The following is a 202,678-nucleotide window of genomic DNA, read 5'->3' on the forward strand; positions in this document are numbered from 1 at the left end:
AAAGATCTTCCAGACTCCAAACATTCACTCTATTCTCTCTCTACAGGTGCTATCAAACCGGCTGAGATTTTCCAGCATTTTCTGTTTTTGTTTCAGATTCCAACATCTGCAGTAGTTTGAACATAAGAACATAAGAAATAGGAGCAGGAGTAGGCCATCTAGCCCTTTGAGCCTGCCCCGCCATTCAATAAGATCATGGCTGATCTGTCGTGGCTCAGTTCCACTTTCCCGCCCTCTCCCCATAACCCTTAATCCCCTCTCTTATCAAAAACCCATCAACCCGCGTCTTAAAAATATTTAGCGAGGCAGCCTCCACCACTTCAACGGGCAGAGAATTCCAGAAATTCACCACCCTTTGAGTGAAGAAGTTCCTCCTCAACTCCGTTCTAAACCACCCCCCCTTTATCTTGAGGCTGTGCCCCCTAGTCCTACTGTCTTTTTTGAGCAGGAAGAGTCTCTCCACCTCTATCCTATCCATCCCATTCATCATCTTATACGTCTCAATGAGATCTCCCCTCATTCTTCTAAACTCTAACGAGTACAAGCCTAGTTTATTCAGCCTCTCCTCATAGCTCAACCCCCTCAACTCCGGTATCAGCCTAGTAAACCTCCTCTGCACTCCCTCCAAGGCCAAAATATCCTTGCGCAGGTGCGGCGCCCAAAAATGCACACAGTACTCCAGCTGCGGCCTCACCAATGCCCTGTACAGCTGCAGCAAGATCTCCCTACTTTTATATTTAATCCCCCTCGCGATGAAGGCCAGCATCCCATTTGCCTTCCTGACCACCTGCTGCACCTGCAAGCTGGGTTTTTGCGACTCATGCACAAGGACCCCGAGGTCCCTCTGCACCGTCACCTGCTGCAGTTTTTTGCCACGTAAGTAATAGTCCTTCCTACCATTATTCCTACCAAAGTGGACCACCTCACACTTGCCAACATTAAATTCCATTTGCCATTTCCTGGCCCATTCGCCCAGCCTATCTAGATCCTTCTGCAGACTCTCCACACCCTCCGCACAATTTGCCGTTCCCCCAATCTTAGTGTCATCAGCAAATTTCGACACCCTACACTCGGTTCCCTCCTCCAGATCATCTATATAAATGGTAAAAAGCTGAGGCCCCAGCACCGACCCCTGGGGCACTCCACTAGTCACCATCCGCCAATCCGAATAGCACCCGTTGACCCCCACTCTCTGCCTCCTATTTGACAACCAATCCTCTATCCACGCTAACACCCTACCCCCAACTCCATGTCCCCCGACCTTCTGCAATAACCTCTTGTGAGGTACTTTGTCAAACGCCTTCTGAAAATCCAGAAAGACCACATCCACCAGCTGTCCTCTATCCACTGCCCTAGACACATCCTCATAGAACTCCAGTAAATTTGTCAGACACGATTTCCCTTTAATGAAACCGTGCTGCGTCTGCTCTATCAAGCAATTCCCTTCAAGATGCCTCGCAATTTCCTCCTTAATGACGGATTCTAACATTTTACCTGCCACAGACGTTAAACTAACCGGCCTATAATTCCCCGCCTTTTGCCTGGCACCCTTCTTAAACAACAGCGTAACGTTAGCCGTTTTCCATTTTCCGTTTTCCATTCCGTTTTCCATTGCCTCCATTCCTTTTGTGATTCGCATTTAATTTTCCCAAATTCTTTAGATTCTGAGGAAGGTTCCATTTGATTGGAAAATAGTTAATGTAACTCCTTTATTCAAAAAGGAAGGGAGACTGAAAGCAGGGAAAAAATGAGTCAGTTTGTTTAACCATTTAGGCAAAGTTGTTAGAAACTAATATTAATATTACTGTTATTGAAGACACTTGGAAAAATTCAGGCAGACTCCATATGGTTTTTGAAAGGGAAGTCATATTGAACCAACTTGAAGTTCATTGAGCAAATGACTTGCAGTGGATAAAGAGGAACTGGTGGATGTATTATACTTGGATTTTTAGAGGGCATTTGTTAAGGTGCCGCGTTGCAAAGTTATTGTGAGTAACAAAAGCTCATGGTGTAGGGGTAATCTAGGACTCATGTATAGATGATTGACTAGTTAATTTGAAACAGAGGGTGGTATGAATGGGTCTTTTTGTGTTTGGTAAAATGTAACAAGTGGTGTGACACATGGTTCAGTGCTGGTGCTTCAGTTGTTTTTTTCAATATGTATAAATGACTTGGATGAAGGAACCAAAGGTGTAGTTTCTAAATTTGCTGATGAAACAGAGACAGGTGGGAAGTAAGATGTGAAGCGGATGTAAGAAGAATACAAAAGGGATGCAGATAGGTGAATTGAGTGGGCAACCATTTGGCAAATAGAGTATGTTAGGGTGCTGAGCCAGAACCGCAATTTATATGAGGAAGCCAGACTAGACCACTAGACCCCAGACTAGGGCAGCATGGACAAGTTGGGCCGAAGAGTCTGGTTCCATGCTGTAAACCTCTATGATTCTATAACCTTGCAGCAGACTTTTAGGCATCCAACAATTAGACAACAGACAATTACAATTAAAATGAGTATGACCAATCCATGTAATAAATAAGATTCCCAGGAACCCTCCCCCCCCCTGCTCACCCCCCATCCCCCACTAGCCATTCCAGCCAGTTACTTCCTTTCTTGGGTCCCTGTCTGAAGCTATCAAGTTGTTCTCTGATGTTATTGATGACTTGTGTAATGTTATAAGACTCGACTGTGACATGGGTTATGCATTTATTGCCTATAATTGTACACACACCCCTTGTTGTGTTAACTGGTAGTCCACTGCATATCATGTCTGTTGTGCATTGAATCTCAGTTCAGCCATTTCTTGGTTAACAGCCTCTAGTGCTTTTGAAGTGCTGTTCCCAGGTCTGTTCGTTCACAAACAATATATTTCATATTCTTTGCACTAATCATTCCTGCTGCCCCTCCCAGAGATAGGGCTCCAAGGAACCTGTATCCTAGTGAGGATCCCGTTGTGCCCGAGTCTTCCCAATCAGCATAGAGTCCCTTGCTGATAGCCTGAGTTACTATTCTTCTCCGTATATGCCCCTTTTGAGGGCATGGAACCGTCAGTGGTCCTATTGTTGCCACTGCAAAACTGTTTGGGAGGTTTGGTGTTTCTGTCGTGTAAGTACCATTGAAGAGGAACACATATCCCTTCTTAGCCCAGTAACATCTAGTGTCTTGATTATGAATTTGTTCATATTGCCAGTTGCTTGGTTTACCTGACTCCCCGTTTGATCCCACCACCTGTTAAGTATCAAATGGGCATGCCCATTTGGCTGAGCTTACGTGAGTCCCATTGCACTGTCCACAAATGAGCTGTTTTCCCGTGGTTATATTCGGACATTTCTGTTTATCACAAGTGCAAATAAACTGTCCATTATTAACCCAAAAGTGTTGACGGACACACTGCGTCTGCACGCAGGAATCATTCTTGGGGACAAAGACATAGGCACATCCTCATCCCTGCCCCGTAAAACAATGCGGATAGCTTGCAGTATCTGAACAAGCTTTTCCTCCCTTCTGTTGTAACGCCCTGCACATAGGGTCTGTGGGATTTGCAAGTTCCACACATCTCCTGTCTTTTATCTTTGCCAATTTGTCCCTCACAGGGTGCATCTGATGGATCTACAGTATATAAGTCATGAGAGGTCCATCCAGGTGTTGCTACAAATAGGGCCTCTACTAATTATGCCCCTCTGGGAGGGGTAACATACAGTTCAATTCCTGTGTAAATGTACATGAGCTTTGTAAAATAGATTATCCTCCAATCCAATCAAATTTACAGTCGTGACAATGCTAAGTAGTACAGTTACATATGAGATTATGTACATATTCACAATGATCAGATATCAAACCTAAAGCTATAATTTATATAATCTCCAAAAGTTATATTATCTACTGACTTGCATGTGCCAGTTGTTCTTGTTTGCAGTCTTTGCGTGTGTTGAGGAAAGCAGTTCTGTTAGTTCACTCGTTCATTCATTCATGCATTTCTTTGTGTAATTTCAGCTGTGTCCAATGTTTCTATATACCTTTCCTTCTTATGTCTATACAGGCACAGGTGTCTCCACTAATTATAATTTCATATGGCCCATTCCATTTTAGTGCAAACCCTGGTTTGTCAGGCAATGTTTTTACTAGGACGTGACTTCCTGCTGTTAGAACGTCAGGGAGCATTTCAAGCTCTCTCTCTGCGTCTCTTTGTTCTTGACTGTCCTTTCCCAATTTGCACATCCCTTTGAGTTGGGTGCTTAGTTCCAAAACATATCTCCTGATTTTATCTTTAAATGGACCTACATCAGCCCCACCCGTTATGATGCCTTCTGGTAATTGCATCGCCCGTCCTGTCATTAGTTCATAAGGGGTTAATCTGGTTGTCTGGTTTGTGGTAGCTCTTAATCTTATTAGTATAGTGGGCAATACCTGTGTCCACATTTTTCCCAATGTTTGTATGGCTATAGCTCGTGCATTCTTAAGCGTTCTATTTATACGTTCCACCATTCCAGAACTCTGTGGGTGGTAAGGGATGTGAAATTTTTGTTTTATCCTCATTAATTGGCATACTGTTTTTACCATCTTTCCAGTGAAGTGCATCCCTTCATCCGAATCTATTTGTAGGGGGTCTCCCCATCTAGGGATTACCTCTTCTGCCAATATCCTAGCCACTGTGGAAACAGTACAATTTGTGGTAGGGAACATTTCTACCGACCTGGTGAACTTGCCTATAATAACCAGACAATAAGTTTTGCCGTGGGATTGTGGTAGTGGTCCTGTAAAATCTATTTGCAGATGTTCCCAGGGTCCCTTTGGCCTTGGCTGGTGTCCCATTTTAATTTTTATGGGTCTACCAGGGTTGTGTTGCACGCACATCACGCATCGGTGACAGTGTTGGGCTATATCTCTTCCCATTCCTTTCCACCACCATTCCTTTCCTATACTAGTTATCATGGCCTCTCTACCCACATGTGAGAGTAGTCCATGGTGTAGTTTTAATTGTGTGTTTTGTAATCACTCTGGTGCTATTTCCTTATCTTCCCATCTCCAAATGTTATCAGTCCCTTTGATTGCTCCCTGTGCTTCCCATCTCTCTTCTTCCTCTTTTGAGGTGTCCTCATGTAAGTCCCGAATATCTATTTTGTCCGGTCTGTTCTATCGTTGCTATTGGCAGCTTGCCAATTGTCTCCTGTCCTAAGGCTAACTGTGCCGCTCTGTCTGCGGCTTGGTTCCCTTTGAAATTTAACTAGTCCAGGTTATCTCTTCCTGGTGCGCTTTAATTTTGATTACTGCAGCTTCTCTAGGTTTCTCGCTATCTCTCAATAATGCTTCAATTCTTTGCTGGTGCTTAATAGGGGTTCCTCCCGTGGTTATGAACCTTCTTCTTCCCCTTGCTGTCATATAGTCATGTCTGACTCTGAATGCATAGCAACTATCTGTATAGGTGTTCACTGTTTTACCTTCAGATAACTCTCGTGCCTGTGTGAGTGCCACTAGTTCTGCCACTTGCATGGATAGACCTCTGTCAATCCTTCCTGACCTTACTGTGTCTAATTTGTCATTTACTACTGCCCCCCGTGTCTGGGGTGAGCCTTCCACATAGTTGCGTGACCCATCTACAAAAAGAGTCTCCTCAGCTGTTATTTAGGGTATACCCTTTATCCTACCCTCTCCTTTGTCCCTATCTATACCCTCAGAATTGTGTGGCTCTCCTACGTCTAAAATCCCTTCTCCTGGGTTTTTCCCTGTATCCCTTATTATTATCACGGACTTTCTTGGAGGTAGGAGGACAGCTTCCCACTTTAGTCCTTCTCATGTTTGAGACTGACCTTAGTTTTCCTGTGTTCAATATTTCCACAAAAATGTGTTTGGTGTGAAGGATTATGTTCCCTGTCATGATTACTGGCTCGCTAACCTTTACGGCCCAGACAGCGCAATCCAAGGAGGCTATGCACCTTGGTAGTCTGGTGACTACTGGCCCTTCTGCGGTGGAGTAATAGCCTATGGGTCTCTTTCTGTCGCCGTGGTCCTGTGTTACCACTGCAGAATAGAACCCTCCCTTATTACTACAATGGATGTGGAAGTCCTTATTAGAATCTGGTGATCCTAGTCCAGGGGCTGATATCAGTTCTGTTTTTAGTTTGTCGTAAGCCTCTTCCTACTTGGATTCCCATTTTAAGGGATCTAAAGCTGGTTTTCCCCCTTTGACGAGTCTTTGTATGGGTTCTGCTAATTTTGCAAACCCTGGGATGAAACTCCGGCTCTAGTTGAATAATCCTTGCACCTTTCTGACGCCTCTCATGGCGACGGGTCATGGCATTTGTTTTATCACCTTCTTTCAGTCCGTTGGCATTTCTTTAAGTTCTTGGGATATAAAGCGTCCTCAGTATAGGACCTGTGTTTTCCTGATTTGTGCCTTTTTTGGGGCTCACTTTTTTAACTCTGTGGTTTTTAATTCATTCAGTACTAAATATAAGGCTGCTTGATGCCCTGACTTGGACTGCAAGGCCATTAGGATGTTGTCTACATATTGTAGGACCGTACTACCCTCTCGCAGTTCTACACTGTTCAGGATGTCACTTATTACACAATGGAATATAACAGGGCTGTTGTGGAATCCCTGTGGTAAAGGCAAATTTGTCTTGAGATTCGGGATCCAACGGTAAGGACCAGAATCCGTTGGCTATGTCCAATATTTTGTGCTCCTGTGACAGTCCATTCAGGATTGTCGAAGGACTTGCTACAACAGGGTGCAACTTGGGTGTGACTTTGAGTCTGGTGTAATCTATCGTGAGCCTATAGCTTCCGTCAGGCTTGCTCACTGGCCATGTTGGGGAGTTAGTGGTGCTTGTGGTTTCTCTCAGAATCTTCCCTTCCACTAACCCTTTAACTACCTCCACTACAGCTTTCTCTGGTTTTATTGGGTATTGTCGATGTGGCTTTTGTTCCAGTCCCAGCCCCTTTATTGGGCACTTTTTAGTAAAACCGGTATTTAACTTTGTTTTAGCCCATACCCCGAGGACGGAAGCACAGATGGCTCCAAACCCTCCTGTCTCTAATTCCCGATTTCTGGTAGTGGCTGGTCACCTTAATGGTTGAGGTGACTTGTGAGTTTCCCTGTTCTAGTTTTACGACCATCTTGTCTTGGCCAGATTAATTCTCCCTTTCCACAGTCTATCAAAATCTTATTCTTTCATCATATCATTTCCCATTATTATATCCATGTTATTTTTGCACACATAAAGCCTCATTGGTGTATACAGATTATTTATCTTTACTAACGTGGTCTCGCGTAGGTAGGTGGATGTGTTTCCTCCTATCACGGTTAGGTAAATCATTTTATTTGTAGTCGGTAAGGGTAGGTCGGTGACAGATATGGATGCTCCCCTGTCCACTAACATCTCACAGTGCCTGTCCCCTATTAGTTCAGACACGAGGAGAATGTGCAAACTCCACACAGACACCGTCCCAAGCCAGGAATCGAACCCAGGTCCCTGGAGTTGTGAAGCAGCAGTGCTAACCACTGTGCTACTATGCTGCCCACAGTATGTTTAGTTCTTTGTGTCATAAGTAAGTTTACATTAACACTGCAGTAAAGATCCCCTCGTCACCATACTCCGGCACCTGTTCAACTGTACTAATGGAGAGTATGACATATCCAATCCACCTAACCAGCATGTCTTTCAGGCCGTGGGAGGAAACCAGAGCATCCAGAAGAAACCTGCACAGACACAATGAGAACGTGCGCGTTCCACACAGTGACCCAAGCCAGGAGTCGAACCCAGGACCCTGGTACTGTGAGGCAGCAATGCTAACTAACTGCTATGGATAGTCCGCTAAAAGTCAGTGCTTGCTTAATGTCTCTCTCCCCAAGTAACTTTATGTGCCAGATAGCCATCTTTGTGATTTTTCCCCTACACATGGCAACCCACTTTAAATCTGAACTACCTAGCAGTGATAAAAAGATGGAGCTGGGAAGGAGAGATTGAGAATATACCAAAGGCAACAACAAATCAAAAAGTTAAAGATTTCAGCACGGGATGGGGCAAGATATTAGAAAAATGGGAAATGCCGAAGCTGGCCACTCAATGTTCACACCACAACTTGTACATGATTAATGCAGAAGGTTAGCCATTTTGCTTTTCAATCGACCACTGGATCATGATCAGCTGTTGCAAAAACATGAGAACACTGCAGTTATCAGTCATTGCCCTTGGTTTCTAGAATAGGACTGTCCATAATGCCAGATGGCATGGTTCACATTAAGGTAAACTCTCAACTGAAGTAGATACATAACATATCTGGTCTTATCAGGTCCTGCCTTCCATTTCAAAAGAAAGAAGCATGAAGGTTTTGAAATTTTAGAAACATTTTATTTAAAATATTTTCTGTATTCCACACATAATTTGTTTAAGTGTGCACTTAGAAAAATATACAAATAACGCAGATGATTTCCTCTAATACCTGTTGCTGGCACAGATGTTGAACCTTTTTAGTGACAAGTGGTCTTGTGTAATTGTGCCTGATTAGTGAATCCTATTTCAGGGCAGCAAGTGATTGATGGGAGGCAACAAGAAAAATACATGGACCTCCAAAAATTAAGTGGTGAGTTCCCTAAAGCCCCCCCTCACCACAACTCATAGGCACGTCAATTCATGTTGGGGGAAGGATACTGGAGCATCATGTGTGGAAGACGCTTGAAATGTTAAAGTGCTTCAGCACTTGCCTTTTCTGGTGGTTAATTTATACATGTGCAAATCTGAATTTGATAGAAACCCAAAGACTGTTAAGACATTCTTGGCATTTGTTGCTACTTTCAAGGGTTTTTTTTGGGGTAAATCTAATGAGTGAACATAGATAGTCAGTGCTGTCCTATACCTGAGAAGTGATTACATAAAAATGAAGCGGTCAATGAATTAGTGTCTAATTTATGCTCTGACTACTAAGGTCTGTAGATTCACACAGAAAGGATATTGCTTATTCTTTTAGTATTGTAGGCTAGCCCACAAAATAATGGCAGTTCTAAGTAATTGAATACAAGATAAATGAGGGACAAAAAGAAACAAGTATTCATATCTCAGGTGATCTGGTCCCTTCTGCAGCTTTTAAAGATTTTTTCCCAAAAAGGTTTACATTTACAATTACATATACACAAAATAATAATTCAATATAAATCTAGTATAAAGCTGAACATCAATTCAAAACAAGTGCAATATCATTGGTAGTAAGAACAAAGAACAAAGAACAGTACAGCACAGGAAACAGGCCCTTCTCTGACAACCCTTTTGTTCCTACCGTATGAATAAAATACCTTGGGATTCTCCTTTATCCTGTCTGCCAAGAACATTTTGTGACCTCTTTTTGCCCTTCTAACTTCCCGTTTGAGTTCTTTCCTACTTTCTCTGTATTCCTTCAGCGCTCTGTCTGTTTTCAGTTGCCTGGACCTAACATACGCCTCTCTTTTCCTTTTGATCAGATCCTCAATTTCCCTGGTTATCCACGGCTCTCGAATCCTACCTTTCCTATCCTTCCTTTTTATAGGCGCGTGCCTGTTCTGCACCCTTATCAACTGTTCCTTAAAAGACTCCCACATGCCCGACGTGGACTTACCCTTGAACAGCCTCTCCCAATCAACGGCCACTAATTCCTGCCTTATCCAGCTATAGTTAACCTTTCCTCAGTTTAGCACCCTACCCCAAAGGATAACACTCATCCTTGTCCATTACTTTCCTGAAGTCAACAGAATCGTGGTCACTATTTGCCACATGTTCCCCTACTGACCTGACCGGGCTCATTTCCCAGTACTAGATCCAGTATAGCCCCCTCTCTAGTTGGGCTATCTACATATTGTTCCAAAGAACTTCCCTGTGTGCATTTTACAAATTCCTCCCCATCCAGACCCTCAGCCCTAAGCACTTTCCAGTCTGTATCAGGGAAATTAAAGTCTCCCACTACAACAATCCTATTTTTTTCTGCACCTATCCAGAATCTCCTTGCATATCCGTTCCTCCACTTCCCGTGGGCTGTTGGGTGGCCTGTAGTATACCCCCAGCATAGTGATTGCACCCTTCCTGTTTCTGAGCTCCACCCGCAGTGACTCATTACGTGACCCCTCTAAATTGTCCACCCTCTGCACCGCTGTAATATGCTCCCTAACTAATATTGCTACTCCCCCACCTCTTTTAGCCCCTCCTCTGGTCGGCACAACATCGAGGGCCGAGGGCATTTAACATTTACTGCGCTGTAATGTTCTATGTTCTAATCCCCTGGCACCAGGGAGGCAGACTACCATCCTGGAGTCTCATTAATAATAAACTATTCCATAATTTCTTGCAGTTGTCTTCGTTGAAGGCAAGTTGATGCTGTATATTCCAGCAGGTGGTTAAGCTGCTGGAAAAATAAAAAGAGGGAAGGCAGGAAACGTGTGCTGAAGAGCTCAAGGGCCAATCCAACTACTTTCATTGAAGTAGTCATCATTCGGCCAATTAACTAGATGGCAGTTGGTTCACTGGTTACAAAGTGATTGTGGAGGAACCCCAGGCCAGCTCATTTGCAAATAGTCACACAATTCATATATAACAAAAACATTTTCCTCTTCCACCAATTCCAACAAGCATATGATCTTCATCAAGTCTGTAGCTCTCCAACAGACTCTGGTGACAGGATCCAATCTGACAGTCTTCTTTCAAAAGGGCTGATGTACAAAATGTTTCAAAAGCAGACAAGCATTGCGTTCAAGTGTTTGGACAATGCTATCCATAGTGTCCAATAATTTAAGTAAAATACTGTCAGGTAATTTATTCACACATATTACAGGGTTTTTCAATACTAAGTGGTGTTTTGTTTAAGCTTCGACAGGTATAGCTGCGTGAAAAGTGGCACTCCTTACAGAGTAACCTTGCTTAGTCTATGCGCTGGTTTGGGTAGTGTCAAGCATGACCGGATTTGTAGCTTAACCTGTTATCTGCAGGAGTACCGGTTTCTCAGAATAAAGTAAAATTTCCCAGAAGGGTCCAGAGCAGAAAACACATTGGCAGTGTCTGGAATCACAAGCTCTGAAAAGCAAAGGAAATGTATAAGGTTATTTACACATGCATTTTGATAGTGCTGATTGGCTCAGTAGAAAACTAGAAGAAACCCCATTCAATTTTCTTGTTTCATTGCTAAATTGCCAGAGGGCCAAGAAAAGGCAGGTAAAAAGGCTTTCAGTTTCAAAATAATGATTCTTGCATCTTTTCTCCCCCCACAGAATACAAAGCTTGAATTAGAATGAATAAACCAGAATAATGTCAACTATTTGCAACCAACTCCAGCTGTGCATCCTTCAACACAATATTGCTTTCAGAGAATTGGTTGATATTCGTTGCTTTCATTAGGTCCAGGCAATTGTTACTTATTGAGGAATGTAAAGTCAAATTCCTCCAAGTTGGATAGAAAGCAAAATACTGCAGATGCCGTAAGTCTGAAATAGAAACACAAAATGCTGGAAAAAACTCAGCAAGTTCGGCAGAATCTGTGGAGAAAGAAAAAGAGTCAACATCAAGTCTGTATCACTTTAACTCATTTTTCTCTCTCTACAGATGCTGCCAGACCTGCTGAGTTTTTCAAGCACTATTTTTGTTTCTCCAAGTTGGATCCAGCTGAGTGAAACTGGATCTATTCAATAATAGGAATATGGTTTTTCCAAGCTTTTTGGTGAAACATAAAGAAAACACCAATCTGCTGCCAAAAGGTGGCTACTTATCATAAATTGAGATACAATTCCCATCTCTCACCTTCATCTTTTGAGATGATCTGTACGAGCTGATAATCATCCATCAGTTCTGGTTCAAGGTTGTGCTTGGACATGGCTCTCTGGATAATCACAGGTGTCCTATCTTCATTTGTCACCTAAATAGAAAAAATATTTACTTTTCTTTAGGAATAATGAAAAAAGTGCAAGCCCTTAAAAAATGGCTGTTTTCACCCAGTAGATATATAGTGGCATTGTATTGAATACTGTACAAATTACAGAGAAATAATATCCATCTCTACAACTGTAATGTCTTAGGACTGGTATTGCAAAAACTTGCCTTCAATGCACCAAAATCCATTTGTGAGGAAACATGCTTAAATATCTAAGAGAAACAGAGCCCAGTGTTTCACCACAAAGATTCCTGGGCAAACTTACCTATATTTGTAGTTTAAAGCAAATAAATTTGTCCAAAACAAAATCAATTTAAATGCTCCATTCTTTTCCCCTATACCATTTGCTTACTTTTGACATTTATTGCTCATAGAGCTAAAAGCTCAATACTCAATCTGACATATAATATTAGTTCATGTTTATCTAAAAGTGATTCATAAAAATGATTGCGACATTAAGCAACATTTAGTCCCTGAATGGAGTTCAGAAACTTAATATTCACCTCAAATTTTGAACCACTGGACTTGCGTAGGTAAACAGGATATTGAAGTGACCAAAATGTACTGCAGTGTTATTTTTTTAAAAACAACCTCCTTTCGGTTTTTGTTCAGTCCTATGTTACATCTGGAGCTCATTTCTCCCAGCTCAAGTTTGAGCAGTCCAGCAAATGGCTGATCCCATGAGATGAAGTACACTGGCAGATCTGGGTATTTGTTTGAGAGAATTGGGGAGTTTTCCCAATTGAGAGACTGTGCACGCTTTTCTTCTTTTAAGCTGCAGGCCATGGTTTACAAATTCAATTTTTCCAGCCCCTCAGAAACAAAGCTCTTCGTAAACATATAAAAGAGCAACAATGTTACAGTACAAGAGCCCATCAATTTGCAATTGTCGATACCAAGGTTGACTTATCCGAGAATTACAACCTTTTGTATCTCTTAATCTGCAGATTCAGTGGAATCATTAAAGATCCTCCCATTCCGGGATGAATTGCAAGACATTCAAGATATTGTAAATTGACAAACTTGCACTTCTGATTAATGATAATATCCTCTAGCATAAGAAAGGGATGATCTACCATTCATAAGAATGAATTTCATGCTGTCATTTAGTAGCAGAACTCTTGGGGATGGTCAGTTGCCCAAGGGCAAGTCCAGTGACTGGTGCAGACTTTGATCTCACGCACCACTCTGATTAACCTGTCAGGATGCATATCAGTGAAGATGTGCTTGGTCTCCCAAGATTGCTCCATATCTACCTTAGTCTGTCATGAGGATGGAGCTATCAATTTGAACACTGAAAAGAATTTACTTGTGTCAATTTCAAACATGGCAATGTTATGTTATGAATTCACAAGCTGGATCTCTGTCAGTTGGCATCACACTTACAGCATAGTCAGAGTGTAATCTGGTGAAGACAGATAGAACAGAGAAACATATGTTTCATACATTCCAAGATTCCTGTTATTCTTGGTGGGATTGGTACCTTATGATAGAAAAGTTTCTGCATACATCTTTGGAATCAGAAAGCCTCTCCCCCATTATGAAAGACTATCACAATATATTCTGAATGCTTCTGTAGAAAATGATTAAACTTGTGTGGATCTTTCTGATGCAGTTGGAGGATGAGAAAGTAGGATCCTGAACCTGTGTCCTCTGTTTGAACAGAGGGGAGCATGATAGGATGAGAGCAAAATTGGCGAATGTAGATTGGGGGTGCAGATCGGCTGGTAGGACGGCTGAAGAACAGTGGAGAATTTTTAAGGAGATCTTTTTCGGTACTCAGCAGAAATATATTCCAATGGTAAAGAAGGACTGTAGGAGAAGGGATAACCAGCCGTGGTTATCGAAGGAAATAAAGGAGAGTATTAAATTAAAAGCTGATGTGTTCAGAGTGGCTAAAAATAGTGGGCGATTAGACGATTGGGAAAGATTTAAAAATCAACAAAGAATGACTAAGTAGGTGATAAAGAAAGGAAAGATAGAGTATGAAGCTAAACTGGCACTAAATATAAAAAATGACAGTAAAAGTTTTTACAAATATATAAAGAAGAGGAGGCTGGCTAGAGTGAATGTTGGACCCTTGGAGGACGAGAGGGGGGATTTAGCGGTGGGCAATGAGGAAATGGCTGAGGCTTTAAATAAGTTTTTTGCCTCGGTCTTCACGGAGGAGGACACGAATAGTTTGCCGGATATTAAAGATAGAAGGATGAGGAGTTGAGGGCCTGAATGCAATTACTATCACTAGAGAGGTAGTGCTTGATAGACTAATGGGACTGAAGGTGGACAAGTCCCCAGGACCGGATGGAATGCATCCCAGGGTTCTGAAAGAAATGGCAGAGGTGATAATGGATGCCTTAGTAATTATTTATCAAAATTCGCGGGACTCCGGGAAAGTGCCGGAAGATTGGAAAATGGCTCATGATACTCAGTTGTTTAAAAAAGGTAGCAGACAAAAGGCAGGGAATTATAGGCTGTTAGTTTAACATCTATGGTTGGAAAAATGCTAGAATCTGTCATCAAAGAAGAAATAGTGAGGCACCTAGAAAATAATGGTTTGATCAAGCAGACGCAGCACGGATTCGTTAAGGGGAAGTCGTGTTTGACGAATTTGTTGGATTTCTATGCGGACGTGACTAGTGTGGTAGACAGAGGGGAACTGGTGGATGTGGTGTTTTTAGATTTCCAAAAGATGTTTGATAATGTGCCCCACAAAAGGTTGCTACAGAAGGTTAAGGTGCACGGAGTTGGGGGTAAGGTGTTAGTGTGGATAGAAGATTGGCTGTCTAATAGGAAGCAGAGAGTTGGTATCAATGGGTGCTATTCTGGTTGGCAGTTGGTGACTAGTGGAGTGCCATAGGGATCGGTGCTGGGGCCTCAACTATTTACCATTTATATAGATGATCAGGAGGAGGGGGCTGAGTGTAGGGTGACAAAATTTGCTGATGACACAAAGATGAGTGGAAAAGCAAATTGCGTGGAGGGTGTGGAAAGTCTGCAGAGGGATCTGGATAGGCTGAGCGAGTGGGCGAGGACCTGGCAGATGGAGTATAATGTTAGCAAGTGTGAGGTTATCCACTTTGGCAGAAATAATAGTAGAAGGGATTATTATTTAAAATGTGAAAAGCTGCAGCATGCTACGGTGCAGAGGGACCTGGGGGTCCTTGTGCACGAGTCGCAAAAACCCAGTCTGCAGGTGCAGCAGGTGATCAAGAAGGCGAATGGAATGTTGGCCTTTATACGGAGGGGGCTAGAATATAAAAGTAGGGAGGTCTTGCTGCAGCTGTACAGGGTACTGGTGAGGCCGCAGCTGGAGTACTGTGTGCAGTTTTGGTCGCCGCACTTGTGCAAGGATATATTGGCCTTGGAGGGAGTGCAGAGGAGGTTCACTAGGCTGATACCAGAGATGAGGGGGTTGGCCTATGTAGAGAGACGCAATAGACTGGGTCTGTACTGGTTGGAGTTTAGAAGGCTGAGGGGGGATTTTATAGAGATGAATAAGATAATGAAGGGGATGGATAGGGTAGAGGTAGAGAGATTCTTCCCCCTTAGAAAGGATAACAGGACTAGAGGACCTCAAGATAAGGGGGGGGAGCAGTTTAGATCAGAGTTGAGGAGGAACTTTTTCACTCAAAGGGCGGTGAATCTCTGGAATTCTCTGCCCGTTGAAGTGGTGGAGGCTACCTTGCTAAATATATTTAAGTCACGGGTAGATAGGTTCCTGATAATTAAGGGTTATGGGGAGAAAGCAGGAAAGTGGAACTGATCCACTTCAGATCAGCCGTGATCTTATTGAATGGCGGGGCAGGCTTGAAGGGCGAGATGGCCTACTCCTGCTCCTATTTCTTATGTTCTTTCTCAAAGGAAGTAGATTTTAACTAACCCAGTCTCTGTACATTTATGGCAATACTGATTACAAGTCCAATCTAGTAAACCTTAAATGGGGCAATTCCTTTCAGCATTCATGAGGCATGCTGCATTGCAAATTTTCAGTTTGAAACAATAATTTAATTTGTTGACTTTATTCAATCTCAAGTGAAAAATAATTTCTACAATAGCTCAACCAAACTGGGTCAGGAAGACTGCCCTGAACAGCAGCAGAATTGAAATAGTTTCAACTTCTAATGGTTGTCTCGTCTTGGGTGCAATATCAGACACGAGGTATGTCCACAACTAATATGTATAATTAATTGTTTGTACGCACCCGAAATGTCTCAGTCCAAATGAAGATGATAGGCTAAATTCCTCCAATCAGATCTGGAGATTGCATATCTGTTTGATATAGTTAATTGCCATCTTCATCGTTTAGGAAAAAATGTGTCAAATGACAGCTGCATGTATCTGTTTGACTAACTTCACTAAATTATTTGAGTGACTAGAGGATTAGTACGAAGATAGGTGAGGTACTTCAGATTTTCAAAAAGATGTTTGCTAAAGTACTGCACAGTACAAGCAACATTGAAGCCACTGGGATGAAAGAAGCAGTGGCAACATGGATACAAAATTGGTTAAGAGATAAAAGCAGTGTGATTAAACAATTATCATTGGTAATTAAATTGTACCCTTTCACCACCTCCATTTTTGCTTTGCTCTCTTCTATTCTCTATCCTTTTAAATTCCATGCAAGCCCCAAAGGAATGCCTGGCAAAAATTAGTCAATTAGCCAACAGGAGGACTGGAGATACCCATAGTTAGTCATGCGGTAATCAAGTGACTTAGATTTCAATTTGTATCTCTTAACTGCATTGTTGCACAAGGGGTGAGGAAATAGTACAAATTAATCACAGCTCACCCCTTAAATAAACATATTAAAGTGCTACATCTTGTTGTGTTCTGTATTGTTAATGAATAAGGACATTTAAAAAAAGGCTCCAAACTCACACAAAATGCGACAACATTCTATGAAAAAGCTGAAATGGTCAGAGCGCACAGGAATCAAAAGCTTCAGTGACATGGAAAGTAGACAGTGAAGTAGCACTGGTCACAGTCACACAAGTCATCTTGAGTATGACTGTGCGGTAACAAATGGTTCCGAGGCCAGTTTTTGCCCTCAAAAATAAATGTCCTTTTGCATTTATGTCTTTACTGGAAGAAATTAACAACCTTTATACAGCATGAACATGAATAAAGAAAACAATCCACATACTTACCAAAACGCTTTTGTATAGATTTCCATCGTCATTCTCTAGGCTGACCCAGATGATACAGCTGTCTTCATTCGGCTTGTCGAGCATGGGACCTGCATTGTAGGAAGTGACTGAGGCAAAATGGTTGTGAACCATGGTAGGGTTGGGAACTGGCAGTGATACTGAGGGCCACGCTACTGGCGGCCACGATACTGGCAGCCGCGATCCTGGTAGCCACAATCCTGGCAGCCACGATCCTGGTAGCTGTGATACTGCCGGCAGCGATTCCGGCGATGGCGATATTGACGATGGTGGCGGCGGCGGCGATACTCGGAATGTAATTCCCGAGGAGGAGGAGGTGTCCGCAGAAGAGAGGGATTCAGATGACTGCTGAATTATTTTAGAAAAAAATTGCCAATGATTATATTTCAGACAGGTCCTTCTTCCCCGTTACATCTATTTTGACACAAACTTTCTGCCATTCCCTCAGAAGAGGGGGCATTGCGGACACAACAGTTTGGCCTTGAGGAATGCACAATTTCGAGGTAGTTATACTGAAATCCTTGTGATTCTTCCCAGCTAAAAATCAATGCTGATGAATGATACCATCTAATGTCTACTAGTCGCCAAGCCAACATTGGCAGTTATCATTTAGCACATATGTATAAGTGCCCGGTGGGCCATTACATTCAGATATTTAAGCTATGCTTAAATCGTCAAATAGTCCCTTTGGGATTTTGGTTTACACACTGTTGAGCACTCCCATACTCACAGGAATGTTATCCTGCCTGCCTCACCTGGTTCCTCACTTGCAGCACCCACTGACACTGATTGAAATGAAATACATCCAGTGGTGATGCTTTGTGCAGGTGGGGCAAAGCACCAGAAAAGGAGACAAGAAGACACAGAAAGATAGAAGGGAATTAAAAGCCAAATCACTCTAATGCAGATCTTGAGATGCAGGGTATTGGCAATGCAGTAACATTATTGGAGAGATGGAATACAAGGACTGAAAAAGGAGAATCTATAAAGAGGGAGGGTATTTTAAAACTTCTGAATTACTGAAATTTCCAAGGAACAAGTCATCAACATATTCTACTAAAAGTGACGATCCAGGTCATTGATAATCTCCCAAGAAATATCACTCACCATTGGAGAATATGCTGAAGAATAACTAAAGGTCAAGTGCAGAAAAGAAACAAAGCAGGCAGTCAGGAGGGACTCTGATGTACAAGCAGAGCTGCATTGCTTTGTTGCTATTGGTGGAGTAGTTTGTTAGATTTTGATCCAAAGTGCTGTTTTTGTGGACTACACACTTGAAGTTGTTATGGTCACAACAGCCCGTGTGTTAACTTTACCATAAAAATCAGCCTGCGCTATCAAAGATGTTTCAAACTTAAATTCATGATATTGGTTATTACTGTGACGTGGATCTGCCTCTGTACATATTTAATAAAATCAATGCAAAAGAAGCTCGTATTTCATATGAACAAAATCAGTTTGCATTCCATGCAGTTAATTATAAATCTTCTGGCATCTGATGGCTTTATAAACAACATGGGTTGAATTTTGTTGAGACTGAAGTCTCACCTGCAGATCTGAAACTTTGACCAGTGCTGTAATCTGGGGTTGCATATTGCAGGCAGAAGCCAATTATGAGGCTGTCACCTTAAATACATTCAAATTAAGGACGATAGCTTGTTCCCAAGAGGTGTGTTAGCTCAATCAGATATTATGTGCCCATGAAGAAAGGCATGCTGCGTTTGGGCAGGCAGAACCAGTGATCAGGTTAGGTGTTGGTGAGCACCCTTGTATCCCATTGATGGTCAAAGTACAAAGTACAAAGAACTCCCACAATATGTTTTGTGAGAAATGCCTCTGTCACCTTTTTCTGGGGTCCTTCTTGAGCGTAAGCGTACGAAGTGCAGGGCTCTTCACTTTCCAAACTGCTGGAATCTGATGAAACGCTGACCGACTTGATGCTCTCTGCTGAATTCCCACTCTCGGGGGGTTTAGGCTGGTCGGAGCACTTAGTTGAAGTGCCATTCTCATTAACATCTCCTCCTAGAAATAGGCTGCACAAAGGAAAAGGATCGGTCAGTAAAAATACTAAAAGACTATTAAAAGTCATTGCATTCTACAGAAAGAGTTTACAGCTGATTAAAATGGCACTTGGTTACCCAACAATGGCCCAATACATGGACATATTTTGAAGTAGTGGTACATACTCTTTCCCACCCCATGGTTGATTATGCAACTTATTGAAATAAGAACAGATGAATGGCATGTTGCAGTGGTCACTGCTGCCTCAGCACTGTTGACACTGACAGTGGTGGCAGGGCATACATCAGAGAATTCTGGCCTGAGTTGTCCTTTGAAACCTAGAAAAATTCTTCCAAACAGGGTTGACTTGTATGGTAAAGCTAAAGGTGAACAGTGCGGCCTCAGTGGTCACCTTCTTTGTCATTAACCACATGGGGTCTACTACATTATAAACCTGCATAAAATCTTCACAACACAGCCCATATTGCCTGTCTGATTTCTTGTGCAGCACTATATGTATCGGAGGGAGAAAAAATGCATTTATTAGGTGAAAAATTGAGGCCACTAATATAAGCATAGCACAATAGGACTGAAAGTACAAGCGTTATGGAAAAACCATGACTTCTGAAGCCAGAAAATAGGGTTGTCTTATATGCAATGTACAGCAAAGGGCTTGTTTTGTCATATTTAAACAATAGATTTTGGATGGAGAGCAAAACAGAATCCAGTCACTGAAGCTGACAAATCTCAGTGTAGAATACCCAGGAATTGCCTGTCACCCTATGTTCTCCATTGGTTCTGCAAGATTGCAGTGTTATCTATATGCAAATTAGTGAACTTCATACTATTAGTCTGTGCAAAAACTCCTGAAAAGTTTATTTGTTGAATGAGTTTTTTTTAATGATAATCTCAATAATTACTGCTAAATATCCTCAGACCCCAAAAAGCTGGTTATTTTTTGCAGAATGTCTGGTTTCGTGTGGGGGGTGGTGGTGGTGGGGAGAGAGGAGTTTGCAGTGTGGATCTGATGCATAATTAATTCCTCACTGAGATGGAGGTAGGAGAATTGCTCCCTGAAGTCCCTGGGCAGTAGTTGCTTCCTGCGGAGATCTTCCCTCTTTTGCTGGAAAAATCCATGAGGTTTTTTGTTTTGTGTGTTCAGATGACACTGCAGCCTAGACTTTTCAGTGTATTATTCCAACCCTGCTATTACTCTCTTGTGTGAAAATCTGGTATTAAATATTTAGTGCACAAAATTTCCCAATGTGTACTTAATAAAATTCATCTTTCAGAAAAAAATAAGGGCAAATCACTTACTTGATAGAAACTGCACAAAAAACTTTTACGAGGATGTACACAGGAACTTGCATTTACATCCCATCTTTATGGTGGTTAAATGTTTCAAAGCACTTCATTGCAGTCGGGCAGATGACAGATAAGATTTCTGGAGGCTCATGGTGGGCACACACAGAACAATTTAGGATGAAGGATCTAACATGCCGAGGAGTCTTTTGCCAATTGTTATGTGGAGGGGAGGATGGAATTCAAAGATGATCAGAAACAAATCAGCAGAATCTCTGTACAGGTCCCCCAGGGCCAGAGAAAATTACAGAGCTAGGTACGGGCAAAGGAACAGAAGGATTCCGGGAAGTAGGATAGGAAACCAGTGGAGGTTGGTGAGAGTATGATTCAAAAGGAATCAGAAAACAAGCAACAGATTTTGAATGAGATAAAGTTCAGGGATCACATAGTACAAGGGGTTAAGGCATCTGAAAAAGTGACAAAAGCATGAATGAGGACTTCAGTGGTAGAGGAGGTACATTTTACATGTAATGTTGGTGACAGTTGTAGTGATGCACAACATGTGTAAATATAAAACTTGGAACAGACTCAAGCCAAATGGTCTCCTTCTGTACCATAAGTGGCTAACTCAAAATGAGCCTTAATGCCCGGTGTCCTCATATTTGCAATTACAAAAGCCAGGGCTATATTTCCTTGTATTTATACAATCAAATGATTCGATCAAAGTTTAAAGGGGAACTGTGAGGTAGACAAAGTAGTATTTTTGTTGGCTGAAGAAGTTCAGACTGCCTAAAAATTAGAGTCAGATCTGTCAGGAGTGAAATTAGGAAACACTTTCATATGGAAAGGAAGACAAAATTTGGAAATCTCATTCAAACAGAGACATAGAAGATAGGAGCAGGAAGAGGCCATTTGGCCCTTCATGCCTGCTCTGCCATTCATCACAATCATGGCTGATCAACCTAATCCTTTTTTCTCCCCATAAGCTTTGACCCCACTCATCTCAAAATGAGGGTTGATGCTGGATCATGCCAAAGGTGAGGGGGGTGGGGGAGGGAAGAGTTTGATCACAAATCAGCAATGACCTTACTAAACAGCAGAACTCAGGCTCAAGTAGTTAATTGCTTAATTGTAGCGGATCCTATAGTTTAATGTCTAGGAGGTGAAACTGGGTTCTGTGATATTGTGGATCTGAGTTCAACCTGAATTAGCAGTGGATCAGCATGATGGGAGTCACAGTTGAAGTGCAGGATGTAGACAGTCAGATGTAGTCAAGCTTTAAGAGGCTCCCTCTCATCTGTGAACTCATGTCAAATAAGCAATTAGACTGTATAGTCAGTGTCACACTGTAGAAAACATGGCAGTGTACAGGATCCCAAGGACATCAATTAATATCGTTTATGTTGGAGGAAGGATATATGTTGATAAAAAGTCCTCAGCTGCTCATTGAAGAGTACCATTGGATCCTTCACATTTGAGAGAGTAGATGGGGACCTCCTGTGTAAAAGTCTCATCTGAAACTGCACTTCTGACAGAGCAGCACCTTGTCGAGCATTGCACTGAGAAAAATCAGCGAGATTATACGCTTAAATCTTTTGAATGAAACTTGAATTTAGTTCTCTGACTGGGCTGAGTCAAGGCTAACAAATAAGCCACATGAACGCAATTAATTTTAATAGGAATCAATGCCATCTGCCATTAGACAATCAGAGAAATAAAATTGTCACTATAAGTAGCATGTTCTTACTAGAGCCAGATGAAGCAGAACAAAAATGAGACCCATTCCTAAAAGGTTCCAAATGCAATATTGTGAAAAGCTCAACGACAACAGTTATGGCAGTGTTCTGGCATGATAGGACCAAATAGGCAAAACACAAAACATCTAACTGACAGTTAATGCTGTTGCACAAAACTGTTGGCAAATGTAGTGGGCCATGTTCAGTATGTCATTAGTTAAAGAAAGCAACAGCCAAAATTGTTCAGAACTTCTGAACAGGCACTCACAGCATTAGTCAATAATTTGCTTCAAGGATCTGCAACAGTGGGAATAACTGAATATGCCCATTGGCTGCTCCAATTTTTCATTCCCTGCAGCTTGGTCCATGGAAATAAGTATAAATACCAAAATAGCTGCTGTGTGACACAGATGGCTGGATGCAAACAAAAATGATTTAGCACTACAGGTGCCTGGAGTTGACAATAGGCATTAAGTATTATAGGGGAAGCAAGAAAAGACAGTTTAGAACCTGTGACATCAAATAAAGAGTGTTCATTCTGGTTCTTGGAGCGTGACAACAACTAAGCTACAATAACCAACATAATACAGGCATCAAAGGCTCAATAGCCGAATTTGCAGATGACACAAAAATAGGTGTGACAGTAAATTGCAATGAGGAAGAAAGAACCTTAAATGGTTACAGATGGGTTAGGAGAGTGGGCTAAAATGTGGCACATGGAGTTGAATGTGTACAAGTGCGAGGTCGTGCATTTTGGTCAGAAAAACGGGAAGGTGACCTATTACCTAAATGGGGAGAGACTTCAGGGTGCTCTGATGCAGAGAGATCTGGGATATCCCATTCATGAATCACAGAAAATTAGCATGCAGGTACAGCAGATAATAAAGAAAGCAAATGGAATGTTGCCATTTATAGCTAAAGGAATAGAATAAAGATAAGGAAGTGTTGTTGCAACTATACAAGGCATTGGTGAAACTGCACCTGGAGTACTCTGCACTGTTTTGGTCTCCTTATTGGAGGAAAAATGTAGTGGCATTGGAGGCAGTTCAGAGGTTGTTCACTAGATCGATTCTAGAGACGAGGGGCTTGCTGAATGAAGAGAGATTAAACAGTTTAGGCCTATACTCTCTGGAATTTAGAAGAATGAGGAGAGGTTGAGAGGAATGAGGGGAGGTCAAGAGGAAGGGCTAGATGGCCTACTCCTGCTCCTATTTCTTATGTTCTTATGTATACAAGATGATAAAAGGTTTGGATAAAGTAGATATGGAAGAGATGCTTCCTCTTGTGGGGCATTCTAGGATGAGAGGTTACAGTCTTAGGATAAGAGGTAGCAAATTTAAAACAGTTGAAGAGAAACTACTTCTCACAAAGGGTTGTGAATCTGTGGAATTTGCTACCCCAAAGTGCAGTGAATGCTGGGACAGTGAGTAAATTTGAGGAGTTAGACAGATTTTTAATTGGCGATGGGTTGAAGGGTAATTGAACGGCGGAGCAGACTCAATGGGCCGAAGAGTCTAATTCTGCTCCTATATCTTATGAACTTATAACATGCAACTAAAGCCAACCCAATTATATTGAATGATGATATACCAGGCAATCAATATATGTTTCTCTGCCTCGACTTCAATATTCTCTATGACCAAAACAATCACAATTTGCAATACAGACAATTTGCAAGGTACAACACAGTAGTAAGGAATGATTCTCCCTCAACCTCCACATTGTTTAGTCCTTGCCCATGCGGAGATAAATAAAAGATGGTGCTTTACTGCGACAGGGACAATCTGAGAACATAATATCTTTGTAATCTTGATGCACACACACTTGCATGTTAATTTGTACATTTGATCTTCAAACATGAATCACCAGTGATAGAGTTGCAGATTGATTTGTTTTGCTGTTTGCTGATCCGCATAACAGCAAACTTTAAAGAACATGGAATGTAGATTGGATTTGCATTCAAATAATCAACTAAATTCAGTTTTTATTATGTAGGCACACAACTATGCTCAAAGCCGTTTCATTTTAATCCATTTTTGAGATTCCTCCTCTCAGTGCAAATTTGAAAAGGTCTAGCCATTTATACACTGGCTTTCATTTGATACATAGGAATTGCTAGGCAAGACTATCTGGTCCAATCAAATGATACAATGATAATGAAGTCATTGATTAGTCATTAGCAATCAGCCTCTGTCAATTAATCGACAACAGATATAGGCTCGAGGCGAAAACAACCCCCAACGGTTATCACATTATCTCAAACTAAATTTTATCAACCACCGAATCTTCACACTCCAGTATAACAATATTGGCCACAAATTAAAATATACATTCATGGTGTAGCTGATGCACATCATGTCTGTCTATTGGTGCTTATTACAAAGAAAGCAACCAGATGAGATACCTTCTCTGTTTATGATACTTACAGGCTGAAGCATTTCGCTATACGCTTTCTGGGTTTTGGTGATGTGGATCTAACATCAGGAGTTGCCTCTGGCTCACAGGACACACGATAGCTGCAGGATGGCAGATAAACATATTTCATACAAGGTCCATTTAAAAAAAGTGATGTCTTTGCTTAATATTCAATATTCATTAACTTAATATTTTGAAAAACTTATTTGTACAAACAAAATAATTGCACAAATGATTAATTTGCTTCCAAAAGGCACTTATTTTCAGGCAGGAGAACACTGCACTTTGATTAATGATTAACTGCTGGTTCTCACTACTGGAACTGCAGTCTTTTGTACTGCATGAAATGCAGATGGAAATGAATTTAACTTCATGTGTCAGACATTCTTAGAAGATAGCCACCATTACCATCGTAGCCTTTTTGTGGGACACACTGAAGGGAACAAAATCTTCCAACCTGAACATGAGGTACAGGAAAATAAAGCAATAGTAAGTGCACTAGTTAGCATTAGGCTGCAAAATCGCCAGCAGTTCCTGGCCTTATCTGTATTTTCACATGAAGGTAAAGTCGACATAGTCCCAGATGACCAAAGACTACTTTCCCCTTGGATGGAGAGTATTGACTGGTGGTGATTTAACCAGAGGATTACCACACCTCCGGCAACAGGCAAGGTTGAGAAGGCAAGGACTTCATTACTGACCTCAGCTAATATCGGAATTGGACCTGATCTGTTGCTGTTGCTCTGCATCACTAACCAGCCATCTAGCCAACTGAGTTAAACTGACCCATGAGTGCACACAGCTGATGGTGGGCAGCTACTCATTGTTAATGCAAGGAGTTGGTCCATCATTCACTGAGTGACTAACACTCATGTGCTAGGAGTACAGATACCAAAATGAGGAGCAGATCTTGTTGACTGGCAATGATGGGAACAGACAAAACATTAAAAGGGCAAAAGTTTGTGCTGCCAATGTTTCGAGTGCAATCTTCCCAAAATCAACCAATCCATTCCAGAAAGGAAAATAGTAAAAGCTTCCCCCACCCACAAAATGGCCATACTCCCAGCTCAAATGAATCATTCCAGGTAATGGCTCAGCAGGTCTGTCTGCAGCCTGAGGTGGTGTAAAAGGTGCAAGAATATTTAAGCTCATTTTTTGTTCATTTACTAAGAAGCCAACTGTTGCAATTCAATGCAACTATATAAAAGCTTTCTACAAGTCCATTTCAATTATTTCAAATCCCAGGAAGAGGATGAGATATTGATTAAACTTTGGGGTTTTTGAGATAATTAATAAAACAGCAGTACATCAAGGAATACTTTGAGGCAAATATTTTGTATAAATTTAAACAAAAAAATCACTTTCCAAAATGCTGGCCAATTGTGTGCGATAAAAGTCAGTGGTGCACAAACATGTTTGAGCAGAAACTTCAGAAAGTAGCACAGTTTACATCTGGACCAGCAGATGTGTTCAAAGTAGAAACTCAAAACATGGTTTCTGAATCAGGGTCTCATTTTTTCCTATAACTATTGGCTTATTCGTTTGGTGCATGTTACTATATACTGATATAAAGACATGAATATGATAGCAGTGTTTGTGCATCTACCCAAAATGATTTGGTTGAGTGAGTGGAAAAACTGGCAAATGGAATTGAACCTGAAGTGCAAGTTGATGCAAGGGAATAGGAAATAAACGGGAGGGGTAGATGAAATGCAATACCTCGGAGTCCATCCCACGGGTCGCTGAAGATGGCAATACAGATGGTTATGATACAGAAGGCATATGGAATATTTCTGTTATTGGACAAGATATAGATTGCAAAAGCAGGGATGTAATGCTGGAACCCATATAAAACACCAGTTAGGCCACAACTCGAATTATGTACCGTCCTGGCTGCCATGTTACAGGAACAACATAATTCCTCTGGAGTAGAGGAGATTTACAAGAATGTTGTCAGAGCTTGAAAATTGAGGCTATGAGGAAAGCCCAGCTCCCCCTAACGGAGAGGTCAATTACCAGGGGGCACAGATTTAAGGTGATTGATAGATGGACTTCTCCACCTAGAGCATGGTGAGTGTCTGAATTCTTTTTGGTAGAGGCAGATACTTTCAGGTTATAAGCCTGGTACCTTTTTAAATTAGTTAGGCTACGGACCAGTTGCTAAAATGTGGGATTAGAACAGGCGGCTATTTTTTTAAAAAATCTTTGAGCAGGCACAAACAAGATGGGCTGAATGAACTTGTGTGCTGTATGGTTCCCATCACAAAAATATTTATAACAGGGAACTGTCAAGCTCACTAATGGTGGAAGATTATACAATCATTGATGGTTTGATCAGCACATGGTTGCAATACCCTCTTACCTTTCTTTGTCAGTCAAGTATTGTTGACCGTGAAAGCATTTTAAAAACTTCTGGACTGGATTGATGCTGTAATTGTTGCAAGCAGACTGTAACAGTTTAATTTGTGCTATTACCTCAAATTCCTAAAAAGAACATGGAAAGAAACATTGGAAGTTGAGATTTAAAGCTACTATAATTGCTGCTGCTTTACCGGAGTCATTGATTTTAGAATAGTGCCAAAACTATTTTAAAACATTTTGTTTGCTAGATTTGATGCATAGTGAAACTGTGCGTGCCTTTTATATGCTCTGTTTGAGACCAGTACTTTCTACTCACCTGACGAAGGGGCAAACCCCAAAAACTTGTGGGTTTACTGTCAAATAAACTGGTTGGACTTTAACCTGGTGTTGTGAGACTTCTTACTCAAATTAACAGCACAGACATAGGCTATTTGGCCCAACTGGTTGTGCGCTGGCATTTATGCCTCTCCTGTCTTCATCAGACTGCAAACATTCTCTTATTCCTTTTCCATGCATTTAGCTTTCTCGGAAAGGCAACCATGTCAAGTTCCTCCTTCATCCAATTTTTAGTGACTTTTATGTTTCAGACCTGGAGTTTTGGATTTCTGCTTCCAAACCCAATAACAGAGGCAAGCTCCCCATCCCCCCCAAATACAACTGTCGAAGTTTTGCTTGGTGCAATAATTTATACTAACCTTCCGTCTCTTCTCAAAGTTGATCAAACCATTCTATATGAGACAAACAAGAACAGCAAAAATTAATTTGACTTGTCGAACAGTCAGATCACACTACAAGATTGTGAACTTGAAAGGATACTTAGGAGTGAAATCCAAGTCCTGTAAACCTGGCTCCAAATTAAAATGTAGCTGTGTACAACACAAATAAATGCATTGCACTGACAGGTCATTATTTTGCAAAATTATACAGAATCCTCTCCTACAGTCAAATTTGTAAACACCAAGTTTATTATACAAGTAGGCAAGCTAGGGGAGATAGTGGCAAGCGCTGCTGTCTCATAGCACCAGGGACCTGGGTTTAATTCCTGGCTTGGGTCACTGTGGGGAGTCTGCATGTTCTCCCCCTCTCTGCATGGGTCTCCTCCAGGTGCTCTGGTTTTCTCCCAGAGTCTGAAAGACATGCTGGTTAGCTGCTTGGGTCAAGTTAAATTCTCCCTCAGTGGAACCGAACAGGTGCCAGAGTGTGGCGATTGGGGGATTTTCACAGTAACTTTATTGCCGTATTATCGTAAGCCTATTTGTGACATTAATAAACTTAAGTTTAGAATGCAATGGAAAACAATGTCCAATTAACAGAATCTTACCTGCGCAAATAAAAAGTGTGCAATTTATATAACATTTTTAGGCTACAAAATAAATCGGGCTACACACAACTGGCTGCTTTGTGAATAAGCTGCATGCAAATCACCAAGTGACTGATCCATAGTACAAAGCATCAAAATCAAAGCCGTGCATGTACTGTCTTTAATGTGCTTCATTCATTCGTCTCACTAATTCTTTCATTGTCATTTTGATTCCCATCTCCAAGCAACTTGCACTACAACTGTAATCATAGCAAAGAAAAAATCTCAACATGTTGTAAAGGAGGCTGGCTAGAGTGAATGTTCGACCCTTAGAGGATGAGAGGGGGGACTTAGTGGTGGGAGATGAGGAAATGGCTGAGGCCTTAAATAAGTTTTTTGCCTCGGTCTTCACGGAGGAGGACGCGAATAGTTTGCCGGATATTAAAGATAGAAGGACGGTAGGAGTTAAGGCCTGAATGCGATTACTGTCACTAGAGAGATAGTGCTTGATAGACTAACGGGACTGATGGTGGACAAGTCCCCAGGACTGGATGGAATGCATCCCAAAGTTCTGAAGGAAATGGCAGAGGTGATAGTGGGTGCCTTAGTGATTATTTACCAAAATTTGCTGGATTCCGGGGAAGTGCTGGAAGATTGGAAAACGGCGAATGTTACGCCGCTATTTAAAAAAGGTAGCAGACAAAAGGCAGGGAATTATAGGCCGGTTAGTTTAACGTCTGTAATTGGAAAAATGCTTGAATCCGTCATCAAAGAAGAAATAGCAAGGCACCTGGAAAGGAGTGGTTTGATAGAGCAGACGCAGCACGGATTCGTTAAGGGAAAGTCATGTTTGATGAATTTATTGGATTTCTATGAGGATGTGACTAGTGAGGTAGACAGAGGGTAACCAGTGGATGTGGTGTTTCAAAAGGCGTTTGATAAGGTGCCTCACAAAAAGTTGCTTCAGAAGGTTAGGGTGCATGGAGTTGGGGGTAAGGTGTTAGCGTGGATAGAGGACTGGTTGTCTAATAGGAGGCAGAGAGTTGGTATCAATGGGTGCTATTCTGATTGGCGGTTGGTGACTAGTGCAGTGCCGCAGGGATCGGTGCTGGGGCCTCAGCTATTTACCATTTATATAGATGATCTGGAGGAGGGGGCTGAGTGTAGGGTGACGAAATTTGCTGATGACATGAAGATGAGTGGAAAAGCAAATTGCGCGGAGGGTGTGGAAAGGCTGCAGAGGGATCTGGATAGGCTGAGCGAGTGGGCAAGGACCTGGCAGATGGAGTACAATGTTAGCAAGTGTGAGGTTATCCACTTTGGCAGAAATAATAGTAGGAGGGATTACTATTTAAAGGGTGAAAAGCTGCAGCATGCTATGGTGCAGAGGGACCTGGGGGTCCTTGTGCATGAGTCACAAAAACCCAGTCTGCAGGTGCAGCAGGTGATCAAAGAGGCAAATGGAATGCTGGCCTTTATAGCGAGGGGGATAGAATATAAAAGCAGGGAGGTCTTGCTGCAACTGTACAGGGCACTGGTGAGGCCGCAGCTGGAGTACAGTGTGCAGTTTTGGTCGCCGCATTTGCGCAAGGATATTTTGGCCTTGGAGAGAGTGCAGAGGAGGTTCACTAGGCTGATACCGGAGATGAAGGGGTTGGACTACGAAGAGTGACTAAATACACTGGGTCTGTACTCGTTGGAGTTTAGAAGGATGAAGGGGGATCTTACAGAGACGTATAAGATAATGAAGGGGATGGATAGGGTAGAGGTAGAGAGATTCTTCCCGCTTAGAAAGGATAGCAGGACTAGAGGGCACAGCCTCAAGATAAGTGGGGGGGGGAGCAGTTTAGATCAGAGTTGAGGAGGAACTTCTTCACTCAAAGGGTGGTGAATCTCTGGAATTCTCTGCCCGTTGAAGTGGTGGAGGCTACCTCGCTAAATATATTTAAGACACGGGAAGATAGGTTTTTGACAGACAAGGGAATTAAGGGTTATGGGAAGAGAGCGGGAAAGTGGAACTGATCCACTTCAGATCAGCCATGATCTTATTGAATGGCGGGGCAGGCTCGAGGGGCTAGATGGCCTACTCCCGCTCCTATTTCTTATGTTCTTATGTAAAGAGACTTACATCAATATAATCTGGAAGAGCAGTGTCCAACATAATTAGATCAGTTAAGAAAGTCCCCAGGTAGGGCACAGTTCCCTGCATCACACCCTATAAAAGAGGAGCAAAATTGTTTAATCCATTTTAAATGCATGTCACATTTCCTAAACATACTATCCATACTTAAAACCGCTCCCTTTTGTACGTAACTAAATCAGTTTGCAACCTGAACACTTGAGTCTATTTAATTACAGATCATACCATGGGATGGAAAGCTAGAGCTGGATCTCCCATGTTGAGTTGATCAATATCAATCACTTGAAGGTTGGGAATTCTCTCACATATCAGGGGTTATAAATAGATTACCCATTCTTGCTAATGGTGAATATTTAAGTGATAAGTAATTATGTACAAAACAATAATAAAAATGTAAACAGCATTGGTCAAATACAACATTTGCCAATATTAACCCCAAATTATCACTTAATTGTAAGTGCAGGCAAAACATTATATTATCCTCCATCACTTTATTTTCTTTTTCTCCTTTGTTACCAGAAATTCATGGCTGGAACTTCTCTTCATATGGTGATCTCGAGGATAACCTTTGGTATCTTATTCTATCAAAAGGCACTGCAGTCCTTAAATAATGATCAGATATGCAGCTTTCCAGAAGGAGCTAATGGTCAGCTATCAGCAGTGCCAACTAGTTGTGTTATTTTATAGCAGAAAGAACACAAGTAACAACTAGAGTAGACCCTACAGCTCCCACCATTCAATAAGTTAATAAGTGACTGTCTTCAACTCCACTTTTTGGCTTGATTCTTATCTCCCTTGATTTCCTGAGTTCAAAATCTATTGATCTTCAACCAAGTGTCCACAGCTCTTCCGTGTATAGATTTCCTGCCAAATCCTCAACCTTGCATTTCACTGAGATTCCATCTCATTCTTCCAATCCAGTGCATTGACCTGCAAAATCTTTCACAGGATTATACATCCATCCCCAGAACTAATCCATTCAGCCTAACAGACTTGAGCTGACACTAATTACCTATTTCTGTACGGAATTTAGTTCTTTCTTCCTTATCCTAAAATAGGTGACCAAATGGGAGCCCCAATTTCTACCCTTGTGAACATCAGTATACTCAGCAGTGATTGAGTCAGAATACTGCCTTTACCCTTTAGACCATGACGAAGATTCTGCCCATACTAGCTTTGGATCATCTTAAATGTGGAACAATTTAGATCTCAAATGATACATTGGTTGTCAATACATGATTATATTTATAAACATCAGCACCGTCCCAATAATTATAGCTTTTAAAATGCAACCAGTCAAACAGCAACAGTGGCGTCCTCATTGGAAATAGAAAGGAGAAATGGTTAATAGCCTCATTTAGAGCAAAGAATTACGTAAAGATGAATCACTACTTGAATTTTGAGAATTGTTAAGTCTTGGAATGACTAGATGACACACCATTTGTTTCTGCATCTGTAGCCATTTCTGACCCCGCTTTGGTTATCTTTCACACGGCTGTCAAGGTTTGCAAACTTTAAAGTTTCTTCCTGAAGATTTAGGAAAAAAATCAATTATGAACTCTGGCCAATGTGACACCAAGTGAGATCTTAACCCCAAAGCCTCGTGTTTTTATAAATTACATAGCAAATCTGAAGGCTTGTGCTAACATGTTGGGCAAATTCCAATTTCAACCTGCGATATTTTGAAGTGAAACTGCAATTTATCCCATATTGAGAACCAAATGAACACAAAAGCTGATCATTAATGCCAGTCTCAGATTAGAACACAAATGAGAACACTTTCTGGGTGATGCACTCGAGACTGGATCGCCTGTCGACGGCAGAATTAATTGCTCGTGATTAATTTTGCGGCGTGATGTAATTGAGGGCATTTGAATCGCAAATTCTGTTTGTGATTTTGTTAGGAAGGTCTGTTTCTGATTGCCCTCGAGGTGGTGGCAAGCCATTCTCTTGACAGCTGCTAGGCCATTTCGGAGGGCAGTTGAGTTAACTATATTGCTGTGGATCTGGAGTCACATGTAGGGCAGACAAGATAAGGATAACCAATTTTCTACCCTCAAGGACATTTGTGAATAAGATGGGTTTTTACAACAATCTGATAGTTTCATGCCTATTGATTTGAATTTAAATCCCTAGTTTCTGTGGTCGGATTTGAACTCATTTCTTATATTTGCAGGTGCCACAGGCAGAGAGTTGGAGAGAAAGGAAAACCACACCTTCTTTTACAGCTCTAGTTGTCATAAAGCAGGCAAGTTTAAAAGGTCCAGCCACATTGGGAAAGACATGGAGAAGGTAAGTTTGTAAGACAAGTGGGTAGAATTGGGGAGCAGCAGGATGGGGGTTGGGTTGTCAATGGTGGGGCTCAGAGTGAATATTGTACTTTATAGTTATCCAGAAGTTAGAAGTGGTTTTAATTCTGACTTCTTCTGGGAAACGATTATAAGACAGTTGGAACCAAAGTTTGCTATTTATATTGTACTTTTGGATGGCTCCCATTGCAGGGTAATTGCAGTTTGAAATTTTTACCTAGGGTTTCTGGGTGGGGCTGGGGGGTGAGGGGAGGTGAGATTCCCCAGCAGACAGTTATGAATCTGTGGCATTCCCTGCCCAGTGAAGCAGTTGGGGCTACCTTGTTGAATGTTTGTCTTTAAGGCAAGCATAGATAGATAGATTTTTGAACAGTAAAGGAATTAAGGATTATGGGGAGGTGGAGCTGAGCCCATAAAAACATGAACCATGATTTTATTGAATGGCAGCTCAGGTTCAAGAGGCCAAATGACCTACTGCTGCTCCTTTTCAAATGTGCTTATGGATCAGGGTGCCTGACAGATTAGTCCTAACAAAAATATTACACAGTCCTCTTCGAATTCAGAAGACAAATGCTTTGACTACCTCCAAAATTGATTAGGAATTAAGCAACAACCCATGCTTGACTATTTTCTGCTCTGTACACAATGAAGCATGTGGGATAATTTGGCACCTCGAAATTTATAATGTAACTAATCACTTTATCAGTTGGAGAAATTAAGCATATTAATCTATGAGCACAAACCATGAGCACAAACATTAGGAGAGTTCGCTGAAATTTTGATTCAAAATAAAGCTTTTCAGAACATTCCTCAAGTTAGAGAGAAGCAGGGAGAAACAAGTCAAGGATGAGGTACAAAGTTGGACTTAAGGCTAGTCAGAAGTGGGGTGTTGGAAGTATCCAATCAAATGTAAAGATTAAAAATTGCAAGGACACTGGGACTAAGTTGATGTGGGACACAAGATGCTGCAAAGAAACAAGTGGTCTTGGTGATGGAGTTCATGTAGGATATAGATCTAGATAAAACAGAAAGCCAAAGTTTTTCCACTGTCCAGTTCAGTCTGAGCAAAGGAGGGAGCTTACGGCAGGAGCGAGAAACAATGGCTTCCTGATACCCAAGTGATGATAAATATGCCAGGATGTACTATTGTATGTACAGATGACATTGGAGTGCCTTAATATTTTTTAAAACAGCACGAGACAAACTGAACACTTCCTGCAACCCACAAGTTACGAATTTTGGGATTGTACCTTCTTCTTGACTAATATGTTGACCATTCAGCCCAATTATTCAACTGAAAATATGCAGGAAAATATACAGGGAGAAGCAAAATCAGGTTTAGGCCTCCTGCATGTCATTTACTAGGCCAATCAGCTTAATCAAGTAAAAAACAACTTTGGAAGCACTTCAAGATAAAATCTGTATCTAATTTGGGGGGTACAGTCCCCCAGAGATGGACAAATGCTTTATGAGATCACCATTTTCTTCAAAACACAAGTATCAGTGTTGATTGTTACAATATTAGCATAGATTTACTGCCTCCCACCCTATTGGACACTAATTCAAATCAAAGAAGACATGTTTGAAAGGGAGTGCCTGAAAGTGGGGAAATAAAAATGCTCCTCATGGAGCCAAGCACTAAAAACAGGCACGGTGGTGAAAAGGGCAGAAGGAGAAGAATGTAGCTGCAATTCCTAGAAGTGCAACAACATGTGCTTGAGCTGAATCATGTTCTTTTAGAAAAGGCAAAATCCATTCAGATGAACTGAATTATTGTCACACTGCCAAAATCTAGCAAGCCAATAAATAGTCACATCAACTTTGTACAACCACAGCATGGCATTGCAAAATCATGTCAAACACATATTAAAACAGGCAATCCTGTCAAACCCCTCAATTTGACCGAATGCATTTTGGTCCTTCTCAGATACCGAGAGTTAGGTGTTGCAAGCCCTATCCAAAACATGGTGAGTGTGCATTCCTAGTTGGGCTTGTTTTTTTCTGGTGGAGGACTCTGCTATACTTGGCTGTCCACTAGAACTTTCAAAAATATCCTGGCAAAATCATTAACAATCATCCAATATTCTTGATAAGCACATCAGAGAAAAGGAGTTGTTATTCAACTGGTCTTAGCTCTCAATGGGAGGCAGGCAAGGAAGAGATAACAAGAGTTTAGGTCAAATATGTCCCTCAAAAAAACTGGACTAACAAATCCAGAGCCACTGGCTGTCAAGAGGCTTAGGAGAAAGAAAGAAAAGGAAGCTCTTGACAGATACCAAAGGCTCAGTGCTATGAAGAATCTAGGAGGAGTAAAAAAAAAGTGTACAGGTGACCTTAAAAAGAAATTAGGAAAGTAAAGAGAGGGCATCAAGATATTGGTAAGTAAATCAAAGAAACCCAAAGACTTTTTCAGAATACATTAAGAACTAGTGCAGATAAAAGAGCAGGATTCACTCGAAACCACAAGGGTGTGGAATAGTGGGGGTGGATATTCCTATGGTTCTAATAATAGTGGCAGGGTTTGGGAACTCACTGGTATTGACAAGCGATCCTCTAACTACTTGCATGTACACCTATCAAAATTACAGATCAAGAGCTGGAAAGTGGGATTAGACTGATGGCTACAAATCAGCCAGTATGGACACAATGGGACGAGTGGCCCCTTCATCACCGTAAATTTCTATGTGTTAATATTTCAGTAATTCAGTATTCCTGGAGTACGTGGCTCTCTTAAAACAAAATAAAAGCACAATGTTTCCAGATGCTGTGATTGGTGTCTGTTTTGATACAAACTATATGAAATTAGGTCACTATAATTTGAAATATAACAAATAAAGCAATCGGATTACAAATTTGCCCCAGTTCTCATGCAACAACTAATCCTTATTATAGAGGACAAACAAGAAAAACAGGTAAAAATTTAACAAATAAATACTTAAGGGAACCAATCGAATCTGTAACTCTTCCACTTTGGGTTTTAATTACATGCCCTCAGTGCACAAAGCAAAAATCCATTGGCACAAGTCTCACTTTATCCTTCAAGTTCAAATTTCTAAGATATACTTAGGTTGTATTCTTGGCAGCATACCCACATTAAATGTTTATTAAAAAAGTTAGCATCCGACAGGCTTTGAATGCTTCAGTCAAGCCAGACAACCTAGTACACTTATTGCTTCATTGGTTGACAACATTCACATGCAGTCAGCCACTAGTTTAACTCATTATAGATACTATTTATTACTTACTTTAAAACATTGAACAGCTCACTAAAATAGATCCATTGAGCCACATGCAACATCTTACCTTCATTAGCAGGTCTCTATTTGTCACAGAATTATTTTCATTGAAGGATATATCTGAAAGCTCATGAAACATTGATGTACTGTGCCTAGTCAAGAGAATGAGACAAATTACTCATGAGGGAATAGAAGGAGATTAACTAATGGCTGCCAAGGACTCCAACATCTACAAACAGGTAACAAATACAATGGAGGATGATGAGCATTTTGGGAGTTTTACAGAATTTAATGTTAATGAATCGGATTAGCTATCCTTTGGCAAATATTATTGGCAGCAAGAGAAACTGCCAAGAAACTCAAAAATGCAAACAGGATTAAATTGTCTGCAGCACAGAGATAAAAATTACATGTGTATGCTCTCAAGGGTTTATTGCACTTCCTCAGGAGATAAAAGATTGACTTTTCTGTACTTCCAGCATCCTAAATGAAATCAATAAAGAGAAAAATGCTGGAAAATCTCAGCAGGTCTGGCAGCATCTGTAAGGGGAGAAAAGAGCTGACGTTTTGAGTCCAGATGACCCTTTGAATGTTCAGCTCTTTTCAGATTCCAGCATCCACAGGAATTTGCTTTTATCCACCATCTTATATGGCTGGCACAGCATCATTCTAGGCGAATTGTGGCAGGTTATATCTAAGAGCAGATCAGTTTGGGAGCACAATAATTTAACGTTCAAGCTGAACAGCTTTATTAAGAATCGGAATTCCTACAGTGCAGAAGGAGGCCATTCAGCCCATCCAACCTGCACCAATAACAATCTAATCTAGGTCCTAACCCCATGGATTTATCCTGCTAGTCGCACCGGACACCAAGGAGAAAAACCACGCAGCCACAGAATGTGCAAACTCCACAGTCACTCAAGGCCTAAATTGAACCCAGGTCCCTGGCACTAGCCAAAGGAAGATCAATTCTGACAATTAGCTAATTATTAGGAGTGCACAGCAAGTACCTCTGGCAGTCTTATTGACACACGTAGAACTTGCTATCCAGTACTGTATGTTTATCAGAAATATTTCACAGCTACTGTGGAAAAGGAACTTACTTTGATATGAATGCCCAAGTCTTCTTCAACTTGAATATTTGAGTTGACTGCATTGCAGACACAATCGCATACAGAGATGAAAAATTCTTCAAGATCCTACATTCCTGTTGGAAAACAAAGGAGTTCTGTGTAAGTAACAGCAGCTCCCATTTGCTGACAAGAACAGAAGTTCAGCTGTGAAAATAACAGCAGCAAAAACAGATTACAGAAAAACATTGTCACATTTCACGCTCGTTACTCCCTTATTTTTCCTCTACCACACTCTCTTCAGCTGTGGTCAGATGGTGTGTTTCAGAGGAAGAGGGGGAAGGGGGGAAGAGGAGAGGGGAAGGGGGAGTGGGGAAGCGGGGAGGGGAGAGGGGAAGAGGGTATGAGAGGGGGAGGGGAAAAGGGGAGGGAAGGGAAGAGAAGAAGAGAGGGGAAGCCTCTGCCCATTTTGTTAGGCTGATGAATTGGTGACAAATATTGTAATTTCTAACAAAGAGTAAAAAGGGTAGTACAGGCAGCACAAGATAATCTTTTAAAAAAAACATATAAATCAGAAAATTGAGTACATTTTTATTGACTACATTTTGACTAAAATAAAACTGTTGATATCCAAGTTAGCTGATCTCAACTAGGATAGCAGCAGCAGTGCCCACCATACACTTGACTCTACAAAAGGAAGCGGGAGAAATTAAATCAGTCATAATTCCTGCTCCCGAGGGCAGGAAACAGGATGTGGGACTGTTGCCAGGTTCCAAAACCACCTGGTTGAGAGGCTGGGTGAGGGTTTGTGAAAATGTGTGATTTTTATGGAAGTACCCACTTGAAAAAGGCATGGAGATAGGGATCCCAGGCAGGCTTTCAAACCTAGAGAGGCATCAGCCTTCCAGCTCGAGGGGAACAGCCAGCTGTTGCCAAGGATAAGTAATAGAAGGTGTTTCAAAATGGAAAAAAAAACAAAAAATCTGATTTCATTATAGATAAAGCAGCAAAGGCCACCAACAGGATGGGACTGCCTCTACAGGGTGGCCTTTGGTTGTGCTAGTACCCAGTTAGGCAGGGAGGACCTGTCTGCCTACCTGGAGTATACATGCGAGACTGCCACTGGGTGTCTGCCAGGCTGCAGCCAATTGAACTGTACCTGTCATGTTGTGAAACTGGAGACCGAGTGGAAAATCTCATTTAACCTCCTGTCAATGATCTTAAAGAGCGCAACCAAGGTGGGCACCCTTGCTGAGCCTCAAACCCACCTTCCCCAAAATGAGCAGGAAAACAGAATACCAAACTGGCACTGATAATTTTAGACCCAGTCTGCCTCTATTGCTGACCTAAAAGAGGACCTGCTCCCAATCTCTTTTAATCCCCCCATCCCCTGCCTCTGCGTGTGATGAACAGCCAATTTGGAAGATGCTGGAGGGAAGTCACTCGGGCATGGGGTCATTCACCAGCAAGAATTGATGGAAAGGAAGAATAAAATATAAACATTAATTACAGCCAGAAGGGGAAGGGATGCAAAGTACAAACTGTAATACTCAACTTCATTGCGGAAATGCAATTAATAACCTGAAATCAGTTTGCATTGTTTCTTCACGTGACTTGTTAATATTCAAATACAAGCATTAGCAGAGGCATGACCTGTTAGGTACATAACACCAACCTCTTCCTCTTTAGACATCCTGCAGCTTTATTAACTATTTGATTTCGTTGAGGAAAAATAAAGCCTAGGTTGAAAACTGGGCAGAGGTCTTGACCCAGAGCTCAACCAACAGTGGCTTTAGATCTTTAAAAACGCAGGGCAGTCACATGGCCGCCATACATTTCATATAATTAAATGATGCCAGATTGTGATATGACTACAGGATCTCTAATGCACAGGAGCTGGCAAACAGCTTCTGTAATAGGTACTGCAAATTAAGAAGGGGCTGCTTACTCAGCTTACTCTGTTATTTGCAGCCAAAGGATACAATGTTCAGCACATACTGGGTTTTGTTTACAAAAGCAAATTATACTGATTTCACCTTCCAAACTCACTGTGGGAATTATGATTGCCATAATTCAACATTCTACAGAAGCAATCAACTTTTCTTTGTCAAAAACCTACCTCACTGCTCCTCCCTCACCCACTATCCATGAGGTTTTCTGTACTTGTTAACACCCAACCCAAATTGCTTGCATGCTGCCTTCCACATCCTTGTGGGATTTTGCCTTTTGCATAGAGATCGATAGACAATGTCATACCTGAGCAATGTGAATCCACTTGTCAATTATTTTAGCCCTCTGCTGTGGTTTCGACTGGAGGTCCTTTAATATGGTACCAATGACACACTTAGTGACGAGATTGAATTGAGTGATGGTAGCCTGGACTGTAGGTGCTGGATGTTTGATTTCCTTTTTGCCCCGTTGGGACCAGATGTATCCCAGGCAATGATGGGGGACCACCTTTTTGAACAGGTACTGATCAAAAATAAAAATGAATACTAAAGATGTTTTTACTACCATAGACCTTTTGAACACTAAAGTGCAAACAAAACTTGCCCAGGTAACGGTCAACCAGCTTCACTGCTTTGTACATTTAAAACTAAAATACAAAGGTTAGACAGTGACAGTGTATAATTCTCACAGATATAGGCATTAGTGGAGTGAAACATGCAGGATCTGTTCAGCTGCCTGCTAACATTGGATGGTGTATATATGAGTGGCTAATCCAATACCACATAATTTGCACCACCACCTGAGACAAATTTCTACCCCATAAGCGAGTGACGGATTATTTTTGACCAGATTATCTACTTTACAAGAGCCTCTCACACACCAATTAAAATATCTGGTAACACTTAATGAGATCTTCAAATTAAAAGGTGAGAGTGAACCACAACAGCTACAACTATATTACTCAATCATATGGAGATGGGATTCAAGACATAGCCAGAAACAAGGGGCAATATTAGGAAGGTTTACTAAAACCTTAGTCAAAGATGTATGTTTTAAGAAAGGCCATAGCAGGAAGAGGCAGAAGAGATTTGGGGAGGAAATGCAAGCATGGAATATAGACAGAAAATACTAGAGTTGGAGAAGTAGTGAATTTGTGCTGATAGGATACAGTGTCAAGAGTTTTGGAGGAGCTCGTGAAGAGTTTTGGATATGGAAATGAAAGGCATGAACAATGGCTTCAGTGGAAGATTGGTTGTACTATGACCAAAAGCAGGCAGTATTAGAATTGAACTGAATTCTTTGTGCAATGGGGTTAAAAGTGACACTTCTGCATGCTGTAGACAGTTTGTTTTTAATCAGAGATAGTGACTGGGAAAGCATGCAGTTTCTAGTGCCAGCTGAAGATGGACTATGCCTCCATTCTCCTCCATGATCAATGCTGGGAAATTTATGGCTTGTTCATGCACAACTGAATGAACTGCCAGTCTAACAATGCAAGTGACAAGGCGAAAGGTCAAGAAAAATGGCAGAGAGGTAGAGTTAGGCATCAAAGTGCCTGTCGAAGCTAACTCCCATGTCTGCAGATCATATTGCCAGAGGCAGCATGTAGTTGAAGTAGGTGAGTGGGTTCAGGGTGCTAAAGCAGCATGTACTTTATTACCTGGATCCAGTGATGTTTGGAGAGGAGAATAGCTGATCTGGACTAAAGGAAGCCAATTTATAGAATGTTTTACTGTTAAACAGCTGCCCTCTCCCAATATTCTAAAAAAGTAAGATGTCCTGCATAGACTAGGCATTTCAATTAAACAGATTTCTAAAACATTTTATTTTGAGACAACCATAGGTTGCAATTTTACCGTAACTTGTCAAGATGGGATTGGGCAAAAGACTCATTTTACAGCCTATTTGCACCCTCCATTAGCATATGTTAAATTGGTCTCATCATAAATGAGAACGTTGAATACAGCAGTTGGGACGTGTACATGACATTGGTAAGGCCATACTTGGAATACTATGTACCATTCTGGTCACCCTATTATTATAGAAAGGATATTATTAAACTAGGAAAAAAGTGTAGAAAAGATTGACTGGGGTGGTACTGGGACATTATGGTTTGAATTACAAGGAGAGGCTGGGACTTTGTTTACCTGGAGCAGAGGAGGCTTAGGGAGATCTTAGCGGTCTATAAAATAGGGGGGCACAGATCAGGTAGATAGTCAACATCTTTTCCCAAAGTTGGGAAGTCTAAAACTAGAGGGCATAGGTTCAAGGTGAGAAGGGAGAGATACAAATGGGTCTAAAGGGGCAATTTCCCTCCCCCTCCCACTCCCCCAAAGTGTGGTGGGCATCTGGAACAAGTTGCCAGAGGTAGTTAAATGGGTAAGACTGGTAGAGTGGGATATGGGCCAAACATGGGCAATTGGGACTAGCTTAATGGTTAAAAGCTGAGTGGCATGGACAAATTGGGCTGAAGGGCCTGTTTCCATGCTGTAACTCTCTAGGTTACTCAAGCGGACTGGTTGCACTTTGACTGCTATACACCATGAAAAATTTGCCAAGCTTTTTCCATGCAAGCCTGACTTGTATCAGTGTTTATCTGAAAACTAAAAAGGAAACTACACTGGTCTGCTCATATTTGTTACCATTTTTATGTCAGCTGTGAACATTGCAGCTTTAATCCTGCAATACCATTACACAATGCAGAGAAGTTTAACAGGAGATGTTAATAATAAAGGGGTTTTCAGTCACCCCCAAGGCTACTTGTTTCACATGACTTTCACCTTCAGAGAAACAAAGTTGAAGTTTTCATTGAAAGATATTCCAATCTTGTTACTGAGGTCACATGTCAAACATGCTCTGGTGTCTTAGACACTGCATTGTGTGTGAACTCAGTTATAGTGACTGCTAATTATGTGAAGAGAAATTGGATCACTGACTGCCATCCAAAACATCACACGCAGCATAGTGGGCAACTGGTCCCTACAGAATGGCCCCAAGTCCACGTTTACTCACAGCATCCATGTATGTCAGCTGCTCTGCAACAATGTCTGACGGGAAGGAGAGGATGTCCTGTTTCTCATCAACTCCCCCTATCTCTACATCCCCTTCCTCTCCCAGTCGGAAAGTGATGGTTCCATAGCTACTATCTGTACAATTGAAAGGAGACATTTATTTTGTGCCCAAAGTTCATGGCACTTAACTAAAATTTCTAAAAACAATACACTTCTCAAATATGCACAATTAGAAATCTAGCACTGGTTTAAAATGTTCTTACAGCTGTATTTTTTCAATCTAGATTCAGTGAAATTAATCTTCAACAATGTTACAGTCAAAGTCTCTTAATGGAGAGCACTTGAGTAGCAAGAAAATATTTATTGATGTGTTCTCATTCAGCAGTCCTGATAGATGGGAAGCTAATCTGTGTCTGAGTAAATCTTCCACCACACTTAGTATGTTCTTATTTCAAAACTTTGTCATAGAGCAAGTCACAGAATGTAATAAAGATACCATTGATAGCAACAGCTAGAAGAAATTGCCAATAGGTCGTAATAAATGCTGCCAGGCAAAAATCAGATCATAGTGCATCTTCCTCTTCAGGTTGCATGATGTATATCTTGCGCTTGTGTATTCTGTAATCATAACGCCTCAAATTGGTAGTGCAAGGAGGGGGCAGGAAAAGATTGGGGTTAGAGAAGGAGAGGGAAACATTTCAGAGTCCTTTCCAGAAACACTGAAAGTTCTGGAAAAGCCTTTCTGATACTTTGACAGATACAGGCTTTACAAAAGGTCAAGACTGAAATGGCAAATAAGTATCTGGCACCACAACAAAAAAAAAAGACCCTCTTCCAGTCAATGTCAGCACAACACTCAACTCTGATTCATTTTTAAACAAGCTTAGCTTAATTATAAATTCAGAATTCAGAAACAATTTCAAAAAAATGCGAAAGGAAACCCAAATGAATTTCAAAACCACTGGGCATAACTCCGCATGAACCTATGGTCAGCGGATGTTCTGAATTCGTTTACTTAAGAATGCCAGTAATGTGAAAAGCTTTACACAATACACATAAATAAACTAATTCACAACACCACACCATTCGGAAATGATTCTTCCAACCTGGCAGAATACTCAATTGGAGTATATGTGGGTAAAACGGTGTTCCTGTAACAACATGTATTGCATGCTGGTGATTACAATTTGTCAATAGTGTTTTTTTTAAGATCTGGTAATCTTTAAAATATCATTGTACCAAGTTCATTAATTCCATTACAATCCAGTGTATAACTAAACCTTTTTATCTTTCAGAGAGACTGAAAACCTTTATCTTTTGAGTTACCATTGAGTTGTAGAGTAGTTTAACTGGCAGTTATCAAAGTATGTTCATGTAGATGTTTCAAAGTGAAACACAGGTCAACCATTTGGCCAAAGGTGACGGTGCTGGTTCCAACTCTCAAATGGATCCATTAGCTGCAATCTCATTTCTCAGCACTTCTCCGCCCAGCAAATTGTAATAATCCATGCACCAATGGTTTTCTAACTCCTTCAGTGTTTAAACGTTGCACAAAAAGCTGACTGGAGTATTTCCAACATAACAAATAAAACTGATTCTTTTGAATGGAGGTTCGAAGTGAAAGTGGCTCTGGTGCAATGTTAAAAAGACAAATGCTAGAATGCTCAGCAAGACTGGCAGTGTGTGGAGAGACTGCTTCAGATCAATGACTTATCGTCGGAATTAAGATTTTTAAGGGAGGAACAAAAGGAAAGGGTGGCGAGGAGAAATAAACAAAAGATTTTGATGCAATAGCTAGAGTGATAATGTGTAGAATAAAGAAACAAAAGCTGTGTCCAAGTGAGGGATGAATGATATAGCAGTCATCCAATTGCAACATAATCAAAAACAATTCAGCAAAAAAAAGGAGTCACAGGCTATTATCCAAGTTGTGTGTTGAGTGCTATATTGTGTGGAGATGTGTGGAGATCAGGTGTTGTTCCTTAACCTGTATCAATCTTCATTGGAACATCACAGCATGCTATGGACAGAAAGGTGGGAGCAAGGTGGTGAATTGAAATGACAATTGACAGGATACTCACGGTCATGTTTCTGCAAAGTCATCACCCAGTTTGGCCCTCTCTACTGAGCAGCAAACAGTATTGGTAGAACACTGATTAATAGGATCACCCTGCCCATGCCTTCCACCGGATCATTTTTTTTTGCCAGCTTGATACCACCACCAAGTACATCTTCCCCTGCCCTCCTCTCTCAGAGTAAAAGTAATATCATTGTTTCACCTGGTAAGAATGGCTGGGGTCTTGGATGTGGAGAAAGGAAAAGGTCCAAGTACAGGTGTAGCATCTCCTGTGAATACACAAAAGTGCTGGACATGTGTTAGTGGTGACTGGAATACTGAAAGGGGAGGGCAGGGGAAGATGTACTTTGTGGTAGTATTAAGCTGGAGCTGGCAAAAAAAATGAGAATGATCCGGAGGAAGGCAAGGGCAAGGTGACCCTATTAATTACTGCTCTGGAAGGAGGGAAAGGGGTGAGAACAAAAAAAATGTGTGAAGTTGACTGGGCACAGTGAAGTGGTCGATCAACCACTCTGGATGGCAATCCTGATTTATGTCAGAAGCACTGATGTGGAAGGTTGCATCAGCAGAACAGATGTAACGGAGTCAAAGAAACTGGGAGAATGGAATGAGTCCTTACAGGAAATTGGAAAATTTTCAGACTGGAGGCCAATTACCAGCAGTGTACCACAGGGATCAGTGTTGGCTCCTCTGCTATATGTGATCTTTATAAATGACTTTGAGGAGTGGGCTGAGGGTGGGTCAGTAAATTTGCTGATGACACCAAGATTGGTGGAGTAGTGGATGAGGTGGAGGGCTGTTATAGGCTGCAAAGAGACATTGATAGGATGCAGAGCTGGGCCGAAGAATGGCAGATGGAGTTTAATCCTGAGAAGTGTGAGGTGATTCAATTTGGTAGGGTAAATTTGAATGCAGATTACAGGGTCAACGGCAGGATTCTGAGGAATGTGGAAGAACAGAGATCTTGGGGTTCATATCCGTAGATCTCTGAAAGTTGCCACTCAAGTGGATAGAGCCGTGAAGAAGGCCTATAGTGTGTTAGCGTTTATTAACAGGGGTTAGAATTTAAGAATCGTGGGGTTATGCTACAACTGTACAGGACCTTGGTGAGACTGCATTTGGAAAATTGTGTGCAGTTCTGGTCACCTCACTATGAGGATGTGGAAGCATTGGAGAGACTACAGGATGCTATCTGGTTTGGAGGGTAGGTCTTATGAGGAAAGGTTGAGGGAGGTGAGGCTTTTCTCTTTAAAGCAGAGGAGGATGGGAGGCGACTTAAGAGGTTTATAAGATGATGAGGGGGATAGATAGAGTGGACATTTAGAGACTATTTCCTTGAGTGGATGTAACTGTTATTAGGGGGCATAACTATAAAAGGTTCTTGGTGGGAGATATAGGAGGGATGCCCGAGCTAAGTTCTTTACTCAGGGGTTGGGGTGTGGAATGGGACTGCCTGCTGTGATAGTGGAGTTGGACACTTCAGGAACTTGCAAACAGCTATTGGATAGGCACATGGAGCACACCAGAACTCTTGGGAGTGGGATAGCTTGATCTTGGTTTCGGACAAAGCTCAGTACAACATTAAGGGCTAAAGGGCCTGTACCGTGCTGTACTGTTCTATGTTCTATGTAGAAAGCAGTGCAAAAAATGTAGTCAATGTAGTTGTGGCAAATATTAATTGACAGGCTGAATCCAGAAACTGGATTCATCTCTGATTCTTCCTTCCCTTGATTTTTCTCAGAGATGAACCTGGTGAAGGTGAGAGAAGGGTGGAATTCAAAAACAAGGTCCATTAAATTTCCCAGATCATGGCTGGAGCAGTCATCAACATACAGGAAAAATGAGATAAGGGAGGGGCCCCATGTAGGACTGGAAAAATGAATGATCCACTTGGTCCTGCAAAAACAAAAATGCAGTCATAACTAGGACTCACGTAGTTAATTATTTGGAGAAAGTGAATGGAGTTGACGGAGAAGTTGTTCAGAATCAGGACAGGCTTGCTCAGGTATGGTAAGGTAGTGGATGGGTCTCCATTCGAGGAAGGAGCAGAGAGCTCTGATATTGTTCTGGTTTTGGCACAGTGGGAAGGAAAACGGAGTCGTAGAAGGATTGGAGGTCCATAATTCTGATGTTATTTCACGTGTATGGCATAAATAAGTTTTGAAAGATGAAATTAAAATAAGCTTCACACTAGTATTTGCAATCACGATAAAATATTTGCAACCATCACCCACCCACCCCAGTAGAATTTCCTGGCCTTGCTGAAGTCAGTGGACTTTTGAACAGTTCATCCTATTTTCTGGCCCCCAAGACAGTAAAATTCCATTCTACTTCTGTTGTTTTGACAAGCAGTTTTTATCTTTGCAATGCAAAAATTAATATCTTACTGTCAAGCTCCTGTTCTCCTGATTCTTCCTTCTGAAACTGATCAAGGAGGTTCTGTGCCTGTTGCTCAAGCTCAGATCCTGGCATCATCTGCCTCAAGTAGGCAATAACCTTCCAGAGGCATGTGTAATTTGGAACTTGGCGGAAGTCTTCTGAGCACTGGTCTAGCCAGGCTCGTAGAATTGAGACTATAGTACTGGAAATAATTAGACAAGTGAGTAACTGTCCATCAAGCAAAAATTAAGTTAGTAATCTGCAACTTTAAACTTTGTAGATCAAACCTGTTTTTGAATGTATTCTTCCGACATGGGTCATACCAGCATTTCTTTGTACCTCTCTAGTTAACTGACAGCAAGTGGTGATGAGCCACCTTCTTGAACTGCTGCTGTGTGCTTGCTGATGGTACTCCCATGGTGTCATCAGGCTGCAAGCTGCTGAATTTTAACCCAGTGACACTCCAGGATTGAAGGTACGTCAGGATGTGACATGTCTTTGAACAGAACTTTGAGGGCTGCTGTTTCCAAGGTATTTCTTCTTTGGGGAATTTCACTGATTCAACCTCCTGAGGCTCATCAAACAAAGCCAGACAAACCAAAGGAGACAATTTTTCGAAGAGCTTCTTAAAAAGAGAAAGATGGAGATATTTAAGGGGAAGGATTTATTCAGCTGAGATACACAACAGACCATACTTAGTGGAACATGGAGCTCCAGAAGAATTTTAGGGATTCACAAGGATGAGAGAGAAAGGAGGCCTTGGAGAAATCAGAATTATTCAAAAAATCAAATTCAGGCATTGGTGAAGCAGGAAACATTTGGGTCAGCAAATAGAGATGGACTGAATTCCAGATGAGATTAAGTTTACAAAGGGGAGTTTAAAGTAGGAGTTGTTTTTTTGTAAAGACTAAAGTGAACCATTCTTCTTAAAATAACATACAATTTATACTGAAGTCATCAGTTTTTCATTAGGAAACTCTCCTACAAGTCTGCACTGTTTGCTACATCTGAGTGGAGGTTGGTTTAGCTCAGTTAGCTGGACAGCTGTTTCAATGCCAACAGCACAGGTTCAATTCCCGTACTGGCTGAGGTTATGCACAAAAGCCCCATCTTCTCAATCTTGTCCCTTGCCTTAGGATCTTCAGGTTAAATGTTTGAGAGGGAGAGCAGCCTATAGTCATTTTGGACTATGACACTTTACCTTTTTTGCTCCATTAATTGAAACAGAAGGACATGCCTTTAAAAGTTGCACGCATCTGTTCTCAGTAACTCCATATTGTGTGGACTACACGCATGCACAGACTCTACTAAGACTAACCAATTTCATTCTTATTAAAATGGGGGTGGATGGGGGAGGTGGCAGTGGCTTGCTGTGTCACATGCAGTAATAGTCTTATGCTGTTCGATAATGAGATGACTCATTCTTAGAAATATTTTGCACTGCAGGGACAATTTTTACTTCATCTGTATTCAGTATGATAGCGTTCAGATCACAAATTAAATCCAGGGATAACTGTTCTTTCAAATCAGTCCCAAAACTGGTGGCCTAAATTTTTAAGGATACGGAATCAATTTAAAGCGAAGTACTGGAATTTTTGGAAATATCAGTAAATTCCGTCAGTGAAGTCAGCTGCATGACCTGAACCTTGATAAATGATAGTTTTTAAACATTTGCATAGGAATTCCAGAGTTTAGGGTCAAAACAGCTGAAAGCACAGCAAGACAAAGGAAATCCAAGATGCACAAGAGGATCAGAAATCTCAGTATTAGGTTCAAGAAAAATATCAGAGATAGAGAGGGGAAGAATGCCATGGAAAAGTTACATATATTTCAGGTAGTTACCTTCACTAGAGGAAACAATGGCTTTACAACTGAAATTAGACCACAGGAAGAAACCAGGATGATTTATTGCACCAAGAAATTCTTGCCTGGTATTGCTCAAATCAAGTAGTGTAGGCATTAAAAACACCTAACCAGTAATCCTCAAAAGATACAAGAAAGAAACTCAAAAGATCACAACCATAAAATTTTATTCCAGCAACAAAATACCCAGTTGGGAATAAGTTAGAGCTAAAGAGGCTCTACCCTGCTGACTCATTATGGTAAAATTTAATCAGTACCTGCAGCTGAGAAAATTTGGCCCAAAGCACTAATCTGTGATCCCACTGGAATAAAACCCCTGTTCACAACACGTAATTAACAAGGGAGTATATTGCCACTGAGTCATCTGAAACTTCTGTTAAGATTCAATTACTCAACAGCATTCCTTTCAGTACCCAGAATGGTCGCTTCTGAAAGCCAACACTGAAAATACTCAAGACTGTGGTGACACTGGAGAAAAATGCAAGGACACAATAGGACTGGAAATAATTGTAATCTTAGGTAATATTTCAAATAATTATACACACAGTATCACAGAACTCTGCATATTTTTCTAAGTAATCATCCAGTGCCCTCTTGAATGCCTCGATTAAACCTGCCTCCACCACCCTGCTAGGCAGTGCATCCCAAATCAATGTGAAGGTGTTTTCTTCCTCACATCACATGCTTCATTTGCAAATCACCAAGTTTGTGGACTTTGTGCACTTTCCTCCAGTTCTGTGTTTTGAGGCATCTGAGTTTTATTGCACTTTCAATGTCAACTCCATCACAAACCTCTGCCTCTCCCTCCTCTTGAAAGACCTTCCTTAAAACACCTGTTTTCAAACATGCTTTTGGTCATTTTTGCAACTTTGTTCAACAGTGTTCCTATGAAGTATCTTGGATGTTTCACCACATTAATGTCATTTAAATACAAATCGTTCTTGGTATTTGCTTAACTAAACACAATGCCAACAGTTCAAAAATCATGGTACTGTGGAAAACAAAGGCAAGAGTTTCATACTGCCCTCACTCTACCCAAAAAGGGTTGTAGAGATCAACTTCCTAAGTAACTGGCCAGCTAGCACATTATCTTAATGTGATTTACGCTTTCCTCAATGAGGAATCAGCAATATTTTGGCCCCTTCCTGTTTCATTATTGTGTATGCACATCCTGGTACAATAAATAGGACCCACATAACATTCATCCAGAACAGATGTAGTCTCCTGTATTAGTTTCCCCAATCTAAAATGAGTTAGTTAGGGGGTTGGAGGATTTCTCCCTCCCTCATGCCTCAGATTTTGATAAACTTTTTCTTTGCTCATTCCAAGAGGTCACAGATCTCTTGGTGGGGTTGGCATGGTAGGTACTGCAAGTTAGGTTGAGTATAGGGTTTTCTTCTGCGTACCATTTTCAAACATGTACAGAGATTGATGAGTGGTTTCTTTTGTGTCAGTGCATTCCTGTTGGAATTGCTTGCTATTTCATTGCAAGAGAAAGCATTCCCAGAAAACTGTCTTTCCTCCAAACTGACTATTTCTCTTTATAATACAACACAAACATGCTTTTCAATTTGATCACAAGCAGATTTGTTTTTTGCTCCTTGGTCTTTCAGGTCATTCTCACTAACCAAAGTGACAAAAGACAATATTTCCACTCAGAAAAAAAACAAATTAGTGAGCAAGCCATAAACCGAGAAAAGAACCACTGCCTGAGTACAGAAACCAAACTCCAAGTCCACTACTCAATCTTTTTTGATGCCTTTTCTTTCTTTCCTGTTAAATAGCTCAGAGTTTAATTGAAAAGTTGTATTGATCAGAATACCCATGGGTTTAATCCCAGGTCTCAACTCAGTTAACAGATGACTTGGTCCACTGCCATAAAATGACCTCAGCAAAAATCGGTATAGGTCAAATTTTTTTAATATATACAGCGTTCCCACCAGTCGCCAATGTATTCTGCAGCATTGTATGTGATACTGCCTACAGTCAAATACCCTTGGCAGGTCTCAACTAACATGATTCAAACAACTGGAAAAAGTACTTGACAGCATTAATTTAGAAACCAGCTGGACAAATGAGAACTTAGTGAGAAGTCTACCAAGGTAGGATACCAGGAACAAGTGACAGTTCAGATGAATGATTTCACCAGATGGGCAATTTATTTTCTATTAGAACATTCACAAGAAGTTTGAAGTATATTGTAGAGAAGCCAAGGTTAAAGAGGGAAACCAACTTAATTATACCCTTAATGCAAGGTCCAAAAATGTCAATCCAAGATAAAGTCACTCAAGACCTTGATATTGTCAGCCAATCAACCCAACTCGAGAGGTTCAGACATTTTGTGCTGATGTATATATTTTTTTAAACTCTCTCCACCAGTTTTTCTAATGTGACTGCTATGGTCTGGAATGGTGCTCACTTCACTGCAATGAGATGTCCACATGGGAGAAGTTTCCACATAATCTTACAGAAACTGCTGGCTCTCCAGTAATTTCACTTCATCGCATTCTGAATGAGGCATTTGGTGATTACATATTAGTTCAAAACTTACTTTTTGAGCCCTGCTGTCGGTTCCGGAAAACTTGTCTGGAAAATTTTATCATAGTTTGAAGTGCCAAAGTTTTCGCATCTGCAATTGATCACAAAATAAATCTTTAAAACGTTGCATGCATCTACAGTGGTGGTTAGTTGTTCAAAGCAACCCAAACAATCAATTATGCATTTTGGGACTTGGATCAGCTCATTTTGTTGAACAGGTTGCACTGCAGATGTATCGCTGTAATGAATGGTGATTTCCTTTTTCCCCTTCAACCTTTCGCAGGAAGTTTATAGGGCATTGCCACAAGGCTGGAGGGCCAAGGCAATTGGGACTGGGGATGGGTGCAATGGGGAGAGAGGGGAGAGAAGGTGGGGGGCATCCATTTCCCCAATATTTCATCCTTGCTGCATAGTCCATGAATATTAAACTGAGGCAAACAACTCAAGACTTTGGTCATTGAAATTGCTTACTATTTAATAAACACGTTTTGCACTGACAGTTTTCTCGCATCTCTTGAAATGGTGCAAGCATTATGTGATTGCTGTTGTCAGTTAATACACTGCAATGGAATGTCTTCGAGGAAATTCCTACGTTATCTTACAGGAATCGTCAGCAATTTCCCTTCACATTACATCCCGGATGAAGCAGAATTGAGTCACACATCAAATGCAACTTACTTGCTGATTATTTCGCTCATTCCTGGTGGACTTAGATTTCCATCTTCCTCACAGTTTGGACTGTCATAGTTTCCGTGACTGCAACTGGTTTTAAAGCACAAAATGAACAAGACTTTCATTCACAATTAAATCCAAATCTGAAGATTCAGTATTTCAAGCTTGGCTCAGTGGGTTTTAAATAGATCACGCTCCAAATATATAATTAAACTAACATGGTGATAAAATCTTAATTGTTCAAAATTAAATCACATTTTTCAAAGTAACTGTTACCTTTAGCCCAGAATATCATTTCTAAGTGCTTTCCCACTAACTAGGTTTATCTTCACACCTTTCTAACAAGGTTGTAACTTCTGCAATTCTCAGGTGCTCTGGCGTTATTGCTGTAATTAGGATTGGACAGTTATGGACAAGTTATTCACGTTCCACTTGCACTTGTTCCACTTGTTGTGGACAATTTTGCAGGTTCCACTTGCACTTTAACTATCCTTGGATGTCTGGTAAATCATGAAGACTAGATCATTGTTAAATAGCCAATCTTTCTAATACTTCTCCAACCAAACCCAGTTCATCTAGTGCCTCAATTACCTTCTCTTTCATTTGGACAGCATTTTCTTTGGTATAGACTAATGCAAAGTGCTCATTTAACGGCCATGTCCTTTGCCTCCATGTATAGATTCCCCATTTGATCCCTAAATCACTCTTTTACCATTCACATGCCTGTCAAGGACTGATTCCTCTCTGTTTGTCACCAATTTCTTGCTCTCATTTCCTTTAATCAAAGGAAATTCAAGTCCAGAGACAACATCCCATTCTCTCAACTCTAACAAAAAAAAACTCAAGCTCTAAACGGACCATTCCCAATTCAACCCTCAAACATAAGCTTCCAACTCAACATTTGACCTGGAGCTTCAGTGTATATAGTATTGTCCGTGATATACACTACTCAGATTCAAAGCTTAATTCCACATTATTGCTTATGGGCTGTTTAAAAGCTTTTGCTAATAACTTTGTTTTCTGTTGTATGATGAGTTTAGAGCTTAGGTAAAGAGCTACATAGATCAGAATAATCCTGGGTTTAGGTCTCCAGTGAGTTAATCGAAGTGATCCAGGGAATTAAAATGACCCCAACAATCTTGAAAAGAAAAAATAGGTACCTATGGTTTTTATTCATCTATGAATTATTCATTATTACATGAGAGATGCAATCTACTAATAAATGATTACATTTGAAAGTGTTTTTTCTTAACACAAAGAATCATCAGTTTGGACTATCAAGGCTTCCTTACCTGCAATTTGCCACAAAGCCCAAGTCGAGTCATTTTAAGCATCTAGACACCATTGCTTGCTCACCATGAAAAAACACTATTTAAAGTTTTGATCAGCTGGTTTTGTTAACGGCCACTCTCCAGGTGCACGACTGCATTAGATGGCGGTTTTTGAAACTTTCACAAGTAGTGTGGCCGGGGATGGGGGTTAGAAATAGTTGAGGTAAACAGAATTCTGGATATTTATGTTGATGCAATTTTATCATGCATACGCCATTGAACATCTTCACGGTTGGACTGTTCTCCTTGGCGAGGCAGTGGCTAAGAGGAGATCGAATAGTTACGTCCAAAATCATGAGGGGGCTGGATAGATTAGATAAGAAACTGTTTCTGTTCATGAAGGGATCAAGAACGAGAGGGCAAGAATTTAAAATGATTTGCAAAAGAAACAAATGTGATGCAAGGAAAGAATATCACACAACGGGTGGTTTGGATCTGGAATACACCATCTGGAATTGTGATGGAGGCAGGTTCAAACGAAGTGTTCAATGATTACATTATAAACAATGTGCAGGGAAATAGGGAAAAGGCAAGACAATGGCACTAAGTCATAATGTTCTCTTGGAGAGCCAGGGCAGTCACAATGGGCTTCTGCTGCAGTAACAACTTTTAGAGGCAATCCAGCAGTTTAACATGATAGATATGGTCTGGAATGGTGTTTGCTGCACTGTTATGGGAGGCCTCCATGAGAAAGTTTCTATCTAATTTTTTTTAAATATAGGGATGGCAACAGTTCACAATCTTGTATTCCAAATGAAGTAGAATTTAGTCACATCAAATTAAACTTACTCTCTGATTAGTGCACTTGGTTCTGGTGAACTTAGATTCCCATCACAGTTTGATTCGTCAAATTTTCCATCGCTACTATTGATTATAAAGCACATGTTAAGTCATTTCAAACAAAGAACTTGCAGCCAGGTCAAATGATTTGAAACAAAAAGCTCTTCAGTCTTGCCACATCTAATTGTGAATAGTGGTGGCCAATTAAACAACTCACTGGAGGAAGTGAGTTCACAATTATCCCCATGCTCAAAAATGGGGACTCCCAGCACATCTGTGTAAAAGACAAAGCAGAGGAAGCATTTGCAATAACCTTTGCCCAGAAGGGGTATAGACAAGCTAGGTAGTCAATATCTTTTCCAAAAGGTATGGGAGTCTAAGGTTTAAGGTGAGAGGGGAGAGATGCAAAAATGTCCAAAGGGGCAGCATTTTCACACAGTGGGTGGTGAAGTGTTTTCTTACTCACAAGCTGCCAGAGGTAGTAGTAGAGGCAGGTCAAATTTTATCTTTTAAAAAGCATTCAGATAGTCCCAAGTAAAGCTTACATTAACACTACAATTAAGTTACTGTGAAATTCCCCTAGCCACCATAGTCTGGCACTTGTTCAGGTCAATGCACCTAACCAGTACATCTTTCAGAATGTGGGAGGAAACCCATGCAGATACAGGGAGAAGGTGCAAACTCCACACAGACAGTGAGTGACCCAAGCCAGGAATCGAACTGGGTGCCTGGTGATGTGAAGCAGCAGCAGTGCTAACCACTGTGCTACCGTGCCAGGACCTCAGTCAGTTCCTTTCATGTGATTGCTATGGTCTAGATGGTGTTTGCTGCATTATTATGTGCCTTTATGAGTAAGTTTCTACATTAGGTACAGGAACTGCTTGCTCCCCAACCATTCACATTTACATTGCTGTGTTCTGAAAGAAGGAATTGCTGTCACACATCAGATTAAGCTTACTTTCTGATTACTGCAATGGTTCCTGGAGAAACACGATTTCCATTTCCCTCACCATTTGGACTGTCACAGTTTCTGCAGGTGCAAATGGTCACAAAGAAAAGTGATTTTAAACAAACGCTTTCATCCACAAGTGGCCATCATTTAAAAAACAGGAGACTCTGGGATACAATATTTCAACCTTTGATCAGCTGGTTTGCACTAACGCATCACCTTTTATTCTGTACCAATGTATTTTTCATTTAGAAATGTCAAGGGGTAAGACAAATGCAGAGAGTCAGTAATGTGATTGTTGTGGTCTGGAACGGTTTTCACTACACTATTATATGAAGCTGTTCCTACATGATTCTTACAGGAAGCGCCAGCAATTCTCTTTTACACAGATTCTGAATGAAGCAGAGTTTAGTCAGAGATTGGATCAAACTTACTTCTTGACTGAGTTAATTTCTGATGAACATGGCTTACTATCTTCCTTGGAGCTTGGACTGTCAAAGTTTTCATAGCTGTGGTCATAAAGCATATCATTTTATGGAAGTATTTGCATTCAAAATTAAACCTATTAAACACCTCCCACACCCTTAAACTGAAGATGCAGTATTTCAAGCCTTCATCACCTGGGTTTATCAAATATCCTTCATGGCCTGGCAAATTCCTCACTATTATAATCAAGCTGGGGAATCAACCCTAGTTGAATGAAGTGTGCAGGAGGACAAGTCAGGAGGAACACCAGACTGACCTAAGTATATGTCGTAAGCCTGGTGAAACCACAACATAGGACTTTTTGCTGCCCAACAGTATAAAGAGCAAAATGATATACTATGGATCAGAGACAAGCTCTGCAGTCTTACCATATCTAATCGTGAATGGTCGTGGACAATTAAACAGGCGGAGGCGGGTCCACAATTTCCCCCATTCTCAGCACATCTGTGCAAAGCTGAAGCAGTATTTGCAATAACCTTTGTCCAGAAGTGCTGAGTGGATGATTCATTTTGCCCTCCCCAGTGACCCAAGCATCATCTGTGCCTGTCTTCAGCAAATTTGATTCACTTCATGTAAAGAAACATCTGAAGTCACTGGATACCTCAAAGGTAAGGACCTCAAAAACATTACACCAATAGAATTGAGGATTTGTGCTTGAGAATTTGTTGTGCCCCTATCCAAGCTGTTCCAATCGAACTACAACACTGGAATCCACCCCATGTGGAAACGTGCCCAGGTAGGTTTTGCACTCAAGCAGCAGCCCAGCAAATCAACCAGCATAACCTGCGCACAATGTTCAGTTTGGATTCAGTCATGGCATCAAACTTACTACTTGACTGAGTTGTTTTCTGAAGAACATGGCTTCCTATCTTCCTCGCAGTTTGGACTGTCAAAGTCTTCACGGCTGTGGTCATAAAGCACGTCATTTTAAGCAAGTATTTGCATCCAAAATTAAACCGATTGAACCACCCCCCGCCCCCTGTTAAACTGAAGGTGTCATATTTCAAGCTTTCATTACCTAGGTTTGTCGAACACCCTTCATGGCCTGGCAAATTCCTCACTTTTTTAATCAAGCTGGGGGTCAACCTTGTTGAATGAAGTGTACAAGAGAACAAGGAACACCAGACTGGCCTAAAAATGTGAGCAAGCCTGATGAAACTACAACACAGGGCTATTTGCTGTTGAACAGCATAAACAGCAAGGTGATTGACTGTGGATCAGAGCCAAGCTCTGCAGTCTTGCCATGTCTAATTGTGACTGGTGGTGGACAAGTAAACAACTCACTGGAGAAATGAGTCCACAATTATCCCCACCCCCAGCACATCTGTGCAAAAGACAAAGCTGAAGAACCATTTGCAAAAACCTTTGCCCAGAAGTGCCAAGTGGATGATCCATTTTGGCTTCCCTGGTGACCTAAGCATCATCAATGCCAGTCTTCAGAAAATTTGATTCACTTCATGTAATAAAGAAACATCTGAAGTCATTGGCATCCTCAAAGTAAGGACCCCAAAAACATTGCACCAATAATATTGAAGCTTTGTGCTTGAGAATTTGCTGTCCCAGTCCAACTACAACACTGGTATCTACCCAAAAATGTGGAAATGTGCCCAGGTAGATTCTGCACACTAAATGCAGCCCAGAAAATCGCCATCCCATCAGTCTACTTTCAATCAGGGAAGTGATGGAAGGGGCCATCAGCAGTGCTATCACACAGCAGAACCTGCACACAAATGTTCAGTTTGGATTCAGTCAGGCTCACTTAGCATCTGGCCACATCACAACTTTAGTTCAAACAGGCACAAAGAATGAAGATCAAGGGGCAAGGTCAGAGTGATTGCCATCGACATCAAGGAACCGAGGCAATACTGGAATCAATGGGAAATCAGGGGTAAAACTCTCCTCTGGCTGGATTTGCAACCAGCAGAAAGGGGTGATTTCAACCATCACCCCTTGAAATTCAATTGCATCATTGCTGATTCCCAACTACCTCTACCATGGGGGTTACAATTCATCAGAAACAAAACTGGACCAGCCTTATAGATATTGCAGCTATAACAGCAGGTCACAGGCTGAGAATTCCGCAGCGGGTAACTTGCCTCCCGACTCTCCAAAACCTATTCAGTATATACAAGTCACAAGCCGGGAGTGGTATGGAATACTCTCCCCATTGATGAGTGCAGTTCCAATAACACTAGAAGCTCAACACCAAGACAAAACAGCCTGCTTGATTGGTACCATATCTATCACCTTCAATATTTACTTTCTCCATCAGTGACAGCAGTGTACATCAGTGGCAAGATGCACTGCAGGAACTCACCAAGGCCCGCTTCAACAATCTTATTCACCCATGACCTCTACCATCTAGAAGGACAAAGAGTTAAACAGATGGAACACCACCACCTTTCAAGTTTCCTCCAGGTCATTCACCATCCTGACTTGGAAATATATCATCATTCCTTCACTGTTGCTGGGTCAAAGTCCTGGAATTCCCTCTCTAAGAGCATCATGGATGTACGCACACATCAGGGACAAAAGCAATTCATAGCGGCAGCTCACCACCATCTTCTGGAGGGCCAATAGCGATGGGCAATAAATGCTGGCCCAGCTACTGATGCCCACGTCCAATGTATGGATCAAAAAGTAGCCAATTACTTGCTATCTACACAGGCATTTTGCTCATGCCCACCACTTGTGGAAATCAGCAGGTAAATCCTGCCTATTCTGGAGGCAACCTCAGCTGCAAGAGATGGTTACTGAGGTGACATCCCAGTGATTGGACAGGCAGCTCTGGTGACCAGGCAACACCATTTATTGGTCAGGTCCATGGCAGCAGGCGACCACCAGCAACATGTTGCCCTGGGTCCAATGCCACTTCAGAACCAGCAGCAGGACTTTGCCATCACCCACAAAACCTCCCCTTTTCTCTCTTTCCTCCCCACATCCCCTCCCCCCAAACACCCACGAAAAGTTAAAAACTACTTCTAGGAGTAATGCAAACATTAGACAAAAATAAATATTAGTCACAAGTAAAGCTTATATTAACACTGCAATTCAGTTACTGTAAAATTTCCCTCATCACCAGAGTCCGGCACCTGTTCAGGTACATCTAACCAGTACATCTTTCAGAATGTGGAAGAAAACCCACACAGACACAGAGAGAAGGTAGAAACTCCACACAGTGACCCAAGCCAGGAATCAAACTGGGTCCTTGGCACTGTGAAGCAGCAGTGCTAACACTGTGCTACCGTGCCAGGACCTCAGTCAGTTCCTTTCATGTGATTGCCATAGTCTAGATGATGTTTGTTGCACTATTACATGTTTTTATGAGCAAGTTCCTACATTATCTACAGGAACTGCTAGCTCCCCAACCATTCACATTTACATTGTGGTGTTCTGAATGAAATGGAATTGCTGTCACACATCAGATTAAACTTACTTTCCGATTACTGTAATGGTTCCTGGAGAAACATGATTTCCGTTTCCCTCACCATTTGGACTGTCACAGTTTCTGCAGGTGCAATTGGTCACAAAGTAAAGTGATTTTAAACAAATGCGTGCATCCACAAGTGGCCATCATTTAAAAAACAGGAGACTCTGGGATTCAATATTTCAACTTTTCATCAGCTGGTTTGCTTTAATGCATCATCTTTTGTTCTGTACGAATGTATTTTTCATTTAGAAATGTTGAGGAATAAGACAAATGCAGAGAGACTCAGTAATGTGACTGTTGTGGTCCGGAATGGTTCTCACTACACTATTATATGAAGCCCTTCCTGAATGATTCTTACAGGTAGAACCAGCACCCCAGCAATTCCCTGATACACAGATTCTGAATGAAGCAGAGTTTAGTCAGATATTGGATCAAACTTACTTCTCGACTGAGTTAGTTTCTGAAGAACATGACTTTCTATCTTCCTCGCACTTTGGACTGTCAAAGTTTTCGTGGCTGTGGTCATAAAGCAGGTCATTTTAAGCGAGTATTTGCATTCAAAATTCAACCCATTAAACCCCCCTCCCTCCCCTTAAACTAAAGGTGCAGCATTTCAAGCTTTCATCACCTGGGTTTGTCAAACACCATTCATGCCTGGCAAATTCCTCACTTTTATAATCAAGCTAGGGGTCAACCTTGTTGAATGAAGTGTACAAGAGGACAAGGAGCACCAGACTGGCCTAAAAATGTGATGCAAGCCTGGTGAAACTACAACACAGGGCTATTTGCTGCTGAACAGCATAAACAGCAAGGTGATAGACTGTGTATCAGAGCCAAGCTCTGCAGTCTTGCAGCATCTAATCATGAATGGTAGTGGACAATTAAACAGGTGGAGGCGGGTCCACAATTTTCCCCATTCTTGGCACATCTGTGCAAAGCTGAAGCAGCATTTGCAATAACCTTTGCCCAGAAGTGCCAAGTGGATGATCCATTTTGGCCTTCCTGATGACCCAAGGAGCATTGATGCCAGTCTTCAGCAAATTTGATTCACTTCATGTGATAAAGAAACATCTGAAGTCACTGGATACCTCAAAGGTAAGGAACCCAACAAGATTACACCAGTAGTATTGAGGATTTGTGCTTGAGAATTTGCTGTGCCCCGAATCAAGCTGTTCCAGTGCAACTACAACACTGGAGTCTACCCAACAATGTGGGAATATGGTAGGTTCTGCACACAAGCAGCAGCCTAGCAAATCACACAGAATAACCTGCACACATCAGTTTGGATTCAGTCATTGCATCAAACTTACTTCTTGACCGAGTCGGTTTCTGAAGAACATGGCTTCCTATCTTCCTCACACTTTGGACTGTCAAAGTTTTCAGGGCTGTGGTCATAAAGTAGGTAATTTTAAGCAAGTATTTGCATTCAAAATTAAACCCATTACCCCCCCCCCTTTAAACTGAAGGTGCAATCTTTCAAACCTTGATCAGCTGGTTTTGTTGAACAGGGCACACCCTTCATGGCCTGGCAAATTCCTCACTATTATAAATCAAGCTGCGGGACCAACCCTAGTTGAAAGAAGTGTACAAGAGGACAAGCCAAGGCTGATGTAAAAATGCGGTGTTCAACCTGATGAAACTACAACATGGCTATTTGCTGCCCAGCTGCATAAACAGCAAGGTGATAGACTGTGGATCAGACCCAAGCTCTGCCGTCTTGCCACATCTAATTGTGAATGATAGTGGACAATTAAACAACTCACTGGAGGAAGCAAGTCCACATTTATCCCCACTCCCAGCACATCTGTGCAGAAGACAAAGCTGAAGAAGCATTTGCAAAAACCTTTGTCCAGAAGTGCCGAGTGGATGATCCATTTTGGCCTCCCCGGTGACCCAAGCATCATCGATACCAGTCTTCAGCAAATTTGACTCACTTCATGAAATAAAGAAACATCTGAAGTCACTGGATACCTCAAAGATAAGGAACCCAATAACATTACACCAATAGTATTGACGATTTGAGATTGAGAATTTCTGTGCCGCTATCCAAGCTGTTCTAGTCCAACTACAACACTGGAATCTACCCAACAATGTGGAAATATGCCCAGGTAGGTTTTGCACACAAGCAGCAACTCAGCAAACCACACAGCATAACCTGCGCACAACTGTTCAGTTTGGATTCAGTCAAGTCACTTAGCTCCTGGTCACATTACAGCTTTAGTTCAAACAGGCACAAAAGAAATTGAAATCAAGAGGCAAGGTCAGAGTGACTGCCACCAGCATCAAGGAACACAGGCAATATTGGAGTCAATGGGAAATCAGCGGAAAAACTCTCCAGTGACTGCAAATGTACCCAGCAGAAATGAAGATGGTTGCACTTGTTAAGTCTGTCAGTTCACCCCAGAACATGTCTGCATGAGTTCCTCAGGTGAGTGTGTCCTTGGCCAGCCATCTGCAACTGCTTCTTTCAATGGCCTTTCCCCATAAAGTCATAAGGTCAGAAGTGGGCATTTTGCTGATGACTGCACATGATTCAGCACCATTTGTGACTTGAATCCAACCTTGAAATTCAATTGTATTATCATTGCTGATTCCCAACTCTCTCTATCCTGGGGTTACAATTCATCAGAAACTAAATTGGACCAGTCTTGTAGATATTGCAGCTCTAACAGCAGGTCAGAGGCTGGGAATTCTGCAACAGGTAACTTGCCTCCTGACTCTTCAAAACCTGTTCAGTTTCTACAGTCACAAGTCAGGAGTGGTATGCAATACTCTTCTCCCCATTGATGACTGCAGTTCCAACAAGAAACTCGACACCATCCAAGACAAAGCAGCCATATCCATCGCCTTCAATATTCATTTCCTCCACCAGTGACAGCAGTGTACATCAGCTACAAAATGCACTGCAGGAACTCACCAAGACCTACTTCAACAATCTTGTTAGCCCATGTTCTCTACCACCTAGGAGGACAAAGAGTAAACACATGGAGCGCCACCACCTCCCAGGTTTCCTCCAGGTCATTAACCATCCTGACTTGGAAATATATCACCGTTCCTTCACTGTTGCTGGGTCAAAGTCCTGGCATTCCCTCCCTAACAGCACCATTGATGTACCTACACTTCAGGGACAATAGCAATTCAAGAAGATAACTCACCACCATCTTCTCAAGGCAATTAGGTACAGGCAATAAATGCTGGCCCAGCTAGGAACACCCACATCCCATGTATGGATCAAAAAGTAGTCAATTACTCACTACTTCTGCAGGTATTTTGCTCATGCCAACCATGCTCACCACTTGGGGAAAACACCAGATAAATCCTGGCCTATTCTGGAGGCAACCTCAGCAATGGCCACCAGTAGCACTGAACGTGTGTTTGCTGAAACATCCCAGTGATTGGACAGGCAGTTCTGGAGACCAGGCAACACTATTTATTGGATCAGGTCCATGGCAGCAGGCGACTACCAGCAACATGCTGCCCTGGGTCCAATGCCACTTTAAAACCAGCAGGAGGGCTTTGCTTTCACCCACAAAACCTCCTTCTCCCTCTCCCAAAACACACAGATAAAAAAAGTTAACTGCGTCTAGGAATAATGAAAACATTAGACAAAAAAATTATTTGTCAGAAGTATAGCTTACATAAACACTACAATTAAATTACTGTGAAACTCTGCCAGTCACCATAATCCGGCACCTGTTAAAGTCAACGTACCTCCTAACTTGCACATCTTTCAGAATGTGGGAGGAAACCCACACAGACACAGGGGGAATGTGCAAAGTCCAGTGATCCAAGCCGGAAATCGAACCAGGTTCTTGGCATTGTGAAACAGAAGTGCTAACCACTGTGCGACCGTGCCAGGGTCTCACATTCCTCTCACATGGTTGCTATGGTGTTTGCTGCACTATTACATGCCTTTATGAGCAAGTTCCTACATTATCTACAGGAACTGCTAGCTCTCCAGCCATTTACATTTACGTTGTCATGTTCTGAATGAATTGCTGTCACATATCAGATTAAACTTACTTTATGACCACTGTAATGTTTCCTGGAGAAACCTGATTTCCATTTTCCTCACCATTTGCGCTGTCACAGTTTCTGCAGGTGCAATTGGTCACAAAGAAAAGTGATTTTAAACAAATGCTTGCATCCACAAGTGGCCATCATTTAAAAAACAGGAGATTCTGGGATTCAATATTTCAAACTTTCATCAGCTGGTTTGTTTTAATGCACCATCTTTTGTTCTGTACCAATGTATTTTTTATTTAGCAATATTGAGGAATAAGACAAATGCAGAGAGACTCAGTAATGTGACTGTTGTGGTCTGGAATGGTTTTCACTATGCTATTATTTGAAGCTCTTCCTAAATGATTCTTACAGGTAGAACCAGCACCCCAGCAATTCCCTTTTACACAGATTCTGAATGAAGCAGAGTTTAGTCAGACATTGGATCAAATTTACTTCTCGACTGAGTTAGTTTCTGAAGAACATGACTTTCTATCTTCCTCGCACTTTGGACTGTCAAAGTTTTCATGGCTGTGGTCATAAAGCAGGTATTTGCATTCAAAATTCAACCCATTAAACTGCACCCCGCCCCCCCCCCCAACCCCCAAGCTGAAGGGGCAATATTTCAAGCCCTCATCACCTGGTGTTGTCGAACACCTTTCATGGCCTGGCAAATTCCTCACTTTTATAAGCAAGCTAGGGGTCAACCCCAGTTGAATGAAGTGTATAAGAGGACAAGGAGTACCAGGCTGGCCTAAAAATGTGACGCAAGCCTGGTGAAACTACAACACAGGGCTATTTGCTGCTGAACAGCATAAACAGCAAGGTGATAGACTGTAGATCAGAGCCAAGCTCTGCAGTCTTGCCACATCTAATCATGAATGGTAGTGGACAATTAAACAACTCACTGGAGGAGATGAGTCCACATTTATCCCCGCTGCCAGCACATCAGTGCAAAAGACGAAGCTGAAGAAACATTTGCAAAAACCTTTGCCCAGAAGTGCCAAGTGGATGATCCATTTTGGCGCCCGTGACCCAAGCATCATAAATGCCAGTTTTCAGCAAATTTGATTCACTTCATGTAATAAAGAAACATCTGAACTCACTGGATACCTCAAAGTAAGGACTCCAAAAACATTACACCAATAATATTGAAGATTTCTGCTTGAGAGTTTGCTGTCCCAGCCCAACTACAACAATGGTATCCACCCAAAAACGTGAAATGTGCCCAGGTAGGTTCTGCACACAAAATGCAGCCCAGCAAATCATCATCTCATCAGTCTACTTTCAATCGGGGAAGTGATGGAAGGGGCCATCAACAGTGCTATCACACAGCATAACCTGTGCACAAGTGTTCAGTTTGGATTCAGTCAGGGCCACTTAGCACCTGGCCGCATCACAACTTTAGTTCAAACAGACACAAAGAATGGAAATCAAGGGGCAAGGTCAGAGTGACTGCCATCGACATCAAGGAACCCAGGCAATACTGGAATCAATGGGAAATCAGGGGTAAAACTCTCCTCTGGCTGGAGTTGCAACCAGCAGAAAGGAAGATGATTGTGCTTGTTAGAGGTCTGTCAATTCAGTCCCAGGACATCACTGCGTGAGTTCCTCAGAAGAGATCATGTCTTCGGCCCAGCCATCTTCAACTACTTCATTTAATGACCTTCCCTCCATAAGATCAGAAGTGGTCATGTTAGCTGATGACCTTACATGATTCAGCACCATTCGTAACTTGATTTCAACCATCGCCCTTGAAATTCAATTGCATCATCATTGCTGATTCCCAATTATTTCTACCCTGGGAGTTACAATTTTTCAGAAACAAAACTGGACCGGCCTTATAGATATTGCAGCTGTAACAGCAGGTCAGAGGCTGGGAATTCCGCAGCAGGTAACTTGCGTCCTGACTCTCCAAAAACTATTCAGTATCTACAAGTCGCAAGTCAGGAGTGGTTTGGAATAATCTTTTTCCCATTGATGACTGCAGTTCCAACAACACAAGAAGCTCAACACATTCCAAGACAAAGCAGCCTGCTTGATTGGTACCTTATCCATCACCTTCAATATTCACTTCCTCCAACAGTGACACTAATGTACATGAGCTGCAGCATGCACTGCAGGAACTCACGAAGGCCCACTTCAACAATCTTATTAGCCCATGTTCTCTACCACCGAGGAGGACAAAGAGCAAACACATGGAGCGCCACCACCTCCCAGGTTTCCCCCAGGTCACTCACCATCCTGACTTGGAAATATATCACCATTCTTCACTGTTGCTGGGTCAAAGTCGTGGCATTCCCTCCCTAACAGCACCATTGATGCACCTACACTTCAGGGACAATATCAGTTCAAGAAGACAGCTCACCAACCACCATCTTCTGGAGAGGCAATAGGGACAGGCAATAAATGCTGGCCTAGCCAGGAACACCCACATCCCATGTATGGATCAAAAAGTAGCCAATCACTTCCTACCTCCACAGGCATTTTGCTCATGCCAACCATGGCCACCACTTGGGGAAGTCACCAGATAGATCCTGGCCTATTCTGGAGGCAACCTCAGCAATGGCCACCAGTAGCACTGAAGAGGTGGTTGCTGAAACATCCTAGTGATTGGACAGGCAGTTCTGGATACCAGGCAACACCATTTATTGGTCAGGCCCATGGCAGCAGGCAACCACCAGCAACATGCTGCCCTGGGTCCAATGCCAGTTCAGAACCAGCAGCAGGACTTTGCCATCACCCAAAAAAACTCCCCTTTTCTCTCTTTCCTCCCCCCAAACACCCACAAAAAAGTTAAAAACTACCTCTAGGAATAATGCAAACATTAGACAAAAATAAATATTTGTCGCAAGTAAAGCTTACATTAACACTGCAATTAAGTTACTGGGGAATTCCCCTCGTCACGTCAATGCACCAAACCAGTACATCTTTCCGAATGTGGGAGGGAACCCACGCAGATACAGGGAGAAGGTGCAAACTTCACACTGACAGTGATCCAAGCCAGGAATCAAACTAGGTACCTGGCACTGTGAAGCAGCAGTGCTAACCATTGTGCTGGTGTGCCAGGACCTCAGTCAGTTCCTTTCATGTGATTTTTATGGCTGAGGTGGCATTTGCTGCACTATTACATGTTTTTATGGGCAAGTTCTTACATTATCGACAGGAACTGCTAGCCCCCCAACCATTCACATTTACATTGTAGTGTTCTGAATGAACTGGAATTGCTGTCACACATCAGATTAAACTTACTTTCCGATTACTGCAATGATTCCTGGAGAAACACGATCTCCATTTTCCTCACCATTCGGACTGTCACAGTTTCTGCAGGTGCAATTGGTCACAAAGAAAAGTGATTTTAAACAAACGCTTGAATCCACAAGTGGCCATCATTTAAAAAACAGGAGACTCTGGGATTCAATATTTCAACCTTTCATTAGCTGGTTTGCATCAATGCATCATCTTTTGTTCTGTACCAATGTATTTTTCATTTAGCAATGTCAAGGAATAAGGCAAAAGCAGGGGGAGGCAGTAATGTGATTGTTGTAGTCTGGAATTGTTTTCACTACATTATATGAAGCTGTTCCTACATGATTCTTACAGGAAGCGCCAGCAATTCCCTTTTACACAGATTCTGAATGAAGCAGAGTTTAGTCTGAGATTGGATCAAACTTACTTCTTGACTGAGTTGGTTTCTGAAGAACATGACTTTTTATCTTCCTCGCACTTTGGACTGTCAAAGTTTTCATGGCTGTGGTCATAAAGCAGGTCATTTTAAGCAAGTATTTGCATTCAAAATTCAACCCATTAAAACCCCCATCCCCCCTTAAACACCACCTGTGTTTTGTCGAACAGGGCACACACTTCATGGTGTGGCAAATTCCTCACTATTATAATCAAGCTGGGGGTCAACCCTAGTTGAATGAAGTGTACAAGAGGACAAGCCAGGAGCAACATCAGGATGACCTAAAAATGTGGCGTCAGCCTGGTGAGACTACAACACAGGGCTATTTGCTGCCCAACAGTATAAGCAGCAGGTGATAGACTGTGGATCAGAGCCAAGCTCTGCCGTCTTGCCACATCTCTTGATGAATGGTGGCGGACAGTTAAGCAACTCACTGGAGAGGTGAGTCCACAATTATCTCCACTCCCAGCACATCTGAGCAAAAGACAAAGCTGAAGCAGTATTTGCAAAAATCTTTGCCCAGAAGTGCCAAGTAGATGATCCGTTTTGGCCTCCATGACCGAAGCATAATCAATGCCTGTTTTCAGCAAATTTGATTCACTTCATGTCATAAAGAAACATCTGAAGTCACTGGATACCTCAAAGCAAGGACCTCAGAAACATTACACCAATAGTATTGAAGATTTCTGCTTGAGAATTTGCTGTCCCAGTCCAACGACAACACTGGTATTTACCCAAAAACGTGGAAATGTGCCCAGGTAGGTTCTGCACACAAAATGCAGCCCAGCAAATCACCACCCCATCAGTTTACTTTCAATCAGGGAAGTGATGGAAGGGGCCATCAACAGTGCTATCATACAGCATAACCTGTGCTCAAGTGTTCAGTTTGGATTCAGTCAGGGTCACTTAGCACCTGGCCGCATCACAGACACAGAGAATGGAGATCAAGAGACAAGTTCAAAGTGATTGCCATCGACACCAAGGAACCCAGGCAATACTGGAATCAATGGGAAATCAGGGGTAAAACTCTCCCCTGGCTGAAGTTGCAAGCAGCAGAAAGGAAGATGGTTGTGCTTGTTAGAGGTCTGTCAATTCAGACCCAGGACATCACTGCGCGAGTTCCTCAGAAGAGTGCATGTCTTCGGCCCAGCCATCTTCAACTACTTCATTCAATGACCTTCCCTCCATAAGATCAGAAGTGGGCATGTTAGCTGATGACCTTACATGATTCAGCACCATTCGTAACTTGATTTCAACTATCGCCCTTGAAATTCAATTACACCATCATTGCCGATTCCCAACAATCTCTACCTGGGAGTTACAATTCATCAGAAACTAAATTGGACCAGCCTTATAGATATTGCAGCTATAACAGCAGGTCAGAGGCTGGGAATTCCACAGCAGATACAGGGAGAAGGTGCAAACTCCACACAGACAGCAACCCAAGCTGAATCAAACCAGGGACTGTGAAGCAGCAATACTAACCATTGTGCTACTGTGCCAGACCTCAGTCACTTCCTTTCACGTAATTGCTATGGTCTAGATGATGTTTGCTGCACTATTACATGCCTTTATGAGCAAGTTCCTACATTATCTGTAGGAACTGCTAGCTCCACAGCCATTCACATTTACATTATGGTGTTCTGAAAGAAGGAATTGTTGTCACACATCAGATTAAGTTCACTTTCCAATTACTGCAATGGTTCCTGCAGATACACGATTTCCATTTTCCTCACCATTTGGACTGTCACAGTTTCTGCAGGTGCAATTGGTCACAAAGAAAAGTGGTTTTAAACAAACGCTTGCATCCACAAGTGGTCTTCATATCAAAAACAGGAGACTCCGGGATTCAATATTTCAACCTTTGATCAGCCGATTTGCATCAATGCATCATCTTTTATTCTGTACTAATGTATTTTTCATTTAGAAATGCCGAGGAATAAGGCAAATGCAGAGAGAGGCAGTAATGTCAGTGTTGTGGTCTGGAATGGTTTTCACTACACTATTATATGAAGCTGTTCCTACATGATTCTTACAGGAAGAGCCAGCAATTCCCTTTTACACAGATTCTGAATGAAATAGAGTTTAGTCAGATATTGGATCAGGCTTACTTCTTGACTGAGTTAGCTTCTGAAGAACATGGCATTGAAACTAACTCACAGTTTGGCATGTCAAAGTCCTCATCGCTGTAGTCATACAGCACATCAGTTTAAGCATGTATTTGCATTCAAAATTTAACCCATTAAACATTGCTGCCGCGCCCGCCACCACCCCCCCCCCACCACCGCCTCTGTGACACCTCTTTGAACTGAAGATGCAGTATTTCAAATCTTGATCTGCAGGGTTTATAAAACAAATCACACTCAAGATACTCATAAATGCATGAGATGGTGACTTTTTCTTAAATCTTCGAAATTTCAAATGGAACTTTGTGGTATAACCAGACACTGGAAGTGAACAATGCCTGAAGGGCAAATCATTTTCCAATTACTCGTTGAAGAGTTTTGATGCTGTGTCGATAGTGTTGCGCTTTCCTGGATAATTGGTGATGGGCCAGGGGGTATGAATCTTGGCAAAATACTGGGAGTAATCAGGAGTCTAGCCTAATCATTATCCAGTGCTATGCCATATTTGCCAAAAGTGTGGCACTTGGGCAGCTTGGCAAAACCACTGGGCAGCCAATTACAATACCAACTGAGGACCACTTCCTGCCTTGAGGGGCTGCTGCACCAGTTTCTGTTGTCATATAAATGCAGCTTCTAAACCCCACCAATCTCTCAAGTTTCTGGCACCCCCCAACCCATCATTGAGATGCCCTATCCTCAGCAGCCACTGGAGGAGAGGCTGTTAATTTGCCATCCATCTGATTGGACCAGAAGCTCTTGAGACTAGACTGCATCCTAAATTGGATAGTAGGCCCAGCTGCAGTCTCTTAACTGGTCACTATTGGTAGCGTGCAGCCTTGGGTCCCATTGCCTGAAGGAAGATCAGCTCCCACTTAACAGTCTCAATAAGACTTGATCAGATGTTCATAAAATTTCAATCACAAATTACAGATTTTTTTCCTGTGTCAAGCAGTCTCTAATTCAGTTGATATTGTTCAGAATGGCACTTCCATGAGATGCATTCAGAAAGTTGCTGCCACATAATCTTACAAGAATTTCTGTCTCTCCAGCAACTCTGTTTTTGCATTGTTTGGGATGAAGCAGAATTTAACTTACTCTCTGATCACTGCAATTGTTCCTGGAGAAGTACAATTTCCATCTGCAATATAGTTGGGGCTGTGGGGGTTTCCATACCTGCAATTCATCAAAACGCACAAATTAAATCATTTCCAAAAAGCATATGCATCTGGCCATTTACAATGAACCCTTGCAGACTAACGATTTGGTATTTAAACCCTTGATAAGCTGATCTGCCACACTCCAGATGGATAACAGCAACTGGGAAGAGACAGAGTGTGCAAGGGAGATGTGGAAGGAAGCAGCAAACTCATTTCTTTAATATTTTATAATTTCTGAATGTGGTTACACATTGGATTGAACTTGCCGTCTGATGACTGCAAGTGCCCCTGGAAAACACTTATGATTTTCCTCATAGTTTAGACTATCACAGTTTCTGCACCAGCAATTGGTCAGGAAAAAAGTTATGAAAACAGTTGCATTGACATTTGGCTGTTATTAAAAGTGTCAGAGTAAACAAATGGAGGTTACAGGAATAGTTCTTAGGGCAGGCCTGATGGGCCAAATGGCCTCCTTCTGCACTGCAGGGATTCTATAATTGTAAGTCACTCTAGATGTATGACTGCAATGAATAATTTCCTTCAAAACCTTCATAGGAAGTTTACAGGACACCAAAAATGAGGCTGCAGCGGGTGCAGCAGAGATGATCCATTTTTTCAATATATTTATCCTTGTTTCATTGTCCAACAGTGCCAGATCAACCTTAACTCCAAGACCTAAATAATCATTCCATTGAAAGTATTGTGACGTTGCAATTTTTAAAATAGAAGCTTTCAAATCTCTAGGAATGATACAAATATTAAAGGCAACTAATAGCTTCTTTAATGTGACTGCTATAGTCAGGAAAAGTGTCCACTTTTGAAGATTCAAAACACTTTAAAAAATTCATTTTACAGGTTGTGAGCATTGCTGGGCCAGCATTTATTGCCCAGCTGTAACTGCCCTCCATTTCGGAGGCCATTTGAAAGTCAACCACAATCGCTGTGGATCCGGAGTCATGTAGGGCTCATCATATAAAGACAGAAGATTTCCTTCCCTAAAGGACATTGATGACCATGAAACCATTGTAGTAAAACCCATCTGGTTCACTAGATCATTAATTCCAGATTTTTACTGAATTCAAATTTCACCATCTGCTGTGGTGGGATTTAAACCAGGATTCCCAGATTTTGTTCTGACTCTCTGGATTACTAACCAGTGATATCCACTGTGCCACTACCTCTCATATTTTATACATGATCCACCACCTCTCCTGCATTCTGATTGAAGCAGACTTGTTAGATTGAACTTACTCTCTGTTTACTGCATTCGTTTCTGAAGAATTTAGAATTCCATTTGAAGGGTCAAAGTTTCCGTACTTGTGATTTCTTACAAAGCATAAATCAAGTCATTTTAAACAAGCACTTGCATCTAGGATTGTCTTCCAACCATGGAAAAGCCCTGAAGACTCAGGATTCAAAACTTCAAGCCTTGGTCTTGTTCATTGAAGCTCTTTCTATTAATTCCTATTTAACATTTTATAGCTTAGTGTTGAACTATTATCTTTGCTCAATATTCACATATGTGCCTTTGCTGCATTCACCTGTTTAACAGTGCCCAAATATTCATGAAAACATGTTTGGGGAAACAGAGGGAAGAGATGAGAAATGTCACCATTTTTAACATAGTGACATTTTCTATCTTAAAATCATAGACTCCACCGGTTAAGGACATTCAGGCTGTTATAGACCTGTGTAAGCTCTTGAAACTGCTATACGTAAACTCCACTCCTTCTACATGGCCGTGCAATACTTTCCTTTTCAAGCATATTGTTACTAATACTTCCAACACCCTTGCAGACAGTGCAAACCAGATCACAAGCTCGTAGCTTTCAAGAAAAATCTTCTGTGGTTGTTTTGCCAATTTTAAGCTTTCCCAACCATAGCACATTTGGTAAACTCTTCTTCCCCAAATGCAGTTTGTTTCTCTAAAGTCAGAACACAAAGGTCATCAACTCAGTTGGGGCACACTGGCTAGCACCACTACTGAGTTGTGCGCAGTGACCCCAACTGACCACTTGTGAAGCACAGTAAGTGTGGGGAACAGGACAAGGAGAAACCAGTCTTATCTCTGATGGCATTTAAAAAGTATTTTATGTGCCATTGCTGCAGAATGATTGTGATATCTTGCATATTTCAGTAATAAACAGATTTGACCAACATCTCAGATTTTCTAATCAGGATTAGTTTTAAATATTCAATTTAGAAACTTGGCATTGGGCACAACAACAAATTATTTTTTAATCCTCCAACCCTTCCAGACATTTACACATTCAGAATATTACCTGTTGCAGGTAGCTATAACCTACAAACAAGTCTCAGGAATGGTAATAAACTTTTAATACAGGTGTCTGGTCATCATGGCAAGCTCTGGTTGGACCACATTTGGAATATTGAAAGCAATTGTGGGCCCTACATCCAAGGAAGGATATACTGACCTTGAGGAGAGGGTCCAGAGGAGGTTCATGAGGATTATTTTGTGAATGAAAAGCTTGATGAATGAGAAACATTTACGACTCTGGGTCTGTACTCAAATGGAACTTATAAGGATGAGGGGGGAATCTCATTGAAACTTACAGAATTCTGAAAGGCCTGAATAGAGTGGATGAGAAGATGTTTCTATTTGTAAGAGACTGGGATCCGAGGGCACAGACTTAGGGCTGACCCTTTAGAACCAAGAAGAAGAGGAATTTCTTCTGCTAGAGGGTGGTGAATCTATGAAATTCGTTACCACAGAAGACCAGGTGTATTTAAGGCAAAGAATGATGGGTTTGGATTGGTAAGGAGATTAAAGGGGAAATGTGGTCGAGGAACATATCAGACATGATTGAAATGTGGGGCTGATTCAGTGGACTTAATGGTCTAATTTTGTTCCCATACCTCATGGTCAGGATGCTCAGTCCATGACCAGTGACTGTTGATATTTCCAGAAGATGAGCTTCAGATTAACAACATGAAAAATAACAACCTGACCAAAAAAATCCTTTCTACCACTGCCATTAAACAAGAGATGCCACTTAATTGTTCTCACCTGTCCAGCAAGAGTTCCAACACACGATCAGCAGTAGTGAAAGCTCTGTATGTTGAGAGGAATATGCTGATATAGCTGAAATCATTGTTATCAAAAGCTGTAAATACATTTCCTACAAGCTTCCCTAAGGTCCCAGCCTTAATTGTGCAGACTCTACGCGTTTCAAACTGACTGACGGTGTGACCTGGAGGCACCTCGTTTCCTTCCACCTACAAGATGCAAAGATAAAAAAGGTCAATGCCACGCAAAAGTACAGCAACAAGAACATTCATTTCCATAACATTTTGCACTGTAGAGACATTACAAGATGCCTCACAGAAACATTATTAAATGAAATTGAGACCAAGTCTTGAAGAGAAATACTTGATCAGAAATATACATTTTCAAAGAGGAGTCTTTTACCAGTAGAGGTAAGGAAAACATGAGTTTTAGGAAGGAATTCCAGAGTTTAAGGATTTGGCATTTGAAGGCCTGGTCACCAATCACAGAATGAAACAAAATCAGGGATAAACAATAAGAGTGCATGCATTGCAAGGTTGGAAGTGGTTACAATGAAAGGGAGGCTGATTTTGTTCAATCTTATTTGACATTGACTGGTCATTTCATGTACTATGGAAACCATTTCATACAAAATAGTTAAAGCCAAAACATTATGTGCATGTGACTAGTTCACTGATAATTGGAGGAATTAGTGTACTGGAGCATGAAAAAATGCAGAGGGTAATCCCCAGTAGATGACAAAAGAGAAAGCTTCCCAACGGAACCAAACAAGAATGTTCCAAGTTCCAAAGCTGTCCAGCTGGAGCAGGACAAAGGGGTTCCACAATTAAACTCATGAGTGGGGAGGAGAAGAAAAAAGCCTCAGTTGGGCAGCAAGGTGTCAGGGAGGGATAATACCTTTGGTGGGGGAACACATCGCGTCCTTTCAGGGCTGTTTGTCCATCCTTTGTCCCCACCTGGCATGCAGCTCTCACCTGTGGGCTCCCCGTAGCTGTTTGCATGCGACAGCAGCCACACCCCGGGCAACGGCCTCGACAAGCCGGTAGCCGACGGGTCTCAACTCTCAGTGAGACAGGGAGATGTCTATCCAAGTATGTGAAGACAGAGTCCGGCGGATTGATCGGAAGAGACCAATGGAAGGTCCAACGGTCAAGAGGCGGTCTGTGCAAGCATCGTGGAACGCGAAGAGCAGGACAAGACACAGAAGACGTCCTGGTCATCCACTGTGCCTAGTCCCACCTCCAGCTGTCTTGAGTCTTGTCTTGCCACTGGATCTTGATGGGAATTTGGAAGAGAGAGTGAGGCTGACACTGCACAACTCTCCCTCACTTTAATCAAAATCAAACGCTAGTTTCGACACCATCATCATCAACAGTGTCCTGTTTAATCCTTGAAGTCCTGTAGCGATGGAGCAGCAGGTATGGATACACTGGGAGCTGTAGTCACAGATCCGCACGCAGGCGGCTCAGGTCTAATGGTCGTTTTCTGCTGACCGAAGCAGCAGTGGAACTCGGCGACTACGTGGGCGGCTGAGCAGTCCTCTTCAGGAACGCACTACTCACCTCTGTAGGATGAGGAAGGGGCTAGAAAAGGTGCCCTAAACATTTCCTGCTTCACTACACGCTGGCCAGTTTATCGCGGCTGGCGGGGATCCCATCTTGAGGTCGAACACACAAAATAAAATACAAGGTGACACCGCTCACCATTGGCTCTTGGGACATGTGCACGCTTTTGGACAACCCTACAGCAGACAGACCAGAGAGATGAACAGCCTTAGTTGCCAGAGAGCTTGCAAGGTACAACACTGACATTGCAGCCCTGAGCGAAACTCGTCTTGCCAACGTAGGTCAGTTGACTGAAACTGGAGGTGGATACACATTTTTCTGGAGTGGTCGCAGCAGTGATGAGCGTTGTGATGCTGGAGTTGGATTCGCCGTGAGGAGTCACCTTGTTTGGAAACTTGATAGTCTACCAAAGGGTGCGAGCCACCGGCTTATGACATTACAGCTTCTGCTACAGAACAGAAGTCAAGCCACCCTGATCAGCACCTATGCCCCCACAATGAACAACCCGGACGAGATGAAAGACAAGTTCTACGAAGAACTAGACGCCCTACTATCAGCAGTGAGCAGTACCGACAAGCTGATCTTGCTTGGCGATTTCAATGCAAGAGTAGGGTGTGACTCTGCAATCTGGCAGGGAGTCATTGGGAGGCATGGAGTGGGCAAGTGTAACAGTAACGGCCTACTCTTACTGAAGACCTGTGCAGCACACGACCTCCTCATCACCAACACAACCTTCCGTCTGCCTATCCGTAACAAGGCCTTCTGGATGCACACCCCCACTCTAAGCATTGGCATCTTATCGACTATGTCATTGTCAGGAGAAAAGACAGGCAGGGTGTCAGACTAACGAAGGCCATGCTGGACAGATCACAGGCTCATCGTTTCCAAAATGAGGCTCCGCATCAGACGCAAGAGGCGACCACAAGGAAGCAAGGTAATGAAAAGAGTCAACGCGGCCAAGCTAAAGAACCCCAGCATAGCTTCAGCACTGGCTGAAGACTTAGAAATCAAGCTTGCTGACCTACACCTCGCAGGCAGCGCTGGGGACACTTCAGGGATGATATCCATACATTTGCACTGAAGATGCTCAGACTGTCTACCCGCAAACAGCACGATTGGTTTGATGAGAATGATGAGGAGATACAGGCTCTACTTGTTGAAAAGCACTATCTTCATTGGGTCTGTCAGAACGACCCATCTTCAGCTGCCAAGAAAAATGCTTTTACCAGTGCTTGCAGGACAGTCCAGAATAAACTGTGTAAAATGCAGGATGCCTGGCTGAGCGCCAAGGGAGATAACATACAGGGATACGCTGACAGAAACGACTTGAAGCATTTCTATGAAGCCCTCAACACTCTCTATGGATCTCAATCTCTCGGGAGTTCCCCCCCTCCTCTGTACAGATGGTACATCTCTCATTACGGAGAAGGCTCAGATCCTGCAGCGATGGGCTGAACACTTTGAAGCCATCCTCAACTACCGTCATCTGTTAACGATAAGGAAATAGACAGGGTTCTCCAGGTTGATATCAACAGTGCCATGGATGACCCACCGGTAGTAGCTGAAGTCTCAAAAGCTGTCAGCCAGCTATCCAGCAGCAAAGCCCCAGGGGCAGATGTCATACCCGCAGAGATCTATAAAGCTGGTCCTGCACTTATCGAGAAGCTCACCGAGTTGTTCCTGTCCTTTTGGAAGCAAGGATCCATTCCTCAGGAACTTAAAGATGCTTCCATCATACACCTCTACAAGAGGAAGGGCAATCGGCAAGTATGCGACAACCACTGAGGAATCTCGCTGCTCTCCATCACAGGGAAAACCCTTGCAAGAGTCGTGCTAAATCGTCTGGTCACTCATTTGGAGCTGGGCCTGCTTCCAGAGTCACAGTGTGGCTTCCACAAAGGTTGTGGGACTACTGACATGATTTTTGCTGCGTGCCAACTTCAGGAGAAGTGTCAGGAGCAGAATCGCGAGCTCTACACAACCTTTGTTGACCTCGCAAAAGCCTTCGATACTGTAAGCCGACAAGGCCTGTGGAAGATCATGTCAAAGTTCGGCTGCCCTCCCAAATTCATTCAGATGGTACGCCAGTTCCATGATGGCATGATGGCCAGAGTACTGGATGGCGGAGAATCCTCTGAGGCATTCCCAGTCACCAATGGCATCAAACAGGGCTGTGTGCTCGCACCCACATTGTTCAGCATGATGTTTATTGCCATGCTGAATGATGCCTTCCAGGACAGTGTCGTTGGAATCAGCCTCAAGTACAGAGTGGATGGGAAGCTCTTCAACCTGAGGAGACTTCAAGGTATTACCAAAGTGAAGGAGGCTGTTCTGAGAGATTTCCTCTTTGCCGATGACTGCGCCCTGTATGCTGGCGCAGAGCCAGAGATGTAAGTCAGTATGGACAAATATTCCACGGCTTGTGACAACTTTGGACTCACCATCAACATTAAAAAGACCAAAGTCATGCACCAACCTGGTCCTCATGCACCGTACACATAACCCATAATCACAATCAAAGGGCAGAAACTACAGGCAGTGGACCAGTTCACTTTTCTTGGCAACACCCTCTCCCAAGCAGTGACTATTGATGCAGAAGTTAACTGCAGAATAGCAAAGGCAAGTTCTGCTTTTGGTAGACTGCGCTCCACTATATGGGAATGTCGAGGAATTAGCTCAGCAACAAAACTGAAGGTCTACAGCGCCATGGTGCTCACTACCCTCTTGTATGCCTGTGAAACATGGACTGTGTATCAAAGGCGTGCAAGTCAGCTCAATCATTTCCACATGACTTGTCTTCGCAGAATATTACACATCCAATGGCAAGACAAAGTACCAGGCGCTGAAGTTCTCCCTAGAGCAAGTCTACCATCAGTCCACACACTGCTGATGAGAGTGCAGACCCGGTGGGCAGGTCATGTCATCCGTATGTCAGACGAGCGCATACCCAAGCAGCTCCTTTTTGGGAGAACTCTCTGCTGGAAAAAGCTCGCATGGAGGGCAGAAGAAACGTTTCAAAGACATGCTCAAAGCCTCCCTGAAGTCGCTTGACATTGACATGACCACCTGGGAAACGCTGGCACAAAACCGCCCTAGCTGGTGCTGCCTCATCCACAAAGGCTGTCAAGCTCACAAAGCAAGGTGTATTGCTGAGGCACAGCTTAAGCGCAAGCCCAGAGCCATGATGTGGAGATGCCAGCGTTGGACTGGGGCAAACACAGTAAGAAGTCTGCCAACACCAGGTTTAAGTCCAACCAATTTATTTGATAGTAAACTCACAAGCTTTCGAGGCTTGTGCGTTTACTATCAAATAAATCAGTTGGACTTAAACCTGGTGTTCTCAGACTTCTTACCAAGTCCAGAGCCACCAGCGCAACAACTACAGTGTCTACACAAGTCTGTCCAATATGTGCCAGGATATTCCGTGCCCAAATTGGCCTGATCAGTCATCTTCAGACACACCGCAACCAGCCTCAAAATGACTAATGGTGTTGAGGTCCTCATTGATGACGATGGACGAACAACAACAGAATTGGACCTGCTGCTGCACCCCCACCTGGTAAAATGGCCTGCTGGAACTCTATTTAAGCTCACACCTGTATGAGCTACCCATAGATATCTGGCTTGCTGTACCACATCCAGGAAGGGGAAATTTAAATAAAAACATCCTTTCCATGATTTACAATCATCTCCAGAATCCTTTTCACTTATTACATGCCCTTCATAACCCTTAAGGAAATTAGTTTGGAGGGGTGGGATTGAAGTGATGAGATGGAATGGAATAACAAGTCATCCAACTAACCAGCCACCTGCAAGTTTCAACATTAAATGTCCTTGATTAGTTCATCTCTCCATTTTCTATCAACTCTTCCTGGCTGGTTTTCAATTCAACAATTAACAAAAGAAGAACAATTCTAAATTTGAAATTTATTCTATATTTACTGCGCACTCCTAGAAGAGCTAGTACTGAAAGCCCTTTGGAGATGTTGTACATGCAGAGAGCAGTACTACTAACTTTCCTCATGGTCAAAACCAACTTTAGCCAGAATCGCACCAATTTCTTCAATTAGTAAATACTTTGCACCACCAGGTTAACCACAGATCAATTTGCCAGGAGTCAGCACATGTTCATTTCTGTAATGTGTACTATTCTGTTGTAAATCAATCTTGTACTTCATGGTGGCCCTGCAATCAGTCACTGTCTCACCGCTTGCGCCTCTCAGAAATGCAGGATCATACAACTTTTATTCCAATGAGCCACTTAGCTCCCAGCTGGTATTTATCCCACAAATGGATGTCAAGTTCTCAGTGGAAGACTAGAGACAATGGTGATGAACAGTCTCACCAACATGGAAAAAGAAACTAATTGAAGAGGATGTTCCGGTCAACGGTGTCAAAGGGTTGAAGATGGGTCAAGAAACAAACTGTGGCAGGGAGAACGAATGCAATGTCACAGCAGTGTGGAAGCATCACCCGTTTTAAGTACATTCTAACACATGCATTTGAGTGAGTTTGTCAAATTAGAGGATGTTCCAATTGTGCTCTTTCATTTTAACAGGGACACAGTTTATTGCTAGGCATCTCCCTTTGTGACTGTTCTGCTTGCCACCTCCCACCCTGACATTCCCCATGTGCCTTGACACTTGCAGCTCATTTTGCTCCCTTGCTCTCACCATCCATGTCCCAAGCCCTTGCTTACAGTAGCAAAGGGAAGCATTGAGCAGGAGAATCAGGAGTGGCAGTGAGCTGACAGTGGGAAGCAGCAAGGAGGTAATTGAATTGTATTGAGAATCAAGAGTTGAGGATTTTTGAGCCAGTTAGGTTCAAGGCAGCCAATAGGCTTTTGAATGTACGTATTCCCGGTCAGGAACATAACCCACCCTTATTACATGTTTTCTTTTGGGGGATGGAGGGTGGGTGAAGAGCATGGAGGGAATGGTGGCAGTGTCAATGTCATTGGATTACTAATCCAGAGGCCTAGACGCATGCTGTAACGAACATGGGTTCCAATCCCATCAGAGCAGCTGATGGAATTTGAATTCACTTAAATCTAGGACAGGAAAATCACCAATTGTATAGAAAACAATCTGGTTCATTATGTCCTTTAGGGAAGGAACTCTGCTACCCTCACCAGGTCTGACCTACATGAAACTTCAGGCCCACAGCAATGTGGTTCACTCATGACTATCCTGTCCAGCAAGCCTCTCGGGTCATCCATTTAAAATGGAGCAGAGGGTTGGAGAGTTTGCTTTTGATTTGTCACATGAGCATACAGTGAAAAATATTATTTCTTGTGCACTACACAGACAAAGCATACTACACAAAGTAGTAAGAAACTTACTGAAACGGGACTGATTGTGGACAAGTCCCCAGGACCGGATGAAATGCATCCCAGGGTTCTGAAGGAAATGGCAGAGGTGATAGTAGATGCCTTAGTGATTATATACCAAACTTCGCTGAATTCCGGGGAAGTGCCGGAAGATTGGAAAACGGCTAATGTTACGCCGCTGTTTAAAAAAGGTAGCAGGCAAAAGGCAGGGAATTATAGGCCGGCTAGTTTAACGTCTGCAGTTGGAAAAATGCTTGAATCCGTCATCAAAGAAGAATTAGTGAGGCACCTAGAAAAGAATGGTTTGATAGAGCAGACGTAGTACAGATTTGTTAAGGGGAAGTCGTGTTTGATGAATTTATTGGATTTCTATGAGGACGTGACTAGTGCGGTAGACAGAGGGGAACTGGTAATCAAAGGGGTGAAAGATTACCAGGGGGTAAACATGGTACAGGAACCAAATGCCATCAGGCTTGAGGAGCTGAATACAGCTGTTGTGAAGTTGTACAAATGAAGTAATAGCATGATAGGAAAATTGGTCGACTATTTGGTACAAAATAAGGAAAACTGACTCCGCATAACCCTAGACATGAATAAGATTGGAGAAGGTCAAGACCTGATAAGACTGACTCCGCATAACCTAGGGCTGTATGACTACGACAAGATAAGGTTAGGGATGAAGGAGTCACCAAGTTTCTTCTGTTCTATCAAAGGACAAGATAAAGGTATGACTGATGAGACAAAGAGTTCTAGGAGGTCAGCAAGTTGTACCATGATTTATGATATTGCTGATGATGCTACTACTGATTGAATTCCTGAATAAACTCTGGTCACACAAACTGATAATGATTTTGTCTAAATACTGAACTGATTCTATATGTAAGTGAGGACTTGAAAAGGAATTAGCAAGTCATAACAACGGCTCTCCAAACTCATGTTACTGCCACTACTGCATGCAGTCTTTTGTAAATAAAGACTAGTTATTTGGTCGGAATGAATTTTGTTGAGCCCCTTTCTCTATCACAGTCAAGAAGCAGAAAAATTTCCACTTCAACACCGGGGTAGGCCAAAGTGATTTTCATTTGGTGCGCTATTTTCAGGATTACATTGGGAGTTGTAAATGAGGAATAGCTCTATTGTTCATGGCTATTTCAGAGGAGCAGGACCCTGGAGTGCAAGGTAAAATCCAAGTGCTTTAAAGGAAACTACAATGGGATGAGGGAGGAGTTGGCCAAGGTAGACTGGGAGCAATAGCTTTATGATAGGACAAAGGAGGACTTTCAAAGTGCTCAGCAAAAGTATATATCAGTGATAGGTGGTGCGCGACAGACTGGAGGGGCTGATTGTGGACAAGTCCCCAGGACCGGATGGAATGCATCCGAGGGTTCTGAAAGAAATGGCGGAGGTGATAGTGGATGCCTTGGTGGTTATTTTCCAGACGTCGCTGGATTCCGGGGAAGTGCCGGAGGATTGGAAAACGGCTAATGTTACGCCGTTGTTTAAGAAGGGTGCCAGGCAAAAGGCGGGGAATTACAGGCCGGTTAGTTTAACGTCTGTGGTAGGTAAAATGTTAGAATCCGTCATTAAGGAGGAAATTGCGAGGCATCTTGAAGGGAATTGCTTGATAGGGCAGACGCAACACGGTTTCATTAAAGGGAAGTCGTGTCTGACCAATTTACTGGAGTTCTATGAGGATGTGTCTAGGGCGGTGGATAGAGGAGAGCCGGTGGATGTGGTCTTTCTGGATTTTCAGAAGGCGTTTGATAAGGTACCTCACAAGAGGTTACTGCAGAAGGTCAGAGGACATGGAGTTGGGGGTAGGGTGTTAGCGTGGATAGAGGATTGGTTGTCAAATAGGAGGCAGAGAGTGGGGGTCAATGGGTGCTATTCGGATTGGCGGTTGGTGACTAGTGGGGTGCCCCAGGGGTCGGTGCTGGGGCCTCAGCTATTTACCATTTATATAGATGATCTGGAGGAGGGAACCGAGTGTAGGGTGTCGAAATTTGCTGATGACACCAAGATTGGGGGAAAGGCAAATTGTGCGGAGGGTGTGGAGAGTCTGCAGAAGGATCTAGATAGGCTGGGCGAATGGGCCAGGAAATGGCAAATGGAATTTAATGTTGGCAAGTGTGAGGTGGTCCACTTTGGTAGGAAGAATGGTAGGAAGGACTATTACTTACGTGGCGAAAAACTGCAGCAGGCGACGGTGCAGAGGGACCTCGGGGTCCTTGTGCATGAGTCGCAAAAACCCAGCCTGCAGGTGCAGCAGGTGGTCAGGAAGGCGAATGGGATGCTGGCCTTCATAGCGAGGGGGATTGAATATAAAAGTAGGGAGGTCTTGCTGCAGCTGTATAGGGCATTGGTGAGGCCGCAGCTGGAGTACTGTGTGCAGTTTTGGGCGCCGCACCTGCGCAAGGATATTTTGGCCTTGGAGGGAGTGCAGAGGAGGTTTACTAGGCTGATACCGGAGTTGAGGGGGTTGAGCTATGAGGAGAGGCTGAATAAACTAGGCTTGTACTCGTTAGAGTTTAGAAGAATGAGGGGAGATCTCATTGAGACGTATAAGATGATGAATGGGATGGATAGGATAGAGGTGGAAAGACTCTTCCCGCTCAAAAAAGACAGTAGGACTAGGGGGCACAGCCTCAAGATAAAGGGGGGGCAGTTCAGAACGGAGTTGAGGAGGAACTTCTTCACTCAAAGGGTGGTGAATCTCTGGAATTCTCTGCCCGTTGAAGTGGTGGAGGCTGCCTCGCTAAATATTTTTAAGAAGCGGGTTGATGGGTTTTTGATAAGAGAGGGGATTAAGGGTTATGGGGAGAGGGCGGGAAAGTGGAACTGAGCCACGACAGATCAGCCATGATCTTATTGAATGGCGGGGCAGGCTCGAAGGGCCAGATGGCCTACTCCTGCTCCTATTTCTTATGTTCTTATGTTCTTATAAGGAAGGACTGTAGAAAAAGGGATAATCAGCCATGGATATCAAATGCAAAGAAAATGCATAAAGAGGAGCAAAGACTACTGGGAAACTAGAGGATTGGGAAATCTTTAAAACTCAACAGAAAGACAATGAAAAAAGCTACATAGAGGAGGGTAAACGAGCTCAGAATATAAAAACAGATAACAAAAGTTTCTACAAGGATACAAATGAAAAGGTAAACATTTGCTCTTTAGAAGACAAGAACAAGAATTTAATAATTGGAAATGGCCAAGGCATTGAACATTTTGATGTTTTGTGTCAGTCTTCACAGTGGAAGACAGAAATAACATGCCAAAAATTGATGAAAAAGATTATGACAGGTGAGGACCTAGAAATGGTCATTATCACTAAATAAGCAGTGTTGGGCAAGCTAATGGGGTTAAAGGGAAACAAGTCTCCTGGCCCTGATGGAATACATCCCGGGGTACTGCAAGAGATGGCAGGGAAAAATAGCAAATGCATTTGTGGTAATTTACCAAATTTGCTGACTCTGTTTTCCAATCTACTGGCACTGCCCCAAACGTGATGCCACTGCTTGTAAATAAGAAGTAGACAAAAGGTGGCTGCAGGCCAGTTAGTTTAACTTCTGCAGTGAGACAAAATGCTTGAATCAAGGAAGAACTAGCAAGAGATCTGGATAGAAATTGTCCCACCAGGAAGACGCAGCATGGATTTATGAAAGGCAAATCATGTTTGACTAAGTTACTGATTCTTTGAGGACATTAGAAGCACTGTGGAACCAGTGGATGTGGTGTATCTGGATTTCCAGAAGGCATTTGATAAGGTGTCACAGAAAAGGCTGCTACACAAGATAAAGGTGCATGGTATTATGGATACCAAATTAGCATGGATAGAAGATTGGTTAACTAACAGAAAGCAAAGAGTGGGAGTAAATGGTGTTTTTCTGGTTGGCAATCAGTGACTAGTGATGTGCCTCAGGGATCAGTATAGGGATCACAATTGTTTACAATTTTTATCGATGATTTGGAGTTGGGGACCAAGTGAATGTCTAAGTTCACAGATGACACGAAGATGACTGGTGGAGCAAAGTGTGCAAGAACATCTGCAAAGGGATATAGATACTTTGTGGGTAGGGCATGAAGTACAAATATTGTTAAATATGAAGTCATCCATTTTGGTAGGAATAGCAGCAAAATGGGCTATTACTTAAATGGTAAAAAATTGCAGCATGCTGCTGTGCAGAGGAGCCTGGTGTCCTTGTGCATGAATCACAGTAAGTTGGTTCGCAGGTGCAGCAGATAATAAAAACAAATGGAATTGTGTCCTTCATTGCTGGAGGGAGGGAGGGAGTTTAGAAACGGGGAGGTTATGTTGCAGCTGTATAAGGTGCTGGTGAAATCACACCTGGAATACTGTGTACAGTCTTGGTTTCCTTACTTAAGGATATAATGGCACTTGAGGGGATGCAGAGGAGATTCATGAGGTTGATTCTGGAGTTGAGGGTTGGGTTGTGATGAGACTGAGACCATACTCACTGGAATGAAGAATGAGTTGGGAATCTTACAAACATAAAATTAAGAGAATTTAAGAGAGAGGCAGAGAAGTTGTTTCCACTGGCAGGGGAAACTAGAACTCAAGGGACATAGTCTCAAAATAAGGGGAAACAGATTTAGGAATGAGTTGAAGAGTAACTTCTTCACCCAAAGTGTTGTGAATCTAATTTACTCTTGTCACATGTATATGAACAGTGAAAAGTGTTGTTTCTTGTGCACTATACAAACAAAACACTTCAGAAAAGGAAGCAAGAGTGCAGGATGTAGTGAAACAGTCATAGCTAGAAAAATCAACTTAATGCAGGGTAAGTCCATTCAATAGTTTGACAGCAACAGGAAAGAAGTTGTTCGGTTGGTATGTGACCTCAGGCTTTTGGATCTTTTTCCCGAAGGAAGGTGGTGGAAGAGAGAATGTCCAGGGTGCATGGAGTCCTTAATTATGCTGGCTACTTTGCCAAGGCAGCAGGAAGTGGAGACAGAGTAAACGGGTGGGAGGTCTGGTTTGCGAGATGGATTGGGCTACATTCACAACCTTTTGAAGATCCTTGCCATCATGGGCAGAGCAGGAGCCATACCAAACTGTCCAGAAAGAATGCTTTCTATAGTGCATCTGTAAAAGTTGGAGAGTGTTGGAGCTGACATACCGAATTTCCTTAGTCTTGAGAAAGTAGAGGCGTTGGTGGGCTTTCTTAATGAGTGTCGGCATTGGGGGGACCAGGACAGGTTGTTGATGACCTGGATACCTAAAAACATGAAGCTGTCGACCTTTATACTTCATCCCTGTTGATGTAGACAGGGGCATGTTTTCCTTTACGCTCCCTGAAGTAGATGACATTCTCCTTTGTTTTGTTGACATTGAGGTAGAGATTATTGTTGCCGCATCAGTTCAGATTCTCTTTGTGTCCTGTACTTTGTCTCGTCATTGTTTGAGACCCGACTCACTACAGTGGCGTCGTCAGCAAACTTGAAAATTGAATTGAAGGAGAAATTAGTCACAGTTATAGGCATATAACGAATATAGCAGGGGGCTGAGAACACAGCTTTGTGGGGCACCGGTGTTGAGGATGCTTGTGGAGGTGGTGCTGTTGCCTATCCTTACTGATCGTGGTCTGAGAGTTAGTAAGTTCAGAATCCAGTCGCAGAGGGAGGTGCCGAGGCCTAGGCCATGGAGTTCAGAGATGAGTATATTCCTTAGACACTTATGACTGTGCAGCCAAATCCCCCTCCAATTTGATTTTCAAGTTTGCTGAAGACACCACCATAGTGGGTCAGACCTCAAACAATGATGAGACAGAGTACAGGAATGAGTGTTGAAGGCTGAGGTGTAGTCAATAAATAGGAGTCTGAAATAGGTATTCTTGTTATCTCGGTGGAATCTGGTGAAGCAGTTGAGGCTACCTCATTGAAGGTTTGTAAGGCTAAGATAGACAGATTTTAAAATCAGTAAAGGAATCGAGGGTTGTGAATAGGCAGGCAAGGAGAGCTGAGTCCACAAAAGGATCAGCCTTGATCTTATTGAGTGACGGTCAAATTCAAGGAGCCAAATGGCCTACTCCTGCTCTTAGTTCTTATGCTCTTATGTTCTGGAGCAGGCCAGGGTTAGGCAGGTGCTGTTAGTACTATGATGACAATGTCAAAAGGACAATATTAAGTGAGATAATGCATCTAAGGAAGGGGTTAAGCAAACTGCAGCTCCATGCAAATAGAGTTTTCTTTAAAAAAGTCACAAAGTACGGGCTATGGACAAAATAAGCTTCTCAAACAATATGAAGTGACCTGTACGACAAAATCTTTCCAAGTGAGTATTCATCCTCAAGCCTCTGTATTAGTGATCAACTCTATTCAGAAAAATGAGCTGAAACTCCTACATCCCAAGTACCAAATTTGTCACAAGAGTAACTTGGATTTCCGTGGTTGTACATTAGATCCAACATCAGCGATCAGGACTGCTGATTCAGCTCCAGAGACCCAGATTCAATTCAGGCCTTGGGTGACAGTATGGAGTTTGCGCATTCTTCCTGTGTTTGTATGGGCTCTCTGGATGCTCCAGTTTCTTCCCATGGTTCAAAGATGTGCAGGTTTGGTGGATTGGCCATGGTAAGTGTGTGGGCTTGCAGGAAAAGGGCAAGGGAAAGGGCCTGGATAAAATGCTCTGTCAGAGTTGATGCAAATGTCATGGGCTAAATGGCTTCTTTCTGCGCTCTAGGGATTCTAAAGAAGATACCGTGTTTGAAAGCATTAAATGCACCACAAAGTAAGAGAACAATCGATAAACAAAATCAGATTGCTCCTTCTATATCAGGTTATAATCCCACATGCCACCACATTAACTCACTACCCTATCAAGTTGCAAAGATCCTAGCTCTGTTCCAGTGTTGGTTCAGTTTTATAAACAGCTGTGCTATTTGGAAATTAAAAACAGCATGGTATCAAACTTATTTGCAAAGAAGTACTGTAAATAAGGATCTGAGCTGAACATCCACAATTGCAATCAGCCATCAAATGTACAAGCTACTTTTGTGGGGGGAAATCCCTCATGGAACACCAGAATTCTCAGTTTCAGGTCAAACTAATGAGGTAACAAAGAAAGTATTTTCTTGGTAAGAAGGGTGAGCATCTCTAGTCCCTGTAAATGCTCAAGTAGTTTTTCCACAATGGTATAGGAATATTTCATGCACACCCATAGAATGACTTGGCCAAGCGCAAGCACTCACTGGATATATCTGAAGTTTGCTTTAGAAGATTAACTAGGAAAGCACATGGCTAAATTTGACCAAGTAATGGGAACAACCAGATTAATCTAGATGAAGCACATTTGCCAAAGATTTAATTTCATCAAATTTAATTGCTAACGTTTGATGCTATATCGCTTCATTTTTGTTTCCCCTTCTTTAGTGCTTGATCAGCTATTAACCTCAATACACAGGATTTTAGATAAATGTATTCCTGATGAAATGGACAATTCCCATTCAACCTTTTCAGCATGTAATAAAGCCAGAGTTTAACCCCAATATAAGCATTTAAATATACATGCATTGTTTTGAAAAAAAGGAGGAAAGGTAGAAGGGAAGATTAAGCTATACTCACCCCCGGCCATCTTGGACTCTTGCTGGCCGCTTGTTGTATTTGGATTTTCTTCAAGCTCACATTTATAAACAGCCCCGTCTTCTATCTCTTCATCACAGTCTTCAACTGAATTGTGCTGTGGAGAAGTCAAACCAAAAATAGAGTAAATCCCTCTGGAGAAGCTCCTGAAATTTTGTATCCAGAATGCAGACAGTATTATATCTAATTATAGACTCCTGTGGAGTTGAGGAAACTTTGTCTACTTCACATATTGCTCTCAAAACGATATTAAAATATTCACAATGCTCACGGGACTTCCTGAGCACTTTAGCGAGACTTTCCAACATTAATTAAATTGACAAGAAATGCAAACCATGCCTGTTTCAAAATCTATACTAAAAATCATTCACACACTTGCAATTCCCCATTGTGCTGATATTTTCCTAACATCTACAGTACAGAATGTCTTCACACAGTATAACAGGGGTTTAAAAAAACAGCTTCCAAGTTTAGTTTAGAAATTGCAGATTTGTATTAATAATCACAATACTGTTAACATTGTTCATTGATTCACGAACATTGTACATATAGTGCAATGGACAACTTGCTAATGAGGAAAAAATCCTCTATACCTCTTCTCACTCGTGTCCCAGCATTTTCCCTAAAATATCCTGGGAAAATCTGGGCACCAATCTTATATAACATTTTGGTACCAAACGGATGATACCGAAACAGCAGCATTTCACTGAGCAAACATATTGCAAATCCTTTGCTTTAGTTTCCCCTTTGGCCAGAGTCAAATTAAACCTAATTGATGTTGGCACAGTAGGAATCAATTAAAAACTGAAACCAAACTTTAGCAAGGATCCCACGGGATCACAATGGATTTTTACAGAAGCTCAAGCATGAAAGAGAGATCTTGTGGAATATCAAATTGCATATATGTTTACTAGGCAGCAGAAAAGGACAACACAATGTGTTTCAGACACTGCATTACAAGACCAACATATTCAGTAACAAGAAAAAACTAACTACAAGAGCTTTGACTCTTGTTTTCTCATAGAAACACAGAAACACAACCGACTGTACCACTTTATGCTTCCACGGTAACCACATTCAGTTTTTTTTCTCTTCATGGCAATTGCTCCAGAGATCCTTGAGCACTTTGAACTGAAGTTTTAGAAATCCTGTCACATATTCCACCGAGTTCCAAAGCTAAGCAGCACAATAATAAGTCCATTTCTGACAGAGTTCAGCTGCAACTTCTCTCACGCTGTGTGTGACGCAATACTTTCCTGTGTGGATCCCTGGACTTAAACCTTTACTTCCAATGTCTCCCGCCACTGCCACCACAAGAAAGATTCCAGCCGCTGTCCTGGCCACACAATAGCCCACCTCATTCTCAGGCTCTGTCTGCACAAAACTGCAGCAGCAGCAAGATTGGACCCCCACCACTACTCATGAACCCCCAGGTGCTGAAGAGAGAAAAAGACGGTTTTGTCTGTGTTAGAACAAGGTGAGGAGTGGCGAAGGGAGGTGGGTTTTCAAGCAACATTACCTGCCTGTATGAATAATTAAAATCAGGCCAACTCAATTGAGACATCTGTACTGCACAACCTGGTTGTCTATTCACAAAAAATATCTACAGACAAGTGCAAAACACTCAAAACAATGACATGCAACTGTTTGCAACCCCTTTTTTTCTGCACACTTGCATGAACTAAAAGTGTCATAAGATGCCAACAGCTCAAACAGAATTCAAACCAGGAACACAAATATATGGGCAAGTCCTTTTGGAACCATAATGTCAATTATGTTGTTTGAATATCAAAAAGAGCACGAGCTGCAGACAAAATCCTAGGATTTGCTAAAACATCCAGTAGAGAAACGTGATTAAAATACATTTCATAAAGGCACAGTAGTGTCACAAACCTTTACCATAATACACCCAGTACATGGATGACGTGGCTGTCTTCTGCTCGGACCCCTCGTCTGTTCGCAGGCTCCTCCAGGTCTGCGAGCAGTTCGAGCTGGCCTCGGGAGCCAAAGTCAACCAGGGTAAGAGCGAGGCCATGTTCTTTGGGAACTGGGCCGTCAAATCCTTTGTCCCCTTCACCGTCAGGGCAGAGTACCTGAAGGTGCTGGGAATATGGTTTGGAGCGGCAGGGGCATGCGCCAAAAACTGGGAGGAGCGCATCGCCAAAGCCTGGCAGAAACTGGGCTTGTGGGAGCAACGCTCACTTTCCATGACAGGGAAAAACCTGGTGATCTGGTGCGAGGTGCTGTCCGTGTTGTTGTACGTGACGCAGGTGTGGCCTATCCCCAAATCCTGCGCTGCAGCAGTGACGCAGGCCATCTTCAAGTTCATCTGGAAATCAAAGATGGATCGCATCCAGAGGGAAGCGATGCACAAATCTCCAGAGAACGGAGGGAAATATGTTCCCAACGCCGCCCTCATCCTGATGGCTACCTTTGTGTGCGGCTGCATCAAGCTGTGCGTAGATCCTCGGTACACTAACAGCAAGTGCCACTTTGTTTCGAGGGTCTACCTGTCCCTGCGGAGGATGGGTCTGGCCACACTGCCGCGGAACGCTCCGAGTAGTTGGACCGTACCGCAGTACCTGTCCTTCGTAGAGAAATTTTTCCGCAAACACACCTTTGACCACACGACGATTAAGCAGTGGTCAGCGCGTAACGTCCTTGAGGCCCTGAGAGAAAAGGAGATGACGGATCCTGTCGGAAGGTTCCCTGAGCAGACTGTCAGTGTCATCTGGCAGAATGCCTCATCACCAGAACTGACAAACAAGCAGCAAGATCTGGCTTGGCTGGTGGTGAGAAGGACACTCCCCGTCAGATCCTTTACGTACGCTCAAGGTCTCAGCAGCACCGCACGCTGCCCTCGAAGCGGCTGCGGGGCTGACGAGACGGTCACACACCTCCTTGTGGAACGTGCCTTTGCAAAGAAGGTCTGGAGCGAGATGCAGTGGTATTTGTCGAGGTTCGTCCCGAGCAGCTCGGTGGCGCAGGTCTCTGTGCTCTATGGGCTGTTTCCGGGGACGCACACCGAGACAAATATCAACTGCTGCTGGAAGGTCATCAACTCGGTGAAGGACGCACTTTGGTCCGCCCGAAACTTGCTGATCTTCTAGTGGAAAGAACTGTCCTCGACCGAGTGTTGCAGACTGGCACATTCCAAGGTCCAGGACTGCGTGCTGAGGGACGGGCTGAAGCTTGGGGCAGCCGCCGCAAAGGCACAATGGGGAAAGGCCACACTGCAAGGCCTTTTAACGGAGGCAGACCGAGGGCCCGGGAACTGCAGAATACCCTCAACCTGCGGAGCTGTGTGCCAATCTGAGCAATAACGGCACACAGTAATTTATGGAGGCATGTAGATAGTTTTAAGTATTGAAATGTAATCATTGTAATTCGCACAAATCTGTAAATATTGAGGCATGGATATAGTTTTTAAGTTTTGAAATGTAGCCATTGTAATTTGTACAGATCTGTAAAAATGGTTTGATTCCACATTGTTTTGCTATTCAAAGCCCTGTACATTCGCCATAGATTAATTGAGATTTTTATGAATAAAGTATATTTTTAGAAAAAAAAATAGCTTTGGGATCGCTTCTCAGCCTCTTGGCTAAGATCAAGTGTAGTATCGACATGCTGCACTTGGTTGAAGTCATTAGGTTACATTTCCGCTTCATTTGAAGCAATTTTTTAAAGTGGCATGTGGGCCTTTGGCTAAGATGCAAATTAGATCAAGCCTTGGAGGTGGAGCTACACCAGCTACATGATCAGCTTGGATCATGTAGGTCAACCCCAATTCAGGGGGTGAGAGCCCCGTCTTGTCAGCTTGGATCGGGAATGTCCCAACTTGTTTGGACTCTGAATTGGCTTTAATTTGACTTGATTGGATTGGAATAAAGTTTAAAAAAAAATTAGTTTTGGGATCATTTCTATAGTATTTTCCTACAGAAATGGCCTTTTGGCTAAGATCAAGTGTAGTATCGATATGCTGCGCTTGTTTGAAGTCATTAGGTTACAATTTAGCTTCGTTTGAAGCAATTTTTTTAAAGCGGCATCTCAGCCATTTGGCTAAGAAGCAAATTAGATCAAGCTTTGGAGGAGGAGCTACACCTACTCCAATCAGCTTGGATCATGTAGGTCAAACCCAAGACAGGTGGTGAGAGCCCTGTCTTGTCAGCTTGGATCTGGAATGTCCCAACTTGTTGGGACTCTGAATTGGCTTTAATTTGACTCGATTGGATTGGAATAAAGTAAACAAAATAAAATATTAGTTTTCCCCTCATTTCTCCCCCTACCCACCATGACAATAAGTTTAAAAACAACACTAAAGATCAACATTTGTACAATATACAAGAGAGTCATTTTAGTAAAAGTTTCACAGCAGGATAAATATTTACAAATGGTATACAAAAAAAAAGCCATTCAGCTGCCAAGCACTTGTATGCAACCTTCCCCACTACTATAGCAGAAACACCAAATTAATGTTAGGGCAGGGGATGTGAGGACTATGGAGCCAAACCATATGATTGCACCTTGGAGATGGCAATAAACTAAGCGCTCTCATTTTTTGACGCATCTCCTGGTAGGCTCATCCCAATCAAGGGGAGGTTTCATAGAACCCTACAGCGCAGAAAGAGGCCCTTCGGCCAATCTAGTCTGCACCGAACACAATCCCACCCAGGCCCTATCCCCATATCCCTACATATTATACCCAGTAATCCTTCTAACCTCCACTACCCTAGACACTAAGGGGCAATTTCTTAGCATGGCCAATGAACCTAACCTGCACATCTTTGGACTGTGGGAGGAAACCGCAGCACAGACTCATGAAGGGAAAATTGTGTTTGACGAATTTACTGAATTTTTATGAAGATGTAACAAGTGCGATTGACAGAGGGGAGTCGGTGGATGTGGTGTTTTTAGATTTCCAGAAGGCGTTCGATAAGCTGCCTCACAAAAAGGTTGCTGCAGAAGATTAAGGTACACGGAGTTGGGGGTAAAGTGTTAACGTGGATTGAGGATTGGCTATCTAATAGGAAGCAGAGAGTTGGAATAAATGGGTGCTTTTCTGGTTGGCAGTTGGTGACTAGTGGTGTGCCACAGGGATCGGTGCTGGGGCCTCAACTGTTTACCTTATACATAGATGATCTGGAGGAGGGCATCCGAGTGTAGAGTAACAAAGTTTGCTGATGACACAAAGATGAGTGGGAAAGCAAATTGCGTGGAGGATGCGGAAAGTCTGCAGAGAGATTCCGATAAGCTAAGTGAGTGGGCGAGGATCTGGCAGATGGAGTACAACGTTGGCAAGTGTGAGGTTATCCACTATGGAAGGAATAGTAGTAAAATGGACTATTATTTAAATGGTGAAAAATTACAACATGCTACTGTGCAGAGGGATCTGGGGATCCTTGTGCATGAATTGCAAAAACACAGTTTGCAGGTGATCAAGACAGCAAATGGAATGTTGGCCTCTATCGTGAGGGGGATGGAATATAAAAGCAGGGAGGTCTTGCTGCAATTATACAAGGTACTGGTAAAGCTGCAACTGGAGTACTGTCTGCAATGTTGGTCCCCTTATTTGCGAAAGGACGTATTGGCCTACTCGTTGGAGATTAGAAGGCTGAGGGGAGATCTTGTAGAGACATACAAGATAATGAAGGGGCTAGACAGGGTTAAAGCAGAGAGATTATTTCCAATTAGAAAGGAAACAAGAACTAGAGGACACAGCCTCAAAATAAGGAGGAGTCAGTTTAGAACAGAGTTGAGGAGGAACAACTTCTCTCAGCGGGTAATGAATCTCTGGAATTCTCTGTCCATTGAAGCAGTGGAGGCTACCTCATTAAATATGTTTAAGTCACAGGTAGATAGATTTCTGATAAGGGAATTAAGGGTTATGGGGAGCAGGTGGGTAAGTGGAACTAAACCACTATCAGATCATCCATGATCTTATCGAATGGCGGGGCAGGCTCGAGGGGCTAGATGGCCTACTCCTGCTCCTATTTCTTATGTTCTTATGTTGAGTGGCTCTGATTGGTTTAGGGAACTATGAACAGCACACTGCAAATGCATAACTGCTTGAAGGACAATTAGGAAAAAGCACAATAGACCCATTTTATCAACAAACGGGAGACAAGTGCTGACCTCCAGAGTTGTAGCAAAACATTTTACAAACATGGTGCAAGAGTGAAAAACAACTGACTGCAAAAGAGATATCATAAATGGGTTTATTGAGTAAGATGTTCATTAAATTTTCAAATTCAGTTGTCCAACTCTCGGGCACATGCACAAGAATTTGAAAGCAACTGGTTTTAAACCCAAGGGTGGGTATGCGTTGCATTGACAATTCCCTGGCTAGGTATTTCAAGCAATTTTTCTTTCCAGCTCTTGTGTTGGCACTGAATATTGGGCACCTATAATAGATGGTTTCACTGGATGATAACTTCTGCAATCAGCATCTTTGGAATCCTTTAATGATGATTAATCATTTCCCACTTATATGCAGATAGCACAACGAATTTTCCAACCAGCTGGCTTAATCCACCACTGTATCCCAATTCCAAAATCTAAACCCAGAATTGTGGATGTTTATTTTTGCAAAGATTTCAGAGCAATTGGGCTGAAAATGCACTTGTGGCAACGCTATTTTAAGGGCAGTGCAAGAACAGCACAAAATAAACAATATTGTTAACGTTAGAAAAGTTAAGAGATGGATAAATAATAGGCAACCTTTTTCCAGAGAAGTAGACACTGGCTTAGTTTCCACTTCTTTAGCAGAGTCCAGCTCTTAGAGATTGGGTATAGAAGGCAAAGGGGTGGTTTTTTGCTTTGCTTTCTTGAGAGATCTTGCCTCAATGGCTACAATGCAGATCATCAATTGGTAAATAGTGAACAAGTTTGGGTATTGCTTGTAAGCTTTTTTTGATTTATACTTTGTAAGGGCTGTAGTAACAAGATGTGGAGATGCCAGCGTTGGACTGGGGTAAACACAGTAAGAAGTCTCACAACACCAGATTAAAGTCCAACAGGTTTATTTGATAGTAAACACCACAAGCTTTCGGAACGCTGTTCCTTTGTCAGGTGAGTAGTAAGTTCTCAAGGACCAGGGAAGAAGGTAATTTGCATCAGTTGATTTTTTTTGGAGCAGGGATATTTTGCTGCAATTATACAGGGTCTTGGTAAGGCCACAGCTGAATATACTTGCTTTTAGGGGGGAGTGCAGCAGAGGTTTATCAGACCAAAGCCTAGGATAGCAGGACTGATGAGAAGAGACAGTTGGTTATTCCTCAGAACTCCAGCGAATATAATGAGGGGGTGAATCTTAGAAGTCTATAATATGCTAACAAGACTAGATGTAGGAAGGATGCTCCCAATGGTGGATGTGTCTGGAACCAAGAGGTCATAGTCTAAAGGATACAGAATAGACCATTTAGGACTGAGATGAGAATAAATTAATTCACCCAGAGAGAGTGTGGCAAGCCTGTGGAATTCTCTACCACATAAAGCAGTTGAGGCCAAAACATCGTATGTTTGTTTTCAAGGAGGAGTTAGATATAGCTCTTGGGGTCAAAGGAATCAAGGATAATGGGGAGCGCGGCAGTGAGGGTGGTGACAGGAAGGATCAGATTATTGAGTTGGATGATCAGCCATGATTATAATGCATGGTGGAGCAGGCTCAAAGAGCCAAATGGCATAGTCCTGCTTCTTTTTTCAATGTTTATGTAAATTGTGTCACTGATGTTAGTTGTGGCATCTCTAATATCCCATAAGATAGCCAACATCACAAAATGGGGAATTACTCAATCTCCTTCTACAAACTTTGATAGCAAAAAGTTCACTCTATTCATATTTCAAAAGTAGCAACGAATGCAAAATATCCGATTACAACTTTCAGCATGTTTTTTTTTCTGTATGTTTTGTACAAGGCAAGTTGTTAGATTTTGTTTACTCCGGCATCTGTGAATGTAATAAGTTGGTATAATACATTAAACAAAGCACATTTCACTCCATGATCATTTCCTATTTAGCAACTTGCACCGCCTTCTGCAAACTGAATGCTCTCACACAACATTACCTAGTCTAAAACTGCATTGCCAAACGTTAACAAAATGCAGTGGGTGGATATAATGGTCAATTATTTTTAAAAGTAGCATAGTTTAATTAAATACCTACTGCCAGGTGCTATGTTCAAATGAATAGAACCCCGGCATCCAAAAGGACCAATGACTCAACTGGCCTTCATAGCGAGGGGGATTGAATATAAAAGTAGGGAGGTCTTGCTGCGGCTATATAGGGCATTGGTGAAGCCGCAGCTGGAGTACTGTGTGCAGTTTTGGGCGCCATACTTACGCAAGGATATTTTGGCCTTGGAGGGAGTGCAGAGGAGGTTTACTAGGCTGATGCCGGAGTTGAGCTATGAGGAGAGGCTGAATAAACTAGGCTTGTACTCGTTAAGAGTTTAGAAGAATGAGGGGAGACCTCATTGAGACGTATAAGATGATGAATGGGATGAATAGGATATAGGTGGAGAGGCTCTTCCCGCTCAGAAAGGATAGTAGGACTAGGGGGCACAGCCTCAAGATAAAGGGGGGGGCGGTTTAGAACGGAGTTGAGGAAGAACTTCTTCACTCAAAGGGTGGTGAATCTCTGGAATTCTCTGCCCGTTGAAGTGGTGGAGGCTACCTCGCTAAATATTTTTAAGACGCAGGTTGATGGGTTTTTGATAAGAGAGGGGATTAAGGGTTATGGGGAGAGGGCGGGAATGTGGAACTGAGCCACGACAGATCAGCCATGATCTTATTGAATGGCGGGGCAGGCTCGAAGGGCCAGATGGCCTACTCCTGCTCCTATTTCTTATGTTCTTAATGAGGATTTCTTCATAGCATCTGCTGACTTTAGAATAAGGAAACGCTAAGAGGGAGAAGGATTTAAAAGAACGTACAGACCAGATCTTGTCAGCTGTCAGTTTGAAAGTTATGAGCCTGATGCGCAACTCCCCCCCGCCCCCCCAGATGTTAGCTTCTTGGCAGGACCACTGGCCTTCAGCAAAAATAAAATATGTGCATGGATTACCCACCTTGACTCTACAGGGAACTGTACTGTACTCTGCAATTCTTGTTCAACTTTGCACGTAAGATCCTGGAGAAAAACAGAGACCATTTCTTCACTGCCGTTCAGATGCTGAACCACAAGTCAACGACACAAAATGAAGATGGCTTGTGCCCAGTGTGATGTTTACATTCACTCAAAGCTGAAACTGAAACAAGACAAGACATTCGCACCAACAAGAAACTGTTTGGTTTAGCTATCTCTGAAAATGCATCCAACAGGACAACTGTCTGAGAGGTCTGTGCACCCCTCTAATTCAGGCCTCGAGCATTCATGTTTTAAATTACTCCAATAACAAAGGCCATGCCTTCAGCTGCCTGTCTGCAAGATCTGGAATACCTCCCTAAACTGTTTCATTTTGCTTTCCTCCTTTAACACAGGTTTTGATCATCAGCCCTAATATCTCCTTACATGGCTTGTTGTCATACAGCTGGTTTTATAATTCCTCCATATCAAGATTTGGGATGGCCCATTACATTGAAGGCACCAAGTTTTATTTAATAACTGCAGATCTGCTACTGTTCCTTGAATTACAGACCGACTAATTAAACCTTTGAAACAAGGGCAGCAAGATTTTACATTTGGTCAGTTTTTTGTTCATGTACAAATGTGAACATTGAAAGGGACAGAGGATAGCAATCTTGTACATCCAGATATCAATGAACAGGCACTTGTTGCTTGTCACCAAGTGCGACTCTCGCATGACAGGAGAACTGAACTCTCAGTTGGTAAATGTGAATTGACAACTGCCAAATCAAACAGGCTCCAGCGTTTGAAGCAGGTGTTATTATAATTCTGACAAATCAAGACATTATGGCAAATGAAACTCTCCTGGGAAGAAGATAAAGTATTTCAATGCTGCGAAGGTGGAAAGGTCTCAAACCAACTTACTTGGACTTTCCACCTGTCCAAAGAATGCCTTCAAGGCAACATTCACGTGCAGGGCCCATTCAAAACATTCCAACAATCAGACCACACACCACAGGGAGTGGAGTGAATAGGGCTCCCATTTGCCTTTCAATTTACTTGAAGTCAGTCCAAGGTTTTGGTTGAACAGTCCCCTCTGGTAATGATAAATTTAGCGGCTTCTTAAATTGTAAGGAGCATCAAAAAGTATTGTCTTAACACAAGGGCTGGCTTAAAAAAAAAACCCAGCCATTATAAAGATACAGTCACTGTTCAAAGTTGCTGATGATCCAAGGAAGGGGCCAGTTAGTCAAATTGTGAAAGTCAAAAACATAGAACACTACAGCACAAACAGGCCCTTCGGCCCACAAGTTGCGCCGATCATATAGATACCTACCAGGCCTATCTATAGCTCTCAATCCCATTAAATCCCATGTACTCATCCAGAAGTCTGTTAAAAGACCCCAACGAGTTCGCCTCTACCACCACCGACGGCAGCCAATTCCACTCACTCACCACCCTCTGAGTCAAAAACTTACCTCTGACATCTCCTCTGCATTTCTGCCAGGTTATCTGTGCCTCTTCTTAAATCAGCCAGGGGTTCAATTCCTATTCTGGTGGAAGATGAGTAGGGACTTGCCTCCTCATCTGCCCCCAAGAGCGCAATGCAGTGGCAAACCAAACCTGATAAAAATCAGGTCAAGAAAACAGCTCAGGATGAAGCATCAGATGACTTGAATCAAAGGCCTATTAGGCAATGCTGTCACTATTGTTGGCAGTACCTTTACCTGCCAAAGCCTAAAATTCTCAAACTCCCTCTAAATCTGCCTCCTTGTCCCTCTTCTCCTTTAAGATGGTCAAAATCTTCTGATCATCTGTCCTAATATCTCTGCAGCCCAGTGTCAAATTCTGTTTTTAACATTCCTGTGAACCACTATGGAATGTGTATAAAGAATGTAAAAATGTGTAAAAATGAATAGTTGGTTTTATTTTCATTCTCTCTACATATCATGAATTATTTTCTAACCTGAGGGGAAGAAATATTTGTACAATCATCTGGCAGTTTAGTACAAGGAGATGCGAGACCAACCATTTGAATGACTCACTACTGATTTCATCTTTGTCTGGGGAAAATCTTGAGCCAGTGTTTATTCTCTGCACTAATGTACAAGGAAGATTAAAAAGTTTGACTTCTGGAAAACTGTCAGCCATAACTGCTGTTGCAACACGTAGCAGGGCAACATGTTCACACATGAACATGCTGTGCTAACAGAAGCCAATGATATTATCTGTCTAGTTATATTTCAATATTCTGCCTTTGTTACATGGTCCTGTAAGCAGTAGTTCTGGTCTTTGATAAAGAGCCTTGAAGTGCTAGGGTAGTCCAGAAGTGTGGAAGTACAATAAAACTATTAAAATTTGATTAAGTTAACAAACCAACTTTGATAAATGCCTGGCAAATGCAAGGAAAACATCAATATAATCTGCATCAAAATCCATTGACACATGGCTTGTATGCAACATGACTAACTGCATTTATTTCCAATCAAGATAGAGCTTTCTACTGAAATCAAAACTGCTCAATTGTTCTGGAATAGTAATGCAATAAAATAGATCACATCCAACCTAACTGTTCACCAAGAAACAGATAAATTGGTCACTTTATTCAGAAGTTATTTTTCAAATTTTGCTGTTTCAGTAGTCATTTGTTTCATGCTGGTTTGAAAAGTCCTGTGTCCTCATAAAAAAAAGTTACATTTTTTGTGACCGCATTACCAATAGACTCAAAGAGAATGTTAAATATTTACACTGAACTTAAGCACACGACTCAAAAATAATCACTCAAACATACAACACATACAACCTCTTCTTCAAGAACCACATCTTCTACTGTCCGGAAGGTCAAAGATAGCATAAAGCATCACTTCCATGTTCAACTCCAAGTCACAGCTTGGAATGTATCAACATTTCTTTATAGTCAACTGTCTCAAATTCTGGACATAACTACACAAATACCACTCCAACTACTTTCACCACACATTAATTTTTCAAGGTGCTGGCACCTCAACATTCTCAAGTACAGCCAAGGATGGGCAATGCCCTTGGGCTCAGAGAGATAACTAAAGTGTATAAACAATGTATTAAAAATAGCCATCAGGCATCCAGCAAGAGTGTTGACATTTAAGGAAATTTCAAAGAATTCAGTGTTGGTCATCTTCCTCAAACCACAAATAATTTAATATTGTATTACTATACCCCACCTGAACTGAACCACTGCTGGAATGAAGATGACCAGCTGAGACAAATGAACAATGAAGCAACTTTACAAAATGACAATGGTAATAGTTTGCACAAAATTCTGTCTTAGACTATAATGACACTACATGATGGAGGCCTTACAAAAACCCCTCTACATTCATTATTTATTCTAGTTTAATAGAAAAATGTGTAAAGACAGATCTCAAATTACTATAGCAGGACAGGTACAGGGCCATGTTGGGTCTCAGTGTTCACCTGGCCAGAATGCCATTCTCCAGGCTCCCCTCCGAGATGTTGAGCAGCTTCTCCGTCTCCTGGTGGTCCCCTTTGGCCGAGGGCGCCTCTCCAGATCCGCCCAAGTCCTTCTCAAACGCCGCGTCCGCGTTCAGTGCCATCCCTGTCGGGCTCCCAGCAAAATGTGGTTAAAATTGCAAGGGTTCAAGGCACCTTGTGGCGATCCGAGGAGACTTCCTGCTGGGATAATGTCACTTTAACAATCTTCCCGCTTGGAATCTGAGGAAGGTGCTTCTTTTTAAAAAACTATGGGAGAAGAATCCTCGAAGCAAAAAAATCTGGACACTGTTATTACAGTTCAATAAAAGTCAAATATCTTCAGAGCAAAAAAAAAGTAAATGCTTTTTTCCCCTCACATTGCACAACATTAATCTCAGGTTCTGAATTGGCAAAATACTTCCTGCTCAGAAAAAACAGCTACCAGTTCCCTATCCAAGGGTTTAGCTGTCACTCAAAACCTAGTTTACTCAGTCCTCAAGTCTTGTCTGCTCTGAATAAATGGAAGACCGTACAGAAACAAGGGATAACAAAACAAATTAACTTCATTACATTGGAACCATGCCTCATGCTAATCTTGCAACATAAATGGGGATGGAGTCTGGTGGTTCCAACTGGAGACAGAGCAAGTGGTGACCAAAAAGTGTCACAGAAAAAATTAAAAAAAGGTTATAAACAACTCTCCACTGTAGATATCAATAAATTTAGTGTCTGTTCAGAAAACTTGATAAGTGCAAGGTTGAAGTGTATTGAAATCAATCCATTAAAAATGGGCAATAATCATACTATAATCACATTATGACTGAAAATGCATTTAAAAGGCTGTATTTAAGATTGCAACCATTCTACAAATGCAAAAGAAACAACTGAGCAAATTTATCAGAACTATTGGATCCAACTACAGCAAAAAGGCAGTAATCAAGTGACTTTGAGGGCATCCTTTTTGGCACTGAAACATGCAAACTCAAATTCTTAAATCAAATTGTAGATTGTTTTCAGAAAAACTGCATTAATGAACACATTTTGAAATCGTGTCATCAGTTCATAAAATGAAATGGGATGGGCTATTGGGGGAGACTCACCTAAGGTGGCATTGATTCAATAATCAATGCCAATGTCGGTTACAGACAATGTTCTTATCCACAGAAATGCCCAGGAACCAGAAAAGAAACTGAGCTTTTGTATAAAGGTTGCCCATTTCAGCTCTTCAGAAAAAAGTAACAGACTTGTTCATTTCGTTCATTAGCAGTGAAAAAAGGTGACACAGCACAGAGTCAGCTGAATACCTGAAAACAAACCTGTCACTTCAAGGTATGCAATCATTCAGATCTTATAGCTCGTACGTGACAAAAGACACATCACACTGACATATTGAGAGCTCCTCCTTCAGCAAGGTCAATAATTGTGCTCAGCTCTCAAACAAGCTCAAGATAATAATAAATGAAAGAATCTCACAACTGAACCAGCTTTTGATGTGCTCTGGAAAACCTAAACAAATGAAAGACTTCCCAATTTTTGAGAACTGTTTACTTTCATTTCCACTGTTGGATGTGCCACATGTAAACAAATCATTCCTCCATTAGCCACACTGTTTATTTAAGTTAGAAGCTGAACAACGTGGTCTATAATTGTTTTCATATATTACTTTTTAATTCCTGGTTGCCAACTTTATCACATTTTAGATAAACAGAAGCATTCAAAGCCCTTAATACAAATTATTTGCAAATATTTCACTGCCTCCATGTAAATAACCAATAAAAATGCACAAAAATACATTGCAATTTAATGTTATAAGAATGAGATTTTCATGATTGTCAGTTAGTTGAATGGGACTGAGTTGGATTTGGAAAATTCTAGGTTCGTTACCAGAGTTGTGTCAGGTAAACAGGTTTCAATTGGGCAGGAGTGCAAACACTTGAACTTGCTTGAAAATTCAGCTGAGGAAAAAAAAGAATGAGTTCACCAATACCACAGAATCTCTACAGAGCAGAATGAGGCCATTCAGCCCATTACATTTGCACCACCTCTTATCCAGCCTTACCACATTGGTTAGGGTAAACGCGTAAAACTAATATCTTGCAGCATTGAGAGGCAATTTAGCATGGCCAATCCACCTAACCTACACTCCTTTGAAGAACTGGAAGAAACCAGAGTACCCAGAGAAAACCCATAGACACTGGGAGAAGGTGCAAACTCCACACAGACAAGACTGGAATGGAATCTGGATCCCTGGCACTGTAAGGCAGCAGTGCTAACCATTGTGCCACCCACTATCCCTCACTGCCATGAGGGATTCTTGCCTTTGTGTACATTGGATGATGACAGGATTGTTTAGCTGTGACACACAGACAAGCGTGTGTGTGAACGGAGCATTCCAGATCTCAGATGAGGAAATCAAGCCATCCTAGCATGTCACCAGAAGGAAGGAACTCGGTAGAACTGAAAATCTGCAGATCATCCCGAAATGTTGTTAAAAACTTATTGCTGTTGGTGCTTTTTTGAGGATACAACTCTGCTGTTTTGTTAACAAGCACTCTCAATGGCTGGCCAAGAAGACATTTAACCCCTGATCTTAAGAATTTAAATTTAAGGTATTGCAAAATATGCACTTTTTCAGATCACAAGGAGTTCCTGTAATGTGGAAATCCAAGGACAGGAGAAAGAATAAATATAATTAAACAAAGTCAATTAGCACTTCCCCAAACCAACTAAGGATGTTTTGTATTCACTCAGTGAAGTCATAACATGAACGTAATGTCAACAATATACACAGGCAACAGACATGTTTATAGTTATAGCAGATGAAGGAGAAAAGTTGAAGGTTAAATTTGAGTATGTTTGTAATGAAGGCTCATGAGAAAAGGGATAGCAGGAGACTATTCAGTCTCTCAAGCCCGTCCCACTTGAAATCTGTACCTCAACTCAATTTAGCCACCATTATGTTCCAGATCTCCACTACCGTGAGAAAACTGCATTCTTAATGGCCTAACTTTAAGATCAGGCCTCCCTTTTCTGGATTCCCCCAGCAGAGAAAAGGCCTTAATTTTGAAGTCAGCAACCAAATAATTTTGTTTTACTCTGACCTTAAAAAAAGCTGCTGACAAAAGATTTAGTGACGCTTTGATGCGGATTTCATCATTTTCAATTTCATTCCACTACAAAATATAAAAGTAAATTTTTTGGCACCCAGCAGTGTTGCCATCAAGCAGGTGAAGCAGCTAACTACATTCTCATAGAAAACCTACAAGTAAAATAAACCAGCTAACTTTCATTTTAGGCAGGAGTGCAAAAAAGTTTGCAGCATGCACAGAAGCTGAACTATCAAAAGGCAATGGAATCAGGATGATTGAGTGTTTAAAATGCAATGCAATCATGTTGCAGTCTCCTCTGAAAGCATGGATTCAAATCCCACGTGACATTTAGTATTTGTCATCTATGTACGTGCATAGCAGAAGTTGTCAAGCCACCATTCTGATGACAGAAAATGCTGACAGTTTCACCATTACAACTATAAAATCTGGGCAACGGTTTCAATATGTTTAGCCCAATAAAATTGCGTGATCATACTAAATATCTCAATTAAGTCATGCTTTGCCCTACTAAAGACGCAAGGGAATACAAACCAAGTTTTGAAACCACACTCTTAATTTAACTTGTATCAAGACAAGTTAAATTAACTTGGCTTGTCTCGGATACATCCAAGTGGATGACCTCAAGTTCCCTATTACATCATCCAAGTTAATAAATATGTATAGCAAAAAGCTGTGACTGCCAGTGGAAGAACACAGTCCAAACAAATCACTGATCCCTAGTGTCTACTATGCAATTATTGAAATATGACGCAAGGCTACCTCTAATTTCAGGTACTGTTAACCTCACGTGAAATTGATTTGACTGGTTTATATCAATAATATCCATAGACAACCCTCCTTACCCACATGCGCCCATGATCTCTTCAAATAGTTCAATTAAATTAGAATTGATCGTCCCTTAAAATTATGCTAACTGATGAATTGGATGTCCAAGGGCTCAGTCACTGCGAATGTTAGACTCTATTAACTTGACTACAATTGGTATCAAACTGACAGAACTGCAAGTATCTAAATTTCTTCTACTAAGGAATGGAATGACATTTGCGATTTAACAACCCATTACCCTAAGGGCTTTGGAATATTAGGCTTTGGAAATTGTTTATTATTTTCTCAATTGTCTATTTTTCCCCGCAACCATTAAAGCCACTCGTCTTCACCCCTTGATCTAAATTTTTGAATTTAAAAAAACACTGGTATTTATAGCTCCCTTCCTCTGCTGTGAAAACGGGTACCAAGCACCAGAGTTGTTTAACAAATCTGCCTTGTCCACTTAGTTTCACCTACACTTGCTTAATGAATCCATATTCTTGTTTAATAATTTTTCTCCAACATTTAGTGCTAGCTTTCCAATTTTTTTTGTACATCCTTCCAGCATATTCTGCTACATTCATTTTGTTGCTTTTTATGGCCAGTTGGATTTCTACATTTTATTGCAGTTCTGCAAGCCTTTTCTTTTAGCTTGATATTGTCACTTAGCTCATTTGTTGCGCGCAGTTTCTAAATTACACAAGTGGAACAGTTGCCTTTTAAGGGTATAGTTGCGATTAAGTGAAGAAAGGTTGGATGGCCACCCTCCTTTTACATCCTCTCCTGTTTAACCATAATAGATACTTTCATTAAAATGGATATTTTGCCAATTGAGTATTTAACTGTATACATGCTATGATAACAGACACAACCAGACAAGTTTTCACAAAGAAAACAGGACAGACCAGCTTAAGTACACAAACACAAGGATTGCACTCCATACAATATGGGGAAGGGTGGATTAAGCAGAGTCCCTATAGAGTCCAGAGAAGTAAAAGGGATATACAGAGTCTGAAGATTGGTGCTCAACTAACTTCACTTGCTGTTTTCCCTTGCTGAGCCAATTTAAATAAAGATTTGGATGGACAATTTGCCTGTTCGTCTGGGAGATAGAAATGTGGGGTTAAGTTCCTTTAGGGTAGTCAACCCACAAACAGGGTCAAAAGCTTGCAAGTTGGAGTGTGCCCTGGGGAAGGAAACCACCGCTCCCTCCCCCCACAAAATCTGGGTTATCTTCCTTCAGCATCTTGTCTGCCCATTCTCTACGGCAGAGAAAGTAGATACTTAAGGTAGGTTTGTCACATAACTGTCACCCAGTGGTGCAAACATGGTTGTGAGCTGGTGGATTCCATTGTAACTTTAATTCATTGCTGAGAACCCCCTCTCAACCAAGGGTCTGGGTGGGATGCTCTGTCAGAGTTGGTGCAGACTCAAATGGGCCAAATGGCCTCGTTCTGCACTGGAAAGATTCTAGAATCATTGTAACCTAGCAGATAAATAGTTCTATTGCCAGCAATTGGGTAACAAGCAAGATCTTGGAAACCAGGGTATACTTTTCTGCTTAGAGGGTTGGAGAGTGAGATTGAAGTTATAAATAGCACATTAAATCTATGCCTACGCCTTCACACAGCGTCAAACATTATTCAGGATTCTCTTCAGGGTTACAATTCCAGAAATTAATTTTATCCCCTCAACCCACATTTGCAACACTGCAATTCAAAGACTGCTCCTTAGCATCCTCACCTTCCAAAGGGCTGTACAAACACCCTACACTAAATAATCACTGCAACATGAAACATAACTCCCAAACAATTCTTCTGATCAAATGATCATCAAGTACCATTTGAGAAGCACCTCAAACAAGCTTTTGCACAAAAATTATTGTATTAGAATTCTCTAATGCATCAAGTGTTCCCATTTGTCACAGAAATGTCACATTAATTAGCTCGATTCACTGTCTGTATGGAAGAGTGGATAACAGAAATTTTATTAACCTTACCCCACTGGCACAGCTCTTAGTGTTACTGCCTCACCTCGAGTCCAAACTCAATTATGAGTGAACTGTATCATAGGTCATTTATAGAGAGTAATGAAAAAAATCAACATGATAATATGTATGATATCCACGTCATGCCTTGGAACAAATGCTGTACTTATTCACAATTTCCATTAAATTGTTGTTATGCATTAATTATTCATGACCTGCTCATAATTAGTGAACACTGGGCTCTCTTCCTTTCCTTGAACCCACGCAGAAGATATATAATGGATTTTGGATATAAATCAAATGCAGACAAAAACAGAATGTGCCATTTAATGAAGCTCCAAGTGGAATTTAACAAATCCTGGTGCTGGCAAAACGCTTCCTCCACCGTCAAGAAAGTACAGGACACACATGCACATTGCACCATGCCCAGATGCAACGCCATAAAAAGTTAACTAAACAGCACAGTGGCGGAAGACATAACAGCAGAAAGATTTTAAAGTGCTCGTCATTAAAGAACTTAAGCTGGTCTGTCCTGTTTTCTTTGTGAAAACTTGTCTGGTTGTGTCTGTTATCATAGCACATATATAGTTAAATACTCAATTGGCAAAACATCCATTTTAAAGAAAGCATCTATTATGGTTAAACAATGGTGTAAAAAGACACTGAAAGGTGGCTTCTTAGCATTCCCTTTGCTGCATTTGTAATAAAATCATATGCAGACATGTATACAGTGCCACCTACAGTTAAAAAATGTTGGCTCAGCAGGTATCGATAACTTACAACCAGTGAGACAGATGTTAGAATTGGCCTTTATGAAATTGTGACCAAATCTAGTTGATCCAGTCAGATGTGTATCATTAATTACAACAAAACCTTTATTCCATCAGGGGATTAAAACCGGCTCAAAACTCAGGTATTAGCCCGGATTGGAGATGCATATAAAGTTTATCCAGATGAATAGACAGTGCAGCAGTCACGATTTAGCCTCTCTTTAGGAAGGCACAACTAATTCTAGTCAATATCCCCCATAATTTGGATTACCAACACATGACTTAGATTTGAACAACTTTTTGAAATAACTGAAGGAAAGCATTTATAAAACCAAAGCATTGCTACTAATCTACTTTGTCTCCGAAAATCTGAAGCCACGGCATGCAGGCAACTTGAAGGGCACTGAAGGGAGACATTTTTATTCTGGCACAGAAAGTCCCTTTACCTTGCCTTTCGGTAGAGACATGGGTAAAAATGATATAACACCATCTAAAAAGTCCCCCTCAAGTACAACAGAGTAAGAATTTCAATTGAAAAATATAGCAAGTAGCTGTACCAACAGCTGGCATGGTCATATTACTCAGGTTAAAAACACAAACTGCATCCCAATGCCACACCCCAGAACCTTTTCCTGCTGGCATGCTAATCCTTCAGATTCATGTATCAATCCACTGGTTTAGTAGTTAAAATTCATTTATTATTGTCACAAATAGACTTTAATTAACACTGCAGTGAAGTTACTGTGAAAATCCCCTAGTCACTACACCAGTCACTGTTTGGGTAGATTGAGGGAGAACTTGGCATGGCCAATGCACTAGCCAGCACATCTTTGGACTGTGGGAGGAAACCGGAGCACCCGGAGGAAACCCATGCAGACACAGGTAGAATGTGCAAACTCTGCAGATAGTGACCCAAGCTGAGAATTGAATCTGGGTCCCTGGTGCTGTGAGGCAGCAGAGAAATCAAAGGGACGACATGCAAAATAATTTTATTTATACCTACAAAATTCCCAAAAAACATAAATGGATCTCAGTTTTAAAAAAGGCAAATTTCCCCAAACTCAATTTCATATACACACGCTATATCACCCATGTATGATTGGATCAGAGGCTTGGGACATCACAGCAGTGTAACAGCAAATCCCTTGGCGTCTACAGTCATTACTCCACTGGAACTAAGCCAGACTTCAGGAGTCCGTACACAAGCAGAATAATGTGAAAATGCAAAAATTGCTGTTAGTGATTCCACATTCCTCTTCTGGGACAACCTCCCATTCTCTGCCCAGAGTGTAAAACTCAGCATAATAGTACACTCAGAATAGTAAATTGCACATCTCACTATAAAAACCCTATAACCCTATAAAAACACTATAAAAATTACAACTTATTGAATGGTTTTAGATGGCAGATTAACAATTCTGTTGAACACTGACATTTTTCCTGAAAAGCTAATTTTATATTTGAGGAGTTAAATCTATCCCTTATTACAATTAAGTATCAAAAGACTTTTCCCCTCCCAGGTTTGAGTCCAATCGTAATTTTATTCATTTTGCTTTCTGACAATTGAAATTTATACAGTGAAGAAATCAGTGCTTTTAACATCTTGGTTTGCAGCCTCTTGAGGATACTTAAACTTGATTGGTTGCCTCCCCTGCTGCTGCATGCCTCAAGATCCACTTGGAAGTGGTGGTGGATTGAAACTGCTGCCAGGAAAAAGGAAAAATCCATACTACAGAAATTGCTAAGTCCTGACAGCTTTATTCAAGGTCAGTTAGTTAACTCTGACCACATTGTATTCAATAGGCCAAAGTGACTGGCTACAAAATACGCACAACTCTCGATTACCCTTTAACTGCTGTCATTCTTTTTCACACTGACTGAACAAGTGACACGTTCTATCTGCAGAATGAACTGTACATCCTACAGGATTCCAAGATAGGAACTGGCAGCCCTTCACTGCACCTTCAATGTACTGCATGTTCACTGTCTTTCTGGACAATATGCTTGTTGTTTCAAGCAAGGTCAATTGTTAAACAAAAAAAGTGCTATTGCAATAACATAGCACTCCATTTTAACATACAAGTGCCTTGAGAGTATAGCACCTTTCTTTGCAATTGCTCCCTCTGATCAGTTTTTTGTGCAATTTCAGCTACTACGTACTGTGGATGTTTAACTCCAACTTTTAATATTTCACTGGGGCTCCAGCTTTATTCGAAAGGACCAACCATGTTCATTCCATCCCAAGTGGGACTGGTCCAAACTCTGCCATCAAAACACTGAGCAAATGGTGCTCATTGCTATTGGCATACTAAGTTTTTTAGGCAAAAGGCAGACACGTAGTCAAACCAAAATATTCAGAAGTTGCTGCTAGCAGTTAAGCCACTTTACCATTGGCCTTGCAAACCAGCAACTGTGCCTGCTGAAACTGCAAGTTAGTTTCAAACTAAACTTGGTTATGGATTGTCCATTCACATAACAATAATAATGAACAAACTCAGGTCCTTGATGCAGTCTCCTTTACTGCATTAGCAATACTTTTTCCTCCTTTTTCCATATCTGTCATTGAACGGAAGTGCAACAGTACTCTATATTGAGGCAACACCATACAGCTATAGATCAAAAGCATTTTTAAAATAGTCAAAGTCCTAAAAAAAACTATTTACCACATGGAATGTACTGCAGAGTCTGACATTTTTCTTTTAATACATTGCTCCCACATCAGTAGTTCTGAACATCCCTGCAAGGACGTTATCAATAAGTTGATATTATGCTTGCTTGCCAGCTTTTGCTGGGTCAACAAGGTTAATTTGCTACTGTTGCTGCTGAGAGTCCAACAACTGCAGAGTGGGCTGTAATATGAGTTCATGGTTAACTGCTGGCTGACTACGGTAGTAGTTTACACTCTTATCAGACAACACAAGTAGGAGTTTTTATTCCTTCTTATCACAGATTTATGAATATACTCAACTCAAGGATCCAAATCATAAACCAATGTTCAACATCAGATATCATCCATGGGGAGTTAAGACGTCCGGAGATAGGTGACACTCATTAAAACTAGCAATCCTGTGTTTGAGCGCTCAGGTCAAATAGAGACCATAGCTCTGCATCTCATTTATCCCAAAGAGGTCAGCAGCAACAAGTTTTACTCAAGAGTTCCAGCAACGTTCACGAGGTTTTCGAAACAATTTTTTTGAAAAAAGGTTTAGCCAGCTATTTGGCTTTTCTTTCTGGATAAATTCAGTTGATTCAAATGCCACCCACCACGGACACTTGTTAGAAAGTCAGCACCTTTAGAAATACAAACCTTGAAGCTACATGAAAACAACAGATCGCTCAGACCTAAATAGAAATTTAAAGTAGATAACGCAAAATAGAAAATTCAAAAGACTGAACTTTGACATTTTCACTGATTGCAATCCATATGAAAAAGCAAATACCATTTCCTTTCATTCATCATCCAGGGGATAAGACAAGTAACCTGTTCCCTGGCCGTTTTGCTTTGCAATTTGCCGCTGCTTATGTAATCAGTCTTCAATAACTTGGTTTATGCCTCTCTGCAGAAAAAAACCGACCCCTCTTCTCTAATATCATTAATGACATAACAGAAGTCCTACCACTTGATGCGACTGCTGTGTCAACTTGTGCTCACATTTACATGGATTTGAAAAGGGAAATGTAATTTGGACCACTGATGAGAATTATTTGCAAAAGTGCAGCCGTGCACCCCAAAGCAAATTGGAGACAGATTATCCTGATGTTCAGAGATAACAGATCACTCAGTTGCCTTTCAGAAATCCTACTGACTCATTTTCTTACCTGGCCATGCCAATGCATTGTACTGAGGGGGATATCACCACTCTGCTCAGCCACAAGCATTCCTGCAGCTTTAAAACGAGGCAGCCAAACTTCAATTTTTAATTCAAGGCTTCATTGTGAGCCCTTGCACTTTGAAAGTAGCGTAGATAAATCATCAGTCTGGTCACATCTCCATTACATTTGCATCTGTTGCATCCTAACAGACTATGGGATAAATATTTACTACAATATTCGATTTGCTATCTTGATAACTTTACTAAATTACACAGGAGAGTTCTCAAATCAACTGATCCAGTCAGGCTCTTTTGGAAGGATTTTTCGTTAGGGGACAGATGGGTTTTTCACAGTTTTGAATAAATGTTAAAGAATCCATGAGATAATGCCAATCTGCAGTTTCTTCCAAAAGTCCTTCTGAAAACATATAACGTTTAGCCTAGATACAGTAAACAAATCAAATATTCCAATTTTTCCCCCTTAAAGTGGGAAAATGGCAGAGTTTTCAGCATCAACTAATACAAGCAGTCCACATACCACTTCGCAACATTGCCCTAAAAATATTTAGGGTGCAGAAATGAGAGTGAACCAGTTCAATACCAAACTGCAAGAGGTATTGAATAAATAAACCAAAATAATGTTTGCATTTGCACATTGCAGACTTAAAGACGTTTTATTACAAAGGAATGCAACCCAACATATGGGAAGCACATGTCTGAATACCTTCTCATTGATTTAGTTCTGATAAATTTAGAACCAAGTCTTAGTATTTATACAGCACCTTTTACGACTTCGATGAAACCTCAAAAATAATACACAATGAATTGTAGTCATTGTTACAATGCAAGAAATGTAGCAAACAATTTTGTGCACAACATGGGCCAGTTGGGAGATAATAACCAGAACTATTTTAATGATATTGGTTCTGGGGTAAATATTGGCCAGAATGGAGATGAACCTGACTGCCTTCTTTCAAATAGTGTCATGGGATCTTGTGTCCTTTTTGATTTATTTACAGGATATGGAAAATTTCTCCTTGGCCAGGATTTATTACTCATCTCTATTTGACCTCAAGAAGGTGGTGGTGAGCTGCCATCTTGAATCACTGTAGTTCCAAAGATGCAGGTATAGCCAGAATGCTGTTAGGGAGTTCCAGGATTTTGACCCAGCAAGAGTGATGGAATGGCAATATACTTCAAGTCAGGATGGTGTGGGACTTGGAGGAAAACTTTCAGGTGGTGGTGTTTCCATGCGTTTGCTGCTCTTTGTCCTTCTAGATGTTAATGGACACCCAGTTTTCGGTCAATAATCAATCCCCAGTGGGAGATTCAGTGATGGTAATACCCCAGAACGTCAATGTCAAGAATGCGACAGTTAGATTATCTTGCTCTTAATGGCCATTGCCTGGTGTTTGTGTGGTATGCATGAATGCTGCCACCTGTAAGCCAAAACCTAGATATTGCCCAGGTCTTGCTGTATTTGGATAGGAATTGCTTCAGTACAAAGTCATAAATGGTGAACATCAAACTGTGCAGTCGTCAGCCACAATCTTCACTTCTGACCTTTGGGTGGAAGGATGTTCACTGGTGAAGCAGTTGAAGATTGTTGCACTGAGGACACTATCCTGAGGAATGCCACCAATGACAACCTGGAAGAGAGCTGACTGATTGCCAATATTCTTCATATCACATGGAGTGAATTGATTTGGCTGAAGACTGGCATCTGTGATGCTGGGTACATAGAAATCAGAAGCAGAGTAGATCATTTGGCAGAGCAGGCTCAAAAGGCCTTTCATTTTGTTCATGGTTGATCATAGAATGTGTGGGTTAGGTTGACTGACCCATGCTAAATTACCCTTTAGTATCAGCGGACACAAATACGTAGGGTTATGGAGGTAGGCCCTGGCTGCAATTGTTGCAGGCTCGATGGGTCAAATGGCCTCTTTCCACTCTGTAGGGATTCAATGATTTTATGAAATCAGACAATGTTTTGGCCTCAAATACTTCGTAGTAATGAATTCCACACATTCACCACCGTCTTGATGAAGAAATTTCTCCTCGCCTCAGTTCTAAAAGGTTTACCCCTCATCCTCAAACTATGATCCCTAGTTATAGAAAAGTACCTCAACAAGAAGCCTGTAAGAGAGAAAGACATAGCCTCAGTTTCACGTCTCATCTGAAAGACTGTGCTTCCTCAGCACTGTGCTATTGAGGAAATCTAGATTATGTGCAAATCTCTGGCATGCCAGAAGCAAAATACTGAGATGCAGAGATTGGAAACAAAAACAGAAAATGCTGGAAAACCTCAGCAGGTTTGACAGCATATGCAGGGGGGGAGAGAGAGAGAGAGTGCTAGGATGATCCTTTGTGGCGCCAAGTGATGATCCTGACCCAAAACATTGGCTCTATTCTCTCTCCAGATGTTGTCAGATCTGCTGAGGTTTTCCAGCATTTGTTGTTTTTGTCCCTGGAATGAGATGAGATGTCATTATGAAAAATCCTTCAAAGCAAAATTTATGAAAACGTAGAGCAAGTCCTGATGACATTCAAGACCCCTAATGGACATAGTTGAGCCCAATTGGAAGTGAGCTAAGTCAGGCAAGGAGACATGCAGTCAAAAGCTCTTGTAATAGTACCTCAGCCAGGACAAGTGAAGCACGTTAAATATTATGCTCACTGCACAACCTTAAGTCACCTCAAATTTGAGGCAATCATCCCATGCAGAAACACACCGCCCATCACCTCAGAAGATTGAGACTCACACTAATGTGATTATATAGATCACTGGCATGAAACATGCCCTGGCAATAAATTCAAATTTAAAGATTATTCAGCATCAGCAACACGTCAATTTCTTACCTCTGACAAGGGAAAATAGCAACAAGCTCTCATGGTTGTGCACTTCATATAACTTGTGCTCACTGCTCAACCCTTTTATTTAGAAAGAATCCCTTGAATGAAGAAAATTCTTTTAATCACAGCATGCCAGATAGAAAAAAGGAAAACTTTACATCAACACTGAAGCAGCCATGGACAAAAGTCATAAACAACTCACTTCAGATGTGTCATTTCTTGAAAATAAAGATGGGTTTAAAGGAATTGACTACCTCCTTCTTCCTCCCCTTCACTAATTTGACATGATACTTTTGTCAGAAGTGATCATTGACCAATGTGCAAGATTAATGCCAGAGCAACATGTGAAAGTTATAACACTGATACAGCCTTCATAGATCTTTCTTATTTGTAGCAAATTCTAATTAATCACTAATACAGGCACCAAATTAATTGGATTGGACAAATTGCATAATATCTGCTGTAAAAACTAATAATCTCATGGAACTCATTTTGGGAAAAATCAAAGAGTGGAATGAAATTGCATCTTATTCTCTTTTGGAAAGGAATAGTAACCTTCCAAAATAATACTTAGCATCAGAATGTTCAACTTTATAATGAAACGTGCAAACGAATTCCTCTGCAAAGTCAGATCTCTGATGCATCACTGCAGTTATGCGATATACACTACCCAGGCAGCTCCACTACTCCCATCATAAACCCCTTTCCGATTTTTCTCCCTCCCTCCCCCCCACTCTCTCTCATACACACACACACAAAGACAGAACATGATTTTCACCCGACAGTGAAGTCAATTACCTGAAGCTGCTTTCTATCTCCCTGGATATTATCCTCCCTGCACAAAGCCGTTACTGTATGTAAATTAAAAAGGAAGCTATCTGCAGCTTGGCCTCAGCTGAGCTTGTGCACAATAGCTGCAGATGAACAATGACAGTGCTTCCCAATCCCCCGTTACCTTTAGGTTGGGGAAAATACAAATATTTTAGAAAATCCCACACTGTAGCAGAACTCCGAGGCCACGGCTCCGCAGTTAATTAAACGTGCCTTTGTTTAAAGTGTGTGGATTGACGATTCATTTTTAAAGAATACCACAACAAAAATCCTTCAACAATCGGGAACCTTTGTTATCAGTCAACATCTCATGTTTGGAGCACGGGTTTGCCACACTACACCTCCAGGAACGGATGTATATCAGGATAGAACCTGAAACTTCATTATTCTAATAGCAGATGTACATTTCCCCCTTACCCCGCTCCCGTCCCCAGCACAAGATTATTCAGATTTTGTCCCTTATCAGTAGCTAATATTTTGCAACCGGGCGATTCTATAGCTGCGGTACGCTTTTCTAATAAAGTAATTAGCAGCATCCAAAGTGTAAGGGCTAGGAGCGAAAGATTGCATTGTTGAGGCGTTTCAACACAGCCAAACATTGAATTCCTCCCCCGTCCCTCCCTTTCCCCAACTAGTAACACCGAAACAAGAACTCGGGGCTTCACCTGGACCAGAATTTTGCTTGTAACATTTTTGCGCAGCCAGGCCCTTTGCGAACACATTTGATTTGATGGAATGAACGATGAAGCTACTTGGTCATGCATGTTGAAATACCACTGAAACTTCTCATTCGGTGAATTTAAAGCAATTCCTGTTTTCAAATGTCATGTTACGTTTAACACATACAAATCTTAATTTGCTGAATTTGCAATATGATTAAAAAACTAATACAACAGCCCCCTCAGCGGTTGCACGTCAGAACTGTTCCAATAAAAAGTCGCACTCAAGTATGCGAAAGACCTTCTCTGCGAGAGGCAAAAACTGAGAGGACGGAGCAGTGAGTGACGACTGCTGTGTAGACTCTCCCATCAGTAATGCTATGGCGAATATCTATCCACCAGCCATCTCACTGGGGAAGACAGTAACAGCCTCTTCCAAACAGGTCAAAGGGGTCTTCCAGAAATAGTCCATTAAAACAAATTGTCTTTTCTAGCATAAATGAATAAGTAGTCAATTAAAACTGACATTTCTGGCTTAATAAATTGAAGTGGCCAACTAAAATAAAGTGGCGTTTCTAATTTGATTGATGAATAAAGCACACCAAATGGTTGTTCGTTCAAAAACCAGTTATTACTTAATACGAGTAAAATAATACAGCACAGAAATTATTATGCAGTCCTAGATATATTTCACACAGATGCCACTCAAATATAATCCTTCTCTCCTTCAACCACTGATGCAGAGTCAGGATTTGCCGCGAAATAACCTTATTATGGGAAAAAATAAACTTGCCATTTGGAATGTGTACAGCGAGTCCAGCGACAACTATCTGCTCAATACAGCCATCAGTAACCAACCCCCCACACAGTGAGAATCAAGCCTCGCCTCTCTCTCAGACACATACCGAGGAGTTGTTTTCCTCCGGACACCGGGCTTGATAGCTCTGCAGGGCCACATTGGGCTCGTCCAGCAGTTCCAGGACCAAGCTCCGCTGGATGTTCCGCACTGCCGAGCGCTTGCGGTCGAACATGCCGTGAGTGCCCACATCGGGGCTCCAGATCGGGGCTTGCAAGAGTTCCACAGGAGACGGAGAAATCATTGGCGAGAAGGGAGGAGGGGGAAAAAAAACACAATCCACCGGCTCAAAAAATGTTTCGTTCCCAGCACCAAAAGCTGGACTGCAGAGAGGTCGCCTTGTCTCTCTCTCTCTCTCTCCCTGCGGTTGCCTGGCAGCCCCGCGGAAGCTTGCCCCAGCTCTCTCTGCCTAACGAGCAACAGCTGCTGGCCAGCGCCACCTTCTCCCCTCCCACTCCACACTCATCAAACTCCGCTCCGGATCCGGATCCAGATCCACTCCGGATCGGGCCGCCGCAGATTACCTCCCACCCTCTCGCCCTGATCTCACTCCCCCCACCTCCTCATTCAAATGAGCGACTTGTATGTCTGAGAGAGAGAGAACTCCTGGCAGAAGCTCTGACACACACAACCTAGTCTGGAGTAGGTAAACACAGTAAGACGTCTCACAACACCAGGTTAAAGTCCAACAAGTTTATCTGATAGTAAACCCACTAGCTTTCGGGGTTTGCCCAAAAGGGGACTTCTTACTGCGTTTACCCCAGTCCAGTGTCCGCATCTCCACATCTGCAGTAGGTAGGCAGGGTGCGAATTTGGATAAGCGATCATCTCTCGCTCTCTCTTTCAGGCAAACCAAATAAACCAAATCAAATTAACTCTCGCACTGCACCAAGACACGCTGAGTTGTTTTTTACTAAAACAACACATTTCCGGATTAAGGCTTATGGGGAAGAGGGCGGGAATGTGGAACTGAGACAGGACAGACAGATCTTATTGAATGGCGGGGTAGGCTCGAAGGGCTAGACGGCCTACTCCTACTCCTTATGTTCTTACATTAAGTGTTCATTATAGTTCATTAGAATGATGATAATTTGAGTTTTCAGCTATGATAGAAGCCAGCCTCTAGGCTGGCTTCTGTACCCACTGAGAGAGGAGTCTGAATGAGTTGGTCTTCATATAAGATCGAACTTGCAGGTCCTCAAGAAGGATATTACATACATCAGACCAGTACATAGAACATTACAGCGCAGTACAGGCCCTTCGGCCCTCGATGTTGCGCCGACCTGGAGCTAATCTAATGACCCTCTAACCTAAACTATTCCAATATTATCCATATGCCTATCCAGTGACCATTTGAACACCCTTAAAGTTGGCGACTCCACAATTGCTGCAGGCCGGGCATTCCATGTCCTTACTACCCTCTGAGTAAAGAACCTACCTCTGACATCTGTCCTATAATTATCACCCCTCAATTTAAAACTACGTCCCTTCGTGTTAGCCATCACCATCTGCGGAAAAAGGCTCTCACTGTCCATCCGATCTAATCCTCTGATCATCTTGTATGCCTCAATTAGGTTACCTCGTAACCTTCTTCTCTCTAACGAAAACAACCTCAAGTCCCTCAGCTTCTCCTCAGCATACCAGACAACATCCTGGTAAACCCCTCTGCACCCTTTCCAACGCTTCCACAACTTTCTTATAATGCGGCAACCAGAACTGTACACAATACTCCAAGTGCAGCTGCACCAGAGTTTTGTACAGTTGCAACATAATCTCACGGCTCCAAAATTCAATCCCCTTTACCAATAAAAGCTAACACACTGTACGCGTTCTTAACAACCTTATCAACCCGGGTGCCAACTTTCAGGGAACTATGCACACGTACACCGAGATCTCTCTGCTCGTCGACACTACCAAGAGTCCTTCCATTAGCCCTATATTCTGTAATCCTGATACTCTTTCCAAAGTGAATCACGTCACACTTTTCTGTATTAAACTCCATTTGCCGCCTCTCAGCCCAGTTCTGCAGCTTATCTATGTCCCTCTGCAAACTGTAACATCCATCCGCACTGTCTACAACTCCTCCGACTTTAGTGTCATCCGCAAATTTACTAACTCATCCTTCTACACCCTCATCTAGGTCATTTATAAAAATGACAAACAGCAGAGGCCCCAAAACAGAACCCTGCGGTACACCACTAATAACTGAACTCCAGGCTGAATATTTTCCATCAACCACCACCCTCTATCTTCTATCAGCTAGTCAATTCCTGATCCAAACTGCTAAATCACCCTCAATCCCATGCTCTGTATTTTCTGTAGTAGCTTACCATGGGGAACCTTATCAAACGTTTTGCTAAAATCCATATACACCACATCAACTGCTTTACCCTTATCCACCTCTTTGGTCATCTTCTCAAAGAACTCAATAAGGTTTGTGAGTAGACAACCGTGTTTTGAGAGGATGAACCAGGACTGGTTATGGGCGATAAAACAATCTGTGGAACAATTTTACGCAAATGTGATGACGTAAAGAAATATCGGAGTTTCCCAATTTCACTGTGGTTTACTGTGAAACAGACTATGGGTGCTGTGTGCACACGTGTGACTAATTTAATTAAACCGAAGACAGTTAGACTGTAAAGGTTAAATCATCGGAAAGGGTTAGATATAGAAGTAATGCAGGTGCACATGGTGAAGTACCAGGGAACAACATGAATAGAATTTTGCATTAGGGGATAAGAGGGTAGTTGAAGATTAGTGGTCGTACTTCAAAAGGAAAATTTACAACTGGCACAGATCATAAACGAATAAAACAACATATTAAGCTTATTTTTACCCAAAGGTAGTAGTTATAAAGCAACATAATTTTTTTTATATTCTGGGAAAGGTAACTTGCGAAGAATGTTATGAACAATGGGTTTTAAAAATGAATGAGAAAAGACATACTTAAGGAAGGATTGAAAGCTGGAAGAATAGACAGCGGCCATGCAATATCCTGAAGAATATGCTGTGTTTAGAGATAGCTGTGAAAGAGGCAAAGTGAGCTCTAAATGCTCAAAAATTATTTCTGTTCTTGAAGACAAACTTTTGTTACACGCCTTGAATTTCCTTTATCAAGTGAGGGGGGAGAAGCCTTATGAATACCTCCCCTATAGTAACCATGGATATCTTATGGTAGTATTATTGGATTTTTTTGACTGAAAAGGGATATTAGGCTGTGAAGTGAACTAGACATAAATCTTGTGGGAAATATTTTTGGGACTATTTTTAACTGTGTAATTATAATCACGTCTTTAAGTTTTCTTTTTTTAAATAAATGATTTAATGTTTAAAACCTCCAAAAGTGGCACTGGAATATTTTGTTCCTGACTTCAGTACCCATATCTTTTCATAATAAAATACAAATTGCAAATTGTTGAGATATCTAATCCAAGTTTCTCTTTGGGCAGCTCAGCAATTATTAACAGCAATATCATAAAAATTAAACCTCAGCTGCTGTATCTTCCTCCAACCTTCAGATTTGATTTTTTTTTCAGCCGTGCGTCACACTGTAAATGTATGTATAAGTCCTGTTAAAAAAATTAGCCCTTCAAACCCAACTTCTTCTATGTACAATAATTTCAGTGGTGAATCAGCAAATATTAATTTCTTCCCAAATTGGATTAAAAAAAACTTCCTATTTTCTTATGTTGAAAAATCAGGTGTCAAGATGCAAGGAAATTGCATCCAAGACATTAGCATGCATGTCATCTATTCTAAATCACGCTAACGTCAAAGACAAGACACCCACGCATCATTCAGATGCGAAAACAATGACTATGTCACCCTTCAGGCATCACTGGAAGGATGATGTACATGAAATGCTGGTACATTTTACTTCATTCCTAATTAGGTGTGGAATAAAGTTGGTAATGCAGAATGTACTGCAAGATATATATTTTAATGCAATTCTTCCAGGTAATCAGAGGCAAGATCAAACAGGTTTATAAGTAGTCAAAGGCCGACTCTGGTCATACACTAAAGCATTTTGTTATATTTAAAAAAAGGATCTTCATAATCTGCAATGATTCTTATTATCTCACTATCATAGCTGCAGGAGCTCCAATAATACCACAATAGGAACAGTAGACCATATGACTTAATGATCCATCACTTCTGCTCCACCATTCAGAACAATCATGGCTAATTTTCTCTTTAGATTCCAAATCTCCTCCCCACCCCCATCCCCCACCCTGCAGTCTCCATATCCCTCAGTCCCCTGAGATACCAAAATTTTGGCTATCCTAATCTTAAACGTATTCAACAATGGAGAATCCACAATCCACTGGGGTAGAGTTCCAAAGATTTATAATCCTTTAAGTGAAGTAATTTCTCCTCATCTCAGTCCTAAATAATTGGCACCTTATCTTAAGACCGTGCCCCCCATATTCTAGACTCCCAGAAATAGCAGAAACAATCTCTCAGCATCTATTCCATCAAGCACTTTCAGAATCCAGTATATTTCAGTGTCCACTTCATCAAGCCTCTGCAGAATTTTGTAGATTTCAATGAGATTGCCTCATTCTTCCAAATTCCAGAGAATACAAGCCCAATTTCCTTAGCCTCTCATCATATGACAACCCTCATCCCAAGGACCAATTTAGTGAACCTTCACTGTACAACCTCCAATGCAACTATATTCTTCCCTTAATAGAGACCAAAACTGCACTTAGAATTCCAGATGAGGTCTCACCGAAAACCTGTCCAACTGTAGAATTTCTTCATTCCTGTACTCCCAACTGATAGAGACCAACATGCCAATTGCCTTTATTATTGCTTACTGTACCTGCATGCTAACTTTCTGCGTCTCTTGCATGAACACACCCAATCTCTTTGGGCATCAATATTTATAAGTTTTACAACTTTTAAAAGATGTACTGTTTCTCTATTCTCATGATCAAAATGAATAACTTCACACTTCCTTACAATATACTCCATCTGCAAGTTTATTGTTTATTCACAACCTGTCTGTATTTCTTGCAGTCTGTGTCCTCCACACAGCTTACCTTCGCACATAGCTTTGTCCCATCAACAAATATAGATACACTACTCTGTCTAATTCATGCATATAAATCACAAATAACTGGGACTTTGACACGAATTCTTGCCACGTTCTGCTAGTCAGTCTACCACCTTGAAAACGCCCAGTTTATGGCCGCTGTTTCCGATCTGTTAACCAAATGTCTATCCATAATAAATTACCCTCAGCTCCATGAGCCCTTATCTTGCCTACTAACCTTTTGCACATCAAATGTCATTTGGAAACCCATATATATTACATCTACTGGTTCCTCTTCATCTACCCTACTAGTTACATCCTTAAAGGGCTTTTTATTTTTCTTTCAATTTAAAGTTATTAACAGGACGACATGAGTGTTTGTTGGGAAATCCTCAGAGAGGTGTCAGTGAACTGTCATTTAGCTTGATTGTAACATTTATTGGAAAAATAAAGATTCTTGTCCATTTTGAGTTTGCAATATTGAAAACAAAGACTTTTTAAATTGGCAGTCATCAAATTCACTCAAGCTTTGTATAATGAGATCTAATGGTTCCTAACTATTTGAGAACTATTTTTAAATAAAAGCTGCCCTTACTGGTGCACATTTGACCCATTCATATCATTCACTGTCTAAACCTCTAGCCTATTTCTGCCAAGCATCCAAATCAAAAAATAAATCAGCATAGAAGTAAAATACAAGATAGTGAAGGGTCAAATGTACACCTTTTGAACTCCAGAGACAGGCAGAGGTATCGTAGGAACAGAAACAGGCCATCGAGCCTATTCTGCCATTTAATGGGATCAAGGCTGTGGCCTAATTCCATATACTTGCTTTGGCCCATATCCCTTGATACCTTTGCTTAACAAAAACATATCTACCTCAGATTTAAACTGATTGCAACTGATCTAGCATCAAAAATCATTTGTGGCAGAGAGTTCCAAACCTCTACTATCCTTTGTGTGTAAAAGTGCTTCCTAACATCTCTCCTGAATGGTCTGGCCATAATTTATAGACCACTGGCACTCCTCTAGACTCTCCAGTGGAACTAGTTTTAACTTTATCTATCTTGTCTTTTCCTGTTAGTATCCTGAAGACTTCAATCAGATCACCCTTAACCTTTTAAATTCTAGAGAAAACAGGTTTAATTTGTATAATCTCTCCCATAATTAAATCCCTGACGTCCAGGCATCATGCTTGTGAATCTGCAGATATAAAGGCCACTATTCCTAGTTTTCTTGGTTATTTTCTGCAGCTGTTTGTGACATTTTATGGAACCTGGACCCACAAATCTCTTTGGACATCCACTGTATTTAACTTCATACCATCTAGAAAGTACTCATCATTTTTCACTCCAAAATTAATAACTTCGCACTTGCTTAGATTTAAATCTATCGCAACTCCAATACCCACAACTAACTTGCAGCCTGGGCTCTCACTGGATTTAAATAACAACTGAGAGGGTCTCTCTCCCATCCCACTGGATATCCGCAGGGCCCGGGCACTCTGACTGAACCCAAGCAGCAGATCCACACAGGGGTTAATGTTAATGGCGGTCTCGGGCCCCGACTCCAGCAGCAACAGCCTCCCTACGGCCACACTCACTGCTTCACATTCTCCCCTAAAGCCTCCGTCAAGGTCTTCTTGGCTGCCTCCAGCTCGCTGACATGAGTCGCCATGTCCGGGAAGAGCTTTCACTGAAACTGAGACGGCTTCTCCTCACCGCTCGAAGGCGTTTATCTCAAACCCATTCGCCCGGAAGACCAGCTCCAGCCCGCCCCCTGCCGGCCAGAAGGACCATCTCCCCTGGCCCGGAGGACCAGCTCCGCCCCGCCCCCTGCCGGCCCGGAGGATCGTCTCCCCCGACCCGGAGGACCCGGCTCCAACGCGCTCCCTGCCGGCCCGGAGGACCCGCTCCACCCCGCCCCCTGCCGGCCCGGAGGACCCGCTCAACCCCGCCCCCTGCCGGCCAGGAGGAGCAGCTCGGGGTGCCAGGCGCCAGCAGCTCTGGAGCAGAGTCCCAAATTGTAAACCCTGTCATGAATCTCCCCCAAAGGCAGCCGAGGCTCTGGATGGGATTACTGACCAAAAAATAAATCAGCATAGACGTAAAATACAAGATAGTGAAGGGTTAAATGTACGCCTTTTGAACTTTTACTTTTGTGTAAAGCAAGGACAAGTTATGTGCTGATTTCTCATATCAGTGACTGAGAGCTGTGCATTCCCGCTGCATCCAAAGTGTAAATATTTCTTTTGTTTTTACAATTTGAATTTGATTATAGTTTTACGAATATACCAATGATTAAGCATTTTCTACAACTCATCATGAAATATTTGGCGTGTTTTCAACCTTATTAATGAACTCACGGTTAGTGAACAAGCCCAATTTCAATCTGCGGCCCACTGAGATGCAGGAGGGCCATTCATGCGGTTCACTCACTGACCTAGGTTGCCTTTCTGAATCATATTGTCACAACCTGCCCTTGTTCTCTTCTTAACTCTCGGAGTTAAAGGTTGTATTGGTGTTTCACCTCAAATCACCAGCCTTCATGAGCAAGGCCCTGATTTGCCATTTTAATTATGTTACCATCTTCATAGTGACCAATAATTTTTAAAAAGAGATGTGAACTTCCCACCTCTTTTGTGTCAAACTGTGAAAACTATCACTTGATTTTCAATATCCTTGACGTTACCATTGACAAGAAACTCAGCTAGACTCGCCACATAAACAAATGGCTACCAGAGCAGGTCAGAGGCTAGGAACTGCAGTAAGTAACTCATTTCCTGACTCCCTAAAGCCTGTCCACCATCTACAAGGCAGAAGTCAGGAGTGTGATAGAATACTCCTCACTTGCCTGGATGGATGCAGCTCCAACAACACTCAGGAAGCTTGACACCATCCAGGACAAAGCAGCCCACTTGATTGGCACCATGTTTACAAACATCCATTCCCTCCACTACCAATGCTCAGTAGCAGCAGTGTGTATTATCTATAATATGCACTGCAGCAACTCGCCAAAGATAGACAGAGGGGAACCGGTGGATGTGGTGTTTTTAGATTTCCAAAAGGCGTTTGATAAGGTGCCTCATAAAAGGTTGCTACAGAAGGTTAGGGTGCACGGAGTTGGGGGTAACGTGTTAGCGTGGATAGAGGATTGGCTGTCTAATAGGAAGCAGAGAGTTGGTATCAATGGGTGCTATTCTGGTTGGTGGTTGGTGACTAGTGGAGTGCTGCAGGGATTGGTGCTGGGGCCTCATCTATTTACCATTTATATAGATGATCTGGAGGAGGGGGCTGAGTGTAGGGTGACGAAATTTGCTGATGACACGAAGATGAGTGGAAAAGCAAATTGCGTGGAAGGTGTGGAAAGTCTGCAGAGAGATCTGGATAGACTGACCGAGTGGGCGAGGACCTGGCAGATGGAGTATAATGTTAGCAAGTGTGAGGTTATCCACTTTGGCAGAAATAATAGTAGGTGGGATTATTATTTAAAAGGCGAACAGCTGCAGCATGCTACGGTGCAGAGGGACCTGGGTGTCCTTGTGCACAAGTCGCAAAAACCCAGTCTGCTGGTGCAGCAGGTGATCAAGAAGGCGAATGGAATGTTGGCCTTTATAGCGAGGGGGATAGAATATAAAAGTAGGGAGGTCTTGCTGCAACTGACAGGGTACTGGTGAGGCTGCAGCTGGAGTACTGTGTGCAGTTTTGGTTGCCGCACTTGCACAAGGATATATTGGCCTTGGAGGGAGTGCAGAGGAGGTTCACTCGGCTGATACTGGAGATGAGGGGGTTGGACTATGAAGAGAGACTAAATAGACTAGGTCTATACTCGTTGGAGTTTAGAAGTCTGAGGGGGTATCTTGTAGAGACATATAAGATAATGAAGGGGATAGATAGGGTAGAGGTAGAGAGAAAGGATAGCAGGACTAGAGGGTACAGCCTCAAGATAACAGAGGGCGCAGTTTAGATCAGAGTTGAGGAGGAACTTCTTCACTCAAAGGGTGTTGAATCTCTGGAATTCTCTGCCTGTTGAAGTCGTGGAAGCTACCTCGCTAAATATATTTAAGTTACGGGTAGATAGGTTTCTGATAGACAAGGGAATTAAGGGTTATGGGGAGAAAGCAGGAAAGTGGAACTGATCCACTTCAGATCAGCCATGATCTTACTGAATGGCGGTGCAGGCTCGAAGGGCTAGATGGCCTACTCCTGCTCCTATTTCTTATGTTCTTAAAGATTCTTAGACAGCAACTTCCAAACCTACGACCACTTTCATCCAGAAAGACATTGGCAGCAGATACATGGGAACACCACCAACTGCAAATCCCCCTCCAAGCCACTCACCATCTTGACTTGGAAATATATCGCTGTTCCTTCGCAGTCACTAGGCCAAAGTTGTAAAATTACCTCCCTAACAGCACTGTGGCTCAACCCACAGCACATGGACTGGAGCATCTTACCACTACCTTCTTAAGGGCAAATGGGGATGGGAAGTAAATGCTGGCCAGCTAGCAATGCCCATATCCCACAAATGAATAACTTTTAAATAATTTTAAAAATTCAATAGGGTTTTGCCTGGGCATCGTTTCTCTTGACATCCAGATCCAAAATGGGAAGTGGTGTACTGATGGTTTTTTTTTGTTTGCTGTACAGATGGGGCCTCCTTTGCTCTCACCCAGCAGACTACACCCCTGTCTGCACTACAGAGCTGGGCTACATGTCAAAGCTGGCCCTAGAATTTCAAAAACATAATGTGAAAATTGTAGCTCTCTCAGTTGACAGTGTTCAAGATCACCATGGATGGACCAAGGTACTGATTTGATTTGTTTTGTCAAATGTATTAGTATACAGTAAAACGTATTGATTCTTGCATGTTATAGAGACAAAACATACCATTCATAGAGAAGGAAAGGAGAGAGTGTAGAATGTAGTCTTATAGTCAGAGCTAGGGTGTAGAGAAAGATAACTTAGTGCAAGGAAGATCCATTCAAAAGTCTGATGGCAGCAGGGAAGAAGCTGTTCTTGAGTCGGGTTGGTATGTGACCTCAGACTTTTTGTATCTTTTCCCGATGGAGAAAGGTGGAAGAGAGTGTGTCCAGGGTGTGTGGTCCCTTAATTATGCTGGCTGCTTTTCCGAGGCAGTGGAAAAGTGTAGACAGAGTCAATGTGTGATGGACTGGGCTTCATTCACGACCCTTTGTAGTTTCTTGCAGTCTTAGGCAGAGCAGGAGCCATACCAAGTTGCAATACAACCAGAAAGAATGCTTTCAGTGGTGCATCTGTAAAAGTTGGTGAAATCGTAGCGGACATGTCAAATTTCCTTAGCCTTCTGAGAAAGTAGAGGTGTTGGAGGGCATTATTGCAGAGTAAGGGTTCATCCACTTAAGGTAGAGATAAGGAGGAATTTGTTCTCCTCGGATCAGTGAATCTGTGGAACTCTTTACCAACGAGAGCTATAGAGGCTGGGTGGTTAAGTATGTTCAGGGCTGAAATAGATTTTTAATCAGTAAGGGAATGGAGGGTTATGGGGATAAGGTGAGAAAGTGGAGTTGAGGATTATCACACCAGATCAATCACGATCTCATTGAATGACAGAGTAGAATCAAAGAGCTGTATGGCCTATTTCTGCTCCTATGTTTTATGGTCAAATCCCTTTATTTTGCTATGCCTATGCTATGATCTTCACTCACATTAATGTTGGCCATACGTGCAACAAAAAGATGGAATTTATATCCCCCTCCCACCACCCCCCCCCCCGCCCCAACCACTGCTTAAAGCCACTCATGCTTTAAGCAGTGGTGGGACGTAGAAGGGGAAGAGCAGGTAAATATGACAGGTGGCTCGACCACCATCTTCCTGCCTAGCCCTGACCTGGTCCCTATAATGCAGTGAATAAGTTGAAGGGGCAGAAATCTGCAACCCCACACTCTTTAAAGAAATTATTAATGTGCAATTGAACTTGTTAATTGACCAGAATGCCATGTTGCCCATGCCATAGTGTGGTTGGTAGCGAGAAAAATTGGGGAGTTGGCTTTTTCACCTTGTGAGGTGAAAAGATGGGAAGGAGTGGGCAATCCTTTGAGAGTTGTCCTGTGAGTATTGTGGGCACCCTCACTTTGTGCACCCCACTCTCACTCCTCCCATCTCTAGGATACCCAATCATTTTCTTCCCTAAAAGCCTGGGATTTAACTTTAGACTGGGATCCGTTGCTCTTCATGCCGGGGAATATTTGCAGTCCCAACACCACCCACCACTGAGTTCTGACATTGCAGTGACGGCGAGAGCTGCCAACTACTCTGACTGACCAGCAATGTTTAAGAGAGGAGACTTGCTCCCACTGAGGGGTAGAAATCTCACTCTCTATCATTAAGGTGTTATTGCTGAGGGGTGACTTTTTTTTAAAGTTGTCGGGGGGGTGTGGTGCTGTGGATACAAGTGAGAAATAGGCTGGGACTGCCTCCCCTCTAACCTTAAATGCAGCCCCAGATGCACAGCTTTTGAGCACTGGCAGCTGTGGACTTCCTTCATGATCTAATGTCCGGAATCTATCCAGATGGGAATGAAGGGATGAGGACAGGAAGAAGGATTCCACATTGTGGAACCACTTGCAGAATCAGATCAGGGGCAGCAGGCAGCCCTCCTAGCATCAGATCCTGCAACAATTAGCTTGGTGTTTTCTCTGTTTGTTATTTTCCAGTGGTACAAGTCTTTGCTTTTCCATTTACACACAGCATAGGCTGCCTGCTGTGGAAGGAGGTTCTTGCAGAAGCTGCTGAACTGGTTTGTGTGTACACGATCCAGCAAATAGTTGTAAATCTGACTCAGATGCCTGGGAGAAAGCTTGTAATTTTGAGCGGCCAGCAGCAGATGACAATCAGACAGCTTTTAACTCAACGACCTGTCAACTTATCAAACTCAAACTTTGTATGAAAATGCAGAAATGTTTCCCACATCCTAACCCCCTGCCAAGTTCCATTTACCCATTGTCTCGCCCTGTGTTTGCTGACCTATATTAGCCCCAGTTTAGTAACACCTCTTCCTATCTCTGTAATCATGTCCAACCCAATAATCCTCCAAGAACTCTGCATTCTTCAATGCTGACCTATGGTGAATTCCTGATTCCCTTTGCAGTAACTTTGTTGCAGTGTGAATGTAAGCCAATCTGTGACACTAATAAATAAACTTAAAACCTTAAACTCATCGATAGCTGTCCCTTCAAATGCTGAGACTCCAAACTCCAGAATCACCTCCCTATATCTCTCACTGACTTCTTCAAGACCTATTCCTTTGACTATGATTTTGGTCACATGTCCTAATTTCCTAATGGTGAAAACCTTTGAATATTTTACTTCATTAGAGGTGCTATATAAATGCAAGTTGTCATTGTTGTCCAACTCCCTGATATTCCCACCATTTGGTTTCAACGGACTGAGTGGAAGAGAGTCCAAAACAATAGAAAGTTATTTTTTAATTATGGATTTGTGGTTTTAATACCAAGGGAAGACCAGGAGTTAGTTTGTAAGCATAAGTCTATCTCTACTCATTTAGGTATCAGAGTTAAATTATGGTTGCTACATAGTCTGTTGTGTAATTTAACACTGGATTATTGTTCACATGTACACCTTTGAGGTCTGCTAGTGCAATCCCTGCCCTTTTTGCAGTCTGAAGTATCTAACATCGATAAAACTTGCCAAAGTCATAAATCAGCAGATAAACAGTAAAGAGTTTTCAGTGTCCCCAGCAACTTAAAACCCTCTTATTCTTGTGCTGATAGAATAACCAGCTATTATACTCATTACTGCTTCACTTCCAACCTGGCATTCTGTAATGTTACCAGCACAGTCAATGCTTCTGGTTGTTTTGCTTCTTTTTCAAGAAAAACCTTTCAGCAACATGCCCACACACTGGACTGAATAAGATAATCAGTAAGATCTTCATAAAACTGCACATGGTGTGACAGAGCTGATGGGATTTTGGCTCTTTTTAAATGAAAAAAACATCCACTGAATTGCTCCTCTGTATTTCTGTACCCTGCAAAATGCTGGTGTCCAGGCAACTGCAACTGGTCAGATTCTACAGAAGTTTCGATGCTGGACTCGCACCATATAACTGTTGTGCCTAAGCACACTTCTGGCAATGTACCTTTTATAAAACTCCCACCACCTTACTTTGCTGCAACTGACCAAACAAAATCATAAATTTATGGAACAAAAAACACAGTTGGTACAAAGGCACCAGTTGAGAATGAGATATTGTAGTAAGAAAAGAAGATCCAGCAACATCCAAAACAAGGATCTGCGACGATAAGAAACATAATTTAAAAAGTTAGACGGATATTCTCAAGATCAGGGAAGAAGCAGTGGAAGAGAAAAATGTCTTCCGCTTACCTTGGTACATTAATACTTTTGCGATATTTTACTTTAAATGACAATCATAGCAGACACTGCAACTCTCTTTACCATGAATGAATAATCAACCAAAAAGCCACGGTGGCACAGTGGCTAGCACTGCTGCCTCACAGCGCCAGGACCCGGGTTCGATTCTGGCCTCAGGTCACTATCTGTGTGGAGTTTCCTCCCACACTCCAAAAGACGCGCAGGTTTGTTTGGCCATGATAATTTGACCCTAGTGTCAGGGGGATTAGCAGTGTAAACAAGTGGGTTTATGAGAATAGAACCTGTGTGGGTTTGTGGTCGGTGCAGACTCCATGGGCCGAATGGCTGCTAGCTCTCTGATTGGCGCCATCTAATCTAAACTCATTTTCTTACCATCTTTTCTGCATTATTTTTCAAGTACTTACCCAATTATCCTTTTTTGTTGCAGTCCATCGTCATAGAATCCCTGCAATGCAGAAGGCAGTGTACAGTCTACCCCTGTGCGATATTGTGTAAAAACATTGGTTATCCTTTTGTTCAGATAATAATGTGTGCATAGATCTGTCATATGAGGAGAGACTATGTCAGTTAGGATTACATACAATGGAGTTTAGAAGAATGAGAAGGGATCTCTTCGAAACTCGAACAGGGTAGATTCAGAAAGAATGTTCCTGAAGGTGAGGGACTCCAGAACTAGGGATCACAGTTAGAGGATAAGGGGTAAACCTTTTAGAACTGAGGTGAAGAGAAATTTATTCAGCCAGAGGGTGGTGAATGTGTGGAATTCATTACCACAAAAAGTAACTGAGGCCAAAATGTTGTCTGATTTCGAGAAGAAATTAGGTATAGCTTGTGAGGCTAAAGGGATCAAGAGATACGGGAGGAAAAGGAGAATTCGATGATCAGCCATGATCATAATAAAATGGCGGAGCAGGCTCGGAGGGCTGTATGGCCTAGTTTCCATGTTTCTATAATTTAGAGCTTTTTTCATTCTAAGGGGTGGTAAAGCTTTTACATTCTATGTTATTTCTATATAAAACTATATACCATACTATACAGTTCTATACAGAACTATATAACTGTAAATTTAGATCTAAACATTTCACCATTGTAAAATATCTTGGTGTTGGATATTCTGAATATTGGGGTGACACTTACTGGAAAATCCGGCCATGAGGAGAATCAAGCAAAGAAAAGCTGAGAACATCAGTATTCCAGTGGAAATAAAGCGTTTTGAGCATTGGGTAGAATTTGAATGTTAAAGCCTTGCCCTTGCTATCAGAAACTGGACTTCTCCACGAACAACTTGGCATTGAATTCAACTTGTGATTCAAAATATTAAAATGGTGCACCTAAAGAATTAAAACAATTACTGAGCCATAGAAGTCCACAGTTCAGAAGGCGGCAGCGCGGTGGCCCAGTGATTAGTACTGCTGTCTCACAGTGCCAGGGACCAGGGTTCCCGCTTGGTTCACTGTCTGTGTGGAGCTTGCACATTCTCTCCATGTCTGCATGGGCTTCCTCTGGGTAATCCGGTTTCTTCCCACAGTCTAAAAATGTGCAGGTTAGTTTGACTGGCCATGCTAAATTGCTTGTTAGTGCTAGGGGGACTAGCTAGGGTAAATGCCTGGGATTATGGGGATAGGGTCTTGGTGGGACAGTGGTCAGTGCAGTCTCGATGGGCCAAATGGCCTCCTTCTGCACTGTAGGATTCTATGATTCTACAGCTATTGGGCCCATTGTATCGCTGCTGCTCTTTTTAGCTGTCCGTAACTAACCTCCTGCTTGCTCCCTCTCCCCCCCCCGCCCAATTACCTTCTAAGCTTCAAATAGCTATCCTATTTTTAAATTATTTTTACTCCAGCTGACTTTGAAAAGCCTTCTTCCTGGATACTGCAAATAACATTAAATTGTCGTTTGCATTGTGACATGTATTACAATTTTAAATGTAAAATTGCATTTCAAATTAAGATTTTTAATCTGTCAGATTTCCTAATTTTCCAAAGGGTCTATAAAAAATGGCAGGTTTCAGACTTATGAAATATTAGCTATAAGACATCTGAACAAATTAACAACTGTAAGTAAAAGCAAGGAAAAAGATGGACCTCCTGAAAAAGATCAATCTCCAGGAACACTCCTGAGATGAACTTCTCAATGACATGGAATCTGGAGAGTCCACCTGAAGATTCTTCCCCCACCTTCTGCTGTGGTATTCCAGGCCACTGGCAGCCTCCATCTTGAATTCCAAAGGCAGCCCCATGCGTTGTTCAGCTGGCTCCTGTAAGCCACGTTGTTCCAGATGTGTTCTAGACTGGCATTGCTTCCTGTGGCATTGCAGAGAATTGGGTGTGTGGGAGAGGGGAATGATTCCAGTTGGGCCTTCATTTGCATCCAATTAGCATGACAGAAATCGGTTTTACACCCTGTCCACAGCAGGTTTCCTGAGCTGCCATGGCAGGCACCAATGGAAGATCCCACAGGATAGTCACAGTGGCGTAATATTTTGGACTCTGCCTCACTTGCCCCCACAATCCACAATTGAACATGCCTGTGATGCCAACACGTGAATTCTTCATTCCAGAGAGGTTAGTAATTAAGACACCATGCCATGGAATATTACCTTATGCTTGAGTAGACAAAACCTACTTTCTGATATGTTTAGTAGGTATTGAGTGGAAAAGCACTGCAAATCTCCACCCTTTTATCATAGAATTCCTACAGTGCAGAAGGAGGCCATTTGGTCCATCAAGCCTGCTCCAATCACAATCCCACCCAGGCCCTATTCCCGCAGCCCCACATATTTACCCTGCTAATGCCCCTGACACTAGGGTCAGTTTAATATGGCCAAACGACCTAACTTGCACAAGTTTGGATTATGGGAGGAAACTGGAGCACCCAGAGGAAACCCACACAGACACAGGGAGAATGTGCAAACTCCATACAGACAGTGACTGAAGCTGGAATTGAAACCCAGTCTCTGGTGCTATGAAGTGGCAGTGCTCACCATTGTGCCACCTGCATATAAGATGGTCAAGACTTTCTGTGATAAAGCACAGCTTCAGGAGGAGAAAGGCAACATAGACTTCAACTTCCACACTTCTGTGATCATATTGTCATTCCAGCATACCCCTTCCCCAGCCTCCTGCCCCACCTCCCCCCCACCACACCAACAAACAGGAACCCCCAATCTTTGTAATATCGGGTCAAATTGTTTCAATTAGTCCCAAGACTACAAGAACTTTTTTGAGAAGGTATAATTTTCTTCCCATTTCTCCAGTCAACCCCTTTTTTGGGGAGTTAATATTCAGGAGTGGCTGACATTTTGCTTGGTGGTTCATGCAGGCTCGAGGCCTGGGCCTCTGGATGAGACCTTACCTATGTCTCGGCAGATGTCTATAATAAGACAGGTTCATTCTGAAATATAAGACAACTTAATGTTAGAGAATTAAATTCCTATGAGATTCCAGACATCGGAATTCCCCTATCCATCGTTGGCCCACTTCCAGAGGCCACGTTTGGGACAAACGGGAACTTCCACCGTGGCCCCTAAATGACTTGTTAGTCCAGGACGGGTCCTGACTCACGCCCAATTTTCCACCCCTTACAGCAGAAAAATGCTACAGTGTGTGCCAAAACCAAGATATTACTCATCCATTTGTTATCACTGAATGTTTATCTGTATGATGATGGACTGCTGCATTTGTAAGACTTGATCTGTAACAAGGATCACTCAAAATTCAAAAGGAATTCATTTTGCATCAAGTGTTTTGGAATGTGATGTCACAGAAATGAAAGCACCTCTCCCTCCAGTGTCGGAATTTGCAACTGCAGTCAAAGGAGAGTTTTGGCCTGTTGCCAGAAAGCTGTGCTGCCCTCATTTGCTCAGCAATATTGCTGCAGAAGTCAGGAGTGAGATGATCAATGGTTTCACAAGGAAACTTGGATGGGTACTTGATGGAAGTAAACTTGCAGGCTGCCAAGGGATTGGAATTGACTAGAATGCTCAGCAGATAATTGGTGGACCAAAGGGCCTCTCTCTGTGCCCCGTTGCGGCTCAAAGACTACCAAGTGGGTGGAACTGTAATATAAAAAGAAATGCCTTTGATGAAACTTTGTTTGCAACCCTCCTGGAATGTCCTGGACTCACCAAGAATTAAAGATTTATTTTCCAAACTTGGCTGCAACCAGGGAGACAAATCATAGGAATTCTGAAGAATTTTTTTATTTTAATGAGAGCACATTTGTTTATCAGCTTTAAAAACTTGGAGAAGGGAATTAAGTTTATTTGGCTGTTTGGGGTAATGGAGCTGCGAGGTCATGTGATAAAATCTCCAGGAATATATTCCAGAGTTGGCAATCCTATCTATCAGAAGCAAATCCCATTAGTCCATTGTTACTTCTCAGTGCAATAGAACAATGACAGGAATTTAATACAGGATGATCATTTCCCTCAGAGATTCAGGGTAAAAGAGCTGGGACATTAAGTTGTTTCAGTGGCTCATATTCAAACCCATGGTAAACAATTAAGCTCACAAGGGCAAAGGAAGCAAAGGTTTCAGGAAAAAGAATGGTCTGGATTTTCACTGAGTCACGTTGATTTGGAAGCCTTTTAAAAACGGCTGATGGGTCCAGATTCCGGGATTCCCAACCCTATTCCCTGGCTGTCTGATTTTTCAGGAGTGCCTTAAAGTATTTTGAGCTGCTTCTTGTCCGAAGCTCACATCTGGCAATCTCAACGTGGCTGGTTCCATTGTAGATGTAGGTATCTCCTACTCTACAATTGTCATGGAGATGGGTCAGGTTTTTAAAGAGTCATGGTTGATGGCCCCTTAGAGAAGTTGTGAACCCTGGTCTGACTGAGGGGACCTTTAAAAAGATAAATTCAAAAGGTTCTCCTCATGCCCCCTGTGCCAAGCTCCACCCGTCCACCCATCCTTTATGTCCCTCATGTCCCCTGTGCAAAACTCTGCTTTCCCATCCACCCCTATGTCCCTCACGCTCCCTGTGTCAACTCTGTTATTACATCCACCCGCCATGCCCCTCAAACCCCCCTGTGTCAAACTCTGCCTTTCCATCCACTCCCCACATCCCTCATTCCCATGTCAAACTCTGTCCTTCCATCCACCTCCTATGTCCCTCATGCCTCCCTGCCAAGCTCTGCCTTTCCACCCACAGTCTAAGCCTCCTCACATCTTCTGTGCTAAGCTCTACCCTTCAGGGGAATTAATTCAAATCTCACTTTGGCACTGAATTGAGACACAGTAGCTGGAGTTCTCTGACTTCACGCACAGCGGGGATTCTCCAGTCCCAATGCAGCGAACAGAGATTTGGCTGAGCGCCAAATTCTTGTTGGCAGCAGCAGTGGGGTGTACAAGACTGGAGAATTCCCTTTTGTGGGTTAGCGTCAGAATAAAACTATGAAGATTAATCATTAAAAATGAAATTGCCTTCAGGGAAGGGAGCTTTCACCCTTTCCCCAAGCTGGATCTTTTGGGATCTGTGTCCCACATTATATGGTGGATCCTAACTGATCTCTGATACAGCATGGCAAATTATGCAACTCAAAATTTCACACGTAGGTGTGAAACTATCCTGGCAATTTATCAATTCTTGCCAAGTTACATGTCATCTTGGTTTGGACATAAGGTGTTTTGTTTCTTTACCATTGTTGAATTAATGTTCTGAAATTCTACTCCTAAAATTAAATAAATTGACTCTGGTTTCAGACGACTATTCTCCCTCCCCCACCGTTAGTCTAAGGGTGTGGTTGGCTTATGGTTGTAAAGTTACTTCAATGTGATTTTCCTTAGCCACAAGTCCAAGAAGTATAAAGATCAAGTCAACTGGATTCTGAAGTGATGCTTTCTTCTAGGGGGTTCCGCTGCACTCTCCTCTGGAGGCAGACCAAACCGCAAGTGCAGTAGTCTGACAGGAACTTAACATTGGCATGAAGTCAAACACTTCACACCAACACTCCTGTCATACCATCAATGCTGTGACCATCTTGACAGCCAGAGATGGTTGTTAACATGTATATCTGACGGCTGGAACAAGAGGTAGCACTTGGTGGCCATGGAAAGTGCAGTTAAATAAAGACCAGCTCCTTGCAAAGGAATTACAAGGTTCTTAATGTATTCAATGGTTTCAGGTAACATCATAAACTAAAGGTTCCAACACTTGTTTGCAGACCTGGACTCAATTCCTTTTACCTCTATATCATTACATAATAAGAACTATTATGAGAAAGGTGTGAGAGAGGAGGAGGAAAGGCTTTTTGCTTTAATCTCTAAATTTGTGGTTAAACTGGTGGTTCCTGGGACGTTACACTTACGAAAGCAAAGGATTTATGCATTGTGTTTCATGATCTCAGGGCATTCCAAATGCTTTAGAATGAATTAGCCACAGGTTTTTGTTGTGTAGTCTCTGTTTTAAGGTAGAAAACATGGTGGCCAATTTGTGCACAGCAAGCTCCCAACTTGAGAGTCATCAGATAATTTTTTTTTAAGTGATGTTAATTAAGGGATAAATAGTGGCCAGGATTCCAGACAGAATTCCCTTACTATTCTCGGGGATCGCCTAATCTCCATCACACATTTGATAGACAGAATCCCCAGCATTGCAGCACTCCCAGAGGACTGCACTGGAATGCCTGCCTAACCAATCAGCTGGACTTTATGCATAATTTCTACCCAGATCGGCGAAACCTTGGTAGAAATGATTGAAACAGTGCTAAAGATTTCTCAGATCTTTCAGCGCAAATGAATTGCATCCATAACTACTTTTGCACAGGAGTCTCTGCGATCTCTTACACTGACTCAAATGTCCACTCACCTGAAGAAGTCCCTATCTCTAAACGTGGCCATGCTCCTAGGTTGGCATAGTGAGGTCTCACAGACTGTTCCCATTTGAGGATATTCATCACACTGTACTCATAGCCTTGGTTGCACAGACACACATGGCTCCAGCATTACTGCAGTGATCAGCATTCAATCACGCTGTGAATTTACTTTAAATTATTTTAATTTCAATTTAAATTGTTGTAAATTCAGTCAGTCATAGCCAAGGAGGCCACACCAGTTTAACTTCAATTGAATTCTTGGTCTTAGGTACCAAAGACACATCAAAGCTATCCAGCTGAAGTCAGAGTGGTATGCCATGCTTGGCTATGATTGACTGAATTTGCAATGATTTAAATTGAAGTTAAAATAATTTAAAACAAGAGCATAAAACCAACCAGCTGAAGATGGCTTACTTCTAGGTAATCCCGCTCCAGTAGAATTCACTCACTAATCAACCAATCACACTCATTCTTTAATGGGATGTGGCTGTCATTGACAAGGCCAGCATTTGTTGCCCATCTCTAATTGTCCTTGAACTCATTGGCTTGTGAGGGCATTTCAGAGGGTAGTTAAGAGTCAACCACATTGCTTTGGGTCTGGAGTCACATGTTGGTCACACCGAGTAAGGACGACCAACTTACTTCCCTAAAAGGGGTTAGTGAACTAGGTGGATTTTTACAACAATGATAGTTGTCATTGTCACTATTACTGAGTAGCTTTTAATTCCAGATGTATTTATTAAAATTAAATTCCACCAGCTGCTGTGGGATTTGGTCCCAAAGCATTGGTCTGGGCCTCTGGATTACTAGTCGTGTGACATTACCACCTCTGTATCTCCCACTGATTCTGAGGAGACTCTACCTTCGGGCTAATGTCAATAGATTTCATGCAGGCAACTTGAGTGTAACTTCACCTTTGGCCAAACTGGTGCAGTTTCCAGCACAGATTTTGCCAATTGTGGCCTTCCTGGAAATGCTAGGCTTTTGTCTCTGAAGTAGGCCCCAAAGCCTTTCAACTCAATTGATAAAATGTGTGCTGGAAACTGTGCTAGTTTGGCCAAAGATGAAGTTACACTCAAGTTTCTGCACCAAATCTATTGACATTATCCTAATTCTAACTCCTTGGGAGCCCAGGTTGACAATTGAAATGACCAAGAGCAGCAGGAAATTCTGTGTTCCCTGGTTAGCCATCAATGGCAGGCTCCACAACTGAGCCTGAAAAATGCCCTAATATTACTGAGCTGTCAGTGGTGATATTGCTGCTGTAATAGTAAATACTAATAAAATAGACTTACAGAATAGGAAAGTTTACTGTGCTAACTTTTCTCTTTCTCCCAATTTTCTCCTCCTTCCTTATTATTTACTCACAAAGGCTACTTATGGGTATGTTGCATTATTTTTGTGCCTCTTATTTCAAGCAAAAAGAGAGATCTCAGCTGCTTTTCTCCCATTCTTCAGATCTGTTGTATTTTCTTTGGCTGCAATCCATGCCAGTAAAAGTGTTACTGGCTCACTGAAAATTGAATTCAATGAGTTTCCAGTAAATTAGGGGGCCAGGACATTAAAACGTAGGCCCATTAGCCTCAACCTCTGAACTAATAAACCAGTTCTCCAGTCAACAAACCTATGGAAGGCATCTTTACCTCGACCCCTTCGCTACTTTATATATTATTGTGTAGCATCTCTCAAACACATTACCCTGGCAAGGAATTTGACTCTGATATTGGGCCACCTCATTAGGGTGTATTCTGCACTTGTGGTGTCTGTATAAAGCCTTCTTGGGCATGGAAAATTGCACCTAAATCCTGGCTAAAATTGGTCAAATGAACATTCGCTCACTGCTGTTAAACATAAGAAATAGGAGCAGGAGTAGGCCATCTAGCCCTTCGCGCCTGCCCCGCCATTCAATAAGATCATGGCTGATCTGAAGTGGCTCAGTTCCACTTACCCTCCTGCTCCTCATAATCCTTAATTCCCTTATCGATCAGAACTGTTACTAAAGGCAGTTGGCACAATCAACATCAGCTGGAGCATAAAAAAAACTGTGAATTACTTTAAATTATTTAAATTATTATAAATTATTTTAAATTATGAATCATGAAACCATACAGTACAGAAAGAGGTCCTTCAACCCATCGATTCTGCACCAACCACAATCCCACCCAGGCCCTACCCCCATATCGCTACATGTTTACCCACTAATCCCTTTAAGCATCGTAGTACACTAAGGGGCAATTCTAGCATGGCCAGTTAACCTAACCTGCACATCTTTTGACTGTGAGAAGAAACCAGAGCACCCGGAGGAAACCCACGCAGACACAAGGAGAACGTGCAAACTCCACACAGACAGTGACCCGAACCGGGAATCGAACCCGGGTCCCTGGAGCTGTGAAGCAGCAGTGCTAACCACTGTGTACCGTGCCGCCAAAAATAGTCTGCCAAAAAAGAAGGCAAACTTATTCAACTTAAATCTAACAGCAAACAACATAAGTGAATTGACTTCAATTCAGTGGCCATCACTGTTTTAATAATGCAGCATGCATCCCTCACAACAATGAGCTTCTGCTTTACTTTTGCCATGATGTGGCAATGCCGGCCTTGGACTAGGGTGGGCACAGTAAGAAGTCTCACAACACCAGGTTAAAGTCCAACAGGTTTATTTGAAATCATGAGCTTTTGGAGTGCTGCTCCTTCATCAGGTGAGTGGAGAGGTAGGTTTCGCAAACATGATATATGTAGACAAAGACACAAGGATTTCTTTTGCCATGTCAGCCTCTGAAGGAATAATCCATTTTGTTACACATTTTGATCAAATATACCAATATCAGTTTAAAACTTATTGGTAGAAAAGGAAGGTTATAAAGAGACCAGAATGGACTTTTCCAATGACTATCTGCAGTTGCCTGAGACTTATTCAGAGATGTCATGGCAGTTTTTGGATTACTACCAGGAACACTGTGTCTTAGTATTGCTGTACTGATAGTCAGTTGATGGACAGTCGCCAGCCTTCTAACTGGACAAAGGCAGAAGAAAATGGGACTAGTCAAATTTATACACCTAAGGCTGTGGTCGGATTGTCAACCTCTGCAGCACTGTTCTGAAGTCTCTAGAAATTAAGTATTAGTATCTAGGACACTCTTGCGAAAAACCCTGGAGATAAACCGTAAATCAATAAAAACAATAGCATTACAAAAAATTTGGGAAATGTTGTTTAATAACAATTTTTAAAAGTATTGGGCAATGGAATAAGGGTTGGCACAATGGTTGCACTGCTGCCTCAGTGCCAGAGAGCCAGGTTCAATTCCGGCCTCAGGTGACTGTCTGTAGCATTTGGCACATCTGCCCCATGTCTGTGTGGGTTTGCTTCAGGTGCTCTGGTTTCCTCCCACACTCCAAAGACACACACGTTTGATGGATTGGCCATACTAAATTGCCCCTTAGTGTTCCAAGATGCGCAGGTTAGGGGAATGAGCAGGGTAAATATTTGGGGTTATGGGGAACATGACTGGGTCAGATTGTCTCTTAGTGTCAGGGGGATAACATGGGGTTATGAGAATAGAGCACGGGTGAGATTGTTGTCAGACTCGATGGGCCGAATGGCCTTCTGCACTTTAGGGATTCTATGATTCTATGAAGTGTTCTTTAACTTACTTAGTTATGCTCATGGGATGTGAGCATTATTGACAAAGCCAGAATTGATTGGCGGTCATCTTCCTGAGGCATTGCAATGCTTGTGATGTTGGTACATCCACAATGCTGTGAGAAATGGAGTTTCAGGACCAGCGATAATGAAGCCATGGGGCATGCTGATGAAGCCTCCTGCCGAGGCTTTCTGTTGGACCTGGCCCATGTAAAAATGAATGTAATTGGCAGGCTGGGTGAACAGGGCATCCGTGCCCTGGCAGACGCAATTGTGCACAGAGGGTTGCGAGATGCCGCAGATGTCTAGAAGTCCTCAGGTAGTGGGGGGGTCAAAATTGGCTCCAGGTCTGTGGTGGGTGCATAGCTCTGGCTGCAGAGAGACCCATGGGGGGGTGGGGGGGAGCCGGTTGCCACATGAGGTCCACCACCAACCCCGCAAATATCAGTCTGCTTCCCTGCTGTCTGTCTGCTGGACAGGCACTGTGGCTAACTCCAGAGCTTACATCCCATGCACCACTAACAGTAATAGGCTGCAGGTCTGTTAGTGCACCATGAGCCTGGAGCCAATGGTGGTCCCCAATCTGTGGATCCCTAGACCTCTGTGGCATCTCACAGCTCTCTGTGCACAAACGTACCACCCTAGCGCACCAGGATACCCTGTTCGCCTGGGGCAACAGCTGCCAAATATGCCTGGAAGGAGCCTGTGGTATAAAGTTGAGGGCCGCCGTGACCTTCACTTCCACTAGAGCAGTTGTTCTCCTGTCTCTCAAGGTGCAAGATCTGTGAGGACATAACACAGGTGCCATACCATCTCTTACAGTCAGAGCCTGCGGCAGCACACACCTTCGGTCATCCCCTCGAAGGACCTGAGCCCTGGGTCACCGCCTCCTCCTTCCCCCGCAAGAGGATGCACTGCCATTTCCTGGCCCCATGGTGGGGGCTGCTGGTGACAGAGAAGGAGAGAAACATTTAGTACAGTTGCCCATCCCAGGCTTCCACTGCTTCTATGACTAGTGGTCCCATGAGTGAATGTTGGCAATCTGTCACCATCCCCAGTGCCATGTGTCACCTCATCGTGTTGCCTACCGTTGACCTCCTGGCCACGGCAGAAAGGGAAAGCATACATGTCTGCGTGCGGGGTCCCCATTGCAGACCCTCGAAGTATTGACATGAGTGCAGCCACTACATTACCTTCCGTGAGTTGCAGTTCAGCCAGACAGGGGAGGGGCAGCCTCCTGACTATCACAAGATGGGTTCCCATTCAAAGCAGCACAGTAGAGTCCATGCAGCATGAGGGGCCATATTAACTTCTGGTCAGTTCCTTTGCTTGGGACAGCAGCTGCCAGACCTGCTACCTGTTAGTGGGTTCTGGGATGTAAGGTCTGGAGTCAGCCACAATGCCCGTCCAGAAGACAGATAGCAGGGAAGCAGGTCAATAATGGAGGACATGTCCCTGTCTACATCAATGGGGATGAAATAGAAATGGTCGAGAGCTTCAAGCTTCTAGGTGGCCAGATCAACAACAACCTGTCCAGTCCATCCAGGCTGACACTATAGTTAAGAAAGCCCACCACTACTTTCTCAGAATAATAAGGAAATTTGACATGTCCACTGCGACTCTCACCAATCTTTACAGATGCACCATTGTAGGCATTCTTTCTGATTATATCACAGCCTGGTATGGCTCCTGCTCTGTCCAAGACGGTAAGAAACTACAAAGTGTTGTGAACAAAGCCCCGTCCATCACTCAAACCAGCCTCCCATCCATTGACACTATCTACACTTCCTGCTGCCTTGGAAAAGCAGCCAGCATAATCAAAGACCCCACATACCCTGGACATATTCTCTTCCATTGGGAAAAAGATACAGAAGCCTGAGGTCACGTACCAACCAACTCAAGAACAGCTTCTTCCCTGCTGCCATCAGATTTTTGAATGGACGTACCTCACACTAAGTTGATCTTTCCCTATACCCTAGCTATGACTGTAACACTCCATTCGGCACTCTCTCATTTCCTTCTCTATGACCGGTATGCTTTGTCTATAAGAAACAATACTTTTCACTGTACACTAACACATGTAACGATAATAAATCAGTAATTGTGAGGTTGGTGGTGGACCTCATGTGGCACCTCTCAGTAGTTTCTCTGCAGCCAGGTTCAATGCATGCACCATGGGGCTTGGAGCCAGTGGTGACCTCTGACCTGTGGACCCCTACAGCGGCATGGGTGCCCCACAAACTCCAGCATCCATGCAATTCCCCCATCCCACCCAGCAAGGGGCAATTTTTAGCATAGCCAATCAACCTAACCTGCATATATCTGGACTGTGGGAGGAAACCAGAGCACCTGGAAGAAACCCACGCAGACATGAGGAGAATGTGTAAACTCCACACAGACAGTGACCCAAGCTGGGACTCGAACCCAGATCCCTAGAGCTGTGAAGCAGCAGTGCTAACTACTGTGCCACCGTGCACCCCCTCACTACTGTTGTGCTTGACCCAGACTTTTCACAGCAGCCTTGAAAGATGCTGGCATGATGTCACACAGGAAGGGTTGGGGGGAACGGGGAGGGGGTTAAGATACAGGAGGGGGAAAGGGCCAAGCCAAACTCACTAATAATATGGAAATACATTCAAAATCATTGAAATTGACGTTGCGCCCAGATTGCACTGGAAAAGATGGCCTTGGAGGATGGCGAATGGCGTGACGCTGGGAGCGATTTGCATTTTTCACCTCCCACTCATATTTCCCACCCCGCTATGTTAATCGATCAGGGCAGCAGGGTGGAAGACTCATTCCCTGTGTGTGTTGGAGGGAACCTGTATTAAGAGAAAACATATGCAACAAACATTGTCCTGATAATTTCATGGTGTTTTATTGGGGGCGGGAGAATTCAATATTCAAATCAATAATGTGGGAAACATAGGTTGTCTTCAATTGTAACTAAGATTTGACGTGATGTTTGATCTATTGAATATGTGCCAAGAGAAACAGAATTCTGGATCATCTCTAATCCTGCAGGAACATCTGAAACAGGTGTTTCAGATGTAAGGCAGCCTTACTGACAAGTGGAAATATTAATTCAGAATCACAGAATTGTTCTGACGCTGAAAGGTGCCATTTGGCTCATTGTGTCCACACCGGCTCTCCGAACAAGTATTGTGACTTAATGCCATTCCCCTGTACTCCTCCTGCACATTGTTTCTATTCAACTAATCAGCCAACGCCCTCTTGAATGCCTCGCTTGAATCTGCCTCCACCACATTTCCAGGCAGAGGATTCCAGACCCAAACCACTCACTATGTGAAGAAGATTTTTCTCACACCCCACTTGTCATGTGAGAAACTGACAAGCGTTTTGTCACTGTGACACCACTGGTACAGGCTTCACTCCATAACTCAACTACCAGCTCATCTCCATAAATCAACAGCTAGCAAATCTTTAGTCCTTCACTTTGGAAAGCAGCGTGCCTTTTTTTGCTTTTATTCTGTCTGGGTGCCAAGGTCTGTTTTAAGCCCTGCAATTTAAATTGTGAGGATTCAAACCAACAGTTCAAATAAAAAGACTTTAAGGAAAAGTGTTCATCCAGCAGATGGGAGTCTTCAGTTATAGGCAATAAAATGAAACAAAACTTACTCCAATTTGCAAATCAAAGTGAAAGATTTAATAAAGAAACATCATTACTCCAACAATTGAGGCCTCATCCTGGGCCATTCCAAGCTCTTTAACAATTCCAACAAGTTCTTATTTATACTGAGTCAGTGACCACCATGTCATTGGCTACATAGTTTATTGGATTAGCTGACCCTTACAGCTTGTTACCATTGGTCACACTACAACAGACCCAATGTTATCATTGGTTACATTCTAACATGCATATTTCACTAAGATGCCACAATACCACTTTTCTTCCTCCCTTTTGACTTTGCATCCTTTCTCTTTCTCCTGCGGGTTGCTGGTTCCCCTAAGGCCAGACAGTGGATAGCCACACCAGTCTCAGAATTATACTAGCAATCCTGTGATTGACACACAACTACTTGCTGGAAGACCTTCCAACATTGAACACCAAGCTTGCTGCGCAGGTTGGGAGAGACTTACATTCTGTGATAATGGGCCCTGCTCTTTCTAAACAGGCTTTACAGGAGTTGCAGTTTACGTTTAATATGTCCTCTACACCAGCCCTCCCTGTCCCGCCACCAGCCCTGTGGTAATCAACAATTGACAAGAAACATTGCTGATCAGGAAAACATCAGTACCGTGCCACAAGCACACCAGTAAATTGGCATTAAGAGCAGAGATTCCTTCAAGACGCACGTGATCTACTGCCTCTGTTCTGTTTTTCTAGCTGATCTGCTAAGATTGGGGAATTCCTGTTGATATCTGAGTTTCTGCTGATCTTCCACCAAAGGTACAGTGAATAATCAGAAGACAGCATCAACGTTCCCCTCCACCCCTCTGCCTCTGACTGGAGCTGCTCCAGCTGCAGCCTCAACCTTAAGCTATCAGAGCAATGTCCAGTTCAAGCATTGACCTGGAACAGTAAAAGACAGCATGGATGGCTGATTACGATGCACTCCGTCCAACAATAATTAAAGTACCTTAAACTGGACTTCAGATAACAGCCCATGTCAAGTTCTGTTGAGGTTAAGGACACTGCACAACATCAACTTGAGGAGACTCAAAGCAAAAGACCCACAAACACTTCAACCCTTCTCCTCCATTGTTGTAATCTTATTTCTGTATCAATTATGTTTGTGTCGCATTTCCAGTAAAATTACCCCAAGAAGCATGGAAGAAATTTTTAATGTTCATGCTAAATTGGCCATTACATTAAAACCTCTTCACATCAAGAACTAAAGAATCCCCTCCAATATTATTATCTAAAATCACCTAACACTAATAATGGGCCTTAATGTTCCTGAATTTTTTTTTGTACTAAAGCAAATAAACTTTCCTCCCTGGATTGAAGTAATTCATTGAGGATAAGTGGCTGCAGGAAATTGTCCATCCAATTTTGTTATCATTAGGCACATCAGGTTAGCACACCGTAATGTAGGGATAGCTCCTTCTAATTTGACCCAACACTGTGCATAAAACTGAGTATCAGAAAAGCAGCCTCTCCACCTCCACCTCCACCACCCTGCCATCCTCCCCAGCGCCTCCCCCGATCACCCTCTATCCCAGTATTAGATCAGATCTTCCCCAGTAGTAGATCTCTCTCTCAACTTTTTTTTGGCCTTTCCTACACCAGACAATCTCAGCACGTCACCAGCTTTGCCTCTTTATGTGTAGTGGCATGCTTTTGAGCCAACCGTGGTATGAACCGGTTTGAGACTTTGCTGACTTGTTTCATATCAGACTCTTAAAGCCAGCAGTGAAACAAATGGTTTTCATTCTGCTACTGTGGGCTGGTTAAAAATTTCAGCCCCCAGGAACCATGTGTTGCCCTACTGTCAGGAGCTGCCATTTTTGACTGACATGTTGGGTTTGCACTTATCATCTAGCACTTAACTTTGCTATGATGTAAATGAATGATAGACCAGTATCTGTCCCTCCTTCCATCCCTATCTTTTTTTTGAATCTGACCATTAATGTTGCTGCGACAAACACTGTTTAGAATGGTAAGATTTTCATTAATATCAAGGACCTTATAAAAAATTATAAAACACCAACGATTCAGCTGTCAGGTCAATGGATTTCTATCATCTTCCAGCCATCTGTGTTTATTTTGGTTTCCCTTCAAGGTTGAATGCACCTCAAGTACCTCACTAATCCTGACCGCAATGCTGACACAGTCTAGTTCTGATTGACAGCCTGTGGTTTCACTTCAGATATTGATCATAGGGCTGCCAAGGGTAATATTCAGGCATCAGAGGGGGGAGGGGTCTGTGTGGGGGGTTGTGAGGGGGAAAGGGTCCTTTTTGGGGGAAGGAGCCTGTGTAGAGGATTTGAAAGAGAAAGGGGGCTGTGTGGGAGGTCTGAGAGGGAAGGGGACTGTTGGGGGTGTCTGAGGTGAAAGGGGGGCTACGAATGAAGTCTGGGGGTGGAGTGAGCCTATGTGGGTGTTCTGAGGGGGAACAGGGCTGTGTGTAAAGGTCTGAGGTGGGACAGGGCCTGTGTGGGTGGTTCGAGGGGGGAGAGGGTTGTGTAGAGGGTTCTGAGGAGGAAAAAGACTGTGTGGGGGATCTGAGGTGAAAAGGGGGTTATGTGGAGGTATTGAGGAGGGACGGGCTTGTGTGCGGAGTCTGAGGGGGGAGGGGTTGTGTGGAGGGTCTGGGGGGAAGGAGCTATGTATGGAGCCTGGGGGAAGGGGCTGTGTGTGGGTCTGACAGGGGAGTAATCTGTGTGGGGAATTGTGTCGGATAAAGCTCAAGCCTGCATGGTTTGGCAGGGAGGATGCCTCTCATTGCTGAGGGGTTGGTGGTGTTTCCTCAGGGTCCAACACGTCAGTTCCTCATATGTGAGGGCCTGTATCAAAGGCAGCCCAATGCAGATTCTGCTGGGGAGATGGGTGAATAGCTGGTGCTATTTGACTGGGGCTGAAAGCCCACTGATTATATATATATTTGTGGCTTTGAATATGCTATGGAAGGAACCCAGGTCGAGGCTGGCAGCGTGGCCTTGGAGGGTCACAGCGGATTTGATGTCTGTCTGGAGCAAAACCCACTTTTCCACTGACTTCTGATATTCAGGCCATCACGATTTGCAATCAGAGCTGGTGGGCCTGGAGAATCCACCCGCCCCACCCCAATATAAACTCAGCCCGCTGTTATTATTTACTTTATTTAATCAACTGCAGTCAGTGTTTTAATGGCAGAGTGCAATGTGTTCTGTTTGTACGGTATGGATGTATAGTATATGTCAACAAATGTATGAATGTAGTTACACACGAAATGGTCACTTTTTAATCTAATGACAATATGATAATGTGTTATACTGGAGGTGAAGCCAAAGACATTCCATCTCATGTGGGCAATAAAGTTCTATTCTTATCTATCAAACTTCCATCAACGATTAGCTATCAGGAGAGGTTGGAGAAAGTTGGTCTGTTCTCACTGGAATGACGGAGGTTGAGGGGTGACCTGATAGAAGTCTGCAAGATTATGAGGAGCATGGACGGAGTGGGTAATCAGAAGCTTTTTTCCAGGATGCAAGAGTCAATTACTAGAGGGCATAGGTTTAAGATGCGAGGGGCAAGATTTAAAGGCGATATATGAGGCACAGAGGGTGGTGGATGCCTGGAACTCAATGCTGGGGAGCTAGTGGAAGCAAATATGACTGTGACTTTCAAGGGGCATCTTGACAAATACATGAACAGGATGAGAATAGAGGGATATGGTCCCCGGAAGGTTAGGGGGTTTTAGTTCACACGGGCAACATGGTCGGTGCAGGTTTGGAGGGCCAAAGGGCCTGTTCCTTTGCTGTAATTTTCTTTGTTCTTTGATTAGACATTCATGAGTTCATTCTAATTTCACTAAATACAAAATGGAAGCTCTACAGTAGGATAGAGAATATTGAATTAAGTCTGTTGTGCATAGAGTCATAGAGGTTTACAGCATGGAAACAGGCCCTTCAGCCCAACTTGTCCATGCTGCCCTTTGTTTTTAAAACACCAAAGCTAATTCCAATTGCCTGCATTTGGCTCATATCCCTCTGTACCCATCGTACCCATGTAACTACCTAAATGCTTTTTAAAAGATAAAATTGTACCCGCCTCTACTACTACCTCTGGCAGCTTGTTCCAGATACTTACCATCCTTTGTGAAAAAAATTGCCCCGCTGGACACTTCCACTCTCACCTTAAACCCCTGCCCTCTAGTTTTAGACTTCCCTACCTTTGGGAAAAGATATTGACTGTCTAGCTGATCTGTGCATGGTACACTAGTGCATTGACGTTCAATAAGACTGACAATTTTGTTTTGAATGTGTTTTAAACTAATCAACCTGTACAAATTTGATCCCATTAGGCTCCAAATCCTATGGCTTCTTAACCCCATTACCTACAATAATATATTAATGTCACTGATGGAATTTAGTGAACTGTTGCCTTATAACAGAGCGTGCTCACATTATACCTTGTGATATAGCATTCCAGCTACTGTTTTTTGTTTATTCTTTATTCCAATTCAATCTAATCAGATCAAATCCAATTCAGAGTCCCAACAAGTTGAGACATCCCTGATCCAAGCTGACAAGACAGGGCTCTCACCTCCTGTCTTGGGCTTGATCTACGTGATCCAAGCTGATTGGAGTAGGTATAGCTCCTCCTCCAAGGCTTGATCTTATTTGCATCTTAGCCAAAAGGCCGAGATGCCGCTTTAAAAAATTGCTTCAAATGAAGCTAAAATGTATCCTAATGACTTCAACCAAGTGCAGCATGTCGATACTACACTTGATCTTAGCCAAAAGGCCGAGAAGCATTCCAGCTACTGTTATGAGAGATGGCCAGTAGGTGTAGGTGTCAGCTTCTTGTTATGAATGAAATGGGCATTTACAGCCCTTGAACTCATTTAAACTGAGCATGTTGCCATACTCTTAGAGGCATGTATGGGAAACCCCACAATTGCCTCTCAGTTTCTGCAATTCTGTGATTCTATTTCTGCAATTGGATCCTAGATGATTAATTCCCAGAAAAGTCAGAGGCTTTGAAAGAAAAATTGAGAATATGCAGACTGTTTGGATGGTGCTCGAATCTTTAAGTGGCAAGTTTTTTGATGTGGTTCCTTTTAACTTCACCTTAGACTTCATTCTCCCTCAGCAGAAATCTGGCCCTGTGTTATTTTCTGCTGAAATTGTGCTGCTTTGTAGCGCAATGTGTTGTCAATTTTCGTTATAGTCAGGCTTCTCTTCATTTGGGGTTTTGTGGTATTGACTCTCAGGACTTGAGATTATTTCTTTCAATTTATAGAACAAATTCCCGTGGAGGAAATGTGAATTATAGGTACTCTAAATCAAATTTGAAATTACGATCAGACAATATGAACCCTTTCCTCTGTTCTTTACAGATTCAGTATTTAATTCATTCTCTGTAACGTGGCCGAGAAGTCATTTTTTTTTAGGATGCCCCTTAACCCCTCTGAGATTGTCAAACATTGTATGTTCCGTGTTCGGCTTCAGGCCTAGAACGGCATGGTGACCCAGTGGTTAGCACTGCTGCCTCACAGCTCCAGGTACCTGGGTTCAATTCCAAGCTTGGGTCACTGTCTGTGTGGAGTCTGCATTTTTTCCAGATGCATCAGTTTCCTCCCACAGTCTGAAAGATGTACTGGTTTGGTGCATTGGCCATGCTAAATTCTCCCTTAGTGTACTTGAACAGGCACCAAAGTGTGGTGACTAGAGGATTTTCACAGTAACTTCGTTACACTGCTAGTATAAGCCTACTTGTGAGGCTAATAAATAAACTAAACTAAGAAATCTCGGGCAACATTTACACTGGATGGAGCAGTGTCTCACACAGGGGTGGCATGGTGGCGCAGTGGTTAGCACTGCTGCCTCAAAGCACCAAGGACCCAGGTTCGATTCCTGGTTTGGGTCACTGTCTGTGTAGAGCTTGCATGGGTTCTTTCTGGATGCTTCAGTTCCATCCCATAGTCGGAAAGATATACTGGTTAGGTACATTGGCCATGCTAAATTCTCCCTCAGTGTACCTGAGCAGGCACCAGAGTGCTAGGGAATTTTCACAGTAACTTCACTGCAATGTAAGTCTGCTTGTGACATTAATAAATAAACTTTTAAAAAATAGACTTTGGAACTCAAGAACAGGCCATTTGGCCTAAGAGATCTATGGCAGTATTTGAATTTCACACGAGCCTCCTTCCCCTTATCTCACCCTCTCAGCATATCATTCTATTGACAGGATTTTCCGTTTCCACCTGCTCCAGGACCAGAAATTCCCACCCGAGGTCAATGGACCTTTTGCTGGTCCATCAAATTATCCATCCTGCCCGTGCCGGTTCCTGCAGTGGGCAGGACAGGAAGAGTAAGGCATTTACCTTTCTCTCGCATGTGTTTATTCCCTTAAATGATATTCACATCCGCACCCCCCGTTGTGGTGGCAGGCACCACATTTCCATCATTCTGGGTGGAAAAAGTTGCTCCTGGGTTTCTTATTGGATTCCTTAGTAGCAATTAAATCTTTAAAATTGTTTTGACAAAGGGATTGCTTTTTCAAGAATTTTTTTTAAAGTTTATTTATTAGTAAATAAGTAGGCTTACATTAACATTGCAATGAAGTTACCGTGAGAATTCCCTAGTCGCCAGACTCTTGTGCCTGTTTGGATACAGAGAGAGAATTTAGCATGGCCAATCTTTCCGACTGTGGGAGAAAACCATAGCACCGGAAGGAAATCCACACAAACATGGTGAGAATGTGCAGACAGTCACCCGAGGCCAGAATCAAACCCTGGTCCCTGGCACTGAGGCAGCAATGCTAATCCCTATGCTACTGTGTATTTTTTCCTGGCAGTTGTAAATCCAGGTGAATATGTTCAACATGGATGCCAAGGTAGCTAATTTGATTTTAACAAACAAGAGTGCACAGTGGAGGGCAGCAAAAAGCCGTGGAGAGAGAAAGTCTGCCCATGGATTGTTGGATACAATACAGAGAAGTTAAGTGAGATGACTCATTGAGTAAGAAAGTTCCTTGCAAGTTCTTCATTTTGTAGTATTACGTAGAAACTAATTGCCTGGATTGAACTAAGTGGCTCCAGCCGTATCCACAACTCTATCTTTCGCTGATCCATGAAATAAAGCAGTGTGTGAACTAAATCAAACTCTTCACCTCATCGAACGTTCACTCACTCTGCTGTCGGAAGGTATTTGTTTAAATAAAAGACATGGGGTGTGATTCTCCCAGCCCACTGTGCTGCTCGAATATCGCAAAGACTGAGCAATGTCAGTGAGAGTTGTGACCAGTGTCCATCCAATCGCAAGGCTGATTACAATATGGAAACCTTTATTTCCATATTATTGGCGAGCCCGGGATGATATCCTCCAGGTTCAGTAATGTCTCCCAACCTGCCAGGAGAGATTCCCATGGCTGGGGATTTCGGCTGGTCCCCATCAATGGGGAGAAGGCATGATCACTCTGCTGGTGGGACCAGAAGCCATTGAGGCCCCCCTTCCCACCTCCGGGAAGTTGGGGTGGGGGAGCTGCTCCTTGGGCAGTACCAGTTTGGCACTGCCAGCCTGACAGTCTAGCAGTGAGAGCCTGGCACTGCCCATCAGGCACCTTGACACTGCCGACCAGGCACCGGCCACTTCACATGTGCCGATCTCCCTGCTGACTGATCAGCACATGAGCACTGGCCACCTCAGCATGCTGATTCTGGCCTCTCCAGTGGGTTCAGGCTCCCACACACCCCCCCAACCCTCCACCCAGCGATGTGAATCACATTAAGGACTGTGTGATGCACCGAGTCCCAGAGATTCACACAAGTAAGCTCACCCTAAATACAGGTGGAAAAACTCCCTGTATTCCTGTCCGTTGGGCATTTAGTTTTTCGGGAGGGGGCGGGGGGAGTGAAATGCCCCCATGACCATCCAGCTCAGATCACAATAGTGTTTCATTGTTACACTCACAGGTGGAAAGAGGGCAGCAAATGTAACCTCTCGTCATAGCAAGACACAGGGGCTATTAGTGGAAACAAATACCCCGAAATGACCCAAAGTGAGCTGATCTGAACTCACAGTAATCATTGACCCATGCAAGTGTTCGCACTCACCATCACTGCTGCACTCGAATTGGCAGGCAGACGTCTTGGCTCTGCCATTTGATTTTTGTCCTCTGTATTTCCCTACCTTTGCCTCATTAACCTGTAATGAATAGGCCTCATGTTACTTAAAAGGTGAGATCATTGGCTTCCCCAAACTGTCGATTTTACACCTTAAAGAGCTAAGAAAAAACATTCTTTTCTCAGTCTTCCCTTCCAAACACCTCCCTGAACAGTATGCCATTTAATTGCTAACTAAAAGTCAGGGAAAAATGAACAACAAACCAACGTAAAACCTGAGGTACAGACGTCTGCATGGAGGTTTGGAATGGGAACAGCCAGGCGTAAGGGAGAAATGCTAGCTCTGCAGTAACCCATTGTGTAACATCATCATCATTAGTCTCTGAATGGTACCTTGCATTAAGTTGATCTTTCTCTATGCCCTAGCTATGACTGTAACACCACATTCTGAAAGCTCTCATTTCCTTCTCCATGAACGGTTTGCTTTGTCTGCATATCGCACAAGAAGCAATACTTTTCACTGTGTGCTAATAAGCGACAGTAATGAATCAAACCAAATCAAAATCAAATAAAATCAACTTGAAGATCAGCCATGATTAAAATGAATGACAGAGAAGGCTCAAAGGGTTGAACTGCCTACTCCTGCTTCTACTTTCGATGTTTCTATGTTTGTTATATCCCCAATTCCACTGCTAAGTAGCACCACCTTCTAGAGGTTGATAGGAGGCACATATTTGCAAGTGAGATCTTGTGACAATATCCATTTATATAATGCTTTTAAACACTAAAATTCTCTAAGATGCTTCAAACAAAATTTGAGAGCAAACAAAAGAAAGAGACATTAAGGCAGATGAAATCAAAAGGCAAAATCATTAAGGCAAAAAAAATCAAAGAGATTGGCTTTAAGCAGCATCTTAAAGGTGAGAGAGAGGCAGAGAGTCAGTGAGATTTGAGAGAGTATTTTAGAGATTAGGCCCTAGATACTTTTTTTAAAGTTTCAACGTTAAAAGTTTATTTATTAGTGTCACAAGTAGGCTTACATTAATACTGCAATGAAGTTATTGTGAAAATTCCCTAGTTGCCACACTCTGGCACCTGTTCAGGTACACTGAGGGAGAATTTGCAATGGCCAATGCACCTAACAGGTACATCTTTTGGATTGGACATCAATAACTGATGGGAAGGAAAGCAGGGATGCTAAGAGGACAGAAGTGGAGGAATTCAGAATTCTCGGGGAACTGTGGAGCCTGAGGGGGTTACTGAGATAGCATTCAGAAAGAATGCCATCTGAGGTGCTGAATCGTATTAACCTGAGTGTTTGCCAGTTTAATGAGTTGCACAACACATTCATACAATGTATAGGTGTGCCTGACGTTTCCAGTAGTAATCTCCAGGGGATATATAGAAACTCCAGACATGAATCGAAAACATGTTACAATCTGTAAAGTATTACCTAATCAGGGCTGTGTTGTAGCTTTGAAGCTCTGAGGACGGCCCATAAACTGCTCCCATTGTTAAAAAAATGTCAATGGAGTTCCTTTTTATTGGTTTTCAGAGACTGCAAACCTTCCCTCTGAGCAAGATGTGCCAAATTAGTCCAGCTTCTATTTCATGTTTGTCCTCATTCTAGACCAGCTCTCTAGTTTAGCATTACTAATGAAGCAGTTTAGGGAGGAAGGAGGAAATTCTTTGTTACTTCGTGCAGGGCAGGAAGACAGGTATAATAATTCTCAACATTTGCTAGCAACAAGCAGTTTATATTCTAAAGATCAGGGGCAGAATTTTCCCAAAAAATGCATTTCTTGCCAACAGGGGGCGGGGGGGCGGTGGTGTTGGGTGGAAACCTAATCAATGATTCATTTCCAGGACTCACAAATGACACTTAAATGATATTGTGGCTGATTTCCCCAGCAAAACAGCACTGGTAAGATTGAGAGAGGCAAGAAACTGGGCACGAATCAGATTTTTCACCTCTGGCCCCATGTTACCGGCTCACCACGCCAATCAACTGGTGTGGTGTGCCAGTAAGATCGCGTCCCATCTGTCTATTCCACTAGAAAGAGTTTTTAATACATTGCAAAGCATTCCTCAGCTGTATACTTTCTTGCTGGGTGTAACAGGCACTTGGCAGTCAAGTGACTCTTTCAATGCTTGGGGATGAATTGGGGATCATAGGGATAATTTGGATTTAGTGTGCATAGTGTTACAGTGGTTGTAGTGAGAGGCAGCCTGTTTAACATCTCTGCCATAGCAATTACTTCCATTGAGAGCTCTGAACTTGGGAAGAGTTTGGAATCTACGTGGTTGTGCGAAACACATGAAGCCTGTTCATATAATCAGCAGGTTCCAATCCAGGACGAATGCCTCCTCCTTTCATGCAAAACTTTTATTAGCACAATGAAGGGGACAGATCACCCTTATCCTAAATGGGTGAATAGTAAATGGCACTCAGCGTGGACAAAGGCAGGTTAATGAGAGAAACAGTAGTGGGCAAAAATTAAATGGCTCCAGGCTACAGAATGCAAGAGAGTAAGGGACTGTGGTTTATTAGTGGAGAGCTTACTTAACAGCTGTGAGGAATTCGAATTAGATCTTTGGATGTAGAACCAAAGAGTATAACACAAAGTCCAGGTGGTGATAGTGAGTCTGTTCAAGGCAACTAATGTGTCAAGACCTGGTGAACTATGTAAAGCTATTAAAAGGTGGAGATGCATTGATGTAATGGTATCATCACTGGGCTAGTGATCTTGTTTCGAATCCAATCACAGCAGATGGTGAAATGTTTTTTCAGTAAAAATCTGGATTTGAATTACAGTCTGTGCGGAGTTTGCACATTCTCCCCGTGTCTGCATAGGTTTCCTTCAGGTTCTCCGGTTTCCTCCCACAATCTGAAAGATGTGCTGGTTAGGTGCATTTACCATGCTAAATCCTCCCTCAGTGTACCCGAACAGGCATCAAAGTGTGGCGACTAGCGGATTTTCACAGTAACATCATTGCAGTTTTAATGCAAGTCTGCTTGTGACACTAATAAATAAATTTGAAGAATTTAAACTTTAATGGTGACCACGAAACCGATTGTTGTAAAAACACATCTGCTGTCCTTAGTTCGTGGTCTGGCCTAAATGTGATCTCAGACCCACAGCATTACAGTTGACTCTTAACTGTCCTCTGAAATGGCCTAGCAAACCATTCAGTACACGGGCAATTAGGGATGGACAACAAATGATGGCTCAGCCCACAACACTCATGTCTTATGAATAAAAAATTCTGGATATTGTACTGTAGCAAGGATATCAAAACTGTGAGTAGTGTAGAAAAGGACAATCAGACTGATACCTGATGGCTTAAAACATCAAGAGTTGTGACAGGAGATTAACAGACCTAGGAATGTTTACTCTGCCAGAAAGAAAGCTCAGGGCAGATATTCTTCAAGTAACTAGAACATAGAAAAACTACAGCACAATCCGGCCCTTCGGCCCATAAGTTGCGCCGATGGCATCCCTACCTACTAGGCTTACCTATAACCCTCAATTCTATTAAGTTCCATGTACTCATCCAGGAGTCTCTTAAAAGACCTTTTCGAATTTGCCTCCATCACCACCGACGGCATCTGATTCCACTCACTCAGTACCCACTGAGTGAAAAACCTACCCCTGATATCTCCTCTGTACCTACTCCCCAGCACCTTAAACCTGTGTCCTCTCATAGCAATCATTCCAGCCCTGGGAAAAAGCCTCTGAGAATCCACCCGATCTATACCTCTCAACATCTTATACACTTCTATCTTGATCTTATTCTGCTTTGTTAAGAACCCAAAATATATTATGAAGCTAGATTAGACCTAAATCGTTTGTTTGAGTTTGCCATTGGTGTGAGGATAAGGTGCTTCACTCCGGGCGTGATTCTGTTGACGCACTAGGAGACTTTCATCAAAATAAAACTTTAACAATACAATTTAAATATAATGAATGAATTAGCTTCATTTTTACCAACTGAAATACTTAAGTATAGCAAGATACAACTCTTAACTGCTAACCAATCTCTATTAGTTCCAATTTAAGAAATATTCCTCATAAAACTTCACTTCAAAATCAGTTAGCAAATAACATAGGCTTGTGTGCATTTTTTAAAAGTTAATTAACAGTCCTAGAGCCTTTGAACATCTTTGGAATAAGATAGAGACAGATACCTGTCTTCTACACTCAAACATCAGTCTCCAGAGAAAGAGCGTGAATGAGAGAGACCAACCTCTGGATTCTTTCAGGATCAAGCAGAAACAAATTGTTTTTCCCTGAAAGCTTAACTCCATCCATTCACATGACTCTATCTCTTGTCAATGAACCTAATTAAACCCTACCCTGAAACTCCAGGGGAAAAACCAGAAATAAACAAAAGATGCATCAGATCAGATTAAAACAAACACCTCATTATCTAGGGTCAATTCATTTTTAGCATGGAGTTGTCTGGTTTGCTGACAGTTTGGCACCAGGTAAACAGAGCTGAAGTTTAAACAGACCCCTCACGAAAAACATGATGTAAGTACATTTCTTAAAGGCACAATATCATCACAGTTTACAGAACAAATCTTTGACAGAAACTTTAGCGGGGTTGGTTGGGGGGGGAGAAATTGGGGGGGTGGTGGTGCATGGTAAGGTGGAAAAGAGAAGGGAAGGGAGGTCAGAGTTGTCCCCATTCCCTAATGTAGAAAGCAGAAAATCATCCAGGCTTCCCACTCCAGTTAGAACTGCAAATAGAACAGGATCAGTTATTGCTGTTAATATTGACTGAACAGATCTTCCACAAGATTAGGATCAAAGTAACATCGGAAAAGTTTCTAATTTCAAGTCAGAGCTGCAATGTTCATGCAAGTTACAACAGAGCTGGTAGAGTGAAACCTCAAATTTCTATATTAATTTAACCATAAATATCACTGAATAAGTCATAAATATACTATAACAGCAAGAGCAGGTCAGAGATTGGGAATTCTGCAATGAGTAACTCCTGTCCTCACTCCCCAAACCCTGTTCACCATCAAGGCACAAGGCACAAGTCAGGAGTGTGATGGAGTACTCTCCAATTGCTTGGATGAATGTGGCTCCAACAACACTCAAGAAGCTTGACACCATTCAAGATAAAACAACCCTCTTAATTGGCTCCTTCCACCACTAATGAATAATGGCAGACAAGGCACATTGCAGAAGCTTACCAAAGCCACGACCACTTCCATCTAGAAGGATAACTGGGAACATCACCACCTGCACGTTCCCCTCCAAGCCACTCAACAACCTGACTTGGAAATATATCACTGTTCCTTCACTGTCCCTGGGTCAAATTCTGGAACTCCCTCCCTCACAGCACTATGGGTGTATCTACACCACATGGACTGCAACAGTCCAGAAGGCAACTCACCACCACCTACTCAATGAAAATAAAGAATGGGCATTAAATGCTGGCCTCACCAGCGAAGCCCACATCCCATAAGCATGAATTTATTTTTTTTTTAAAAATGTAAAGCTTCACACAGGATATCTCCTGATTGGGGAACTCTCAGGAACAAAGAAATAAATACATTCCCACAGCCAAATAATAAATGGCACTGTCACTGATAAGCAACAGGATTTGTATAAGTTGCATGACTGCAGTGAACAGCCAGTGGTGTGTGAACATGGCTTAGCGATACTTCCAGTTATAATTCTGGACAGACTGCACTAGTCAGTAACTGCTAACATCCTGCAATAACATTTAAAACTCAGAATGGAATGAAGCCCAGTTCCACTTATAATATTTATACAGGCACTTGGAGAGAGATGTCTCTGCCCATCAGATGCCATTTGTATGATGGTCTTCCCTGCTTTGGAACTTCAAGGTGGTGATCATCTTGCGTGACTGGGATACCTCAGCTAAGACAGTTTCCAAACAACAAGATCAAAGTCCCAAGAAAAGAGACGGCACAAAGTTGAATTACAATCTGGTTCAGGCCACGTTGGCTAACAACTTTCCTTTCTGCTCAGTGAGACATTTGGAACTGTAACCCTGCCTTCTCACGGAAACATAGCAAAGTGGAATGAGAGAAATATGAACCGTAGCTCAGTGGGCAAGAAACATAAACAGAAAATAGGAGGAAGAGGAAGCCATTTAACCCTTTGAGTCTACTTGCCATTCATTCTGATCATGGCTAATTATCCACCTCAGTAGCCTGATTCTGCTTTCCCCATATCTGATGATCCCCTTCACCCAAGAGCTATATTTAACTACTTCTTGAAAACATGCAATGTTTTGGCCTCAAATGCTTTCTGTTGTAATGAGTTCCATAGACTGACCACTTTTTGGGAGAATAAATTTCTCCTCATCTCTGCCCTAAATGGCCCACTCTGTATCCTCAGACTGTGAGCCCTGGTTCTGGACACCCCCCCCCCCCCCCCCCGACCATCGGGAACAACCTTCTTGCACCTATCCTGTCTAGTCCTGTTTGAATTTTATAGGTTTCTTTGAGATCCCTCCTCATTCTTTTAAACTCCCGCAAATATAATCCTCACTGACTTAATCTCTCCTTGTATGTCAGTCCCACCACCCCAGGAATCAGTCTGGTAAACCTTCTCTCCACTCCCTCTACAGCAAGAGCATCATTCCTCAAAAAAAGAGACCAAAACAGCACACAAGACTCTTATTTTTGGTAAGAAAGTTGTAGTTTAAATCTCTACTCAGAGACCTAAATATGAAACCTAGGCTGGCACTCCAGTACTGTACGGAGGGCACGCTGTACTGTTAGAAGCGCCATCTTTCAGGTAGGACTAAGTCCTGGCTTCCCACAGGTGGATCCCCCAGTACTATTTGAAAGCAGAACAGAGGAGCTCTGCCTATTGTCCGAGTAAACCCTTATCCCTTAATCAACACTTAAAATAAGTGATCGAGTTATTAAATGAATTGCTGTTTTTGGGAGGTTGCTGAGTGGAATTTGGCTGCATACATTCCCACATTAAAACTGTGACTACTTTAAAAGTAGGTTCAAAGGCATGTAATTGGCTTTGAACCACTCTTGGACACCCTGAAGTGCATTTAAAAAGTGCAACTGCATTCTTTTTCTTTTAAAAGAGACAACCTGACAGTAATATTAACTTTTCTTAACAGAATGACTTGCTAATGGTGTTTGAGCTGTCTCATCCAAAGGACAGGAAGGAAGATCTATATTTCTTTCATTTTTGGGATGTGGGCATTGTGCACCTATTTATTGCCCATTCCTGAAGGCAGTTAAGAGTCAACCACATTGCTGTGGCTCTGGAGTCAGATGTACACCAGGCCAGATAAAGACGGCAGATTTCCTTCCCTAAAAGGATATTAGTGAACAAGATGGATTTTTACTACAATTGACAATGGTTTCAGGGTCATCATTAGACATTTAATTCCAGATTTTTATTGAATTCAAGTTTCACTATCTGCCATGGAAGGATTTGAACCCAGTTCCCCAGATCATTAATTTGGTCTTCTGGATTAGTTGCCCAGTGACAATATTACTACACCACTGCCTCCCCTATATCTATGTCAACCTGGTTACTTTATCATTTTTATTTTAAATGGACAAAGGCCTGACTAGCCATGATTCATACCTGAGGAATTTCATACCTGAGAAATCAACATCAATCTTGTTATATTTAAAGAGGCACTAATGCACTACCACAGAAAGTAGCTGAACCCAAAACAGTGTGTGATTGCAAGAAGAAATTAGATGTAGCCCTTGGAGCTAAAGGGATCAAGGGATTTGGGAGAAGACAGGACCAGGTACCAGCCATGATCAAAATGAACATTGGAACGGGCTCGAAGGCCCAGTGGTCTACTCCTGCTTCTAGTTTCTATGTAATGCCTCCTGTGATTGCAGAAAATCAAATTCCAAAGGGATGTACCAACATCACTTACATTTCTAAAACAGAGCTCTGGCGAAAAGAAATAATTTGTCTGCATGGCCAAACCTTCCAAGATTTCAAACATGGAAGAATATATCCTGCGTCCAAAACTCAGGAGAAGTGGTGGGAGGTATGTCACATGACCTCCCCCAAGCTGCTAGAATCTGTACTATTGTCATGTAGAACTGAACCCAGGCAGTCTATCCTTTTACCACCTAACAAGTAGCTGCAGAAGGATGTCTATCCAGGAAAAGTGCCCAAAGCACATCTACACTGTGTATGACAGGAACACTGGAACTCTGCATCGGTGTCTATTAGGTTAATTCATCTCCATGTGCCCTTTTCCACCATGGAAGTCCTCACATCCGGAAAGAAGAATTGCTCTGCAACAGTTTCAGCCTGTTAACCTCTGAAGGAATACGGCTTTGATTCAGAGATCTGGACTCAAATGAAACCATAACTCTTATTTTTATTATGATCTTGGCCTGTGCTCTTTCTTTCCCTTATCCTTTTTTATTTTAAGTGCAAAAAGGGACAGAAGTTATAAAATTCCTTTTCATGTTTTGTGTGTGTGTGCGCGTAAAATAAACCCTCATATTTTACCTTATCTTTATTTATTAGCGTCACAAGTAGGCTTACATTAACACTGCAATTAAGTTACTATAAAATCTGGAGTTTGCTGTGGGGTTTTTAATAGAGGATTGGACCATCCAAACTGAGGAGTTGGAGAAAATATGGCATCATTTATAAAGGGGGAAATCAAAAATCAGAAACATCTTTCTGTTTATGGATGGGTAACGAAGGAAGAAATCAGGGCTGTTTAAAATTAAACTCCCTTCGGTCTGTAACATTGCCGATGACCGAACGCAATAAGGAGCTGTTACCCCTGACTGAGATAACTCAGAGAATTGAGGTAATGAGAAGGGAACTTTGATCACTGTGGTGTGAGAAGTGCACTTTTATGAGTGAAGAAAAGCAGGAGGTGGAGTCCATCTGCTCAGTAAAACATTTATTGTTAGCTATCGGCATTAATCATAAATACCAATCCTCGAAAACTCAAGCTGTAGGGATTATTTTCCAGCAGTGGATCTTCCAGTCCTGTTGATGTCAATGGGATTATGTATACCCTACATCCTCTGCCACCAGGGAACAAGCTGCAGTTGGTTGCCATCGGCAGGACTGGGAGAGCCCAATTGTGGGAAGGACTGAAAATCTTTTGGCCATAATCTTTGACTCTTGTATTTACAGGCCTCTTGGTTTCTTTCTCCAGAGATGCTGCCTGATTTGCTGATGCTTGTAGCACTCACTGCTTTTATTTTGTGTTCTTATTGAAAGCTGGGCTATCACACAGAATCACAACTCCGTATGCATTAGTTCTAATTATTATCTGATCATGCATTTGCTCACCTGATAGTAATTAACACTGAAAGGTATGCTGAAAATATGGGTCTATCCATGGCAGCACAGCAGTAGCATTGTTGCCTCACGGCACCAGGGACCTGGGTTCAATTCCTGGTTTGGGTCACTGTCTGTGTGAAGTTTGTACATTCTCCCTGTGTCTGTGTGGGTTTCCTCCTTCAGTCCTGCCGACGGCAACCAGCCGCAGGTTAAGTGGATTGGCCATGCTAAATTGCCCCTTAGTGTCATGGGGCTAGCCAGGTAAATGTATGGGGTTATGGGAATAGGACCTGGGTGAGATTGTGGTCAATGCAGGCTTGATGGGCCGAATGCCCTCCTTTTGCACTGTAGGATTCTAGGATCCTGTGTAAGTTAACAATGGTGTCCCAATCACACTCAGGAATGAAAAAAATGACTCACTCTGCCATCATGGTTGTTTTCAAATTGCTGACCGTTTCCATTTGTTGTCATTACATATGCTGGAATAGAACTTGCACAGGGATACAGGGATAGTGTCTAAAAACATTGTACAGACAAGCAAAAAAAAACAAATTAATTTGTGCACCTTTTGTGTAAAGAGTATAATACAGAACAATAGCTGAACAGTAAAATGGATCAAATTGTGTGAAATCCCATTTATGTAAAACCTGTCTCTTTTGCGATAACATTGGAGAAGGATGAATTACAGTCAAAGACAGGCATACTGTAAGATTAGGCACATATAGATTATTAAATAAATAAGCTAGATGGATACTATAGCACTAAAGTGGTGTTAGGAGTAAACCACTTAAATGTGGGTTCTTCATCAAAGCAGGGGTAAGGTAAAACAAGAGATAACTGCAATATAATAAGGTAACGTGGTTTGGGAAATACAATAGTAAGTAACAGTCTTATGTGAAAAGATATGAAACCCCTTCATCACTGGCAATTTGCTCAAAAAGACTGGAAGAGCAGGTCATAAAACACAACAGGAACTTTGCTTTGCTGGTCTTGACTACAGGGTTGGACAAGTTTTCTTGCAATTTCTTCCAAGAATTTTCCTGCGTGGATGGTTTTAGCTTTACATGGGCACCGTTCTGTACAAAACGTTAAATGATAAATGTTTCAGTTGGCAGAATAAATGAAGCTAATTCTCAGATGTCTGCTATCTTTAACTTTGCAAATCTTTTAAAGGGTAAGGAAGAAATTATCCTGACAATTTGTATTTGACAAAAATGAACCATTAAATAAAACCAAACATCAATAATTCTTTTTTGGTTCTGGTGGCACGGTGGTTAGCACTGCTGTCTCACAGCATCAGGGACCCGATTTCAGTTCCAGCCTTGGGTCAATGCCTGTGTGAAGTTTGTACCTTCTCCCCGTGTCTGCGTGGATTTCCTCTGGGTTCTCTGGTTTCCTTTCACAGAGTAAGAAGTCTGACAACACCAGGTTTAAGTCCAACCAATTTATTTGATAATAAACTCAAGCTTGAGGTTAACCTCTTCGTCAGGTGAATGGAGAGTTCTGGCCTTCTGTAATGATTAGCCGTCCACTTCACCTCCAAACCATTGATATTACACGTTGTGGCCTAAATCTTTCAGCCCTTGGAAAGTCCCTATTTTATTTTTAAAATCTGTTCCACTCAAGTGGCTGCTTTTTCCAAGCATTTATCACCATTTTACAGAGGTAAGCATTTTTGCAGCAGTCTAATATAATTATTGCCACTAATAAACAGTGCCATCTTATTTGTTGCTGCTTTCAAATGCTTTCTCTTCTCTGCAGTCAAAGAAAAAGCAAATTTGTGTTTACCAAAACACAAACATAATTACAGCATACCACAATACATGTCCATGAGACAACTTCAAAACACCTCCCTGCTGCTCTGTTCTGCTTCCTCAAACATGGCTGTTTAATTGGGCATGGTACACTGGTCATGAGCCTAAAATCTATAATGTTAAACATTTGTTTAGGGCACAGGTCACAGAACCCACTATTTTGATCAGTTTGAGATTGCGACATTGTCCAGCGATAGTCCTATTTCTTTCTCCATCTACATTCCCCTGCATGACAGGGTGCTAAATGTACCATATACCTTACTAATGCCCTTCCCCGAAGCCCCAGCACAATCTATCAGAGGATTTTAAAGAATGGCTTGAGATTGTCTGACTTTCCAAATCAATAGAATTGTGCAACTGTGCAAATCCCACGTGAAAGTAAATTAAAGTCTTGCAATTTCAAGGTGTCTGTTTATGAAATAATTTATTCATCCTGCTGCACTCAGGACAAAATAACTACAGCATGACTCACACTTAATGCACACGAAAGATGGAAGAGCATTTACTTGAAGCCAGAGTGAGTAGTTTATCTCAAATTCTTTTGACTGGGAAATGGTTCTCAAAGGTATTGAACCCACATGTGTTTTTTATCCAGCAAGCTTGGTTTATAATAAATGTCAGTGAAATTTATTACATTTATTGTATATTTGAAAATATCTGTTCACTTTATCCCAGTTGCCCAAATTTAATTTAGTTATTATCTAGGGTATTAATGCAAAATATTTAGCTGATATAACACTCACTTTTGTGGTTTTGAAAGGTTACGTTTAACTCCTCAATCAGTTTAAAATAGTGAAAGATTCAATTGCTATTTTTGCTTTATGGCAGCTTGTTCCACAGCTGTCACACTGGGGACATACTCATGTAGGGGAGATTGGATGGAACACTCAGAAATGTCCCAAACAAAAAGCAGCTAGATGATTTGACTAAAATAGCCAGAGGGACTGCAGAAAGCAGTCAGAATCAAATCTATTTTTTGAATTTTTTTTGTTGTCTGCCAACACATACCTGATGTAACTGAGGGGGTTGAAGGCTCAAGGGTCTGGTGAAGTCTCCCTTTTCATCTGATTTTCTGTAGTCAAACTTGTCAATTTGGGCTTCATAACATTGTCAGAAGAATTCAGCCACCTTTGTGTAAATCGGCATTATGATGTTGTAAATGTTTGATCCAAACGTTGCTACTTGCAAGTCTGCCAGTTAAGGGTGATGGCAGCCATTATGTAACAGTGGTTATTACAGCTCAACACACAAGCTTCAGGTACCATGGCCTCAGAGGGCATTAGAGACCATGTGTGTCAGTCCATGGTTACACCTGATGAGGTAATAAGTGACTTGCCATTACCATCTGCAAGTTCTGGCTGATCAGGAAACTCTCCCACTCTTACCTCTTGCCATAGCTGTATCAGATGGATTTACAGATGGACACTCAGCTGCATGGCCACACCACAAAAACATCTTCATCATCAAGTCCTGGGGTAGGACTCAAACCCAGAGGTTTTGCCTTGGAGGTAGAGGGACTTACCCATTGAGCCACATGATCTCCAGAGCACAACTACTAATGGATCTTTTTCCTTGGGAGCTAATCAGCCTGTCTGCTCAATTGGATGTAGTAGTCTTCTAACTTCTAACTGCTGTGGACATTTGGTTAGTTGACTTTCTTGAAGTGTTGCAGTTCTGGAGGTATGGGTATGCCAGCAGTGATGTTAGGTAAGGAGCTTCAGGATTTTGGCCTAGGACTGGGGAAGGAATGCTAAGTCGAAGAGTCGGAGGTGGGGTGGTATAGTAATTACATAACAATATGTTGGATGAGCTTCTTAGTAAACTTATTGATCTGGATAACACATTAGCTATGCCAGAATACAGATGATGTCGATAGGGGTTGAGTAGGCTGTTCTTAACACCTAAATGAGAAAAAGGCGGAGTGGGGGCAGTTGGGACACCTCATTTGGAGGGATCCCTCTATGCATCAGAGCCTTTCCACAGCCCTTCCTTCCGTGGCGTCTGCCCTCCAAAACTCTGCCCCAAAGCCCAGAACTTACCTCTCTAGGGCAGCCATCCATCCTCCGGATGCTCCACTTGCAGTACCAGCAGTGCCCACTATGGATCTCTGGTGCTGCTGAGACTTCTGGAGATGCCAGTCAGATTGCCTGGCAGCTCCCGACGGCAAAACTTCCTCTCACTGAGGGATGGCAGTCTCAACCACTTTAGCCTGCCCACAGCATGCTTCAGGGGTGGCAAACATTCACCATGCTGCTCCCCACCCCCTTGTAAAATACAACCTATTGATTGAACCATGATGGTATTATGCATTTGTTACCCGAATCAATCATTGTCGTAGATGTTGTGGGTTTGAGAGCTGCTACAGACAAAGCTTCAGTAAGCTGCTGCAGTGCAGGGAGTGAATGCCCAATATGCTATTGAAGCAAGCTGCTTTTCCCTGAATGGTGTTAAGCCCCTTGAGTATTGTTACAGCTGCAAACAGCTGGGCAAGAAGACAGTGTTCTATAACACCCCTGACTCGTGAGTTGTATTTGTTGAAGTTTAAAAATAGTGGCAGTGTCTCTTCAGCACGCCAACGGTTAGCTCTATTATGTGTCATATGGCTGCATTGCTCTCATTGTGTGCACATTGACTCACAACTCGTGCATGCAGGTAAAGTCATTTATACCCGGTTTCTGTCTTTTGGTTTGCCTTGATGGCACACATGCAACTAGCATTGTAGACTACCACAGAATGAAGGCAATAAATGCTGGCCAGCCATTGACACCCATGTCCCACGAATGAACGAAAAAAAGAGTAATCTCCCACATTGTTTCTCACTGAGATTCAGGTGGGACAATTGCTCCCTGCACACTCAGGTATGGCCACCTGCTGAAAATCCTTAACTTTTTTCTTCCCTCTTTAGCAACATTGCGAGTTCTGCAATGCCTAATCTCTCACTTTCATGCTGTATTCCAAGGGAATGTCCTCCAGATCCCCCCCCCCCATGTCTGGGAACAGTTGGTTTTATGCAGAACACTGAAGTCAACAAAAGGTTCATTAGTACCTGACTTCAGTGACTTGAAACAACAAAAATTGAGAGCTTCAACACTTGTAGGGCTGGAGCAACAACCAGTAGAAATTAATAAGCAACTACCCTATGAGTAGTTGATAGTTTTTTTAAATAGCACCGATGGGGGATCTTTCCTGCTGCTGAGTGCATATTCAGCTGTGTGAAGTTAAGAGAGGACATTAGCTGGAGCACTGAGCTTCAAAACGCACTGATGAACATTGTGGCCTGCCTGCTCTGCATATTTCCTGCAGTTACTCACCACACATGTCCTGAGGTCAATATGAAGTCCAACACGACTTATCCCACGGGATGCTATTGCTCAGCTCTCAAAGCATTTGTAGCACCCCAATAATTGGTGTGATCAAGTCCAATTTCTTTTATCTGAACACTGTGGAATTCCAGCATGATCCATTTTCCTCTTGCTCTTGTACTGATTCAATACATACAACGGTCAGATGAATAAACTCAAGAGCAATCATTGCCCTCCTACCTATTCCCTATCTTTAACTGAAATATAAATGAGGCCATTCTCTCTCTCTGTCACTTTCCATTACTTGCATTCAACAACTCATTAATTCCCTTGCCTCCAGCAGCGTCAAGCCAGCACTTAAACTGCAGCACCCAACAAGAAGACTTGTGTTCACACCAGGTGGAACTTCATTTTTCTGACAGATGCTGGAGGCACAATATTTTGTGCAGTATTGAACACAAACAGCGTAGAGGTGTACTCCAGAGGTCGGTGTTAGGACGACTGCTTTTTGTAGATATATATTAATGATATGGCTGGACTTGGGTACAAGGGATATCAGTTAAAAGTTTACAAATGAAATAAAATTCTTTAAAAAATGGCAGAATGACCCAAGAAAACTGTTAAAAAGCAATACATGATCTTTGGCTTTATAAAGAGAGGCACAGAGTATAAACTTTCTCTCCTCACAGATAATAGCAGATCTGGTGAATTGTTTTAACATTTATTTTTAAAATGTTCAGATTTCCAAATTAGGAGCAGGAATAGGCCATTCAGCCCCTCCACCCTGTTCCACCATTCAACAATTTTGTGACTCTTTTGCTTGCAATTTCAACCCCACATTCCTGTCTAAAGTCAATAATCTTTCATCCCCTTGTTAATCAAGAACCTATCTAGCTTTACCTTAAAAATATTCATAGACTCTGCCTCCACTGCCGTTGGAGGAACAGTTCCAGAGACTTATGATCCTTTGAGAGAAAAAAGTTCTCCTTACCTGTCTTAAATGAGCGACCCCTTATTTTTAAACATTGACTCCCTAGTTATAGATTCACTGATATCAGAAACATTCTCTCCACCTCTTAAAGTGTTCAATCAAGTTGCCTCTTCCTTTCTGTTGCAAAAGGATGCTTAGAAGAGTAAGACATGTTAAACCTTCATAAAATACAGATGAGGCTACAGCTGGACAATAGTGGAAAATTCTAGGTACTACATTCTATGAAAGAAATAAAGACCTTACACAGAATGCAGCCGAGATTTGAGAACATAGGAGCTGAAATAGGTCATAACACCTCACAAGCCATCAATGCAATTATGACAGACCTTCTGTCTCAGCTCCAGTTTCTTGCAGGCTACCCCCATACACTCCGATTCCTTAAGAGATCGCCAATCTCTCTATCCTAACCTTAACTATATTCAACAATGGAGAATGTACAAGCCTCTGGGGTAGAGAATTCCAAAACTTTACAATATCTCCCCATCCCAATCCTGAACGATTACCCCCTTATTCTGAGGCTCGTGCCCCATAGTCTAGATTTCTTCGCCAGGGGAAATGACCTCTAGGTATAGTCTCTGTCAAGTTTGTTCCGAATCTTGTATGCTTCAGCTCTCATTCTTGTGATCATCAGAGTATAGGCACAATTTATTCAGCCCTTCATCATTGAGTAAACTTCTCATTCCTTTGGCCTCCCAATCCAGTGAACATTTGTTGTAGGGTCTCCTAGGCAAATATTCTTTTTAAGTATCAAGATAAATGGTCAGTTTAGCTCAGTTGGCTGGACAGCCGTTTCATGCTGCAGAATGACACCAGCAGCGTGGGTTCAATTCTCGTACTGACAAATTAGATTCATTACTCTGACTGTCTTCATCTAAGTCATTAATGTCTGCCTCAGGACCAGAAATTCCCATCTAAAGTCAATTGATCTTTTGCTAGTCGGTTACATTTTCAATTCCACCCAAGGCAATTCCCATGGTAGGTGGGATGAAAAAATTTAGACCTAAATTGCTGAGGCCCCAACATAGATTTATGTGGTACCGCATTCATTATGGCCTTCCAATTTGAAATTGCTCCTTTTATCCATACTCTTTTTCCTGACCATTAACCAATCCTCCATTCATGTTAATACATAATCCCAAACTCCACGGACCATTACCTCGTGTATTAATCTTCTGTGAGATACTTTTCTGAATCCTACTTGGAAATCCAAGTAAAATACACCTGCCAATTCCCTTTTATCCCTACTCATTACATCCTCAAAAATACTTAATTAAATTTGTCAAATATCATTTCCCTTCTGTAAACCGATGTTGACTGTTGGATGATACTAATATTTTCTAAGTGTATTGTTAAGACTTCATTAATAATAGATTCCAGCACTTCCCAGATGACTGATGTCAGACTAATTGGCCTGAAGTTTCTCACTCCCTCCTTTCTTAAACAAAGTTGCACTCAGAAGAATGTTGTGATGGATGAAAGACATGGAGATGAGAAAAACTGAAGTTTTTCAGCTTCAGGCAGTGACGTGAAAGGGAGATTTGATAAAAATGTTCAAATTCATAAAGGCGGATGAGAGAGTAAATAAGGGGTGGGTGGGCAGGGGAGGTTTCCATTGGGAGAAGTGTTGATAACCAGAAGTCACAGATTTAAGATAATTGACAAAAAGAACCTGGGGCAACATCAGGAAAAAGACATTTATGCAATGAGTTACGAGCTGAAAGGATGATGGAAACAAATTCACTCATAACTTTCAAAAGGAAATTGGATAAATGCTTGAAGAGAAAGAATTTGCAAAGAGTATAAGGAATTTTGGAGTTTAGAGTAGGAGCTTGGAGCACCTTTGTACAGACACCCTAATCTCCCAGTGAACCGGGAAACTTCTTGCTCTTCTCTGCTATCCCATCATCTGCGGCAGTGTAAGCCCCTCCCCATGGCATCACAGGTAACCGGCATTAGGACCTTCCCAATGAGTCCCCCATCATGACCCCCTCCACAACCCAGCCTGCATATACCCACGTGGCCAGTCTCTTCACCCTTACCGTCAATCCCTTGCATATCCATCCCTGCCTATCACCCCGCACCCCCCACCCCCCACACATATCAACCCCCCCCTTGCATACCTACCCCTGCCGCAGACCCCTGTTGATTACACTCCCCTGATCACCACCTTTGCATAACTTCTGCTGATCAGCCCTCCCCGCCACTCCCCAAAACACAGAGCTCCCCTTTCCCCACTTGCCTCACTCCCTGTAGAACTCCCAGGCACAGCCCAATGCCCCCATTCAGATACCACCCCTTTGCAATGCCCGAACACTGTTATGATGCTTGGTGGACAGTGCCAGGTGCCACACTGGCAGGCTAGCTCTCCCCCATGGGCACTACCCAGCCATGACACCAACTACCAGCGTTTCAATCGACTATAATCTTGTGAGGCCATCATGTCTGGTCTCCGCTTGTAGAAACCAGCTGTGGTTAAGCATGTTATTAATATGCGAATAGGCTATGTGCCTTTTTTTTTGGGGCGCAATGCCAATTCCCACCTGCAAAACAGTGCCAGTAACTGAGTGAGGCCAGAAACTGGACGCAAACCAGAATTTTCATTCCGCTTGCAATCTTGCTGGCTCATGCGCCGATCGACCGACTCAGTGAGCCAGTAAGATTGTGCCCGTTGTTTGCCAGCATTTGATGCTCTGAAATTCATGCTATGGATTCATGCCAGTGAGGAACTAAAGGAATCTCTCGATTCAGTGCATAACGGACCTGCACAATGACATCTTAACTTGCTGAGTGTTTAAAGCAACCATCTAATTTGAGAAATAAAATACAGAGCTGTCAGTGTAAATGGAGCAAGTTACACCACAAGGTTATGCAAGCTCAGCAAAACGTAAAACAAACTGGGCAAACAGCAGCATTTAGTTGCTTAGCAAAAGGCCTTAAGTGAGGGACACTCCTTCCTGACATTTTCTTTGGCTGTTACACCTATATTGAACAGAAAGGGTACAAGTTCAAAAATAATCATCTCTTCCAGAGTTAAAGTTCTGAGGTTCTGGTTGTAATTATTTGTGGTCAAATTGTTTGCTGATTTCCTTTAACGGATTTCAGTTTCTGTCTCTACCGCCAGTGTAGAATTACTTTGGGCCTCAGGAGCTGTGTAGGGAGAAAGGTCATGGTGAAGAAATAACTTAAAGACAAAACACAAAGAACTTGCTTTTCAACAGTACCTTCAACATCCTCAAACAAAGTGCTTTACAGCCAATTAATTACTTCTGAAATGTCGGTGCTGTTTAACAAGGCAACTTGCCACAAGAATACAGAATGAACTGCCATGTTAGTTTCAAAAGTTAACGTAACTGGCAAACGTAGTTCCTTGGCAAACAAACCAGGGAACTACCGACCAATGAGTCTCATGTTGGTGGTTGGGAAATTACTGGAGAAGATTCTGAAGGAGAGAATCTATCTCCATTTGGAGAGGCAAGGTTTGATCAGGGATAGTCAGCATGGTTTTGTCAGAGGGAGGTTATGCTTAACAAATTTAATTGAATTTTTTTGAGCATGTAACCAAGTATGTGGATGAGAATAGTGTGGTTGATATAGTTTACATGGATTTCAGCAAAGCCTTTGACAAAATCCCACATGGAAGACAGATTAAGAAGGCAAATGCACATGGATCCAGGGTGATCTGATAAGGCGGATTCATAATTGATTTAGTGGTAGGAGACAGAGGGTGGTGACAGATGGCTGTTTGAGTGACTGGAGACCAGTGGTGTACCACAGAGATCCATGCTGGCCCTCCTATTGTTTGTCATTTATATAAACGACATCAATGACCACGTATGGGGTAGGATCAGCAAGTTTGCTGATGATACAAAATTGGCCGGGTAGTCAGTGAGGCCGAGTGTCTTAGGTTACAGGAAGAGATACACAAAATGGTCAAATGGGTAGGTAAGTAGCAGATGGAATTTAACCCTGAAAAGTGTGAGGTGATACACTTTAGAAGGAGTAATTTGACAAGGAAGCATACTATGAAAGATCTCACACTGGGAAGTTCCAAAGAACAAAGGGACTTTGGTGTATTTGTCCACAGATCTCTGAAGGTGGAAAAGCAGGTTTATAGGGCAATGAAAAAGGCATTTGACATACTTGCCTTTATCAATTGGGGTATAGATTACAAAGGCAGAGAGATCATGAAAGAGTTGTTTAGAAATTTGGTGAGGCCACAGCTGGAATACTGTGTACAGTTCTGGTCACCACATTATTGGAAGGACATGAACATACTGGAAGGGGTGCAGAGGAGATTCACCAGGATGCTGCCTGGGATGAAACATTTAAATTATGAAGAGAGGTTGGATAGGCTTGGGTTGTTTTCTCTGGAGCAGAGAAAATTGAGGAGCGACCTGAAAGATTGAAATTTAGGATTAAAATATCCAAGGAAGGACAAAGTGGTAAATTTGACCAGTCCATCTTCCAAGACAAGAGACACTCAAATTCCTTGATGACATTAATGAGAAAAAAGGTGCATTACATTCCATTTCCACTGAATAATCATTGGGTAACTGGTCAACCTTTAAGATTTTTTTATTGAAATCTAGAACATTACAAAAATCTGCAACCACTGTTTCTGCAAACCCTCTCTAGCTACGTGTCTTATTCGAAACAAGATCCACCTATTAAATATAATGAATGAAACTTCTTTAATATGAGTAATGTTCTTTCAAACATCTGATGCACTTTATTCAAATGTCATGTTGGAGTCAGCCGACAACTGCAATCAGCCATTTGGACTGACCTCTAACATCAACTTGAAGTTTTAATATTAAATATTGCTGAAAAAGTAGAATTTGGAGCTGTTGCACCTCCCATCTTGAAACGACTTTATACCTTTCTGCAGCCAAAAAAACTTACTTCATAATGACTATTTATTTTGGCCTGACTGGAACAGTTTAAAGAAATCAACAAATCAGTGAACTTAGGCACCTTCCCCCATCCACACACAACACTCGTGTGGATTGCACTTCTGTCCAAAAAAGTGACAGTGCCGTAAGCTTGCATCTTCAAACTCACCCAAAAAAAGCCTGAAACTCTTCCGTTTTCTCACTCGTTCAACACTTAGAATTTTTTTGTAACATCATGGCCAATGTTACTTCTTTCTCTCTCCCTTTATTATCCAGGATCAAACCATTCTCCTTATGGCCTGAGAATCAATAGCATTAACACTGCCCAATCTAAATTATCCATTTCATAAACCAGCCAACATTGTGCTGTCTCAATTTAGCATCCAGCAAAATTATAGGCAGCTGTTAACTCCATGTCTAATAGCATGAGGAGGCTGTCTGTAAACTTGAATTTAGGATCTGTTCAGCTTTCAGAAAGAGGAGATTATCTCGGGTGAAACTCAGCTCTTAAATTGTCCTTTCTGTTTTCTGATCAGACAAATGTTTCTTACATTAACTGTTGGATGATAACTCATCTTGTGATGGGGTGTTTCTTTTCTTTGGCAGAGGGTGAAATTGATACAGCCAAGCACCAGTTATCACACTCAGTGATAACATCCCTGCCCCCAAATCAGAAGCTGATGGATTCGAGCCTTGCTCCAATTCTAGAGCGTATAACCTCGGCTGACACTTCAGTGTAGAATTTGAGAGAGTGCAATGTTGCTTGTGTCATCTTTTGGATAAGCTATCAATCTGAAACTTCATCTGGCCGTTTGTATATCAAAGTAAAAGAGCTCATGGCATGCATTTGAAAAATGTGCAGGGAATTCTCCCAACGTCCTAGTCAATATCCCTGAATCAAAAACATTAACTGGTCATTCATCTTATTGCTGATTTCAGCAATTTCTTGTAATCTGATTGCTGCATTATTTTCCTTAACAGCAGTGACTACGCTTCAAGACTATTTATTGGTGTACCTGAGAATGTGAAAATCTGTAAGGATGAAAATTCTTTCGTTATTTGACCCCATTCAACCCTGAGCTGACCTTTCGACTCGGTTTTCCCTCTGTCACCAACATCAACTTCTGACTCCATAACGTCGTCCACTTCTAACCCTCAGTTTACCAACTGCAGTAACCCTCATCCATGTCCTTGTTACCTCTCGACTGGATTATTTCAAAGCTCTTCCGGCTGCTTCCAACTCTTCCTCCCCCGCCCCGCCCCGCCCCGCACCGCACCGCAATTAAAGTTGAGCTCATTGAAAACTCTGCATGTCTGAATCCTAACTTGCCAATTAATCCAATTGCTGCTGTACTTTCTGATCTCCATTTACACCCCAACTGGCAATGCCTCCGTTTTTCAAATCTCCCCATGTCTTTGTCCTTCCCCAGATCTGAAAACTCCTTCGGCCCCGCAACCCTCCAAGACAGCTGTACTCCTGGTTCTGGCCTCTTGCACATCCCTGACTTTGACTGCTTCATTAACGGTTGCCATTCCGTCAGTTGCCTGGTCCCTAAACTCTGGAATCCCTCCATTCATTTCTCTATTTTTCTATCAGAGTCTCCTCTTCTAAGATGCCCCTGAAAACATATCCCTTTGCCCTGGATTTTACATCTTCCAATATCTCAAGTGGTTTGGTGTTGACTATTGTTTGATTATGTTGCTGAGTTACCCTGGGACATTTTATCCCTTTGGGTCAGTTCTGTAAATTCACGTTGCTGTTTATTGGGTTCCTATGCAAACTTTTTGCTTTGCTCAGGAATTGGTTTTCATGAGCAGTAGACCGCAGAATTTTTGAGAAAAAGAAACGGAGGAACAACGTTCAGGAAGTGCAATTTCAGCCGATCAGCAGAAGTTTCACGAAGGATTGATTCACCCAGCCAAAGCAATAATTTCCATTATCTAATTCTCATTATTCAAAACTAGCTAAGAAAATAAATATTAAACAATTTTCTGTTGTTTTCATGTCACGGTGAGAAATTAGTACAATATTGACTCTTGACAAACATTTTACATCGATTTATGACAATCCAAAGCAAAGTTATGAAATGCAATGCATTTTTGAGTTTGTGTCTCCAATATTTTCCTGCAGCTATCAACAGGGTCAGTCATGATGGAGTCAGGTGCCAACCAATGCTGACAGTTCAAGTAAAGCAATTAATCATAACATTGTTATAGACAATCATTCAGAAAAAAATTGCACAATTAGGAACATGCAAGTACGCAAAGATTTGCAGTAGGTCGATTGGCTATGCAAAATTGCCTATTGGCGTCAGGGGGATTAGCAGGGTAAATACGAGGGCCTGGGTGAGATTGTTGTCAGGGCATGCTTGTTAGACTGAAAGGCTTCCTTCTGTATTATTATAGCGGTTCTATAATAATTCTATGAACCTAAATTACAATACATTGCAAAATTCACGTCTCCTACAGAAAAAAAATGAATAGCCCATTGCACTGTTGTGTTAAAATTCTATTGAGTATCTTTTAGGTTGACTTAAATATGATAATAATTGAGAATTTAATTATGAAATTTGTGAAGTCACAAAATTGTTACAATGCAGAGAGGCCATTCAGCCCATCGTATCTGGAACAGCTCTTCAAATGAGCGGCATGACTTAGTGTCATTCCTCCGCCCACTCCATCCCCCACCCTCCAATAGCCCTGTATCTTATATCCTAAATGTAGAATGATGCGTTTTCTCCTTAATTTTAATCGCACAGTCACTTTTGTGTTGTGTGGCAAATGGGAGTGGGGGGGGCTTCATAAATTTTCTAGCAAAGTGGAGACAGAGCTTTTTCTGCCCATCAGCAAGGGAAGACATATCCCAATGTTTGACTGTAACAAATAGTTCTTGGTACAATTTAGAGGGGGCAGTTTCGATGCTTGTTTATTAAGTAATGTCATCAGAGAGAAAATGCCTTTAGCTCAAGCAAGACTGAACATGAAGTTTCAAAATGACCAAGTCTCACATTTTTCCTTTCTAACGGTCATTGACATTTGAGGATTTACCATTGGACAAGTTCAGAAATGATACGCGATGATTTAATTTCCTTCGCTGCAAAGTAGAAGTGCTGGCCAGCTAAATTTGCACCCTAACTACTACATTTTCTCACTTAGCGATTCCAAAGAGGCGCATGCAGCCAAACCACAACAGGCTGAATGAAACCATATACTCTACAAAATTGCATTTCTAAATGAGACAAACGTGGTGTGCGGACAGCCAGTTGTGGGTATTGCCAAACAAGTTTCAAAAACAACAGCAGTATCTTCCTGGTTCCACAACTCGGCCAATCAAAATCTTCCACAAAAACCACGGCACGACTTTGATTTATTTGTCAGTTCTTTTAATAGAGTCAGAAATGGAAACTATTATCCCATAATTGGAGTTTTGAATTTAAAAAAGTCAGAAAATAGTTTAGTTTTTGTTTTGAAGGGGCTGTTGCCCCTCAGCAAGGCTTTAAATCAAACAAAATCCGATTTTTTCCAAAGCCAAATTGTGTTGAACCCAAGGGACATTAGCAAGAGTGAAAAAAGTTACAAAGTACTTCAAGTGACAATCATATTCTAGTTTGAAAAGTCTCAAGATTGAAAAAGAACTAATGGAGATAAGGAGTTGTAAAGTTTTATCATGAGTAATGGGATTAAATAAGAGAAAAGAAGAGAAATAACGTGGAGGATTTTCGCCTACTTCTCCGGGTGTTTAAAGGCAACAGGAGGCGGTATGCACTCTCGAGTTAGGATCTTATACCCCCAAAGGGCTTACTTCCCCTAGACAATTGCCCTTTATTAGGAACCATCTGACAAAGTGATTTTAAGCACTAACTTCTGATTGGTCTGCCAGTTTTACACCAATAGTTACTCAAGAGTTAGAAGAAATAAAAACACTTTTAACTTCAATGCAATTATTTTAAACATCCAGACCACAGATCTGCACAGAATTCCCCCTCCACGCACGGGACTCCTATATCCCGACTAATTACCCCCACCAAGTTATTTGCAAACCCTTTCTATACCATCCCTAAGGCAATCTCCCTATTCCAACCACAAGGGACATACCCACCACCCCACAAACCTGATTCTAACCTTCCCCTGATATCTGCCACACCCTAGCTTTAACACCCTCACCCCAACTCTTCAGGACCCAGGCAGACCTGAGCACCCGTTTCACCCCCCCCTCCCACCAACCTGGTACTGGAGTACTGTGTACAGTTTTGGTCGCTGCTCTTGCGGCAAGGATATTTTGGCCTTGGAGGGAGTGCAGAGGAGGTTCACTAGGCTGATACCAGAGATGAGGGGGTTGGACTATGAAGAGAGACTAAATACACTAGGTCTGTACTCGTTGGAGTTTAGAAGGATGAGGGGGGATCTTATAGAGACGTATAAGATAATGAAGGGGATGGATAGGGTAGAGGTAGAGAGATTCTTCCCGCTCAGAAAGGACTGCAGGACTAGAGGGCACAGCCTCAAGATAAGGGTGGGGGGGGTGGGGGGGGGGGGCAGTTTAGAACAGAGTTGAGGAGGAACTTCTTCACTCAAAAGGGTGGTGAATCTCTGGAATTCTCTGCCTGTTGAAGTGGTGGAGGCTACCTCACTAAATATATTTAAGACACAGGTAGATAGGTTTTTGGTAGGCAAGGGAATTAAGGGTTACGGGGAGAAAGCGGGAAAGTGGAACTGAGCCACTTCAGATCAGCCATGATCTTATTGAATGGCAGGGCAGGCTTGAAGGGCTGGATAGCCTACTCCTACTTCTTATGTTCTTATGTTCTTAAACCTTGCTTCCATTGTATAGAAGCTTGGTTGGACCGCACCTGGAGCACTGTGTGCAGTTTTGCTTTCCTTGCCTGAGGAAGGTTATGATTGTCATAAAAGGAGTGCAACAAAAGTTCACCAGACTTGTTCCTAGGATGGTGGAACTGTCTCCAAGAGAAATTGGGGAAACTGGGCCTGTATTCTCTAGAGTGTCAAAGAATGAGATGCAACTTTATTGAAACCTTCACAACATTTAAAGGGATAGATAGATAAGAGTTGATGCAGGCAAGCTGTTTATCCTAGTTGGCGTATCTAGAGCCAGGGGACCAAATTTCAAAATGAGAATCTTGTGAATGTTTCGAATTCTCTATCCCAGAGAGCTGTGGAATCTCAGTCATTGAGTATTTTTAAAGCAGACATTATATCATTGATATTTAAAAGTGTCAAAGGGATATTGGGATAATGTGGGAAAAAGACATAAATGATCAGTCAAGATCAGTGAATGGTGGGGCAGACTAAATGACCTGATTCTTTAGCAGTGGCATGGTGATATTGTTGCTGGACTAGCATTCCAGAGACCCAGGATATTACCTTGGAGACATGGGTTCAAATCCCACTATGTCAGATGATGAAATTTGAATTCAACAAAAACCTGGAATGAAAAGTTGAAACCTGGAATGAAAGCATTATTGATTGTCATCATAAAAAAGCTATCTTGCTCACTAATATCCTTTAGGGAATGAAAACTGCTGTTCATACCTGGTCTGACCTCCAAGTGATTGCAGAGCCACAACAATGTAATTGACTATTAAATGCCCTCCAAAATGACTGAGAAAACCATAGTTCATTGTCAGTTAGTGATGGGCAATAAATGTTGACCCAGCCAGCACACACACATCCCATGAACAAATATAAATGAAAAAGTTTCTATGTTCCAAACTGTAACAATATCAGATGAAGTTCGATCATACTGAATACAGTTGTAATGGAAAACATAATGGTGTGCCTCGAGTTAAAAATACTAGCATCCAATCCAGTCAAAGATTGGGAGGTGTCCAAGGCAATGAAAATGATTTACTGAAGTATTCAATAGCAGAGTTTTAGTTAGGCCACCTACAGTTAGCCACTGTACCCCAACCACACAAGCTCACTTCAGAAGATTCATACGAACAATGACCAAGCTCACCATATTGAGGGAGGGAGGGGGAGAGATATACACTGCACCCTGCAGACATAACCATTAGAGTATGTCAAGTCACAACTGCATGAACAGTGGCTATTTAAGTCTGGTGTTAACTGACCATGGTAAAAGCATAGAGGCAGAGAGCCATTTTGGCATAAGGGTTGCATTATGCTACTATTGAGGGGTTTCAGGAGCTGTTAATGCAATTGTCATACAAGATACAGAACATTCGTTTATTTGAAAATACTTAAAACATCATTATTTGTAAAAAAATTACACTCATTGAAAAGCCACCTGAGTTTAATCCCCTTAATTTCTACAGGATGAGAGCCAAGCATTGAGAGCCCTATCAGGTTAACAGCTCGGTTTGGAGTTCCATCAAAATTATCAGCTGGATTCCTCTTAAGTGATTTTTGCACACAAGATTTCCAAAAACAAACAGGTACTTTTGTCAATTTCTATGTCCGGAAATACTAACTTTGGCAATGTGTTTTGAAAGAATAATTTTGCTAATGTGAAGAAGTTAATATCATAGATTGGAAAATGAACATAGGCTGTTTCAGTTTCCTCTACAAATCCCAGTGTCAGTGCTTCCCTTTTGTGCTTCCTGAAATCTTATATTCCTGTGTGAAGACCAATTATTATTAATACTGGGGAGTTTGTAATGTCAAAGGCCAGAAATGCAATTCCCCTACCAACAGTACCTCTGATGTCCATTCCTATATTAAGAATTAGCAATGTGCCAATTGTCATTAGCCTGACAGAATGTATTGACTGCCCAATATAGAAAATGCCTGGCTTTCATTCTGTTTAAATCAAAGATTAAAATCAGGTGGTTTTACAGTAAGTTAGTTCCCAGTCTTCCCTCTTCCCCACCAACTTTGTGCCAGCAATACGAGCAAGGAACTTGCTTGGATCAGCTGACCCAAGTAAACTGAGCACTAGAGTCGAAACTGAATTCCCACCTTCGTTCCCCCTCAACAATAAAAAAAAACAGACTGAGCAGCACTTTGTCTCTCCCAATAATTTCCAATTTAGAAATAACCTGCTTGTGCCTCCAGTGGTAGATGTCATTTGCTGGGGGAGGGGGCATGAATTTAAGGGGTTCCACGGAAGTGAAAACCGGCAGACAGCTGGAGCGACTGGGCAAACAGCAGCTGGGCTAAATGAGCTTTAGGCACCAATCAATGCCTTGATCAACTTAGAATGGATTTCTTTCAAATGTAAGTTTGAGATTTATATACAAGGCTGGACACTACTTTGTGAAATGGCATTGCTCAGAATATTCAATGACAAGGAAGTTCTTGTTGAAGGACAGGTTTCCTCTTACTGACAGTGATTTTAAGTGGGTTGCCAAAAGCAATAGAAACTGCCAGAGAGCATCCTGCTTTCAATTTAAGCAGGCTGCTGTATCAGACACTTCCGGCATGGAGTGCAATCGAGGCTGCCGAGAAGATTCCCAGAACAAGACAGTCACCTGCTATTTTCAACAATAAATTCCTGTGATCATTTTGATCAGAAGACTGAATGGTTCAATGTAATTTCCTAATTTCAGCAGCACTGAAACAAAGACATGTGACATCAAGAGACATATCATCCTTTTGGTCAACCCTCTTCATGAGTGTGTTTGCAACATTTGCACTGGTGCAAGTTTAACAGGACAATCAATGCTGCTCAGTAAAGAAATCTTGCAAAAATCTGACATGGGGTGAAAAGGAGGGTGTATACTACATGTGATGATAACACAACATCACCCTAGCTTTTGCCCTCTGCTAGAAAGAAACAGTAATCACTGTTCTTCTGGCTTCTAGCTGCCCAGGGAATTCTCAGGCTTTGGGGATGAAACTGATCCCAGCGAATCAGATGTTTCACCACTTTGACTTGGAAAATATCGCTAAGATTTACAATTCCAAACCTATAAAAGCAATAGCAGAGTAAGAACCGAGTTTGCAAAGAAGCGTTTGAACTATTCTGAATGTGGAGTGGGGTAGTCGAAACAATTGGACATTAAACGTTACATTTGACTATTTCAGATCTATTAGTCATGAGCATCAACAGTTTTAAAATAAATTATTCAAGGCCTTTCTCAGCAACCTGGTGTGGGAAAGTAACAATCAAAAATTTAATGACTCACAGAATGGTTAAGCAAAAGTATGATAAGGAGCACTGACTTCAGCCTTCAGTTAGTTAAATTACAGCTGCAACCAGTATAATGCTGCTTGTTGGGATTTTATCATGCACATGTGATAACTAAAATATATAAATATACAAAGGCTGTGTAATACAAGACACCCTGCAGGAGCAGGTTGTGTCTCCCAAGCATACTTGTGAATAAAGTCTCTGTTACTGCAACTTAGACTTGAGTTTCCATCTTTCAATGTCATTAGAATAGACAGCAGGCACATGAATAACTGGCTGCTGATTCATCAAAGACTTGTTTCTTTACTGCTGGTGTATTCCAATTCCACTCCTTTATGGTCACTGGGTATCTTTGCCAGTGCAGTGCCAAGGGGAAGTGGCAAATTGCTTAAGCTTTCAAAAACAAAAAGGAAGTTGTCAATCCAGCTCATCTCATCCTGCCAAGCTGCAGACGATTGTGCCAGGATCCTATGACAGTCATTAGTGAGAGTGCACATTACTGTTGCACAATGGTAATATGCTACTTGCCTTATTGAGCTTATAATCAAAAGGTCTGAATCCCTGTCATTCCTTTTGGGAAATAATTTATTGCCCTTACTCAGTCAGGTCTCTATGCAACTCTAAGCCCATTTCAAAGTCTTAACTGCCCTGTGAAATAATTGATCAATTGTACCTAATTCAGAGCAATAAGTGCCAGAACTGCCAATGATGTTCACATTTCAGGACTATATATCATATATATTTTTTAAAAGTCTACATTTATCCATAACAAAATCTGTCTCCCAATTTCTTAGCTCTGTTTCTTACTTTGTCTAGATTCTTTTGAATATAGATATATTTAACCCCTGTAGCTTGGATTGTGACTGGGTCTTTAAAGAAGCATTCACAGGATATGGCCTGAGACTCCCACTGTCCATACAACTCCAAACTATCATTTAGGAGTGTAACAGTGGCATTATGAAATGTTCGTGACCATTCTCTATATCAGTAGAAATTGAAACTGTATTCTGACTTGACTCTCCCAGTTCACAAGAAATTTATTTAGCCAGTAATGTTTCCCTCAAGCAATTCCACCCTACATATTCCACTCTATCACATTGAGGCCTTGGTGCAAACCATCCAAAGCTCTTGCCACTTGATAGCAGTGATTATTGCATTTTGCAGGTAATTAATTCGCTGTAAAATGCTGTGGAACATCCCAAGGAGGTGAAAGGTATTCGTTAAATACAATTTTCTTTATCTTTCTTTGTCAACTATTTTCAAGGTTATGACATAGCTGTGTTCCCTCCTGCCAATCCCACTGAATTGTTGGCTGTAACTGTGCGAGTGTGCTGCAATCCATTACATCAAATTCAGCAACATGGCCTGACAGACCTTGAGGCTTTACTAACAAGACTTCTCTATCAGGGGAAACTGTGGTATATTTGCCAGTGAAAATAATAATAATCACAGCAGCCAAGAAAACAATGGTGCACATCCTATCACCCTTACTGTACTTGTAGAAAAAAATCTCAACTTTTGGATTGAGAGCTTTCATACAAATTTAAGTACCAACAATTATTAACCACATTTTAGGTAAATTTGTCTTCACTTGCTGTATATATTTCTAATTGAGACAACACAAATGGGGCTCACTCAACCTATTGTGGCTATGTCCGTCCTTTGAAGAGTTGTTCCAATTAATCCCATTCCAATACTCTTTCCCATAGCCCTGTAATTTTATATCCTCCAATTACCTTCGAGTTACTACTGAATCTGCTTCCACCAGTGCTTCAGGCAGTGAATTTCAGAACAAAGTAAATATGCAAAGATATTTCTCTTCATCTGGTTGTTCAGCCAATTTCACTTTACTCCTGGGTGCTCTTGTTCTTGTCTATCCTGCCTATTTCCCCTTATTTACATATCATCGTTGAACAATTGTAAGTCAACAAATAAAACTCAGAATACATCCAGTGATCCTTGGATTAGGCATAGATTAGCAATATGTACCTTTTGCTGCAGTGTTAATTTGAATCAAATCCATGTGAAACATTGCTTAACATTTTCTAATTTCAACATCTTGACAGGTTGCTCAAGTTGAAGTGAACACTATAGATCCTTTACAACATGGCAAAGGGTATTTCATAGTGTGCAGCACATTCAGATATTTTAAATATGATTGTGGGGTTTAACAGGGGAAGTACTCTGCCTTTAGTAGTATTCTAGGGTGACAGTGGAATCCTCCAGCCAATATTATGTCCTCAGCTTAAAATTTAATGATGTTGGGAATAAGCATTTTTATAATTTCAACATTGAGGACATCAATACATCGACATTGTATAAACAGAATTGCAATAATATGGCATTAAAGTGTTAGCGTCAATTATATGCATAAATCTTGACAATGGGACTTGAACCCACAACCCCCTGATCCAAGTTAACTGAATATAGCCTATGGCATGGTAAAAATGCTACAGTCACTATAGTACACCTTGTGACATTACTTATGCTTAGACACAAAGCAGAGAACAACTCTTTTGTGGAAGCCCTTGTAGTGACATTCTGACTATTCCTTTAAACACATCTGTAGCTAGCCTCGAGGTCTAAGACTTCCAGTGGCCTTATAATAGAGCTTGTTTGTCAATTTTGGTACTAAATCAACAGCCAGATTTTAGAATCCTTGTATTTAAAAAATGAATAAATATAGCCTAACATCACATATTTAAATATTTAATAAAATGCATTCCTCCATTGGTAATCTCATTTCAATTTCCATTGCTTTATAAATTGCCAAAAGTTCTCCTCCTATGAATGCAGGCCAGGAAGTGGTTCCAGTTAATTGACAATGTTGGAATACTTACAGCCAGAACTTAGTTCGAACTCTTTGGCGATTTTGAAACTCATGCACTGGACTAGATTGGGCATACCACTAAGCCAATTTGCGAGGATTAAATAATCACATCACTAATGCAAAGCCATTAGAAACTGGCACTTTTACAAACTCACAAGCAATCAAAAGGTGTCAAAATTCTTCAAATGTAAAGCAAATTCCTTTCAAAATTGAGCCTTCAGCTAATGAAGCTGAAACTTGCTTTGTCAATGAGATAGCAAGATCACTCTTACCACAAGCACAGTGATATTCAAACTCATTTTTGTGCAGAGCCCCCTACCCCCCAACAAATTGACTTTTTTGTGACTGCCGGCTCCATTTTTCAAAGACGGTGGGGCAATCTTACCACAAACTTTTAAGTCCCAAACAAGGATGAAAACAGGAGAGTTTCAGATGTTTTTTTTCAAGCAAGGCCACAAGCCTGACCTTATCTTCAAGCTGAAGATGGTAAGTTTGCTCATTTTGTCCACAAAGGAAGCAAGAATCTCAAAGCTGTTGCACATTGATAAGGAGCGAGGCTCTTGCAGTGCTCTGCCTTTTTGACCCCTCCACCTGCCTCACTCACAATCACACCATCTCATCTCTGACAACTGACAGAATTTAAGGTTGTTAATCTAAAGGGGGGGGGGGGCACTGACTGCCACCTGAAACTCAGCATCCAGGTTCCTCTCCCCCTCCCTGATGTGTCACAATGTCTGTAGCTCAGACTCCTGCTCATTAACTCAGACAAAGTTCCTCAAGCAACTGACATTTGCTGCAGACATGGTCACCAGGAATCACAATGGGGTCCACCAGCTCCTATGTGTTGCACTACAGCACGTCACCTGACTCTGCATCCTTATTTCATTGTATTAGAATTTATTTAATTTAGAATTAAAATTTGTTTTAACTTATACCACTAATCTTGACTTTCTGCAATTTCTGCTTCCCTATCAATCTTCTCTTCCAAAGTCTGGAGAAAGACTCACCTCCTAGTCACTTATCTGTGATCACACAGATGTGTTCAGTCCTCCTTCCTTGGCCTGCAACTGCTTCCACTAACCTGGGACATAATAAAAGAAAAGCATAACACAGAAATACTCACACCCCCACATTCACACCCAAGCTCAGAGCAAAATGGCACTCCCTGCAAAAGCACTGGCAAGCTTGTTTCTATAGTCTGTTCTTCCCCTGTTTAAAAAGAAATACAATCTGAACTGGTTTACTAACCACCTGAAATTAATCTTCTGCTAGTCCCACAAAGGGACTTTGTTTTTACCTTTCTTAGGCCTGAAGGGTTTTCAAATTTCCACCTGCAATTTGTATATCAAAAATTTACCAGCAACTAGTGTTAGAATGAAAAAAAGTTTAATTCTCTTTAAATTTTTCTAACTCCCACTCTGCAGCCAAGCCATGCCATTTCCCTGACACTCCACAGTCTGCATTCACTCTTATCTGGGAATTTGAGTTGTGTGTTGTTTCTCGGTCATCGAATCAGAGGCTGCTTTTTCCATCAGCCAGACTCTGATTGGACAAGCAATTTCATTACATTTTTTCGAATTTTATATACAAGTGTGGAACACAGTTCAGGAAACCCTGCTTTAGAGAATACAGGCACAGTTTCCTGAATCTCTCTTCCGAAAACATTCCTGCTACCCGAGGAATTAGTCTGATAAACATCCATTGTATTCCGTCTGGAGGCCAAAAAACTGCATATCGTACTCCAAGTACGGTCTCACTAAGATGCTTTACAACAGCAGCAAGATATTTATTTTTATACTCAAATCCCTTGATGATAAAGGCCAATGTACCTTCCTTATTGTTATACCAGCATGCTAGCTTTTAATGGCTTATGCTCACCCTGGTCCCTTTGGACATAACTAGAAGCAGGAGAAGACCATTTGGCCCTTCAACTTCAATTAATTTTGATCATGGCTGATCATTGAATTCAATATTCTGATCCCATCTTTCACTTGAAGCCTCTTTGAATCCTCTTCACATTCTCATTTAGTTTTGTATTATCAGCAAACTTGGAAATATGACATTTAGTTCCCACATTCAAATCATTTATGTAGATTGTGAACAGTTGTGGCCCTGATACTGATCCTGGAGGTACCCCACTGGTAATAGCCTTTCATCCTGAGAATGATCTGTTTACTCCCACTCTGTTTTCTGTCTGTTAACTAAATCTTAATCCATACAAATATATTTCCCCGAGTTCTACATGCTCTAATTTTGTTACAAACCCCCTGGGTGGGATCTTGTTAAAACTTTGATAAAAATCCAAATACACCATATCCACTGGTTCTCCTTTATCTAAGCTATAGGTAACATCCTCAAAAAAACTCCCAATGGGTTTGTCACAGATTACGTCCTTGTTTAACATGGACATGTTGACTTTGTTCAGTTGTATCTTTACTTTCTAAATATCTAATCATCACATCCTTTATCACAGAGTCAACATGTCCATGTTCTGAAAGAGTATTGTGACAAACCCATTGGGAGGTTTTTTTCTGAGGATGTTACCTGTAGCTTAGATTGAGAACCAGTGGATGTGATGTATTTGATTTTCATGAGACTTAACAGGATTCTGCCCAGATCAAACTGGCATCCAAAGTCACCATCACAGACACCAGGCTGGAATGTTAACCCACCAAAAGCGACTGGCCCAGATGGGGCACCTGGAGGAGCATTTAGATCTTGCATGGACTAGCTGGTGGCGGTATTTGCAGATATCTTTAACCACTTCTTACATTGGCTGAAGTCCCTATCTGCTTCAAAATGATGATTATCATCTCGGTACCAAAGAAAAAGCAGGCAGCGTGCCTTAATGACTACCACCTGGTGGTTCTGACACCATGATCGAGTGCTTCAAAAGGTTAGCTATGGCACACCAACTCTGGCCTCCCAGATTGACTGGATCCACTACAATTGACTATCACTGCAACAGATACACAACAGATGCCATTTTCCTGGCCCTGCACTCAATCCTAGAACACCTGGACAACAAGGAGACTTATAGCTCAGCGGTCAACACCATCTCAGCAAAACTCATCTTCAAACTTTGTGACCTAGGGCTCAGCTCCTTCCTCAGACTGGATCCTCCATTTCTTAACCCACAGACCACAATCAGTAAGGATAGGCAATAACACCCCCTCCATAATCATTCTCAATGCTGTTGCCCACAAGGCTGTGTCCTCAGCCCTTTGCTATATTCCTATGACTGTGTGGCCAAATTTCACTCCAACTCCATTTTCAAGTTTGCTGATGACATCACCACAGTGAGTCAGATCCCAAACAATGAGGAGGATACAGGAAGGAGACAGAGAATCTGGTGGAATAGTGCTATGACAATAATCTGTCCCTCAAATGTCAGTAAAAACAAGATAGTTCTTGACTTCAGGAAGCAGAGTGGAGGACACACCCCTGTCTACATCAATGGGGACGAAGTGGAAATGGTCAAGAATTTCAAGTTTTTCGATTTCAGTCCACCAACGCCTCTACTTTCTCAGAAGGTCGAGGATATTCAGCACGTCAATTTTTACAGATGCACCATAGAAAGCATCTTTTCCAGGTGTATCAGTGTGGTATAGCTCCTGCTCTGATCAAGACCACTAAAAACTACAAAGAGTTGGGAACGTAGCCCAGGCCGTCATGCAAACCAGCTTCCCATCCACTGAATCCACCTACACTTCCCGCTGCTTTAGAAAAGCAGCCAGCATAATTAAGGACCCCATACACCCTGGAAATATACTCTTCTACCTTCTTCTGTAAGGGAAAAGATACAAAAGCCTGAAAACATATATTACCCAACTCAAGTGCATCTTCTCTGCTGTCATCAGACTTTTGCATGGACCCATCATATTAAGCTGATCTTTCTCTTCACCCCTGCCTGTTACTTCAACACCATATTCTACATCCTCTCCTTTCCTTCTCCCCAATGTACACTATGATGACGAAGGAGGTGAAGGAAAGTGTTAAATTAAAAGCGGAGGCGTTTAGAGTAGCTAAGAGTAGTGGGCGAGAAGAGGATTGGGAGAGGTTTAAATGTCAACAAAGATTGACAAAGAAGTTGATAAAGAAGGGTAGGAGAAACTATGAAGCTGGGCTAGCGCTTAATATAAAAAAGGATAGCAAGAGTTTTTATAAATATATAAAAAGGAAGAGGCTGGCTAGGGTGAACGTTGGTCCCTTAGAGGATGAGAAGGGGGACTTAGTGGTAGGGGATGGGGAAATGGCTGAGGTCTTGAATAACTTTTTTGTTTCGGTCTTCACGGAGGAGGACGTGAATAATTTGCCGGATGTTAGAGATGGAAAGGTGGTAGGACTGGAAGGTCTCAATGACATTACTGTTACTAGAGAGGTGATGCTCGACAGACTGGAGGGACTGATTGTGGACAAGTCCCCAGGACCGGATGGAATGCATCCGAGGGTCCTGAAAGAAATGGCGGAGGTGATAGTGGATGCCTTGGTGGTTATTTTCCAGACGTCGCTGGATTCCGGGGAAGTGCCGGAAGATTGGAAAACAGCTAATGTTACGCCGTTGTTTAAGAAGGGTGCCAGGCAAAAGGCGGGGAATTATAGGCCTGTTAGTTTAACGTCTGTTGTAGGTAAAATGTTAGAAGCCGTCATCAAGGAGGAAATAGCGAGGCATCTTGAGGGGAACTGCTTGATAGAGCAGACGCAGCACGGTTTCGTTAAAGGGAAGTCGTGTCTGACAAATTTACTGGAGTTCTATGAGGATGTGTCTAGGGCGGTGGATAGAGGAGAGCCGGTGGATGTGGTCTTTCTTGATTTTCAGAAGGTGTTTGACAAGGTACCTCACAAGAGGTTCTTGCAGAAGGTCAGGGGGCATGGAGTTGGGGGTAGGGTGTTAGCGTGGATAGAGGACTGGTTGTCAAATAGGAGGCAGAGAGTGGGGGTCAATGGGTGCTATTCGGATTGGCGGATGGTGACTAGTGGAGTGCCCCAGGGGTCGGTGCTGGGGCCTCAGCTATTTACCATTTATATAGATGATCTGGAGGAGGGAACCGAGTGTAGGGTGTCGAAATTTGCTGATGACACCAAAATTGGTGGAAAGGCAAATTGTGCGGAGGGTGGTGAGAGTCTACAGAAGGATCTAGATAGGCTGGGCGAATGGGCCAGGAAATGGCAAATGGAATTTAATGTTGGCAAGTGCGAGGTTGTCCACTTTGGTAGGAATAATGGTAGGAAGGATTATTACTTACGTGGAGAAAAACTGCAGCAGGCGACGGTGCAGAGGGACCTCGGGGTCCTTGTGCATGAGTCGCAAAAACCCAGCTTGCAGGTGCAGCAGGTGGTCAGGAAGGCAAATGGGATACTGGCCTTCATCGCGAGGGGGATTGAATATAAAAGTAGGGAGGTCTTGCTGCGGCTGTATAGGGCATTGGTGAGGCCGCAGCTGGAGTACTGTGTGCAGTTTTGGGCGCCGTACTTACGCAAGGATATTTTGGCCTTGGAGGGAGTGCAGAGGAGGTTTACTAGGCTGATGCCGGAGTTGAGGGGGTTGAGCTATGAGGAGAGGCTGAATAAATTAGGCTTGTACTCGTTAGAGTTCAGAAGAATGAGGGGAGATCTCATTGAGACGTATAAGATGATGAATGGGATGGATAGGATAGAGGTGGAGAGACTCTTCCCGCTCAGAAAGGATAGTAGGACTAGGGGGCACAGCCTCAAGATAAAGGGGGGGCGGTTTAGAACGGAGTTGAGGAGGAACTTCTTCACTCAAAGGGTGGTGAATCTCTGGAATTCTCTGCCCGTTGAAGTGGTGGAGGCTACCTCGCTAAATATTTTTAAGACGCGGGTTGATGGGTTTTTGATAAGAGAGGGGATTAAGGGTTATGGGGGGAGGGCGGGAATGTGGAACTGAGCCACGACAGATCAGCCATGATCTTATTGAATGGCGGGGCAGGCTGGAAGGGCTAGTTGGCCTACTCCTGCTCCTATTTCTTATGTTCTTATGAACAATAAATTTTAGCTGTGTAGCATGCAAGAATCAATATTTTTCACTATCTTCTTGCGTGAAACCAGACACAACATTTAGTTCCTCCGCCATTTCCCTTTTCTCCATTATGAAGTCTCTTGTTTCTAGTTGTAATGGCTCCACATTTGTCCTAGTTCATCTTTTCCTTTTCACATGCATCAAGATTGAATAAGAGGTAAAAGGAAAGTGGCGTTTGGGCCAGCATTTATTGCCCATCCCTAATTGTCCTTGAATGGAGTGGCTTGTTAGGATATTTCAGAGACATTTAAGTGTCAACCATACTGTTGTGGGTCTGGAGTCACATGTAGGCCAGACCAGGTAAGGATGGCCGATTTTGTTTTGCTAATGCATTACTGAACTAGATTTTTTTTAAATGACAATTGTCTATAGTTTTTTTGGTAATTATATCTTTAATTCTAGATTTTTATTGGATTAAAAAAGTAAGCCTTAATTTCTCAACTGGCTTGCATTTACATTTGCTTCACCTCTTTCCATTAATTCATTTTCAAGGCACTGTAGTGCAGAGTTAGCACATGGCCCTTTCATGTGCTTCCGAGGGTCTGATGTGGGGTGACTTTGGGATGTCTTAACCTGGCACTCATTCCTGTGAAACAATGTGATTATTCCAGAGTTCAGCCAGAGGCTGCATTGTATGGCTGTTGGGGGAAGTTGAAAGGTCACAATTTTGGAGTTCAGAAATTAAGGCAACATGACAACATAGCGCAAACTTTACACTGAATTCATACAATACCCATTCCTTAATTGCAACTGTGTTTCCTGAATTGACAAACATTTCATTGGTCACCACAGACTTTCCACATGATGAACATAAGGAACAGACTAACATTCAACGACAAGTATCTAGAAATGGCCTAAAGGCGTCAAGATGATTCTGGTTTACTTTTGCGCTGCCTGGATTCTCAAACACATGATTAATTTGCAACAGGCTGTTCAGCACTCAAAACACTTCTGAACTCCCAAAGTTAGTTCAAAGCCAGAGAGTTGGATTTTCTGGTTCACAAGCCTGCTAACAACACAACAATCTTCACACGACCACTTTATAAAGCTCAAGCAGGTGAAGAACTTCAGGAGGCCATCCAGGACAGGAAATTTATCAGAACACACTGCTGAGTGGAATATTAGTCTTTACCATGCAGTATACTTCGTGACAAGCAATCGTGGATTGGACAGATGCACACCACGTGGAAACTGCCATAGGATGCAGTGTGACTAATTTATATTTCAGTACTTAATATTTGTGCTGTTCTCTGCTCCAGCTGTTTTAGCCACCATTCTGTAAAATGAACAATTGTATTTAATCTTTTTTCAGGCTGTTTCTGGTCTTTAATTTTTCATTGTTTCACTGCACCTAAACACTTCAGGCCAATTCACCACCTTATGAATGGGTCACCCTCATTGCAATTGCATGCATTTTAAAATATTAAGGGCGTGATATCCAAGAGAATGGCCATTTCAATAATTCTTCTTCTTTGGCACTCCCTCAGATGACTTTCCACACTAAAAACAAGTGTTCTCAAGTGACACAGTCTATCACACGTGGGCAGAAACTGGTTGGAGGGTGAGGTAATGAATGGCCTGCTGTTGAAAGACAGATGTTTTCCAAGCCACTCAATCACCATGATTTCAGAGAAAGGGCATTTCCAATTTTCATTCAAAGTCCTCAAATCTTTTGCATGTCAACACATCAATTGCAATTAAAACAATACACTGCAGATTTTGGTAAACCTGAACTTAAAAAAAGCAAATACGAGGAATACTCAACGGTCTGGAAGCATCCAGGAAGACAGAAACAGAGTTAATGCTTTTGTTAGTTCAATATAATAGTTCTAAAGAAGAACTTCAAATTTCAACATAATTGGCTCGATACTTCATTCTATTTGTGAACTTCTATTTGTCAAAATTTAAAATAATTTCTAGAAGACCAAATTCCAACACAGTAGATTGGACAATATTAATACTTGAGAAATATACTGTACTTTAACTTGCAATCACCAAGTTCCACTGCAGAACAAGTTGTTGTGTACATTGTTCATCGTTAATACACTTGAACACAGATTCAACAATACACAAAAAAACTGCAGATGCTGGAAATCAGACAAAAACAGAAAATGCTGGAAATACTCAGCAGATCAGGCAGCAGCAGCTGTGGAGAGAAAAAAACACTCACTGATTCAGGTTGTGACCTTTCACCTTGCCTTGTCCTAGACATGTTCAAATAAAAGAATTCAATCACCTCAGAGCTAGCCATTTTTGAATAGGTAGGAATAGGCTGGTCAGGTTTCTTTCAAGAGTAAAATTTAAACTTATGGATATCAATCACTAGCTTCTTTGAAAATATAATAGATTAAAACATCAAGTTCAAGGGTTTAGCCGATCCCCTAAATTATGTTCAAGCATCACGTGGAAGTTACATCAAGCTGAATCGTACTGCTAACTTTTCTGAATACTTTATACTTTGCACAAAATATTGTTTCGGGCTACACAGATGCTGAGACATTCAGTAATAAGCAGAAATTAATTAGAAAGCACAAAAGATAGCATTGACCATGAACGTATTGTGATAGACTCACTTGATGAATGCCCCAGTTCATCTCAAGGTGTCTGCCACTTATACAAAGAACAAAGAAAGGTACAGCACAGAAATAGGCCCTCCGGCCTTCCAAACCTGTGCCGATTGATGTCCTAACTAAAAAACCTTCTTCCCTCACTTGGTCCGTCTCCCTTTATTTCCTCCCTATTTATGTTTTGAACAAAGAACAAAGAACAACCCAGCACGGGAAACAGGCCCTTCGGCCCAACGAGCCTGCGCCGCCGCATCACCCTACACCTATTCTACCCTGCATGTCTACGAATGGAACTCCTAACTTAGCCAGATTCAGGGGAGAATAGTGTCAATTTGGTAAGACCAATCAGCCTAAGAGCACACCTTTGGGGTGTGGGAGGAAACCGGAGCGCCCGGAGGAAACCCACGCAACCACAGGGAGAATGCGCAAACTCCCACAGACACAGGCCCAAATCCATGTATCTGCACAGCTAGCAGCGCAAGTCACTGAGTTGTTGCGGCGCCCGTCTACCGGTCCAGGTATTGAAACTCAATATTGATGACTGCTGTGCGTATGTCAGAGCATCTTTATTCAGATTGCCACTGATGGTAAGATCGTTGTCTCAGTTGTAATGTGGGCGGACTGAGATAGTCCTAAAGTATTCCAGATGACCCTTGTGGGAGTACTCCATCATTGGAAGTGCTGCCTTTTGGTTAAGACAAGTAGATACAAAGAGATTTCATGCCTCTAGGTGGAAAATGGCAGAGAATACGATACTGGGTAACATTTCACCATCAACAAAGAGCTCCATCAACCAACACCATTAAAAATTGCTTTACCATATGGTAGAATCCTGTATGCAAATAGGCTGCCACATCTGCTTATAGCTCTGAAAGCAATCAATTCGTTATCATGTTGTAAGACAGACTTGATTTGTACATTCAGATTCAACTAACACATCAGAATACAAAATTGAAAGTTAAGCAGCAGCCTGAATGCACATTCTAATGACGTTACCATCAAATCATGCGATTGGTTCTGAAACCTCACAATCCAACAAAAGTTATCTTGGTGATGTCGTGAAGTAAAATAAACCAATAATAAAATTTTGTTCCTTCTCACAAAACGTAAAATCAATTCCTTGAACTGTCGGTACGACCACACACCATGGCAGGAACCCCACCACAGAAATTCATTATTACAGCATGTGAAAAGTTTCTGTTATGGTACCTGTGGGGATCCTTAAAGCAAATAAACCAAATTTACCAAACAACCCCAAATGAAAATAACTTATCAAGCGCGATTTTACTCTAACTTTTAATAAAAATCAGAATCAATGCAAATTTAACTAATTAGCAGACAAATCAGTCGGTACAAATTATACATGGAATAGCAGATATGCAGGTCTGTTTCCTCCAGCCATTCCCTTTCGTTTGTTATGTGGTCTGCCACATGACCTGCCTCTTTTAACTTTATTCCTGTTGGCACTATTTCCAGATCAAGGGACCAGTACTTTGTATCCAAATATTAAAATCAATCCCTGTACAATTGATACAAATGCTTCAAGGTTCCTTTCAAATGATTTTTAAAACAATTAATTCACAAAACATCTGAAAACAATTACAAATTTTTCTCACCATGACTGCTTCACATTGTAAATGCAGAGAAATCTAGACCAAAAGCACACAAGAAATGTAAAGCTGAGACTTGGGCAGTATGATGGCATAGTGGTTAGCACTGCTGCCTCACAGCACCAGATTCAATTCTGGCCTTGGGTGACTGGTGGAGTTTGCATGGTCTGTGTGGGTTTCCTCTGGGTGCTCCAGTTTCCTCCCACAGTCCAAAGATGGATTAGCCACAGTATATGAGAATCGGGCCTGGGTAAGAGAGAGTCGGTGCAGACTTGATGGTTGAATGGCCTCTTTCTGCCCTGCTTTGGTCCAATGAGATACAAATTAATGACTGAAAATGCGAAGGTGGAGAATACAACATCACATAGATGGAAAGCTGTCAATAGCAATGTAAAATGGAAACACAGCTAATCAAATTCCTTGGGAATAGAATGGCTTAAAGTGACCAAACCTTGGCAGACAGGTTCAACCACAAGTGTCACATACAAAGTGATCATGTCATGTGGGTTGCTTTTGGTTTTGACAGCAGTTGCCAAGCCACTGCTCATCATGGTGGTGCACACTGAGGCATAGATGATGCCAGCATTTTCCTGTCATTTAGTGTTGTCCAGATGTAAAAAAAATCAAACTTCAGATTTGCTTTGTGTGTCCTACTGGTTTTCTGATTTTGGATACCTTGCACGGGCACCCAACCGTCTTCCATCCCTTAAATGTACCCAAGCCAAAGTCACCACTGCCTGATGGGAGATTTGTCCTTCTGCATTTGTCATTTTATCTTTCCATGAGTTGCCTAAAATTTGCCACAAATAGCAAAGATGGAAGTTATTGGGATCCCTTTCATGATAACTGCCAAGTTGTCCACTTTTCACTCATGTACAAGATCCAGAGAATACAGGCTTCAAACCAGCACCCAGGTTTCAAGTCAGATTGATGTTATTTCATGCACATTTCCTGAGTCAGCCAAAGGTTACATCTGTTTTTCTCCAATGCAAGTCAAATTCTACATCAAGGTAGACTGTCTATCATGGACACAACGTAGAAGAATTTACTCAACTTCCAGCAAAGTGTTATTTAATATCATTGAGATATAACATTCTGACCCAGAACCATCATTTCCTTGGGCTTGCTGTTGGTTTTTAGCCCAGTGTTCTCAGCACTTTGTATGGCTCACAACAATGGAGAACAGATTATAGACATGGAAAACAACCCATACATATTTCTAGCTGAGTCTGCACACAGATGATTAGCACAGCATCCTCCACTTAGAATTTTTCAATTAAGACATGCTGTATTGTCTTCCCTTTCAGTCTGTATTGATTGCAGAGCCTGCTATCTGACCTAGTATGTAGATAAACTCCTTCCACACAAGTCCAAGTAAACACTCAGCAATATCAACCGATCCACTTAGTTACTAATTACGCAAGTTTCTGAACACTTTCTTTCCAACATTTGGAAAAAGGTCATGCATATGGATTTCTTGAGTGGAAAGATTGCTTCAAACTTAAAATAAACTATCAAGTAGACCTTAAAGATTTGAATCATGGTGTTGAGGGAAATGACCACTTCGGAGTCAGACTTGGGGTGCAACAATACAGTTTTATTTAACAAAGCTTCGTGGAGAAAAGGCACTGGCACTCCGCAGTACTGGGCAGCTACCTTCTCTCAATAGAAATCATAGAAACCCTACAGTACAGAAAAAGGCCATTTGGCCCATCAAGTCTGCACCGACCACAATCCCACCCAGGCCCTATCCCCATATCCCTACATATTTTACCCACTAATCCCTCCAACCTACGCATCTCAGGATACTAAGGGGCAATTTAGCATGGCCAATCAACCTAACCCGCACATCTTTGGACTGTGGGAGGAAACCAGAGCACCCAGGGGAAACCCATGCAGACACAAGGAGAATGTGCAAACTCCACACAGATAGTGACCCAAGCCGGGAATTGAACCCAGGTCCCTGGAGCTGTGAAGCAGCAGCGCTAACCACTGTGCTACCGTGCCACCCACAATATGTTGTTTAGTTATTTGTGTCATAACTAGGTTTACATGAACACTGCATTGAAAATCCCCTCGTTACCATATTCCGGCACCTGTTCAGCTGCATTAAGGGAAAATTTGCCATGGCCAATCCACCTCACCAGCATGTCTTTCAGGCTGTAGAAGAAACCAGAGCATCCAGAGGAAACCCACTCAGACACAGGAAGAATATGCACATTCCACACAGACAGTGACCCAAACCAGGAATCGAACCCAGGGCCCTGGTGCTGTGAGGCAGTAGTGCTAACCACTGTGCCACTATGGATAGTCTGAACACTAGCCATTTAACACATCATTATCGTTGAGCAGGAGTGATAGTTTAACACATCATTACAGCCAGACATATACAGACATTGGCATTTAATATTGCGTTGTTCATAGAATGGACACATTTCCTCTATCAGTAACTATCAATGACTTAGTTCGGTCTATACATACAGGAATTGGTTTTCCTGCATTTATGTAATCCCATTCCCATTTATGGCTAATCTCCTTATTGTTCTAGGTTTGTCCTGATCTTAGAAGTGCCTGAAGCTCTCTACTAGCTTCCTGCAGTATCTGATTCCTGCATGTTTAACATTAAATAACTGTCTGTCCTGCATGTTTTTAGTTTCAAGTAGCTGTCTGCACTAAAAGTCAGTGCCTGCTTAATGTCTCTCTCCCAGGTAACTTTTTTATGTGCCAGATAGCCATCTTTGTGATTTTTCCCACTACAATCCCCTCTTCTGGTCCGGATTATTATTATTTTTAATAATCCCTAGACCAACAGCTGCATCTTCACATGTAGAAGTCAATTTTCTTCTTTCCTTCTTCATTTCTTCTGATGTCTTCGGGGATCTTCATCATGGGTTCTTCCTCGATGGATACACTAGCTCCTGGCACAGTTCTCGTTACCATATATTAAAAAAAGATGGAAAACTAGCAAGAAATATAAATATAAAGACAACAAGAGTTTCTATAGCTATTTTAAAATGAAAAGAGTTAAAGTGAATGCTGATTCTGTAGAAAGTGAGCCTGAGAAATTAATTATGGAAAATAAGGAGATGGTAGATGAACTGAGCAGGTATTTTGCATCAGTCTTCATGAGCAAATACAAGTAACATCCCAGAAAAAGCTGTAAATCAGCTTGAAATGAAAGGAAGTGGGGGAAGAACGCAAGAAAATTACAATCACTAGGCAGGTGGTACTGACTAAATATTTGAAGTCAAGGAATGACAAGTCCCGAGGCCCTGATGAACTTCATCCTAGAGTTTTAAACTACATCCTTAGCCACTTCTTTTGTGATAAAAATAGCAAATGCTAGAAAAGGTCTGCCAGCATCTGTGAAGAGAGAATGGAGCCAATGTTTTGAATCCGGAGCTGACAAAAGATCTTCCAGACTCCAAACATTCACTCTATTCTCTCTCTACAGGTGCTATCAAACCGGCTGAGATTTTCCAGCATTTTCTGTTTTTGTTTCAGATTCCAACATCTGCAGTAGTTTGAACATAAGAACGTAAGAAATAGGAGCAGGAGTAGGCCATCTAGCCCTTTGAGCCTGCCCCGCCATTCAATAAGATCATGGCTGATCTGTCGTGGCTCAGTTCCACTTTCCCGCCCTCTCCCCATAACCCTTAATCCCCTCTCTTATCAAAAACCCATCAACCCGCGTCTTAAAAATATTTAGCGAGGCAGCCTCCACCACTTCAACGGGCAGAGAATTCCAGAGATTCACCACCCTTTGAGTGAAGAAGTTCCTCCTCAACTCCGTTCTAAACCGCGCCCCCCCTTTATCTTGAGGCTGTGCCCCCTAGTCCTACTGTCTTTTTTGAGCAGGAAGAGTCTCTCCACCTCTATCCTATCCATCCCATTCATCATCTTATACGTCTCAATGAGATCTCCCCTCATTCTTCTAAACTCTAACGAGTACAAGCCTAGTTTATTCAGCCTCTCCTCATAGCTCAACCCCCTCAACTCCGGTATCAGCCTAGTAAACCTCCTCTGCACTCCCTCCAAGGCCAAAATATCTTTGCGCAGGTGCGGCGCCCAAAACTGCACACAGTACTCCAGCTGCGGCCTCACCAATGCCCTATACAGCTGCAGCAAGATCTCCCTACTTTTATATTCAGTCCCCCTCGCGATGAAGGCCAGCATCCCATTTGCCTTCCTGACCACCTGTTGCACCTGCAAGCTGGGTTTTTGCGACTCATGCACAAGGACCCCGAGGTCCCTCTGCACCGTCGCCTGCTGCAGTTTTTCGCCACGTAAGTAATAGTCCTTCCTACCATTATTCCTACCAAAGTGGACCACCTCACACTTGCCAACATTAAATTCCATTTGCCATTTCCTGGCCCATTCGCCCAGCCTATCTGGATCCTTCTGCAGACTCTCCACACCCTCCGCACAATTTGCCGTTCCCCCAATCTTGGTGTCATCAGCAAATTTCGACACCCTACACTCGGTTCCCTCCTCCAGATCATCTATATAAATGGTAAATAGCTGAGGCCCCAGCACCGACCCGTGGGGCACTCCACTAGTCACCATCCGCCAATCCGAATAGCACCCGTTGACCCCCACTCTCTGCCTCCTGTTTGACAACCAATCCTCTATCCACGCTAACACCCTACCCCCAACTCCATGTCCCCCGGCCTTCTGCAATAACCTCTTGTGAGGTACTTTGTCAAACGCCTTCTGAAAATCCAGAAAGACCACATCCACCGGCTCTCCTCTATCCACTGCCCTAGACACATCCTCATAGAACTCCAGTAAATTTGTCAGACACGACTTCCCTTTAATGAAACCGTGCTGCGTCTGCTCTATCAAGCAATTCCCTTCAAGATGCCTCGCAATTTCCTCCTTAATGACGGATTCTAACATTTTATCTACCACAGACGTTAAACTAACCGGCCTATAATTCCCCGCCTTTTGCCTGGCACCCTTCTTAAACAACGGCGTAACATTAGCCGTTTTCCATTTTCCATTTTCCATTCCGTTTTCCATTGCCTCCATTCCTTTTGTGATTCGCATTTAATTTTCCCAAATTCTTTGGATTCTGAGGAAGGTTCCATTTGATTGGAAAATAGTTAATGTAACTCCTTTATTCAAAAAGGAAGGGAGACTGAAAGCAGGGAAAAAATGAGTCAGTTTGTTTAACCATTTAGGCAAAGTTGTTAGAAACTAATATTAATATTACTGTTATTGAAGACACTTGGAAAAATTCAGGCAGACTCCATATGGTTTTTGAAAGGGAAGTCATATTGAATCAACTTGAAGTTCATTGAGCAAATGACTTGCAGTGGATAAAGAGGAACTGGTGGATGTATTATACTTGGATTTTTAGAGGGCATTTGTTAAGGCGCCGCGTTGCAAAGTTATTGTGAGTAACAAAAGCTCATGGTGTAGGGGTAATCTAGGACTCATGTATAGATGATTGACTAGTTAACTTGAAACAGAGGGTGGTATAAATGGGTCTCTTTCTGTTTGGCAAAATGTAACCAGCGTTGTGATGCATGGTTTAGTGCTGGTGCTTCAGTTGTTTCTTTCAATATGTATAAATGACTTGGATGAAGGAACCAAAGGTATAGTTTCTAAATTTGCTGATGAAACAGGGACAGGTGGGAAGTAAGATGTGAAGCGGATGTAAGAAGAATACAAAAGGGATGCAGATAGGTGAATTGAGTGGGCAACCATTTGGCAAATAGAGTATGTTAGGGTGCTGAGCCAGAACCGCAATTTATATGAGGAAGCCAGACTAGACCACTAGACCCCAGACTAGGGCAGCATGGACAAGTTGGGCCGAAGAGTCTGGTTCCATGCTGTAAACCTCTATGATTCTATAACCTTGCAGCAGACTTTTAGGCATCCAACAATTAGACAACAGACAATTACAATTAAAATGAGTATGACCAATCCATGTGATAAATAACATTCCCAGGAACCCTCCCCCCCCGCTCACCCCCCCATCCCCCACTAGCCATTCCAGCCAGTTACTTCCTTTCTTGGGTCCCTGTCTGAAGCTATCAAGTTGTTCTCTGATGTTATTGATGACTTGTGTAATGTTATAAGACTCGACTGTGACATGGGTTATGCATTTATTGCCTATAATTGTACACACACCCCTTGTTGTGTTAACTGGTAGTCCACTGCATATCATGTCTGTTGTGCATTGAATCTCAGTTCAGCCATTTCTTGGTTAACAGCCTCTAGTGCTTTTGAAGTGCTGTTCCCAGGTCTGTTCGTTCACAAACAATATATTTCATATTCTTTGCACTAATCATTCCTGCTGCCCCTCCCAGAGATAGGGCTCCAGGGAACCTGTATCCCAGTGAGGATCCCGTTGTGCCCGAGTCTTCCCAATCAGCATAGAGTCCCTTGCTGATAGCCTGAGTTACTATTCTTCTCCGTATATGCCCCTTTTGAGGGCATGGAACCGTCAGTGGTCCTATTGTTGCTACTGCAAAACTGTTTGGGAGGTTTGGTGTTTCTGTCGTGTAAGTACCATTGAAGAGGAACACATATCCCTTCTTAGCCCAGTAACATCTAGTGTCTTGATTATGAATTTGTTCATATTGCCAGTTGCTTGGTTTACCTGACTCCCCGTTTGATCCCACCACCTGTTAAGTATCAAATGGGCATGCCCATTTGGCTGAGCTTACGTGAGTTCCATTGCACTGTCCACAAATGAGCTGTTTTCCCGTGGTTATATTCGGACATTTCTGTTTATCACAAGTGCAAATAAACTGTCCATTATTAACCCAAAAGTGTTGACGGACACACTGCGTCTGCACGCAGGAATCATTCTTGGGGACAAAGACATAGGCACATCCTCATCCCTGCCCCGTAAAACAATGCGGATAGCTTGCAGTGTCTGAACAAGCTTTTCCTCCCTTCTGTTGTAACGCCCTGCACATAGGGTCTGTGGGATTTGCAAGTTCCACACATCTCCTGTCTTTTATCTTTGCCAATTTGTCCCTCACAGGGTGCATCTGATGGATCTACAGTATATAAGTCATGAGAGGTCCATCCAGGTGTTGCTACAAATAGGGCCTCTACCAATTATGCCCCTCTGGGAGGGGTAACATACAGTTCAATTCCTGTGTAAATGTACATGAGCTTTGTAAAATAGATTATCCTCCAATCCAATCAAATTTACAGTCGTGACAATGCTAAGTAGTACAGTTACATATGAGATTACGTACATATTCACAATGATCAGATATCAAACCTAAAGCTATAATTTATATAATCTCCAAAAGTTATATTATCTACTGACTTGCATGTGCCAGTTGTTCTTGTTTGCAGTCTTTGCGTGTGTTGAGGAAAGCAGTTCTGTTAGTTCACTCGTTCATTCATTCATGCATTTCTTTGTGTAATTTCAGCTGTGTCCAATGTTTCTATATACCTTTCCTTCTTATGTCTATACAGGCACAGGTGTCTCCACTAATTATAATTTCATATGGCCCATTCCATTTTAGTGCAAACCCTGGTTTGTCAGGCAATGTTTTTACTAGGACGTGACTTCCTGCTGTTGGAACGTCAGGGAGCATTTCAAGCTCTCTCTCTGTGTCTCTTTGTTCTTGATTGTCCTTTCCCAATTTGCACATCCCTTTGAGTTGGGTGCTTAGTTCCAAAACATATCTCCTGATTTTATCTTTAAATGGACCTACATCAGTGCCACCCGTTATGATGCCTTCTGGTAATTGCATATCCTGTCCTGTCATTAGTTCATAAGGGGTTAATCCGGTTGTCTGGTTTGTGGTAGCTCTTAATCTTATTAGTATAGTGGGCAATACCTCTGTCCACATTTTTCCCAATGTTTGTATGGCTATAGCTCGTGCATTCTTAAGCGTTCTATTTATACGTTCCACCATTCCAGAACTCTGTGGGTGGTAAGGGATGTGAAATTTTTGTTTTATCCTCATTAATTGGCATACTGTTTTTACCATCTTTCCAGTGAAGTGCATCCCTTCATCCGAATCGATTTGTAGGGGGTCTCCCCATCTAGGGATTACCTCTTCTGCCAATATCCTAGCCACTGTGGAAACAGTACAATTTGTGGTAGGGAACATTTCTACCAACCTGGTGAACTTGCCTATAATAACCAGACAATAAGTTTTGCCGTGGGATTGTGGTAGTGGTCCTGTAAAATCTATTTGCAGATGTTCCCAGGGTCCCTTTGGCCTTGGCTGGTGTCCCATTTTAATTTTTATGGGTCTACCAGGGTTGTGTTGCACGCACATCACGCATCGGTGACAGTGTTGGGCTATATCTCTTCCCATTCCTTTCCACCACCATTCCTTTCCTATACTAGTTATCATGGCCTCTCTACCCACATGTGAGAGTAGTCCATGGTGTAGTTTTAATTGTGTGTTTTGTAATCACTCTGGTGCTATTTCCTTATCTTCCCATCTCCAAATGTTATCAGTCCCTTTGATTGCTCCCTGTGCTTCCCATCTCTCTTCTTCCTCTTTTGAGGTGTCCTCATGTAAGTCCCGAATATCTATTTTGTCCGGTCTGTTCTATCGTTGCTATTGGCAGCTTGCCAATTGTCTCCTGTCCTAAGGCTAACTGTGCCGCTCTGTCTGCGGCTTGGTTCCCTTTGAAATTTAACTAGTCCAGGTTATCTCTTCCTGGTGCGCTTTAATTTTGATTACTGCAGCTTCTCTAGGTTTCTCGCTATCTCTCAATAATGATTCAATTCTTTGCTGGTGCTTAATAGGGGTTCCTCCCGTGGTTATGAACCTTCTTCTTCCCCTTGCTGTCATATAGTCATGTATGACTCTGAATGCATAGCAACTATCTGTATAGGTGTTCACCGTTTTACCTTCAGATAACTCTCGTGCCTGTGTGAGTGCCACTAGTTCTGCCACTTGCATGGATAGACCTCTGTCAATCCTTCCTGACCTTACTGTGTCTAATTTGTCATTTACTACTGCCCCCCACTGTCTGGGGTGAGCCTTCCACATAGTTGCGTGACCCATCTACAAAAAGAGTCTCCTCAGCTGTTATTTAGGGTATACCCTTTATCCTACCCTCTCCTTTGTCCCTATCTATACCCTCAGAATTGTGTGGCTCTCCTACGTCTAAAATCCCTTCTCCTGGGTTTTTCCCTGTATCCCTTATTATTATCACGGACTTTCTTGGAGGTAGGAGGACAGCTTCCCACTTTAGTCCTTCTCATGTTTGAGACTGACCTTAGTTTTCCTGTGTTCAATATTTCCACAAAAATGTGTTTGGTGTGAAGGATTATGTTCCCTGTCATGATTACTGGCTCGCTAACCTTTACGGCCCAGACAGCGCAATCCAAGGAGGCTATGCACCTTGGTAGTTTGGTGACTACCGGCCCTTCTGCGGTGGAGTAATAGCCTATGGGTCTCTTTCTGTCGCCGTGGTCCTGTGTTACCACTGCAGAATAGAACCCTCCCTTATTACTACAATGGATGTGGAAGTCCTTATTAGAATCTGGTAATCCTAGTCCAGGGGCTGATATCAGTTCTGTTTTTAGTTTGTCGTAAGCCTCTTCCTACTTGGATTCCCATTTTAAGGGATCTAAAGCTGGTTTTCCCCCTTTGACGAGTCTTTGTATGGGTTCTGCTAATTTTGCAAACCCTGGGATGAAACTCCGGCTCTAGTTGAATAATCCTTGCACCTTTCTGACGCCTCTCATGGCGACGGGTCATGGCATTTGTTTTATCACCTTCTTTCAGTCCGTTGGCATTTCTTTAAGTTCTTGGGATATAAAGCGTCCTCAGTATAGGACCTGTGTTTTCCTGATTTGTGCCTTTTTTGGGGCTCACTTTTAACTCTGTGGTTTTTAATTCATTCAGTACTAAATATAAGGCTGCTTGATGCCCTGACTTGGACTGCAAGGCCATTAGGATGTTGTCTACATATTGTAGGACCGTACTACCCTCTGGCAGTTCTACACTGTTCAGGATGTCACTTATTACACAATGGAATATAACAGGGCTATTGTGGAATCCCTGTGGTAAAGGCAAATTTGTCTTGAGATTCGGGATCCAACGGTAAGGACCAGAATCCGTTGGCTATGTCCAATATTTTGTGCTCCTGTGACAGTCCATTCAGGATTGTCGAAGGACTTGCTACAACAGGGTGCAACTTGGGTGTGACTTTGAGTCTGGTGTAATCTATCATGAGCCTATAGCTTCCGTCAGGCTTGCTCACTGGCCATGTTGGGGAGTTAGTGGTGCTTGTGGTTTCTCTCAGAATCTTCCCTTCCACTAACCCTTTAACTACCTCCACTACAGCTTTCTCTGGTTTTATTGGGTATTGTCGATGTGGCTTTTGTTCCAGTCCCAGCCCCTTTATTGGGCACTTTTTAGTAAAACCGGTATTTAACTTTGTTTTAGCCCATACCCCGAGGACGGAAGCACAGATGGCTCCAAACCCTCCTGTCTCTAATTCCCGATTTCTGGTAGTGGCTGGTCACCTTAATGGTTGAGGTGACTTGTGAGTTTCCCTAT

At 42.2% G+C, this 202,678-nt stretch overlaps 1 protein-coding gene, 1 long non-coding RNA gene and 2 other non-coding genes across 4 annotated transcripts; 2 read left to right on the plus strand and 2 right to left on the minus strand.

Moving 5' to 3' along the window:
* Nucleotides 1–10,385: 10,385 nt before the first annotated feature.
* Nucleotides 10,386–115,477, minus strand: LOC145347937 (ral guanine nucleotide dissociation stimulator-like 1). The gene is given in 32 exon segments (XM_080195925.1): nucleotides 10,386–11,031; nucleotides 11,752–11,866; nucleotides 17,029–17,394; nucleotides 18,890–19,079; nucleotides 24,512–24,601; nucleotides 26,863–26,984; nucleotides 27,557–27,589; nucleotides 30,290–30,376; nucleotides 31,740–31,780; nucleotides 31,783–31,828; nucleotides 35,914–35,998; nucleotides 36,950–37,053; nucleotides 39,173–39,388; nucleotides 41,879–42,012; nucleotides 46,342–46,535; nucleotides 50,748–50,825; nucleotides 51,413–51,496; nucleotides 53,527–53,601; nucleotides 54,476–54,547; nucleotides 54,901–54,975; nucleotides 55,782–55,856; nucleotides 58,389–58,460; nucleotides 58,824–58,898; nucleotides 59,693–59,767; nucleotides 62,406–62,477; nucleotides 65,637–65,708; nucleotides 66,061–66,135; nucleotides 69,291–69,368; nucleotides 72,381–72,589; nucleotides 86,856–86,918; nucleotides 86,920–86,970; nucleotides 115,142–115,477. Coding segments are annotated over 32 exon segments (3,414 nt in total). The 5' UTR covers nucleotides 115,337–115,477; the 3' UTR covers nucleotides 10,386–10,936.
* LOC145348732 (U2 spliceosomal RNA) lies at nucleotides 90,455–90,639 on the plus strand. The gene has a single exon (XR_013887979.1). It is a non-coding gene; the product is annotated as a U2 spliceosomal RNA (small nuclear RNA).
* A 6,679-nt stretch (nucleotides 115,478–122,156) lies between the features above and the next one.
* LOC145347938 (uncharacterized) lies at nucleotides 122,157–131,060 on the plus strand. The gene is made up of 3 exons (XR_013887875.1): nucleotides 122,157–122,371; nucleotides 124,783–124,939; nucleotides 130,939–131,060. It is a non-coding gene; the product is annotated as an uncharacterized LOC145347938 (long non-coding RNA).
* A 16,149-nt stretch (nucleotides 131,061–147,209) lies between these two features.
* LOC145348716 (U2 spliceosomal RNA) lies at nucleotides 147,210–147,408 on the minus strand. Its single transcript, XR_013887967.1, has one exon. It is a non-coding gene; the product is annotated as a U2 spliceosomal RNA (small nuclear RNA).
* Nucleotides 147,409–202,678: the final 55,270 nt, after the last annotated feature.

This window comes from Carcharhinus amblyrhynchos, chromosome 9 (assembly GCF_965287045.1).
Source record: "Carcharhinus amblyrhynchos chromosome 9, sCarAmb.v2.hapA, whole genome shotgun sequence".
Taxonomy (NCBI): Eukaryota; Metazoa; Chordata; class Chondrichthyes; order Carcharhiniformes; family Carcharhinidae; genus Carcharhinus; species Carcharhinus amblyrhynchos.